This window comes from Gnatocerus cornutus, chromosome 1 (genome assembly GCF_029298725.1).
Source record: "Gnatocerus cornutus isolate USDA-ARS CGAHR chromosome 1, icGnaCorn1.1, whole genome shotgun sequence".
In the NCBI taxonomy this organism is placed as follows: domain Eukaryota; kingdom Metazoa; phylum Arthropoda; class Insecta; order Coleoptera; family Tenebrionidae; genus Gnatocerus; species Gnatocerus cornutus.
In genome coordinates, this window is record NC_142233.1 from 18,971,905 (window position 1) to 19,179,461 (window position 207,557).

A 207,557-nucleotide genomic window follows, 5' to 3' on the forward strand; every position below is an offset into this window, starting at 1 on the left:
GAAAATTTAAATTATGGGGGGTACAGTTCTGCAATGTTGGCATTTTCCCAATTTTCTTTTGGTCTTCTTGCGAAAACAGAGAATTTGGAATTTTTTTTAACATTTATTGGTACTCTGGGGGACCACCCAATTACCCCCTTTTAAGGTGGTGCGCCACTTTCCGGACATCCTGTACATATCCGCACAGACCTCTCAAATCTGACTTGTTATTTTGAAATACAAATGTAACTCTTGAATTTTAGGCTCAAATATCTACACGATTGACTGTAAAACAACATGCATAATGGTAAAAATGAAGTGGTTAGGCCAATTTCGACAGAATGTACAAAAACATCAACCATATAACTATGTGGAATACGTCACTTTTATAAGGTCGTAAGAAATTAACATTTCTAGAATAGATAAGAAATAACTATTGTGGAAACTTATGATTTCTTCTAGATGATGGAAGGTTGTAGGAAAAATAGTGTACATAACTCGTCGGAAAGCGTCTTTCTTGCACTGGTGTGATATCTGCACTCGGCTAACGCCTCGTGCATCTACATTCACTCTCGTGCGAAATTGGGTACTTTTCGTCCTTGTTATGTAAATATCTTCTCTTGCACTCGTGTGATATTGTGCACTTTCCGTAAACAACATTGATATTAGATTTTCTTGACACTAATCTGTAAAGATTTACCATCTTAGTTGATTTGTCAAATTTACTTGACATATCGACAATATGTCACTTTGACAGTTGAACATTTTTGTTGAAAATTTCGACAAAAACGACAGAAACCGGTAAATATTTAACATACCTTGTGGATGGCATGTCGTAACAGCCGCGGACGCCTTAAAATCAAAAGCGGTCTAAAAGTAAGCCTTTTCTGGAAGCAAACATTTTTGGCCGATCTATGGTGGCGCCATCTACCCATAGTTTTGCATATTACATCAAGATACCGACATTACCCCCAATTTTATAATTATTTGGGCAAAATCAAATCGACAAACTGCTGTAAAGTGGAATAAAAACGTGTTGAATTATTAAATTGAACATGTCTAGAAGTGCTGCAACAAACCTAATTCATACAAACTGGAAAGCTGCACATGCCGAAACTGCAAATGTAAATAAAGAAAATACGAACTTTTCTGAAGGATTCATAAATATTTACAATTATTCAGTTGTTATAAATGATTAAATCAATAAATCATAAATGAAAATTTATTAACTTGTTGATTTAATGATGTCGCCTAAAAAAATGTGTGTGTATCACGGCCAAAAAGTAGTGCCATTTAAGAAGGCTTGGTACACAAATAGCTATTTTTTATTATTTTTGGAAAAACACAAAACTCGTCTGTCAAATGTCGCACTTAACTCGGAGCTTTAAAATTCTGAGCATAAAGTGTCTTATATTTCTATTAGCTTCTCGTCAAAAATGTGTCATTTTTCTGAATTTTTCCACAGCTAAATTAATTTAAAATATTCCATCGCTTTAATTACCAACATTACCGAGTTATCCGGAATTAATAACAATCGCAGCTCATATGGTGCTATAGTGGAATGATCTGAATCATCATCGTTTATAAACAAAATTAATTTGAAGACTGATCAACGGAAAAGCTGGTGACATTTTCATAGAAGTTTTAAATTTCCGCAGCTCAAGGAGGCTGTGGTGGTATCTTTATCTCAAGAAATTTATATTTACCAACAGTAAAGTTGTGTTTACCGTACACAAAGTAAAGGTGTGCATACAACCTTTAGAACAGCAAACATTGTTCAGACTTTGTTTTAGGAAACTAATGGCCCACAAAAATAATTTGTTAAAAAATTCCAGATTCAAGTTTTATAAAATAGAAGAGAAATGTACGCACAGTTTTGCGCGCAAGCCCCTTTCATTCGAACTTTCGCACACATTTTTTCACATCTGTGCAAGAATTTCAAAGTTTCTAAAAAGCCTCTAAAAACAGTTTAATGGATTCAAAGATTTCCACTAAGTAGCTTCATTATTAGGAGGTAAAGTGTAAAGTAAACAAATTTTATTAGAGTCAAGGCCGCATTTGGTTTGTTAGTTTTAATAATCTACTTGCGTGTGACTTTTTCCATTGCACAATTTTTAAAATACTCACTTTAACTAAAAAAAAGCGCAAAAACTCCTGGGAAAGTCGGCCAAGGAAGGCATAAGTTGGCCGGATGAGACATAGCCGTTCTCAATCACCCTCAGCTATGCCGACATCTTGCCTGCTCTGCCCCCCGAAATGAAAAAAAATATTTTTTTAAAAAGTCAAAGTTGCACCACTTCTTCGCGAACACCTCATCAAGTTAAATGTCAACTTTGCAAAAAAAGTGCGCGATGTTTATTTTTTGTAGACTGTTAAACACTAGCGTCTGCTGCGATTGAAGTCGCGATTATGACTGTGGCGTGAAGTGGGTACCCAAGAAATAACCCTTTACACAACCACTGAATCACTTCCTTCGAACTGCAGGCACGTGCTTTACCTGTATGCCACCGCACTTAGACGTGTCTTCCTTAGTCCCCACCCACGGAGAAGTTGACGAAATATATGGACATTGGCAGAGACTGTTCTGAATTTTTAGGGGACCTCAAAAGAAGGACGAAAGTTAGCAAACACGTTCTACAAAACGTATTAATTAACACAATTAATATGGGTTGACCAAAACGAAAAAGTCTACGAGTGTCAAGTTAACAGTAAATAATAGATACTCCCAATAATATTTGAATCTTCACTTGTGTCCACCCCCTAAATCGTCTTTAATTTTAAAGTTACAATTTTGAAAATTTGCGTACGCTCATAGTTGACAAAGCTCTAGACGCTGACGCAAAAATTTGTTTTTTTATCACAGTTTGGTTGGCGTCGCGACGCCTAAGAAGTATAATTTTTAGCGATTTTTGAGCTCCTGCGGAAATATTCGCGATTTAATTTTTTTTTTCAACATGACTATGATCCAAATATTTGAGTTTTTATTTTAAATCTAATGCAAATTGTGTTTAAAATTTGCGAAAAAAACGCTGTTTTATCAAGTTAGTTTTCAAAATTCTGACAGCACAGCGGCAAACTACGTTTACACCAAAATTTCACAAGTCACTTCATTCCTCTTAGAAAGGTTAATTTTGATTAACACGGGCATGTTGCACTTTATGGACCCCAGAAAACGTTAATTAACATCGACAAGGCGACAATTTCACCAAGTAAGACTTTTGTTACAATCTAAAGCGAGCCAAAGGACAGATGTCATTTGTGACACAAGATGTTGACAGATGGGTGTAAACGTAGTTCTCAATTTTGACGTAATGAAATTAACCGGATTTTTTTCTCAAATTTTGAAGACAATTTGAATCTAAAATAACAACTGACACATTTTTTACACATTTATATTAAAAAAAATTAAATTAGGGGTTGATATCACAAACTCTCACAATTAACTAAAAATTACATTTTTAAGGCGTCGCGACGCCAAAACTATCAGTGATACAAAACAAATTTTTGCGTCAGCTTCTAGAGCTTTGTCAACTGTGAGTGTATGCAAATTTTCAAAATTTTATCTTTAAAATTAAAAACGATTTTGGAGGTGGACCCTGTATATTCCACATCCAGAACATTATTATTTCTATTTCTATTAATTTTATACTCTATTTAATTTTGATTTTAGTTCATTCTTAATTGTACTCGTCTCATCTTCATCTAATCTGCTTCTGGACAGCGCTAGTATGAAAACCGCTCATCGAATAGAATTTTTTGCCACGACTGTTTTGATAAGTGTTCATTTTCGGAGCAATTAGTGTACAATGTGTATTGTGCACGGGTCAGATAGCAACGTGGCAAATACTGACAAACAGTTGACACTAATCCATCGTCCAGTGTGTGTAGACGTAGAAAAAGTATAGTGTGAAACTCGCTTTTTTTTTGTCTTTCAATAATAAAAAATATTATTTTCGACCCGCGTTTGAATCTATTTGAACATTTTTGGACATCTTAGAACATTTAAATGTACCTTTTTTAATACAAGATAAAAACAGTGTGGTGTCAAAATAGTTTTCCGAACTTCAAGAAGTCGCTGCACATCTTCTCTCAGCCGAGAATAGTTATTTGCAGTCGCGTGTGGGAACTTATAGTGTATCCGGTGAGAGATTGGGAGATTTCGACAGTTGACAAATAGGTTGGCAGCAAATTATGCTACAAAATACACTAAAAACACGAAATTCCTACGCGAAATGGGTTGACAGGGTTGTCAGTAACCAAAGAAATTATAATTATAATAATGAATTATAATATCTTTGTCTGTAACTAGGGGTTATTTTGTTATTTTAAATTTCGCGCGTACACTTTTTGGTGCGTACATTTAGTGACTTTTCTGTCATTCAAACTCTCACTGTACAAACTATAGGTACATTTTACAGCGCGAAAGGAGTTTTAAGCACGACGGCGTAGCAGGAGTGCTTTAATGATTGAGCGCTGTAAAATGGTTAACGTACAAGAGTTGTATTAAACTTTTTGGCCGAAAAACTTAATTTAAATAATTGGGTTTTACAGAATTCATGAGAACTGTCACATCTGACGTTTATAAATTTCATCATCTGTCAATTCTGTCAATTTTGTAGTTGGTGCACAAAAAGTACACAAGATGGCGCTGTATAAAAACTGTTTTAATCTGACTTAAAAATAGAAATATTGTCTTAATTGAGATGAAAATTTAGGTAGACACCACTTTGGGGTGATCAATCTTCATTATGATAAAGTAATTTTAGAAGAGCAGACGATTTGAGCAATTTTTACCGCACGGCGGGTGTAAATGTCCAGGGCGCTTGTAAATATAATGTTTCCGAAGATGTCATTTGAATGTTAATTTGACGTTTACAATTCAAGAGGCCAAAAAGATTTTTACAACTCAATACATAATACAATACATCGTGTTTTGAAATGATTTTTATCTAGTCACTTTTGGAATGTAATTTTTTTGTGCCGCTCGCATTGAAGTGTGTTCTGTCACTTTAAACTTCTGTCAATAATGTCACATGTCAAATGTCAGTAGAGAAACAATTCAAACAACAAACAGAAAAACTAAGCAGAGGTTGAGGTAGTTTTATCCCTTCACCTAACTAACTAAATAATTTTTAAAAAGTATTTTGAGGTTATGTAAATAACGTTCCTATCTTCATCTTCGTAAAGCGGCATTTTTTAAACTGTACGGAAAATCACAGGCGACTAGATGAAAATCTTTTTGAAACACGCTGTACTACCTAAGAATTTTTGAAAAATGTGGGCAAAGTTCGATGCATGGATAAATACAGGTGTCCCAGAACGCTCGTGAATTCCTTGAATTCAGGTTGGCACACTTTAATGGCAATTTTTCTATTGTTTTCCACTTTTTGTACAATTTATTTTTTTATCTTCATGAAATCGCTAGTTCTTATGGCACCTGGTACAATTCAAAATTTCAAAAGATAGTCAAAAAGAAATCATTTTTACAATTTTTCTAAACTAGGTTTAATATTTTTCTTTATTGTGTATCTACTTTTCTATTTAATTGTAATAAAACTCAAGTACGTATTTCAATAGTCTTACTCATTTTTTATTATCAAATTAACCTACTCCTTTTCATGTAAATTTGCTGACGACTGTTTTCTCTACTTTTATCTTTGCTTTATCTTATCGCTTCCTTCTCACAATCAGTAAAAAAATAGTTCGTTATTTATAGTTTGTGTAAAAATTTTAGTGCTTGAAGTTAGGACTCAATTATGTTACATGTTAAAAGATCAGAAACAGAATAAACAATTATTCATACTTTATTTAAACTTATTCCAAAGAGTTTTATCTCGTATTTTATTTAATTCTTTTAGAGATAAAACTAAAACTTAAAAAGATAATACAGGGTGATTTTTTAAAAACGGCAGGCGTTGTAGAATTTTTATTTATAAACCGATTTCAAAAATTTTAAAAACAAATTAAATGGTTTTTAATTCCCTATAAACTGATGATTTTAGAATTTTTCTAAATGTTTTATTATCTTTTGAGCGGTACTCAACTTTCTTATTTTAAATTGACACCCACATTTTTTTTGCATAATTTGGAAGATATTAATTTTTTTGATTCAGAAATGTGTAATATGTTCTACTTTTACAAAAAATATTAAAAAAAAATATATCAAAAATGAAAAAATTTAGGCAATAAAAGTTAATAAAATCAAGGTGCGTGGTGTCAAATAACACAATATCGTTATTGTAATGTCAAAAAGCAGCAAATAACTGAAAGAACAAGATTTTTTTTAACAAGATGGAGCTACACCCTACAATGCTCAATGCATTTCTGGTAGGTGTCAATTGTGCAATGAAAAAAACGGGATGGCGTTTCAACAGTATATTAATTAAATTAGGTATAGTAAATCCAGCGAGTAAATAGGATGATTTGAATTGTATGGCATGAAACATGGCAACTTGAAATACTCTAGAATTTTCCGTCTTTTTGGGGATATTAATTTCGATTTAAGTTGGTTATGCAACTACGCCTTCCCGCCTTTTTTAGAAATTTGTCAATGATTTGACATTCACTGACATTCGTCATTTTTGACCACTTTAAGATCCAGTTTTTGCACTGCTCCTTGAGTTTTGTTGGTAAAATAGCGTCTAATTACTAGTTTTTCGGTTTTTCTCTTGTGCAAATTGTCTTTTGCAAGTTTCATGATGAGTAGATTCAAGATTTGTTGGTCAACTTGACCGAAGTTTCCTAATTACTAAGGTGGACACAGAACCTTGGACAGTACTTTCCTGTCATTTCAAAAAGTCTCGATGTAATCCTAGCTTTATTGTCATTATCATTGACGTTAATACAAAAGTCAAACAAATTTTGGAAACGTATTTCTGCGATATGCCACCAATAACAATTGATGTGCCGCCACAAGGAAGCCAGAATTGGTTTTGTGCTACAACACTTGGTCATGGGCAAAGAGTTTAGGAGTCGAGTGGTTTTATTATTGCTAAAATGTCCAAATGACAATTGAATCAAAAATTAAAAGTTTGGTTATGAACAAACGTCCTCCGTAAAACCCGGTTTAGAAACTTTGACAATCAAATGACAATTCTGTCCAAGATTCTGTGTCCACCATTGTATAATCAAGTAATAGGAGCCATTTTTATAGCAGTAAATTTAGTAAAAATAATGAATTTTAAAATTAGCATCATGACTACTATTTTAAATTTGGCGGTTGTTGGTACTAGTTTTTAGCGCGCAGATTTGGTTAGAAAACTGTCATCTATTTATTCGTTGGATAGACTATAGTTGTTTTTTCTGATTTGTAATTATGATTGTCTTTTGTTATTAACAATTTCAAAAAAAAATTGCCAACCCTTTCTGTTATTTGCTGCTTTTTGACATTACAATAACGGCATTCTTTTGTATGACACCATGCACCTAGATTTTATTAACTTTTATTGCTTATTTTTTTTCAATTTTGATAATTTTTTTAAAAATATTTACTAACTGACAATGTATCATAAAATTGGTAGTTCTCATTAACAGTTAATACTGATGTTATTGCAAAACTAATGAGACATTAGTAATTTGAACTAAATTAACTTCATAGCCATTATTTTATTACAACTAACGATAAAATAGTTGTTACATGGGAATTTAAGATACATTTCAACAAATGGAGTAGTGTTGTTTCAATTCTATTCATTTTTCAGTCATTTGCCGCTCTCTTTAATTATGTATGTTTCAAAGCGGACTTTATTAAGATTCTACAATAACTTACTTTTGATCCAATTCTCCACTTGCTGTAATAAACTTTTTCTCTAAACGTCACAAAAGTCACTATTTTTTTGTCGTTTGTAGACAGTAAAGTAGGCAATTTTGTTATAAGTAATGAAAAGCGCTCGTTGACATGGTAACACTTTTGCTGCCTAGGCAGAAAATAGTATCTTATGAAACGCGTTTCATAATGAACATTTTGCCGCACGCACGTTTTTAGGACACGACGAGCGCAGCGAGGAGTGTCATAAAGTAGTAAGTGCGGCAAAATGCATTATGAACAAGTATCATACGCTATTTTTTCTATTTCGCCTTATTTTAAACAAAAAAACTTGATTTTGAAATCTAGGGAATTTTAGGGTAATTGGCATTTGCAAAATGTTCGGGAAAAAATTCGAAGTAGCCAAATCCAATTTCAGTCAGTTTGACAGGTGTGACGTTTTGAGGTTACCGGAGCGCAAGGGAGCCAAGAGAGCGAAGATGTTGATCATGATGGTCCTCTTGCATCGAAAGAGTTTTTCTCTGATGAATTATTAAGCCAAGTACAACAAGAAATAATAGTGTATTGATCGATTTATCATGGTTTTTCAAAACCAAAATCTAAATTGTCAACGTTGACGGCAGGTTGACGGTTTGTCTGCTGCAAACCTAAGAAAAAATTATGTTCCTGGAAATTTAAGTTCCTCTTCATTATGAACGCGAAATAGAAAAAGCACTTTTTGTGACGGTTACTATTTAAGACTTTCTTTTTGTATGGCATTTTCACGATCTTAACTTTGAAACTCTTTGAAACCAATATTTTTCACAGTAAATGTCATCAATGGCAACTACATGCATAGCCATCCATGTTTATAGTTCAATTTGCGTTCACTCATACTATTTAAATATAAAGTAAAAAAATACATGTAATTTTGTGGACGATTGAATCTTATTATGACCGATTAACTCTTAGCTTATGGAAATTGAAAAATATTCCACATCTAACCTACTAAACAAAATGTAGAAACGGGCATGGGGAACCTTTAGGTGTGGAATTTGATGTTTTAGTTAAATTTATTGCTGCTGAAACTTATATTCTTTATATGGAAGTGTGGGGAAATATAGGTAATTTATTTATTATTTGTTACACTTACATTCCATATTTGCTTCATTCTTGAACATCCTCAGTGCCTTGTTGGAATTCAGAAATGCACTGACAGCTAACAGCACATACCGAAATCAGAATTCTAAATAAAACACCACGACATGACTGAAAGCAGTCTAAGTCAACAATCGCTCATTAATTACTCGAACAATGCGGTAGATTATTTGATACATTAATCAACTTAATGCTTAAGTAGTTAGTTTAATATCATAATTGAACAATTACTGAGGTATTTGAAATATTGTCTACAGATCGATGTCTAAAAATGTGTGGTAGGTCGGTGTAACAACTAAAAGAGTTTACAGTGAGAGGTAAACTAGAGTGTTTATATTATAAACAACAGAAAAAATATCCGTGGCATGTTGTTAATCAATTTTAACAGTATTTCACACGCACACCCATAAACAAATGCATAGGTACATTTTTCTTAATGGTAAAGGGGGAATGTAGCTACATTCCGAGGCGCTTGTGTATCACTTTTTAGAACGAATTTAGATTTTACCTCCGAAATATCTATTTAATAGTATATTTTCGAATTTGCCGCCTTAATAGGTCCATTAGAGTACTCAATTTGGAGTCATCTATAAGAGAATTCAACATAGGAAATTTTGTTTTTTAAGAATTGGCAGAACTAATTATTCTGTCACCTGTTTCCTGTCAAGTTATTGGTCAATTTGGATTTTACGATTCGTGTTTAATAAATTGCTGCGTAAACAAAAAATGTATCAATATAATTGAATTGTCCTTTGCGGCCAACAATAATTGTACCTAAATATAATTGATGTGAATACTGGCTGTGAGGTTAGGTTACGTTATGTCAAAATTCAGTGACAGCGAAATTCAATAAATGTCAAATTTTAAATTGAATTTGAAAATAAGTGGCAAGTCGTGGTTACAAAACCATTACCAGTCGTGTAAAACGAAAATTCTTAGAAATGGAAAAGTTAAATTTTTTATTAAAAAAAGGATGCAAATTCGAAAAAACAGTATAAAGGACTTGTTCTATAATGGCATTGGTGCACTCGCCACATACAAAACTCGCCTACGGCTCGTTTTGTACACCGGGAACTCGTGCACCAAATTGGCCATTATAAAACACGTTCTTTAATATACTTACTATTATGTAACAAGTTTTATAAACGTCCCTTTAGACACGAGTTTATTTAGGGAGCGAGTGTTTAAAGTAACGAGTGTCTAGATTAGTTTATAAACCTGTTACATACTATACTTTTTCTACGACCTCAAATTGCTACCATAATAATTATTGAAACTATTATATGTGGCATTGAAACTGAAATATATTTATTATAGGACAAAAATTAACAGAACTATTTAGACTGAATGACGTTAACTGTAACATTTGATATATTTTGACAATTATTAAACAGGATTAATGTTTGTTTTTTTTTTAATTGACGTTATTAATATTAAGTTCTGAGTTGCAGTTGCTTGTAGTGGCATAACTGTCAATACATTCTGGCGTACTTTTGTTCCATAACAATACATGTATCATCGTAAAATTATTAATTTGGCATACTTTTTTATGTCGATGTCATTTTTAACGTTGAGTGTCATCTTCAGCATGGAGTAGATAGCCCCAATGAGGATGGTTTCATTTTTTCCGACAATTCTTGAAAGAATGCTAACAGCACGTTTTCAGAAAGGACTTTGTTGCTTTTCTTACTTTCCAATCCACAAAAAGCTTGTATAGTATATCCGGTGAGAGATTGAGAGATTTTGACAGTTGACATATAGGTCGGCAGCAAATTATGTTACAAAATACACTAAAACACAGTAAGTGGACTTTATTTGTTATTTTAAATTTCGCGCGTAAATTTAGTGACTTTTCTGTCATTCAATCTTTCCAGTATCCATTATTTGGTGTAATCCGTGAAGTTATATGTCAAAATGTGGTTCGTTCAGAATCAAAAACGGTTTATCTTGGATTACGTAATCCCATCTATTAACCACGTTTCTGCAATAGGATCAAAATATAGTTGAGGACTAAATTGGATTTGGCTACTTCGAATTTTTTCCCGAACATTTTGCAAATGCCAACTACCCTAAAATTCCCTAGATTTCAAAATCAAGTTTTTTCGTTTAAAATAAGGCGAAATAGAAAAAATAGCGTATGATACTTGTTCATAATGCATTTTGCCGCACTTACTAAAAACGTGCGTGCGGCAAAATGTTCATTATGAAACGCGTTTCATAATATACTATTTTTGTACATGTAGAGAAAATGGAGCGCTTGAAATTAAGGTAGTCAGTTTTAATGTAATGTTAACCACATGTGATTTAAACTTCAAAAACTACGTTTTTCAAAAATCAAAATTGGGGAATCGGTGGCAAACTTAACCTATTATGTTCTTTTTATCGCCAAAAACATGAAAATGATATAAAAATGTGAATTAAAAGATGTGGTAACGAGATATTCAATAATTCTTAAAAATAATTTAATTTATGACATTTGCTTCTAAACCGCAAACTGCCCCTAGGTGATTTATGATGGTCAATATTTTTACCCATCTTGGGACAAGAAGCGTTCAAGTATATGGGAGATCACCAAGGTCGGGCTAGGATAAAAGTATTACCCATTAAATCTGAGAACATCGAGTAAAAAAATCGATATTGAACTCAATTTTAGCAAGAGCACAAATACATCGATACAATCGGCGAAAACATCGATTTTGAAAAATAGTAAATAAAAAACTCAATACAGCATAGTTTATTGTGAAAAACAAAAATTACTAAAATTCTCAATAAAGCAACAAAATAATAAACAAATACGAGAAAGACAAAACTAAATAAAAACCTTCATCAATATACGAAATAGTAAGTAAATAAATTATAAAAAATAACAAATTCGAGATTAATAAGAATAAACAAAATTCTAAAATATACGTTGACAACCAACTAAACGAAATATTACCAAAATTAAGAGTGTAAAATAAAATACATACATCGAAACCGCAATCATCGATTTTTAATGATACATCGAAAATAAAAATATATGTATTAAAAATCGATGTTTTTTTGGCAAAATCGATATTAATAAAAAATCGATGTAAGAATGACTTGTTTTCTGAGCAACCAGCAACTCGATTTTTGGTTCCCTTTTAAATCAGTGGCGCATAAGCAAATTCATTGAAATGTGTAATTTTATCTCGAAAAACAAAAAGACTTTGACTTAATCTTTTAAAACCGAAAAATACGGTATTGAAAAATGTTTCTACTAATTTGATAAGTAATTGACTAGTTAACAAGATGTCGTGGTTTAAAAAATAGTATGTAATATTAATAATAATAATAAAACTTCATTCCAAATTCCAAAAACCAATTCCGTCTTAATCTTCGTTATTTTATTCTGACATTATTAAATAGGTTTTCAGATCTCAGCTGCTAAAAACGTTTCAATTAACAGAACTAAGCCAAATCACGTCACTTTATCAAAGTTACAAAGTTTCGAATTTACACCAACGAGCAATAAAACTGTCTCTCCCAATTCTAACTTTATAAATTTTACATACACTAGGTTCTCATTTGGAGGTTTGTAGTCAGTTTTCGATCCCATTACGCCACTCAACTTTGACGTCTATCTCATAACACGTCAAAAAGAAAAACTGAAGTTAAATTTACTATTTTTCACTTTTTTTGCAACGAGGAACAAGCAGAGTCTTTATAGTTGAGTCATTTGGTGTTGGAAATGTTTTGTTGTTGCTGTAGAATCTCAATTGATTCATTTACATAATGTAGTAGATGAGTGTTGAAAAGTTGCTAATTTTCTTTTTAAACGTGCCTTGTTAGTTAAGAAGCAAGAAACAATTTTAGTTGTTTTGTTTCATGTTGTTTTACTGAACTTACATTTAATATCAATCACAACATACGTTGAGCTATCAAGCGTGAAGTGAACAGCGGGATTTTATGTTCTTGAAAATCTACTATTTCATACATAGTAAATGTAATGTAAATTGTAAATTACATAGAAAACTTTACCACTAATGTGGAAGCAATAATAATTGTTTTAAACCCAATTAAAAAACACAGCAGGAAGAGCAAGAGTATTAACTATATTGGTAATAATAATAATTTTATGTGCTAGTTTGTTGCACTGCAAATACTTTTAGAATAGTATTTTATAATTGAAAATTTTATAAAGAATCGTAACTTTTGTATTTTGGATTAATTTTATAGCTTCATAATTAATATAATAATAATGTTTATACAATTTCTTTATCATAGCTGAGACTTTTTGTAAATACACACTAGAATATATAAAATGACAATTTACGTAAATTGTTTAGTTAATTGATCGATTACTGTTTACTCTACAGGTCATAAGTCGTGAGTGCACCTTTGTAACTACACGTTATAGTGGTTGGTGCAATAGTTCGCATTCAGGAAAATTTTTACAAAAGTTTTCTAGTTATTAATCATTACATTAAGTCTGTCTTACGGACTCTTATTTATGTCACTTCAGAAACATTGTAATAATGGTGAGTTTACACTATACATAAATGTAGTTTCAAAATCCATAAGTTTTTAATTGAATTATAAACCAATTTTTTTAGATAATTATTAATTTGTTTGCTATGTACAGTAAACATCAAATTGACATCGATTTATTGATTAATAAGATGACAATGACGATAGAATTGAAAGTGTTTGTTTTTTTAACAGCTGTTATTCATGCAAAAACTGTACCAAATTTAAAATGCAGTATAGTTTCACTTAAAACTTCTGGAATTCCATGACATTTCAACAAAAACTACCACAATAGGCTACTGGATCCCAGACAAATCTCAGCATAATAATATGATTATTATTATTGATTATGTTCATAATGAACATATTTATTGTTCCTAAAAGTTAAGAATTATCAGTGAAATTAACGATTAAAATTTGGCAGGAAGATATATGTATTATTAATTTTTTAGAAACGCATAAAGTTTCCTTTTTAAAATAAAAATAAACTAATACAGTTGCCCTATTGTGAAATTATCACAAATTGTGGGAGCGAGCGTAAGATTTTCAGTACAGACAAATATTTTGTTAAAACTATAAGAAGAAGTATAAATTGTTTTCATTCCATGTCATTAATTAATTGTGAAATTTAATGTCATTGTAATTATCATCATAGTTCTCAGGGGCAGCAGAATAAGTGGATAGTTTGTAGGGTAAATCAGGGGCGTAGTTTTGTAATTTTGGTCCTATAACTTTTTTCTATATTTTCACTGCTTTTGTTTTTCAAGGATAATTAAATCTGAATTTTTTAAATCATAATAAAATATAGTATAACGCAATAAAAAATGTATTCTCCGTTGAGTTTTTGATATTCCAAATATGTCTTTGATTGAAGAAGTAGTTTTTTGTTTCTGTCAAGTAATTTGACGTCAAATTAAGAACTTGGTAAACATGTTAATAAGATCTTCAGAAGACCGTTCTATATTTAAACTGGATGAAATTGAATAACATAAATGTTCTATCCAGTGCTCTAACTTTGTACAAGTTGTGGGCCACTTTTCTGAAAAATAAAAAATGCACTGAAGAATAAATTTTTGCTTCTAACAATTATTGTGTAAAAAGTGCTAAATACAAAATTCTAAAATATACTATTTTAATCCATTTATTTATTTTGTAGTATCTTGTAGTAAACAATTATGATAAAAGCGTGCTTTTATATTTGTCAGATTAAACTATAAGCAAATAAAAATAAAATGCAGTAACAAAAAAACGCTCCGCATGAGCAATGTCTTTGATCGGCCATACCTCAGTTATTTGTTGTCGGATCTAAATTTAAATCCCAGATTTGGAATCTGCGGAAAAGTCTGCGTACACTGATGTATAATAACTTAAGTTCACTCTAAAAAATAACCGAGATATCGATATCAAAAATTTGGCATAGTTTTAGTCATTAATTTTTGCGAAAATTTGCAAATTTCGACTGTGGAAAAATCAAAGAACTATTTCTTATGTAAAAAATCGCGAGAAAAACGATGGCGTAAACGGCATCTCAATTTCTGAAATAGTTTCCGAGATATCGAGCATGAATTGTTTCAACCCTTCAAAAATTTGGCCCTCTGGCGACAACCCAAAAATTCAATCGGCCATAGCTCAGTTATTTGTTGACGAAAATTGAAAATTCTCATGTTTTTGGATTCAGCGTGACATTCTACGTAAAATGAGACCCAAATTTGTTGAGTTTGCTTAATAAATAACGGAGGCATTGGCCAAAAACTGTTTTGAAAACGTCATTTTAGCGTGAATTTCAATCAATGTTTCCAAAATGAAAACGACGTTTAATAGCCTTGAATTATACATCAGTCGAAAGAGGAGCTTGAAATCTATCTACTGGCTAGATTTGAGATCGATCGGACAAATAGTTTACAAGCTATGGCCAAAAATGAAAAAAATGAAAAATTTTCATCGTTTGAGTCGTTTTTTTTTTCGCGAAAAATCGACTATCGAATTTTGGACTATTGAGAACATTTTCTAACGTAAAATGAGCCAAGAAAAAGAATGGCGCCAACCGCATCTCAATATCTCAAATAGTTTCCGAGATATTTAACTTTAAAAATTACGAAAAATGAGGAAAAATTAAAATCAACTTTCCGAAACTTTAATCAGCCATAACTCGGTTATTTGTTGTCGGATCTGAATTTAAATTCCAGATTTGGATTCAGCGTGAGATTCTGCGTAAAATGAGTCAAAACTTATTAAGTTTACCTACGAAATAAAGAAAGTATTGAACAAAAACTGTTTGGAAGTGGTCATTTTGGGGTGATTTTCAATCACTCTTTTTAATGTAAAAACGACGTTTAATACCTTTGTATTATATATCATTCGAAAGAGGAGCTCGAAATCTATCTACTGGCCCAATTTGAGATCGATCAAACAAACGGTTTACGAGTTATGGCGAAAAATAAAAAAAAAATTAAATTTTTTCGAATTTTGGACTTTTAACTGACTTGTTTTATAATGGCATTGGTGCACTCGTCCCATACACCGGGAACTCGTGCACCAAAATGGCCATTATAAAACACGTTCTTTAATATACTTTTTTTGAATTTGCCGCTTTAATAGGTCCATTAAAGTACTCAATTTGGAGTCGTTTATAGGTATCTATAAAAGAACTCAAAGTAGGAAATTTTGTTTTTTAAGAATTGGCAAAACTAATTAGTCTGCCTGTCACCTGTTTCCTGTCAAGTTATTGGTCAATTTGGATTTTACGATTCGTGTTTAATAAATTGCTGCGTAAACAAAAAATGTATCAATATAATTGAATTGTCCTTTGCGGCCAACAATAATTGTACCTAAATATAATTGATGTGAATACTGGCTGTGAGGTTAGGTTACGTTATGTCAAAATTCAGTGACAGCGAAATTCAATAAATGTCAAATTTTAAATTGAATTTGAAAATAAGTGGCAAGTCGTGGTTACAAAACCATTACCAGTCGTGTAAAACGAAAATTCTTAGAAATGGAAAAGTTAAATTTTTTATTAAAAAAAGGATGCAAATTCGAAAAAACAGTATAAAGGACTTGTTCTATAATGGCATTGGTGCACGAGTTCCCGGTGTACAAAACGAGCCGTAGGCGAGTTTTGTAAGGGGCGAGTTGGCCATTATAAAACACGTTCTTTAATATACTTACTATTATGTAACAAGTTTTATAAACGTCCCTTTAGACACGAGTTTATTTAGGGAGCGAGTGTTTAAAGTAACGAGTGTCTAGATTAGTTTATAAACCTGTTACATACTATACTTTTTCTACGACCTCAAATTGCTACCATAATAATTATTGAAACTAACATATGTGGCATTGAAACTGAAATATATTTATTATAGGACAAAAATTAACAGAACTATTTAGACTGAATGACGTTAACTGTAACATTTGATATATTTTGACAATTATTAAACAGGATTAATGTTTGTTTTTTTTTTAATTGACGTTATTAATATTAAGTTCTGAGTTGCAGTTGCTTGTAGTGGCATAACTGTCAATACATTCTGGCGTACTTTTGTTCCATAACAATACATGTATCATCGTAAAATTATTAATTTGGCATACTTTTTTATGTCGATGTCATTTTTAACGTTGAGTGTCATCTTCAGCATGGAGTAGATAGCCCCAATGAGGATGGTTTCATTTTTTCCGACAATTCTTGAAAGAATGCTAACAGCACGTTTTCAGAAAGGACTTTGTTGCTTTTCTTACTTTCCAATCCATAAAAAGCTTGTATAGTATATTCGGTGAGAGATTGAGAGATTTTGACAGTTGACATATAGGTCGGCAGCAAATTATGTTACAAAATACACTAAAACACAGTAAGTGGACTTTATTTGTTATTTTAAATTTCGCGCGTAAATTTAGTGACTTTTCTGTCATTCAATCTTTCCAGTATCCATTATTTGGTGTAATCCGTGAAGTTATATGTCAAAATGTGGTTCGTTCACAATCAAAAACGGTTTATCTTGGATTACGTAATCCCATCTATTTTAACCACGTTTCTGCAATAGGATCAAAATATAGTTGAGGACTAAATTGGATTTGGCTACTTCGAATTTTTTCCCGAACATTTTGCAAATGCCAACTACCCTAAAATTCCCTAGATTTCGAAATCAAGTTTTTTCGTTTAAAATAAGGCGAAATAGAAAAAATTGCGTATGATACTTGTTCATAATGCATTTTGCCGCACTTACTACTTTATGACACTCCTCGCTGCGCTCGTCGTGTCCTAAAAACGTGCGTGCGGCAAAATGTTCATTATGAAACGCGTTTCATAATATACTATTTTTGTACATGTAGAGAAAATGGAGCGCTTGAAATTAAGGTAGTCAGTTTTATATAATGTTAACCACATGTGATTTAAACTTCAAAAACTACGTTTTTCAAAAATCAAAATTGGGAAATCGGTGGCAAACTTAACCTATTATGTTCTTTTTATCGCCAAAAACATGAAAATGATATAAAAATGTGAATTAAAAGATGTGGTAACGAGATATTCAATAATTCTTAAAAATAATTTTAATTTATGACATTTGCTTATAAACCGCAAACTGCCCCTAGGTGATTTATGATGGTCAATATTTTTACCCATCTTGGGACAAGAAGCGTTCAAGTATATGGGAGATCACCAAGGTCGGGCTAGGATAAAAGTATTACTCATTAAATCTGAGAACATCGAGTAAAAAAATCGATATTGAACTCAATTTTAGCAAGAGCACAAATACATCGATACAATCGGCGAAAACATCGATTTTGAAAAATAGTAAATAAAAAACTCAATACAGCATAGTTTATTGTGAAAAACAAAAATTACTAAAATTCTCAATAAAGCAACAAAATAATAAACAAATACGAGAAAGACAAAACTAAATAAAAACCTTCATCAATATACGAAATAGTAAGTAAATAAATTATAAAAAATAACAAATTCGAGATTAATAAGAATAAACAAAATTCTAAAATATACGTTGACAACCAACTAAACGAAATATCACCAAAATCAAGAGTGTAAAATAAAATACATACATCGAAACCGCAATCATCGATTTTTAATGATACATCGAAAATAAAAATATATGTATTAAAAATCGATGTTTTTTTGGCAAAATCGATATTAATAAAAAATCGATGTAAGAATGACTTGTTTTCTGAGCAACCAGCAACTCGATTTTTGGTTCCCTTTTAATCAGTGGCGCACAAGCAAATTCATTGAAATGTGTAATTTTATCTCGAAAAACAAAAAGACTTTGACTTAATCTTTTAAAACCGAAAAATACGGCATTGAAAAATGTTTCTACTAATTTGATAAGTAATTGACTAGTTAACAAGATGTCGTGGTTTAAAAAATAGTATGTAATATTAATAATAATAAAACTTCATTCCAAATTCCAAAAACCAATTCCGTCTTAATCTTCGTTATTTTATTCTGACATTATTAAATAGGTTTTCAGATCTCAGCTGCTAAAAAACGTTTCAATTAACAGAACTAAGCCAAATCACGTCACTTTATCAAAGTTACAAAGTTTCGAATTTACACCAACGAGCAATAAAACTGTCTCTCCCAATTCTAACTTTATAAATTTTACATACACTAGGTTCTCATTTGGAGGTTTGTAGTCACTTTTAGATCCCATTACGCCACTCAACTTTGACGTCTATCTCATAACACGTCAAAAAGAAAAACTGAAGTTAAATTTACTATTTTTCACTTTTTTTGCAACGAGGAACAAGCAGAGTCTTTATAGTTGAGTCATTTGGTGTTGGAAATGTTTTGTTGTTGCTGTAGAATCTCAATTGATTCATTTACATAATGTAGTAGATGAGTGTTGAAAAGTTGCTAATTTTCTTTTTAAACGTGCCTTGTTAGTTAAGAAGCAAGAAACAATTTTAGTTGTTTTGTTTCATGTTGTTTTACTGAACTTACATTTAATATCAATCACAACATACGTTGAGCTATCAAGCGTGAAGTGAACAGCGGGATTTTATGTTCTTGAAAATTTACTATTTCATACATAGTAAATGTAATGTAAATTGTAAATTACATAGAAAACTTTACCACTAATGTGGAAGCAATAATAATTGTTTTAAACCCAATTAAAAAACACAGCAGGAATAGCAGGAGTATTAACTATATTGGTAATAATAATAATTTTATGTGCTAGTTTGTTGCACTGCAAATACTTTTAGAATAGTATTTTATAATTGAAAATTTTATAAATAATCGTAACTTTTGTATTTTGGATTAATTTTATAGCTTTATAATTAATATAATAATAATGTTTATACAATTTCTTTATCATAGCTGAAACTTTTTGTAAATACACACTAGAATAGATAAAATGACAATTTACGTAAATTGTTCAGTTAATTGATCGATTACTGTTTACTCCACAGGTCATAAGTCGTGAGTGCACCTTTGTATCTACACGTTATAGTGGTTGGTGCATTAGTTCGCATTCAGGAAAATTTTTACAAAAGTTTTCTAGTTATTAATCATTACATTAAGTCTGTCTTACGGACTCTTATTTATGTCACTTCAGAAACATTGTAATAATGGTGAGTTTACACTATACATAAATGTAGTTTCAAAATCCATAAGTTTTTGATTGAATTATAAACCAATTTTTTTAAATAATTATTAATTTGTTTGCTATGTACAGTAAACATCAAATTGACATCGATTTATTGATTAATAAGATGACAATGACGATAGAATTGAAAGTGTTTACTTACTATTGAAGTGTGTACCAAATTTAAAATGCAGTATAGTTTCACTTAAAACTTCTGGAATTCCATGACATTTCAACAAAAACTACCACAATAGGCTACTGGATCCCAGACAAATCTCAGCATAATAATATGATTATTATTATTGATTATGTTCATAATGAAAATATTTATTGTTCCTAACAGTTAAGAATTATCAGTGAAATTAACGATTAAAATTTGGCAGGAAGATATATGTATTATTAATTTTTTAGAAACGCATAAAGTTTCCTTTTTAAAATAAAAATGAACTAATACAGTTGCCCTATTGTGAAATTGTCACAAATTGTGGGAGCGAGCGTAAGATTTTCAGTACAGAAATGCAGGTAAGGCAGATATTTTATTAAAACTATAAGAAGAAGTATAAATTGTTTTCATTCCATGTCATTAATTAATTGTGAAATTTAATGTCATTGTAATTATCATCATAGTTCTCAGGGGCAGCAGAATAAGTGGATAGTTTGTAGGGTAAATCAGGGGCGTAGTTTTGTAATTTTGGTCCTAAAACTTTTTTCTATATTTTCACTGCTTTTGTTTTTCAAGGATAATTAAATCTGAATTTTTTAAATCATAATAAAATATAGTATAACGCAATAAAAAATGTATTCTCCGTTGAGTTTTTGATATTCCAAATATGTCTTTGATTGAAGAAGTAGTTTTTTGTTTCTGTCTTCAGAAGACCGTTCTATATTTAAACTGGATGAAATTGAATAACATAAATGTTCTATCCAGTGCTCTAACTTTGTACAAGTTGTGGGCCACTTTTCTGAAAAATAAAAAATACACTGAAGAATAAATTTTTGCTTCTAACAATTATTGGAAGTGTAAAAAGTGCTAAATACAAAATTCTAAAATATACTATTTTAATCCATTTATTTATTTTGTAGTATCTTGTAGTAAACAATTATGATAAAAGCGTGCTTTTATATTTGTCGGATTAAACTACAGGGTCCGGCAACACTTGTGTCCACCCCCAAAATCGTCAATAATTTTAAAGATAAAATTTTGAAAATTTGCATACGCTCACAGTTGACAAAGCTCTAGAAGCTGACGCAAAAATTTGTCTTTTATCACCGATAGCTTTGGCGTCGCGACGCCTTAAAAATGTAATTTTTAGTTAATTGTGAGGGTTTGCGATATCAACCTCTAATTTAATTTTTTTTTCATATAAATGTATTAAAAATATCTCAGTTGTCATTGTAGATTTAATGCAAATTGTCTTCAAATTTGAGAAAAAAATGCTGTTTTATCAAGTTAGTTTCCAATTTCATTACGTCAAAATTGGGAACTACGTTTACACCCATCTGTCAACATCTTGTGGCACAAATGACATCTATCCTTTGGCACGCTTTAGATTGTAACAAAAGTCTTACTTGGTGAAATTGTCGCTTTGTCGATGTTAATTAACGATTTCTGGTATCCATAAAGTGCAACATGCCCGTGATAATCAAAATTAACCTTTATAAGAGAGAATGAAGTGACTTGTGGAATTTTCGTGTAAACGTTGCTTGCCACTGCGCTGTCATAATTTTGAAAACTAACTTGATAAAACAACGTTTTTTTCGCAAATTTTAAACACAATTTGCATTAGATTTAAAATAGAAACTCAGATATTTGTATCGCAGTTATGTTGAAAAAAAATTGAATTCGCGAATATTTCTGCAAAAACTCAAAAATCGCTGAAAATTATACTTCTTAGGCGTCGCGACGCCAATCAAACCGTGATAAGAAACAAATTTTTGCGTCAATTTCTAGAGCTTTGTCAACTATGAGCGTTTGCAAATTTTCAAAATTTTATCTTTAAAATTTAAGACGATTTTAGGGGTGGACGCAAGTGTTGCCGGACCCTGTATAAGCAAATAAAAATAAAATGCAGTAACAAAAAAACGCTCCGCATGAGCAATGTCTTTGATCGGCCATACCTCAGTTATTTGTTGTCGGATTTAAATTTAAATCCCAGATTTGGAATCTGCGGAAAAGTCTGCGTACACTGATATATAATAACTTAAGTTTACTCTAAAAAATAAGCGAGATATCGATATCAAAAATTTGGCATAGTTTTAGTCATGAATTTTCGCGAAAATTTGCAAATTTCGACTGTGGAAAAATCAAAGAACTATTTCTTATGTAAAAAATCGCGAGAAAAACGATGGCGTAAACGGCATCTCAATTTCTGAAATAGTTTCCGAGATATCGAGCATGAATTGTTTCAACCCTTCAAAAATTTGGCTCCCTGGCGACAACCCAAAAATTCAATCGGCCATAGCTCAGTTATTTGTTGACGAAAATTGAAAATTCTCATGTTTTTGGATTCAGCGTGACATTCTACGTAAAATGAGACCCAAATTTGTTGAGTTTGCTTAATAAATAACGGAGGCATTGGCCAAAAACTGTTTTGAAAACGTCATTTTAGCGTGAATTTCAATCAATGTTTCCAAAATGAAAACGACGTTTAATAGCCTTGAATTATACATCAGTCGAAAGAGGAGCTTGAAATCTATCTACTGGCTAGATTTGAGATCGATCGGACAAATAGTTTACAAGCTATGGCCAAAAATGAAAAAAATGAAAAATTTTCATCGTTTGAGTCGTTTTTTTTTTCGCGAAAAATCGACTATCGAATTTTGGACTATTGAGAACATTTTCTAACGTAAAATGAGCCAAGAAAAAGAATGGCGCCAACCGCATCTCAATATCTCAAATAGTTTCCGAGATATTTAACTTTAAAAATTACGAAAAATGAGGAAAAATTAAAATCAACTTTCCGAAACTTTAATCAGCCATAACTCGGTTATTTGTTGTCGGATCTGAATTTAAATTCCAGATTTGGATTCAGCGTGAGATTCTGCGTAAAATGAGTCAAAACTTATTAAGTTTACCTACGAAATAAAGAAAGTATTGAACAAAAACTGTTTGGAAGTGGTCATTTTGGGGTGATTTTCAATCACTCTTTTTAATGTAAAAACGACGTTTAATACCTTTGTATTATATATCATTCGAAAGAGGAGCTCGAAATCTATCTACTGGCCCAATTTGAGATCGATCAAACAAACGGTTTACGAGTTATGGCGAAAAATAAAAAAAAAATTAAATTTTTTCGAATTTTGGACTTTTAAGCACTTTTTCTAACGTAAAATGAGCCGAGAGAAACGATGGCGCAAACCGCATCGCAATATCTCTAATAGTTTCCGAGATATTTAACTTTAAAAATAAGGAAAAATGAGAAAAAATGAAAATCAACATTTCAAAATTATAATCAGCCATAACTCGGTTATTTGCAGTCGTATCTGAATTTAAATCTCAGATTTGGAATCTGCGTAAAATTCTGCGTTCACTGATGTATAATAACTCAAGTTTACTCGAAAAAATAAGCGAGATATCGATATGAGAAGTTTGGCATAGTTTTTTTAATCATGAATTTTCGCGAAAATTTGCAAATTTCGACCATTGGAAAATCTAAAAACTATTTCTTATGTAAAAAGTCGCGAGAAAAACGATGCCGCAAACCGCAGTCCAATATCTGAAATAGTTTTCGAGATATCGAGCATGAATTGTTTGGAACCTTCAAAAATTTGGCCATCTGGCGACAACCCAAAAATTCAAACGGCCATAACTCAGTTATTTGTTGTCGGATCTGAATTTAAATTTCAGATTTGGATTCAGCGTGAGATTCTGCGTAAAATGAGTCGAAATTTATTAAGTTTACCTACGAAATAAAGAAAGCATTGAACAAAAACTGTTTGGAAGTGGTCATTTTGGGGTGATTTTCAATCACTATTTTTAATGTAAAAACGACGTTTAATACCTTTGTATTATATATCATTCGAAAGAGGAGCTCCAGATCTATCTACTGGCCCAATTTGAGATCGATCAAACAGACGGTTTACGAGTTATGGTCAAAAATAAAAAAATTAAAAAATTTTTATCGATTGAGTCGGATTTTTTTTCGCAAAAAATCGACTATCGAATTTTGGGCTTTTAAGCACTTTTTCTAACGTAAAATGAGCCGAGAAAACGATGGCGCAAACCGCATCGCAATATCTCTAATAGTTTCCGAGATATTTAATTTAAAAAATAAGGAAAAATGGGAAAAAATGAAAATCAACATTTCAATACTTTAATCAGCCATAACTCGGTTATTTGCAGTCGTATCTAAATTTAAATCCCAGATTTGGAATCTGCGGAAAATTCTGCGTACACTGATATATAATAACTTAAGTTTACTCTAAAAAATAAACGAGATATCGATATCAGAAGTTCGGCATAGTTTTAGTCATGAATTTTCGCGAAAATTTGCAAATTTCGACTGTACAAAAATCAAAAAACTATTTCTTATGTAAAAAATCGCGAGAAAAACGACGGCGCAAACCGCATCTCAATATCTGAAATAGTTTCCGAGATATCGAGCACGAATTGTTTTGAACCTTCAAAAATTTAGCCCTCTGGCGACAACCCAAAATTTCAAACGGCCATAACTCGGTTATTTGTTGACAAAAATTGAAAATTTTCATGTTTTTGAATTCAGCGTAAAATGAGACCCAAATTTGTTGAATTTGCTTAATAAATAAACGAGGTATCGGCCAAAAACTGTTTTGGAAACATCATTTTAGGGTGATTTTCAATCAATGTTTTCAAAATGAAAACGACCTTTAAATAGCATTGAATTTACATCAGTCGAAAGAGGAGCTCAAAATCTATCTAGTGGCCAAATTTGAAATCTATAGGACAAATAGTTTACAAGCGATGGCCAAAAATCAAAAAAATGAGAAATTTTCATCGTTTGAGTCGGAATTTTTTTTTCGTGAAAAATCGACTATCGAATTTTGGGCTTTTGAGAACATGTTCTAACGTAAAATGAGCCAAGAAAAAGAATGGCGCCAACCGCATCTCAATATCTCAAATAGTTTCCGAGATATTTAACTTTAAAAATTACGAAAAATGAGGAAAAATGAAAATCAACATTTCAAAATTATAATCAGCCATAACTCGGTTATTTGCAATCGTATCTGAATTTAAATCCCAGATTTGGAATCTGCGGAAAATTCTGCGTACACTGATATATAATAACTTAAGTTTACTCTAAAAAATCAACGAGATATCGATATCAGAAGTTTGGCATAGTTTTAGTCATGAATTTTCGCGAAAATTGCGTTTTGTATATAGGTGATGTACCTATTTGTCGAACATTTAAATAACCACTGAAACCGTTCATAAACGCAACAACACTCTGGCGAATCTCAAAGTCTTAATTACATTATGAACTTTATGAACACACTGCTGTACTCTGAACTGAAATTGTCATTTTGACAGATTCGAGTGGTTCTAAAAAGTTCTCTGCAGTGATCCTGTTTGATGTATTGGAAATTTTTGAATTTTAGGAAATTCGCTTTTCCTCTGCGTAACATCACTTAGTACTTCAACAAATGATAGTTATTTCTAACGCAAAGACAATAAATCAATAATAAAATTTGACGAATACATTTCACCCAGGTCAGCCCAGGTTTAACTACTATTTTTTGCCACTTGAATCTGTCAGTCTGACAATTTTGGTCCATAGCGTACTGAGTTAGAGCTAGCGGCCAAATTTATTCAAATGGACTTTAAGTATTTACATAGTAAAACCAAATGCTTTGTGGACACATGTAAGTATGAAAGCCTACAAAGTTTTTAACGAGTCTTATAAATACTAGTTTTCTAATAAAAATAGAACAAAAATTTGTTATTTAGTTTCTTAAACTGGCCTATCGTCATCTTTTTGAATATTTTGAATGTTTGTACATCGTAAGACCGCGATGTTATTTTTATTACAGCTGAAGGGTAAAGTAAGTTACCGCTGTTGCTCTAACAATAATATTAAAGATTTATATGGAGATCATGTTTTGTGAATACGTTCCATTTTTTTCTAACAAAAACAAATATTGACAATATTAAACTTGAATAGACTCAACGGGCTGAATATAATAAGTAATGCAATAAGTCAACTTTGCTGAACACATTTGTAAATGTTTGCATTAGATTTATTATTAATGAGAAACTGGTTTTTGTTTACATATGGCGGAAATCATAAAAGACGTAAAAATTGTGGAAGACTAAAAGAAACATTTTTGATCACTATTTCTAACAAACATGTTATAAGCGAACATTATTTCATCGTCAAATTTAATAAGATGAATAAAATCTTTCAATGGTGTATTTGATGAGTATAATAAAAATTTATAGAAGCAATCAACGAGATCAGGTCGTTTGTGATTATTACTCAAAGAATAGATCTTCCAGAAGAAGTTTAAACACTGATTGAAGAAGATTTATCAATCAAGCATGATAAACTAAAGTCAGCACTTTGTCGTATTTTCCACATGATTGACCTTTCGAGAAACAAAGCCGATGAATATAATCACGACAGTGGAACTAAAACAGATTCGTCTTATAGAAGCTGAAACATTGTTATCTCAATTTCTTAAAGAAAACATTGTGAAATCAATAGGGTTACTAAACGAACAAAATATGTTAAAATGATGATTTTAGTGTGAATTTATCAGTCCTTGACAATTGAGGAGTTATTTTTCAAAACTCAATAAACCCAATTTTGACTGACAGTGGGTTTGAATTAGAGATTAGAAATCTAACAACCTTTTTATGCCAAAATAGGTAAAGTAAATTTGAAGAAAATTGAACAAATTATCGTTTTTTCTAAACCCTTGTAAAAATTTATGAAATGGATTCATTGAGTTTTGAAAATTAACTCCTCAATTAAAATATTGATGGTATTTATTCAGTAAGTGTTAAACTTTAATAAAGGATTGATTCCTCTCAGTTTAGTGAATAAATTAGTATATTAAAACACCGAGTTTCATAAGGCAAATTTTAAGGCACGAATCCAAGTTTTATAATGGATGAGTGCCTTAATGGCCTTATGAACGAGGTTTTTATACTATTTTTCCTAATTTGTGTTCGTTTTCAGTGCTTGAATATCCATTTCGATACGGAATGTTAGAATAACTTTGTTTAAAATACAAATTAGGAAATAGTATATTAAAGAACGTGTTTGATAATGGCCAATTTGGTGCACGAGTTCCCGGTGTACAAAACGAGCCGTAGGTGATTATAATGCCATTATAAAACAAGTCCTTTATACTATTTTTTCGAATTTGCACCCTTTTTTTAATAAAAAATTCGAATTTGTCAATTCTAAGAGTTTTCGTGTTACACGATTGGTAATGGTTTTGTAACCACGACTTGCCACTTGATTTTCAAATTTAATTTGAAATTTGACATTTATTGAGTTTCACTGTCACTGAATTTTAACCTAACCTCACTACCTGTATTCACATCTATAATATTGTGTGATTCATTAAATTTCCATTCGCAGTTGGCTTTGAGAAAAAAAATCATGTCGTAACTAACACCATTACAGTAGTTTTGACTTAATATTTGCGAGATTTGCTAGTTATCGAACAAGAAGTCAACGCACGTCCAAAATACACGGCCTACCTAGAATGGAAATTTAATGAATCACACGATATTTAGGTATAGTAAATCCAGTGAGTAAATAGGATGATTTGAATTGTATGGCATGAAACATGGCAACTTGAAATACTCTAGAATTTTCCGTCTTTTTGGGGATATTAATCTCGATTTAAGTTGGTTATGCAACTACGCCTTCCCGCCTTTTTAGAAATTTGTCAATCATTTGACATTCTTCATTCTTGACCACTTTAAGATCCACTTTTTGCACTGCTCCTTGAGTTTTGTTGGTAAAATAGTGTCTAATTACTAGTTTTTCGGTTTTTCTCTTGTGCAAATTGTCTTTTGTAAGTTTCATGATGAGTAAAGTCCGTTTTTTTATTAAAAAACCACCAACACCGCACTTCCCTCCACTTTACAACCGGCAACATCGTCGATGGTGACTTTTTGGTGATAAAATCAAATAGGTTAGCTGCCTAATTGACAATTTGATTACACAAAATGGCCTTTCAGGCTGTGCCGAGTCTTTTGACTATTAAATCCTTTGATTTGCAATCCAACAGACTGTAAAAGAAACGTTTTTAACGGAAACACTGCCTAATTTTCAGAACTGTCAAAAATTTGACAATTATTTTCTCACCAAAAATCTCCCTAGGCAACGTTGCCGGTTGTAATGCAGGGGAAAATCATAGCATCATGACAACTATTTTAAATTTGGCGGTTGTTGGTACTAGTTTTTATCGCGCAGATTTGGTTAGAAAACTGTCATTTATTTATTCGTTGGACAGACTATACATACATATATTGTTGGCCGCAAAGAACAATTCAAGTATACGAATCGTAAAATGGTGAAATTGACCAAGAACTTGACAGGAAACAGGTGACAGCCAGACTAATTAGTTCTGCCAACTCTTTAAAAACAAAATTTCCTACTTTGAGTTCTCTTATGGATACCCACAAACCACTTCAAATTGAGTACTCTAATGGTTCTATTAAAGCGGCAAATTCGAAAAAAAATTTTTAGGGTTGAGAATTTATTTTTGAAACCTCGCAACGCAAAATATACATAAAATTACCTGCAGTTGAGCTTCCAGAATTAGTCATTTTTATTATGCAATTTTTGGGCTCTACACATAAAAAAATTCATTCTTGGTGTCTTGATTGCTGCCGGCCCCTGGAACACTTGTTGACGTTTCACACCTCTTTGAATCAATAATTTTGAAACTTTTATATATACCCACTTTTTTTTAACATATTTTCTATTTCTTCTTAACAAAAACTGTTTTGTCTAAATCCAATACCGCACTTACGACTAACCAAGTGAACGTCGTTTCATTAAGAACCCATTTTTTCCACTTTCACTGGGAGACAACATTGTACCTCTTTACATAACTTTAAAAGATTGTATTGTGCTCTAACTACCGACTAACCATTCTTTAGTTTTACAATTATTGACCAAATACTGCGTTCAAATGTACCATATTCATGTGAAATGTAACAGTAAAACAATGAAACAAAAAAAATTATAAACTTTAAAGAATCGGAAATCAAAAAGACACATTCCACCGAACTCGGATGTGTAGTCAGCGGTAAATGACATTATTAAGATTAATTCTCGACACGTTTAAAGCATTTCCTTGTAAAGCACTTCCGTCTGATGGTATCAAGAACCACTCGGTACCTGCAATAAAAACAATTTCTACCCACAAATGCACGTGACGAACCAGCTACTGGTTAGCGCCAGAGCCACTGTTGACTGATCGTATTAATTTGCAGTGTAAGTTTATTGTTTGGTAACATAAAACCAAATAGAAATTTGGTGCTGGCCAGTAAAACTCTGTTTTTAGCGCGGAGTACCTATCTACACTTATTTGTTTTTTCTGAGTAGAAAAAAATTGAAGTTACTTAATTACGAGCTCCTAAGAATGTTGCCTTGGTCTTAAGAGGAGGCGACCCAAAATATGACCTTCAAAATCCCCCAGATTCTGGCAGCTGTCAATCACCATCGATACCCCTTAGGCTAGATTGTAAACGTCCAGATACAAGGTGTTTATAAATGTTTCTAGCATCAAGGGTGGCTCTGGAATTCCTGCCGTGCGCTATTTTGCCGCTTTGTTTTTATAGTGAATATAACTATCTTGAAAATTATTTATAATGTTACTTACGTCTATGACGTTTTAGTTACAGATTTGTGTCCAAGTTTTTGATTTTCAGGTTTTAAACCACAACTAGAACAGTTCATTTCTCAAAATTTACTTTGCTCCATGTTTGAGGTTAACTTCAAATGTCAGTTGAAAAATCGAAACCCACATTTGTAATGAGCGGCAAATTTCTTTGACATTTCATAGCCACCCTTGATGCTAGAAACATTTATAAACACCTTGTATGTATAATTTCTAGCAGTTTTGGTTGGCCAAGTGCAAAGAGAAATTGTAATTTTTAGCCGACCTGATGGTATCAGACCTTTCGTTATTATAAGTTATTACGAAAGAAAATTTTAAACTCATTGGAACGCGCCAAAATTACGGCGCCAAATTTAAAATTCTACTTTTAATTTTCTTTAAATTTTGGCTCAAAAATTGATTTTGTAGATGCGAAGTAAATGGTAGACACTACCACAAAAGGTACCTGATCGAAAATAGAAAAAAAGTGTAAGAAACAAAAACCATTTGAACATAATATGGAACGTGTGGCGCACCTACAATAGAAACCTGCAATATTAACGATACAAATTGGCTCAAAAATCAAATTTTATTTTTGTTAAAAAGTTGGAGTGCTTAAACATGCAGATATTTCTAAGAAATTTGAATATAAAATTTTGCGAAAAATATCTTGAATTATACATACGTAATTAATTAGCAAATTTTACTACTAAAAACCTCCTTTTTCCTTCTTGTAAAGAATTAAAGACTATTTTTTTTTTTAAATATTAACATTATGTACATAATTTACCTGTCACGAATTGGCATCGACCTTTGTTTCCTAGAGTCAATTAATTCCGGCAACATGTAATCAAAATAAAACTTAATTAATTTTGGTTTCATTTTTTCTTTCCAAAAAGTTGTGCACATTTTTTTTCGTGTTATTCTTAACTGCCCATGGACTTGGTAATACCAATTATGATTTGAATTTATAATGTATGTTCCATTTTTTTCTAGTTTTCAGAAGTCAACCTTTTTATTGAATTGATTTTATTGAATGAAAAGTTTTATACGGGCATTTCATTTCAATAATTCCGTCTTCCTCAAGAAGACCGTCAGGTGTGGCTCCCAAAAATTTATATTCATCTCAAAGGAACAAGATTTAGTGGGTTTTTCAGTAAAAGTTGAACCGGCCGGCGGCAAAATGAAAGAAATTGGCATTACCTAGTAAAATTGCAACCGGTCAGGTTGCTCCATAGAGTCTTACCATTCAAAACAATTTTGTTTCGTTCAACATTTTTCATTTAAATTCTAGTAAAATAAGAAAGAAATAAACATAAATAATAAAATATGTAATAAGAAAATTATTACTATTTTATTAAATATTATTTTATAAATTTTACGTCCAAAAAACGTGAAATAGTCGAGAAATTAATTCGTGTGTCATTGAAAGACTTTAGTTGAAAACATAACTATAAATTGAATGAATGTTCATACTACATAGTTGTTTCTATCATTTCATACATCAAGAATTATGAAATTTCGTTGTGCTTGTACTTATTAGCACTTTTAATAACCCTCTTCTAATTGTAACCATTTTATTATCCTCTGTGCAAAACAGGCAGGTAAAAATTTTAGAAGAAATCCCTTGATTTACAACTTCCAAAGCTGGTCAAGAAACCGCAAATGAGGGTACGCTTATAAATCAGCCTAGTCGTAAATTATCTGCAAAGTTCAGAGCTTCGATTGAAAATTTTTTAGTTTATCTCTCTCATAACTAGACCAATTTAAATGATATCGATTTAAACTTAGCGGGAAAGTGTTTTTGAAACTGTTCTTTACTAATTCTAAGTTTAAAAATTCACAAAAATCGGACATAAACTTTTATTCGTAAAACTACCCCTAAATTATCGATTTTTCAAGTCATTTAACTTTTAAATTAAATGTTTTTTCCAATGTTTGATATTTAATTTTAGAAGAAAATGTGAATACAAGCAGTTGAGAATAAGAACGAAACTTATACATTAAAAAATAAGCGAAATATTTAGACGATACTTTACATGGGATTCTCCATAAGAAAAATGTCTTGGCACTCGCCTCAAAAAGAATTGAAGAAAGGTCTGGTCTAAGTATATTATACTTGCAAGGTCCAAGTACTTGCGACCGCCTTAAATGAACAATGGATTAAGTTTACAGCTTGTGATTAACCTCTAATAGCTGGTCATAAATTACCAGAATTCAGACAAAATTTTAATCAAGGATTTAAAAATTGCCATAGCTTATTTATTTATAAATAAATTAGATCGCTGTTTTCGCATATCAATTCACAATTTGGAAATCTAGACATTATCTGAAGTCGATTTTTAATTTTTCTTTTAGTTACAGCTGTACTGGAAATTTGGGTCGCTGGGAAGAAACATCAAATTAATTTTTATCTTTTTCATTTTATATTTCATTCGTTTTTTTTATATCGATATCTTTCATAGTAACGAAGATATCGTAGTTTGAAATTAGCATTGAATCTCCGTAAGAGCAAAACAGGTCGCCTCCTCTTGAAAATAATAAAATATAGAATAAAATATGCCCAATATCAATGAGTTTGCAAGTAAAACAATCTTCAAAATGAATTTGAAACAAATCCTTCCAATGAGAGCGACTCTTGACCTCTTTTGGACTTCGAGCCGCAAAAGGGAGCCCCACCCTACTTAGCACACGTCTAATTAAAAATCTGAGCACACGTCCATCGGCTACTCATATCTTTGGGTATACATTGTTTTGCTACAATCAATGCTTCGCACATCTTCATTCTCTTGGAGGAAGTTCGTAGGACGTGACATCCATCGCTGGGCTTTTTATGGGCAGGTATTTTCATCGGTGGTTCTTTGCATACAAATTGTTTTTAGTGGCCGTTCTTGGTAAACTAGGGTTTATCGGTGCAATTTTGTACATATTTATTTTGAATTTATGGGGAGTGTATGGCGCAATTTGGTAGTAAACAGCGGATATAAAATATTGGTGGCGTCATTGCTCGTTGCTATTTATGGGTTAATTAATAAAGTACCCGATGTATATTCAGGTTAAGAACGAGACGATAAATATTTTAAAGAAAGGTACGAGGTGTTACGACACTTAAACAATGCTGTTACAGTCTAACAACTGTCTTAAACCTGAGCAAGTGCGAGAATGGAATGTCTTGAATTCTTAATGGATTCCAGAGTTGTGTAAATGGAGGTGTTTGTGTACTTATAGAGGCACAAATTTAGGGATACTAGCAAATATTTTTCTTGTAATTAATATTATAATTGTACACAAGTGATTATAAAAAATATTAACACTTCCTTGAACGTTTTGATCTTGAAGTTCTTGACACAAAATACTGGTAATAAATAGGTACATAAAATACATAAATTACGATTTTGCACAAACAAAATCAACTTGTTCCTAATTACTTTGAAGTACCTACATAAATAATGTGAATAGTAATCGGAAATGTTTAGGGGTCAATTTGCGTATATTTTAGAATCGAATCCACCAAATTGTGAGCGTTTAATAGTAAAATTTAACGAGCTTAATAATTTTAATGTTATCGTGTGAACTAATTTTTTAATGTTTATATTTTAGCAGTTTGTCTTACATCACCAGAATTATAAATATTTGTGTTTAGTACACTTTTACGCTGTATAATGTACCTAACAACAAAATAATAAAGTGTTTCCTTCCTATGTTAATTGCGCTATGAATCTCCAAATGTCTATTGGGATTTTTACTGCACATTCTTGTACCTCTACTTGTGAAATCCATATTGTTTAGCCCTAGATAGCCAAGTAGATATCAAAAAATTGAAATATAGTTTATCCGGTGAGAGAATATAGGTTGGCAGCAAATTATGCTACAGAACAAACTAAAAACACGCGAACTGGGTTTTGTTATTTTAAATTTCGCGCGTAAATTTAGTGACTTTTCTGTCATTCAATCTCTCCCTGTACGAACTATGGTCGATTTTTCGAAAACTAACTGTAAAATCTCTTTGGTTCTTGGATTATTTATTAATCTCAACGTCTTCTTGCGAAATTTGCGCCCTTTAACTGATGAACTATATGAATGTCAAAATGAATGACAGCGATAGTACGCCCTCTCGCGTTCAAAAAATTGTCATTGTTGTCTGTCAATTGCGTGTCGGTACTTTGTCTCTGACATCCACTGGCTTTGATTTTACATTTTACAAATTTTACATGTTTGGAAAGTTAAATATAAAGTATTGTTGAAAAAAATATTTTTGTAAATAGCATATTTCTTGAGATATTGAGTAGTATCACTGAGCTAATTTGGCAACACTGTTACTACCTGTGTACCTATAAAGGTTGATTTTAATGAATCTTGTTAGTAACTTGCATTTTTGAATTCCGAATTAATAAATGATTCATGATTTCCATCGCACTTCCCAAGCACTAGGTACATTGCATAAGACTCGTTTGCAGAAAATTCTACCATGTGAATGTATGCAAACAAGAAAATGAAAACCTAACAAAAGTCAATTGACTATTGTAAATCAAGTTTTGCAGTTTCCGTTGTTTCATATGTTTTTAACAAAGATGTGATTATACGGTGTTGCCATGTTGTGCACACAACCTTTTTTTCAAATTTAACACTTTCAATACCCATTAAGTAATGACGTTTTGATTATTAAAATTGGTTGCATTCGTTGCAAATGCTTTAAAACTTCATTATTATGGTTACAGCTTTCTTTAAAGTTTACTGAATTTCCTAATAAAAAGGTATTTATCTGCTTGTTACAACTGCTTCTACAAGGTGTTTATAAATGTTTCTAGCATCAAGGGTGGCTATGAAATGTCAAAGATATTTGCCGCTCATTACAAATGTGGGTTTAGATTTGTCAACTGACATTTGCAGTTAACCTCAAACATGAAGCAAAGTAAGTTTTAAGAAATAAACTGTTCTAGTTGTAGTTTAAAACCTCAAAATCGAAAACTTGGGCAGAAAACCGTAAATAAAACGTCATTAAAGTAACTAACATTATAAATAATTTTGCTGATAGTTATATTCACCATGAAAACAAAGCGGCAAAATAGTGTACGACAGGAATTCCAAAGCCACGCTTGATGCTAGAAACATTTATAAACACCTTGTATCTTAAGAAGTGAAACTGATATAAGAAAAAAAAAACACGTTTTTATGCTTTTTTAAGAAAGGTCTTTATGAATTCGTCAAGTTTATCCGAGATTTACGACACACCCTGTATACTACAAGTCTACTGGTTTAAAATGTAGATGAAGTTTAATCAAAGTTGGTAAAATCTGCCTATAAAAGTCTGCGAGCCCAATCAAACTTTAGAACCAAAAACATAAAAAACTGAGAACTTTGAAAATCTGAAAATTTGAAATATTTATTAAAGACCTTAAGATCACTTTTTTTCGTAAATTTATTGCTGAAGTTTCAAGTTTTAGACACATCATTTTATTAAAAATCTCCATTGTTTTCTATAATTTATTATTCCCGAGTGATTTTGTATTAACGAAACTGCAAATCTGACGCAAAATTTAGGATAAAGTTTAATTTGAAATTTGTCAAGTTTGTCACATTTATGTTTCATACTGAAGTTTGCATACGCTAATTTTGTCGGGACTTTGAATTTAATGCTGGTTGTAACGATGAATAGTTCAATAATTTATTTTGTGCGCCTCCGTCATTTTTCATGGCATTTCAAATTTCAAATAGATTTCAAATAGTTACTTGCATTTCCAAAAGACCATTTTCTAGCCTAGTGAAACAAATAACTATTTGAAATATAAAATAATTGATTGAAAACGTGTCGATTTAACTGGCAATTTAGTTTTTCTTCTTATAAGATTATTGTTGCTTTCAATCACATCATCTTTATTGCACGTCATAAGTTCGACTGAGAGATTGATTGTACAATTATTGCTTATACCTAGGCTATAACTTAGAAAAAACAAGAATATTTGTCTGGGTATGATCAAAATACTTAAATAAAAAAAACCTTAGCTCATTTTCATAGGATCAATTTTATGTACATCTAAACTTTATAAAAAATAACCTTTTAGATTTTAAAATTTTAAACTTTTTGAAACTGAAACTTTTATATTTACTTGGGCTTGGATTATTAATTAATTTGTTGACAATATTGATGATTTTATTTTATACAAGCAACGTTTCAAAGTTGCGTTCACCTTAAATGATTGATATGGATTGATCACTGCTCAACCACTTTTAACATAATTGATTTTGCTGCTTTATCAAATGCGCCACTTAGTGACAGTTCTTTAATTTTGTGCGTATTGAAGTATGTGAAGGTATGTCGTTCGTCTTCCGTGCCTACCTAATAATAGTTATTCAAGATACAAGTTTAAAAAGTCATTCTTTATTGCCTGAGTAGCTATTTTAAAATACAAGTGTACTTGTTTAAAAGCCACGTGTAAAAAGCTCTGAAGAGACTTTTCAGAAATGCATCTTGCGACGTTTTATATAGAATGTTTTTGAACCGCATATACAAAAAGAGAGAGGTAATTCCTTGTCACAAATTGAGGCCATTAAGAAAAAAAAGTTTTAGTAAAAGACTTTTTGTTTTTTAGATAAAATCACACAAAAGTTGTCATACTTAAGGCATTTTTCTTATGGAGAATCCCAGGTAAAGTATCGTCTAAATATTTCGCTTATTTTTTGATGTATCAGTTTCGTTCTTATTCTCAACTGCTTGTATTCACATTTTCTTCTAAAACTAAGAATCAAACATTGGAAAAAACATTTAATTTAAAAGTTAAAGGACTTGAAAATTCGATAATTTAGGGGTATTTTTACGAATAGAAGTTTATGTCCGATTTTTGTAAATTTTTAAACTTAGAATTAGTAAAGAATACTTTCAAAATCACTTTCCCGCTAAATTTAAATCGATATCATTAAAATTGGTCTAGTTATGAGAGAGATAAACTAAAAAATTTTCAATCGAAGCTCTGAACTTTGCAGATAATTTACGACTAGGCTGATTTATAAGCGTACCCTCATTTGCGGTTTCTTGACCAGCTTTGGAAGTTGTAAATCAAGGGATTTCTTCTAAAATTTTTACCTGTTTGTTTCTCACAGAGGATAGTAAAATGGTTACAATTAGAAGAGCGTTATTAAAAGTGGACGAGTCTTGGCACTCGCCTTAATTTAATTCAGTTTAATCATCGCTCTGATGATGGTAGCATTGCTATCGAAAAGCGCGTCAGCATTCTTTGACAAAATTTGGTGTTTGGGGAGTAAATTGTATTTTGATAATAAGTAACCAGAACACACAACGAAAACTTGAAAAAGTACCAACAATGTGTAGTAATTGAAAATATCAAACTTCAAGTTTGAAATGTCAAAAACAATGTTGGTAATAAACCCAATATGGTAAAATCTTATACGGATAGAGTCGGTCTTGCTTACCAGTTGCTTGTAAAGCCATCTATTAAACAAAATTGACTGTATACACTACAGGTATAAAGTCCGTTTTTTAATTAAAAAACCACCAACACCGCACTTTACCCAGCACTTTACAACCGGCAACATCGTCGATGGTGACTTTTTGGTATAAAATCAAATAAGGTTACTGCCTAATTGACAATTTGATTACACAAAACGGCCTTTCAGGCTGACGAGTCTTTTCATTATTAAATCATTTGATTTGCAATCCAACAGGCTGTAAAAGAAACGTTGCCTAATTTTCAAAAATGTCAAAAATTTGACAACTATTTTCTCACCAAAAATCTCCCTAGGCAACGTTGCCGGTTGTAATGCAGGGGTACATTGCGGTGTTGGTGTTTTTTAAAAAAAAATCGGACTTTACATATGTGTACAGGTCGCGTTTATAAAATTGTCCCTTTGTAAGTCGCTAAATTCTCAGCAGGAAAAATGACGATTAAATGCAAAAAACATACAGCTATTTGACGTATCTGTGCACTAGTTTGTACGCTGAGGTGCGAAAATCTCTGATTTCAGGGATGAACATTTTTTAATTTATTGACCATTATTGATGCAGGATAAAAACATTTTTTGTACAGTTTACTAAACGCCAACGATTTTAAGAAAAATCTTTTTAAACAATCGTAGAAAAAACAACTTTTATTCTTCCAAAGTTTTTAAACAATATCAATTACTGTATTAAGTTGAACCTTCAATACTTTATACGTATTCAAATTCAAATTCAAATGAAGTAAAATCTGACATTTCGATTTTTTTCTTTACAAAAATTACATATTATTTCATTTAGACTCTTTAAATCAAGAAACAATTTAGCAGTTTAATTGACTGTCTATTTTATTGTTTATCAATGATTGGTGCGGACAATTGAATTCCCATTATAATGTTACAAAGTTAATACCTTCTTTGTTATTATTATTATAGATATTATAATTCACAACCATCTTGTAGGGACACTGATTTATAAAGGCTTTTTAGATAATATGAATAAGTCAAATATAAAAGTTTTTACTGACATTGTTAAGGACACTAGACAAAAAGACTCTCTTATCTAGTCACTTAGACTTAAGCTATGTTATTGAATTAATGCGTCACGCATTCTTAACAACAATTAACTAACTAATAATGATTGAATGTAAGGATAATGATTAACACGTAATTTCTCAAGTTTGTTTTTTGTGTTGCCTATATTATAATTTGAATACTGTTAAATTGCTTAGTTTTTGTGCATTTTAGTTTTAAAATTCCACATAAAGCAATAATTATAATAATAATAATGATAATAGATACTCTACATGTAAAATCCTAACTAAATTTCCTTTTAGTTGACCTGTGTAAATCAATTCAGTTTAGTACAAATTATGTTAATTTATTACTTCTATTAAACTATTAGCAACTATCCACCGTTTTGGGCTCAAGACAAACTTATTATCAACTGACGCCAATATGATCCCTGAAGGGGGTTTAATGGTAATGGGAATGTAAATTTGTGGTGTGTAAATTAATTTGGATGTGTTGGTATTCCTTATTTAATGAAAAATAATTTTATAATGATTGGTAACAAGTAAAGTAATTTATAGTTATTATTTTCGTTACGTTTAATATTTGAGGATTTGTTATCACTGTTATAAGATGAAAATTGCGGAATATTGTAATAGTTATGTATAGTTTGTACGGTGAGAGATTGAATGACAGAAAAGTCACTAAATCTACGCGATAAAAAGTGTACCAAACGCGCGAAATTTAAAATAACAAAATAACCCCAGTTACTGACAACTCTGTCAACCCATTTCGCGTAGGAATTTAGTGTTTTTAGTGTATTTTGTAGCATAATTTGCTACCAACCTATATGTCAACTGTCGAAATATCCCAATCTCTCACCGGATAAACTATACAGTCGCGTGTGGTAACTTATATTTTACGCTACGCCGTCGTGCTTCAAACTGATTTCGCGCTGTAAAATGGTTAACGCACAAGAGTTGTATTAAACTTTTTGGCCGAAAAACTTTTAATTTAAACAATTGGGTTTTTCAAAATTGATGAGAACTGTCACATCTGACATTTGTAAATTTCATCATCTGTCAATTCTGTCAATTTTGTAGTTGGTGCACAAAAAGTACACAAGATGGCGCTGTATAAAAAACGTTTTAATTTGACTTTAAAATTAGAAATATTGTCTTAATTGAAATAATAATTTAGGTAGATTCCACTTTTGTGATCAATCTTCATTTTGATAAAGTGATTTTAATATTTATAAACGCATCTGAAGAGCAGACGATTTGGGCAATTTTTACCGCACGGCGTGTGTAAACGTCCAGGGCGCTTGTAAACCTAGTGTTTCCGAAGATGTCAATTGAATGTTAATTTGACGTTTACAATTCATGAGGCCAAAAAAAACATTACACAGGATGTTCAAAAAATGACGGAAGAATTCTTCAATACGTTGTGTAGAAGTGCCTAAGGAATTACAAAAAAATAATAAAAAAACTCTTTTCCTACGACTCCATACGAAAGTGGCATTTTCCACACGGTTAAATGACTATGAAAGTTGATGTTTTCGTACATCTATTTCCGAAAGTAAAAGTCACTAGTGTGATATGAATATATCCGCACAGACCTGTCAAAATTGACAGTTATTTTCAAATACAAATGTAAATCTTGATTTTTTGTCTCAAATATCTAGACGATTGATTCCCTGCAAAACAACATCCATAATGGTAAAAATGAGTTGGTTAGGTCGTTTCTGACAAGACAATTTTGACAGGTTTGTGCGGATATATTCATATCACACTAGTGACTTTTACTTTCGTTAACTATGTGTAATATGTCACTTTGTGTGAGGTCGTAGAAAAATAACATTTAGACTAGATGAGAAATGAACTATTGTCAAGACTTATGGTTTCTTCTTGATAATGGAAGGTCGTAGGAAAAAGTGTGTACACAACTCGTCGGAAAGTGTCTTTCTTGCACGCGTGTAACATCTGCACTCGGCTGGCGCCTCGTGCATCTACATTTACACTCGTGCGAAATTGCTCACTTTCCGCACTTGTTATGTAAATATCTATTACGTTGTGCGTTACAAGAAAATCATTTACAACGTCCTCTGTTTATCATTGCAAAATTTACATTATTTCTGTATTAATTAATATTAATTAATAGAATATCAGTCATCATCAAGTGCACCATTCCACGGAACCGAATCAACTTGTTCTGCCTGGCGAGTTCTCGGACAACCCCGGTTGGTTCGGCTCACCGGCCGTTCTGTTAAAATTTAAAACCAGCACAAAATGAAATACGTCTTCTATTTATCATTACAAAATTTAACATGTTTCTGTATTAATTAATTCTTTCACCAAATGAGCAATTAGGGGTGCAATTGCATCTTAATTGTTTTATTACGGTTCAACCGCAGAAAGGGGCTGAGAAATTATAAAAACGACCCTCAAATCTTGGATGCCTGGTCTGGGCTAGAGCAAGCAAGTGGAATTACAGCTTAAAAATCTAGCTGTTTTCCAAAAGTAAACAACCGAAAAAGACGTGAAATCATTCAAGAAAGCCCTAAAATATTCAAATATCTATAGACCCTAAAAATTGGATACATGATAAAACCGTCGAAAATAACCTAAAATCAAGCATAATTAATTGTTTTTAAACTCCACAAAATGCCGTATCATTTCTGGACCAATTCAACTGCAAAAATAAACCGAAAAATAGCCGAGCATCTTTATCCAAATCCCTCGGTTTTTAAGACCTCAGGTCCAGAAGGAACAATTTAGATCCTACTTCTTTATGACTGTTATTTGCTCCTTTAAAATCGACATGAAATTGTATAGCAACACATTGCCTTTTTTAGTAGGTTAGTATCTAATAAATCTCTAAGCCTTGTTCTGTACTTTGGAGTTCGCTGGAAGTGTTTGCAGGATTAACTTGCAGAAAATACGAAAGTACTTAAAAGTTAAAAATTGTCGCCATGGAAAATTGTAAACAAAAATCCCTTCGTTCCGAGACAGGGATAAGTTAATAAAGAGGAAAGTTTTAACAACTTTACAGTTCAAAAGCACGTATTACATAAACTTTAAAAAGTAAAATGACATATTCTAGGCCCAATTCTTTGGTTAAATTTCCAGTTTACAAGACGTAAAGTAAACCGCAAGCATTTTTATTATGCTAAAACAGGTTGCAAAATGGCCCATATTCTTGTACAAGTTTTTGAAGATATTTTCAATTTTCTCTTCAAAACTCAATCCAATCAAGTTATTGAAATAAAAATATGATGATAAACGATTTTGATTTGATTATATCGTGTGATCAATATTGTTTGTAATCGAGTCATCCATGAAAATGAATCCGTACAGTTTATCAAACGCTCTAGTGCGGTTATGGCTTTGACTTTTTAAACCGTTTATAGCCACCTTACTGCAAACCCCTATAATCATAATAACCCTGAAGTGGTTGTGTCTCATCTGGCTTGAAATGAACCGTAATAAATATTCTCAATCTCTTTTCAAATGTGCAATTTAAAAGCGCATTGCGAGTAATTGATGACTATTTATTTCAAATCGTGCAAATTTTTGATCCAAAAATATTTTTTTGGACATATTTTTACACTAGGTTCCTTATGCTTCTAAGAAAAATTAGATTATCTGGACCACTTAATAATAAAAACTTTCAAAAAAATTAACAATGTTTTTACAAAAATTAAGATAATACGTTATTAGAAATAATGGCTAACAAAGATATATTAAAATTAACCCAAATTCAACAACTTTTATGGACTATTTAACCTTAAAAATAACGCCCACAAATTTCGTTCTTGTGACACCAAAAATGTGGAAATTAAACCGCGTTCAAGTTTTTTTTCTAATTTTTTTAGCTACTCGAAATAAAAATTTCTACAAATTCTCCTTTTCGCTCTAAATTTTTATAAATCGGCAATGTAAATAAGACAGTCAAGAGTGATAATCTCCACAAATTTAGTTAAAATCACTTAACAAATAAAGAAATTGCAGGATCTTAAAAAAAATTGGTGACATTTTTATGGTCTTAAAACGAAAATTTTTAAAAATTCCACTTTTTAATCAAAATTTTTGCAAATTGAGTGAAATTACTAAAACAAGCAAAAAAAACAACATGCATAAATTTCGTTCCTGTCGCACTAAAAATAACGAAATTACAGTGTTGAAAAAATTGACATTTTCACTTTTGTCTAAATAAAAATTTCTAAATATTCTCCTTTTTTGGTCTAAATTTTTCTAAAATTCTTAATAAGACAGTTAAGAGTTATGAACTTCACAAATTTGGTTATAGTGGCATTAAAAATGAAGAACTTACAGGTCGTTTAAAATTTTTGGTCACATTTTTTTTTGGTTAAAAAACAAAAATTTTTCTTCGCTTCTCGAAATCAAAATTTCTAAAAATTCTCTTTTTCGGTCTAAATTTTTCTAAATTGATGCTCTTAATAAGGCAGTCAAGAGTGACAATCTCCACAAATTTCGTTAAAATCGCATAAAAAATAAAGGAATTACAGGATTAAAAAAATTGGTGGCATTTTTTTGGTCTTAAGACGAAAATTTGTAAAAATTCGACTTTTTGATCTAAATTTTTGCAAATTAGTGATTACTAAAACAAACAAAAAAAACAACATGCATAAATTTCGTTCCTGTCGCACTAAAAATAACGAAATTACAGTGTTGAAAAAATTGACATTTTCACTGTTGTCTAAATAAAAATTTCTAAATATTCTCCTTTTTTGGTCTAAATTTTTCTAAAATTCTCAATAAGACAGTTAAGACTTATGAACTTCACAAATTTGGTTATAGTGGCATTAAAAATGAAGAACTTACAGGTCGTTTAAAATTTTTGGTCACATTTTTTTTTGGTTAAAAAACAGAAATTTTTCTTCGCTTCTCGAAATCAAAATTTCTAAAAATTCTCTTTTTTGGTCTAAATTTTTCTAAATTGATGCTTTTAACAAGGCAGTCAAGAGTGACAATCTCCACAAATTTCGTTAAAATCGCATAAAAAATAAAGGAATTACAGGATTAAAAAAATTGGTGGCATTTTTTTGGTCTTAAGACGAAAATTTGTAAAAATTCGACTTTTTGATCTAAATTTTTGCAAATTAGTGATTACTAAAACAAACAAAAAAAACAACATGCATAAATAGAAATAACGAAATTACAGTGTTGAAAAAATTGACATTTTCAGTTGTCCAAATAAAAATTTCTAAATATACTCTTTTTTGGTTTAAATTTTTCTAAATTGGTACTATTAATAAGACAGTCAAGACTTATAAACTCCACAAATTTCCAAATGTTCCAATCCACTTTTTTTTTCTTTAGTATCCCCAATTAATATAATTGCGTTTATCATCAATTTGAGCAAGTTTGAGTCAGTTGAGTAACAAAATCACCCCGAAATATAGACCTGTAAGGAGTTGGTTTGTAAGACTGACCAGCTGAGAAAAAATATTTATTAGATGAGACCCAACCATTTGAGCGTTATTATGTTTATGGGGGTTTGCGGTAAGGTGGCTGTAAACGATTTAAAAAGTCAAAGCCATAACCGCACTAGAGCGTTTGTTAAACCGTATGTCGACAATTCATACTAGCGATCTGATATCAAACTTAGCAACCGAATTTAGGAAAATAGATAAATCAAGCGACAAAAGAGGATCAAAAGGAAATCTAGAAGGTGTTAGACACAGGATAGAAGAACACCTTCAACGTAGATTCTCTATTTGCTCACTTTTGGCTTTGCAGTTGACAACCATTTGACAGTTCTCAGTGACAAAAGTCAATAAATATTCTTACTTATTTATTGTTTAATTATTCTTCATTTGTCTAATTTGATAATTTAGTAAATTCATTTTTGGCTAAAAAATCAATAGAAAATGCTGTCATTTCGTGCTAATATCAGAGTTTTAAAAAAGATTAGTGATAATGAAATCTCTACGCCAAAAGCGAAAAGAAAAAGTGCCATGAATAAAACTAACATTTCAACCGTATTGATAAATTTAATCCGTTGAATTAAATTCTCGTTTTATTCAAATTACCTTCGTTCACAACCAACAAGAGACCGTCAGTGAAGCGGAATAAAAAGAATCTAAAAACGCACGAGGTTTCATGAAAAAAGCTCATTTATTAGAACTTTAATTAGAATGTGACAACATTTTAGTTCACGTGAGTTGTCCTAGCAAAATGCAGTTGTAACACATGAAGACATTACCATAATCTCAACCTGATTGCATAACGCATCCACTTCCTTCCTGTGCATTCTACAGGTCACTTGGCACAAACACAATAAACCACCCTCGTGTAAATGTCACCTGTGCCACGAGTTTGCAATCGGCCCAGTTAAATTTTCTCTCTTTTTTCGTAATTCTGTGATATCCTGCACGTGATTCACCCCCAGCCCTCCTGCGGGTGCTGCCATTGACCATTCATCAAAGAGTGGCGAATGAACAAAAATTCCTGATTTCCTTATTAATCAACTAAATTAGTTCCTGAAAAGCACATTTTTATCCTCTTTGATTTTCCAGCGAGAGCGTTTCTTGGTCTGCTTTCGAATCGATATTGCCACCTACTAGCGCCAGTCCATAGACGCACGTCGCTTGTGTCGCATGCACGATATAACCTAAAAACACGAAAAATTCGCCTTATTATCAGTGAAACTGATGGTTTTTTCGCAAAAATGTGAACGACAATACGAAACGGCTGCAGGATTTTTTCGCCGGGCTCTAAACGGGGCCCTGGCGTGTGTCGGTGTCCGATGTGCTAGTGTGGTTCTGTGTTAGCTGAAGGAATTAACACTGATGCACTCACCTTCCTAACATGATTCCGTCTAAACACTGTGATTCGCCTTCTAGTAAGCAAAGTTATTTTTCAGACCTTTATTTGCCCTGATATCGCGTGCTGGCCCTTTTTAATCAATGAAATAAATAGAAACATCGACGCGATATGAAGGTTTGCAGCTAGCTAAGTTACAACTATTGGTAAAAATTGGAAAAAACCATCGCTTTTTTTTACTGAAGACCCAAGTTTGATGGAAAAGCAAATAAAATTCTGGTGACACAGTTTACGAAACATACTTGAGTGCAGACATTGGTAAATTATGGAGTCTTGGGTTTTTACTACAGCTTCCGATACACCTGTAACATTTTTATATGCCTTTTATGTGTGTAAAAAATAATTGAGTTTTTATCACAGCAAGTAATTTTGAGAGGAAAATTCGAGAAGAAATCATTTTCAAAAATATTTTAAGAATTAAAGGTATAAAACTCTAAACTTAATCATGTTTCCACTAACTTGTGATTTTAATAATGATAATCTAAAAATAAAATCTAACTACCTACTTCACGTTACGTGACAAATAGAGAATAAATCAACAATCTAATTATACATGTTTATAGTATAGCTACTAACACAAATCAGTGTAATCCAAAATAAATTTATCAGTAAATTATAGGAGAGTGAGTCATAAAGATGCGAGGGAAATTTAATTATACAGCAATATTTTGTCCACTTCTATATGTATCAAATACGTTGCCGGTTGGTGGAAGATTGTGTCGCTTTAGAAATAACAAAAAAAGGTTGTTTAAATAAACGGAAATGTGAAATATTTATTTATCTTAAAAATGCGTTTTTATTGCAGAGTTGAGAAAAATCTTGTATGAAACACGCGCAGAAATGTTCTTTATCAAACGACATGTCCCATTTCGTTTACGTTGACAATGTCTAGTGAATAAATCATTTCTGCTTTTAGTTTCATAAATAACTATTTTCGAATTTGCCGCTTTAATAGGTCCATTAGAGTACTCAATTTGGAGTCGTTGATAAAGTCCGTTTATTTTTTTTTAAACCACTAACACCGCACTTTCCCAGCACTTTACAACCGGCAACGTCGTCGATGGTGACTTTTTGGTGATAAAATCAAATAGGTTAGTTGCCTAATTGACAATTTGATTACAAAAAACGGCCTTTCAGGCTGTGCCGAGTCTTTTCACTATTAAATCCGTTGATTTGCAATCCAACAGGCTGTAAAAGATACGTTTTTAACGGAAACACTGTCTAATTTTCAGAAATGTCAAACATTTGACAATTATTTTCTCACCAAAAATCTCCCTAGGCAACGTTGCCGGTTGTAATGCAGGGGAAAATTGCGGTGTTGGTGGTTTAAAAAAAAACGGACTTTAGGTATCTACAAGGTGTTTATAAATGTTTCTAGCATCAAGGGTGGCTATGAAATGTCAAATAAATTTGCCGCTCATTACAAGTGTGGGTTTTGACATTTTCAGTTAACCTCAAACATGGAGCAAAGTAAATTTTGAGAAATAAACGGGTCTAATTGTGGTTTAAAACCTCAAAAACTTGGACACAAAACTGTAACTGAAACGTCATGGACGTAAGTAACATTAACTCTATTAGAAATAATTTTCAAGATAGTTATATTCACTATGAAAACAAAGCGGCAAAATAGTGCACGGCAGGAATTCCAGAGCTACCCTTGATGCTAGAAACATTTATAAACACCTTGTATAAGAGAACTAAAAGTAGGAAATTTTGTTTTTAAAGAGTTGGCAGAACTAATTAGTCTGGCTGTCACCTGTTTCCAGTCAAGTTCTTGGTCAATTTCACATTACGGATTTTATGATTCGTGTTTAATAAATTGCTGCATGAATACCAAATGTATCACTATAATTGAATTGTCCTTTGTGGTCAACAATATATGTACCTAAATATAATACAAGGTGTTTATAAATGTTTCTAGCATCAAGCGTGGATTTGGAATTCCTGTCGTTTTGTTTTCATAGTGAATATAACTATCTTGAAAATTATTTATAATGTTACTTACTTCAATGACGTTTTAGTTATGTTTTGTGCCCAAGTTTTCGATTTTCAGGTTTTAAACCACAACTGGGAACAGTTTATTTCTCAAAACTTACTTTGCTTCATGTTTGAGGTTAACTGCAAATGTCAGTTGACAAATCGAAACCCATATTTGTAATGAGCGGCAAATTTCTTTGACATTTCATAGCCACCCTTGATGCTAGAAACATAAACACCTTGTAGATGTGAATGCAGGTTGTGAGAAGTTAGGTTACGTTAGGTTAAAATTTAGTGACTCAATAAATGTCAAATTTTAAATTGAATTTGAAAATCAAGTGGCCAGTCGTGGTTACAAAACCATTACCAACCATGTAACACGAAAACTCTTATAATTGAAAAATTCAAATTTTTTATTAAAAAAGGGTGCATATTTGAAAAAATAGTACTAATTTTCTGATTCGGTGTTTTAAGAATTACATTATCGCATTGTTATTCAATTTTATCTCATGCTTCAAGAAACTCCTGTTTTTAAGTTGGTACTTCTATGAATTGGTTGTCAAAAGTTTGAGATTCATCCAATAATAGACATAATTTGATTTGTTCTAGAAAAAATGTTAAAATAATGTCTCAACTGAAAAAATTGTATGAAATACACGTTTTACAAGAGCATCTGGTGTACTTACAAATTTCATTAACGCATTGTTTTGCAGTTTTAGAGACTCCTTAAAGCACTATTTTGTGAATTGGTACTCCTGTCAATTACTTATTAAAATTATGTAATGATCCAATAAAAAACGTCATTTGTTGGCAGTTGTCGCTTGAAAAACGTTTCATCCGTTTAACCGTGGAACAAAATGTTTCTAAAGTGCAGCTCATTCCTATTTTGGATGTAAATCAGGCTTTCAATTCTTTAGGGAGAAAATTAGGGGAAAATTGAATGTAGCAATTTTTGAGGTTAACACGTTGTCAAAATTGAGTGTATTAATCAATAACTAAGTAAAAATTTGTTGCAAAAGAATGATTTTAATAGAGATTCAACATGTTTTGGCAACGTTGGGAAAGATGATTAGCTTCTACGCATGCCACAGTTGCGTCAAGGTCAAACGATTTTGCTGCCAATTGTTACCGATAAAAATCGCTAAGAGCTGTTGCCAACTTAACTTTTTAATGAGTGGACCGATAGTAATGAGCTCTGGTGTACAAATTTTTCTAAAAATCTTAGAAATATTGACTACTCTACTACTTTAATGTTCTAACAATACAAAGTGAGTTTCATAATAACTCTAACGAATTGAAACTGCAACAGAAAATACATACTTCATAGGCATCGCTTTGTAAATTTTATTTCTACACAACTTACAAACATAGTTAGTGGATAAATTTGACATTAGCAATAAATCTGTCAATTAAACTAATAAGATCCTCATATTCGCTCAATAAATGCTGTCGCAGCCGCCAGCCCTTTTGCACGACGATAACCTGGCAGGACTTTTTAGAGCAAAATTTTAGGTATTTAGAAACCACGTTAAAACAAACTGACCATAAGAAAGAATGACTAGGGCTCGAACAGCTACAGGCATGTAAATTTAGGTCCAAGTAATTAATAGCTATTTAGCAAACAAGTTGTTTAATGGAAGCGATTAATAATTGAGCGATTTTAACTTTTAACTTTTCCGGTGATCAAATCTTAAAAAATTTACCAAAAAGAAAAGAAAAAGAAGAGACGAGACGAGACTAAAGTGAGGTTATGTGTATGATGGATGATCGTTGTGTCAGTAGTTGTCAAATTTTAGTGTAATTTAATAAAAAACTGTGGTTATTATAGTCGGAATTTTGTAACTTTGTAACCCCGCCCACATGGACAAATGACGATTTGAATTTGTCGAATCAAGGAATGGCTAGCCTCCTTTACACAACATAATCAAAAATTTGACAACTTTAGTGTCACACTTGTCAAGAAGATTTGCAGTTTTGCGGGAATTTAATTAATCGTGAAACCTTCGTCGATTTTGATCTTGTTTCGTCTTCTAATGTGTAGACATTTCTACCCCGGCTTCTGGCAAATATCAACGAACTATCAAAATGTTGCAGAGTAAATCAGGCTTCCAGCTAAAATTCAATTGGCCCAAAAGGTAGGCGCGGTTAAACCAAAGTTATAAAATACCTACTATAGATGACTCACCTTGTATAATATTCGATGTACATCCCTATAGAGTTATTCTTTGAAATCCACAAGAAATTTACCAGTAAAGACCGCTAGACGGAATAAAGGGAGGCAAAGCTCTGCTGTCATGTCAAGCAAAGTATGGATAAACCCAGTCTCAAAGCAGTTGATGCATTTCAAAAGAGAGTTTAGAAAAGATGGTTGGAATTGCAGCAAGAAGCTGTAAACAATTTGCCAAATAATTGAAATGATATGATATGAGAGTTTATGGACATTTGACCATCCCTCTTATCGGAGGTCCTTCAAGTGCCTGCAGTTAACTGCCTGAAGAACATTCGCCCTCGTACTTAGCTCGATGTTATAATGCTTAAGAGGATGTGGAGCTAAATGTTACTGCTTCACACATGATTTTGGTTCAATTTTTTTATTCTTATGTTACCAAAACACGACAGTTGATTTACTTATGTAAAAATGTGGATAATTATAGGGGTGCTTAAATTTCATTAAAAGCGAGTTGGTTTTCGGGAGATTTTACACTTATTTTCGTATAGAGAGACAAAATAGATAGACTGTGCTCGCAGAGGAAAGTTGAGGTTTAAAAATTAGTGAGTTTAAACTCCTAACTCTGCACCAGTAGTTTCGCCGATTTCGATGTGTAAGAGTGTCGTCCACTCCAATTTTACACAATAGCAAGCAACGTTACCTCAAGATTTACAGCTACATACTAAATTTTAATTTCCCATGATTCACAATGAAAACATGTAAATTGTACTTACCTAAACGTGTTTGTACATTTCATTACAGTTAACATGTTTACATCTCTCATTTTATAAGCTATTGTTAATTAAGCATGCTGCTTTTAGTGCTTGAGTCTCAAATATTGAGGATTTTCTCATTTGTTTGAGCTTCACCATAAATTTTGTAATACTGTGCCACCACGATCATAAAATGTATTCGAGTTAACCACAATTTCGTATCTGCATCAATTTGTTCCGAGGATAATAACTAGAGCAAAATGTTCAGATTGGACGTGTATAATGTATAATGCAAATTTTAGGTTATTAGTATTAGTTGTGTTCAGTATTTCTGCTAAGCTATACCAAGATATCATATACAGTATGTCCCCGGATTCACAAGTTCACAAGAGAAAAAAAAACCGTTATTTTTCATTTTACAAAAAAAATGACAAAGGAACATATTTAATCTTTAATAAAAACTTTAATATTATCGAGCTGTGTTCTTAAAATCGAAAAAAACAAAAAATAACCAAGAACTTTTTTATTTTTAATTTTGCAAAAAATGTCAAAGGAATGAAATATGTTTCTTAACTCAAACCAATTTCTACTATGTATTTGATTGACCCATTACCTGTTTCAGTACATAGTTCAATTCTAACTCGTAATTCTTTAAGGCTACTACATTTCTTATCCAATTTTTTAATACTTACACATTATTGGGTAAATTTTCCTTTAATCTTTAACGCACTATTTGATATTGTGAATCCACAGCCTGATATTATTTAAATACAATTACAAAATTTAATAAATAAAAATAATAAAAAAGATAATTTTAAGAGTAGAAACCAATAATTTTGAAATTTTAATTGCAGATTTATCTGTTTTGAAATAAGCAAAAAATGTTATTTCTTTGTCATTTTTTTGTAAAACTTTTTTTCCCTCTTGTGAACTCAATCCGGGGACATACTGTATGTATAACGATTTTGGAAAAATTGCTTTACTTTACTTTAAATCGTCTATCTACTATACCACCACCGCAGTACAATTTTTTAACGTGTTATCATTCACATTTTATGGCCGAGAACAGAATTGTCGCATAGGGATTTTACCAAGATAAATATACAAGTGTACACAAAATCAGTCTTTTCTTTATATCGATTAACCTATTTCCATGGTCACCGATATTTTCAAATTTCCTATTCTGCTTATTGTCATTTAACGATGATAAATTATTTAGACTTTTGTTGACACATTTTACGTTTATTAATCAATAGGTTGTAGACGACAAAAATCGTTATTTTTATGTTAGCCATCCATGTCAATGTCATTAGATAAATGGGAAAAAATAGATGAATAACATGATGCTAATTTGAAAGACGACATAACGTTATAGGTTTACAAATTCACATTTTTAACCACATGAAACGAATTACAAATTATTTAGTCCTACATTACAACATTCATGCGGAGTTTGCATATAAATAATATCTATTCACCATGGACGAATGAATTACAGGCGGAGTGACAGCTCGAAAAGGTGATCACGCGCCAAAACCAGTGAAAACAATAAAAGATTCTTCATGGTCGACAATCCAGTGGCGTAATCAGTATAAGTTTCGTTGGGTTCGATTAATCAATTTTTTATTATACCTGCATCATAATCCTAAATTAAAACACGCAAAAGCGTGCAAAAAGGGGTCTTTAAAACACTGAAGCTTTAAAGTTGTCTAGGTAACAAGAAATAGTGAAATGTCTGGACCAATTTTTATTTATAATATAAATAAATATAAAAATTACAATTACTGTTGTTTGAAATTTCAAAGTCCGCCGCTTTAAGCTGGTTACTGTTGTTTGTGGCTTCTAATTCATAACTAGTAGAAGCTTTTTCATTTTCATTCTTCTGTTGGACGTCCAAAGCTCTTGATGAAGTTGATTTAGCAACCGATGTGTTCAGAACACCAGCAATGCGTTTGGAAACAACTATTTTGTTTGAAGCCACTAGCCACACTCGAAGATTTCTATCTCACCTGATGTTTCAACTTATCGATGCTCATACCTCTGTTTGCCATAATCCTATGAAGTTCGTCGGAAAGCATGACCAGTAATATTTCTCAGCATCGGGTAGATTCAGAATGAATCGCAGTTCTGCATGTTCTGCTAGCCTTTTAATATCTTCACTCAGTTTCTGAACGGATTTTTACAACGTAAACAAACAATTGCTAACCTGAATAATTTTATTGTGTAAATTCACATTTTTTTAATGCTCCTAAAGGATTGTAAATTGGTAAGTATAATAAAAAATAACGTATAAGTTGACGCGTCGTGCTCTTAAACTCGTCGTGCGTGTTTTAAAGGCTTGCTTATAAACTTGTATTATAATATACTGTTAATTCGTAACAAAACAAATTTTTATTAGGTTTTAATAAGTCGGTAATTGGAAAATTCAAAGGGACAACGAAAAATACAAAAAGTCTAAATATGCTACAAGTAAACAAGCAAATGACAAGCATTTGGGTGCAGACAACGCCACTGGAGAAACTTGTTTCTAAGCTACCGTCAAAGTACTCATGCGCTGGGCAGCGCGCGCAATTTAAAAAAGGTCATAAAAGATGCTTGCGTGATTTCAGAAAGTTCACATTACGGAGATGAATATTCCTTCCTCCATGCTATTCACAAAACATAAAATTATTTTACATTACTTGGGTTGGCGATACCAAATCACCCTAAATGGAACAGTTGGTAAGAGTGGTAACCAAATGGACATTTGACAATTATAATAAAAAAAATTCAAAATAAAATCTTTAATTTCGACCCAGCAAGAAAGCGTAAAAAATACTTAAATAAGTTTCACCTAGACACTAAGATAAATCTGGGAACATCGAGTAAAAAAATCGATGTTGAACTCAATTTCAACACAATTATATCGAAGAAAACATCGATTTTGAAAAATAGTAAATAAAAAAAACTCAATATAGCATAGTTTATTGTGAAAAACAAAAATAAATAAAATTCCTAATAAAGCAACAAAATAATAAGCAAATACAAGAAAAACAAAAATAAATAAAAATCTTAAATAATAAACAAAATAATATGTAAATCAATTATAAAAAAACAAATTCAAGATTAATAAGAAAAACAAAATTCTAAAATATAACTCCCTTAAATTAAATTCCAGTCTTCTTTATTAATATCACCAAAATCAAGAGTGTAAAATAAAATACATACATTGAAACCGCAATTGTCGATTTTTAATGATACATCGAAAATGAAAACATACAGGGTGATTTTTTTAAAACGGCAGGCGTTGTAGAATTTTTATTTATGAACCGATTTCAAAAATTTAAAAAGCAAATTAAATGGTTTTTAATTTACTATAAACTGATGATTTTAAAAATTTTCTAAATGTCTTAGTATCTTTTGGGCGATACTCAACTTTCTTATTTTAAATTGGAACCATATTTTTTTTTCATAATTTGGAAGATATTAATTTTCGAAATCGATGTAAAAGTCCCAGGTTTACACTAAGAAGTTGTTTAAGCTAAACTAAAATTAAACAAACTGAACTGACAGTTACAACATACAAAATCAAAGGTAACTTGACTTTTATGTTTAGTGAATGGATTATGAGGGTGACTGACATTTTTGTTTAACGCCTGTATCTTGTATGATTTGAATGAATGTCAATTTGTCAGTCATCTGTTTTATGTACAGTGGCCGCCAAAAAAAAAACTGGGACAATGTCATTTGACAGACAAAATAAAAAATTTAAAAATCTGAAAATTGTAAATTTAGTTTTGATTAAATTTGTTTCTGTCAGTGTCACTTGTTGATAAATCAGCGTCATTCCGGGTATTACAATGCCTCAACTAACTATACGTTTTAAACCTGTCAATTTGGGCTAGTTTTTTTGGCAGACACTACATAGGCAGCCGCGGACATAAAATTTTAGATGTCATTTTTCAGACGTTTCAAAAATTTGAGTGTAGTCTGTGCATTACTGTCATTGTCATTACTGACGTTTAAAACATCAATTGTCATGACTGGAGTATTTAAAGCCGATAAAATTAGAATAGTCTCTTTAGTAGGGAGTGGCATGATCTACAGTCAGATCCTTGCAATATTGGAAATTAAAACAGTCAAAATTGACAATGCAAAAAAGTAAGGTTACAAATTCTAAGTGAGGTTTTACACCATGTGACAATTAGATGACATTGACGTCTAATTTTTTTTGTCCTCGGCTGTATATCTGTTTTAGATTATTTCAAATAATTAAAAAAGAATAGGATTTTTGACATTCAAATCATGCTAAGACACCTGAATTCTCATTTTTTTATGAATTTTTTTATGAAAACACTAGTTCAGTTTATCAGTAACCATTTGCCTTCCTCCTCCTGCTAACGTTATCGTCGGAAGTTCTCGAGCTATCACTTGCCTCATACTTGAACTTCATCCTTTAAAAGCACGAATTATTAAAGCTGAAGAATTTATGCAAAAGTGCGTCAAAAGATGATCTGGTGGTTTTATTATGAAAGTATAAGTGAGCCACAAAATTTTTGTTTAGGGTAGGCCATGAAAGAGAGAGACAAACATAGAAGTCATGTCGGAGTGAAATTTTGTTTTTGATATAACCTCAATTTTTTGATGAAAATATGTAACATTACGAGGTACAAATAAGAGAAAATGTATCGTGTGTCTCTGCAAAATCAATAATGTATTGAAAACTAATTGAAATTAAATCAAATGACAAATGTCAAACTACTGTCAAATTTTTTCTCGACTTACGTAAATTTTGTCAAAGCCCACTCTAAATAAAAATTTTGTGGATCACACGTTAGAAAGATCATATAGAGAAACTTGCTATAAAATTGTTATTACCGTCATAAAAGATGTTTTATCTTATTTTATCACAACCCATCGTTTTATCGATATGCAATGTATTTACCGTTCTATTCAATAATTTTATCTGAACAGTTACTATTATTATTTTATTATAGGAGATACGTGTTAACATGCGTCGTCTTCTTGCAGATTTTACTTCTAATTGTATATTATTTCTTGTGCTTCTTGTTGAGCTGGCGGAATATGTAAAGAACAAGCAACTTAAACGAGGTAGGAGCTTTAAAATTATTAGCTGTTTGGAAATGTAACATCTCGGAAAGTTACAAATTGCGGGAAATGAAGCAAAATTGTACAAAACTGAATAAATATTACCCTAATTGAAAAGCGCGACATTTTCAAATACCAATCATTGGTATTTGTCCTGCTGATTTTCCTGTCTGAACGACAACAATTGGCTGCTCTCATTACAGTTTATTGAGTAAACACTAGCTTATTATTAGCTTCAGCCACAAGCTTACATGGTGGATCAACACAACGTGACAGCTTAAATGGATTATAATTTCATTTAAATACACCTGTGTCATGATAATCGAAGAGTCAATTTCAAAATGTGACTAAAAGTGATTTTATATTGGTAATTTTTAGTTGAATAAATCAAAAATGTTTAGCTACTATGTAGTAACAGCAAACTAATCTGGGTAAGTAAATAACCACGTTTGCGTTTCGTAGATTCGGTCTCTGCAATATGTATTATTGTTTTATGGTAGCAATAAAATCAAATTAAAGAATTTGACTACATGCTAAATTACGATTAGACATGTTTATGTCGTTTTTCATTAAAATTCAGATTATTTCATTCAATGTGCAGTACATACCTATTTCCAATTTTATTAAAACTTAAAATGAAAAATGAATTATCAAATGACTTGCTGCGATTGTTATGTCACGTTGACAGGACAACAACGCAAGCATGGCTTTCTAAATGCTAATTCATTTAATGTTTTCATTGCAGCTAGCCGAGATTTCTGCACAAAAATTGTAGCACCTCGCTAAGGGTGAAGATAAATGACCCGAAACGACAGTCCTTTCGTTGAATTTACCAATATGAATCGTTTATTAGCAAAATAGCTTCTAGTAAAACGTTAAGTAAATTTGTATGCTACCATTGTAAATATTTAATTACTGTTCCATTTGGAATTTATAAAGTTATGAGCGTCTCATTTAATTAAGAAGAATTTGATGAAATCCATTTGGCAACAACGTTGAGTGATGCTTAGGAAACGTTCTTATTAGGGAAAATTCCGCGTCCAGGGTTCCATGCATTGGAAAATTGCCGAGAATTACAAGGAAGTTTAATGTTGTCAAATTTATTGTTATCAAATAATGATTTTAAAATTGATTTAGGAAATCCTAGTCACGGCACCAAATGTAAAAAATCAGATCTTCCGCTCCCTTCGATTTTCCGATTTGATGCCAAAGTGTGATCCCTTGAAATCCTGGTCACGGTACCAATGAAACAAATCAATTCCTCCGCTCCTTTTGATGCTTATGTGGACCCACTTGTACGTTGCGTTTTACTCGAAAAAGTAAAGTATTTAGAATCGAATTCGAAATCATGCTGTCACCTTTAATTCAGTGAGGCCGTCGTTCACAAGACAAAAAAAAATGAAAAATGAAATTTTTCTGAGTTTTATTTTTTTGTCGTGTAAACTGCTTGCAATCTGAGTTTTTGCGCAAATAAATTGCGCCATTATGTTCACACTAATGCAAATAATGAATTAATATTCATTTATTATTAATAAATTTATATGAATTTTAACCCGGCGCATCCACCATTTTTCACAGGCTCAAGCCAATTCTTATCTTGTCTCTTGGAAAAACTGATGACAAAATTTCGGGTTTCTGGATTTCTCCATCCTACAGATAAATCAGCCTTAGCACGCGGACCGAAACTATTGTTATATTTTTAACGCAAATTTGTTTTTTTACCTATTTATTGTAGATACAGGCAAGAATTTTACAGAGATGAAAATTATCAAAACGCTGACCGCACTGCTTACAATTAACATTTATAATTTGCTTCATTGCTTTATCATTCACTTCTAGGTGCATAGTTGTTTACGCTATGTTGAAAACAGTATTTTATAAGAACGTGGAAAATAATTATGAGACGATATATATTTTTGGCTAAGAAATTCTTTCATTTTTCTTTTTAACCAATCTCCTTTGGAAAAAGTTATTCAGAATCGCATCGCAATAAAAGTTAATCCTAACTGAAACACTGAAAAGTGAAAATTTTGCATACGTTCTAGCTAAAAATAAACTCGACTATCTAATCTCATTTTTTCAAATAAACAAGGGTGTTTAGCACGCAAAGGAACTTAACTAACATTCAGTTTAAATGTGTATGTATAAGATAATAATATAATTATTGTGGGAGTCTTATCGGTCGTTTACTAGCATCAAGAATTAGATAGGATTAAAACTATACTGTGACATCGATCGCTATTAAAATTAATGGAGTGGAAGAAAAATTTTCTCATATTGAAATTGACTGTTTTATTGATTTTGTCTTAACAATAACAAGTTTACTTTTTTTTTAAATTAAACGATGACACGGCGATTTTGGCGTCGACTTATGTTTACAATTTACAAAAAATGATCGATGTAAAGTCGCTTGACGTTGCTCAGAAATGAATTGCAGGGAAAAACTGCGTCCGACTATTATTATATCTTATTAAACGTGTATTTTATAGTATTTTTTTCTGTTAAGGCTTTATTTTTAGGTTTTTTCATAAAACAGTTTCAAGATTCCATTTAGGGACGATATATAATCCATAGGGCGATTATACAGGGTCCGGCAACACTTGTGTCGTCCCCCAAAATCGTCTTTAATTTTAATAACAAAATTTTGAAAATTTGCATACGCTCATAGTTGACAAAGCTCTAGAAGCCGACCCAAAAATTTATTTTTTATCACTTATAGTTTTGGCGTCGCGACGCCTTAAAATGTATTTTTTAGCTAATTGTGAAGGTTTGTGAAATCAACCCCTAAATTAATTTTTTTTAATATAAGTGTGATAAAAATATCTCAGTTGATATTTTAGATTTAATGTGAATTGTATTCAAAATGTGAGGAAAAAATACTGTTTTATCAAGTTAGTTTCCAATTTCATTACGTCAAAATTGGGAACTACGTTTACACCGGTCTGTCAACATCTTGTGTCACAAATGACATCTATCCTTTGGTTCGTTTTAGATGGTAACAAAAGTCTTACTTGGTGAAATTGTCGCTTTGTCGATGTTAATTAACGATTTCTGGTGTCCATAAAGTGCAACATGCCCGAGTTAATCAAAATTCACCTTCATATGAGTGAATGAAGTGACTTGTGAAATTTTGGTGTAAACGTAGTTTGTCACTGCACCGTCAAAATGTTGAAAACTAACTTGATAAAACAGCGTTTTTTTCGCAAATTTTAAACACCATTTGCAGTAGATTTAAAATATAAACTCAAATATTTGTATTACAGTTATGTTGAAAAAAAATTGAATTCGCTAATATTACCGCAAACACTCAAAAATCGCTAAAAATTATACTTTTTAGGCGTCGCGACGTCAAACAAACCGTGATATCAAAACAAATTTTTGTGTCAGCTTCTAGAGCTTTGTCAACTATAAGCGTATGCAAATTTTCAAAATTGTATCTTTAAAATTAAAGACGATTTTAGGGGTGGACACAAGTGTTGCCGGACCCTGTATAATACATCATTCTTTAAGCCAATCAGATTCTTTAATTTCTTTAGATATGTATAAAAACCAATATTCCATGTTTCTTCCAATATCCCAAAATTAGTTCATCTTTCATTTCAAAATTGCAATAGATTTTCTTTTTTATTTCCATCTTCGATCCGTGACCTCATTGTAACTTCAAAGAAAATTTAAGGCAGCCTTACTCTTATTCTATATTTATGTAATAAGATCACTCTCTCCCAACTTTTTATCTCCCGAATTAGGTGATGGCCAAAGGAAGGTTTTACACGAGAAAAATTAGAGTAATAACTTGTTGTTAGAGTTCATGGTATTGCTGCAGGAAATAATGGCTTCGATGGAAGTAAATTTCAGCAAAATTGAAAATGCTATTGTTTAGTTTTATGTTGATATATGTAATATTAAAATGCTTTGGTTGACCTAAAAAATGTACTCCCGATTTAATTGCAAAGGTGTGATCTAGTTTCTAGTAATTCTATTACAACTTGTAACAAAAAATCCTCTTTGTTCGTGACGCAAATTATATTTGGAATGATTGAGACTGATAATTACAAGCAATTAACTGTTGTAAACGGATATGTACGTTTTGCCATTTTTCTCAGAAAATGCAAATGATAGGAATTTGAAAGTTTGGCGGCAAAAGCAAGCCGATAAGACAAATCGAATAAATAGAATCCCATTTACGTGACATTTCCGGTTATGCCGATTTTTTTTGTTCGCTTATTTTTGTTCTCAAAATTTCAAATTCTCATATTTTGTAGTTTATAACAGTTAAAGGGGTAAAATATGAATTATTCTGAGGTTTTTTAGAAAAAAATTAGAAAAATAGGTTTTGTTACAATTGACACCGGTCTCCCCTACTTTGATTGGAATTTACAGTGTAAGCTTTAGACATACACAAAATTCACAAAATGTGATCTGAAAATGGGGATTTTTACATATGAAATCCAATTGTTGCGTGGGATACTGTTATAATTCCAAGAATAAAACGTCGTATTTCCGGATCTAACCACAAATGCCAATAATTAGATTTGTAAGAGGATGTGGGCATAATCAGGTCAGTATTAGACGCTTAAACTTTTATTATTGAGTGGTAACGTGACTGAGAGAAGTTTGATGATAATAGTGTGTGAAATGTTAGACAAAAATTATAACTCTCATAAAGTGGTTGCATATTTCTATCATGCACATAACTATAAGGTATATTAACAATACTACAAGGTATTTATAAATGTTTCTAGCATCAAGGGTGGCTATGAAATGTCAAAAAAATGCCGCTTATTACAAATGCGGGTTTCGATTTTTGGACTGAATTTGCAGTTAACCTCAAACATAGAGTAAAGTAAATTTTAAGAAATAAACTGTTCTAGTTGTGGGTTAAAACCTGAAAATTAAAAACTTGGACACAAAACTGTAACCGAAACGTCATGAATGTAAGTTACATTATAAATAATTTTCAAGATAGTTATATTCACTATGAAAACAAAGCGGCAAAATAGTGCACGCCTAGCCACTCTTGATGCTAGAAACATTTATAAACACCTTGTATGTCTTTTAGATTTGTTTGAAATTGTAATAGGAAAACGAAAACGAAATTAATTTCTTTAAGAATGCTTGTAATTTTGGCGTTTACGACGTTTTTAAAACCTGTACATTAGGTCAATTTGTAAAATTTGGGTTTTGGTGTTTGCCCCTTTCCGCAAAGTTTGACGTGTTTAATCTTCATGTGAAAAATAAAATTAAATCACCCTAAGTATGTACTATAAACTGGTCATTCCAAATACATACATCACCTTACCACCAGTCGAGAATTTCTGGAGTGACCTGGGATAAATGTTCATATTTGTATCTATTAATAACATGTCATAAATTATAAATTGCAAATAGTATATTAAACAACGTGTTTTATAATGGGATTGGTTCATTACGATATCGAAATACGCTCAAACGCGTATCGAAATATCTTCATTATGAACGCGAAACAGAAAAATAGTATATTAAAGAACGTGTTTTATAATGGCCAATTTGGTGCACGAGGTCCCGGTGTACAAAACGAGCCGTAGACGAGTGCACCAATGCCATTATAGAACAAGTCCTTTATACTATTTTTTCGAATTTGCACCCTTTTTTTAATAAAAAATTTAACTTTTCCATTTCTAAGACTTTTCGTTTTACACGATTGGTAATGGTTTTGTAACCACGACTTGCCACTTGATTTTCAAATTCAATTTAAAATTTGACATTTATTGAGTTTCTGAATTTTAACCTAACCTCACAACCTGTATTCACATCTATTATATTTAGGTACAGATATTGTTGACCGCAAAGGACAATTCAATTATATTGATACATTTTCTATTTACGCAGCAATTTCTTAAACACGAATCGTAAAATTCGTAATGGTGAAATTGACCAAGAACTTGACAGGAAACAGGTGACAGCCAGACTAATTAGTTCTGCCAATTCTTAAAAAACAAAATTTCCTACTTTGAGTTCTCTTATAGTCCGCAGTGACATGTTATAATATTGGGAGCGCGCATAAACGCCGGTGGCGCCCTCGTCCGGCAAAACTGTTCTCGTTTTACATATACACAAGATTATGTTTGTACAGGTTAAAGTTGTTTACAACTCAATAGTGTTGTATTTAAACAACAAATAGTTAAATTCGTAAAATGCAGCCAACGAAAATAGGCTCCGGATGTGTTAGTTTTACAAATTGTTGCATAGTGTGATGTCACAACAATTATTCAAACACCAATAAAAACACAAAATTTTATAATTTTCCGTACAGACCACATGAACAAGACCGGCGAAAACAATGGATAAATGCCGTTAAGAGAAATACGTAAGTGAAATTTTGAAAAGACGAGTTCAACTAACTTCAATAATTGTTAACATTTATAGGTTTAACAGCAAATGCGCTTGGGCACCCAAACCCTATTCGAGAATTTGCAGTCAGCATAGTAATGTAATGATTAATGTTCCAAAATTTGTAAATTCAAGTACTCAATTCAAGTCTAATGATGTTGAAAAATCGTTTTTATTTTAATATGAATATTATGGTAATAATGAAATTGCAACATCATGCAACATACCTGTAAATAACAATTTCAAAAGTTACGTAAATAAATGCATTACTCCAAATAAGGAAGAAGAATAAGAAGAATTCTTCTACAAAAACTGATGAACAGATAACTAGCTTGAAATACTTGAAATATTTTGTCATTACTAAGTATTTCAACACATGGAAATGACAAAATTTGTCTTAAAGATGAGTTATTAATATTTTTAATGAAAATAAAACTTGGAATTTCCTATTCTGCAGTAGGAGTGTTGTTTGGAGTTCATAAATATACTATTCAAAGAATATTCATCGCACTATTGGAGGAACTAGCACAGAAGATAAAAAATTATGTTTTTTGGCCTAGCAGAAAAATTGTGTCAAGAACAATGCCAGAAGTTTTTAAAATCAAATAGCCCAATTGTCGTGTTATCTTTGACTGTTCAGAAATACGAATTCAACAACCAGGACCTGTAAATCATTGCATTTATAGTTATTCACATTACAAAGGCGCTTTTACTGCTAAATTTTTAATTGGAATAACTCCATGTGGATTCATATCATTTATATCTGATTGTTATGGCGGTCGTTCTAGTGATGGTTTTATAACTAACTCTTGCGGAATCCTAGAACTTTTGGAAAAAAGCCGTTCTTTGTTAACCTACAATAAAACTTCTTTAGAATGTCAGTAACCAAAAAATGTTGTAACAAACCTCAAGTTCCACGGAGTACTTGGCCTTTATAAGTGAAAATTCTTAGAAATTTCTCTCTAAAACGTTAAGGACGTGACCGACTCGAACCAATGCTTTCCCCTTTTCTTCGGTCGTAGTTGTTCGGTTTCAGATCCAAAATGAAGTTCGATTTCCATACCTAATAAATATCTAAAACACTACTTAAACACCACAAAAACACTACAATCGTACACCAACCAGTGACGATTTATATGTAAATATTTCAGCTGTCACTTGTAGGGGGCGCTATATTTAAAATCCGCGCGCTCCCAATACCTAGACGGTGAAAAGCTGGCGGTGGGGATAGAAATCCGTGTTCCAAGCATGGGCCATCTTGGAAATATCATTTGTGTATGCAATGATATAAATCTGATACACCGGCGTCTCAAATGTTGCCTTTATTGCAAAATCTGTTTTACCTTTTAAAAGGTAAAAAAAATGTTATTTTAACTTTTCTAAGATGTTTTTTCAACGATGGCATTAAAATAAGTTGACAAGCGTCGTTATTGATTAAATAATGAGTTAAATAATAATTTATTTGTAAGAAGGCAATGGTAGTCTGTTTTCTTTTCTTTGTTGTAGAATTCTCAGTGATTTTTGATAAACTAGTTCTATTTTATCGTAATCCAATGATAATGAGTGTAAATACTAAATGGTCTGTAGTTTTTATTATCTATAATGTATAATTTTAATGTATAAAAATAATTAAAAATTGTAGGAGTGATCAGTTTTGAAAATTTTTAAAAGGTTAAATAAAACCTAGTTTTTAATTAAAGCTCTTGTTTATTATTTTGGTCGTTTGGTATACAACTTTAGTCATAATTTATCAAATTTTGCATGTTTCTTTCTATTTTCGGTGGTTTATTTAAACTTAGAGTAAAACATTACACTTGAAAATTGCGGGTTGCCTAAAAATTTGAATCCACTATTTCCAATATGGCTGGTGAGTAGGAGCATCATGGCGGGTACTTTGCACCATGTAGGTTATTTAGTTAAAGTCAATGAAAGTCAGTTTTTTTATTAAAAACCACCAACACCGCACTTTACAACCGGCAACATCGTCGAAGGTGACTTTTTGGTGATAAAATCAAATAGGTTAACTGCCTAATTGACAATTTGATTACACAAAACGGCCTTTCAGGCTGTGCCGAGTCTTTTGACTATTAAATCATTTGATTTGCAATCCAACAGGCTGTAAATGAAACGTTTTTAACAGAAACACTGCCTAATTTTCAGAAATGTCAAACATTTGACAACTATTTTCTCACCAAAAATCTCCCTAGGCAACGTTGCCAGTTGTAATGCAAGAGAAGATTGCGGTGTTGGGGTGTTGGTGGTCGGACATTAAATACCTATAAACGACTCCAAATTGAGTACTCTAATGGACCTATTAGAGCGGTAAATTCAAAAATTTACAGCGCAAGTAATTGTACTAAATGATTGCTTGTTAAACTTAAAATTTGATCATTTCGAAATACAGGTGATAAAGCCTATAGCATATCCGGTGAGAGATTGGGAGATTTTGACGGTTGACATATAGGTTGGCAACAAAATACACTAAAAACACTAAATTCCTAAGCGAACTGGGTTGACAGGGTTGATAGTAAGTGGGATTCTTTTGTTATTTTAAATTTCGCGGGTATGGTACACTTTTTATCGCGTAGATTTAGTGACTTTTCTGTCATTTAATCTCTCACTGTACGAACTATACGAGTATAGTTTGTACGGGGAGAGATTGAATGACAGAAAAGTCACTAAATCTACGCGATAAAAAGTGTAGCACACGCGCGAAATTTAAAATAACAAAATAAGCCCAATTACTGTCAACTTTGTCAACCCAGTTCGCGTAGGAATTTAGTGTTTTTAGTGTATTTTGTAGCATAATTTGCTGCCAACTTATATGTCAACTGTCAAAATATCCCAATCTCTTGCCGGATATACTATAATTGCTAACGACGATTTGTCAAATAAAACAACTAAAATTTTATCATCAATTAATCTGTTAAACTATAAATACAAGGGAGGACGCTAATAAGCCACCATCTAAATAATAAATCGGTGGTATTTGATCAATATCTAAATATTTTGAATTGTTTCAATTACTGATGACCTTAATTTAATTTTCAATAAAAAATATTCGGCCAGACATCAATTTAATAAAGTCCCATTTGATTGGAACGAATTACCTTGTTATTGGTTATTGATTTAAAGGTACAAAATTGAGGGTCAATAGGTATAAGTACCTGTCCTTTCCATACCATCGGAATTATTCGATATTATCTATATTTATACACTTTTCTGACACAATCTGGATATTGGAAAATCCGCAATTAATCTCACAGCTTTGAAAACGCCGATAAACGCTCTTCGTTAAACGTTCAATTTAGAAAACAATGTTCATCGCTTTAGGATAAAATTTATCAAATGTGGTGACATGACAGTACTTACGATCAGCTGTAGCACATCGGGAGTTTATATCACGTCACGTGCTTTTTATTCTAATCCACATTTACGACTGCGGGAATCAGATGTTACCACTTTCTTATTATTCTTATGATCCAAGTCACAACATTTTGGCGACGACTGTCATAAAACCAATTTATGTTAAACACATGTTTCTATTTGTAACACATTTTCCATACTTTCCTCAAAAAATAACGTTATGGTTCGTAAAGTGAAAAGCTGAACAAATAAAATTGTCGCGTTTTTCTCGTAGATTTTATACTCCCCTATAACTTTTCAGTTCTTGGCTCGTCTACTTTTCGCAACGAAATCAGAGAGATTATTCGGGATGTTGACAGGTTTAAATTTAATTGTGTTGATTTAATTTCTGTAAATGTTTCGATGCAGTCATCGACCTACGAGTTCAGCAAAATACTGAAATTAGAGTTATCTGAAAATTTTGAAAAATAAAAAGTGGGGAGAAATGTACAAAGTTTGACTTTTAAGTAGAGGTATGTTTGCAGGTTTGTGTATCAGTTTTCAATAATATGCATGCTGCAGAACTGTTGATTTATTTATTGTATGTATTTCTATTTTTTATTATTATAAAATGCAAAACTGGTATTATTAGTAGGAGGAAAACTCTACAGAACATGAAAGTGTGCTTTATTTGAAACATATTTATTTTATTGTAGGTAAGCCAGTTGATAGACACTTCTAGAGCCAAATACATAAAGTCCAGCTCACAGCTATCAGTCCACTCTCTAGTGTAAATTTTCGAAAATGTTTCGGTGTAAATCTGGCTTTCAATTCCTTAGGGAAAAAATTAGGGGAAAATTGAATGTAGCGATTTTTGAGGTTAACACGTTGTCAAAGTTGAGTGTATTAATTGTCAAAGTTGAGTGTATTAATCAATAACTAATTTAAAATTTGTTGCAAAAGGATGATTTTAATAGAGATTTAACAAGTTTTGGCAATGCTGCTACGCATGCCACAATTGCGTCAAGGTCAAACGCTTTTGCTGCCAATTGTTGCCGTTAAAAATCACCAAGGGTTGCTGCCAACTTAAGTTTTTAATGAGTGGGCCGATAGTAATGAGCTCTGGTATATACATACAGGTGTCCCAGAACTCGCACCCCATAGAGCAAGGGAGGGTGCCGACAGCAATACAGATAGTAAATTTGAAAACAAAAATTAACTAAGATTAATAGTATTCAAGAACTGATAAAAAGTTAATAACCAATCCCGAAAGCTTATTCGAGAAGTGGAGTAAAATGCCATCTCAATTTCCTAGGCAACGAGAGTCTAATTTTCATCTGACCAATGAATGATAGTATGTGTCCATGGTTACCAATTTTCAAATTCTGTTCAGCTTCAGGATTGGCTACAGTTTTTTTGTCTTATCTCGGTTATTTTTTAAATTAAAAAATTATAGTTTCAAAATTTTGGTTCAGAATTGTTGCCTCCATAAGCCCTTTTTCTCTGGGGCGCGAGTTCTGGGACAGCCTGTATAGCTTCAGTTTAGTTGACTCTGACATTTCGCATCGCAGAGATTTTCGAATTTTGACATTAGAAACGTCAACTGTCCATTTAGTTACCATTCTAACCAACTGTTATGTTTAAGATGTTTTGATTTTGCTACCTTAGTAAATTTTATGTTTTGTTTATGGATATTAGTGATATTAGGTACATTATAATTATTTTAAGAATATTTGACCAATTTTAAATTTTTAGATATATTATGGTCCTAAAATTCTTATTATTTTATTTTATGTTCAACTTTTACTAAAAATGTTATTTTTAGATTTGAAACACAAATAGGTACTAATCATAATTTCGAATGCGTGTCCTTGCTATAGCCGACAACAAAAGCAGTTATAAAGCCGAAATAGCTCAGTTGGGAGAGCGTTAGACTGAAGATCTAAAGGTCCCTGGTTCGATCCCGGGTTTCGGCATTGCTTTTTTTTTCCTTGTCTATTTAATAAAACATTCTACACTGTATAATTTAAATTTTTTCCTCCCGAACTCTCCTTAATTTGAAGTCTCGCGTGGGCGGACAAGATCAGAAAACTTCTGAACAAGCCATTCTTATGAATTTCATTGCAGATTTTATTTTTTTTTGACTCTTTTAATAAAAGGTTCTTGGAAGTTTTATCGTATCATAAATCTGGTTTATCAGAAAAATTCGTAGCTTACAAAACATAAGTTTTTCGATATTTTTTCAAAGTGAAGTTAGTGCTGATTTGTTTTGGTACCTCTGTGATTCTTATTAGCTGAAGATTGCAACGTTTTGGATAAACGATTATGTGGCATTTGTGGGTTATTAAATATTAATTTAATTTAATTAATTAAATTTAATTTTTTAATTAATTAATTAATTAAATTTAATTAAGATACTGTTGAAACGCCATCCCATTTTTTTCATTGCACAATTGACACCATGCACTTAGATTTCATTAACTTTTATTGCCTATTTTTTTCAATTTTGATAATTTTTTAATTTTTTTTTTGTAAAAGTAGAACATTTCTGAATCAAGAAAATTAATATCTTCCAAATTATGCAAAAAAATATATGTTCCAATTTAAAAGAAGATAGTTGAATATCGCCCAAAAGATACTAAGGCATTTAGAAAAATTCTAAAATCATCAGTTTATAGTAAATTAAAAACCATTTAATTTGTTTTTTTAATTTTTAAAATCGGTTTATAAATAAAAATTCTACAACGCCTGCCGTTTTTTAAAAATCACCCTGTATAAGTAACTATTAGACATATGAAGTATATTTGTTTTTTTTTCAGAACGAGCTCTTGAAACATGTGAGTTCAACAATATGTCAAACACGCCAACGATGGGGGGACGACACCTTAGCAAATCGACTTCCGAACTAAGTAGCCCTAGGGAAATGCCAGAAATTCGCCCCAGATCAGCTGCTCCTCCTGAAACCTCTCACTTGTCTGTATACCAGAAAGCTCATAGTTTTTTTGCACAACTTAAAGTAAGTTTGATGAATACAGACAGTTACCTTAGTTTGACATTTTAGTATAATGTTTTATTAATTATAACAGTTGGTTAGCATGATGTTTGTACATTTTAAAATAGGGTAAATGTCAGCATCAGTTAGCGAAAGATCAATATAAGTTATTTATAGTTTTCATATTTACCAATTGAGTTATTTGCTAATTATGATTTTATTTTTGTTGGAGTTTACTAGATATCAGAATTTTTCATCGCTACAACAGACACATGTTTCAGTAAACATCATGAAAAATGTACAGGTGATTTGAATTATTCGCACAGCGGACGTCATTTTATTGTGATTTTTGACAGCTTTGACTGTATTTTGATAAATTATATGTATAGAATATCAAATAATGTTAAATGAGACAAAATTGATAGCTGCTCCGAGTCGAAAAATTGTTAATTATCTAAGAATTTCAGGTGTCAAAAAAGATACCAAACAGTCCCTGTAATAAGAGAAAGATAGGAAAATTGTAAAAAAAAATCCAGCGTCAAAAGCGACCTAAAAATAATAATACAGGGTGTTCCAAAGTACTGCAAAAGAAGACAAAGAATGATAAACTGTGTTAACCGAAATTTACAATTATATTATCATATTATTGTCTCAGTTAAAAAATAGTATATTAAAACACCGAGTTTCATAAGGCAATTTTTTAGGCACGAATCCAAGTTTATAAAACGAGCGGCAAAGCCGCGAGTTTTATAATGGATGAGTGCCTAAATGGCCTTATGAACGAGGTTTTTATATTATTTTTCCTAATTTGTTCTTGTAACACAGCTATTTTCGCTACTTTCCGATTCGTTTTCAGTGCTAGAATATCCATTTCGATACGGAATGTTAGAATAGCATTGTTTCCATAGCAACTTGGGAATGTTTAAGATACAAATTAGGAAAAAAACATTTTATGGGGGTTTGTGGTAAGGTGGCTGTAAACGATTTAAAAAGTCGAAGCCATAACTGCACTAGATCGTTGGGCGAACTATACAGGTCAAAAAAACGCCCATGATAGGAAGTACCATGTCGGCGCGAAAACACCCATGTAAACCCATGATTTTTTTGGCTATGCATGGCTGTTTTTCTCCGCCAAACATGGTCAAGATGTTTAATAAATTTGGTACTGTTGGAAAGATAAAAAATGTGAGACGAGCGTGACGTAATGGTGTTTCATCTTCTAATGTGTGGACAATTCTTTTAGCAAATATCAACGAACTATCAAAATTTTGCAGAGTGAATCAGACTTCCAGCTAAAATTCAATTGGCCCAAAAGGTAGGCGGAGTTAAACCAAGGTTACAAAATTCTGACTATAGAACAGTTTATTTCTCGAAACTTACTTTGCTCCATGTTTGAGGTTAACTGCAAATGTCTTTGGCATTTCATAGCCACCCTTGATGCTAAAAACATTATAACACCTTGTACTATTGAACGTTAATTGTTGGCCTAAAGGGATTGTTTATTTTGGACAGTAACAAGAAAATTGAAAGTTGCAGTTTATTTTCTTGGTCTATAGATCATTTTAACAATTTTTTGTCTATTAACTAAATATACGACTTTTACATCGATTTTTTATTAATATCGATTTTGCCAAAAAAACATCGATTTTTAATACATATATTTTTATTTTCGATGTATCATTAAAAATCGATGATTGCGGTTTCGATGTATGTATTTTATTTTCCACTCTTGATTTTGGTGATATTTCGTTTGGTTGGTGGTCAACGTATATATTTTAGAATTTTTGCTTATTCTCATTAATCTCGAATTTGTTATTTTTTTATAATTTATTTACTTATTATTTTGTTTATTACTTAAGGTTTTTATTTATTTTTGTTTTTCTCGTATTTGTTTATTATTTTGTTGCTTTATTAAGAATTTTATTTATTTTTGTTTTTCACAATAAACTATGCTATATTGAGTTTTTTATTAAATTTTTTTATTATAAATACCTATAGGTATTTGTTTGACATTATTTGCAAAATAAATTAAATTGCATTTGATTGTGGAATTAATATTTCTACTTTTTATTTTTTATTTTACTATTAGACACAAAAATCTTATCGTGCATTGGCACCGTTCTCTTCTTACTTTTATCATTAATTTTTATTTCATTGAAATTAATGACTGTGGTAAAAGAGAAGAGAATTTCTTACGAGACGTGGTAAATTGATATTTATAGTTACAGAGTAAAAAGAATTACATAATATATCTGTTCGGTCAAAATTTGCTTATACATATGTTCGCCTTAAAGGAAAAAAATAAAAACAGTTTATACCTTCTGAGATGGTTTAACTGGTAACTGGTACTTCCACTCATGGGCGTCTTTTTTTCATCACTCTGTATAATTTTCCCCCTAAAGAATTGAAAGCTAGATTTACACTTTTCGAGAGAAAAAAGAAATCAGTCCACTCTCCTGTGCAAATTTTCAAAAATTCTTCGGTGTAAATCAGACTTTCAAATCTTTCGGGAAAAAATTGAAGGTGGCGATTTTTGAGGTTAACACGTTGTCAAAGTTAAGTGTATTAATCAATAATTAAAAATTTGTTGCAAAAGAGAGGTTTCAATAGAGATTTAACAAGTTTTGGCAATCTTGCGTGAGACGATTAACTTCTACGCATGCCACAGTTGCGTCAAGGGCAAGCGTATTCGCTGCCAACTGTTACAGATAAAAATCGCTAGGGGTTACTGCCAACTTAACTTTTTAATGAGTGGACCGATAGTAATGAGCTCTAGTATAGAAGAGCTTTTCAAAAGGTGTCCAGGAATGGCGGGACACAATTTGCCCACTTTTAACATTTTTTTAAACATTGATGATAAACTTTTTTCGATTTTCTTTTGCGGGAATGGTCTCAAAAAATATTACACTAACACATAAATTCAGTTTATGGTATTATTAAAATAACACTTACAACATTTTGGAATGGCAGGCCTTACATGTCAACAATTTTGTTTAAAGAAGTTTTATTAATTTATTCTTTCTTTAATATTCGTCTAATGATGTTTACCAGTGTAGAGCAATCACAGGTATCGCCTCCGTGGCGCAATTGGCTAGCGCGTTCGGCTGTTAACCGAAAGGTTGGTGGTTCGAGCCCACCCGGGGGCGTCTTTTTTTTCGTTATGCTCACAATATTTCAAAATAACAAACAAATATTGATGAATTTTTACATTAATTTATTGAACCCTTGATACATGAGCGTAGCAGCAAATGAAGTATTAAGGTTAGTAATTATAATAACCCAATAGTCCCGCCGAAAAACATTAACATGCACACAAAACAAAACAAAACAAAAATTTTTGGTAATCATTTAATATGGGAAAAAATTGGCCAGTTTTAACTTTAGTATTTAAGATGAAATCATTGATTTAATGTTATTAAATGATTCTACAAAAAGAAGAAATTATTATTTTTCGTACCTCAAATTTTGAAAATATCTTAAATCGCTAATTCAAATTCTTCAAATTCTGAGTAAAATTGCTCAGAACATTGTACTCACGTACCTACATTTTATTTATTGAAAACCTTATTTTAACCTAAAACGTTAGTATAATTTATTGAAAGGATAAATAAAATGTTTACAGCAACACATTGCTATTGCCAACATGGACAATGAAAAAATCGCACTACATTTAAATTTTTGTTGGCATGGATAGCTTGTTTGTAAAATATGTGACACTTTACGCGAATTCTTCAAATTTCCGATTTATAGTTTGAAAATCTGATCGAAATGATCAGTCATTTGACTAGTATATAAATTCTTTGCAAACTGTAGAAGTACGTATAGTAAATCCGGTGAGAGATTGGGAGATTTCGACAGTTGACATATAGGTTGGCAGCAAATTATGCTAACACTAAAAACACTAAATTCCCACGCGAAATGGATTGACAGGGTTGTCAGTAACTGGGGTTATTTTAAATTTCGCGCGTTTGCTACACTTTTTATTGCGTAGATTTAGTGACTTTTCTGTCATTCAAACTCTCACTGTACGAACTATGCCATCGTGATAAAAAAAAACTAAGACAAGATGTTTCTATAAACACTTCCAAAACTGAAATGTTCATGTAGACACTATTATTAAGTCCGTCTTTCTGACATGTCACTGTGACATATGTCAGATTTGAAATTGATTCAAAAATTCTTTCTCGGGACACGAATACAACAACATTTACTTCATTATCATCGTACTATAGCCATGTCCACGTCAGAAATCGGTTGCACAGTATGGCAAGTTTTCAGATCTGTCATTTTGACAAATTACTACAAAAAATACCACACGATTTGAAACCAAGATTAATTTCACTGTCTTAGATTTTTTTGAGCGCGATGGTACTAGCATTTTCCGTCAATTCATAACTTTTTTATCTGTCTTACTTACAGCATGTTAGTGTTACCGACATTTTCAGTCATTTTTTCAAAAATTTGTGTCTTGGGTACATCAACATTAGAAGAATAATTATTTCTTGTTTTTTTAGCGTCAGCGTTTTCCACTTAAATGTCATACTCCTAAAATGGAATGTACTCGTATATTTAAGGTAAGCATTTTGTCAAGCTCTCGCCTCATTAATCATGATAGCCTTGTGTAATATAATAAAAGATTAAAAAAGGCAATTAGCAATTACCAAAAGTAAAATACGTAATTATAGCTAAACAGCTAAATACATAGTTTAGGAATGAAAATAGATATGCTTGTTATTTAGATACATATTTGAATATAATTTAGTTTAGAGGGTCTGTACAAACCTTGCTTACCTACTAACCTGGCTTAATTTGTTGTTTCAATATTGATCTCTTATTTTGTAAAATGTCAATGTTTATAAGCGTTCTGAACCTGCAATATCAACATAAAAGTATTTAATAAAATAAAACAGAAACTAAATTTTGTACACCACTTTAAACCACTTGAGTTGAATTCCGTTTAAATTTCCATCAAAATTTAATTTCCTTACCGCAAGAGATGCAAAATTGAAGTACGCAGACGACCAGTGCTTTTACACAATTTAATATCAATTTCGGCTTTTCGTTAACAAAAGCAAAAGAATATGTTACTTTAAAAAAACTAATATTTGAATCTTCTGCCTTTTCAAAGTTGGATTGTACCTAGTGTTCAAAAATAAAATGTTTTTAGAGTAGGTCATGACCGAGAGAAACAGACAGCATATATATAATAAGCATTATAAATCCCTTGATTGAAGATTCCCTCGCTCCCTGCGGTCGCTCAGGAATCACTTACAATTTCGGCATTAAATATTTCATCATCTATCCTGAAAACATTTTTTGATCACATTAGTTAATCACAATTCAGTTGTTTAGAGGCAGCATCAGAAGAAAAATTTTAAAAACAAGTTCTTAGTGTGAAAGAGTGGGAAAATCAAGCAGATAGCTGTGTTCCCTTTTTTGAATTTCTCAAATTCGAATTAATAAAATAATCGCTACAATTGGTATTTGAAAGTTTTAGTTTTAAATTTTTAAGATGATACAAAAGGACGGCTGACAAATCACCTTTGATATAAAATGCAGCACAGTTGTCATTAATTTAAACTGTTTTAACTAAAATCATTACATTTGTTATAAGAATGTTTCACCATAACACAAAATAATTTGACAGCTAGCATCAGACGAACAAAGTTCTCTAAAAAACGTAGAAAATAGATATTTACATAACAAGTACGAAAAGTGACCAATTTCAGCCGAGTGCAAATATTTTACACGAGTGCAAGAAAGACACTTTCCGACGAGTTTTGTACACTATTTTTCCAACGACCTTCCATCATCAGAAAGAAACCATAAATCTCGACAATAGTTCATTTCTTATCTATTCTAAATGTCATTTTTCTACGACAAGTGACGTATTCCACATAGTTAGATGGTTGATGTTACTAAAATTATTAGTAAAATTGGTGATAGTATGACGAACAAATAAATTAGTGTCCCGCTCCAAATTATTCTTTTTCTACATGAAGAGGAAACGGAGCGCTACAAACTGATGTGATCAGTTTTACTCTTGTGTTAACTATATGTGAAATAAACGCAAAAAACTAGGTTTTTTGAAAATCAAAATCGAGAAAATGGTGGAAAACTCAACCTAAATTGTCCCATTTTACGGCATTAGGATGAAAATGATATATAAATGTGAATTAAAATATGTGGTACCGAGATTAAATAATTCTTAAAAATCGTTTTAATTATGAGAATCAGAACTGTCACTTTAAAGTATTTTTATATCTTTAAATTTTGCTCAATTTAGCTGCGATTGTAGAAAAAAATTAGCTACTAGAATAACTGCTATAAAAAGTTAAATTTCAATTTTAAAATGACACGTTTTTAGACACCGGGAATGTTGTAAATAAACTAACAACAAACAGTGATAGCTTAGACGTAAAGTTGGTTCAACAAGCTCATAATAGGGAGCCTTCAAGCAACACTTTACGTGCGTAATAGTATATTATGCAACGTGTTTCATAATGAACATTTTGCCGCACGCACGTTTTTAGTCATAAAGTAGTAAGTGCGGCAAAATGCATTATGAACAAGTATCATACGCTAATTTTTCTATTTCGCCTTATTTTAAACGAGAAAACTTGATTTCGAAATCTAGGGAATTTTAGGGTAGTTGGCATTTGCAAAATGTTCGGGAAAAAATTCGATGTAGCCAAATCCAATTTCAGGCAGTTTGACAGGTGTGACGTTTTGAGGTTACCGGAGCCCAAGGGAGCCAAGAAAGCGAAGATGTTGATCATGATCATGATGGTTCTCTTGCATCCAAAGAGTTTTTCTCCGATGAAAAGCCAAGTACAACAAGAAATAATAGTGTATTGATCGATTTATCAAGGTTTATCATAACCAAAATCTAAGTTGGCAACGTTGACGGCAGGTTTACGGTTTGTCTGCTGCAAACCTAAGAAAAATATAAGTTCCTGGAAATATTTTCACGGGATTGGTTCATTACGATACCGAAATACGCTCAAACGCGTATCGAAATATCTTCATTATGAACGCGAAACAGAAAAATAGTATATTAAAGAACGTGTTTTATAATGGCCAATTTGGTGCACGAGGTCCCGGTGTACAAAACGAGCCGTAGACGAGTTTTGTATGGGGCGAGTGCACCAATGCCATTATAGAACAAGTCCTTTATACTATTTTTTCGAATTTGCACCCTTTTTTTAATAAAAAATTTAACTTTTCCATTTCTAAGACTTTTCGTTTTACACGATTGGTAATGGTTTTGTAACCACGACTTGCCACTTGATATTCAAATTCAATTTAAAATTTGACATTTATTGAGTTTCACTGTCACTGAATTTTGACATAACGTAACCTAACCTCACAGCCAGTATTCACATCAATTATATTTAGATACAATTATTGTTGGCCGCAAAGGACAATTCAATTCTATTGATACATTTTTTGTTTACGCAGCAATTTATTAAACACGAATTGTAAAATCCAAATTGACCAAGAACTTGACAGGAAACAGGTGACAGCCAGACTAATTAGTTCTGCCAATTCTTAAAAAACAAAATTTCCTACTTTGAGTTCTTTTATAGATACTAGTACCTATAAACGACTCCAAATTGAGTACTTTAATGGACCTATTAAAGCGGCAAATTCGAAAAAATCTATTTATTGCAATTCTAGAAAAAAACTTGTTTGCTACGCGTGCGAAATAGATTTTATTCACAATCAGTCAATAACGTACATATTTTCTAACCTCTTAGAGGTTAGAAAGTGAGCATTTAAAAAGGTACCCATTTCAGCGGTCGAAAACAACTCAAAAGCGGTCAGTAATGAGTCGTAATCGGTCAGGAATGAAGCACTTCCCAACCTCTGGGGGCGCCACCAACAAATTTGATAGAATGTCAATCGTGCAGCGCCTACTAAGTGTTAATGCGCATTATTCTGAAATACTCAACAACAACAATTCTACAATATGCGATATATAGTTTTTCTTTGGAAAATCTTGTCAAAGGACATTTATCAACATGTGTTTTAATAAAAATAAATTTTAAATATTGTGTTTGTAACGTCGCTGTTTTGCACTTAACGTTATTCGAGACGGCCTTTTAATTAATCAACTAGGTTTACTAGTGACATTTCACTCTTTAAGGAGATGACACAATTGACGTAAAAATCTTTAATTCAAACATGTTTCTTGTTTGTTTATTTAAATGATTGTGAATAAAATAGTATACATACCTTGGTGGAAAGTCTCATTCCTGTCTCGCATATTAGCTGCGCTCTCGGGTATCAAACTTATGCTCGACAGGAATTAAACACTTTCCACCTCGGTATGTAATCTACCATTACGCACGCGACGTGTTGACCAAACTTGTCCTACAAGCTCGTCGAACTTCATCTCTTGTGCGTAAAAAACTACGATTTCGCGATGTTTCAAAAATAGCTATGTATTTACTAGCATCTATTCAAACCTGCTTTTCTTCCCGTAAAATAGTAAAAAATGACTATAAAACACACGAAGCGATGACAAATATCGAAACTGCATTTGGTTTTACTTTCACGTGCATGCATTATTTCCGCTGAAACTTATCGACCAATTTTAGGAAAGTTACGTGTCCTGAAACGTTTATAGCGCCAGCGAGGCGACAACAACAAATTCCTTTAAAAAACGACGTATAATCTTTTTTGTGAATAAATTTAGTCATAATACAGGGTCCGGCAGCACTTGTGTCCACCCCCAAAATCGTCTTAAATTTTAAAGACAAAATTTTGAAAATTTTGCATACGTTCATAGTTGACAAAGCTCTAGAAACTGAGGCAAAAATCTGTTTTTTTTTCACGGTTTGGTTGCCGTCGCGGGGCCTAAGAAGTATAATTTTTTGCGATTTTTAAGTTTTTGCGGAAATATTCGCGAATTCAATTTTATTTCAACATAACTGTGATCCAAATATCTGAGTTTTTATTTTAAATCTAATGCAAATCGTGTTTAAAATTTGCGAAAAAAACGCTGTTTTATCAAGTTAGTTGGCAAACTACGTTTACACCAAAATTTCACAAGTCATTTCGTTCACTCTTATAAAGGTTAATTTTGATTAACACGGGCATGTTGCACTTTATGGACACCAGAAATCGTTAATTAACATCGACAAAAGGCGGCGATTTACCTCCAGAAAAATGTATGTTTCAGACCTCACAAAATTCGATATTACTCCGCTGTCTGTGGAAAAAATCAGCTCAAATTTTGTGAAACTGCAGTTAAGATAGTAATTAATGTCGGGACGTTGAGTTTTTTCGAAAAAAAGTAATGACAGTATGAAAAAAAAATGTTGAAAATCGTTAAATTTGGCCAAGTTTAGAACTAAATATCTCAGGAAATAACATTTCTTTTGTAAAAAGCTCTTCGTCCCGACACAGAACCATTCTTTAACAAAAAGAATATCATGTTCGTTTCACTGTTAATTCTTTTATAATCATGTAGGAACTAATTTACATGAAGCCTGCATCGCCCACATTGTGGATAACCAACCCTCAGTGACCATGATGGTGGGGGAAAAAATAACATTGTCCGAGAAGTGAGATGAACGAAATTGTACGATAATAAACGACTAACTTTCTTTTCTTTGCCCATTTCTCTAGATCGACTCGATGTCCATTCAAATTTAAAGACTTGACTTACCTAAATAACGGGCTCAGCAAGTCACATATTTTGAGAAATTATTTAAACTAGACATTGTCACATTAACCTGACTGCAAAAACTATATTATTAAGCTTTATTAATAAACCTGCAGTTTGATATTGAAAGTTCTTAAATATTGTCTTTTTGACAAATGAGAAAAAATTATTGACGTTGAAATTCAAAAATCGTTCTAAGCGCCATGATATTAATTATAAATAATGAGATATTCACCAATACAAATTAATCAATAATTTTGTTAAATTTTATTAAAAAATCGTAAAAATAATAACTAATTTTTTAAAAGTTTATTTATAAAACTCTTTGTTGGCGGGTTTAAAAAATGGTAAAATCTGCTGAAGATTGTTATTTTGCTTGCATTTTTATTGGTTGTTCATATTCAATTGTGCCAATGCTAGCGCACATTTACAATACACCTACAACACTTTTAACAATTAGAATAAATTAAAACAGATGTGATAGGATAACTTTCACGTTGTGTCAAAATTTGAAGAGATTACTTGATGTAAAAATGTCTTTGTTGAAGGTTGACCATTGGCCAAATTGTCAGGAACAACAAAAATGATTTGTGTCTTGGTTTTATTTATGATTTACTATGAATTTAGACAATATCAAGTTTTTCTGCTTGTTCGGTTCATTCACAGTCCAGTTAGATAAGAAGGTAATTTTTATTTACAGATTGGATTCTTTAGAACGAGGGCATACAGCACTTGACAAATACATCCCACATTCCACTTAGTTTTTCTTCTTTTACCTTCTTTCCGGTATTCGTTACATTTTTCTTGCCTTGCAATTTTAATTTATTAAGGGATTGAAAGTTTTTTTATCAAATATGGGCGATATTATTTAGAATTATTTTATTACATTATCTAATTTTTCAAATTTTTGGCTCTTAGATCGGTTTCTATGTTAAGTCTGTATTTACTATAACTTATTTTATAATTTTAAATATTTATTGTAAAACTGTTTGGATTTTTACAAAATTGACTATTTTAAAGACCTGAAACCTTTAAAAAAACAGCAGAATTTACGCAAACACGAAAGCCAAAAAACGGACTATTGCATATTTAAAAGGGAATTTTTTGTTTACTCTTTTAAATTTTCTTAGAAACAATTGGGAATTGTTTAGAAAACAAGTCACACGCCGACTGTCTTGTTTATATTGTTTACCTCGTATTGTACTTCAGCTGAGGTTTTAGGTTATATTTTTTTTTATTATAACTAACAAAAATTTTACTTCCAAATAAAAATTTAGATATTGAGAATTCAGGGCAATGAATGGATGGACAAAAAACATGTTCACTTTAAAAGAATAAATAGAGTTACACCGAGTTCAAGAATGTGATAATTTAAGTGTTTAACAATTAATAACTCAATTTAAATATAAAAAAAAAATAAAAATCAGTTTAACGAAAAATTATTACGGAAAATTTGTGTTACCAAGAACGAAGAAGTAATTAAACTAGATATATGTATCAGGTGTACTTTTATAATCGCAAACCAAATTTATCGCCGAACTTTTTGAACATCAAAATTTGAAAGCTTCAAATTGTTGTCTGGAAATTTTTTGCTTTCAAAAAAATTGTATAAAAAGGAAAACTGCTTAAACGTAAACATCGGATTGCAATTCCTTTTTATACAGGTTTCACTGTAGTTTGGAACATTACTTGAACCAATTTGGTACCCGAGCTTGTAAATTCGCGTTGCGACAACGGAATCCCTTTGTTTTAATAATTCCGGCTAATTTTATGTTTGTTTGTTTTTTGTTTTATTAAATAATTGGTTTGTTGTTGCTTGTATATTTTTTGTTTTTATTTTTTATCATTATTTTTTCTATATCGCTGTCTCCAATGTCTACTCTTTCTGAGCTGTAGTCCAACTAATAAAATGCTATGCTAAAAACGCCTCGTTTGCAGAGTCTGAAATGGTTAGTTGATGTCATTTGGACAAGGTGTTCACAGATGGGTGTAAACGTAGTTCCCAATTTTGACATAACGAAATTGGAAACTAACTTGATAAAACAGCATTTTTTCCTCAAATTTTGAATACAATTTGCATGAAATCTAAATAGACAAGTGAGATATTTTTAAAACATTTAAATTGAAAAAAAAAAATTTGGGGTTGATTTCACAAATTCTTAAGGGTTAGCTAAAAATTACACTTTTAAGGCGTCGCGACACCAAAACTATCGGTGATAAGAAACACATTTTTTCGTCAGCTTCTAGAGCTTTGTCTACTATGAACGTATGCAAATTTTCAAACACCAATAATTTTACGTTGTTAGTTTTTGATTTAAAATTTGGTTTTTCATACTTCAGACTCCTTCTATAATAGCGCAGAACTGTTTTGTACAAGCATTTCAAGAACACCTGTATATTGAATGGCGTCATTGATCAATAATCCGTTAATTTTTAACGTTTTCTTTCTACACTGTAAAAACGTCGCGGAATTTGAATCTTCACCGCCTAGCCCAAATATATTTTTATTTGTAAGCATGTTATATTGAAAAATAAAATAATAATTATAATACATATGAATAAAATTTAAAATTCATAAACAAGAATAAGAACTATTTTACATATTTCACACAAACTCTAAACTCAACTTTGTAGTTTTTTACCCTAAAAGTGAAGTAGCTTAAAGACAAAAAGGCCATGAAGGCCTTTGATGATCAGTTACGATTTTATCCATCTCATTTCGATACTGTTTAGTGCTTGTGCTACAAGTGTGTATTGAAAGTGTCATTTTTATGCACTGATCTCTCACCACTAATTTCCTTTAAAGGACTAACCGGATTATTAATTTCCCTTCCGTGACTGCATCCTCCAAACCAGAATTATCCTATCAATAGCTGCCATTTTACTAACAACAAAAAGCTTCTTCCTTTATCTATCGAATAAATTAAGAACCACGCTTTCGCGCGCCTGCTCGCCTGCAGAAACTTGTACGTTGATGTGTGTTGCAGAGTCGTTGGGGGCACAGCAAACGAGAACGTCGCCACAAATCTCCCGGTCGCCAAGATTCAACAGATTACGCCGCCGATCTCAGCAGTGACCATAGCACCCCCAGCACACAAAGTCCAAGACATCGACTCCACGCTCGTACAGGTGAGTCCGTCTTATTTATCGACATTGACCATGAAAAAAGCTCCAATCAATTGTGCATTAATGCAGTTTACATGTTTGATAAAGGACAAGGATTGCAAAAAATAAACAGATATCATTTTGCGCAAATGTTTACCATTAGTCAGTCATGAATGATGGTCAATTTAAGGCTGAAATGTTCGCAATTGTGCTGTAGCTGTGACGAAATTTTTTTTAAAGCGTGGAAGCTCATTGATGATTTTAGAGTCAGCGGTAAGTGTATTTTAAGTTAGTTTCGGATTTTTTTGTAATTTTGGCTAGCTTTGATTAGAAACGGGACTTTCTTACCGAATTGACAAAATTTTATGTAGTTTATGGTTCCGCCAAATGGTTCCGATTAAAACTTCAAAGTAAATTTCTCCCTGGTTCACTGACATTCTCTTTATATGAATTTTAAAGTGTAAGTGCTTAGGCTAATTATAGAAGATTAATCCGATGTCATGTAGTGAGTTCTTATCTTGTAATAATAGGCTTTGATTTTTACAACACAGGCAGACAAAATTATCGCCATTACCTTCGTTATCGTGAAATAGCATTTAGGCAATTCAAATTTAAAATAAATGATTACTTATGAGGTCCTGGTAATAGTATATTACGCAACGTGTGGGGTAAGAAGCCAATTACCCACGAGGGGAAAAATTGTGCGCGAGGCGAAGCCGAGCGCAATAATTCCCCGAGAGGGTAATTGGCCTTACCCCCGAGTCGCGTACTATACTTTTTCTACGACTAATTTTTGTTTCGATAAATGACAACTAAAGTCGAATTTTACATGATTTTTATTAAATATTGGCAATTGAAATATTCATAATAAGTATCAACTAAAAAAAAAACAAAGAACAATTTTCATAAATTATGAACAACCTTGGAAATTTTTATTTGTTAAAATTAATAGTAAAGTTAGAACAATTTTTGATTATAAATGGTGCAAGAGATTTGGTTAGCTCAGTATTCAACGCGAAACAATTTGTGGAAGTTTCTGCTTCATCCGTGGCAGTTTCTATTTCGCTGAAATTCAGACATGTAGTGCAAGTAGCTATGGATGTAGAAGGTAACCCGTCTTGAACTTGCGCCAGTCCTACGGATTCCAGTATTTTTTTGGAAGTTGCTGTCTTATTTGCCAGTGAATTATCGACGTATCCTTCTGCAACCGCAGAGGATTTCCATCCTCCGTGTCTTTTCAATGCAAACAAGTCACCTCCAGCGTCAACCAAAATTGTAGCAGAAGTTCTTCTAAGGCAGTGGCCAGTATAGAGTTCAGGTGTTAGCAAACCTAAGTATTGGGCTATTTTCTTCGGGCCAATTTATTTATTCCTACCACTTGCCTACTCATTGTCCCTTTTTGATAATTTAAGAAGAATTGAGAAATATTATGATCCTGTGTTTGTTTCGGAAGATTTATATACTTCTTGCAAATGTGACAAAATTGTCCGGAAATCACAAACGATCGAGATATTTTAGTTTTGCTATCAGGTATTTTTACTATAAGGTTTGATTCTGAATCTTCTATATCTGCGAGTCTCATTTTTTTCAGTTCTTGTGTCCTGCAAGCCCCAGTAATTCCAATAATCAGACTGCTGCTTTTTGACATTACAATAACGGCATTCTTTTATTTGACACCATGCACCTAGATTTTATTAACTTTTATTGCTTATTTTTTTTCAATTTTGATAATTTTTTAAAAAATATTTTTGGTTAAAAGTAGAACATATTACACATTTCTGAATCAAGAAAATTAATATCTTCCAAATTATGAAAAAAAAAAATATGGGTTCCAATTTAAAATAAGAAAGTTGAGTATCGCCCAAAAGATACTAAGACATTTAGAAAAATTTTAAAATCATCAGATTATAGTAAATTAAAAACCATTTAATTTGTTTTTTAAATTTTTGAAATCGGTTCATAAATAAAAATTCTACAACGCCTGCCGTTTTAAAAAATCACCCTGTATATCATATACAAAATTATAAAACCATTCAAATTGTCCTTTGTTCCGATCTAGACCAAGATATAAACGCTGTACCAAGAAATGATTTACTGTAATCTCAGAACCATTGCAAAACTATTCAGCACATTTTGACACATCTGTCAGGTATCTAGATCTGTCAGGTACGCCTGTCACAAAATGGCAGGTGTGACATGTGTGAGATTTTGTTCGACGAAAAAACTTGATTTCTAAAATTTTTTAGAAGCTTACAAGAAATGCTACAGAAAAAAAATTCTTCGAGATTTTAATTACTACCACTTTCATAATATTGCTGTTACAGTTTGGTGCTTTACTTACCAAACATCCTGTATAATATGAATTATAATGTGTATAAGTTTGTGAATTTTATGTATGATTCAAGGTTTAGGGATTACAGTCATCTTGTGATCACCCCCAAAATCGTCTTTAATTTAAAAGAAAAAATTTTGAAATTAAAAATTAAAGAAAAATGTTATTTTATTAAGTTAATTTTCAAATTCAAACGTCAAGGTTTGAAAGTATGGGTGCGATTTTGTTTCTCAAAACGATAAATAAATCGGCAGTGATAAAATATAGCCGCCTTTGTCTTTTGCATTTGAAATTTGTATTTTTTTTCTTGTCACTTATCACTTCGTCTAGCAATAAGTTCGCGTCAAAATTGACCTTCATACAAATGAATCAAGTGGCTTGTGAAAATGTGGTGTAAACGTAGTTTCTCACTCACTGCCCGTCAATATTTTAAAAAGTAACTTGATAAACCAGCGTTTTTTTCTCTGATTTTAAACACAATTTGCATTAAATTTTAAATAAAAACAGATATTTTTATCACATTTATTTTGAAAAAAATTGAAATCCGCAAAAACTCAAAAATCGCTAAAAGTTACACTTCATAGGCGTCGCGACGCCAATCGAACCGTGGTAAAAACAAATTTTTGCGTTAGGTTGTGGAACTTGTTCAACCATAAGCGTATGCAATATTGCAAATTTTTATCTTTCAAATTAAAGACGATTTTGGGGTTGACCGTAATTTGCGCATCCTGTATTTATAAAATATAAAATTTCTGTTCTTGATTCAAACAGCTTGTCTGTGCTATGGTCAGATGGTTGGGTCCCCAAATGGTGTAATCTGTGGTAATGAGGGTAAATCTACCCTCAAGACGTAAGTCGTAAATCTTATTTTGATGCGAGATTCAAAAACGTGTAATCGTTCTGGGAAGCTAACTAAATCATTTTTTATGTAATTTAAGAATTTTTTTTATCAATTTCATCAATGAGATTTATTGTTTATAACACTGATTAATCTAACAGTAAGTAAAATAAATAAATTCATTTGATATTGATTGAAATGTAGAACAAAACGAAGTGTGACGCAAATAAATTGATTGAAAATCTGCAGCTCAGCAAAAGTCTGACATTGAATGTTTTCAATGTTTATGTTTAATGTTATTTATTATTATTGTTTATAATTAATATTGTTGTGTTTTTTTCGTAATATTATAATCCGAGCAGAACTTAAAAAAAAACACCAAACTGTTGTTTTTAATGTTAGCATTATCACCTGTCAAATTTAATATTTCGACATTACGGCTCCTCCTAAAAAAAACCTATTATTTTAATTTTTATAATTGTAACCTCCTAAAAACATCTCAGTTATGGTTATTATACATTTATTATCTCTTTTTTGAATTATGATCGTAAAGAACGCTCATAAATCAATGTGAAAATTTAGAAAATATGTATTTAAGGAAGAACGAGCGTTATAAAATAATTGACTTCACTTTATTTATAGCTTATTGTTATAATTAAATTCGCTTGTTTTGATCATTTACAATTATTGCTATTAGTTTTAATACCGATAAAAGGTAACGATCTGTAACAAAAAAATGTTTAACTAAACTAAAATTCAAATTCCGTTTGAACCGGAGCCAACAGTATTTGATGCATCATTTCACAAACTCCTCGTTAGTTAAACAAAGCGTTTAGACGTTAATAAATTCTTCGTCATTTTGTTAAAATTACATGAATTTTTCAAGCTTCAAATTGCTTATTAGTTGAGTAAATGAAGTAATAACGCGTTTCTGTTTTAACATCATGTTTTAATTATAATATTATATAAAAATTAAACAAAAAGCAGTCATACGAGTAAATTCTAATTGCCAATGTATATTTAACAGCAAACTTGTTGGCAATGAATAATTTAATTTGTTATTACGAAGTTCCGGTCGTCCTAAAAGTAGATTATTGCCTGCCTATGAGGCAGTACTAAACTTCGAATAATAGCTATAAAAGGACAGATATGAAATTCATTTAACAATAAATATTTCTACTGTTGCTTTACACGACATGTTAGTGCTACGACCCAGCTTTTGAATTAATTTAGATTTATTCAAATGTAAGTATCTGATTTGATAACATGTGGATAAGGCAGCGGATGTTTCCGTTTATCGAACAATTCATATTTAGGTATCGTTTTTAGGTTACAAAATTTATCCACGTTTTTAAATGGCATGGACTCAATATACATACATACCTATGTAGTAAGAATTAGTGGTTTAATTTTACCGACAAAATTTTTGCAATAAATTAGTCAATACCTAAGGTAAATGTCCCAGTCCCTAATCACTTAAACGGTTAGTGCTTTAACACCATTGTTTAAAAATTAAAAATCAACATAACATAAATATTCACTCTTTTAGTGAGTTACCCATGGTCAGTCTGCTTACTACGGTAATAAAACCATAAATAAAAACTACTTCTTAAAACCCCAGCCCGAGTAGTTTAGATTATTATTCCCATCATCTTGTGGTCAGGACAATAGCTAATAGTTTTGATGGCCAAATTATTATTGCCCATGGCCAGTAAATCTTAACTACTTTGATAGTAGAGTCCGATACTTTACAAATTACACCCATGAAACTTAATAATTACAATATCTCATTATTATTATTTAATGTTTATCTTCATAAATAAATTAAATTTTTCCCGAAAAGGTGGGATTTGTGTAATTGCAAAAATTGAAGAATTAATAGATGAACTGAGATCTTCGAATTTTGTCCAAAATTTTTGTAAATGTAACAAAAAATAGTGAACATAATTAGAAATAAATAAATTATAAATAATATGTAATAGGGAGAATGCAAAAAATGTAACCTATATGTTTTTGTACCAAATTTTGTAGAATATTGTTCAAATAACGCAGTGGTGCAAAAATTTTTGAAAAATACATGACGGTTTTGCCAAAATTGGCTAAAGAAATTTAAATATTCAGGCGGGAGCTGAAACACTTTTTCATTGGTTTGACGTCACATCTCAGCTACGCGCTCCGCCTACTGATGGAATTCCGTATGCAGAACATTTGTTTAACACCAGCGTTGCAATTTATGGTTGTTTTTGCAAAAGAATTTATACACAATGGAAACGGGATTTCAAAAAGCCGACACACAAAATTTGAGACACGTAGATGTGCAAATGATATGGGATTTTTTATCAAGAAATCCTAACTTTGCGGTGAAAGTGTCGCGGTAACTACATCTTTCTTTAACTTGATATGTCAGTTTACAATGAATGGTTGGATTTTTATTATCCAAGAGAAATACAATTATAATTATTATGTTGATGTTTCTTATTCAACCGGTATACTTTCAAACGTTTATTCACATTTTTGCTTTGCATCATTCTCGGTCGGCGGGCGCATTTATCGCATTTACCACATTTAACGATAATTTCTACGAATACACAATCAGATTTATTATTTCTTTCTCTCTCTTTAACATCTTTGTAGAAAAAATATGGTTTTTACATTTTGATCTATTCTGATTTGATTGAATTTTATTTATGTACCTACGATATAATAACCATCTATTATTTTCTATATTCGGAAATAATTATTATGAAGAATACGCTCTAAGTATTCGCAAGAAAATTTATAATTCAATAATTTGGTAGAAATTAAATAGGTGGTTTACTGAATTGGATTTTTTATAATCAGACCAAATTAATAACAATAACTGATCCAAAGCTTTTGTTGTTTTTTTAATTTTTAATTTCTATACAATCTACTATACAGTATGTTCCCGGGTTGAGTTCACAAGAGAGAAAAAAAAAGTTATTTTCCATTTTACAAAAAAATGACAATGGAATAACATTTTTGCTTAATTCAAAACAGATAAATCTGCAATTAAAATTTCAAAATTATTACTTTGTACTCATAAAATCAATTTTTTCATATTTTTATTTATTCAATTTTCTAATCGTAAGTACTTAATAGTAGGCTGTGAATTCAAAATATCAAATAGTGCATTAAAGATTAAACGAAAATTTACTCAATAATGGGTAAGTATTTAAAACTCGGATAATAAATGCAGTTGCATCCGATAAAATTCGAAACAGTCGAATTACGAGTTAGAATTATTGAACTATATGCTGAAAGAGGTGTGGGTTAATCAAATATTGGTTTAAATTAAGGAATAAATTTTATTCTTTTGGCATTTGTTGCATAATTAAAAATAAAAAAGTTCTTTGTTAGTTTTTGGTTTTTACGAATTTAGAAACACATTCTGATAAGTTTTAATTTAAGCAAAAACTATTTATTCCGTGATTTATGCGTAAAATTAAAAATAAAGTTTTTTTCCTTTTGCAAATTCAATCCGGGGACATACTAGATAGACTACTCTATAGAATAAAAGTCGCAACTAAATTGGTAAATTTCTTCGAATAGTTTTTTCGTTAGACCAAAGGATTTTTTTATTAAAACACCCAACACTTCAAGTCTTTGAGAAAAGGTGCAATTGGCAGTTGTTTCGGATATAACAAAAGTCTTCAGTTTAAGCAAAAAATTCATTGTTTTTAAGTTTGTTTAAAGCACTTTAATAAATAAAGTCAGGATATGTAGCATGTGGACTAGAGATAAAGTCAATCAAAAAATGTAATACCTGCATGTATCATGGGTAATAACATAATTAATTTCAATAAATTTAAAATATTACACTTTATAGAAACATCAGACATCGAACATCTCGCGGCCGAAAAGCATTTTTTTTCTTCTTATTGTCTTAAGGAACTGTTATAAATATTTTTTCGGGTGCATTAATACTAGCACTTTTACATTCTGGCACAAAACACCTCTGTTTTGACCCCATTTTCAATTATAAAGACGGCAATCGAATTAGAGTAATACAAACGACGCTCTGCTAAGAGCGAAGCTGAGATTTGACGTCACAAAGCTAGCCTCGCTGATAGGTATGTTTTCCAATCTCGCTTGAATCGGACTTTTAAAAACGCTTAAAAAATTATAAACAATTTTTTTGCAATTTTTCTATTAGCAACATCATATTATACGACATGAAAACTATCGATTTTCATCAAAATTCAAAAATATGCATTCTCCCCATTATATTCTGTTGTTTTAGTGATTGATCGATCCTTTAAAAACTTTAAATTACGAGAAATTTTTCAGTCTTTTCACCACCCCAAAGTCATAATTTTGACAACAAGACGTTATACTACTGTCTGGTTGTTCTCAATATACGTATGTGTGAATTTTGAAAAGTCTACGCATGTGAAATGCTAAAAATTATTTCGCTTTCAGCCAAGTTTTCGTATTTAATTAATCAAAAAGTCATTAAATATTCACTTTACAAAAATTGTATACAGCATTTAACATAGTGCACGTTAAACAGATTCATATGCAAAAAACAGAAACCAATTTACTCAAGTAGTTTTCGAGTAATCGTGTTTGGAAAAATACATCGAATTTGCCTTATATTGAAATTTGTTCGAGATCTTAAAAAATAAAGATAAAGGCAAATATTTATCACCTAAACTATTCTAAAACAATTTAAAATCCTAATTCATCAGATATAAAGTTCAAAATTTTGAAATGATTGTCCTCAAAGCTACGTTCATTTTGAGTTTCAGTTTGAAAATTTAAGATTTTGTGTGTTTATGGAAAAGCTTCAGTTGTAAACTATCCCTTCGGCTACAGAATTGATTTATGGTACAATTGCGTCCAAAAATAATGCACCATGGTATGAATATAATATGCACCCAACAATACATTTTACCCCTAGAACTTTTGGGTTGGTCTGCTTGAGATCTGAGCGGTCAGTTTTTGTACGTACATACAAGGGTGCGTCAGACAACCAAATTTTATTTACAACTCACTTGAAAACTCATGCAGATTGAGTCGGCTAAACAACATGATTTGAAGACCATTGAAAGAAATTTTGAATCAATGTTTGTATTTTTAAGCAAAATGACCTCATTTCCAATATAAGTTGATTGCGATTAAATTAATCACGCATTTAATTAAGTTTGATTGCTGACTTGGATGGATGATGGAATCAAATATTAATTTTAATTAAAGATGTAATTTTTAATTTCTAATTTATTTCTTAAAATTCATTTTTCTTCACATAATACACTTTCATTGCTAAAACAGTAAATTTTAGAACAATTGATTTTTAATTCTGATCAATAGTAAGTAACTAATTATAGGCCGGTTTAATATTAATAATAATTGAAATTATGTCACTTATGTCACTTTAACGTAATGTTAAATATTTCATTTCATTCTAAATTGTTAGAGTAACAGTATCACTTTAGCAGGAAATTGTATAAAGGCACATTTAACAATCCTAGTGATGTTAAAAATTTGGCAACAATACTAGTGTTGGTAATTTTGCTAAACTGTTTACATGTTTTACTGATTATGGCCAACTAGCATTAATAATTTTTGAAGCGTCAATTTATACATTTTCCCGAGTTTTAGTTTTTCAAACATAGTTTTTCAGATGTAAAAACCCCAATAACCTTATTTGGTTTTGTGAAAATCTTTGATCAAAATTAAGGATTTAATTTTGTTTCGGTAAACAGGGTGTAAAGTCCGTTTTTTTATTAAAAAAACCACCAACACCGCACTCTCCCAGCACTTTACAACCGGCAACATCGTCGATAGTGACTTTTTGGTAATAAAATCAAATAGGTTAGCTGCCTAATTGACAATTTGATCACACAAAACGGCCTTCCAGGCTGTGCCGAGTCTATTGAATCCTGATTTGCAATCCAACAGGGTGTAAAAGAAACACGTTTTTAACGGAAACACTGCCTAATTTTCAAAAATGTCAAAAAATTGACAAATATTTTCTCACCAAAAATCTTCCTAGGTAACGTTGTCGGGTGTAATGCAGGGGAAAATTGCGGTGTTGGTGGTGTTTTTTTTTTTAAAAAACGGACTTCATAATTTTTTTAATTATTTGTCTCTAGCTATAAAATATAGTTTTTTTTAACTTTGCCATAAAAATACATTTTCTGTCATTGTTTGGGACCTAAGAAACTCAAATTTTCTTCATTTTTTTCACTAGTAATTAACTTATGTTTCTACTAACTAGTAAGTGAAAAACAATGAGAGCAAGTGATTTGACATGTCAAAATTGACAATTATATTTTTATTTAATTTAAGGGAAATTTGGAAAATTTTATACCGCACTTTTAAACTAATCTAAATTTTAATCATTCTTCAACTCTATTATTACAAGTTAACATTAGATTAAAACAAAACTTAACTTCACACGTTGAGTAATCTACTATATGGCGCCACTTTTGAGTCAAAATAAGCGCTAAAATTAAAAAAAATATATGTAAATTAACCTAAAAACCTGTAATTTTTGACATTTTTGAAGTTCCAGACTTGACACATAGATGGCGCCACAGCCTGTCAAAGCACAGGGTAGAGTTTGTTTGAGTTGTAAGTAAGTACTTTAAAAGTCAAGATTGGAAACGCACTAAATAGTTGAGGCCACTATACTTTATATTAAGCTGTTCGCGATTTTATTGAAAGCAATATTAATATCATGTGAGCCACAAAATTTTTGTTTAGGGTAGGCCATGAAAGAGAAAAACATACAAGTCATGTCGGAGTGAAATTTTGTTTTTGATATAACCTCAATTTTTTGATGAAAATATGTAACATTACGAGGTGCTAATAATTTCTTTCGTGTACTATTTTGCCGCTTTGTTTTCATAGTGAATATAACTATCTTGAAAATATTTGTAATGATACTTACGTTAATGACGTTTCAGTTACGGTTTTGTGTCCAAGTTTTTGATTATCAAGTTTTAAACCACAACTAGAACAGTTTATTTCTCAAAATTTACTTTGCTGCATGTTTGAGGTTAACTGCAAATGTCAATTAAAAAATCGAAATCATAATTTGTAATAAGTGGCAAATTTTTTTGACATTTCATAGCCACCCTTGATGCTAGAAACATTTATAAACACTTTGTATTATGTGCAATATGACATAATAAGTTATTTTTGGCTTCCAAAGTCGTTAGAATCGTTAGCGTAGTCTGTTAAATACCTAATAAAAGTAATGTAATAACTTATGTCTAATATCTAATAACAATAACCAGCCCTGCATTATTTCTTCTTTTAAATTTAAAATAGGAACTATGTAGTTGTCGATATTAGGTAAAACGTTTTCTATTTTTGTTGATTTGGAAAAGTAAGCGTTTGCGTCATGAATTGCAACAAAATTGAACTGGATAACTGAGTTGTTGTTTCGGACATCCGACAGAAGTTAATTTTCCAGGAAAACCGGAAAACGTGATTTGATTAATACTGAATAGAGCACAAAAGAGATTGCATTTTTCTGTTAAAATCGATTTTTCATCAGGGGCTAGGTAACATGATCAAATAACATGGAAAAATACAGTTAAGCTTGCGTAAATCCCGTACTAAAGTTTTTTCATATTTTATTGTTTATTGGACGTTTATAATCATAATGACCATTGGTATAGTATATCCGGTGAGAGATTGAGTGACTTTGACAGTTGACATATGGGTTGGCAGCAAATTATGCTACGAAATACACTAAAAACATTAAATTCCTACGCGAACTGGGTTGACAGCAAGTGGGCTTATTTTGTTATTTTAAATTTCGCGCGTAAATTTAGTGACTTTTCTGTCATTCAATCTCTCCCTGTACGAACTATAAGTAAAGTCCGTTTTTTTTTTTAAAAACACTAACACCGCAATTTTCCCCTGCATTACAACTGGCAACGTTGCCTAGGGAGATTTTTGGTGAGAAAATAATTGTCAAATTTTTGACATTTCTGAAAATTACGCAGTGTTTCCTTTAAAAACGTTTCTTTTACACTTGTTGGATTGCAAATCAAAGGATTTAATAGTGAAAAGACTTGGCACCGTCTGAAAGGCCGTTTTGTGTAATCAAATTGTCAATTAGGCAACTAACCTATTTGATTTTATCACCAAAAAGTCACCATCGACGACGTTGCCGGTTGTAAAGTGGGAGAGAGTGCGGTGTTGGTGGTTTTTTAATAAAAAAACGGATTTTACCTAAATTATTATCTCAATTCAGACAATATTTCTATTTTTAAAGTCATATTAAAACATTTTTTTATACAGCGCCATCTTGTGTACGTTTTGTGCATCAACTACAAAATTGACAGAATTGAAAGATGATGAAATTTATAAATGTCAGATGTTCTCATGAATTTTGAAAAACCCAATTATTTAAATTAACGTTTTTCGGCCAAAAAGTTTAATACAATTCTTGTGCGTTAACCATTTTACGTCGTGCTTCAAACTGATTTCGCGCTGAAAAATGTAAGTTTCTGAATAATATTAATGAGCAAAAATTTTGTCAGATTTGACTGCCAAATGTGGTTGGTTGGCCAGCTGGTTTCCTATTTAAATTTGGTTTTTAAAAAAAAAAACAGACTTTATCTAACTTTCACGTTTAAATCTTTATAGATTACCTGTAAAAGTGGCTTTCTTGACAGTTGATAATAATTAGTCAAAGTGTCCTCTGTTTATGATTTACGACGTATTTAGATCACAACAGCAAATTTTGTTCTTCGCTGTTCGACTCGCTAACAGTGCAGTTTGGTAGGGAACAAGTTTTTACTTTCAGAATTGTTTTCCTGTTATGAAGACATATCCTACACTCAGCCCACGTCAAAGACAACTTGCTAATTAATTTTCACCAGATGAGACGTAAATTGCTTTGAGTTTTCAATAAATTACTGCTTTGGCTCATGGTTCCGGTCAATTTTGACACACTAAAGCTGTCAGTAAAATCCTGTATTACAATAAACTAAGAATTGAAGTTGTCATTTGTATGGCATTTTATATGTGACTTTATGTAATCAAAATTTTTATACTAAAAAACAAAGATAGAACAATAATTTTCCTTAAAAAAGTTAATTTTTAGGCGACCTTAACTAAAAACTGAATTTTCAGTTCTCAAATGTGGACGAAGAATGACTATTCTCTGACCGCTTTCTTTTTTGTCCGTACCAGGGTGGCGCCATCTATCGTTAATTTTTTAAATTACATTGTGATACCGACATTATCCCCAATTTTATAATAATTTGGGTAAAATCAAATCGATAAAACCGCTGTAAAGTGCAACAAAGACGTGGTGAATTATTGCAGATGAATATGTCTAGCAATGACGATAGTGCTGCAGCAACAACATCAAAAAGTATATCAAACCTACTTCATACATATTGTAAGTGAATATAAAATTTTCTAAAGGATCCATAAATATTTACAATTTCATGTTCAGTTGTTATACATGATTAGATCGATAAATAAAAAACAGAAATTAATTAACTTAATTTAATGATGTCGCCTAAAAATCTTGTGAGTATCACGGCCAAAAAGTGCCATTTTGTCCTCGTCTTCTTTCTGGCCTCGGCTGTCGGCTGTCGGCTCGGCCAAAAAAGAAACACTTTTTGGCCTTGGTACACAAATACTAATTGGTCTTCTTTAAAAAGTTGAAGCGCTTTAAAGTTGGTAACATTTAATTGATTTATTTAAATTATAAATTATAAAACTGCACCACTTTGTATAAAACCATTGGAAAGACTACTATCCCCAAAAATGTCAAAAAGTCTTATTATTATACTCTAGATTAATTATTTATTTTTTAATACTATCTTTGTAAGTCGAGCCTGTAGGTCGTCTAGTTGAATGAAAAGAAAGAATAAGAAATGAACCAAGAAGTGAGAAAAGAATTAGAAATCGAGGTAAAATATTGTGACAATACAATACATATAAATGTTTCTAGCATCAAGGGCGGCTCTGGAATTCCTGCCATGCACTATTTTGCCGCTTTGTTTTCATAGTGAATCTAACTATGCTTAACCACACTTAAAAGGTCATTCATGTTAACAACGTTTCAGTTACGATTTTGTGTCCAAATCTTTGATATTCAAGTTTCAAACCATATCTAAAACAGTTTTTTGTCAAAAATTGAGGTTAACTGCAAATGTCATTTGAAAAATTTAAACCCACATTTGTAATGGGCGGGAAATTTCTTTGACATTTCATAGCCACCCTTGATGCTAGAAACACCATCGAGATTCTTGATTTAAAAATCTTGATAACAGTTTTCAGGCATTCTTACAAGATTTTTACGTTTTTTTTGCACCAAAATGTCCTTTAGGTAACAAATTCATTTGAACGTAAAATGATTGCACAGAAATCGTTTATTTTGGCATTTTTGCATCAAACCTTGCCTCTTTAATCTATCATGCCTCGAAAAATTGAAGACATGGATTTTTTTAACATTTTTCTGGTGACCTATGACATTGTCCGATGATAGTTTTTCAATTTTTTGAAAATTTTTCAAATTTGATTGTGGTTTAGTTTTTTTTTATTTTGTTCCGTAGAAAAATAATAATTTTTATTTATTTTTTTATTGAATATCTCAAAAACCAGAAGTGATAAGAATGTTGTTTTTAGATTTAAATTTCTTGAAAAAAAAAAGTCTTCCAATTTAACCAATTTTATCAAGGCACTTTGTAATTTAGTGTAATTAGTGATCACTCATTATTTTGACTTTTTATCATTTATTCATAAAGTCCAGCTCATTGCTAAAAATAACTTATTAAAGTACAACTCATTGTTATTTATAACTCGAAATCTGTGTCTTTTGTGAAGTGGTTAACTTTTACACAATGGCAAAATTTTATTACAACCATATAGTCGTAGCTTAGTTGAAAAGTTCTATAAACTGCGATAGTTTTTTGCATGAATATGCAGAAGAAAAAATCTGAATCTGATTAATCCGGAAGCACCTGAAACAGAAGACTAGTAGCATTATTGATTGAAACGGTTTTTGTAAAACAGTCATAAAATAAACATAAAGTCACCATATGCGCAAGAATTTTATTTCACTGAAATGGGACAGTTGGTAACACTAAGGTACCTACCTAAGCGCTAGATGAAATAAAAAAAACTTGAATGGCCCTAACAAACATTATCTGCTTTGCAGAAGGTGACATCTTTTGAAATAAACATTATTAACTTGTTGCACGTATTTTACTTTTCAATCATTTCAATTTTCTTCTAGAAATTTATGTACGATATTGGGAAAAATTTCAATGCTTGCTGAACATAAAATCGATTTACATACATCCCCATATTGCCTGCATATTTCCCAAGATTTTTATTTCAACAACCACACATCACTCTCATCACAACCGTAGCATTTTAAACAAAGCGTGACTGTATGAAAACGTTTAGTGTCCATTTGATGATGCCATTTCTACCTATTTCCAGTTCCCGAGAACAAAAACTTTCAAATCTCGCATAATGTTTACAAAACTGAAAGCCCCGAGACTTTGAGAAGTGAAACGCTTGCAGAAATAGAATAGGTTTTATTTAGGTCTCATTGAATTATTACGTTTACTAAGCGATTCTTTTATTCGGTGGTGCCTATTTAAAAGGAAGCAGTTAAAGAAATAAACTAAGTGGTGCTGCTTTTAAAATAACTCAGTTAACAATCGCGTGCTGAGAAGTTTCGATCCACTATTAAAAAATATTTATGAGAATAAAGTGTGTAAGAATTTGCAATTCTAACACTAAAAGATTCCGGAGATTATAGTTTCAGTGTTATTACGTGTTTGGTAGATTCAAGTTTTGCACTTCATTCACCAGCCAGGTCAGTCATTTAAAATGCGAATTCAATTGAATTCGCAGCTCCAAACGAAAATGCAACGCGATGCATCCTAACCGAAATGCACAAAGGATATTTGAAAGAAAATTTGATTACTCGTAGATTTCACGTAATCCAGAATAGAGTAAAATTTTGTTTGAAAGACAGCTCAACAGTTTAGTGTTTTTACTGGGTTGACAAAATATTTTATTGGGAAATATATTTTCTGCAGTTCTGATGTTTAATATTTGGTAGAAATTTATCCTGTCACTATAGTGGATGCCTTTTTTATGTTTAATGCTCAGCAGCCTTAAAAGATTTGCAGGAATGTTCGTTCTGGTACAATAAATCTGCAATAGTCAACAATATAGCAGCAGAATCTCGAATATGCCATAAAATGATCTCTCAGGAAAAATTACAGCTGTCGTTGCTTTTTATAAAAATGAGCCGACTTTATGTGTTTGAAAGCTGTATTCAAATAAATAATGTGTCATTTAAGAACTACTTTTGAAGGAAAAATAATAATCCATGCAATGAAGGCGTTCCTTCTTTAATAATTTGTTTTGCTTAGAAACAGAAATCAATGTCTATGTGTTTTAATCGGAGTTGATAATGAAAGGTTACGTAATTGTGTAATTCAGGTAGAAATTAATGAAAAGTAAAATAAATATTGAGAATAAATATTTACATAGATTTTAAATAAGCTAAATTTATATCCAGTAGTCAGATAGACAAAAAAATTTAAATAGAATAGAACAATAATACAATAATACTGAAATTTAGGTGCCGTGTCTAGTTAAATTCGTAGACAGAAATAAAGGCATTTTACAGTGTGAAAATAAAATCTACTTTGGAATGATTCTATTTAGTGTAAAATCTGATGTTTTCATTGCAAAGAAAAATTCGTGCGAGTAAACGCATAAATACATGTGTAGTTATTTACTACTAGGATTTACAGCTTTTACGGCAGTGTTTGCCGCGGCATTTGCTAAAGAGCCGTAACAGTTATTTATGTATTAAGGGCATAATGTGGATGTTTATGTTCGAGGGCAACTAGATTACAAGGTCGAGGGCCTTCGGCCGACATACATAAACATCAAGTTATGCCCGTGGTACATACAACGTTTTATGTCTTACCAATAAATTTTGATTTTTCAAAAATAAATAATTTCTCCACAAATACAAATTTCTGTTCTTGAATCTACATAAAGACTATAAAAAATACTTCACATGTCGTTTTGTGTTAGTTTAAAGATTTAATCATTTTAATTACTAATGGCTTTATATACAATTTCTGATTTCTACACTGTTTATTTGCGCTAATTGAAACCACAAAATACTATTGCAGTTGATTATATTTAATTATTATTAGTTAATTCGTTAATTACTAGGAACTATATTATTAGCATTATTTTTATTATTGTTAAAATAATCTAGTGTCATGTCAATGAAATTAATCTTAGAACGCTTTGCAAAACAATTGAAAGCGTATCAAGATGGCAGGTGAAATTCCATCTAAAATTGTTGAAAACGCTGCAAAAGCCACTGAAAGTTTCTTGCCAACAAAATCTAAAGATTTATACGATAACGAATACGAAAAAGTCACAACTTGGATAACTCATTTGACATAACCTCAAAAAACACGCGCGCACTGTGGAGCATGGCTATGCAACGCAGCGAACTGCAAAGCATGAATGTGTTACAGCCTCAAAACGGAGAATTAAGGACAAAACATTACAACCAGTTTATTTATTCAGGTACCTTTTGAATTTGACTGTTTGATGATAATTAAGTTTAAATGCAATTTGAATCTGGCGGGCAAAGAAAGCAAGTCGATTCGTAGCCAGTCGCTGTTTGTTGTGAGGTTGTTATGGCACCTTTATGCCCTAGAGCGTAATTGTACCTCTAACGTACCGCAAATCCGAGCCATAAGGAGCCAATAATTAAAGAACTGTCACATCTGACGTTTATAAATTTCATCATCTGTCAATTCTGTTAATTTTGTAGTTGGTGCACAAAAAGTTCACAAGATGGCGCTGTATAAAAACGTTTTAATATTACTTTAGAAATAGAAATATTGTCTTAATTGAGATAATAATTTAGGTAGATTCCACTTTGGTGATCAATCTTCATTATGGCAAAGTGATTTTAATTTATAAACGCATTTGAAGAGCAGACGATTTGGGCACTTTTTACAGCACGGCGTGTGTAAACGTCCAAGGCGCTTGTAAATCTAGTGTTTCCGAAAATGTCAATTGAATGTTAATTTGACGTTTACAATTCATGAGGCCAAAAAATACTAAACAGTGCCAGAATTATAAAAAGTTTGTCGGCCGATAAACCATACAAAACATAATTCAAATGTTGATCTGACAGTGCTTTGACAATGTCACTTGCAAATTTTCAAATTTTCAAATCTTTTAATTGATGGCGCCATAATAAAAAAATATTTTGATTTTAAATGTGTAAAAATATTTTAACAATTAAAAAGTTTGTGTCTCTAATCCTACTTTGGTGGATAATCCTTGTTGTATTAAAAGGGTTGCTTTCTTTTTTAATGCCACTGACACAGTGTTTCTATTGCACGAATAAGTGAAGATGTGCAGTAGAAAACTCCAGTGTAAAATTAGTATGGGATGTCCGTTTCTGCACTCGCCTTTGGCTCGTGCACAAATGTTTATACTCGTGGAAAATGAGTACTATTCTATCTTTGTTGCACAATGTACTATTATCGCAAAAATTTCGAACGCGATAAAATGATTTGTTATGACTTTTTATGATCAAAACAAACCCCTGAACTATTTAATTTCGGGACATAAGACGTGTGTAATCATTGAAACATTGAACCGATTTTAATTTGAACCTACAGTTCTAGATTCAATGACGCAGTTCGTTTATGCCAAAACACTTTCATCTTTATCGGTTTCATAGTCTGTAATAAACGAGCGAATTTTTATTACCGCATTGCTTAATTTCGTTTTACAGCGTCTTAAAAACCTTTGGGAATTGAACGTCTTTATTATCTATCCAGTCTATAGGTGTGTCTTTACGATTGTGTAATAGTGGCAGTGGTAGTTATTTTTCACTTATTAAAAAAGATATTAAAATAGCAAAATTTTAGTGTTGTACCTGTACCTATTTATATTTTGCCCACTCAGTTTTTAACTACCTTTTAATGGCTTTCGGTGATTAATAAATTAAGTTTTCCTGTTCTAGTTACGTCTTTGAAAAGACCAAAATAAGTTTTTACTCGCGTAATTTTGATTTTTGTTGCTTTGTCAGAACTTACTAAAGTACTAGAAAGAAAACTATTGGTCATTTCTTGCATTGAACCGACGCGTAAGTTTGGAGAAGAAATAAACATCTATACTGTGTGATTATGAATGATGAACTCCAAGATAACTGGTTTGCCTTTGACGTGCAACAAATTTAACAATGAATTCAGAAGGACTGATTGTAGGCTATGAACTGTGACAGATCCATCAATTTGACGTTTTCAAAATTATAAGTAGTTTGAAGTTTCAAACACAACGCAAAAACTATCAGCAGGAGTGAATAGCAGGCCCATGGAATACTCTAGAAACCAAGAACTCGACTTGACTTTTATGCCGCGAATATACTTTTGTTAGACGTTTGAGGCTAGAAGCGGAGAATCTCGAAACTTGGCAAGTATTTAGAAATTATGGTTGTAGACATTTAGCAAATTATATGGCCCTAGGAGTGATTAGATTACGATTTCGAATACCAGAGAACAGACGGCACTTTCATTGAAAATGGCTGAATTAGGAAACAAACAGGTCAAAATCTTATCAAACGATAAATCCAGTTCTAGAAATAAAAAAAACACCAATTTTTTCTGGAGATTTCTTCAGGATTATTCTTTAGTTTAAGGGATCCTTCACAGGATTAAACACATAATTAACTAATTTTAAACCAAAAACTAGTTTGCATATTGGGAAAGCCATGGATATACAAAAGAAAGCAATTGAATTTCATTAATCTGTTAAAAATTCATTTATGCAATTTTTTATTATTATGTAGTTATAGTTCACACTAGTTGTAACAGTGAAATTAAATTGTTTATCGAAACATGAACATTAAGATGTATCTAAAACGTTGAGTAACAACTGATCCAAACTTACTCAAATTGATGATAAACGCAAGTATATTATTTGAGGAAACTAAAGAAAAAAATCCATGTATTGGAATAAAATTTTCGTTGCCACCAATTTTTTTAAGATCCTGTTATTTCTTTATCTTTATGCGATTTTAACCACATTTGTGGAGATTATCACTCTTGACTGCCTTATTAAGAGTGTCGATTTGGAAAAATTTAGACCAAAAAAGAGAATTTTTACAAATTTTGATTCTGAGGAGCAAAGAAAAAGTTTTGTTTTTTGACGAAAAAAAATGCTTAACGACCTGTAAGTTCTTCATTTTTAATGCCACTATAACCAAATTTGTGGAGTTTATAAGTCTTGACTGTCTTAGTAAGAGTAGCGATTTAGGAAAATTTTGACCAAAAAAGAGAGTATTTAGAAATTTTTATTTAAACAACTGTGAAAATATCAATTTTTTTCAACACTGTAATTTCGTTATTTTTAGTGCGACGGGAACGAAATTTATGCATGTTGTTTCTTTTGTTTGTTTTAGTAATATCACTAATTTGCAAAAATTTAGATCAAAAAGTCGAATTTTTAGAAATTTTCGTTTTAAAACCAAAAAAATGCCACCAATTTTTTTTAAGATTCTGTAATTTTCTTTTTTTATGGGATTTTAACGAAATTTGTAGAGATTATCACTCTTGACTGTGTTATTTACAGTCCCGGTTTACAAAAATTTAGAGCGAAAAGGAGAACTTGTAGACATTTTTATTTCCAGCAGCTAAAAAAAATTCAAAAAAACTTGAACGCGCTTTAATTTCGACATTTTTGGTGTCTCAAGAACGAAATTTGTGGGAGTTTTTTATGGTTAAATAGCCTATAAAAGTTGCTGAATTTAGATTAATTTTAATATATCTTTGTTAGCAATTATTTCTAATAATTTTTTTGGAAAAACATTGTTAATGTTTGAAAGTTTTTATTACTAAGTGGGACTTAAGTCCAGATAATCTAATTTTTCTTAGAACCATAAGGAACCAAGTGTAAAAATATGCCTAAAGAATTATTTTTGGATCAAAGGTTACGACTATTACGCACGATTTTAAATAAATAGTCATCAATAACTCGCAATTTGCTCTTAAATTACATATTTGAAAAGAGATTAATAACACCACCGCGATTTTTTAGAATATCTGTTTTGTTAATTTTCTCGAAACTATAATTTATGGAGATAAACCCTTATGCTTCTGAGATACCAAAATAATTCATAATATTACTACACTTATTTCATAAGGCGAGTATTGTAGCACGAATGAGTGCTACAAATCGTCTTATGAAATGAGTGTAATATACTATTTTTTCTACTTTGCATTGTAAATAAATTTAAAAAATGCATTTAAAAGAAATTATTTTCGACTAGGGATTTTTGACAAGTTCGGTTGGTGACAAAACATGTAATGACATTTGTCTAACAAAATTTAAATTCAAATAATTACTGACGTTTTCTGGTTAATTTTGCAAAATTAAGTATTACAATGTTTGCCTTTCTTCTGGTTCATTGTTCCTAAATCCACATTTTCGTGATAGCATTGCTACCTTCGTATTTAATACATGTTTCGATAAAGCTTTGTATTTACTACAAATATTAAGTAATTCATAAAAAACTCGATCGTTAACAAGTAACGTTCTCGTTCATTATAAATTACTTAATATCCTTCATAAATAAACAGCTATAAATTAAATATAGAATTAGATAAGATTAAAAATTTGTGAGTTGCCGATAAATAAAAATAAATGCTGATTTTCTAGATCTAATAACATTAAAATTTGAGTTAGTAAATACGTAGATCTATCTTAATAATAATAAAAATCATCTGTTATACTGTACTATAAAGTTATCATTTCTGCATTGTTTAAATAAAAGGACGATAAGAGAAAAAGCAATAAATAGATAAGATCTAAGCGAGCATGTGCAACGGACCAGTTGATAAAATAAACATTTCTATTACTAATAATAATTAACAAATTACTAAACAATTGCCACGCAAATTGTCGATAAGTGTTTAAAAAAATCTTAAAAAAAACGATGTTGAACTAAGAGCACAATTACATCGATCTCCAATACATCGGAGAAAACATCGATTTTGAAAAATGGTAAATAAAAAACTCAATATAGCATAGTTTATTGTGCAAAACTAAAATAAATAAAATTCTTAATAAAGCAACAAAATAATAAGCAAATACGAAAAAAACAAAAATAAATAAAAACCTTATGTAATAAACAAAATAATAAGTAAATAAATTATAAAAAAATAACAAATTCAAGATTAATAAGAATGAACAAAATTCTAAAATATAACTCCCTTAAATTAAATTCCAGTCTTCTTTATAAATATCACCAAAATCAAGAGTGTAAAATAAAATACATACATCGAAATCGCAATTATCGATTTTTAATGTATTAAAAAGTAAATTAAAAATCGATGTTTTTTTGGCAAAATCGATATTAATAAAAAATCGATATAAAAGTCCCAGATTTACTTCTCATAGACTTATTCTTGGAATAGGTTTTTGTATTTTAAAGAATTAGTTTTAACAAAGTGAAAATATGGGCATAAATAATAGAAGAACGACATTTTAATTTAGTGCACACTTTGTTCATAATGTTGTAAAATTGTTTAAACATTAAAAAAGTATGTCATTACGTAATCTACATTCGCGAGTTATTAATAATCAAAGACATTCTCCACACCTTCGATAGCTCAGTTGGTAGAGCGGTGGACTGTAGAGGCAATAATCGTAGTCATCCATAGGTCGCTGGTTCAAATCCGGCTCGAAGGAATCTTTTTTGCGAATTTTTTCCAGCTCACATCTTTAATGTAAACACTTTTAATCGCAAAATCATAACAACCATGTTATCATTTTAATATCCTTCAATGTCGTGTGATTCACATTTTGTGCTATACATTGAATTTCCTCGATTTTCATCACTTCGGTTTATTTTTTTACAAAACATCCCGTGCGTTTATAGTTACGATTAGCAACACGCAATTATCATGATTAGTAGCAACAGTTAATTAACTGTGCTTACGAAAATAGCATGACGAGCGTGTTTGTTGCAGACTCGCCTTTAAGTCGTGCCTGTGGTGGCGGCGACACCAGCTCACCGAGTGGCTCCCCTAGACCCCGTGCACCAACCCCCAGCGCCGTGGCTGGCCTTGACCTTATTCCCGTGAGTATAATCCATTCGGAACATGTGTGGTCTCTAACCAAAAAAGTAATTCACAGGTAGGGAACTAACTGTGGGAATAAAATTAAATAATTGATATCAAGGAGAAATAATTTTCGCTATAAAAACTCTTTTATTTTGAGTGATTTATGTAAAATACCTAACATAACATAAATTCCTAATAGTTGATTTTTTACTGGTTTGTACTTCCATCTAGAGGAAACATCTTCCTCTGCAATCATATCTTTGTACAGTTTACCAAACGCTCTAGTGCGGTTATGGCTTTGACTTTTTAAATCGTTTACAGCCATCTTACCGCAAACTCCCATAAACATAATAACGCTCAAGTAGTTGGGTCTCATCTGCCTTGAAATGAACCGTAATAAATATTTTAACCCAGCTGGTCAGTTTTACCAATCGAAACAATGAAATTTCTCAAAATACGACTTGAAAACTATAACAAGATAGCCAATTATTCTGTTTCATTTAATCAATTGCTCACAAAAAGGCACAGGTAATAAAATAACAAACAGAATGTTTTTTCAAAATAACAAAATCATCATTTTAAGAATTTTTTTCTGTATTCATATGATTAAGAATAATAATAAGTGTAATTGTACCTAAAGTTTCAAATAACTGCTCTATCAGAATGATAAACGCTAGCTACTTTGAGGAATTTCATTGTTTCGATTTGTAAGACTGACCAGCTGGGTAAAAATATTTATTACCACTTGAGGGTTATTATGTTTGTGACTTAAAAAGTCAAAGCCATAACCGCACTAGAGCGTTTGGTAAACTGTACTTCATAAATTTTAGGCTAGTGTCTGCACCCGCATGTAACCAATTAGCACAATTATCTTCGATCCATTTTCTAATGTAAGTGTTTCATTTTAGTTGAGCTCCAACGATGAAATCACCAGGAGACGAGAAGCAGCCCTGCGCCAACATTCCTTCTTCCAGTTGCGAGTACATTTGCGTAAAGGAAATGGATTGGCAGCCATGGATAAAAACGGTAATTTTGCTTTTAGATGTTTTTAAGTTGTTGACGAGTAAGATTAAGCCGAGAGACGCACTTTCAAGTTTTTGTTGCGACCACAGGCTTCAAAGTGAGAAAAGTTTCAAACGATATATGGCGCGTTTGCTAAAAGAAGTGAAAATCCTTTGTTTGCTGGGTCTTGTCTATTGGTCACTTTCATAAGGGTTATTTAGGTAAAGTAAAAAGGGCGGAAATTACTCTAAAAAATAGGCGTGGATATGAAGGATACTTTACAGAGTTTGTTGAACAAATTTCTAACCCTCAGAACTTCAATTAAATTAAATAAATAAGAATTACGATAATAGAAGCACTGAAATATGTATCTATACTAGAGCTCATTACTATCGGTCCAATCATTAAAAAGTTAAGTTGGCAGCAGCCCCTAGCGATTTTCATCCGTAACAGTTGGCAACAAAAGCGTTTGACCTTGACGCAAGTGTGGCATGCGTGTCTTGCACAACACTGCCAAAACTTGTTAAGTTTCTATTAAAGACTTCCTGTTGCAACAAATGTTAATTATTTATTTATTAATACACTCAACTTTGACAACGTGTTAACCTCAAAAATCGCTGCAATCAATTTTCCCCTAATTTTCTCCCTAAAGATTTGAAAGCCTGATTTACACTCAAAAAGTTTTGAAAATTTACACAGGAGAGCGGACTGATAGCAATGAGCTGGACTTTATGTACTAACAGAGACATTTAAAATTCCTAGAATCAATGAATTTCCGTATTTATGTATGCGTATCTTGACTTTGTTAATACAAATACAATTTATTAAATAATAATCTCATACATACAGCCGCAGACACAAAATGTTTTCTGACGTTTCAAAAATTTGAGTGTATTCTGTGCATTACTGTGATTGTCATTACTGACGTTTAAAACATCAAAGTATTGACAAGTTGTCAATTAAAAATTATCATGATTAAAGTATTTAAAGCTGACAAAATTAAAATAGTTTCTTTAGTAGGTACAGAGCGGTATGATCAACAGGCAGGTCCTTGCAATATTGGAAAACCAAAAATTCGGTCTATTTTGAAATTAAAAAATTAAAACTGTCAAAACTGACAATGCAAAAAATTAGGGTGACAAATTCAAAGTGGGGTTTTACACCGTGCGACAATTAGATGACATTGACGTCTAAGATTTTTTTGTTCTCGACTGTATATAATAAATCCGGTGAGAGATTGGGAGATTTTGACATTTGGCATATAGGTTGGCAGCAAATTATGCTACCAAATACACTAAAAACCCTAAATTCCTTCGCGAACTGGGTTGACAGTAAGTGGGCTTATTTTGTTATTTCAAATTTCGCGCGTTTTCTGTCATTCAATCTCTCACTGTACGAACTATATAAGCCAAGTTAGTAAAGTCCGTTTTTTTATTAAAAAACCACCAACCGGCAATCTTCCCCTGCATTACAACCGGCAACGTTGCCTAGGGAGATTTTTGGTGAGAAAATAATTGACAAATTGTTGACATTTCTGAAAATTAGGCAGTATTTTCCTTAAAAACGTTTCTTTTACAGCCTGTTGGATTGCAAATCAAAGGATTTAATAGTGAAAAGACTCGGCACAGCCTGAAAGGCCGTTTTGTGTAATCAAATTGTCAATTATTTGATTTTATCACCAAAAAGTCACCATCGACAACGTTGCCGGTTGTAAAGTGCTAGGAGAGTGCGGTTTTAAAAAAAAACGGACTTTATGTACATTGGCTTTCAATAAATTCGCCTACACTTTAAATATCAAGTAGCAGCTTTTTGATAATTTTTTGGCTATTTGGGTGTGGGTTTTCTAATATCCATTCACAAAACATAAAAGTTACTATGGTTGGCGATAAAAAATAACCCTAAACGGAACAGTTGGTGAGATTGGTAACCAAATGGACATTTGACAATTATGATGTCAAAATTTGGACTCACTCTGCAAGAAACCATAAGAAATAAAGTGCAGCTCATTGCTATCAGTCCACTTTCTAGTGTAAATTTTCGAAAATTTGTTGGTTTAAATCAGTCTTTCAATTCCTTAGGGAGAAAATTAGGGGAACATTTAATGTAGCGATTTTTGAGGTTAACAAGTTGTCAAAGTTGAGTGTATTAATCAATAACTAATTAAAAATTTGTTGCAAAAGAAAGATTTTAATAGAGATTTAACAAGTTTTGGCAACGTTGTGAAAAACGATTAGCTTCTACGCATGTCACAGTTGCGTCAAGGTCAAACACATTTGCTGCCAATTGTTACCGACTAAAATCACTAAGGGTTGCTGCCAACTTAACTTTTTAATGAGTGGACCGATAGTAATGAGCTCTGGTATTGATAATTTGGGAAGTTTAAACAAGACACTAATAAGAAGTTCTTTAAAGTAAACTAAAATTAAACAATCTGAACTGACATTGACAACAAAGTTCAAAGTACAGTCCCATGAAATGATGATTAAAAAGTACACTCTGATTTTACAGAAATCAAAGGTAACTTGATTTTTATGTTTTGTGAATGGATATTAGAATTAGGTTATGTCAAATTGACAAATGCTGTCACAATCATTCTTGGTATTTTGATTAATTTTTGAATCTGATGTCAGTGTCAAGATGAAGACAAATTTAATCTAGCAAAAAATTAGTGTACGCAAATTTATTGAAATCCAGTGTAAAGTCCGTTTTTTTTTTAAACCACCAACACCGCAATACTTTTAGTTCTCTTATACAAGGTGTTTATAAATGTTTCTAGCATCAAGGCTCTGGAATTCCTGCCGTGCACTATTTTGCCGCTTTGTTTTCATAGTGAATATAACTATCTTGAAAATTATTTATAATAGAGTTAATGTTAACTTACGTCCATGACGTTCCAGTTACAGTTTTGTGTCCAAGTTTTTGATTTTCAGGTTTTAAACCACAATTAGACCCGTTTATTTCTCAAAATTTACTTTACTCCATGTTTGAGGTTAACTGAAAATGTCAGTTGAAAAATCGAAACCCACATTTGTAATGAGCGGCAAATTTATTTGACATTTCATAGCCACCCTTGATGGTAGAAACATTTATAAACACCTTGTAGATACCTAAAGTCCGTTTTTTTTTAAACCACCAACACCGCAATGTACCCCTGCATTACAACCGGCAACGTTGCCTAGGGAGATTTTTGGTGAGAAAATAATTGTCAAATTTTTGACATTTCTGAAAATTAGGCGTTTCCGTTAAAAACGTTTCTTTTACAGCCTGTTGGATTGAAAATCAAAGGATTTAATAGTGAAAAGACTCGGCACAGCCTGAAAGGCCGTTTTGTGTAATTAAATTGTCAGTTAGGCAACTAACCTATTTGATTTTATCACCAAAAAGTCACCATCGACGACGTTGCCGGTTGTACAGTGGTGGGAGAGTGCGGTGTTGGTGGTTTTTTAATAAAAAAAGGACTTTACATTATTTGACAGACAATATAAATAAGTATATAATAAATATGTAGTAGTCTAACTATTTGGCGAACACTAGCAATAATAATAAATTGGAAAACGACCCTGAAAACGTCAAGTAATGTATAAAAAATAAATTGCATTTTCATTCTCATTTGGAAGGAAAAAATTTATCGGATTTCATGCCTTAAATATTTATAAATCGTAACACATTTTCAACGTAAGCTCCATCCCTGAATAATCCAACAGCTGAAGGCACTTCAATTTTAATATTTATATCTGCTTTAGAGTGCTAAAACTCTCAAACGAAATCTGTTGCAATAATTGTTAGTTTCACAACTTGTTTATACGTTGAGTAAATTAGATTTGAAGTTTTGCCTTTGGCTTTTCCACTCAATTTTCCACTTGATGAGTTCGCATCTACATCGAATGATCGCTTCTCGCCTGCTTAAGAGGAATTAAACTTGGTAATCCAATCAAAACTGGGAAAGTGTACTTAATAGTCGTTAAAAGAGACACCAAGACATGAAAACCGGTTCAGTAAGGGAGTGAAATGCGCTGTGACCAAACGGATATGTTGTCTTATTACACTAGTCAACAAATTTTAGAAAAAACTTATACTGAAGCATACAAAAATCTTTTTCGAATTTGCCGCTTTAATAGGTCCATTAGAGTACTCAATCTATAAGAGAACTCAAAGTAGGAAATTTTGTTTTTAAAGAGTTGGCAGAACTAATTAGTCTGGCTGTCACCTGTTTCCTGTCAAGTTTTTGGTCAGTTTCACATTACGGATTTTACGATTCGTGTTTAATAAATTGCTGCGTGAATAAAAAATGTATCAATATAATTGAATTGTCCTTTGCGGCCAACAATATATGTACCTAAATATAATAGATGTGAATGCAGGTTGTGAGGTTAGGTTACGTTACGTCAGTGACTCAATAAATGTCAAATTTTAAATTGAATTTGAAAATCAAGTGCCTAGTTGTGGTTACAAAACCATTACCAATCGTGAAACACGAAAACTCTTAGAATTGGAAAATTCAATTTTTTTATTAAAAAAAAGGTTGCAAATTCGAAAAAATAGTTTACATTACTTCAGAATCTCTAAATCCGGACTTGATGGAGCAAAATGAACTTTAGATTTAGAATCTATTTTACAAATAATTTTCCGCTTTTCCAGTACAAACCTTGTTGACTAGTGTTATTAGTTTATTAGGTGAAAGAGAATGATGATACAGTGTGATTCACATAACTATAAGACCTTGACGAACTTTAAATGGAACCAGTAAGTACGTATTCATATGTAACTTGATTCAAAAGCATTAAGATATGTACATTTTGTGTAATTTTGACATCTCTTATCAAATTCATATAAATTTTAATGAATTTTTTGGATAAGAAATTGAGATAGGTAGACCATAATACAACAAAATTTCACAATGACTTAACATTAATAGTTATTTGTTTCACTAGGTTGATTAATGACGCACATTAACGTTCAATTTTTGAAAATGAATTTGTTGTTAATTTAGACATTAATAAACGGCCGTCGGAAAAGTTATTTTACTCACGAAGAGAAAATTATATTCCTATAATTCATAAAACTCCTGCAAAAGACAGCATTCTTTATAATAATACATAATTTAAAAAAAGTAGAGTCGTAAAGTACATTGCATGAAACGCCACTGTTATGTTTAATCAACCCCGTCAAATGTTCCAATATAAATCTCTCTCTTCTCGTGGAAACTTTTCCCGATAAAATGTCAGAATTACATAAACTTCACCTGCTGACTTAAGAAACAAAAAAGCATTTCCGACAGATGATAAATTCCACCATTTTCATCATTATCAATTAAAGTGAAATGTTTGGAACAGGAAGAAATAAAACGATTTTTTTATGAGCAGCTTTAAAGAAAAGCTTCTAAATTGTTATCCTGAGCTGGTGTTTATAGATCTTCGGCTCGTTTTCAAAATTTATAATCGTTAAGACTCTAATTATTTATTATATCCTTGATGCCGACATAATTTCGCTTAATAATGGTCTTATAAAATAGGGGATGGTGTTACACTTCAATTAATTTAAATTTACAATTAGAAACCCTTTGAAGGATCGATAAGCGTCAATGTGTAAAATTGGTGGATGCGGCGGACGAGTATACAGTTTCAATTATCCTGTCATAACATAATTGGGCACTATTATTTAATTATTATTATTAGAGAGCTAATATCTGTGTGGTTAGTTACCGTAAATATCTTTCAATGTTTTGATTTGAGATAATTGTTATTTCTGTTCTGGAATCAATAAACGAAACTTCAGTTAAGTTGTTTTTTTTTATTTCTTTTGTTGCAAAAAGAATTATGAAACCTTTAAAACACATTTTATGTTTTATTTTACACATTTTATTTGCGGACACCGACAAATTTCGGTTTAATTTTCGAAAACTGAAACAGACTACAACAGAACAACTTCATAATTTTATTCATTACTTAGCTACAAAATATTTTCATAAGTAATATATCGAGTGAGCTCGAAATTGTCGGAATTTTTTCCGACAGACGAGTAGTTTGTTTCGACGATCAATTGGCACGATTCAGCGAAGCGAAAAAAGTTTGCTGTGATTGGTTTATTTGAAAAAATTTATTTCGATGCTAAACGACGATTTCTCGCCGATTTTCGCCGTTTTCTGGCTTGGATTCGCAACGAAAAGCTCGAAATCTACAAAACCACCAATTTTTATTAAGATTCAACGGCTGAATTGCAAGAAAACAGCAGAAATCTGCACGAAATCATCAAAATTCTTAGAGAAATCCGCTTATTTTGATGCTAAACGACGATTTCTCGCCGATTTTCGCCGTTTTCTGGCTTGGATTCGCAAAGAAAAGCTCTAAATCTACAAAACCACCAATTTTTATTAAGATTCAACGGCTGAATTGCAAGAAAACAGCAGAAATCTGCACGAAATCATCAAAATTCTTAGAGAAATCCGCTTATTTTGATGCTAAACGACGATTTCTCGCCGATTTTCGCCGTTTTCTGGCTTGGATTCGCAAAGAAAAGCTCGAAATCTACAAAACCACCAATTTTTATTAAGATTCAACGGCTGAATTGCAAGAAAACAGCAGAAATCTGCACGAAATCATCAAAATTCTTAGAGAAATTCGCTTATTTCGATGCTAAACGACGATTTCTCGCTGATTTTCGCCGTTTTCTGGCTTGGATTTGCAAAGAAGAGCTCGAAATCTACAAAACCACCAATTTTTATTAAGACTCAACGGCTGAATTGCAAGAAAACAGCAGAAATCTGCACGAAATCATCAAAATTCTTAGAGAAATTCGCTTATTTCGATGCTAAACGACGATTTCTCGCTGATTTTCGCCGTTTTCTGGCTTGGATTTGCAAAGAAGAGCTCGAAATCTACAAAACCATCAATTTTTATCAAGATTGAACCGCTGAATTGCAAGAAAACAGCAGAAATCTGCACGAAATCATCAAAATTCTTAGAGAAATCCGCTTATTTCGATGCTAAACGACGATTTTTCGCTGATTTTCGCCGTTTTCTGGCTTGGATTCGCAATGAAAAGCTCGAAATCTACAAAACCACCAATTTTTATTAAGATTCAACGGCTGAATTGCAAGAAAACAGCAGAAATCTGCACGAAATCATCAAAATTCTTAGAGAAATTCGCTTATTTCGATGCTAAACGTCGATTTCTTGCCGATTTTCGCCGTTTTCTGGCTTGGATTCGCAAAGAAAAGCTCGAAATCTACAAAACCACCAATTTTTATTAAGATTCAACGGCTGAATTGCAAGAAAACAGCAGAAATCTGCACGAAATCATCAAAATTCTTAGAGAAATTCGCTTATTTCGATGCTAAACGACGATTTCTCGCTGATTTTCGCCGTTTTCTGGCTTGGATTTGCAAAGAAGAGCTCGAAATCTACAAAACCACCAATTTTTATTAAGACTCAACGGCTGAATTGCAAGAAAACAGCAGAAATCTGCACGAAATCATCAAAATTCTTAGAGAAATTCGCTTATTTCGATGCTAAACGACGATTTCTCGCTGATTTTCGCCGTTTTCTGGCTTGGATTTGCAAAGAAGAGCTCGAAATCTACAAAACCATCAATTTTTATCAAGATTGAACGGCTGAATTGCAAGAAAACAGCAGAAATCTGCACGAAATCATCAAAATTCTTAGAGAAATCCGCTTATTTCGATGCTAAACGACGATTTTTCGCTGATTTTCGCCGTTTTCTGGCTTGGATTCGCAATGAAAAGCTCGAAATCTACAAAACCACCAATTTTTATTAAGATTCAACGGCTGAATTTCCAGAAAACAGCAGAAATCTGCACGAAGTCATCAAAATTCTTAGAGAAATCCGCTTATTTCGATGCTAAACGTCGATTTCTTGCCGATTTTCGCCGTTTTCTGGCTTGGATTCGCAAAGAAGAACTCGAAATTTACAAAACCACCAATTTTTTTCAAGATTCAACGGCTGAATTGCAAGAAATCTGCACGAAATCATCAAAATTCTTAGAGAAATCCGCTTATTTTGATGCTAAACGACGATTTCTCGCTGATTATTGCCGTTTTCTGCCTTGGATTCGGAAAAAGGAGCTTGAAATCTACAAAATCACCAATTTTTATTAAGATTCAACGGCTGAATTGCAAGAAAACAGCAGAAATCTGCACGAAATCATCAAAATTCTTAGAGAAATCCGCTTATTTCGATGCTAAACGACGATTTCTCGCTGATTTTCGCCGTTTTCTGGCTTGGATTCGCAATGAAAAGCTCGAAATCTACAAAACCACCAATTTTTATTAAGATTCAACGGCTGAATTTCCAGAAAACAGCAGAAATCTGCACGAAGTCATCAAAATTCTTAGAGAAATCCGCTTATTTCGATGCTAAACGTCGATTTCTTGCCGATTTTCGCCGTTTTCTGGCTTGGATTCGCAAAGAAGAACTCGAAATTTACAAAACCACCAATTTTTTTCAAGATTCAACGGCTGAATTGCAAGAAAACAGCAGAATTCTGCACGAAATCATCAAAATTCTTAGAGAAATCCGCTTATTTCGATGCTAAACAACGATTTTTCGCTGATTTTCGCCGTTTTCTGGCTTGGATTCGCAATGAAAAGCTCGAAATCTACAAAACCACCAATTTTTATCAAGATTCAACGGCTGAATTGCAAGAAATCTGCACGAAATCATCAAAATTCTTAGAGAAATCCGCTTATTTTGATGCTAAACGACGATTTCTCGCTGATTATTGCCGTTTTCTGGCTTAGATTTGGAAAAAGGAGCTCGAAATCTACAAAATCACCAATTTTTATCAAGATTCAACGGCTAAATTGCAAGAAAACAGCAGAAATCTGCACGAAATCATCAAAATTCTTAGAGAAATCCGCTTATTTCGATGCTAAACGACGATTTCTCGCTGATTTTCGCCGTTTTCTGGCTTGGATTTGCAAAGAAGAGCTCGAAATCTACAAAACCATCAATTTTTATTAAGATTCAACGGCTGAATTGCAAGAAAACAGTTGAAATATGCACGAAATTATCAAAATTCTTAGAGAAATCCGCTTATTTTGTTGCTAAACGACGATTTCTCGCTGATTTTCGCCGTTTTCTAGCTTGGATTCGCAAAGAAAAGCTCAAAATCTACAAAACCACCAATTTTTATTAAGATTCAACGGCTGAATTGCAAGAAAACAGCAGAAATCGCACGAAATCATCAAAATTCTTAGAGAAATCCGCTTATTTCGATGCTAAACGACGATTTCTCGCTGATTTTCGCCGTTGTCTGGCTTGGATTCGCAAAGAAGAGCTCGAAATTTACAAAACCACCAATTTTTATCAATATTCAACGGCTGAATTGCAAGAAATCTGCACGAAATCATCAAAATTCTTAGAGAAATCCGCTTATTTTGATGCTAAACGACGATTTCTCGCTGATTATTGCCGTTTTTTGGCTTGGATTCGCAAAGAGGAGCTCGAAATCTACAAAACCACCAATTTTTATTAAGATTCAACGGCTGAATTGCAAGAAAACAGCAGAAATCTGCACGAAATCATCAAAATTCTTAGAGAAATCCGCTTATTTCGATGCTAAACGACGATTTCTCGCTGATTTTCGTCGTTGTCGGGCTTGGATTCGCAAAGAAGAGCTCAAAATCTACAAAACCACCAATTTTTATCAAGATTCAACGGCTGAATTGCAAGAAATCTGCACGAAATCATCAAAATTCTTAGAGAAATCCGCTTATTTTGATGCTAAACGACGATTTCTCGCTGATTATTGCCGTTTTTTGGCTTGGATTCGCAAAGAGGAGCTCGAAATCTACAAAATCACCAATTTTTATCAAGATTCAACGGCTGAATTGCAAGAAAACAGCAGAAATCTGCACGAAATCATCAAAATTCTTAGAGAAATCCGCTTATTTCGATGCTAAACGACGATTTCTCGCTTATTTTTGCCGTTGTCTGGCTTGGATTCGCAAAGAAGAGCTCGAAATCTACAAAACCACCAATTTTTATCAAGACTCAACGGCTAAATTGCAAGAAAACGGCTGAAATATGCACGAAATCATCAAAATTCTTAGAGAAATCCGCTTATTTTGTTGCTAAACGACGATTTCTTGTTGATTTTCGCCGTTTTCTAGCTTGGATTCGCAAAGAAGAGTTCGAAATCCACAAAATCACCAATTTTGCAATTGATCGTCGAAAAAACTACTCGCCTGTCGACAATTCTGAGCTCACTCGTTATATTCGTCATGAGAATTTAACGAACTGACAGATTGCGTGGTTTTTCCCCATTGAACTGTGACAGAAATGTCACTAGTGAAATTTCCAGAAAAAGTTTGTTGTGATTGGTTGATTTGAAAAAATAAATGTCTCCGATTGGTCGAATCTATTGGAGTTAAATTCTCACAATAATTGTATGACAATAATTTTGTAAAAGTAATCACATTTTTTTGATTTATTACAATGAAAAACATCATTTTCATAACAACTTCAGGGAAATCTTTTATTTGCACATCTATAGAAGCCGCAGTCGTCTGAATATTTCTTGGGGGAGTTTCGAGGAAAAATACTGCTCCCTTTCAGTACTCGCGAGATTAGTCCACTCGGTCAGATTTTAAGCTCGTTCAGTATTATACTTTTCTTCCAAGTTCTTAAACTTCTATAACAACTCACAGCTGCAAGATAATTAAAAAAAGAAGTGAAACTCGCTTAACTTTTGTTCTATTTTCTGTAAAATTTCATAGGAGACGGGACATAATTTTCACAGAGTCTAACACAAACAACACTCAAAGTCGCACTTTGTAATACTGCAAAAATCTTACTTCAAAACCTTTTTGCCGCAATCTTTTCTAAGAAACTTGAAACGAATCTTAACTGTAATTTCTTACTTTTTGCAATTAAACCTGAATTCCAAGGGTTCTCTTCGAGGAGCAAAGGTAATTTTGTTTAGCTTTAACAACACAAAGGACAACACAGATAATCTTTTCGAATAACTTGCACTTAAATGTCACCACATAATAATTCGACGGTATTTTATTCCACAGAGCTTGTTCTATTATTTGAACAAAATGCAACATTTTGTGTTCTTTTTTATCTCTCCCGAGGTATCGGTAATAAATAATAATTTAATTAGGAGTTTATGTACCGGTAATAAGTTTTTTATCATAGACAATAAAAACTGCATTTTAAACCCTTTCAGGTCTCAGTGATCCATACGTGAAATTTAAATCTGGAGGCAGATTGATCTACAAATCGAGGACTGTATATAGAGATTTGAATCCAACATGGGACGAGAGTTTTACTGTACCCATCGAAGATCCATTTATTCCTATTCAGATGAAAGTGTTCGACTATGACTGGGGACTACAAGTAAGTTAATAACAAAATCGATATATGCAACAATAGAGTTTTTTGGGAAGGATGATTTCATGGGGGCGGCGAGTTTGGATCTTACTGCCTTGGATTTGGGGCGAACTACTGAGATTACACTGACGTTACAAGATCCTGATAGGCCAGATGCGGCGTTGGGGGATATTCTGTTAACAGTTACTTTATATCCTAAAAGTCAAGAAGACAAAGAACAGGTAGGATTTTTGTTATTTCTGTCTCTAAATAAGTTAATTACATAATGCCTACACAATTTACATTTTCGAACAAACCGGTTCAGATCCCAGATGGAAAAGACTAATGGGCTTTTGCAGTTTTAAGTTTTTGTTTAGAGGAGGCGACCTGTTTTGCTCTTACGGAGATTCAATGCTAATTTCAAACTACGATATCTTCGTTACTATGAAAGATATCGATATAAAATAAAAACGAATGACATGTCCATTATCCGGAGCAAAAGTTTAAAAAAGATGTTTAATCACCTAAAAATTAATTTGATGTTTCTTCTCAGCGACCCTAATTTCCAGTACAGCCGTAACTAACAGAAAAATTAAAAATAGTGAATTGATATGCGAAAACAGCGTTCTATTTATTTATAAATAAATGAGTTATGGCAATTTTAAAATTCTGGATTGAAATTTTGTCTGAATTCTCTGAATTTATGACCAACTATTAGAAGTTAACCACAAGCTGTAAACTTAAGGTTCAAGTGTACCTCCTATCTCAAAAACGGTAAATTCAAAAATAAAATTTTATTCTAAACCATCACATAAAATTTAAAAAAAATCTGTCCTGCGGTTTGGAAGATAATTTCAAGAAACTTAGTTTTTAGGTACTTTTTAGCTGTTTTCTTTTAAACTGGTGGTTAGATTTACTTCAAATTTTAATATGACTTGTCTTGTAGACTCAGAAAAATGTGGGATATTTTTTATAATTTTTGAATTTACAGTTTTTAAGAAATGCGTGTTTTTTGAAAACTTTCGTTAATATCTACCATAATTTCTTTTTTTTTCCAATATACAAGTTATTTAAATATTTCTCTCATATATTTACCATAAATTAGGATCAATCAAATACACTTTGTAGCACAGAATAGTCGGAAAAAAAAATAATTAAAGCTGGGATACTATAACACATTTCGATCAAAAACTATGCTATAGGAAGTGGTGTCCCCAAACGGCCTGGAAATAATTCAAATTATTTTTTCTATCTTATAATAGAATGCGCTTTCGTCGCCTTGTTGATAGATTCCTTTCTTACGGGCAAAAAACTGCATCAAACACGCTGTGTGATTCATACAATTGCCCATTAAAATACTCTATAAGGCTTGTTCTTACGAAATGCAGAAAAAATTATATGTTCGACTGGAGGTTTATTTTTAGCCCAAAGATGCCTGTGTTGACAGAGACAAAAACTTATTTAAAGTTGCTACTGTTTGTATTTCTTCCCTTCATAATATTGTGCAAGATGCACAAAAATCTAGCTAATAGTTTTGGCGGCTGCGACGCTCGCTTTAAAAATGTAATTTTTAGCGATTTGTGAGAGTTTGTGGAACCAATCTTTGATTTTTTTTTTAATATCTTAGTCGTAATTTATGCAAATTGTTTTCAAAGTTTGATGAGAAACAAATGTTTTATCAAGTTAGTTTTCAAATTTATAGTCAAAATTGGAAACTACTTTTATACCAAATGTCAACATCTTGTATCACAAATGTCATCAACCCTTTAGTTCACTTTAAATCGTAAAATTAAATTGTGGTCTTTTTGATGTTAATTAACAATTTCTAGGGTCCAGAAAAATTAAACACGCCCGCGTTAATTGAAATTGACCTTCTTACAATAAATGTAGTTTTCAATTACCCCGTCATGATTTTCAAAACAAAGTTGATGGGTATTTTTTAAATTTGAAACACAATTTGTATTAGATTAAAATAAAAATTGATAAATTTTTATCGCAGTTATGCTGAATAGAATTTGAATTACTCAACACAACTCAAAAATCGCTAAACATTATTACAGGTTGCGACGCCAAACTAACGGTGATAAAAAACAATTTTTGCGTCAGATTTTATGTAAATTTGCAAATTTTTATCTTTGAAATTGAAAGACGATTTTGAGGGTGTCCATAAGTGTTGCCGGATCATGTATTATGTTCTGATTTATCCAATAAAAAATTAATTTAGCCATATGAAAAAGCAACAAGGAGAAAAATGTGGTTTCTAAAGAATATATAAAATTCTTGTTTTTTTATACTTGTTATAATGTATTTGAATCAAATAATACACTGAAATGTCAAATGACTTTCTAAGATTAACAAAGAAACTAACTATTATTATTAATGTGTGAATCAACACTTTTGTTTTTGCATTTATAGGCTGATGAATTGTGAAAATATGTGAAACGATGTCTACGACAAAATTTCTAAAAGTACATTAAAAAAAACACCAATATTTTCAAAAACATCAAAAAAAGAAAATAATTGTTGTTAGCAACAATGAAGTTTATATTTTATATTTTATTATATTTTACAAAACGTTGACTCTCTATGTATGAATGTAAAAATGTAAAAAAAATTATTAAAGAAGTATAAAAATTAATATGTTTAATATCATAGTGTGTGGTGTACTTTTATGTTATGAAATTAAAATTCTTAGATACCTGTAGGAAAAATCTTTAATTAAAGGGTTCGAACGTAAAACATGTTAAGTTACAAAGAGCCGAAAAAAATTTCAAAAAATTAAAAATTAATATTATAACAATAATAATTATTATGAAAAACTAATATTTAATAGAGCTGCTTTTGGAGTTGTAATATAATTTATGGCATATTCTAACGCGTAAAAATATGGATAAAATAACATGTTTTGCGTGAAAATCCGAAAATTATTTTTTATATTTCTGTTCTTTTATGTGAGTATATTGTAGAATCTCTACTTTAAATTCGTGCATAAAATTCTACCTAACTCCACTGTACCTCATTCCCAAAACAGCGCATCCTATTGATCAATAGTAGTACTCCACAAGAGCACCATGGTAAAACAAATAAAATTATAAAAAACCAAATTAAACTGTAACATTTACATTTTAAATTGCGCCATCTCTCGTAGGAGAATGTCATTATTTGTGGGTTCACTTGAACCTTAATCCATTGTTCATTTAAGGGTCTACGCTACGCATATACCCGGTATATGGCTTACGATTTTTCGTTTTTGAAGCGCATTTTGGACTTTGAAAAATCGCTCGACCTCTGTATGTATGCGTCTCAGGTAGAGCTATGGAGGTGACATCTTCGAATTTTGAAAAAGTGAAAAATTTGACTTTAATTAATAAAAAACTGAAATTCCCATTTTTCGTTTTTAAGGAATATGAAGCAACCTACGAAGTTAAAAAAAATACCAACATGTGGAGAATTAAAACCTCTATGGAGGTGACATTTTTGTTTTTGTCATTATGCTATAATTTTGAAGTTATTAATAAAAAAACAAATCAAAAATAGGCAACCAACAGTACAACTAACGCAAATCATCTTATGCAAATCTCATGATTTACGACCGCTCACTAGGGGGTCACTGACGTTCCGCCCAATTGTAATAAACTGCTATCGGGTAAAAGCAGGTAAAGACCCATCTGGCCGCTCTCGGCAACAAACATCGAAGACACTTGTAGCAAGTGTATTGAGAAATAATATTTTATTATCTCTGATACAGGGCCCGGCAACATTTGTGATCACCCCCAAAATTTAGAGGTAAAATTTAAAAAATTTACATACGCTAATAGATAATTGAAGAAGCTCTAGAAGATGACGCAAAAACTTGTTCTTCATTACCGATAGTTTTGGCGTCGCGACGCCGTAAAAGTGTAATTTTTATCTATTTGTTGAGAGTTTTTGGAACCATTCAATATATATATTTTTTTAATATAAATGTATTAAAAATATTTCAATTGTTTTCTTTATTGTATGCAAATTGTGTTTAAAATTTTAGAAAAAATGCTGTTTTAACAGTAAGTATAGTAAGAAGTTATTTTTCAAAACTCAATAACGTGAAATTGTTTTTTTTGGGTAAACCTAATAATGTGTAAATTATTGTATTGTGTAAAATTATTGTTTATTCATTGAAAAAGCTCTTGCGAAAACACTGTGTCCGAATAATTGAGGTAAAGTTGAGCTAAGTTGAACAAAGTATCTCTTTTTTAATTCTCTGTACAAAATGATAATACATAGTAATTAAGGCAGTAAACCTTCATATTAATCCTGACATTGTAAATGATTCTTTAGCGATGGTAGTATGGTAGGGAGCAAAGGTATCTTCAATTGCGTCAACGCAATTTTGCGCCACTGATTTGAAATCGGGCCCTAAGTTCTTATTTTTCAATGTAAATAATTAACTATTTCTATTTAGTGTCCAAAAGGTGCAACAATCAACGTTAATCAAAATTGAAGTGACTTGTAAAAATTTGATGTAGTTTGCCACTGTCCGTCATAGTTTTGAAAACTAACTTGTTAAAACAGTAATTTATGCTCAAATTGCACAAGTTACATTAAATTTAAGATGAAGCTGGTCACAGTTATGTTAAAAAACAATTCGCGAGTATTTACGCAAAAACTCAAACATCGCTAAAAATTACTCTTCTAACGCATAGCAAATTTTTGCTTTAGATTGTTAAGCTTGATAAAGCGAATGCAAAATTGCAAATATATATTTTTGAAATTAAAAACGATTTTGAGGATGATTATTACTGTTGCCGGACTCGGTATAATTCACAGTTTTTCACACAAAATCCAGTTATTTACGCATTAATTTTACATTTTGAATTTTCCAGTTTTAAACTAAAAGACCTTTTTTCCGCAATTATAAAATGAGTATTATTGGGAACATTTTTTATTTTCAAAAACTTTATCCGATAACTCTGACTAAAAACCGCTTTTTACATTTTCACTTTCGGAACTATTCCTAATATTTTTCATCACCGTTTTTTAATTAAATTGTTGGCTCAAATCTTGGTGTTGACAAAAATTATCAAAAACACAATTTATTCCCAAACACCAAATTTCGTCAAAAACTGCTGACGCGCAAGTTTGATAAAAGCAACTGACCAACTTTAATCGATAAAACTCTAGAAATTTTAAAAAGTACATTGATTTACAAGTCGAGCACAGTAAAAAACACAGGTATCCAAAAATTGAAAGAATTTAAATATTTTTTCAAGGTATTTATTTATAGGTTTTCCGAAATACATTTTTAATTGCTTTTGGATGATTTGAAGTTTTGGGTTTTACAGTCTTTTCTTGAAATGAAAATTATGGTGTTAGCTTCCACATATTTGAAAGCAAATTGTCTTATTGGTAACGTATAAAATCCACCGGTAGCAGGTAATGATTAACTTATTAGAGACGAGGATTATTATGTAAAATTCGTACAATTAAAATTTTTTTGCATAATAACATTAAACGCCAATTTTGCTTTTCCTGAGTGGTTCTGGCTTAATTTTTATTGATTAGTGGGATGTATTATTAGAGTTAATTTTTAAATCACAGAAAACAACAGAGTCGAAAAGGTCCAAAAACTCATGTGTCAGGAAAAGTTTGGTTAAAAAAAAATTAAATGCGTTTTTCTCAAATAAAAATAATAAAATAATAAGTAATTTTAAAATTTCCCCGGCGACCAGTGAGGAAAAATTTTGGATCACATTTACGAAAATTACATTTTTCAATTAAAAAAACATTCTTCCATTACGTACTATTGGAACTGGAAATTTGCGGATTTTATACATACATTTTCCATTTATTGAAAAAAAAAATTACGCCCGTAAAATTTTTGTCTACTGTAACCAGAAATTTCACAAGCTCAAAACGCAGAGAAACTCAAATCCTGATATTTTAACTCATCTTTGGTCCAACACGAATTTATTGTTCCAACCGCTGGGTTTCTTAGGAAATGTGCAGGTCAAGCGACCGTTTCCATAAAGTTTATGATCCCCTCATTACCAAATCCTCGGTAATCCCTTTTGGCAGCTGTCAATCAAAGGTGTTGTTAAAGTTGCATACTTTTCAAACAGAAATTTTCGGGCAGGCTCGTAGACCCTTAAGGCGGTCGCCCTTTGCAAGTACAATTGCGTCCAAAAATAATGCACCATCCCATTGCTTATTTTCAAATAACATCGGAAAACATTTTGAGGGCCTCGCCGGGGCAGGTATAGCAGCCGTCAAGATAATGTGGCGCTGACCTGCTCAGATGACTTGACTTTTAAGGGTTTTTACGACGGTGCGGTTGGGGGCCCATAAATTTAGGTATTTATTTCTACTGGTTTAAGCTGTCAAAAATACATTAAATTGTTAGGATCGCATTTGCTAAACAGCAACAACATTTTTTTAATTTATTTACGATTAAGAGCTTTTTCAAGCAGAAGTACACTGTTATCAGGTAGGTTAAAGTGCTGCAAATTATCTAAATAAAATTTGTTAAGTTACGATTGCAGATCATAGAGCAGCAAATTAATTTGTGGTGTCACGGGTGTGACGCGTACAAATTAAATTTATTGTTTTTAATAACATTTTTCTATATTTCTGCGAATCACAAAAGTCAGATTCCTTCTCCTTTAGTACACAAATATATGAACTATAGGCACACACTTTAAGCCTCTTTGCAATTAGAATAACCAATTCAATTGTGCACTGTATTTTTTAGAAAACTGTAACGGGTGTGACATACATTTGTAACGGGCGTGACAAAGCAAAACTTGTTAAATAAACGTTGCAAAAAAATGAAAATAATGTAGCAGAAAGACTAATTTTGTTAGTGCTTGTAACATTTTGAACATAGTAAGTTATATTTTACACAGGCGAAGGCGCCCACAGCCCCCAGTTTCGGTTTCACAAATTAGTCGAGTGTACTTATATCCGCTAGACATACCTACATCCACCGTAAACTAACTTCTTTATTTGGACAAAATATGAGATATTGTTGGATATTTGGTATTGATTGCTTGAATATTTTTACTTAGTTGATTCAGATATTTTGACTTTGAATTCACCAGTATACAAAATATTTATATTATTAATTGATTTTTTGCTTTCAAGAAGAAATCCTTGGCAGAATTGTTGATTACCTTTCTGTGAACGATACGTTTATTTGTGCCTCCCATACCATCCAGAGTTGTTTTAACATGTGAGCATTTTAATAGGAGTTGTTAAAACCAACTGTGTGAACATGTTTAAGCCTTAAATCATCAAATTTGGAAAGTCCGATCTAACAATTGTCACACCCGTGACATTTATTTTCAGTATTTCTCTAATATATTTTTTAACTTTAATTAGTGCAAAAACTGCATTATCAATTTGTTACTTTGTATTCAAATTATCAATTTTTAACTCTACAGATTTCAACCAGTTTTGCCAACTTTTGTTAAAATATTGTCACGGGTGTGACAAATTTTGTTAACAAAGTTTTAATTCAAAAACAAATTATAAAATTACTTTTTATGTATTCAGTATCTGATGTGTTAAGTAAATAGTTCAAACTGATTTGTCCACTAATTTTAATTGCTTGGAATTTATATTTTGAGTGAAAAAAAATTAAGTGAAGTTAAGCGAAAAATTTAAATAAAATAGATGAACGAAAGTGTAGTTAAAAGAAGGTGGTTATTTAAAGTATCAAGAAGCAAACAATTCAACCATTCATGGTTTTGGTTAATTTAAGATTTATATATTCGATTTTTAACAAAATTATGTTTCTGCAAGATGTTTTAGTTTTTATGTGTCAGGTTCAGTTCGTGTGGAACTGCTGTAAATTCAAAATTAAGAGGATTCATATCATATTAATTTTATTTTTGTACCAATAAAAAAATATGTAAAAATCAACAACAAATTACGAGATAATTTATTAACTAATTAAATATATACAATTTATTAACTAACAAATAGACAAATTAATCAAATTCCATTTCACTGGAATCGTCGTCGTCATTCAAACTAATTATTAATTCTTGATGATGATTTTTTCTATAATTATCTTCAATCTTTATTACATGCGCAACACTGTTTTTCCAGCTAGAAACGAATCATTTCGGCATCTTTTACATCATCTAAAGTCCGAAATACTCCAGAATCTGAGCGCACCTTCCGAGTTTGAATTTCATTCCTCACAATTTTTTGCACTGTTGAAGAAGCAACTTGTGTCGCCAATGATGTTTTTTTTATTATCCCTCTTTCGTCACCTTTGTTTTCTTCCACGAAAAATTGGAAAACACTTTTAATTATCTCCTTCGCGTCGTTGCTTAGAAAATTGTGGCGTCTTTTTTCTTGAAAATTTCTTGTAGCATCTTCTTCACCGACACATGTGCTGCGTTGGCGTTGTCTTCCTCACAGCTAACTGTTTCGACGTCGATGTCACTATTTTCTACTTGATCCTCGACTGGACGCCACATTTTTTTGAATATCACACAAAATCACTTTGCTAATCAGAAGCCAGTTGACATTCTCACGTTTAGAGTAAGACTAACTTAATGTGCAAAAAAAAGTAGGGAATATAAAAAAAACAAACAATATAGAGTTGGATATGTTGAAAGACACCATTCATTTGAATAAGTATAATTAATTAAAATATCACTTATGTAATTATGGACCGGTTTACACAATAATTTAATTAAATTAATCTTTCAAATATTTTGAAGATTTAATTTACCTTCAGGAAATTATTATGTTATTGCCTTTAGAAAATGTACATAAGCAAACTAAAAATTTTAAGATTCTAACATTTTCAGGATTCTGAGTTTGAACAAAATACTGTCTTTCAGCGGATTTTAATTTCTATTTCATTTATTACTCAAAAGTTATAAGGTGTCTAATTTTATCTTTTTGTGAACTAAAATAGCGAAAACATCCTAACTGTGAGTAGCATTAAATATGCAATACATATGATTCTAATGTTCAGGAAATATTCAAATATTTTTATATATTTAAAATATTAATATTATATTTTGCATATATTATAAATATAATATATATTTTACAATATTTATGAAATATTAAGTATATGTAAAAAAAATTATATTGTAAATCTGATTTATTCACAATATTTAATAAATATTGTAAACATATCCAATTTACAATATTATTTTTACAATGTTTATAAAATATCAATTTTATGTAATAAAAATAATATTGTTAGCATGATTTATTCACAATATTTAATAAATATTGTAAAACAATTGAATTTGCTATATTCTGTTTACAACTGTTTATTAATATATAAACGTAGATATTGCACACATATTTAAAAAATATATTTTTTATGATGTTTAAACAAATATAGAATATATATTTAAATGCAATATTTTTTCTATATTTCATTTAGTATATTTATAAAATAATAAAAAATCTGACGGAAACGATGTTTAATACATATTTCAAATTACATATTTTCTCAATATTTAATGCTGCCTGGGCACGTACAAAATCCGTTTGGTTTTGTGGTAAACTTTTGAACAAATTACCTGAGTGCTTATGTAGGATGATTGAGATTAGTTATTTACCTGTAAATTGGATACAAAATGATTCTTTTAAAAACGGGGAAAACCATCTCTTGTTTCGACAATATTGTGATTGAATATTCCTAGAAAATTACTTATATCTTAGATTATTTAGATCTAAGGGATATTTGCCGACAAATCAAACACGAAAAATTTATATGTATATTTTTAATAAAAAAATACAGCTTGTGATGTAAAAATTAAAAAAGATACTTCTGTTTCAGCTTGTCAGATCAATTGATTTCGATAAAATGGCAAATCGATCCGGTTGCAAGAAGCCAAATTAAGTCTTTAATTCAAATTGAAAATTTGGTTAAAATCGAAAAACTCTATATCGAAATGTTCTGAGCAATGTTCAAATGTTGGAGCATTGGCAGTTGCAAATTTTTATATTATAACAGCAGACACTGGCCCTTCACAAAAAATTCAAAAAATAGTCTTTAATTCTTTACAAGAAGGAAAAAGGAGGTTTTTAGTAGTGAAATGTGCTAATTAATTACGTACGTATAATTCAAGATATTTTTCGCTAAATTTCATATTCAAATTTCTTAGAAATTGGTTTTTGTTTTTTACATTTTTTTTTCTATTTTTGATCAGGTACCGTTTGTGGTAGTGTCTACCGTTTACTTCGCATCTAAAGAATCAATTTTTGAACCAAAATTTAAAGAAAATTATAAGTTAGATTTTAAATTTGGCGCCGTAATTTTGGCGCGATCCACTGAGTTTAAAATTTTCTTTCGTAATAACGTACAACTGCACTTGGCCGACCAAAACTGCCATAAATTATATCCGGTCGTTTACAATCTAGCCTAAGGGATTCTAAAGGTCATATTTTGGGTCTCCTCCTCTTAAATTCAAAAGACACAATTATCACAACGACGGTGTTTTTTAATTTTTTGTACTCTCTGCCTTTTTTTCTTTGAATTATTCATATTCTCACGTTATCTAGAGATTTTCATATCAGCTCTTTAGTTATTATAAAATTACAATATTTTGCTACTTTAAAAAGTGTTCGTTTTTGATGTGTCATTTCATTTAATTTCAGAACTCATGAAAAGAGTTAAAATGGGTGTTGAAGCCCATAGAAAGCAATTTCATCGATTTCATTTAATGTAGCCTAGCCAGAGCCTGTGTAAGCGAACCGTGGGTGGTTTGCATTGTAAATAACCACCCAAAGAGCGAGGAGTTTACACGTGATTTCAAAACCTGATTTATACAGTACAAACATATCCAGTTTAATCCAACCCTTTAAAAGCAACAAACGTCTACATTGTGCAATATTTTAATCCAGAAAATTACCAGCAATTTAACTAAATTTTCAATGATCAATTTCCATAGTGATACACAAAGATTTCCATTTATTTCGGTGAAATTCTCAAGGGCCTAACATTTTCAAAAGTGGCTTTAAGTATTTATAACATCGCCTAAACCACACACTGCTTGGTGCATGACGACGCAGAAAAGAAAATAAAGCAAGAGATTTAATTATGATGCTCAATGAAAATGTTCCGGAGGTTTTCAAGGATCACTTTTCAGACGGAAACGGAATGGTTTTAAATAGCTCGTTCTAGGCGCGGATTAAAGGATTATTTCACTAGGCTTATCTTCAGTGCTTTTTCAAGGGCTATAAGAAGGAACCAAAACGAAAATGATTATGATAATGAACAGTTTTCATTTGCTCAATTATTATTAAGCGAATTAAAATAAAGAATTGGGCGTGTTGACAGAAATAGAAGTTCCTACTTGTTTGTCGCCGTTTTGTCACTGTTTTTTCAAGCTCCATGTGTAAACTGCCAGTTTGTGTTTTAAGTTTAATTCAAAACAAGCAAAGCATGTAAAGACGGGAAATTTGGTGTGAGAATAGCAAAAAGAAAACAAAGTGAATTCCAAGCCGCTGATCCACCACAACTACCAGGATTGGCTACATTTTCTAAATATGTTTCCTAGATAATTTAAAAATTTCAAATTCTCATACAGAGTGTTCCAGAATTACTGAAGGACTTCCTATTAAAAATTAAAATAAAAACCTAAACTCATTGGTATTAGACTTTATTGTTGTTCCAATTTAAAGGCTACCAATCACAAACGTTTTAATTATTAATTTTCAAATCTACACTAGGCTTAAAAAAATATGACGTCAACTTTGCCAGAGTAAGAAAATGTAATTCTGTTGACATTTGCCTACACTCTCGTTGCAAGCTTTTGCAAGAAATAGCTCGAACTCGATTTCCGATTCCATCAATTTGAATTTCAATCTCCAATTTTGACACTGTAAAATTGTTCACTATTTGAAGTAAGTTGCAAATTGTTTTTTTATAGAAACCTTGTAATTTTTTGAATTGTTAAGGGGTTAACGAGATCCTTTGCGAGTTCTGAGAAATCCTGTAGCTCTTGTACCCTTTCGATCGTTTGCTAAAAATTTTCGCTTTCAATTTCTCTAACCATAACTACCTGCAAATTTAGATTTTGGTATAATTTAGATTAAATAGTCTTGGATTTTCCGTATCTTGTATCATCCCACAATTTTTAATTTTTTCATCATTTGGATATTCATGTTTCGAAATTCTGGAAATTAATTCAGTCTTTACATTTTTTTGTGTTGTGAAGATTCTTTTCATCTATTGTATATCTTAAACCCGTTTAAATGTTTGTAATCTCTGTCGTCTTTGCGTTGTTGTATTTTCAAGATTTTTTATAATTTTGCACATTCGATATTTTTTTTGATTCTTTGGGTTTTATTTTTTGAATTCAATGTATGCTAGAAAATAATGAAGGTCATTCGTATAAAATGTCACTAAAACCATTTTCGCATGACTCAACTAAATTGTCATTTTTCAACGATTGTAGAAGTCGCGTCTTATTGGCCATTAGGCCAAAAGACTAGTTGAATGAAATAAAAATTAATGTTAACACGATTTACTTGGTCAGTCTACTGCAATTGAATAGAATGTAATTTAAAGTCATGCGACCAGCTAATTTATCGACTAGTTGAATAGTGTTACGCAACAAAGATCCAGCCACTGTCGTCTAAAAACAGAGATCTATGGTGCAAAATTGCAGTAACACTAATGTAGCACGTCACTTGGACTATTAGCTTTAAGAATTTTTGGTCCATATGAGGCTTAACAGTGACAGTTTTAGTCGATTTAATAACGCGAAGAAGTACATTAAAATTTTTTTGTGGGTTGGATCTTTGTTGCATAACACCATTCAATAGTTCAACGTATCGTTGTATAAGCTTTTCTGAGTAGAAAAAAATTGTAAGCAAAAGCAGGAAAGTTACTTAATGACGAGCTCCTAAGAATGTTGCCTTGATCTTAAGAGGAGGCGACCCAAAATATGACCTTCAGACAGCTGTCAATCACAATGGATACCCCTTAGGCTAGATTGTAGACGTCCAGATATAATTTATGGCAGTTTTGGTCGGCCAACAGTAGTAAGAATTTGTCCCCAAATATTTACAGCAAAGAGAAATGGTATTTTTACCCGACCTGATGGTTTCAGACTTTTCGTTATAAGTTATTACGAAAGAAAATTTTAAACTCAGTGGATCGCGCCAAAATTACGGCGCCAAATTTAAAATTAAACTTTAAATTTTGGTTCAAAAATTGATTTTGTAGATGCAAAGTAAATGGTAGACACTACCACAAACAGTACCTGATCGTAAATAGAAAAAAAAATGTAAAAAACAAAAACCATTTGAACATAATATTGAACGTGTGGCGCACTTAGGGGAAAACAGGGTAATGGGAGCCTACTAAGGGAAACTGTTGATAAAAACAACATTTGTTAACATTTTTATAATTTTTAATTAGCAACTTTTACATTCATTATTAAAGTATATTTTAATCACAAATATAATAAATCTTAGTTATTAATACAATGAACTATTTGTAACACAAATAAAAAATAAATATAGAATATACCTTCATGCTTACCTTGGCGCTGGCAATCGGCAGTTTTTTATAAGCAAATTGTGTGAAAAACACACAACCGTTCTTCGTGACTTAACGGATGGCGCTAACGACTCGTGTTTTTCGGGCGAAGTTTGACGATGGTTGACGGAAGCGGTCGAGTGCTTACGATCGCGCAAATGTGCCTACTTTTCATTCAATTACAATCGCTCCCATTACCCGATAGCTCCCATTACCCCGCGTTTCCCTACAATACAAACCTGCAATATTAACGAATACAAATTGCCTCAAAAAACAAATTTTGTTTTTGTTAAAAAGTTGGGAGTGCTTCAACATGTAGATATTTCTAAAAAGTTTGAATATAAAATTTGGCGAAAAATATCTAGAATTATACATACGTAATTAATTATAAAATTTCATTACTAATAAACGTCATTTTCCTTCTTGTAAAGAATTAAAGACTATTTTTTGAATTTTTTGTGAAGGGCCAGTGTCTGCTGTTATAATATAAAAATTTGCAACTGCCAATGCTCGAACATTTGAACATTGCTCAGAACATTTCGATATAGAGTTTTTCGATTTTAACCAAATTTTCAATTTGAATTAAAGACTTAATTTGGCTTCTTTCAACCCGGTCGATTTGCCATTTTATCGAAATCAATTGATCTGACAAGCTAAAACAGGAGTATCTTTTTTAATTTTTACATCATAAGCTGTATTTTTTTATTAAAAATATACATATAACTTTTTCGTGTTTGATTTGTCGGCAAATATCCCTTTGATCTAAATAATCTAAGATATAAGTAATTTTCTAGGAATATTCAATCACAATATTGTCGAAAAAAGAGATGGTTTTCCCCGTTTTTAAAAGAATCATTTTGTATCCAATTTACAGGTAAATAACTAATCTCAATCATCCTACATAAGCACTCAGGTAATTTGTTCAAAAGTTTACCACAAAACCAAACGGATTTTGTACGTGCCCAGGCAGCATTAAATATTGAGAAAATATGTAATTTGAAATATGTATTAAACATCGTTTCCGTCAAATTTTTTATTATTTTATAAATATACTAAATGAAATATAGAAAAAATATTGCATTTAAATATATATTTTATATTTGTTTAAACATCATAAAAAATATATTTTTTAAATATGTGTGCAATATCTACGTTTATATATTAATAAAACGATATATATATGTATATATATATATTATATATAAATTTATACAATTTATAATATTATTTAAACAAAAGAACAAAAAACAAAAGAAACTTAACAATAATACATATAAAACTAAGAATATACTAAAAATAAAAAAATAATGATGAATGAAATAAGTTGACCTAATAATAAACTTATTCTTCCTTCACTTTGGGAGACGTTGTTTGGCAGAGGCCAAAAACAAACTTATATTAACTTTGATTTCTTCATCCGTGGCATTGCAATGTCTTAATCGTGTAGAAGCTGAAAATATACTGTTATAAAAACCTGCCTGAATATTGTGTCGCAAGGGATTTTGAAAACATTTTGTTAATAATTTTAAATAAGCACTTACCTTATTGTTCACAAAAGCGGTGAAAAAGCAGAGACACCTGCAGAGATCTCGTCCCATGCAAATGTTATAAGACGCTACAAACCACACGCTTCCAGACTTTCAAGGTTAGCAGTTGTGCGTTTGTTTCGCGTTACATCGGTTTCACTCGTACGAATTCGTATTCATCTGAGTAACGAACGAAAGATTTGAATATTATTAATTTTACCGATGGTAAAATCATAACATGCAGATTAAAATAAAAATAGAGGTATTTGTACTGCAGAGCTATGCTATACTAATTATTTTATATTCCACAGTTTGCAAATTGTGTCCAATATATTAAATGAAATATAGACCATATATTATCTATGTATTTCAAAAATAATATTGTAATTACGACTTATTTACAATATTTATTAAATATTGTGAGTGGATCGAATCTACAATATTATTTTTATTACATATACTTGATATTTAATAAATATTGTAGACAGAATATAGCAAATTCAATTGTTTTACAATATTTATTAAATATTGTGAATAAATCAAGCTTACAATATTATTTTTATTACATATACTTGAAATTTTATAAATATTATAAACAGAATATAGCAAATTCAATTGTTTTACAATATTTATTAAATATTGTGAATAAATCAAGCTTACAATATTATTTTTATTACATATAATTGATATTTTATAAATATTGTAAAAATAATATAGTAAATTCAATTGTTTTACAATATTTATTAAATATTGTGAATAAATCAAGCTTACAATATTATTTTTATTACATATACTTGAAATTTTATAAATATTATAAACAGAATATAGCAAATTCAATTGTTTTACAATATTTATTAAATATTGTGAATAAATCAAGCTTACAATATTATTTTTATTACATATAATTGATATTTTATAAATATTGTAAAAATAATATAGTAAATTCAATTGTTTTACAATATTTATTAAATATTGTGAATAAATCAAGCTTACAATATTATTTTTATTACATATACTTGAAATTTTATAAATATTATAAACAGAATATAGCAAATTCAATTGTTTTACAATATTTATTAAATATTGTGAATAAATCAAGCTTACAATATTATTTTTATTACATATAATTGATATTTTATAAATATTGTAAAAATAATATAGTAAATTCAATTGTTTTACAATATTTATTAAATATTGTGAATAAATCAAGCTTACAATATTATTTTTATTACATATACTTGAAATTTTATAAATATTATAAACAGAATATAGCAAATTCAATTGTTTTACAATATTTATTAAATATTGTGAATAAATCAAGCTTACAATATTATTTTTATTACATATAATTGATATTTTATAAATATTGTAAAAATAATATAGTAAATTCAATTGTTTTACAATATTTATTAAATATTGTGAATAAATCAAGCTTACAATATTATTTTTATTACATATACTTGAAATTTTATAAATATTATAAACATAATATAGTAAATTCAATTGTTTTACAATATTTATTAAATATTGTGAATAAATCAAGCTTACAATATTATTTTTATTACATATAATTGATATTTTATAAATATTGTAAAAATAATATAGTAAATTCAATTGTTTTACAATATTTATTAAATATTGTGAATAAATCAAGCTTACAATATTATTTTTATTACATATACTTGAAATTTTATAAATATTATAAACATAATATAGTAAATTCAATTGTTTTACAATATTTATTAAATATTGTGAATAAATCAAGCTTACAATATTATTTTTATTACATATAATTGATATTTTATAAATATTGTAAAAATAATATAGTAAATTCAATTGTTTTACAATATTTATTAAATATTGTGAATAAATCATGCTTACAATATTATTTTTATTACATAAAATTGATATTTTATAAATATTGTAAAAATAATATTGTAAATTGGATATGTTTACAATATTTATTAAATATTGTGAATAAATCAGATTTACAATATAATTTTTTTTACATATACTTAATATTTCATAAATATTGTAAAATATATATTATATTTATAATATATACAAAATATAATATTAATATTTTAAATATATAAAAATATTTGAATATTTCCTGAACATTAGAATCATATGTATTGCATATTTAATGCTACTGGGGTGTATTCTAAGTAAAAAAATGTTGACACAGTTAGGATGTTTTCGCTATTTTAGTTCACAAAAAGATAAAATTAGACACCTTATGACTTTTGAGTAATAAATGAAATAGAAATTAAAATCCGCTGAAAGACAGTATTTTGTTCAAACTCAGAATCCTGAAAATGTTAGAATCTTAAAATTTTTAATTTGCTTATGTACATTTTCTAAAGGCAATAACATAAGAATTTCCTGAAGGTAAATTAAATCTTCAAAATATTTGAAAGATTAATTTAATTAAATTATTGTGTAAACCGGTCCATAATTACATAAGTGATATTTTAATTAATTATACTTATTCAAATGAATGGTGTCTTTCAACTTATCCAACTCTACATTGTTTGAGTGGAAAAAAGTACCTAAATGGTTTATTGCACATATTTAAAAAGAATTGAAGAAAGGTCTGGTCTAAGTACTTGCAAGGGCGACCGCCATAAATGAATAATGGATTAAGTTTACTTCTAATAGCTGGTCATAAATTACCAGAATTCAGAGAAAATTTCAATCAAGAATTTTAAAATTGCCATAGCTCATTTATTTATAAATAAATTAGAACGCTGTTTTCAATTCACAATTTGGAAATCTAGACATTATCCGGAGTCGATTTTTAATTTTTCTTTTAGCTGCGGATCTACTGGAAATTTGGGTCGCTGAGAAGAAACACCAAATTAATTTTTAGGTGATTAAACATCTTTTTTAAACTTTTGCCCCGGATAATGTCTAGAAAATATTTTGAACATTCCATTCGTTTTTGTTTCATAGTAACGAAGATATCGTAGTTTGAAATGAGCATTGAATCTCCGTAAGAGCAAAACAGGACGCCTCCTCTTAACCGAAGCAAATCAGTTAGTTGTCAGGAAACCTTGCTTAATAGAGTTTTGAGGTTGAGGCAATTTTAATTAACTGTTCGACTTTTCATTGCATATTTATAGCGTGTTTACCAGTAAATCTCGTTGGTAACTTTTCAGCGTTATGAAAGACGGCATTTTGCGTATCGCCATTGTCATTGAAAAAAAAAGCGTTCAGCATTTTCTTGTTTACTGCTAACTCGCCGCGTGTACATTCTTTCCGAGGCTGTCGCAAACAAACATCTAAACAAAAAACACCATAATTATGGTACTATTAAATGATTAAGCCGTTCTTTTGCACTTCTTTATCTTGCACTTCAGTTTCGTAATGGGAACTATATTTTTACCCTTTCAGTACTTTCAGAAGAATAGCAGAATATCAGATTTAAACAAGCGACTGAAATCTCAAATTTGGAGTTCCGTAGTGACCATAGCATTAGTAGAAGGGAAACATTTATTAGCATGTGATCCCGAAACGGGAACTTCCGACCCTTACGTAAAATTTAGGTGAGATAAACAATGCAACCCACACTTTTATTTCAACCTCATTAATTTTAGGTTAGGTAATGAAAAGTACAAAAGTAGAATAGTATGGAGATCATTAAATCCGAGATGGTTAGAACAATTCGACCTTCATCTCTACGACGATGGCGATCAACAACTGGAAATCACAGTATGGGATAAAGACAGATCACGAGACGACTTTATTGGAAGGCAAGAGGGTTTTATTAGGGTTGTTAACTGTTATTAACAATAAATCTTTAGGTGTGTCATTGATTTAACGACATTGGAACGGGAAAAGACGCATAGTCTGTGGCAGGAATTAGAAGAAGGCGCTGGTTCTCTACATTTACTTCTAACCATCAGCGGAACAACTGCCTCAGAAACCATATCAGATCTGACCACTTACGAGGAAAATCCCAGGGAACGGGAAAATCTCATCAATCGATATGTAAATATAATTGCAAAAAAGGGCGAATGCGGGTGAATGTTTGTACGTGAGGGAGGAAGGGTGAAAAAGTGGCACATCGAGTAGGAGGACATGAATGGAAAACTTCCACCGCTAAATTAAAGAGAATGATGAAAATAAACAAGTGGGCGATATATACAGTGTGATTTTTAAAAAACGGCAGGCGTTGTAGAATTTTTATTTATGAACCGATTTCAATTTAAGTGGTTTTTAATTTACTATAAACTGATGATTTTAGAATTTGTCTAAATGGCTTAGTATCTTTTGGGCGATATTCAACTTTTTTTTATAATTAGGAAGATATTAATTTTCTTGATTCAGAATGTGTAATATGTTCTACTTTTACAAAAAAATATTTAAAAAAAAATTATCAAAATTGAAAAAAAATTAGCAATAAAAAAATTAATAAAATCTAGGTGCATGGTGTCAAATAAAAGAATGCCGTTATTGTAACGTCAAAAAGCTGCAAATAACAGAAAGGATTGGCAATCTCTTTTAATTATTATTAACAAAAGACAATAATAATTACAAATCAGAAAAACATCTATCTAATTTAATTAATTCGTGCGTTGAAAGGTGTAGCCCCATCTTGTTGAAAAAAAAATTGTTCTTTCTGTTATTTCCTGGTTTTTGACATTACAATAACCGTATTGTGTTATTTGACACCACGCATCTAGATTTCGAACTTTTCTTCACGAATTCAAGCCAGAAAACTGCGAAAATTAGCGAGAAATTAATTTTTTATCAAGATTCAACGGCCGCATTGCAAGAAAACGGCAGAAATCTGCACGAAATCATCAGATTTCTTAGAAAAATCCGCTTATTTCGATGCGACACGACGATTTCTCGCTGATTTTCGCAGTTTTCTGGCTTGAATTCGCAAAGAGCTCGAAATCTACAAAACAATCAATTTATATTGCCTAAATTTTTTCATTTTTGATAATTTTTTAACATTTTTTTGTAAAAGTAGAACATATGACACATTTCTGAATCAAGAAAATTAATATCTTCCAAATTATGAAAAAAAAATATGGGTGCCAAGTTAAAATAAGATAGTTAAATATTGCCCAAAAGATTTTTAGAAAAATTTCAAAATCATCAATTTATAGTAAATTAAAAACCCTTTAGTTTGCTTTTAAATTTTTGAAATCGGTTCATAAATAAAAATTCTACAACGCCTGCCGTTTTTTAAAAATCACCCTGTATATATCTCTCTTGCTAGGTATTGCCCAAAACAGAAAAAGTTTAATCATGTAGATTCCGTGAGAGGCGACGAAGTAATTGGATAAAAAAACTCTAAATATAGCGTGCTATTTTCATCATATGCCCAAAATAGTAACTGTTCTAATGCTAAACTAAGTTGTTCTTATACTTTATCTTATTATTGTTTTTAATCACCGGTAGTTTTGGGGTCGCAGCGCCTTAAAATAGCTATTTGTGTACCAAGGCCAAAAAGTGTTTTTTTTGGCCGAGCCTTTTTTTAATGGCCGAGGCGATAGCCGCGGGCAAAATGGCACTTTTTGGCCGTGATACACACAAGATTTTTTAGTCGACATCATTGAATTTACAAGTTAATTAATTTTTATTTATGATTTATTGATTTAATCATTTATTACAACTGAATAATTGTAAAGTTCATATTTTCTTTATTTACATTTGCCGTTTCGGCATGCTTTTTGATGTTGTTGCAGCAGCATTGCTATACATGTTTATTTTCAATAATTCAACCCGTCTTTGTTGCACTTTACAGTAGTTTGTCGATTTGATTTTACGCAAATAATTATAAAATTGGGGGTAATGTCGGTATCTTGATGTAATATGCAAGACTATGGATAGATGGCGCCACCACAGATCGGCCGGAAAAGACTACTTTTAGGCCGCTTTTGAGGCCTAAAAATTCCATTTTGAGTTTAAGTCGCCTAAAAATGTAATTTTTAACGATTTTCAAGGGTTTTGTGGAACCAATCGCCGTTTAATTTTTGTCAATATAAATATGATAAAAACAGTTCAGTTGTCATTTTAGATTTAATGCAGTGTAACTTGATAAAACCGCTATTTGCATAAAGTGAAAACTAAGATCTTTTTGTTATAGTTGTTGAAAAGAATTTGAATTAACAAGTGTTTCCACAAAAACTCAAAAATCCCTTAAAATTTTACTTCTTAATGACTAAAAAAAACAAATTTTTGCGTTAGATTCTGGAAGGCAAAATTGCAAATTGTTATTTTTGAAATTAAAGACGATTTTGGTGGCTGGATTCTGTATTTGTTGGATATTGGTTTCTTAATTTTCAAATTTAATTACAAAAAAAAGTTAAAAAGTTTTAAAAAATTCTTACAACAGACTTTGCAATTAGAAATAAATATATTATATAATATAAATATATTATATTTTCAAAAATTACTACGTGGTAACGTCATTTTAAATATTGCTTCTGACATTTAGAGGTTTATTTATTAAATAGTTATTTACGTACAGAGGGCCGAAAGAGATAAATTACGCCAACAGACGAAGTTAAAGTCCGAAGAAACAGGACATTAATTCGTTTAAGGGCGTAATAAGTTTTTTCTTACGATTCCATATGAAAGTGGCATTTTCTACACGGTTAAATGACTCCAAAAGTTGATGATTTTGTACATCCATTTACGAGAGTAAAAGTCACTAGTGTGATATGAATATATCCGCACAGACCTGTCAAAATTGACAGTTATTTTGAAATATAAATGTAACTCTTAAATTTTTGTCTCAAATATCTAGATGATTCACTGTAAAACAACATGCATAATGGTAAAAATGATTTGGTTAGGTCGTTTCTGACAAGCCAATTTTGACAGGTCTGTGCGAATATATTCATATCACACTAGTGACTTTTATTTTCATTAATAGATATTCAAAAACATCAACCATCTAATTAAGTGGAACTTTTACTTTTATATAAAGTCGTAGAAAAATAACATTTAGAAATGATAAGAAATGAACTATTGTCAAGAATGGTTTCTTTCTGATGATGGAAGGTCGTAGGAAAAATAGTGTACATAACTCGTCGGAAAGTGTCTTTCTTGCACTCATGTAATATCTGCATTCGGCTGGCGCCTCGTGCATCTACATTCACACTCGTGCGAAATTGGTCACTTTCCGTACTTGTTATGTAAATAGTTTTTGTCAGAGGTCAAAAAAAAGAAAAAATTCTAGTCTTTGACCCGTTTGACACATTTGACGCTTATTGTTTTACGGCCCAGCGGGCTTTCGGTAGTTTTTACAACCCAAATGGGTGTAAAGTTAAAATTTCAACAACTGTAACTAACAATATAATGTAGATTGTCAATTTCGATAGCGCTATGCATAAAGTATTTCATGGTTTTTGAGAAATTCATGTAACATATGATGCAAAAAACTTGATATTAACAATACAAAAAAACTATTAAAGATACTAAAAATATACAGAATGTTCTATTAAAAAAAGGAAAAAAGTTTTGGGCATTTGTAGATTCTGAAAATTAAAATCATTGTTTTTTACATAGAGGATGTTTTTGAAATACAGGTGTCCCAGAACTCGCGCACTTCCTCTTATTGGCGAAATTCTCTATCAAAATCTGAGTTGATTGCCGTATCGCACAATGTCCAGGCATTTATAGTATTCAAGTTACAAGCATTTAAAGTTGACCAATTATAGCGCATTTCGTGCAATTTAAGGACAATTTTTCGCAGGTTACGTAGCAACAAAATGCCATCTAGCGATTTATGAGCTGTGATTGGCCAACTTAAAGTGCTTGTAACTCGAAAACTGCAAGAGCCTGAACATTGTGCGATACAACAATCAACTGAGATTTTGAAAAAGAATTTCCCGTTAAAAGGAAGTGCGAGTGTTCTGGGACACCTGTGTACTACCAAACAAAACACGGTAATTGGTGAAGATAAATAAGTAGAATAAATTGACAAAAAATGCTCTATCTGAAAGTCCTCTCTTTAGAGATAAAATTAATCAAATATTTGGTCAAAATTTCCAGTTCGCCACTGGGTTAATGAATATAATCTTGATTGCTTAGCAACAATCGAAGATTTGTGGTGAATATTTTCGGTACCTCAGAAGTTTAATCTTCATATTTTGAAAGACAATGGTAACTATAAATTTTTAAGTCCGACATTGCAACTTCAATCATTTTCAGAAAAAAAAACGTAAGTTTACAACACCGCGACCAAAAATTTAAAATTAGATTAATAGCTTACTAAAATGCTCATCAAAATTTGACACTAAAGTGAAATAATGAAATAATTGTTTATAAAAGCCTCACAGATGAACAACGCAAGCTTGACTCACCCTGTATACAGGATGTGCCAGAACTTGCGACCCAGAGGAAACAGTACATGCAGCCAGCCTTACAAAACCAAAATTTGAAAACGAAAATTGTTAAAGGCAAAAGATAATCGAGTTAGGACGAAAATATACTATTTAATTATAAAAAATTGCATGAGTGTTTGGCTTTCTAAGTATCTTCTGCTTAAACCACCGTAACTAATAATCCTTTGTAGGTGTGGCACCGCACTTTCCACAACCTCAAAGACGTGGGTCATGTGACAGTCAAAGTGTACAGAGCCACAGGTCTCGCCGCCGCCGACTTGGGCGGAAAAAGCGACCCTTTCTGTGTCCTCGAATTAGGAAACGCCCGTCTTCAAACACAAACCGAATACAAAACTCTCTCACCATCCTGGCAGAAGATTTTCACTTTCAACGTCAAAGACATCAACAACGTTCTCGAGCTCACAGTGTTTGATGAAGATCGCGACCATAAAGTAGAGTTTCTAGGAAAAGTAGTCATTCCTTTGCTCAGAATAAAAAATGGCGAAAAGAAGTGGTACGCACTGAAAGATCGAAAGCTGCGTAGTCGAGCAAAAGGAAACAACCCTCAGATTTTGCTAGAAATGAACGTAGTATGGAATCCAATTAGAGCATGCATAAGAACGCTGAACCCTAAAGAGGAAAAGTACATGCAAAGCGAAGTCAAATTCAAACGTCAAGTTTTCGTGAGGAATGTTTTAAGGCTGAAAGTTTTCGTTATGCATTTTTATGAATTCGGAAAACTCTTCCAGTAAATTCATCGTAAGTTAAGCGAAACATCTGAGTTACAACGATTTTTTTCAGGAACCTTTTCGAGTGGGAATCGAAAATTCAGAGTTTTATTGCTTTGGGGTGCTTTCTTGTATTTTGTTATTATTTTGAGCCGTGGTGGTTGCCGTTTGTTATATTATCGGTATTTATAAAGCAGTATGTTGTGAAAATGCTAGCAGGACCGACTTCGATTCCGTGGGATGAAACTGCAGAGTCGGATATAGACGATGACGAGGATGAGGATAAAGAAAAGGTGGGTATTAAAGGATTGCATTGATTGAAATTGGGTTTATGTAGTGGGTACCAATTGTAAAACGTATAGTGGTTTAAAGTGTTTAAACTCAATTTTAAATTCAAATTTCATCTCAATTTTAGCAAACAGAAAAGTGCAGTATGTTGCTTTTATTACAATTACACATTTTTTAGAATATTGAACACATAACTTACCTGAGGGAAGTGTTAAAGATCCAATTGATACCTCAAGTCGAATTTAAAATTTTGAAATTGAACTTTTGACATTAGAATTTGAAATGCCCATTTAGTTACCACTCTCGCCAACTGCCACGTTTAGGAAGTTTTGTATTCGCCAACCTTAGTAACTTTTATGTTTTGTGAATGGAAATTATACAGACTTTCCATAATAAATATCTGTAGCGTGTGATCAATTAAATGTGCATTATAGGCAGGCTATATATTTTGAACGTTATGTTGGCATTTTTCTCCCTATTAGGGATATCGCACATTTGACTTCAGCGCCGCCTACCGCCAAGTGATTGCATAAATTGAAGTAAAACAAAGCGTTTCCCGCGTTGTCGCGTTACTTTCGGGGCCTAAAATTGCATTGTCCTGCGGAAAAGACATGAAACTTGATAATAGCTTGATATTTAAGGAATGAAAATGCCTATCCAAGATTCTGAAACCTTTTTACTTTGCTCTAGTCGTGAAAGAATGGAACAATTTTTAGAGTTTAGATTGGAATTTCCGAAATAAGATCGATCTGTAATTCACGGTCCTAGGCGACCAATGAGAGACAGCGGAGAAATTGAAGTAGCCAATAGCGTAACAAAGTTAGATAAAGCACGGGATCCACTCAGGGCTGCGTTCATAAAAATCACTCTGTGTAAAGTTTGTGTAAAATGTGACACAAAAGCGTTCATAAAGATGCGCAATGCTTTCTGTCACTCGACTTTCGACTCAAAAATCGCCGGACTCCGATGAAAAAATGTCTTGGATTTCAAATGCACGTCAAATGTTTGTTGCCATAAATCATTGTTTCTTAACCTTTCAAGTAAGCCGCACCCCTTTGAACCTGAAAATAGGTCTCCGCACCCCGTTGAAAATTGTGCTTTAATTTTTTAGTTTAGAAAAATACATTTTTTAAAAATTCTTTGTTTACTAAAAAAGTGTACATTTTATAATATCAACCAGCTTCTCCCGCACCAATTATTTTGGTCAAATTCCTAAATCGAAAAAGAAGCTCGAGATCTATCTACTGGCCAAATTTGAGATCGATCGGACAAATTAGGAAAAAAGAGGAAAAATAAAAATCAACTTTCCGAGACTTTGATCGGCCATAACTCAGTTATTTGTTGTCGAATCTGAATTTAAATCCCAGATTTGGAATCTACGGAAAATTCTGCGTACACTGATGTATAATAACTTAAGTTTACTCGAAAAAATAAGCGAGATATGGATATCAAAAGTTTGACATAGTTTTAGTCATCAATTTTTGCGAAAATTCATAACTCAGTTATTTGTTGACGAAAATTGAAAATTCTCATGTTTTTGGATTCAGCGTGACATCCTGCGTAAAGTGAGCCCAGATTTGTTGAGTTTGCTTAATAAATAAACGAGGCATTGACCAAAGACTGTTTTGAAAACATCATTTTAGGGTGTGTTTTCAAAGTGAAAATAACGTTTAATAGCTTTGAATTATACATCAGTCGAAAGAGGAGCTTAAAATCTATCTACTGGCCAAATTTGAAATCTATCGGACAAATACTTTACGAGTTATGGCCAAAAATAAAAAAAATGAAAAATTTTCATCGTTTGAGTCGGATTTTTTTTTTCGCGAAAAATCGACTATCGAATTTTGGGCTTTTGCTAAGATTTTCTAACGTAAAATGAGCCGAGAAAATGAATGGCGCAAACCGCATCTCAATATCTCAAATAGTTTCCGAGATATTTAACTTTAAAAATTAGAAAACATGAGAAAAAATGAAAATCAACTTTCCGAAACTTTGATTGGCCATAACTTAGTTATTTGTTGTCGGATCTAAATTAAAATCCCAGATTTGGAATCTGCGGAAAATTCTGTGTACACTGATGTATAATAACTTAACTTTACTCTAAAAAATAAGCGAGGTAGCGATATCAGAACTTTGGCATAGTTGTAGTCATGATTTTTTACGAAAATTTGCAAATTTCGACTGTAGAAAAATCATAGAACTTTTTCTAATGTAAAAAATCGCGAGAAAAACGATGGCGCAAACCGCATCTCAATATCTGAAATAGTTTCCGAGATATCGAGCACGATTTGTTTCAAACCTTCAAAAATTTGGCCCTCTGGCGACAACCCAAAAATTCAAACGACCATAACTCAGTTATTTGATGACGAAAGTTAAAAATTCTCATGTTTTTGGATCCAGCGTGACATTCTGCGTAAAATAAGCCCTGATTTGTTGAATTTTCTTAATAAATAAACGAGGCATTGGTCAAAAACTGTTTTGAAAACGTCATTTTAGGGTAAATTTCAATCAATGTTTCCAAAATGAAAACGACGCTTAATAGCTTTGAATTATACATCAGTCGAAAGAGGAGCTCGAAATCTATCTACTGGCTAAATTTGAGATCGATCGGACAAATAGTTTACAAGCTATGACCAAAAATTAAAAAAAATGAAAAATTTTCATCGTTTGAGTCGGAATTTTTTTTCGCGAAAAATCGACTATCGAATTTTGGGCTTTTGATAACATTTTCCAAGGTAAAATGAGTCGAGAAAAAGAATGGCGCATACCGCATCTCAATATCTCAAATAGTTTCCGAGATATTTAACTTTAAATATTACGAAAAATGAGGAAAAATGAAAATCAACTTTCCGAAACTTTGATCGGCCATAACTCAGTTATTTGTTGTCGGATCTGAATTTAAATCCCAGATTTAGAATCTGCGTAAAATTCTGCGTACAATGATGTATAATAACTTAAGTTTACTCTTAAAAATAAGCGAGATATCGATATCAGAATGTCACACGCTCCAACAGACGTTTCAATTTATGAACACACCCCAGCAGACGCATTGCAGTAAACTTTTAATTCGCTGTCTTTTGGAATATTTTACCCAATATTCCAAGTTTATATGCTTTTTAGAAAGACAATGTGTAAAGGTTTAACAGCCGTAGGTCCAAGTTCCTTAAATATTTCAAATAAAAGAACAATTTGCTAGCAAAAAGATGCTTGAATATTTTGATCCTTAAAGACGTTAAACATAAGGTTTAGTTTCAAACCAGCTATTTCAAGTAGGAGAGTGCCTCAAACGTTCGCGCGTGATGTGACGTCGCACTGAAAATTGAGAAATTTATTTAACATTCTGCAACACAAAATACAACAAAGTCATTTATGGACTGCAGACATTAAGGTACGAGTATCACCGTGGTGAGGATCGATTAGTAATAATTGTAATAGCGCCAAGCAATATTTTATTAAAAAAAATAAAAAATATATATATTTTTTTAAATATTGATAAGTAAATAACGAGTTATCAAGTTAATGGCTACTGTACTATTGAACAATACTCATAAATCTCAAAGTGACAATTCAAAATTAAAAGATTAAAGCAAAATTGCAACAAATGTTTAAAAACTATCTCTTCTTTATTGCAGGCACAACCAAAATCTTCATTTAACATTTTATAATAATACAATAACTTCTCAATTTGTTGCTTTAGAACTGTTACTTTGAGTTATGTTGTTTTTACTCATTTGCTTATTCTTCTAAACTACTCAAAAATTATGTACTCTGAATTTTAATTTCTCTTATTATTATCCTCATGATCCTCGTTTTTATCTGTCAACAAATTTTATCGTTGACCTCTTATTAATGTCGATATTAATGAATCAGTTTGTCTGAAAAAGGATGCGTTAATGGGTGTCATTAACGCACTCTTTTTCGTTATGCAGCTCTTTTTGTAATTTTGACATTTTGACATATGCAACCAGAAATACACACAGAAATAAAACAAAAACTACGGCATTATCTTCAACTATGTTTCTATTTCTGAATATTTACTTTTACTCGGTAATTATCACAATTTTCCAGGTCCATAATTACGACTTCAGCAAGAACTTTTTCAAAATGGTGACACTTGATGATAAAATTCGCATGTCATTTTTTTTAATGGTAACGATGTTTTTTTATCATAATGATTTTTCCGTGAAACTTTTGCCCATTTTGTCACCCAAATAAAGGTATTGTGTGGTCAACGATAAAACGTTGTAATAAACTCGTTTGTTAATGGGCGATTAATGATCTCCACTATTAAAGACACTCACTCGCTTCGCTCGTTCGTGCTTTAAACAGTGTCGAGCATTAATCGCCTTCATTAACAAACTAGTTTATTAAATAACTATTATAAGTTCCCTTCATATTTTACTAACCAATCATGACAAAAATTAATTTAGCGAAAGCCATTTTTAGAAAAATTACGAAACTGAGTAAAAAGCAAACACACAATACATATAAGCGTAAAGTTTCTAATTTGAGTTGAAATAAGTCGTTAACTTGATCAAAACACATCACGAGAGATCGTATAAAACCTTTCATTCTTTCATTTTCTTGGATGGGCAAAAATTTTGACCCAGATCGTGCTAAAGTATCATACGAGGTGTTTATAAATGTTTCAAGGGTGGCTCTGGAATTCCTGTTATGCACTACTTTGCCGCTTTGTTTTCATAGTGAATATAACTATCTTGAAAATTATTTATGTTATTTACGTTAACGACGCTTTTGTTACGGTTTTGTGTCAAAATTTTTGATTTTCAGGTTTCAAATGACAAGTGGAACAGTTTTCTTCTCAAAACTTACTTTGCTCTATGATTGAGGTTAACTACAAATGTCAGATGAAAAATCTAAACCCACATTTCTAATGAGCGGCTAATTTCTTTGACATTTCATAGCTACCCTTGATGCTAGAAACATTTATAAACACCTTGTATAATAGCGATCGAAGATGGAAAAGTAGGGAAAATCGTACTTTTAATATTCGTGGTGTATGACAACATCGTCTGTTAAATAGGTAACAATTTCATACCCACTAACAATCTTGTAATTCATCAACCATAAATGAATACCGACTCGAACTCTTTTGTAACGGCGGTTGATCATTTTCTTAACATCCGTCAATACTCATAATAATGGTTACTTCACTACTTTATAACCGGTCATTACTAATTGATTTTACTTTGCCAATAGGAAGAAAAGAAAAGCTTAAAAGAGCGTCTCCAAGCAATTCAAGAAGTGACCCAAAGCGTCCAGAATGCAATAGGACGTATCGCTTCTCTTCTAGAAAGTGTAAAAAAGTACTTCACCACCCATTTAATATAGAAACTTTTTTCTTACATAATTATTTCAGCATGTTCAACTTCACTGTTCCATATTTATCATGGATAGCGATAACTTTACTCCTGTTAGCCTTCGTTGTTCTGTACTTTATGCCAATTCGTTATTTGCTGATGTTATGGGGTACTAACAAGTTCCTTCGCCGAATTCTTCGTCCACATGTTGTTCCCAATAATGAAGTGATGGATCTTCTATCAAGAGTTCCTGACGACGAAATGCTGGTGAGTACTAACATCTATTGCGTCATTGTCACTAATTTCTATCCCATCTGCTTCTTAGGCGTTAAGTAGTAATTTAACCTTCTTAACTAAATGTGGGGTTGGTGGTCTCTGGGAACTCAATTCTCGAATAATTTTCAAAATTTACTAACACTTTCTTTTGGGGCATTGGTGTTTCATAAGTGTTGGTCTCAGCTTTGAGACCTTGCATAAATAATTTCGTTCGAGTAAATACAACACCTGTGCAGATGTGGATAAAATTATTGGCAGCGGCGCTATCAACCAATTGGGGTCGAATAACAGTGTTTGAATGGTACTTACAGCTGGACTACAAGGATCTGAAGCTTTTGATGAATACAGATGCAGATCGTCGCCGGGATCCAAAGAAGAAGCATAAAACCTCCTAGTGGAAGACGAAATTTGTAGGTTTGCGCGACAACTGGCGTATCCGTTTTGATAAAATCAAAGAAAAGGCTGATTAAAATCTTTACATTTCTGTGTCGTAGATTATTGTAGTCTAAAAACCATGAGGCAATTATAGTGAGAGTTCGAGTGCCCGCTCGATTATTTATGACAAGTTCTTAAGTTTAATGCTTCGGTTTTAAGCTTTAACGATATTAAACGAATTATAAGAAAGAAAATTTAAAAATTTAAAGTGTTGTTGTCATTGTTGTCGTTACAGTTCTAATTTAAATCGTCAAAACGGTAGTTGACCGGGAAAAACGAACTAAAGATCGCTTTTTCTTGGCACCATGAAAGTAGATCCATTGGCTTATTTATTCGTAAGAATTTGCGCCATCGACCTTAAATTTTAAGATTTTGTATTTTTCTACCCACGTGATTAGTTATAGAACATAAATGTTAAAACGCACTTAACTGGTGTAAATTTCGGAATTTTTCACTAATTAGCCACGAAATAACTAACCGTACACTACCAAACCAACAATAGTTTGAAACCTAATTAACTCACATTTTCACAACGATCGGTGGGAAAATTCGCGAAATTTACATTTTCGTGCACTACTAAATCAACACCAAACTAAACATGTCCAGTTCAGTTCTTCCAAAACACGTGAATTTAGTTTAGATCTGGTAGATTTTTATTTAGTGCCTAGGACTACTATGAAGCCTAAACTTCTCAAAAACTTCCGTTTTTTTCGCGCATAGTTAGTTCTATATGTATGAAAAAGTTACGGGAAATGGTGCTTATAAATTTATGAATATTTTTAACAAAGAGATTCTTCTTGACCACTCAAGGTGCATTCTTTGTCTTTCACTCAAACTTTGTGATTCTTAAATTTGTTGTACTTATTCCATTACATGTGTACTTACTCTAAGTGTTTTTCGCACAATACTAATTCAGATTTTATTGCACGATAACGTCTGTTGCGTTATTTTTGCCAATTGCAAGGAAAGTGATATCGAATAATGTAATAATTTGATTATATTGTAATTATCATTTTTACTATTAAAAAATACGTCCAGTGTACTGTTTTTTATTATACCTGCATCATAATCCTAAATCCTATTTTGTTTGAAGTGGATTTTTTAATATAGCCACTAGCCACACTCGGAGATTTTTATCCCACCTGATACCGAAAGCTTAACCGAAGAATTAATCCAACAAATGAGTGTTGATTCGGATATTGATTTAGATTTTGACGAAGAATATTCACCAGACAAGATTCTAGATGATGAAGAGATAGGTATTGAGACTTCGTCTTGGTGAAATTTGCCACTAAGAAAAAGATTTTGCATTTTGCAGAAAGAGTTGAAGATGTGCTGTCATGAATATGAAATAAAATTTTTGCGCCAACCCAAAAATTATGGATTTTATTTCCCCTCCATAGACGACATCAGATAGACTTCCTACAGAAGACATTGTAACAAAACTGCCCAAACCATACGAAATTAAAGGTTCAGCCAGACTTGCTGCATACATAAAATTTGATGTTTCCTTCAAAAAGTTTAATATACAGTAGAATTAAGTGCCTAGCTTTATTTTCAAAAACCTATTTCAATATTCTAAATTACCTGCTAACTTATTTTCTTTAAGATCGTACATCAAAAAAACTTGTCCACATGTGCCCTAGCCTAGTCCAAATCTGCCCCAGCGTGGGGTACATTAGGACCAATACATGTATGTAAAAATACATTTTTTTAACCCCTTTGGGATGGTTTTTTTACCACCATATTTTACACCATGATTTCCAAATAATTCCGGCATATGTAAAAAAATTAATCAATTTAATATCTAAAAAAACCTTTAAACAGCGGCAGTAAAAAAAAAAGTGTCCAAACCTGCCCCGGTCTACCCTACTATAGTTTGTACGGTGAGAGATTGAATGACAGAAAGTCACTAAATCTACGCGATAAAAAGTGTACCAAACGCGCGAAATTTAAAATAACAAAATAACCCCAGTTACTGACAACCCTGTCAACCCATTTCGCGTAGGAATTTAGTGTTTTTAGTGTATTTTGTAGCATAATTTGCTACCAACCTATATGTCAACTGTCGAAATATCCCAATCTCTCACCGGATAAACTATAGCCTTAAATCAAATGACGAATGTCAAACTACTGTCAAATTTTTTCTCGACTTACGTAAATTTGGTCAAAGCCTACCCTAAAAAAAAATTTTGTGGATCACACGTTATTATTCAAGTCTTATTGTTATTTCTTCATGATTGACCACACTTATTGTACCCATAAGTCATACTAGACAGCTGTTGAATTAGAGCGAACACAAACAGAGAAATCATTGGAATGCAGCGAATACATCATCTTTAAAGGCTTGTCTTTCTTTTGGAACTAATCAAGCGAATCAGTGCTAAGATAATAACTCGTGCATTTTTAAAAAATCTAAATAATAAGAGTGAAAACAGGATCCCTTCTCTTACCAAAAAAAAAACACCACATATCTGACATGTAATTCAATTACAACAGTAATGCCAAGTATTTAAATTTTCTAGGCCATAATCAACGCAATTATTCACAGTTACACCGTCCTTGCCAATTCTTCTTGTGATAAATACAAAGATAATTATAATGGTAAAACTTCTTTTAAAGCAACCGACTAGCGCATTTTGATTCCGGTTATGATGACAACAATTCAAGTTGATGGCACAACCTAAATATCTACGCATTCTAGAAGACATTCCATCTCGTATCAACGAGATTAATGGGTGCTATTACAGTGTGTACCGAAAACTAATATTAAGTAAAGAGCCGCAAATGATTTGGTCATTCCTGCATAAATTCATGTGAAAGTGACGTATTCAAATGTGTTCGATAAGAATTTGTTTTTATAATACAGAATAGAATAGTTGGTAGAAAAGTAGGACAACTAATAGATAGTATTAGTTTTACAGTACAATAATTTACAAACAGAAAACCATTGTTTTTTTATGCTGAAAATTCCGAGAAAGTGACAAGGCGGGATATATTTATTATATTAATAGATATTTCAAAAAATAGCTTTCGCGATAGCAGATGCACAAAAAGTTTGGTTTGTTTTGTATTTTTCCTAAATTGACATTCCTCATAAATCACGATTGTTTATCCTAGTTGAAACCCACCAGAAAACAAATGGTGGAAAAATTTTGAATTCTAAGTTGATGTAGTATCGACTTACTAGTACCTATTTAGTAAGAAGTTTTTTTTAAGCATTTGGGGCGTTTCTGGTACAATCATAACAATAAATTATAGAAGTATTACAATAATTGAAAAATAAAGTTGTAAAAAAAACAGTTGTCCTTGATTTGTCACTATACAGGTGTCCTAGAAGTCATGACACAGAGAACAAGGAATACAGCAATACAGATGGTAAATTTTAAAACAAAAATTGCTTAAGTTTATTAGTATTCGAGAAAGGATAAAAAATTAACAACCAATCCTGGAAGCTTATTCTAGCGGTAGAGAAAAAGGCCATCCCAGTTTCCTAGGCAACGACAATGTAATGTTTATCCGACCAATGAATAATAGTTTGTGTCCATAGTTACCGATTATCAAATTCGGTTCTGCTTCGGGATTGGCTACCGTTTTTTCGTCTTATCTCGATTATTTTTTGACCTAGAAAATTTTTGTTTAGAAATTTTAGTTCAGAATTGTTGCCTTTTTTCTCTGGGTCACGAGTTGGTTTGAATTTGAAACGTCATTCCCTCATTTAGGGGAATTCATCAGCTGGGAAATAGGTTGGTAGCACCCCATTCAAATCAAACGATTGCAGATTAATTTAAATTCAAATGTGTTTCAGAAAATTTTTGTGGCATCTTAACGTAATTAATTTGCCTTTATTATTTTCGAAGGTCATTGGTGTCCAAATCGGCACACAAATTGACACAATTGACATTTATGCAGCGATGCCAACTTGCAAAATAAAACCAATTGTTCGAAATGTCACGTTTGACTGCCTAGACAGTGAAAAGGTGATTTTCTTGCCGCAAATGAGTATCACAAATCTCATGAAAAGTGACGGAGGCGTTTTTTAGGCCTTTTTTTCTGGGTTACGAGTTCTAGGACAGCTGTATAGTTCCTGACAACCATTGTCAACGTGTTTTCGTATGATAAAACGGCTAATCCTTCGGATATGAGAGAAAATTCCGATGGCCTAAAGATTTGATACGGTAATCTGCGCAATTCTTCTGTCCTCAAAGTGAAAGAGACATTGTATTTAGTATTATGAATTTGTTGACTTTTACTTACCGCCCTTGGGCTCTAAAGAGATTTACCGTATTGACGTACGTACATACCGCTGGGAAAGTACTTGCGGTAGATTGATTGCAAACAGTATACAGTGCGTTTTTTAACAGTGGCCATTTGAATTTTCATGTTAAATAACACAATTCTTCTTTCAATTCTACTAAAAGATACATCTTCAAAATCAAAAAAATGCTACAAAAACTGTGTTTCTTATGTTGAAATTTGTTTTTCAAAATAACAAAATATCAATATATTTACATAAACTGTTTTTAACTGTTTTTAAATTCCGTATTATCCTGAAATAATAATTTTATGAGAACTCGAAGGCTTGGAAAATTATTCTCAAAATGCTTAAAAAAAATATTTTTTTCCTACGACCCCATATGAAAGTGGCATTTTCCACACGGTTAAATGACTCCGAAAGTTAATGTTTTTGTACATCCACTTCCGAAAGTAAAAGTCACTAGTGTGATATGAATATTTCCGCACAGACCTGTCAAAATTGACAGTTATTTTGAAATACAAATGTAACAAATGTGGAAGGTCGTAGGAAAAATAGTGTACATAACTCGTCGGAAAGTGTCTTTCTTGCACTCGTGTAACATCTACATTTACACTCGTGCGAAATTGGTCACTTTCCGTACTTGTTATGTAATATCTATTTCAGATTTTGTAAAATTTTGGTTTTTGAAAACTTCTTTTACGTTTGTATATTAATTGAAAGCTAAACCAATTTTTAATTACTGTGATGTGCAATATTTCCGAGGTTTGTTAAATTGCAATAATTGTATTCTTAAAATGACTAACATTCTTACCTTTGGAAATATAAAAAATGTTTAATAGGTATTCGTAGGTAATAGGTATTGAAGGAACAATAAATTAATATGAGGCTAAAATGTTTAGCAAACAAGTACATACAAGGTGTTTATAAATGTTTCTAGCATCAAGGATGGCTATGAAATGTCAAAGAAATTTGCCGCTCATTACAAATGTGGGTTTCCACTTTTTAACTGACATTTGCAGTTAACCTCAAGCATGGAGCAAAGTAAGTTTTGAGAAATAAACTGTTCTAGCTGTGGTTTAAAACCTGAAAATAAAAAAATTGAACACAAAATTGTAACTGAAACGTCATTGACGTAAATAACATTATAAATAATTTTCAAGATAGTCATATTCACTATGAAAACAAAGCGGCAAAATGGTGTTCGACAGGAATTCCAGAGCCTCCCTTGATGCTAGAAACATTTATAAACTACACTTTAATAATAAGTATCTACAGGATGTCCCAGAACTCATGACGCAAAGAGCAAAGGAGGGTGCCGACAGCTATACAGATGGTGAATTTAAAAAAATAATTGATTAAAAATTAACAACCAATCCTGGAAGCTTATTCTAGAGGTGGAGTAAAATACCACCCTAATTTCCTAGGCAACGAGAGTGTAATGTTTATCTGACCAATGAATGATAGTCTTTGTCCATGGTTACCGATTTTCAAATTCTGTTCAGCTTCGGGATTGGCTACTGTTTTTTCGTCTTAACTCGATTATTTTTTGAGCTAGAAAATTTTTGTTTAGAAATTTTAGTTCAGAATTGTTGCACCCATAAGCCTTTTTTCTCTGGGTCACGAGTTCTGTGACACCTGTATAATGTAATGCTCACGTTTGATTTTTCAATTGCACTATTACTTTAATATAAAATTCTCTGGAACGAATTGTAGTCAGTATTAGATGTAATACTGTAGTATTACCTATAAAATATTATTTTGAGTCTCTCCATATTATTGTTTTTTAATCTTGCCATTACATAACAGACCAGTTACATAAATACAATAAACGAAAGTCGAAATTCCTTAAAGCCTCTCAAAAAAGTTAACTTTCGAAAAACTTTTCCATGAATTTGTATTACATATTAACCATTTTCTCGTCTTCCTTTGGATATGATGGTTTTCTCTAACTTGATCCATAAATTACCCTTTTAGATATAATATATTGTTCCACTTTCAATGAAACACTTCTATAATCTGCAAAATAATGAATTCTAATATTTTTTAATCCCATCCTGATAACACCTTGTGTGTGAAAAAATTCTTTTGATTTAGAGACTTTCTCCCAAGAATTTATTACCAATCCAAGTTTTTCAAATGCGATTTAAAGTCTAATTTTTAGATATATTTTAAAAGAACTCACTTAATTTAATGTCAAATTTAAAAATGTTGTTTCAAAAAAATTCATCACAATGTAGCATAAGTTATAAGGAGTGGTAAGTATAAGTAGATATCGAATCATTTGGACTTGTAGACAAAAAATTTGTGTATTTATGTAATATTTTTGTTTCGTTCCCATCTGTCTGTTCCATTATAACTCATTCTTATTACGCTTGTTAGTATTACCCATGTAAATGTGAAATACCAGCAAATTAACCTTCTGGACTGCTCCTTTAATTCATTTATAATTCTCTTTAAAAATTTAAATTTTATGCTCTTATTATGCAATAAACTGTAATAACAATTACCATAATTCTAAAAGGGTAATGTTTATGCATAAAGCGCACCCAAACGTGCACGTCTAAACATAAGCAACTCCTTTAAAAATGCAGCTATCAATAAGAGTCATTTATGACCATAAGGTTCGCAATTTTCAAGCGAGACGACTAAAAAATTCTCACCAAGTTATGCGTGACGTCTAAAGCGTTTTGTTCGTATTAGAATCACGCTAGCGATATCCTGACTAAAAACACTTCAGATTCCTAGCGGCGATAGCAGTATAAATGAAACAGAGCATAATAAGATGCGAATTTCTACCAATAATTGGAGCAAAAACCAAAGAGCTCGACTTACATTTTGTTCAATTTATGACTTACTATAAAAGTTAGTACACATACTTATTTTTTGCCCTTGAAACGCATTAATATTCATGAAAATAAAAGTAACATTTACGTAGATTTACAGTTTTAACTGTACTTCTAGTGTTTATAACATTGACATTGAAACAACAAGGTGATCAAAAATAACTTGACCAGGTCTTGCGATGATCTCATGGTGAAGATGCTGTCGGTCAAGTTCGTTACCACAAGGTTACCTACAACCTTAGGCCACTGACTTGTATTTACTTTCTTCAGTGCGTATCAAGTGCTAATGGTTTATACGAAAAATGTACGCATTAAATGTAACTACCAAGGCTCAAGTTTTATTGCCGACCAAAACGGATCCACTTCATTTCGTGATTATACAGGTGTCCCAAAACAGGCGTGCTAAATTATTATTACGTTGGTGGTAAAGGTTCTAAAAACCCGAGGGTTCCAAAGCGACACGTTTGAACACTTTTATTTTTATGTTTGAAATTATTATGAGTATTAGAGCTCCTGCATTGGGTTCTGTTAACACCTTTGAATGATATAAGATGCTTTTGAGCGTAATTTATTCATTGTTTCTTGTATTTTCACCTGAAAAATCATTTGACAACATTGCTTTTCCACCCCACGTCATAAAATAATCAAAACTTTCATTGTTAGTGGAAGTCAATGTTGTGTATGTCAAAAAGAGCTGTCAATGTTTTCCTTCTCTAAATTTTGCGGTATTTAATGTTCTAAAATGGAAAAGGAAAGTGCATTGGCATGAGCGATTTGCGTCTGAATTTGGCAGAGGTAAAAGCGATAACATGAAGCCCAATTTCTGTTTTTCTTCATATAGAGGAGTTTATCGGGTGTACTAAATACCAGAACTTTAGAATTTGGAATTTCAAGGACGAACTTAGAGTACAAACGTTTCTATTCGGCTTTCTACGATGCGAAAAATGATTGAAAATTAGTGATTGTTTTTCATTAGAGATTTTTATTGAGTGACCTAAATTCCTGAATTTTTGAACTGGAAGTAAAAAATTTAGAATTTTGCGTTGGTAGGACAAATCCCAAATTCCAAAATTTTTATTAAAACATGTAACTTTGACAGTTTTAAAGTTAAAACAATGGAATTTGATGTACGTGTTCCTTCGAAGGCACTGAAAAAGTGTCCGAAATTACATAATTTTAGAACAAAAATTGAGAATTTTAGAATTTTTTCATTTCACAATATGCGAAATTCTATTTAATTAAAAAGCACAATTTTCATGGAAAAACGCTAAAAATAAGTGATTGTTTTCCTTTCGAGGTCTTAATAGAGGTACTTAAAACCAAAAGTTTAGGGCACGAACTGAAAATTTTAGAATTTTTCGTTTGTAGAACTGTTCCAAAATTCCAAAATTTCTATTAAATTCTGTAACTTTCTAAGTTTTAAAGTTAAGGCAATGAAATTTGATGAGCTTGTTTCTTCAAAGGCGCTCAAAAAGTGTGTTAAAATTACATAATTTTAGAACAAATAATGAGAATTTTAGAATTTTTTATTTCAAGGGGGAGCGAACTCAAAATGCAAAACTTTCTATGCCGCGTTTTAAGGTGCACAGTTTTTACGACAAAACACTGAAAATTAGTGATGTTTTGTTTTTAGAGGTGTTTATAAACTTTAAATTTTATTTTATAAATTTTTAGAATTTTGCGTATCTAGAGCGCATTCAAAATTTCAAAATTTTTATTAAAATTTGTAATTCTGATAGTTTTAAAGTTAAAGCAATAAAATTTGGCGAACTTGTTCTTTCAAAGGCACTCAAAAAGTGTTCTAAATTACATAATTTTAGAACAAAAATTGAGAATTTTAGAATTTTTTCATTTCCAATATGCGAAATTCGAAATTCTATTTAATTAAGAAGCACAGTTTTCATGGAAAAACGCTAAAAATAAGTGATTGTTTCCTTTCGAGGTCTTTATAGAGGTACTTAAAACCAAAAGTTTAGGGCACGAACTGAAAATTTTAGAATTTTTCGTTTGTAGAACTGTTCCAAAATTCCAAAATTTCTATTAAATTCTGTATCTTTCTAAGTTTTAAAGTTAAGGCAATGAAATTTGATGAGCTTGTTTCTTTAAAGGCGCTCAAAAAGTGTGTTAAAATTACATAATTTTAGAACAAATAATGAGAATTTTAGAATTTTTTATTTCAAGGGGGAGCGAACTCAAAATGCAAAACTTTCTATGCCGCGTTTTAAGGTGCACAGTTTTCACGACAAAACACTGAAAATTAGTGATGTTTTGTTTTTAGAGGTGTTTATAAACTTTAAATTTTATTTTATAAATTTTTAGAATTTTGCGTATCTAGAGCGCATTCAAAATTTCAAAATTTTTATTAAAATTTGTAATTCTGATAGTTTTAAAGTTAAAGCAATAAAATTTGGCGAACTTGTTCTTTCAAAGGCACTCAAAAAGTGTTCTAAATTACATAATTTTAGAACAAAAATTGAGAATTTTAGAATTTTTTCATTTCCAATATGCGAAATTCGAAATTCTATTTAATTAAGAAGCACAGTTTTCATGGAAAAACGCTAAAAATAAGTGATTGTTTTCTTTCGAGGTCTTTATAGAGGTACTTAAAACCAAAAGTTTAGGGCACGAACTGAAAATTTTAGAATTTTTCGTTTTTAGGACTGTTCCAAAATTTCAAAATTTCTATTAAATTCTGTAACTTTCTAAGTTTTAAAGTTAAGGCAATGAAATTTGATGAGCTTGTTTCTTTAAAGGCGCTCAAAAAGTGTGTTAAAATTACATAATTTTAGAACAAATAATGAGAATTTTAGAATTTTTTATTTCAAGGGGGAGCGAACTCAAAATGCAAAACTTTCTATGCCGCGTTTTAAGGTGCACAGTTTTCACGACAAAACACTGAAAATTAGTGATGTTTTCTCTTTAGAAGTGTATATAAACTTTAAATTTTATTTTATAAAATTTTTAGAATTTTGCGTATCTAGGACACATTCAAAATTTCAAAATTTTTATTAAAATTTGTAATTCTGATAGTTTTAAAGTTAAAGCAATGAAATTTGGCGAACTTGTTCTTTCAAAGGCACTCAAAAAGTGTTCTAAATTACATAATTTTAGAACAAAAATTGAGAATTTTAGAATTTTTTCATTTCCAATATGCGAAATTCGAAATTCTATTTAATTAAGAAGCACAGTTTTCATAGAAAAACGCTAAAAATAAGTGATTGTTTTCCTTTCGAGGTCTTTATAGAGGTACTTAAAACCAAAAGTTTAGGGCACAAACTGAATATTTTAGAATTTTTCGTTTGTAGGACTGTTCCAAAATTCCAAAATTTCTATTAAATTCTGTAACTTTGGAAGTTTTAAAGTTAAGACAATGAAATTTGATGAACTTGTTTCTTCAAAGACGCTCAAAAAGTGTGTTAAAATTACATAATTTTAGAACAAATAATGAGAATTTTAGAATTTTTTATTTCAAGGGGAGCGAACTCAAAATGCAAAACTTTCTATGCCGCGTTTTAAGGTGCACAGTTTTCACGACAAAACACTGAAAATTAGTGATGTTTTGTTTTTAGAGGTGTTTATAAACTTTAAATTTTATTTTATAAATTTTTAGAATTTTGCGTATCTAGAGCGCATTCAAAATTTCAATATTTTTATTAAAATTTGTAATTCTGATAGTTTTAAAGTTAAAGCAATGAAATTTGGCGAACTTGTTCTTTCAAAGGCACTCAAAAAGTGTTCTAAATTACATAATTTTAGAACAAAAATTGAGAATTTTAGAATTTTTTCATTTCCAATATGCGAAATTCGAAATTATATTTAATCAAGAAGCACAGTTTTCATGGAAAAACGCTAAAAATAAGTGATTGTTTTCCTTTCGAGGTCTTTATAGAGGTACTTAAAACCAAAAGTTTAGGGCACGAACTGAAAATTTTAGAATTTTTCGTTTGTAGGACTGTTTCAAAATTCCAAAATTTCTATTAAATTCTGTAACTTTGGAAGATTTAAAGTTAAGGCAATGAAATTTAATGAGCTTGTTCCTTCAAAGGCGCTCAAAAAGTGTGTTAAAATTACATAATTTTAGAACAAATAATGAGAATTTTAGAATTTTTTATTTCAAGGGGGAGCGAACTCAAAATGCAAAACTTTCTATGCCGCGTTTTAAGGTGCACAGTTTTCACGACAAAACACTGAAAATTAGTGATGTTTTCTCTTTAGAAGTGTATATAAACTTTAAATTTTATTTTATAAAATTTTTAGAATTTTGCGTATCTAGGACACATTCAAAATTTCAAAATTTTTATTAAATTTGTAATTCTGATAGTTTTAAAGTTAAAGCAATGAAATTTGGCGAACTTGTTCTTTCAAAGGCACTCAAAAAGTGTTCTAAATTACATAATTTTAGAACAAAAATTGAGAATTTTAGAATTTTTTCATTTCCAATATGCGAAATTCGAAATTCTATTTAATTAAGAAGCACAGTTTTCATAGAAAAACGCTAAAAATAAGTGATTGTTTTCCTTTCGAGGTCTTTATAGAGGTACTTAAAACCAAAAGTTTAGGGCACAAACTGAATATTTTAGAATTTTTCGTTTGTAGGACTGTTCCAAAATTCCAAAATTTCTATTAAATTCTGTAACTTTGGAAGTTTTAAAGTTAAGGCAATGAAATTTGATGAGCTTGTTTCTTCAAAGGCGCTCAAAAAGTGTGTTAAAATTACATAATTTTAGAACAAATAATGAGAATTTTAGAATTTTTTATTTCAAGGGGGAGCGAACTCAAAATGCAAAACATTCTATGCCGCGTTTTAAGGTGCACAGTTTTCACGACAAAACACTGAAAATTAGTGATGTTTTGTCTTTAGAGGTGTTTATAAATTTTAAATTTTATTTTATAAAATTTTTAGAATTTTGCGTATCTAGGGCACATTCAAAATTTCAAAATTTTTATTAAAATTTGTAATTCTGAAAGTTTTAAAGTTAAAGCAATGAAATTTGGCGAACTTGTTCTTTCAAAGGCACTCAAAAGTGTTCTAAATTACATAATTTTAGAACAAAAATTGAGAATTTTAGAATTTTTCATTTCACAATATGCGAAATTCGAAATTCTATTTAATTAAGAAGCACAGTTTTCATGGAAAAACGCTAAAAATAAGTGATTGTTTTCCTTTCGAGGTCTTTATAGAGGTACTTAAAACCAAAAGTTTAGGGCACAAACTGAAAATTTTAGAATTTTTCGTTTGTAGGACTGTTCCAAAATTCCAATATTTCTATCAAATTCTGTAACTTTGGAAGTTTTAAAGTTAAGGCAATGAACTTTGATGAGCTTGTTCCTTCAAAGGGGCTCAAAAAGTGTGTTAAAATTACATAATTTTAAAAAAAATAATGAGAATTTTAGAATTTTTTATTTCAAGGGAGAGCGAACTCAAAATGCAAAACTTTCTATGCAGCGTTTTAAGGTGCACAGTTTTCACGACAAAACACTGAAAATTAGTGATGTTTTGTCTTTAGAGGTGTTTATAAACTTTAAATTTTATTTTATAAATTTTTTAGAATTTTGCGTATCTAGGGCGCATTCAAAATTTCAAAATTTTTATTAAAATTTGTAATTCTGAGAGTTTTAAAGTTAAAGCAATGAAATTTGGCAAACTTGTTCTTTCAAAGGCACTCAAAATGTTTTCTAAATTACATAATTTTAAAATATAAAGTTAGAAATTCTCGAAAATAAATTCTAGGATTTTAGAACACGAAATAAAAATTTTAGAATTTGGCGTTTGTATGACGCATTTAAAAGTGAATTTGTCGAATGCTTTTATTTGAAAATTCTTTAACCTGATCAAGAACAACTTCTTCAAGTTCTTGTGGTTCTTGGTCTCCCACTACCATGATTTTCTCCCAAATCGATCTCTAATACTATAATTCATTTTGAAATGCTTCAAAATTTGGCTTTTAAAATTATTTTCGCGAGCTGCTGGGACCCTAATTGACACCGTACCGACACTTCGGCACGCCTGTTTTGGGACACCCTGTAGATATCGTTGAGCTGGTTTTCGGAAGTGTCAGAGAGAGGCTGCGGAAGTATGTCGCAGACTGGTATAACTTTCCCTGGTGTTCCGTCTTAAATTGTCTAGATATAACACCACACCCAACACTTGTTACCTTCTTCGTCAAATTTCTCGTTTAATGGGAGCGAGATAAAAGTGAAAACGGAATTTCGAAAAAAAGAGCACGAATTTCGGGTGAAGGTTATAGAGAAGAGAGTTGAAAAAAATAATATGGATTATCATGAGCTTAATGAACCCAATTAAAACTGTCACACCTTTAGAATAAGCGACGAAATCGATTTAATTAATTTAAATTTTGTTAAATTTTATCAAGTTTCTCTTCGTGAGTTTAAGAGAACAAGTCGGAATTGTCTAATTTGAACTTGCTAAAAGTGAAATGAAACATTTTTGTTAAGTTGTTGACATTCGCTAAAACAAGAACAGGACACTACACAAATTGTGTAATTTCATAATTAAAATGTGCACTAAAATGTTGAAAAGTGAAAAATGTTGTAGGTATGCTCTAATTATAACAGTGGTGTCAATATAATTATAGTGAAGTCAAAGTATTTTTCCTCTGTTTCCTGTGGAGACAATTAAGGATAAAATAAATCTGTTACGCTAATTAACTTTAATGAATTAAGCGATTTTTGAGACACTTTTGAAGAATCCTTTGTTAATTTGTAGTCACCTCATTTCCAAAGAGACAATTTCCGTTACTTTTTTATATAAATTAAAGTAGTATCAAGCTATTTTGACAACTGCAGAACTGCTATAAAATGGATAATGAAATGATAAACATTAATAAAAACTTTATATTTAAAGATTTTCAATTTTGCATAAACTGAAACAAACTCTCGTATTTTATCACTTTAGAAAGTGTAATTTTGTGTAATTCTCTAAGCTTGATTATTATTCCTCTGCAATGAATAAAAATTCAAATGCAAGTAGCTCTCTTAATACACTTTATTCGATTTATGTTCATTGTTTTGGAATAAAATGCTTCAAGCGAATGCTTTTTAATGTTCATAATTAAGTGTAGTTAAGATTTGATTTTTTTTTCAGGAGATCCAACATTTACATACCTGTTTTCAAATTTGGAAAGCAAACTAAATCTGGGAACACCGAGTAAAAAAAATCGATATTTAACTCAATTTCAACAAGAGCACAATTACATCGATCTCCAATACATCGGAGACAACATCGATTTTGAAAAATAGTAAATAAAAAACTCAATATAGCATAGTTTTGAAAAACAAAAATTAATAAAACTCTTAATAAAGCAACAAATTAATAAACAAATACGAGAAAAACAAAAATAAATAAAAACCTTAAGTAATAAACAAAATAATAAGTAAATAAATTATAAAAAAATAACAAATTCGAGATTAATAAGAATAAACAAAATTCTAAAATATACGTTGACAACCAACTAAACGAAATATCACCAAAATCAAGAGTGTAAAATAAAATATGTACATCGAAACCGCAATCATCGATTTTTAATGATACATCGAAAATAAAAATAAATGTATAAAAAATCGACGTTTTTTTGGCAAAATCGATATTAATAAAAAATCGATGTAAAAATCCCAGCAAACTCCTTTGACTTTTTTTCAATACAGAGATATAAGATTTTTACAAATACAAATAGATATTGTAGAAATTATATTATGTATAGTAGACTTAAATTTTTGGTGCTTTTATGGCTTTGACTATTTAAATGTTTTTCAACAACCTTCTCCCAAAACCCCATTTCCCTAGTTTGTATTTTTAGTGGATTTAAGGATTTCTCTAAATCTAAATCTTTCAATCATTAACGATTCCTTAGGAGTCTTTAGACTTTTTAGGGGATCAGTCAGTTGGAAAATCTTATCAAAGATTGCCAGTCTAATTGATTGTAATTAGCCCACAATTAGTGGAATTTATAAGTGAGATTAGAAGATCGTCATTGCTGATTCAATAAAACTAAAATCCGATAGTTTTTTTTTTGGATTTTTTAAATTGATTGTATCAACAATGTGTGTTTTCTAAAGATTGCAGTTTCTTTAGATTCTATTAGATTTTATACATATTTAGAAAATTTAGAATTTGAATGTAATAAAAAATCGGAGTTATATTTTTTTTTATTCTTCCAATTCTTTCAATTTTTTTTAATACTTTAGACTAAGCTTTAAATCTTTTACATCATGAAAAATTACTCTTAACTATCTCCTTCTTCTTCTTTCTTGTTCATGGAATACAACATCGCGCCCATTTCAGATTGTCTTTAAATGTTCATCTGGAGCCGGATTTACATAGAACCAAATTCTTGAATGCAGGTTGCCATAGAGACTCTGAGTCAAGGATACCCTTTCAGAATTGGGTGGGGACCCAAAAATGGATCATGGTCTGACTAGAATAACATGCAGCATTCAAAACGGTCTTTCACTTGCATCCGCAGAACATTCCATTCTGCAGCTGTTTGTCTTCAGTAACTTCACTTTCACTTTAATCTACTCAGGTTCTGTCTATCGTCACTACCCGAATTAACTCCTGAGCTAACTTTGCCCGCCGTAGCTGCAGGCTACCTGAAGCCATTGCATGATTTCATGAAATGCTTTGAATTGGTCAAATGCTGTCCATTATTTTACTTTCTTTTTGATTTTTTGGGCTTTTTTAAGTACTTTTAATTTATTATTTTCATTTTTTATCTTCTAAAATTATGCATTTCCATTTTTGTCTCTACATTCTTCTAATGTTTTACTTGTGTTCCTTTAAAATGTGTTGATGCTTTGAATTTTTTTAAGTATTTTTCCGACGATCTAACATTAAAGTTACTTTATTTGCAAGAGTTCTTTTGAAAATGAATGCATTAATGTATCACTTTACTAAGCAGATATGTCATTTGTATTTTACCACATGCAAGTGTCAATTCATTTCGATGATGACTCTAATCCCAGCGCTGTACATCGAAATATGTATATCGAAATCACTCGATCAATTCACAAATTAAGCAAAAATGAGTTATCTCTGTACAAACCTTAGTTTTTAAAGCTCATACAAAATTTTTATATTTTTTGATTTATCAAATTGAAATTTTACCAGAACGATGATACGTAATAAAATTTTATTAAATTTACATCGATTTTCTTTTCGATATTAAATATACACTCCAATATCGATATAGCCATCTTGATTCGTCTCTATTATTTAACCTAACCTAACAACCGGTTTTTTGTTTTTCGTTTCGACAACAAAAAATTGTGTTTTCTTTGTGTTCTCTCGTTTTTAGTGTTTATTTTATAATAATGGATGTCGACACGGACAGTGACAATGAAATCTCAACAACAAATCTGTTGCCGAAAAAATCCAAATCGAAGTATGAAAAAACGTCTGAAGAATTCATGTTATGGTGCAAAGACAAGAAGGTTAAACATTGTATTAGCATATTTCTCTGATATCTCAAGTAAAAAAGTCTGCTGGTCATTGTGGCCTAATTATTCAATGTTGAAGTCAACATTAAATATAAAATAAAACATTGATATAAGCAAATATTATAAAGTAATTTCCTTTATAAAACGTCAAATGGAAGGATCTTGAAAAAGCATGAAATAGACTCAGTATTTTAAATACTCTTGGAAAAATTCCCCAGAAGAAATGTCACACGTCAAGGTATGGTAACAAGGCATATGTAATGACTAGATAATGACATTTAGACTACCAACATTTAATTTACTATATTTTTTTTGTTTTGGTAAGAATGGTACTAAATCTAAGACCTAAGACTACTTTTTCAGTTTTAACTTATTTATATGTAGATCGACTCACTTAAATCCAAACAAATTCAATATTTAAAAACATCAACATGATGAAAAAATACCGTGCAAAAAGGTTTGGTGGGTGAAAATCGTTTTTTCTTTTTTTTTTCTTTGAGGATATATCAAAATCTTTACGTGTTTTAGAGTCATCCAAATTTCGAATTTAACAGAATTTTAAAATGGCAACAAAAATGAGAAATCAACCTGAATTTACTTTTTTATCCTTTTTTTAAATTTGTTATTAACCAATTTCTACGAATGGTTGAATAGACCACTTTACTATCTTATAATTCTTTTCATTATGTTTATAAATGTTTCTAGCATCAAGCGTGGCTCTGGAATTCCTGTCATGCATTATTTTGCCGCTTTGTTTGCATAGTGAATATAACTACATACAGGTGTCCGGAAAGTGGCGCACCACCTGGAAAGGGGGTAATTGAGTGGCCCCCCAGAGTATCAAAAATGGTTTCGATGCCACACTAATGAACATTGTTGATTTAAAAATCTTGTTTTCACTTTTCAGGCATTTTTTGCACCATGCCTTTACGCAAAATGTCTTTTAGGTAACAAATTCATTTAAACGTAAAATTATTGCACAGAAATCGTTTATTTTGGCATTCAACTTTTCCTCTTCATATCTCGAAAAATTGAAGACATGTTTTTTTTAAGATTTTTCCGGTGATTATGGCATTGTCCGATGACACAGTATCATGGTGGTGCGCGACTTTCCGGACACCCTGTTTCTTGAAAATTATTTATGGTACATACACATATGGTTTCCTATTTTTATTAAGGAATTTAACAAAAAATCCTAATATTTTCTAATACCTTAGCAGTTGTTTTAACGTATTTCTCCGTTTTGTTTGAAATCCGATCAAAAGATATCGAAGTACAAATTCAGTCATTTTTCGTTTTTCCCAGTTAAATTAGGAATTTGATACCTTTACACAAGTTGATTCTGCCTACTTTTTTTCTTTTTTATTGGAGAACATTTTATAACAAAATGGAAGGTTAATCCCATGTTAGATTACTAAATCCTCAAAAAAATTAATTAACAGAATGTTGTTAACACAACCATATTTGTTCACAGAATCAATAATAATTCATTAACCTGGAAATAACAGACAAGTAAAACTAGGTTCCACTCATTCATTATTCTTCAATAGTAACAAAATCTACCCTGTCCGCAATTAACATGAAATTATGCAACAAATGCAAGGATATCAACTTTTAACAAACATTTTATTAAGAACAGACTTGTGAAACTAAATGGAAACTATAATAATATGCAACAATTTAATACCTTGGATGAATAATCCTGAACTTTTTCTGTTCAGATCGAAAGCATCCACTTGTATCCTCAGGTGCTTCTAATTGTTCACGATTCTTGTAGGGCACTTAAGCCAACACAACTTTCACTCAGTGTGTCAGTAGGTGGTTTTCAAATTTGAAGGTCGACAGCTACTCCAATTGGATCTAAACTATAATTTTCTTGTACCTAACAATTACTGAAATATTCAAGTCTTTCGTAACGTGACCATCACTGTCAGAGAATCAGGAAAAATACGACGAAGGCTACAGGAAGATTCGAGATCGAATCGAAGAAAGTGCAGTAAATTATGTAAGATACGTTATGGCTTACAAGTAAAACATAAAAATCTAAGTTGCGTCATTTCACCGGTAATGCTCGAATAATTTTATGATATAAAGCTCAAGAGAGATAAACCGAATTTACATAAACGTGATGGAATTTTTAAGTTTTTAAGATATAGAAGTTGCATCATAAACATTATAAATTTTATCTTAACTAACAGTCATCCTCAGTAGGTTTCAATTTTCATAGTTACTTCTTCGTTTCGTATAAATTATAGATCGGAATATAAACTCTGACTTATATGAGCACGTTGTTGTCTGGCTTTTGCACTTTCCCATGCACCTGCTTGATTATTCTTTACGAGGATATCCTTTTATTTTATTTTTTTTCGATGAATAAGTCGTTAAAAGATTGACGCTTGCACAAATCATGGTTGTTAATCATAATGCTTCGATGTTGAGTAGTCATTAAAAAAGTAAGGTCCAATGATTTCTTTCCACTTATTACACTTCCTTGCAGTTAACATCCGGTGGCTATTCGGGATTCCTCGAGTTAGATAAACAGAGTATTTACTTCGTGCAAGGAGGTATATTTATTAAGATCCACGATCAATTAGAATACGTCTGCCACTATGTAATAACAAAGTAAAGCCATATATTAAGTAAGTTCTGAAATAGTATATTATAATACTAAAAATCCGTTCAAAAAATGAGTGAAGATATTAAAAGGCTAGCAGAACATGCAGAACTGCGATTAATTCTGAATCTACCCGACGCTGAGAAATATACTGGTCGTGCTTTCCGACGAACTTCGTACGATTATGGCAAACAGTGGTATGAGCATCGATGAGTTGAAACGTCAGGTGGGATGGAAATCTTCGTGTGTATTTAAGAATCCACTTCAAACAAAATAGTTGTTTCCAGACGCATTGCTGGCATTCTGAACACATCGGTTGCTAAATCAACTTCATCAAATTATGGACGTCCAACAGCAGAATGAAAATGAAAAAGCTTCTACTAGTTATGAATTAGAAGCAACAAACAACAGTAACCAGCTTAAAGCGGCGAGCTTTGAAATTTCAAACAATAGTAATTGTAATTTTCATGTTTATTTGAATTATAACTAAAAATTCGTCCTGATATTTCACTATTTCTTGTTACCAAGACAATTTTAAAGCTTTACTGTTTTAAAGACCCCTTTTTGCATGCTTTTGCGTGTTTTACTTTAGGATTATGATGACGGTATAATAAAAAATTAGATTTTTTCATTTTTTTGACTTACGTCTTGTAATAAAGGGTTGTTGGAAGTTTCGTAGTAACAGAAATCTGTTTCACCAGCAAAATATAATAAGTTTTACGAGATTTCGTCTCGATTTTACGCTCTCATTTCTGGTTTGTTTATTCTGACTATTGTGTTTGCATTTAAACTCTCGTTTCCTTGAATTTTTTCTGTTCTTTCTCTTGATTATTTGAGTCACACTATATTTTGAACTCTCAATAATTTGAACTTTTTGCGAGGTTCCATGAGTCTCAAATTACACTGCGTGACAACGTTTTGGTACCCTCAAAACTGTAGCCCACATTTTTATAAGACATGTCGTTTACCAACTTTCAAAAAAAAATACACAAAATTAATTTGAATTTTTCGCGCAGTGTTAATTTTTTATTCTTTCTCGAATACTATTAAACTTAAGCAATTTTTGTTTTGAAATTTACCATCTGTATTGCTGTCGGCACCTTCCCTTGTTGTCTGGGTCATGAGTTCTGGGACACCTGTATAAAAGAAATTAACGTAAATAAACTAATATAGTTAAAAGACAATAATAATGAAATAGAGGTCTAGACGTGCGTTTTTTGGTTTTTATTCCACTTTGAAATGCTGTAGGTCTGTATATCTACTGCGTACACTTTTGGTCATTGAATTTTGGACAACGTCAAAAATATTTTTCCCTTAGAAGGCAAAATTATTTAATGTAAAGTCTAAATCACAAGAGAATGCGCTTAATAATCAGACGTTAGGCGTTAGACGTACGTTGGGTGGTCCATATTTTCAGCCCAAAAGTATTAATAGATACCATTTTAATTACTCTTTTAAAAATATGAGTTTTTGTTTCAGATTTTTAAAAGTTTTCTATTTATTCATTTTTCACTTCTTTCAATATATTTTATGTTATTCTAGTGTAGGTAAGGGTATCAAATTTTTATTGAAATTTGCAAATGCTTTAACATTAATGAAACACAAACAACATTAAATAAATGATTTTTATAAATTACAGAAAACATTGAATTCGTTCCTTCTTAAAAAAATGACATTGATTATTATTATTTACAGAGTGTAAAAAAGGATATCGATAATTTCATTAATATTTTAATTATAAGTTAAGGTCATCAATTTTTCAAGGCAATGTTTTGAGAAAACATTCTCAACCATAAACTTTTTTAAATACTAACCTTTTCGAAATAAAAGGGAATCATTAAGTATTTTATTAGAATAAGAATTGTCCAAGAATGTATTTTCTGCGCCTCCGTCATTTTTCATGAGATTTGTGATACTCATTTGCGGCAAGAAAATCACCTTTTGAATGTCTAGGCAGTCAAACGTGACATTTCGAATAGTTGGTTTATTTTGCAAGTTGGCATCGCTGCATAAATGTCAATTCTGTCAATTTGTGTGCCGATTTGGAGACCAATGACCTTCGAAAATAATATTATAATATAATAATATTATAATTATTATTATAATATTTCCCAGCTGATGAAATTCCCCTAAATGAGGGAATGACGTTTCAAATTCAAACCAAAAGTCTAAATAAATAACTTAAAAATTGTCGGCGCACAAAATTTCGTGTTTGACACGGCTAGAAAATGTTTTGGAAATGCTCGGAAATTGAATCAATACTTTCCTTGCATTTCCAAAAAACTATTTTCTAGCCTAGTGAAACAAATAACTATTTTTAGAGATCTAATGATTACGAATTTTTTATTAAAAGTTGACAATTTTTAGATTCACTCAAACCTTGAACATTTCTGAAAAGTTAATTAGACATTTAAAACCTTTATTCCAATAAAATTATAGACTTATTGTGCAAGAAGTGGAATTAAAAGGTTTTTCTTTTAAGCCAATTTTGTATAGTCGGGCATCAAAAAAATTCGAAATACAAGTAATAATAAGTATCTATGTAATAAGAAGAAGATATAAAATATAGTACACTTTCCAAAGGATAATAATAAAACCTTTGAACTCTTAAACAACAAAAATTCAAAATATTAAGACACGGAAGGTTCAATGTTTTTTTTTTCTAATTAGTGGCAGCTAATTATACAGTGTACACCAAAAATACACTACCAAAAATTGAACACGATCGTTGGCAGCCTTAAGGAATTAAATTGAATATTTTTTTTTAATTTCAACGATAAAAAAAACACCTTTTAACCTTTTCACCTTTCAAGATTATAATCTTTGATCCAGTGGGGATCTGGAAATTTTGACCAAATATTCGATTAATTTTTTCTCGAAAACGACTTTTACATAAAGCATTTTTTGGCAATTGATTCTACTTAACTTCATCAATTACCGTGTTATGTTTTTCTAGAGTCTTTCAAAAAACACCCTGCAGATTTTAAGGATTTTTATTTAAAAAATATAGAATAGTGATTATAATAAATATAAGTAAAATCAAAAATTTTTAATTCAACCTTAGTAGCAATTCTGCTTAACTTGCCAAGTTCCGGTAGAAAAATCTTTTCTTATTTGTCATTAGATTTGGAATGAAAGTAAAATGTTTCTTAATTTATTTTTAAATAATAATATACAAAATTATTTTATAGAAAAATGGACTTAGCAACACGATACATTGACCTTAAGGCCTCAGCAAAATTCTGAATTCGAATATTTTTATTCAAATTTTTGTGAAGAGTGGAGAAGAAGCTCACTTTTCCAACATTTTGTAACAAGAATTTTTTATGGCAGGTGGAGGATAAAATAACAAAACGTTTCCAACTTAATGCTCTGTAAAAGCCTATACGATTCCAAAGTGTAACTAATGTATTCACTAATCACCTAAAGCTATTGCAAGTGAAAACTGGCTTTCTTCCGAGGTCGATCCCTTTGAAACCTCTAAACATTTTTACGACCCACTCAAGTTGTAACTTGGAAAAGTCACTGAACGACAAGCATGGAAATCTAATTTTCACTTGGTAACTCAAATAAAGGCAAACGCAATCAGGTTATGGTTAAACGTTCCGGAATTTAAATGAAACAAATTTCATAAATTTGCAATGCTGTAACACCTTTATAACCATTTCTGCAATAGTTAATTGTTTAGTAAGATAATGTACGTTGGGAATTAATAAACATTGCCTCCAAACGATTGCAAATTATCGATGACAATGCAATCTCTATTGTCTAGAAACACGTAACGAACAAACGTAGAATCGTCTGCGTTGGTGTAACAGGAATAAAGGCGTGCATGCAAACGAGTTGAAAATTTGGGGAAAAAAAAGTTTTTTTTGGAAAAAGCGACATCAAAAGTTCAGAAAAACCGTTAGACGACTTGACAATAAACTAAGTGGGACGCGTACATTTCCTTCCTTTCTTAAAACACGAATTTTTGCATAAGACATTGTCCCGTTTAAGAGGAAATGGCATTTTAATGATGTCAAAGTTAAGTTATCTCAAGTCATTACCTGCGAACGGAAACAATTTTATAGTTCCGAATTAGGTGCGAGCCGATGATTTATACTGAAGATTTTCTTCGTAGCACGTATTCAAAATAATCAATCTAATCATTCGACAATTAGGTTTTCAGGTAAGCAACGTTTGTAATGTAATAACAGGTATTGAGCTGAGAGGAGGTCACAACATAGCAATTTTGTTATTACCATAAAGATGTTCAAGTGCAACAACATGAAACTGCGGTTAATGAGAAGTTGTAAGTGATCAATTTGTTTGAATTTTCATAAAAATGTGAAAAATGTGGGGAATATTGCGGACTAGATATGTAGAAAATCCAGTAGTGTGGGTCATAAATATTTTTTATGTTTTGATCGAAACTTTCTTCGTTTATATTACAGATACATTTAACCAACCGCAAATATGTACATCTATTAGCATGTTCATCAATGTGTAAAACATAAATTCAAACTTAAATAATGTCTAGATGTGTTTTTTGATGAAGTAAATGTGTCTCTTATTTATCATCTAAAAATGAACTTAATGGCACTAAATAAAATCAAATACTCAAAATGTTGTTATGAAACAATTTTGAAACCTCTCTAACCTAGTTAATTTAACTATTTTTCAACCATTCATTATGTAGAGTTTTCAGGGCACATTTTACCATATGTTACCAATTTCTAACATACTAACAGATGTTTGTCTTAACAGTATAATGACCGAAATCGTATTAAATTGAGCAAACAATTATTTTTAATTAATACCTAATAATAATAATATACCTACTAACAATGACCCTGATTTCTTTAAACAATTGTATCTACTATTAAAATAATTTTGATAAATGTAATACAGGGTGATTTAAAAAAAAACGGCAGGCGTTGTAGAATTTTTATTTATGAACCAATTTCAAAAATTAAAAAAATAAATTAAATGGTTTTTAATTTACTATAAACTGATGATTTTAGAAATTTTCTAAATGTCTGGGGATCTTTTGGGCAATATTCAACTTTCTTATTTTAAATTGGCACCCATATTTTTATTGCATAATTTGGATGATATTAATTTTCTTGATTCAGAAATGTGTAATATGTTCCACTTTTACAAAAAAATATTTTTAAAAAAATTATCCAAATTGAAAAAAAATAGGCAATAAAAGTTAATAAAATCTAAATAATAATAAATAAAAATTCTACAACGCCTGCCGTTTTTTAAAAATCACCCTGTATAATACTTCTACAGGGACCGGCAACACTTGTGTCCACCCCTAAAATTGTCTTTAATTTTAAAGATAAAATTGTAGAAACTTGCATACGCTCACAGTTGACAAAGCTCTAGAAGCTGAAAAATTTGTTTTTTATCACGCTTTGGTTGGCGTCGCGACGCCTAAGAAGTATAATTTTTAGCGATTTTTGAGTTTTTGCGGAAATATTCGCGAATTCAATTTTTTTTGTAAAACTGTGTTTAAAATTTGCGAAAAAAACGCTGTTTTATCAAGTTAGTTTTCAAATTTATGACAACGCAGTGGCAAACTACGTTTACACCAAAATTTCACAAGTCACTTCATTCACACTTATAAAGGTTAATGTTGATTAATACGGGCATGTTGCACTTTATGGACCCCACAAATCGTTAATTAACATCGACAAAGCGACAATTTCACCAAGTAGGACTTTTGTTACAATCTATAGCGAACTAAAGGATAGATGTCATTTGTGACACAAGATGTTGACAGATGAGTGTAAACGTAGTTCCCAACTTTGACGTAATGAGATTGGGAACTAACTTGATAAAACAGCATTTTTTTTTTCTCAAGATTTGAAATTGATTCGAAAATTCTTTCTCGAGACAGGAATATACTGTTCTAATTCTTCTAACGTTTTTATGGCAGACGGTTCTCATTACCGCAAAGATTATGAGGGTTCTTAAAAGTGCCAGCAATCCCATTGTAAATCATTTTCAGGTACCCGAAAGTGGTCAAGAACGAATTTGGGACAGGGCCGGGTTTAGAATAAGAATTAAATCGGAATTAAAGTAAACACAATTACATGTTTGTTGCTTTTTATTAATTAGAAAGAAATCAATCGTTGTCGCTTTCAGTGAGGAGTCGTTCCTTAATTGCCTGAATTCTCTAGATTTTCTGTACTATTCTAAGACTCTAGATTTCCACTAGAATTTCGAGATTCTTTAGATATCCAGTTTCGCTAGACACCCGCTATATTCTGCAATTTTTTTTGACTCTCAGTTCATTTTCTAGGTGCTCTAGATTTATCAAGGTTTGCTAGACATCCTCTAGATTCTCCAAAACTTCTAGACTCCCAGTAAACTTTCTAGACTCTTTCTAGTTTTTTTAGACCAGATTTCATTAAATTTTCTCAATTCTGTAGTGACTCTACATTCCCTCTAGATTCTCAAGATTACAAAAGCTCACTAGATATCCTCTGGATTCTCCACATTTTCTACATTCCCACTTCTAACTAAGAACTTTTTCAGCATCAAGAAGTTTTCTAAAACGTATTAATCTGCGCTGTGTTAGCATTTAAGTCATTTTAAAACTTAATAAAATGTGTCTAGATATTAACATTTTTAACCAATAGCATTTTTTGTATGAACTCGTCAAAAAACCAACTTCGCGATGTGTTTTTTATCCTGTAACTTCTAAACGATAAGACATAGCAATACATTTATCGATGCTCCAAAAAGACAAGCTCTTAATCTTTTCAATAATGCATTACAAAAAGGAATTGATATAATATAATAATTCTATATACAAAATTGCATATAAAAATCAGTAGAAACTGCCTTTTTTTAGAACATCAAGATCAGTTTCTCAAAAATATCATGGAAAATATATACTTATCCCAGCAATAAAATTTATAGGTCTTTGGAAAACTAATCAAATTAGCATTCCAAAACGCTGTCAAGCAATCCCATAACTCTGCAAGTTTTAAGAAAAAGTCAAAAAAATTAATGTTTGTGCGCTAGCACCTAAAAAAATAATCTCTGAATCCGGATCTTATGGAGCAAAACGTACTTATCAAATTGAACCCCAAGAGAAAAAGTCCGAATTTTGATTTGCTTTTTAGTGTTTTTAGTATCTTTTGGGCGATATTCAACTTTCTTATTTTAAATTGGCACCCATATTTTTTTGGATAATTTGGAAAATATTAATTTTCTTGATTCAGATATGTGTAACATAATATATTCTACTTTTACAAAAAAATATTTAAAAAAAAATTATCAAAATTGAAAAAAATTGAAAAAATAGACAAAAATTTGTTTTTTATCACCAATAATTTTGTCGTCGCGTCGCTTTAAAATTGTAATGTGTAAATTTTAGCCATTTTTAAGGCATAGTGGAACCAAACGCTAAATGATTTTTTTAATACATATAAATGTGTTAAAAAAATCATTTAGCGTTTGGTTCCACTTCACTTCATTTATTTGTCTGAAGGTATTTGAGATCGTAGGGCTTTTGTTCCAATCTAAAGTGAACTAAAGGATCGTTTGGTGTATGCGTAGTTCCAATTTTGACAAATTTGATAAAAACGCATTTTTCTTTAAATTTTAAAAGCAATTTGAATCATATCTAAAATGACAACTGAGGAGATATGTTTAATACATATAAATGTGTTAAACATATCTCCTCAGTTGTCATTTGTCACGGCTTGAAATCAAGATTAATCAACTAAAATTTCACTGTCTTAGATTTTTTTGAGCGCGTTTCAAAAACATGTCTTTATTCAAGTTTTCGTGTGAGGTATTATTAACTCAATTAATATGTTAATAATAGAAATAATAATATTTTATTTATGGCTATTAGCATACCTAAGAAGTTACGGATAAAACACCTAACATTTGCTACAAATGTCTGCTTGAATTCCGCAGCATCAAGGCTGTTAAGATTTATAACTTCCGACGTACGTTCAATAGTTTATTGGTTTCAAGCAATTATTAAAAAAAAGAAATTGCGTGTCATGCTTTCTGATTAATGATGACATTTGAGATGTCATGATTACGCCGATGACAAAGCTTTTACTAAATATTAGTCAAAAGTACAGTATTGTTTGCTTATGATAATACTGGTTGCAAGCAACTTTTAAGCATGATAAATGCATAATTTAAAATGATAGGTTGTAATGATGATTTTAATTTAAAAGAGAATAACCATGACAAATAGTTTCATCTAAATTGCATTCTATTTTCTCGAAAACCATGCGGAAATTTTTCATTCGCTCCTAGTTGATACCTTAAGAAATAGATATTTTTAACATTCTCCTTCTTATAAGGACTTGAACGAATGTTCAAGAGTTTGTTTCGGATTTGGTTATTTTCCAAATGTATTTTACAGGGTAAATTAAAATTGTTAAGTCTAGTGCCAAGACATTTTTCTTATGGAGAATCCCATGTAAAGTATCGTCTAAATATTCTGCTTATTTTTAATGTATCAGTTTCGTTCTTATTCTCAACATTTTCCTCTAAAACTAAGAAACAAACATTAGAAAAAACATTTAATTTAAAAGTTAAAGTACTTGAAAATTCGATAATTTGGGGTAGTTTTACTAATAGAATATGTCCGATTTTTGTGAATTTTTAAACTAAGAATTAGTAAAGAGCACTTTTAAAAACACTTTCCCGTTAAGTTTAAATCGATCTGATTAAAATTGGTTTAGTTATAAGTGAGATAAAATAAAAAAATTTCAATCGAAGCTCTGAATTTTTTAGATAATTTACGACTAGGTTGCTTTACAACTGCACCCTCATTTGCGGTTTCTTGACCAGCTTTGGTAGTTGTAAATCAAGGGATTTCGTCTAAAATTTCCACCTGACTGTTTCGCACATAGGACAACTTAATGATTACATTTAGAAGATAATAATTATTAAAAGTACTAATAATAACATTAGCACAACAAAGTTTCATAATGCTTGATATACGAATTTATAGGTACAACTATGAATAAAAATTCATTCAATTTAGGTATGTTTTCAACTAAAGACTTTCAATAACACACGAATTACTTTGTCGGCTGTTTCACGGTTTCGGACGTAAAATTTAAAAAATGAAATTCAATAAAATAAATTAATCAGATGTTTTATTAACAAAAAATGGATCAAAATGATTATGCATTGATGCAGGAAGGGTTTACATTCTGTGTAATTTTCTACGTTTTATGTTTTATTTCTTTCTTATTTCACCCAAATTAAAAGTTCATCAATGAATGAAAAATGTTGAGCGAAAAAATTTGTTTTGATTGGTAAGACTCTATGAAGTAACTGTACATTTGAAGAGAAATATTTATAAACGGCAATAAATTAATTCATAAATTTGGAAGCAAACGGCATTTTAAGGGTTTTAAAAATAACCAAAGGGCATACAAAAGAAAGAAAGTAGGACAAAAAAATCTTAAGCAAATGCCAAAAAAACAGATCGTAACACTTTTATTCTTGGTACAAAAAAGCTTTGAAGACGAAGCACTTTTCGTTTTAAATATTGACATTGCAAATATAAAATCTCTTTAAGAAACTTAAAACTTTAATATAAGTACACAATAATTTATTGATTCCTTCTTTAAATTACTTTAATCAAATAGTAGAGCACTTCTTCATCACAACCATCACGTTTTCTTAAGCTCCCAAACGTGAATCCCTAATTAAATCCTCCGATCTTTGACTCGCCAATTTCATTATAAAGTAGGGCATCCGTAGGTGGTTTCATCTCTTCGAACTGTTGAATTACCAATCGAATTTTCAAAACAAACCCAAACAACTTAATTCCGTCGTACGAATTTGAGACAAAGACCAAATAAGTGTGTTGACCTCAAATGTAAACAATCTTTTCTCTTGACCCTCACTGATGGAACTCATTACCATTCATTACACTGAATAAATTTTCGCAGTATGTACTAATAAACTTGCGATTCACTTGATGAAAAACCGTTAATTTCAAAAAGAAAGTGAAATATGGTGCAATTACGTAATTTTCCTCTTATTATAAGAATCGGAAGTGCAATACTATAATCGTACGATCCGAAACTCGTAATTAAAAAGCAGCCAATTTCTCCTGCACCTGCTGGATCACGATATAAATTTGCAAGATTTCTAAAAGTCGGTTTTATTATTTTGACATTTATAAGAAGGTTCGTTAGATTTGAGAATAAGTATAGTAAATCAGCGATAAGAAAGTGCACAATAATGGAAATTTTCTTTCTTTCCAAGATGTAAAGTTCAGTGATAATACTTTTATGTATCGTGGTTTTCTGGAGATAGTGAACAGACTTAAACCAAACTAATTACTCCGAATGAATGTCACTGCAAATTATGCGTAATGCTTGTAAATGTTACCTGAATAAGTGAAGGGAAACACCAAATACCGGAATCTGCAGAACGAATGTGAAGTTTCTTACTTGCTGATCTATTTTATTCTGTAATGCGGTTTTACGGTTGATAATGACAACATAACCGACTTTGAACAATTTAAGCTCCAATTCCAGATCTACGTAGGTGGTAGATAAATCCTTGAAATTCACAATGATTTCCGAGAATTAACAACATCCTTTCAGTAAAAAATATATTTGTATTTGTCATATTACTGTCATTGTTATCCTACTCCTGTTATGCGAAGCCATGATATTTTTTATTTCTTAGTTTCAGTTCAGTGATTCTGTTACACAAAAATATTATCTGAGAGATATTATTTTTTATAAAGAAATTTTGTAAGTGTAGTCTAAAATTAAATTTAAAAAAAGTTGCAGTCGCGGGTAAAGGAATAGAATGGAAAGGTGTGAAATTGCAACGTAATGATTGGTTAAGTTAAAACTAATCGGACTTTTGAACCGACCCAGAACCACAGACAATTTTTTTAAGAGTGCCAAACAAAAGGATAAAACCAATTAATTTATCCAGGATGAGAAAAGCCACACTGACTTGAATTAAAATTAAGCACCATTTGCTAATATAAAACTTGTTTTGTTATTAAATTGATTTATTATAATCTATTAAAATAATTGAAAATTGCAAGCGACGTTGCCAAATATGTGTCAGATCAACGTTTTTAATTCAGTTTTAGATGGTTTATTAGGCAAAAAGCTTTTTACAAATCTTGCACTGTAAGAATTTTACGTCTCTCCCTCAAATCGTAAAATCCTACTTACTCGAATGTAAATAACTATTACTTACTAGTACCATTGCGCTCATAAAAATCTAAAGTCCGTTTTTTTTTAAACCACCAACACCGCACTCTCCCACCACTTTACAACCGGCAACGTCGTCGATGGTGACTTTTTGGTGATAAAATCAAATAGGTTAGCTGCCTAATTGACAATTTGATTACACAAAAGGACCTTTCAGGCTGTGCCGAGTCTTTTCACTATTTAATCCTTTAATTTGCAATCCAACTGGTTGTAAAAGAAACGTTTTTAACGGAAACAGTGCGTAATTTTCAGAAATGTCAAAAATTTGACAACTATTTTCTCACCAAAAATCTCCCTAGGCAACGTTGCCGGTTGTAATGCAGGGGAAGATTGCATGTTGTTGGTGGTTTTTAAAAAGATGAATATCATTTTAAGACACAAAACCCATGTCTTATTTTAAATATGACTACTATGAGTCTTCTAGTAACAGAGATTTTAAGGTTCGGTTATGTAGAAAAAACATAATGCAAAGCTACTAAAATGGTTTAAAAACAACAAGTTTAAAGAGAAATTGACCATAAATTCAAAATTATCTACTTTTATTATTATATTATAGGAAGTAATTATTATTTGCAAGTTTTACGAAATTAGTTTGCGAATTTTCTTTGAAACAAATTTACAAATCTAAACAAAACATTAAGAGTTATTTTCAAGACTTTTCAAAAAACAAAATTCTTGGCTTTGTAGACAAAAAGTGTAACTACACTAACTACTCCTTTTTGAATTTTTTATTAATGGGTCTACTTTTTAGAAATTACTCAAATTCAATTTCATATTCTAATCTTTCATATGATGAAATTGCTTTATCTATACTTACATAATAATAATAAATTATTTGTGCTTCCCGTTGAAATCACATACAAGGTGTTTATAAATGTTTCTAGCATCAAAGGGGGCTTTGGAGTTCCTGTCATGCGCTATTTTGCCGCCTTGTTTTCATAGTGAATATAACTACACTCCCGTTCAAAAATATTTGCCCACTAACATTTTTTTAAGTCCAAAATAATTTCTTTCTTTCGCTTTTGTTTGGCGTTTATTGTTTTCATGTTTATGTCCCCGGATTGAGTTCACAAGAGGAAAAAAAACGTTATTTTTCATTTTACAAAAAAATGACAAAGAAATAATACTTTTTGCTTAATTTAAAATAAATAAATCTTTAATTAAAACTTTAATATTTTCAAGCTGCGTTCTTAAAATCGGAAAACAAAAAATAACGAAAAACTTTTTTATTTTTAATTTTGCAAAAAATGTCAAAGGAATGGAATTTGTTCCTTAACTAACCAATTTCCACTATTTGATTGACCCATTACCTGTTTTAGCAGATAGTTCAATTCTAACTCGTAATTCTTTAAGACTGTTTCGAATTTTCTCAATTATTGTTAAGGATGCAATTGCATTTTTTTTCGAATTCTTTAATGCTTACACATTATTCGGTAATTTTTTTTTTGATCTTTAACGCATTATTTAATATTCTGAATCCACAGCCTGCTATTATTTAAATACGATTACAAAATTTAATAAATAAAAATAATGAAAAAATTAATTTTAAGAGTAGAAACTAATAATTTTGAAATTTTAATTTCAGATTTATCTGTTTTGAAATAAACAAAAAATGTTATTCCTTTGTCATTTTTTTTGTAAAATGGAAAATAAACTTTTTTTCCGTCTTGTGAACTCAATCCGGGGACATACTGTATACTCCTTCGATGCTAACAGCATTTTTTTTTACTTTTTAGAAAATATCATTTTTTTTGTTTTTTAATGTACTTTTAGAAATTTTGAAAAAGTTATCGTTTCACATATTTTCACAATCCATCAGTCTATAAATGTAAAAACGAAAGTGTTGATTGACGTTTACCGTTTTTTTAATATCGTGAAGGTGTTTGACAACAAAACTTCTTTAATTTTTGGTTGCGGAAGTTTATTGTTCTCCAAGTTTTTCTCAAAAAAATAGTGACAGTTTTGTACAGAAATGGTGAAGAAAGTTAAGTTAGGTGTGGAAACTCGTGCAATCATTATCGCTTACCACAGAATCAGCAGAAATAACCGCGAAATCGCAAAAGAATTAATAATATTTTTAAGTGGGCAAATACTTTTGAGCGGTAGTGTATGTTCACAATTATTTCAAATGTCACTTAAGTCTACGACTTTTCAGTTACGGTTTTGTGTCAAAATTTTAGATTTTCAAGCTTCTAACTATAACTTGAACAGTTTGTTTTCAAAACTAACTTTGTTCAATGATTGAGGTTAACTACAAATGTCAGTTGAAAAATCTATACCCACATTTGTAACGAGCGGCAAATTTATTTGACATTTCAAAGCCACCCTTGATGCTAGAAACATTTATAAACACCTTGTATATCCAAGCAAAAGTTTAATTAAAAATTGGTGTCTGCTCATTTTATATTACATGTTTCCTCGTAATAGATACATATACTGTTTTCACTATCTTTGTACCTCATAAAATTTTAAGTCACTTTACAAGAGGATTTCTTTACCAGCGTAGGATCAGTTCGTTTTATCACTAGGAAAAACCAACTCGATATGCAGAAAACACACTGCTACAGTTCACCAAACGCTCTAGTGGGATTATGGCTTTGACTTTTTAAATCGCTTACAGCCACCTTACCGCAAACCCCTATAAACATAATAACACTCAAGTGGTTGGGTCTCATTTGCCTTGAAATGAACCGTCATAAATATTTTTACCCAGCTGGTCAGCCTTACAAATCGAAACAATGAAATTCCTCAAAGTAGCTAGCGTTTATCATTCTGATAGAGCAGTTATTTGAAATTTTAGGTACAATTACAATTATTTTTAATCATATGAATACAGGAAAAAGTTTTTAAAATGATTCTTTTTCAACAAATCATCAACATTAATTTATATAAAGCGATGAATGATTATAAATTAACATTAATTTTTAAAACTATTTGATTTTAGACGTCTATTTATTGATTGCTATACTTAATAGAGCTGACCGATAACAATAATCAAGACACAACATTCAAAACACGTCTAGGAATTCTGGATTACCGGAAGTTTCAATGTTTTTTCGGCATATTTGATCTTTGACCCTCATAAACTGCAAGAAAAGGGCTAATGAGGGGATGAGATTTTCTTGGACAGTGGATAAAAATGAATGGTATAATCTGATTATCTCAGGTATATAAACTCACCAAGACGCCAAGTTTTTGGGACTTTCCAGTTTCTTTTATTATGTCGGTTTAAATATAAAGTAAAAGGGCAAATGTGGGGGTGAGAATTTATTTAGTGCTTACACTTTTGAAAAGAATCAGTTTCTAGTAAAATTCAGCTTCGTCAACGTGTGTCTTTTCTTTTTTCTGTTTTTTTTTGGTTCCTGAGTTTCGAGTTCGAATTTCAAACAGTCTTTCTCAAGACTAACAATAGCAGATCTTTATTTTCATAAAGGTATGTTTTATTTAAAATTAGAACAACATTTATTATAATTAAAGAATCATTATGTGGAGACCTTGGAATCATAACGAATTTGATCTTCAAGAAAATGGCGACAACATGGAATTTATCGAAATCGATGAGGTAGTTCAACCGCAGGATGAGATACGAATATCTTAAAAATAACTAAAACAGAATAATTGGCTATCTTGTTATAGTTTACGTGAGATAATAAGTTCATTCCACAAGTTCACCATGTCAATCAATCGAGTTATAAGATAATTATTATAATTCTATTTGTAAGTTTCATATAATTGCACTTCAAGTCGTATTTTGAGGAATTTCATTGTTTCGATTTGTAAGACTGACCAGCTGGGTGAAAATATTTATTACGGTTCATTTCAAGGCAGATAATTAGACCCAACCACTTGAGGGTTATTATGTTTATGGGGGTTTAAAAAGTCAAAGCCATAACCGCACTAGAGCGTTTGATGAACTGTAGGCCGAGTGCAGCTCTGTAGTCGGGAGTCAACTGAGCGGTCCTGGGGCCGCAAATTTACCAACAACCCCCGAATAATCACCCCATAATTACCAATAAATTTTATGAGGTACAAAGATATTGAAAACACTGTACATGCTGTAAAACATTCCCTTACAAAAAAATAAAAAATAAGTACACATTTAAAAACCCTCAAAAAGGAGTGTTATAATTTCTCAAAATTAAAACTTTCATTATTTAAAAAACGATTACTCAATCGTTCTGTAATTGAACGTGATCTTACTGTCCTTGTCTTTAGAACCAGACATTCATGGTGTGTCATTTATGTTGGAACAACTTTTAACCTATTTCTTTTGGAATGAAAGCATAATATTTAAAGCTTTGATTATTTCTTATACTCTCTACTCTAAAATAAACCAAGTGAAAATTTTTCTTCATCAATTCTACTTTAATTGAAAACAAAGCGACACTTGTAGTAAACTGTAGTTGCAGATAAAAGTTGCTACATTTTGACCGAACAAAATTCAGATATTTATCAATTGTAACACAAACTTTAGTATTTGCTCTGATAACCTCAGGAACAATTGAATTTGCGTAAAATAATTAACTTTATATAACAATAATTGCAATAATTAAACCCATTTTAACACTTGCAAACGCGTTTCTTCTGGAAAATTTAGATAACTTCTTGCGTTCGGATCATATTAAATATCTCAAGAATTTCTCTAATATAAACGTCTCTGTGCATTTTACAATAGTGCACGGTAATAAGCTTAGCATGCCTCGAATATTTCTCCCTCCGCCCATCCTTTTTTATAATTACCTGTACCCTATACTTGTTGCTGGGGTAGCGAAGCCCCTCTAGGCCCGCGCCCCACATGTAGCACGGAACCTATAAGAAGGCGGCCGCCGGTCTCTCGAAGACTTTCTTCAGCAGATACTCGAGTGCAGCTATACCTAGTGACAGTGATGTGATTGTTCCATTATAAAAACTTCAGTGATCTAAAACTAGGTGTATTTTTATGGGATTATTTCAAAATGGTAAGTTACAACATTGATAAATAGTGTGATACTAATGACCGATTCGTGCAAGAATCTGTTTTTTCTCCATTTTCATAAAACGGTTGCACAATGGACAGTGTGGTACAATTAAACTAAGAAAAGATGACACACTTAAATTAATGAAGTTTGGAGGAAGACTAATCACAAGCTTCGGTGTCGTTTAATCGGAAATTAGCCGCAAATTCCTGTTTAGCAGCTAATTTATTCTGAACACGAGGTTCTCACATAAATTACACACAATAGATACACCATAATAATTCAATTACAATAATAATTAAAGCAGAGGATAAATGATTATGAAAGTTTGAATAATCGAACCCTTTATTTCCAGCAGAATGTACTGAAACGTGTAGTTTAGAAAGTCAATTGTGTTACCTACATTTATTAGAAAAATCCGATGTGTCTTGTGGAAAATAAAATTTCTTTGATTTATGTAATATTTGAAAAGCATAATTGTAGTGTTACGCCCGCGCCCTACAGACATGAAAACCGACAAAACCACAAAGTATAAAATTGTCGCTACTTGACCACTGATTAATTGGTTCATAATTAAACGTATAATACAAATAAATTTAAATTTGGTCATGCCCCACAAGCATCGTAAACAGTTTTTTCAGCCACCGTCCTTCGATTTCTTCACGGGTATTTTCAGAATTGTGGAAAAATTATGAGTGATTCAAGTTTCAAAAAAAATCAAAAGCAGTGAGATGGAAACTCCTGCGGTGTTACTAAAATTTCACTAGTCATACTAAATCTTTCATGAATAAGTTACCTTTTGTTTACAAACGAGGTGCACCTATTTTTGTCACCCACACAAAGAATTTTGATTAATTGCGCTGACTCAAAAATTTCGTTCTTTGACGTTACAAGGCGAAATTTGATTGACCTGATAAATGTAGAGAGGTCCACTTGTACCATAAATGTCGCGTGGACAATCACTAATTTTTCGTTGCAAAATCCCGTCGTAACGAACCTATTAAAAGTGCGTAAGGTTGAGATAAACACAGATTACATAGAAAGTGAAAATTAGCGGATTTTGATAATTTTAAAATGACAGTTGTGATGAAATCTTGAGTTTGCTTAATAAATAAACGAGGTTTTGGCCAAAAACTGTTTTGGAAACATCATTTTAGGGTGATTTTCAATCAATGTTTTTAAAATGAAAACGATGTTTAATATCATTGAATTATACATCAATCGAAAGAGGTACTCAAAATTTATCTACTGGCCAAATTTGAGACCTATCGGACAAATAGTTTACGAGTTATGGCCAAAAATAAAAAAAATGAAAAATTTTCATCGTTTGAGTCGGAATTTTTTTTCGCAAAAAATCGACTATCGAATTTTGGGCTTTAGAGAACATTTTATAACGTAAAATGAGCCGAGAAAACGAGAAAAAGAATGGCGCAAACCGCATCTCAATATCTCAAATAGTTTCCGAGATATTTAACTTTAAAAATTACGAAAAATGAGAAAAAATGAAAATCAACTTTCCAAATTTTGATCGGCCATAACTCGGTTATTTGTTATCAGATCTAAATTTAAATCCCAGATTTGGAATCTGCGGAAAATTCTGCGTACACTGATGTATAATAACTTAAGTTTACTCTAAAAAATTAGCCAGATATTGATATCGGAAATTTGGCATAGTTTTAGTTATGAATTTTTGCGAAAATTTGCAAATTTCGACTGTAGAAAAATCAAAAAACTATTTTTTATGTAAAAAATCGCGAGAAAAAGGATTGCGCAAACCGCATCTCAATATCTGAAATAGTTTCCGAGATATCGAGCACGAATTGTTTTGAACCTTCAAAAATTTGGCTCCCTGGCGACAACCCAAAATTTCAAACGGTCATAACTCGGTTATTTGTTGACAAAATTTTTAAAATTATCATGTTTTTGGATTCAGCGTGAAATTCTGCGTAAAATGAGACCCAAATTTGTTGAGTTTGCTTAATCAATAAACGAGGTATTGGCCAAAAACTGTTTTGGAAACATCATTTTAGGGTGATTTTTAATTAATAAAAATGACGTTTAATAGCATTGAATTGTACATCAATCGAAAGAGGAGCTTAAAATCTATCTACTGGCCAAATTTGAGATCTATAGGACAAATAGTTTGCGAGTTATGGCCAAAAATTAAGAAAAATGAAAAATTTTCATCGTTTGAGTCGCAATGTTTTTTCGCGAAAAATCGACTATCGAATTTTGGGCTTTTAAGCACTTTTTCTAACGTAAAATGAGCCGAAAAAAACGATGGCGCAAACCGCATCTCAATATCTCTAATAGTTTCCGAGATATTTAACTTTGAAAATTGGGAAAAATGAGAAAAAAATGAAAATCAACTATCCGAAACTTTGATCGGCCATAACTCAGTTATTTGTTGTCGAATCTGAATTTAAATCCCAGATTTGGAATCTGCGTAAAATTCTGCGTACACTGATGTATAATAACTCAAGTTTACTCTAAAAAATAAGCGAGATATCGATATGAGAAATTTGGTATTGTTTTAATCATGAATTTTCGCGAAAATTTGCAAATTTCGACTATTGGAAAATCTAAAAACGATTTCTTATGTAAAAAATCGCGAGAAAAACGATGCCGCAAACCGCATTCCAATATCTGGAATAGTTTCCGAGATTTCGAGCATGAATTGTTTCGAACGTTCGAAAATTTGACCCTCTGGCGACAACCCAAAATTTCAAACGGCCATAACTCGGTTATTTATTGACAAATTCTAAAAAATTATCATATTTTTGGATTCAGCGTGAAATTCTGCGTAAAATGAGACCCAAATTTGTTGAGTTTGCTTAATAAATAAACGAGGTATTGGCCAAAAACTGTTTTGGAAACATCATTTTAGGGTGATTTTTAATTAATGTTTTCAAAATGAAAACGACGTTTAATATCATTGAATTATACATCAATTGAAAGAGGAACTCAAAGTCTATCTACTGGCCAAATTTGAGATCTATTGGACAAATAGTTTACGAGTTACGGCCAAAAATACAAAAAATGAAAAATTTTCATCGTTTGAGTCGGAATTTTTTTTCGCGAAAAATCGACTATCGAATTTTGGGCTTTAGAGAACATTTTCTAACGTAAAATGAGCCGAGAAAAATAATGGCGCAAACCGCATCTCAATATCTCAAATAGTTTCCGAGATATTTAACTTTAAAAATTACGAAAAATGAGAAAAAATGAAAATCAACTTTCCAAATTTTGATCGGCCATAACTCGGTTATTTGTTGTCGGATCTAAATTTAAATCCCAGATTTGGAATCTGCGGAAAATTCTGCGTTCACTGATGTATAGTAACTTAAGTTTACTCTAAAAAATAAGCGAGATATCGATATCAAAAGTTTGCCATAGTTTTAGTCATGAATTTTTGCGAAAATTTGCAATTTTCGACTGAAGAAAAATCAGAAAACTATTTCTTATGTAAAAAATCGCGAGAAAAACGATGGCGCAAACCGCATCTCAATATCTGAAATAGTTTTCGAGATATCGAGCACGAATTGTTTTGAACCTTCAAAAATTTGGCCCTCTGGCGACAACCCAAAATTTCAAACGGTCATAACTCGGTTATTTGTTGACAAAAATTCAAAAATTATCATGTTTTTGAACTCATGAAATGCCAAAATATCTTATCGAAAATATCATCCATACCTAATGTTTCTATTGCGTTGGTGTTTAAGTCAAAAAACACGATTACAATGAATTATCAACTTGGTATTTTAGGTACTTTTATCATACAGGTCATCACGCGAATTTGCAACACACACCATGTCCATCCACCATAGAAGATTGTATCTCCTGCAAAAAACATAAATCTTAAAGATTTTGTCTCAGCAGGAAATAATTTATTTAGTAAACACCACATTAGATGTGTCTGCAATTAATTTTGATAAAGTCTCATTTTATAACTTGTTGATGCTCTCCTAGCATGTCTTTTAATAGAAACTTATTGTATCTGATTACAAACAAGCAAAGCAGTAAAACTCTACATTTCAGTGAAGGAAATTCCATAAAGTCACTTCAACACTTTCTAACTGAGACACTTAAAATGACTAACTCTCCAATTAGCGTTCTCTTGCTTGATCAATCATATTTTCAACAAAGCTAGTTCGCTAAGTCATTAATAACACGGGTGTGGCATTCTTCCCCAACCTTGCCAGAGTAACCTTTCAACTAAATTACGGAACGTTCAAATCAGACTTAATTTCATTTCTGGATAAGAAACAATTTAATTAATACAGAAACAAAGAAAGAGACAGGGTTAATCACATCGAATTTTGAAATTCCCAGAATGACTAAATCGAAGAGTTTAATGCACTTACTTTCACAATCGGCAGCAACTTTTAGTATATGTAGATTAACCTTGTTAATTAAGAGTAATTGTTTGCGAAATTTCACTAGATAATGAGTTCCTCTTCGGGAGTAATTGGTTATCTAACGAATTTTCGACATCTTTTCTTATTAGATGGGTTTATTAAAATTTTGCTAATTTTAATATCGGAAAGCTTATTACTGACAATAACGTGAAAGCAAAAGTGGGACACACCTTTACAAACTCTCAATTTCTACAAAAAGACGCTCATAATGTAAACACCTCTACATTTTTTTTTGTGTTGTCCATGACATTATCATTTTACTGCTTACGCCTTACCTTTTATGACTCATAAATTTCTAGTTCATTTTCCGTTTTTAAGACACGCGCTATGTTGAATTTGATCGATAATCACTTAACTAGCAATTCAAAATTTTTAATTTGTGATTCCAATTGCTTTTTTGCTTCTTTTTGCCGTTACAGTTATTAATTAAGTGTTTCTCTCTTTCGCATTTCACTATTACTTTTAACCCAGTAATAAGCATCTGTAAATGCTTATTACAGTAATTTAATGCAAAAGGAAAAGACACATCAGCGGCTAAAAAGTCGAAACGAAACAAAAAAAAACAGGATAATTGGAAAGTGAATGCTTAGAGCAATGTAAGATGCAAACAGATTAATTATTGACAATGATAGCTGTTATTTTCTTTGAAAATAAAGAAGACAGAATGAAGACTGACGTTGTTAGTGATATCCATATCCGTTTGCCATAATTACTTGTCACAATAATGTGATTTAGCGTCAAGGACGACTGTAATTGGTGGAGAGTGTCCTTGCACATTGATGTAAGTGTCAAGATAAAATATATTTTATCCTGTTTTACGAGGAAATTTGCTGTTTGCAACGCGGTAGGTAGCTTTGTTTCTTAGTTATTGTCATTTTTATCAATTTCACAGTAAATTACTATAATTTACTTACCATCGATTTAAATAAAGTTTTTATTTCATTGGAAATTAGTTCCTTATAACGGCGTCTCACCAGGACTAATCTAATACTCTTAATATTATTAACAGTTTTTTATAAGAAAGAAAAACTGTTGAAAAAAATTATGAAAGTGTTCTACTGGCGCGGCTTTTCTAATTTGTGAACCTACATATTAATTTAATTAATCTGAATATCAATGCAAAAGAGAAGTTTACATCTAATAAGAAAATTGTATGAATTTAAAGAGTCAAAATCCAAGAGTTTTAGAAAATATGATTGACTTTGACTTTGAAAATTAGAATATGCTACTTTTGATTCGAAACTTGATAGAATATAAAGTCTATATAAATATAAAATATAAATATTGAGAATCAAGTTCTAATAAGTAAATATAAAATATCTGAAATAATCGCAAGAATCCTGAACTTGAGAAGATAGAATCGAAGAATACAAGAGTTGGAAACATGGATACAAGTTCTTGACTCTAAACCGGAAAATAGGATTCAAAACCTGAGCCACGATCTTAAAATCTAGAAGGAAATTTAACAAATTGTACAAACGTGTAATACCAGATCATCATTTATACAGGCTCCGGCAACACTTGTGTCCACCCCCAAAATCGTCTTTAATTTTAAAGATAAAATTTTGGAAATTTGCATACGCTCAACAGTTATCAAAGCTCTAGAAGCTGACGCAAAAATTAGTTTTTTATCACTGATAGTTTTGGCGTCGCGACGCCTTGAAAATGTAATTTTAAGTTATTTGTGAAGGTTTGTGATATCAACCCCTAATTTATTTTTTTTGAATATAAATGTGTTAAAAATATCAGTTGGCATTTTAGATTCAATGCAAATTGTCTTGGAAATTTGAGAAAAAAATGCTTTATCAAGTTAGTTTCCAATTTCATTACGTCAAAATTGGGAACTACGTTTACATCCACCTGTCAACATCTTGTGTCACAAATGACATCTATCCTTTGGCTCGCTTTAGATTGTAACAAAAGTCTTACTTGGTGAAATTGTCGCTTTGTCGATGTTAATTAACGATTTCTGGTGTCCATAAAGTGCAACTTGCCCGTGTTAATCAAAATTAACCTTTATAAGAATGAATGAAGTGACTTGTGAAATTTTGGTGTAAACGTAGTTTGCCACTGCGCTGTCATAATTTTGAAAACGTATAACTTGATAAAACAGCGTTTTTTTCGCAAATTTTAAACACAATTTGCATTAGATTTAGAGTAAAAACTCGGATATTTACATCACAGTTATGTTGAAAAAAAATTATACTTTTTAGGCGTCGCGCCGCCAACCAAACCATGATAAAAAAACAAATTTTGCGTCAGCTTCTAGAGCTTTGTCAACTATGAGCGTAGGGAAATTTTCAAAATTTTATCTTCAAAATTAAAGACGACTTTAGGGGTGGACACAAGTGTTGCCGGACCCTGTATAAAGAAATCTACGAATTTCAAAAAACGATGTACCTAATAAAAATTTGCAAATTTAGAATTGGTGTAGGTATAAGAAATATTCCAAGGATCTAAGATTTGAAGTACCATTGCATCCAAAAAATGAAAGAGAAATTTTAGTTGATTAACTTTGATTTCAATTCTATAGCAATTTTTGTTAATAAACTATGAGCAGGTTTACACAATAATTAATTTGTAAATAAGTTAATCTCGCATCTAACTTAACGATTACTGATATTTGATTGGCGGAAAGGTAGTCAGTCACATGTCACTTTAACATGGCATTGAATATTTAATGCAAATGATCATAATGGGATACAAGAGTAGATTTTGTTATACGGCAGAAAAGTGGTACTTTTTGTCGAGCAATCAAATTGCAGTAGCGAGGCGAAGCGTAGCGTAGCCGAGCGTATGCAAAGTTGCGAGACAGCAAAGCCACTTTGCGGCCAAATAACAAATACTACTTTTTCTCCAGACGTTAAATTCAGTTCTACGACCGACAATGAACGCAAATTGAACTAAAAACATGCATGCATGCAAGCAGGCAGCCTAGGCAGCAAAAGTGTTTCCATGCCAAAAAGGACTAAAAAATAGTGACTTTTTGTGACGTTTGGAGAAAAAATCAGTTATATCAACATATTTCTGACATAAACATGGTTATGGCTAAAGTACAAAGAAGCAAATGTTGACTAAAAAACAGTTTTTCTGACTAGAGGAAAAAATGTATTAAATTCAAATCTGACGCATGTGTTACAATACAGTGACATGTCGAAAAGACGAGTTGAACCTGCAATAATATAGTGTCTTCGTGAACACTTGAGTTTTGGAAGTGTTCAAAAAGATGTCTTATTACAACAGATTTACCAATTTACAAAGAAAAAAAATTATAAATCAGCAAGAATCCCTCCTAATCTGCCCAAAAAATAATAGCTTACGTCCCCACAATTCGGTGACAACTGTGGCAGTTCTTGTTCGACATGTTGCAGAAGTTTTAAAAAATCAAGATTGTGTAAAGTAACCCAAAAGGTATAAGGCTATATTGCACTAATAAAAATTTTGACCGTCAATTATCATCTCTTTTGTACCGTTATCGGCAAGCGCGTGTCCCAACAATAAATCATGGTTTGCCTGAACTTACCAGAACCGGCTTAAAATATTTTAGTAATCATAAAATTAGGATTTATCTGCGGTGCTAAATTTACCATTTATTGCATTCTTTAAGAAAAACAATAGAAATGTTGGTAATTTGCGATTAATAATAATCTCTTTGTCCAAGTTTGATGTAATTCATGCCCATGTTTCCATAATTTTTAAATATTATTAAGCCGGGACTGGTCGAAGTGACCAAAGTAAGCGCTGCGGTACAACCAGATGGTTTACAACTCTGGGATGTTTTCTATTGTAGACAAGTTAACTTTTACACAATGAGATAATTTTACTGCTGCTATATAGCCTTATACCTTTTGGGTTACTTTTTTTTTTTTTTAAATCCGACTGTCAAATAACCAACCGCAAAGCTGCATTTAAAATTTGGCTCCTACAAAAAATCCACTGGATGTGGCAGTTAAAGAATCTCAAAATTTATTTTGGATCTAAAAACAAGATTTTCCCACTGCATTCATTCTATTCCCCGAAAACTATCGCAGCAATCCCGGAAACTAGAAGAAATACTTTCACAGAGCTTATTCAACTTTTAAATGACAATTTTTTGCGATGGTGAATTAAATTTGCCTTAAACTATATTTCGGTGCTGGTAGAAAGGTTCTATTTACACGCAATACAGTACTTTCTGCTCATTAGATAATATGTCCTAATATACTGTTAGGTCTATTTGAATTTAGCACTAAACTTAATTATGGAGGACTTATCATGTTACGCAAAAATAATTCATAAGAAAAAAACCGCAAACATTTATCATAAGAATTTGTTTTAAACATTTTTTTGTTCTAAAAAGTACTAATAATGGGTAAAAGTTAATTATAATAATAAGTGAAAATTCTAGTTTTTAAAAAACTAAAACAATAAATCATTTATGACTTCAAGTCACTGCGTTACCGCTAAGTTGAGCCACGTGATTAACGTTTCTATGTTGCAAATTGGATTTCTAGCAACGCAAGTCACACTTGAAATCGACGCCTAAAATGACTAAAGAAGATGTACAAGACTAAAGTGCTATCTTTTTCTTTAGTCTCTTATTAATGACATCGATATGTTATTAATAAGAGACTAAAGAAAAAGAAACTTTTGTTCACCTATACACTTGTGTCCACCCCTAAAATCGTCTTTAATTTTAAAGATAAAATTTTGAAATTTTGCATACGCTCATAGTTGACAAAGCTCTAAAAGTTGATGCAAAAATTTGTTTTTCATCACGGTTTGGTTGGCGTCGCGACGCCTAAGAAGTATGATTTTTAGCGATTTTTGAATTTTTGCGGAAATATTCGTAAATTCAATTTTTTTTCAACATAACTGTGATACAAATATCTGCGTTTTTATTTTAAATCTAATGCAAATTGTGTTTAAAATTTGCGAAAAAAACGCAGTTTTATCAAGTTAGTTTTCAAAATTATGACAGCGCAGTGGCAAACTACGTTTACACCAAAATTTCACAAGTCACTTCATTCATTCTTATAAAGGTTAATTTTGATTAACACGGGCATGTTGCATTTTATGGACACCAGAAATCGTTAATTAACATCGACAAAGACTAACTTGATAAAACTGCATTTTTTTCTCAAATTTTGAAGACAATTTGCATTCAATCTAAAATAACAACTGAGATATTTTTAACACATTTATATTGAAAAAAAATTAAATTAGGAGTTGATATCACATTAACTAAAAATTACATTTTTAAGGCGTCGCGACGCCAAAACTATCAGTGATAAAAAACTAGATTTTGCGCCAGTTTCTAGAGCTTTGTCAACTGTGAGTGTATGCAAATTTTCAAAATTTTCTCTTTAAAATTAAAGACGATTTTGGGGGTTGACACAAGTGTTGCCGGAGCCTGTATAATTTTTAATAACAAAAAATTGGACAACTACGCCTATAGCAATGTTGATGTGGGACAAATCTACTACTAGTTTCCTTACCAAACAATGGAAGAAAATGTTTGTTCATTTATCGACTCGCTAAGTGAAAATTAACACAAAATTAGTAGAATACAAACATGTCATGTCCCCTTTTAGTAGAAAACAAATTAAAATTTTTCCTACCTACAGTATCTTATAGAACAAAAAGTAAGTTCAAAATCGAGCAACAAAAAATAAAAAATCGGAACTTATATTTTTACACCTCCTCCAATACTAATAACTACAGTTCAAACGCTCTAGTGCGGTTATGGCTTTGACTTTTTAAATCGTTTACAGCCACCTTACCGCAAACCCCCATAAACATAATAACCTTCAAGTGGTTGGGTCTTATCTGCCTTGAAATGAATCGTAATAAATATTTTTACCCAGCTGGTCAGTCTTACAAATCGAAACAATGAAATTCCTCAAAATACGACTTGAAGTGCAATTATATGAAACTTACAAATAAAATTATTATAATTATCTTATAACTCGATTGATTGACACTAAACTTGTGGAATAATCTTATTATCTCACGTAAACTATAACAAGATAGCCAACAATCAACAATTTGAGCTTAGAACAAGAGTTTTAAAACGTTAGACATCGTTGTTAGTCCTCCAAAACGAATCTCCAAATCTTTAAAAGGTGGGGTTAGTTTGGACTCACAGTGATTAACTCTGCTGTCACAATGACAAATATTCAATTTCAATTGTACAGACATTCCGGCGGGAAATTCAAAATTAAGCGTTTTTAATTTGATTTTTTTGAATAATGCCGTAAAAGCATCGAATTAAAAAAATTACAGTCTGATTGAGAATCATTCAAAGAATAATCCACCACTGACCAAATTCAATTTGGAGCTTCGAGAGAGCAGGAAAAAAATAAAATTCATTTTCCCATGTTATTTCCCTATGTTCAGCAATCGCTAGAACACCCGGTATATAAAACATACCTTTATGAAAATAAGGATCTGCTATTGTTAGTCTAGAGAAAGACTGTTTGAAATTCGAACTCGAAACTCAGGAACCAAAAAAAAAACAGAAAAATGAAAAGACACACGTTGACGAAGCTGAATTTTACTAGAAACTCATTCTTTTCAAAAGTGTAAGCACTAAATAAATTCTCACCCCCACATTTGCCCTTTTACTTTATTTTTAAACCGACATAATAAAAGAAACTGGAAAGTCCCAAAAACTTGGCGTCTTGGTGAGTTTATATACCTAAGATAATCAGATTATAAAGTAACCCAGAAGGTATAAGGCTATATTGCACTAATAAAAATTTTGACCGTCAATTATTATCTCTTTTGTACCCTTATCGGCAAGCGCGTGTCCCAACAATAAATCATGGTTTGCCTGAACTAACCAGAACCGGCTTAAAATATTTTAGTAATCATAAAATTAGGATTTACCTGCGGTGCTAAATTTACCATTTATTACATTCTTTAAGAAAAACAATAGAAATGTGGGTAATCTGCGATTAATAATAATCTGTTTGTCCAAGTTTGATGTAATTCTTGCACATGTTTCCATAATTTTTAAAAATTATTAAGCCGGGACTGGTCGAAGTGACCAAAGTAAGCGCTGCGGTACAACCAGATGGTTTACAACTCTGGGATGTTTTCTATTGTAGACAAGTTAACTTTTACACAATGGGATAATTTTACTGCTGCTATATAGCCTTATACCTTCTGGGTTACTATACCATCCATTTTTATCCACTGTCCAAGAAAATCTCATCCCCTCATTAGCCCTTTTTTTGCAGTTTATGAGGGTCAAAGATCAAATATGCCGAAAAAACATTGAAACTTCCGGTAATCCAGAATTCCTAGACGTGTTTAGAATGTTGTGTCTTGATTATTGTTATCGGTCAGCTCTATTAAGTATAGCAATCAATAAATAGACGTCTAAAATCAGATAGTTTCAAAAGTTAATGATAATTTATAATCATTCATCGCTTTATATAAATTAATGTTGATAATGAATTATCATGAAAAAGAATAATTTAAAAAAAAAATCCTGTATTCATATGATTAAAAATAATTGTAATTGTACCTAAAATTTCAAATAACTGCTCTATCAGAATGATAAACGCTAGCTACTTTGAGGAATTTCATTGTTTCAATTTGTAAGACTGACCAGCTGGGTAAAAATATTTATTACGGTTCATTTCAAGGCAATAACCACTTGAGCGTTATTATGTTTATAGGGGTTTGCGGTAAGGTGGCTGTAAACGATTTAAAAAGTCAAAGCCATAACCGCACTAGAGCGTTTGGTGAACCGTAAGCAAGAATCTACAGAACGGAAGATTTTATAAAAATTTCCTACAACTACTTATTCATAGTGTTCCACATAACTTTCATCATAGTCTTTGTACCAATTTCAGTTACTTTTCTTTTCGTCTAAAATTAATTCCAACCAAAACAGTTACAAATAACTTCTCTCTTACAAATAAATTCTCGACCAATTTAATTCAAACATTTACGATACAATTAATTAAAAACAGGAAGAATGAACCATTAAGAACCTGTTGCAGACTTCAATTACTTATACGCTATAAGAAATTCACTGTAAAAGTATTAAAATTAATTCACTCAAATTGTGAAAAGGAAATTATTATTATAGCAACCCGCCAGCTTCACTTTTTTCTTCACAGTAAGTGCACTGTTATTACATAATAATTCTTGGTCAAGATAGTAAATATTTGAAAGTACCCGTATAGTTGCAAAGTGTTCTATATGTTAATTTCTCCATTCCGACTCACTAAACCAATGCATTTGTTTGCTCTGTTGCATCACAAAATTACTCTAACTACGTTCGAAATGATATAGTTTGAAAAATGATTTTTTATGCACTTATTACTTATAGGTGAAAGTATATTTTTATCGGATTAGATAACAAAAAGTTGTTTTTCAAACGAAAAAGCAACAATAAATTTAGAAATAGAAACCTGACGTGGTCACAGTTAAAATTAATTAATCTGTATTGAATGTCACTGTTAATTTCTATCTGGACACTTGGAGAAAATCGTTCAGAAAAGGTAGGAAGTCTTCGAAGCGTGTGACACAGTAGCCTATTAGTTCAGAGCAGAAACTTGAATTCCAGCTCTTGCATGCTGCACTAACCCATTACGAGCTTTCATTCATAACCAAGGATCCTCTTGGCGGAATTCCAAAGAAAGTCTATTAATGAACAAGTTAAACATCGACCAATTCCGTTTTCTACGACAACAAAACAGAGCGTGGAAAGTAACCAAGAAAAAACACAGAGATGAAGAGAAAATGCGGAGAAACCAGGTGTTAGGCACGTAGTTAACACGGAACACAATCAACATTTAAGGACACATTTAAAAACTCGTTAGTCTGGTTACTTTTTCGCAAATTTTAGTGAAACGGCAAGGATGAAGGACACCTCAATGATTTAATTAGAACGGCGCTTCGGCTAATGCGGATCTGACTCACCAAAAGGTTAAACGACCATTCATTTTCAATAAATCTGGAAAACACCTATAATTGATCAGTGAAAGTTGTAAAGGTGAATGCTCAAAACGACAAAATCATTTTTAATGAAAATCAGATCATAAAAACCGGAACTCATTCAACTGAAAAAAGTTTTTCAGAAAGAGGAAACGTTTCACATGGTGCACATCAACCTTGGTTCACTTTTTCACTGGAACATCTGAATCTGACCATGACATTGTCGTTTGGTCAAGAGTTTTTTACGGTTGGTTACTCAAAAATATCAAGTCTTGTTTTTCATACGCATTTTAATGGAGAATCAATAGCTTTGATAGGCTAAGCGTGACTTAAAATAACTGCCAAAATGTAAACATGAAACTAATGAGGCGGAAAATTGAGGGGACTTTTTGGTTATTAAAAATAATCGTTTCAAGAACGAATATTGATTTTTTGAAGGCAAGGCAATTTTACACTTTGCTGCAACTCGCGTTTTTTGATTATTAGTTACATAAGCTTACTGACTAGAAATTCCAGATGGTTCCGCTAATACTAGAAAACGGTAGTGTGCATGTTACCATTAATGGGTACACTGGTCCAATTCCAGTCATGGTCACACCAAAGTGTTTCCTAATTACCATCATTAAATTTATTCGCTGATCTTCCATGCTTTATTGGCCAAATTCCACCACAAAGCTTTTAAAACGAAATTCTTGCAGTGAAAGCACGCTATAATTCGCCGTGATTTGTGGTGAACAAGAAAATAATATCTGCGGACTGGCATGGCAAATAAACTCTATAAACGCCAGAGAACCATAAACAGGTGATTATAAAACTTGTGAACATGTGATTTATTGAGTCAAGATTTCTTCCGACTAGTCACATAACCAGATGACATAAATATCGGGAAGATCAAAAAGAAGTAATGTTTACTTTTGCTTCCGGATTATATAAAACCGAGAATTTGGTACTGGAAAACCACCAGATTATTTATTCTTACGCATTTTACTGTATCGAATACAAAGCCACAATAATTATCAAGACCATAAGCGTCGAAACTTATGTCCAAAATCAAGTTAGTCGTTTTTCTAAGAAAAAAATAGAAATATCCACAGATATGCATGTAAATAAAACTGGGAACATCGAGTAAAAAAAATCGATGTTGAACTCAATTTCAACAAGAGCACAATTACATCGATTTCCAGCACATCGGAGAAAACATCGATTTTGAAAAATAGTAAATAAAACAATTCAATATAGCATAGTTTATTGTGAAAAACAAAAATTAATAAAAACCTTAAGTAATAAACAAAACAATAAGTAAATAAATTATAAAAAAATAACAAATTCACGATTAATAAAAACAAACAAAATTCTAAAATATAACTACCTTATAAGTCTTCTATATAAATATTACCAAAATCAAGAGTGTAAAATAAAATACATCGAAACCGCAATTATTGGTTTTTAATGATACATGGAAAATAAAAATATATGTATAAAAATCGATGTTTTTTTTGGCAAAATCGATATTAATAAAAAATCGATGTAAAAGTCCCAGATTTAATAGGGTGGCATTTTTCAGCACGACAGATAATATGAAATTAACGATGGAAACAATTGAAAAATCGACCATATTATCAGTTGCAAGACACTATTTATTTAGAACGACAAAATAAAAGATTGAACGTCGTGAAATTTTATTTCCCAGTAAAATAAAAAAACCAGACAATAAAGATATTCTCTAGGCAATTAACTGATTCTACCTGGTTGTTTAAAAAGAATAAACAATTTTTTAACGACATAAATTTTAATTTCTCGACAGGCACAGCAGAACAACAAAATAAAACCAGCAAACGGCCGAACGTAGGAGATAGAAAAAAACTCAAAATCAGACAAACAAGATTTCAAAATATCTTGCACGACAGTTGGAAAACATTAGTTTGCCATTTTTAATAGATTGCACGACTGGTAATTTATTTATTTGTTGCGAGGTGAAGTTTGTTCGTCGCCGATTTTAGTCATTCTGTCAAAGAAAACATTAACAGTCGTTGAAAACAATAATAATTGTCGATCACATATTTTTTTGTCGCTAAAATTATTATTAATGTCTGACATTCACCTTTTTTCATCGTTCATACTCTGTCGTTCAGTTATTTAAATTTGTCGTTGATTAACAACTAATCAGTCGGGGTTTTTCTATCGGGAAAAGGTATATATTTGTCGTGCACTTATATCTTTATTTAATATAAATAAAACGATTTAATATAAAAGATAAACATAATGAATGTAAATTCGTCTTTTGAAGAACTCATTATAAACGCGCTTTCAAACATCGTAGACGCGTTGAAAGCAAAAGTGTATCAGAAATAGACGGAAAAGTAACATTTACGTCATAAAAAGCTAGAAAAGTCGCATAAAACAAATAAACGAAACTGTTCTCACATTTCTGCAAATTTCTTCTTTTTGATTAAGTCTAAAAAAAGTGACCGTTTATTGTAGATAACATAATTATACTATAATATATCACTTTCTAGACAAAACTCTATTTGCTCTCTTCGTAACAAAAAGTTCAAACTCGCTTGTTCCCATTTATGTCAATTGCATACCATTTAAGACTTTCATTTGTTCCATTCGACTAATTGAATAATTATCCAGATGAATTTGTTATCACCTGTCGTTCACAAAAACACGTTCCAAAGTCCAGCTCATTGCTATCAGTCCACTCTCCTGTGTAAATTTTCTAAAATTCTTGGGTGTAAATCCGACTTTCAATTCTTTAGGGAGAAAATTAGGGGAAAATTGAATAACGATTTTTGAGGTTAACACGTTGTCAAAGTTTGGTGTATGAACATCTCACATTAAGAATTAACTTTTAGCTCTTTCAAAAGAGAGATTTAAATAAGTTTTGGCAAACTTGCGCACAATTGCTTCAAGGTCAAGCGCTTTTTCTGCCAACTGTTTCCGATAAAAATTGCTAGGGGCTGCTGCCAACTACTTTTAATAAGTGGACCGATAGTGATGAGCTCTAGTATAGCATTTCAACAAAACTATACCATTTCTTTCTAATTTCAGATATTACGAAAATTCCGTCTGCCACAAACTCTACTTTTAAGTCTGCACCTGCTCACTCTCGTAACAGCGGAGAACTCGCGAAAATACGATGAAAACGAATGGATTCCAATCACGCCTTCCAATCCACCAGCCGACAACACAAAGAAAGCCGAAGGAAGAGTGTTAAATATAGAAGCTCCAAGTCAAAACTATTTCGTTAACAATGATTATCTAGCAAAGAGACCTCAACAGTATCTGCAAGAAACGCCTTTCCCGAAAGGTGGAGATGTTAGGCAACCGAAACCTGATCAACCGTATAAGTTTGAACCAGTCGTACCTCTTCAACCACCTCAATATCAGTTTGCTCAACAACCAGTGCAACCTCAGTATATTCAAGCAGTACCGTACGTTCAAACTTTACAGCAGGTTCAACAACTACCAGTACCAGACCAACCAATAAGTCAGCAGCTGCTGGCACCGCCTCAGAGTACGCAAAACTACTACGACGGTAACAAGAATCAACAGTATCAGATTCCGTTAAATAGCAAGGAGCAAGCGATTCTTAATCAAGAATTGATAGGAGCCATCCAAAATCAAAATATCAATTCGAATGTCAAAATTCAACAACCTCTTCCAACGAAGCCCAAAGAAGAAAAAGAAAGTGTTCAACTTTTATATGTTCCCTTAGAGAGCCTCCAACCCAATAATCCAGTAACACGACAACCTCCGCGTGTTGTCAAACCAACTGAACGAAGAGAAAAACAGCTTTCAAGGGATCATCACAAACTCAATCAATTAACAAACATTGAAGACGATTTTATTAGACAAGCTTTAGCCGCTCATAAGTTGCAACAACAATTGAAATTAGAACAACCAGTGCTGTTGGAACAACCGATAACGACAACCACCGAGCGTGCGAAGAAACGCAAACCAAACCAACCACCTTTAGCTGTTTACATGGAAAAACAAGGAGCAGCAGACGTGAAAGATGTTCTTGATGTTTTAAAGCACGCCAAATCTATCTCTGTACAAGACAATGCTGGACCTGGTGCACCAAAAGTCTTCGTTGGTCCTTCTAACATAGAACCTGAAGGCTACACGAAATTTCCACTACCTTATCTTTCATCGGTGCAAGGAAACAGAATTGAACGAAAAGTTGAGAATCTCCCCTTCTTTGTGGCACCGTTGAGTTACAAAACTCCTGATGGGTACTCAAAAATACCTTTACCATCACCTCACGTTGGTTCTGTGGTAGTTTCAACCAAAAACCAACAGAAACAATTGGAACTAAGACAACCACAGACAGCCCAAAATCAAATTGTACCAGATTTTGATGTCAAACAGCCGTTTTCTACTGTAAGAAGTCAACCTAAACCCACTTCTTATTTGGTTAACCAAAATGGTCCACAAGCGAGCTCATCCAATTTATTTGGGTATGGCAATGACTACTTGAGTGGTTTTCCTAGTAGTCCCCAACAGAACTATGAAGTTAGCTCGTCGAAAGGTTTCACCGATGACTACGAAGAACGCCCGAAAGAAGTCTACGAGCAACAAAATTACGAAGAAATTCCGAATTATCAACTTGGTGTAAGAGAAAATCCTGATTACTACGAAACTACTCCAAGATACAAGCCAACAGAAAAAACTAATGTCAGAAGTAGTACTGATTATGACACCAACGAAAGAGAGATTCCCAATCAGAACCCCAAAGAGTTGATCAGAAATTACGACATTCCATCAGTCCCAGTGGAATCAAAAACCAATTTTGCTCCAAACCAAGAAAATCAGTTCATTAGTTCTGTAGGCCCAAGCTACGTTACTCCAAAATCACCAGCAAACGTGTACAACTTGAATGACGCTCCTATTAGACAATCAACAACTGAAGCTTTGCCGGTTAGACAAAACCAGTTTAACCCAGCACAAAACCCTGAAGTACCTGAATACAATACTCGTGGAAATGTTCAAAATCCTTACCGTCAAGTAAACCAATACGAAATTGAACAAATTAACAATCAGTTCCGGGAACAATCTGAGCCTGTGCGCAGCACCACTCCTAGTGTTGTCTCGACACGAAGATATCAAGATGGTCCATCATCTACAGCACGCAGTAGATCGCGTTCGCGACACCGGGGACGAACCACAACAACATCCACAACTCCAAATGCTATTCCTGAAGAGAATTACACAGTTCTTGAAGAATTTGCAGTTCAACCTAAAACTAGCACCGTCAAATACACAACTGAGGTAGAAACTATTCCCGCAAAAGTTTATAAGTTAGAGGCACCTGCGCCAGTCTTCGTTCAAAATCAAGCTCCTCTACAACCGCAGAATCTTAACCAGGCGATTCTAGATCAACAAGTTTTACGTGGTGATGTGCCATCTTCACAACCAAATGTAGGTTTCAACCAACAACTTCCCTACAGTCATACACCATCGAGATCAAACATTAATTTCAATGATCAATTAACGTACAACAGTCCTCCGTCTAGACCAGTCGACTTCAAGCATGAGCTCTTACAAACTACTCCATCGCCAAAACCAGTTGCTGATTTCAACCAAGAAATTTTGAGAGGCATTGCGCCCTCAAGAGAGGCTCCAGAACTCGAACGCCCTCTTTCTGATAATCAAGATCCTCGCTTAACACCGTTGGTTTACAACCGTGGTCAAGAACAAGAAGAAGAACCAGCAGCACCTGCTAATCCGTATCTTCCTGGTCTAATTAATAACTTGCAGAACCAAGCAGTTCGACCATTGTTGGTGCCAAATCTTCTGGTTCCAACAACCGAGAAGTTGGCAACGAGTCCACAAGAACCACCCACTGAAGAAATCATTCGCGTGAGCTCGACCACCACTGAGGCTCCACGAGTAGAAACAACTACACAGCGAAGAACTCGTGGTCGGCAAAGAGCTCACAGTTCTAGAACTAGTACAACTGCGGCTCCAAGACGAAATGCTAACAGAAGAAGACCGAATTACACCAGACCAACTACTGAACGAACGTATGCAAGAACTACAACTGAAGCGAGTGAGTATGAACCAACTCGAAGAGTAAGCAGCCAAAGGCAAAGGTTCAGAACTCGAGGTCGTCCCGCACAAAGAGAACAAACAGCAACTGAACGCATTGCGCAGACAACTGAAAACACCTTTAGACAACCAGAAGGTGGTTTCCAAGCGACTTCAGGTGATCCCGAATCGTACATGCAATTTGATCATGTTGTCCAGAATCAACAAGTCATTACGGCTAAACCTGAAGAAACACCCATGAAAGAGTACCACCAAGTATATAGTTTGCCACCACAAAGTTCGCCAACTGAAAGAACATTTGAAGACTACAGCGCAACCTCTAGACCTGTTGTTGACGTTAAAATCACACACCCAGTTGGTGACAGGTCGCAAGAGCCTGTAGAAATCACAACACCAAGAGATGAGCCACGACATGTTCGAGTCAACAACAACATTCAATCTGGTGGTGTTCTTTACAACAGGAACGAAGAATCAGCTACTCGAGCTCCTGCGCGAACAAGAGGAAGAACCAGAAGTAGAGGCAGACTTAGTTCTACTACAGCAAGACCTATTACAACCACAGAACCAAAATTACAACAGCAAGAGGAACAAGACGAATACTATGGTTTCATTCGCAAACCTGAATTCAGTCAAGCTTCTGCTCTGATCCAAACAACAACGCAACAACCTTCGCCAGTGTATTCAGCAACATATCAACAGTCACCACGAACAATAATTCAATTAAATGAGGATGCTGGTCAAGCTCAAAATTATGACTTGAGCAACGCTCCAGGTTCAATAGAATTTGTCGGACAATTGAGACCGAAATACACGACCACAGAGGCGCAAGAGTACTCCACTGAAGCCCCTAAAGTCAGATCGAGAGCAAGAATTCGCGTGCCAAATAGAAAAATTACTTCGCAACAGCAGTCTTACAACGAAGTTAAACCACAAAGATTAGACGACCAAGTCACTAGAAGAAGTAGTGTTGTGAGAACACGCGGGCGTGGTAAGAGCCATTACAAGCCACCAGGAAATCCGAAAGAAAAAGATGATCACGATGTCGAAGGAGGAAATTATCCTGCTTCGTACCTCAAACAAAGACAACAATTGACGACAGACAAACCATCGTCCTTCCAGATTACTGTAGACCCATCTGAAGAGGTAAATGAAGATCAAGAACCACATTCATCCTTGTATAGTCCCCAAATTATTAGAAACTCCGAAACGCAATGGGTGGAAGCATCAGCTTTACCAAATGATTTGGAACTAGAAGAACAACAGAAGGTGACTAGCTATGAAGAACAAACAACTGTTCCTATTGAAACAACGGAATACGAACAAGTTGTGACCGAAAATATTGAAGAAGAGGTTTCCACAATACCTGTGGAAGTAGAAGAAGAAATTACGGCTAAACCTGAAGAAAATATAGCTACCACCTCTGAACCGGTGGAAACTACCACAACTGAAAAAGCAAGAAAACTTGGTAGAAGACGAGGTGTTTGGAAACTGGTCAAGCATAAACCAGTTGATTCCTTCGAAACTGCAGAATCACAAAATTACTACTCCGTTTTGAACGCTTTTGACACTATTGGTAAAGTCGAACAGAAAATCAAATTTGAAGATGATACTACAACAATTACGACCACAACTACAACAAAAGCGCCTCCAACTAGACCTCAGATTACCACAACTACCGAAAATGGTATTTTCGAAGCACTCTATAGCATGTTAGGCTTTGCTAGCAAAGCCAGTCAATCACCACAAAGCAAAACAAAAGTAGCTATACAAAAAGAAATTACAACAACTACAATCTCGCCGACATTCCCTGAAGAAATCACGGAAGCAACGACTCAAGAAATCAATCAAAAAGATGAAAATGTTAACTACGAGACTACAATTATCCCTGAAATAACAACTGTTCCCGTTACCACAACTACAGAAGCGTCAGTCAAAAATTATGATGTTGAACCATGGAATACACGTGAAGTAAAAACTTCAACATCCACAGAAGTCTCACACGAGACAGAAATTTGTTATAAGGGAAAATGTATCAAGTCAAAAGATGACATGACGCGAGTGTAGTGTATAAGTTGTTTTTCTTTTTGTAAATAATTAATGTAAGTTGTATGAATGGGTAATTATTATGTGAGAATGATACTAATTATTATTATTAATTTTAACGAAATACAGGTTATTTCATGTATGACGAAGTTATGTATTTATTACTTTTTTTGATATTGTACGCAAATTCAATAAATGTATATACATGTCGACATTTTTCTATTATCGTCGTGTTGAGTTTAATTTTGATAGTACAGTTAACTCTCGTTAACACGAACACCTCGTTAGTACGAAAAAACAGTTATTTTGTGTTTTTTTTTTAATGGAGAATAAAAAAGTTCTCAGAAGATTTTGAATAAAGGCAAAACATCTAAAGTCCAGCTCATTGTCAGTCCACTCTCCAGTGTAAATTTTTCAAAATTCTAGGGTGTAAAACCGGCTTTCAATTTTTTAGGGAGAAAATTAGGGTAAAATTGAATAACGATCTTTGAGGTTATAGTTCGTACAGTGAGAGTTTGAATGACAGGAAAGTCACTAAATCTACGCAATAAAAAGTGTACCATACGCGCGAAATTTAAAATGACAAAATAACCCCAGGGCTGCGTTCATAAAAATCACTCTGTGTAAAATGTGACACAAAAGCGTTCATAAAATGTACATTTTATAATATCAACCAGCTTCTCCCGCACCAATGATTTTGGTCAAATTCCTAAATCGGAAAAGAAGCACAAGATCTATCTAATGGCCAAATTTGAGATCGATCGAACTAATTAGGAAAAATAAGGAAAAATGAAAATAAACTTTTTGAGATTTTGATCGGCCATAACTCAGTTATTTGTTGTCGAATCTGAATTTAAATCCCAGATTTGGAATCTACGGAAAATTCTGCATACACTGGTGTATAATAACTCAAGTTTACTCGAAAAAATAAGCGAGATGTCGATATCAGAAATTTGGCATAGTTTTAAATTTTTGCAAAAATTTGCAAATTTCGACTTTTGAAAAATCTATAAACTATTTCTTATGTAAAAACTCGCGAGAAAAACGATGGCGCAAACCGCATCTTAATATCTGTAATAGTTTCTGAGATACTGAGCACGAATTGTTTTGAACCTTCAAAAATTTGGCTCTCTGGCGACAACCCAAAATTTCAAACCGCCATAACTCAGTTATTTGTTGACGAAAATTAAAAATTCTTATGTTTTTAGATTCAGCGTGACATTCTGCGTAAAATGAGCCCAATCTGTTGAGATTGCTTAATAAATAAACGAGGCATTGGCCAAAAACAATTTTGAAGACGTCATTTTCGGGTGATTTTGAATCAGTTTTTAAAGTGAAAACGACGTTTAATAGCTTTGAAATATACATCAGACGGAAGAGGAGCTTAAAATCTATCTACTGGCCGAATTTGGGATCTATCAGACAAATAGTTTATGAATTAGGGCCAAAAATAAAAAAAAATAAAAATTTTCATCGTTTTAGTCGGATTTTTTTTTTCCGAATAATCGACTATCGAATTTTGGGCTTTTGATAACGTTTTCTAACGTAAAATGAGCCGAGAAATAGAATGGCGCAAACCGCATCTCAATATCTCAAATAGTTTCCGAGATATTTAACTTTAAAAATTACGAAAAATGAGGAAAAATGAAAATCAAGTTTCCGAAACTTTGATCGGCCATAACTCAGTTATCTGTTGTCGGATCTAAATTTAAATCCCAGATTTGGAATCTGCGTAAAATTCTGCGTACAATGATGTATAATAACTTAAGTTTACTCTTAAAAATAAGCGAGATATCGATATCGGAAATTTGGCATAGTTTTAGTCATGAATTTTCGCGAAAATTGCGTTTTGTATGTAGGTGATGTACCTATTTGTCGAACTTTTAAATAACCACGGAAACCGTGTATAAACGCAACAACACTCTGGCGAATCTCAGTGACTATTCCATGCTTATAAGTTAACATCCAATCAGATTTGAGATCTACCATGGTATTATCGCGGCAAGCCTTAGCACGATGCTGGTGTTGTCAACCATGGTTACATAAGCAAATTAATTTTTTGACGTTTAAAAATGAGTCGTTTTGCTAATAATTCCGCTGACGAAATTATTATTATTATTACTACTGTATGCATGGAATAGTCGTGCAAAATACAATTCGTAGGATGAATATTCTGTGATAATTTAGACTTTTATTAGCAAACTCAATTTATGTTGCTCTTAGAAAATACCACTCGTTGCTACGCAACTCGTGGTATTTTCATAGCAACATAAATTTCGTTTAGCTAATAAATCGTCTAAATTATCACAAATATTCACCTACTCATGGTATTACTATTGATAATCACATCACTCTGACGTCAGACGCTCCAACAGACGTCTCACTTTATGAACACACCTCAGTTACTGACAACCTTGTCAACCCATTTCGCGTAGGAATTTAGTGTTTTTAGTGTATTTTGCGGCATAATTTGCTATCAACATATATGTCAACTGTCGAAATCTCCCAATCTCTCACCGGATATACTATAACACGTTGTCAAAGTTGAGTGTATTAATCAATAATTAATCAAAAATTTGTCGCAAATGAAAGATTTCAATAGAGATTTAACAAGTTTTGGAAAACTTGCCCAGGACGATTAGCTTCTACGCATGTCACAATTGCTTCAAGGTCAAACGCTTTTTCTGCCAACTGTTTCCGATAAAAATTGCTAGCAACTGCTGCCAACTTAGGTCAGTAATGAGCTCTAGTATACACAAAAATATTATTTTGTGCTTTCATAGCATTTGTGATACTCATTTGCGGCAAGAAAATCACCTTTTGAATGTCTAGGCAGTCAAAAGTGACATTTCGAATAGTTGGTTTTATTTTGCAGGTTGGCATCGCTGCATAAAATGTCAATTATGTGAATTTGTGTGCCGATTTGGAGGCCAATGACCTTCGAAAATAATAAAGGTAGACTAATTAAGCAAAGATACCACAAAAATTTGCTGAAACACATTTGAATTTAAATTAATCTGCAATCGTTTGATTTGAATGGAGTGCTACCAACCTATTTCCCAGCTGATGAATTCCCCTAAATGAGAAAATGACGTTTCAAATTCAAACCAAAGTCAAAATAAATAACTATTAATAATTGTCGGCGCACAAAATTTCGTGTTTGACATGGCTAGAAAATGTTTTGGAAATGCTCGGAAATTTAAATCCTCGCCCTCCGGGCTCGGATTTCAATACTTTCCTTGCATTTCCAAAAGACCATTTTCTAGCCTAGTGAAACAAATAACTAATATTATTAAACGCAAGATTGTGACTTTTGTGACTCACGCGACGGCTTTTTTGTGATTATAATGAGAACAAAAATGTATTCCTCAAATCAAATTTTTTATACATATAACACGGACTGACGAGAATCCGATCCTGCGGAGTTCGTGTTAACGAGGGTTTACTGTGTGCAATAAGAAATCTTTGTATGGTTTTTCCACATTTTCTAACATTCCGGATAATAGCAAAAAACGTTTACTTATGCTGTTCTTATTTAAGATAAAATTAAATTACTGTTACATTTAAAACACTTTCTATTAGATTTTAACTGTAAATTAATAAGAGTTCATGTTTGAACCAGCAACAGTTCATTTCTCAGCAATTGTAAGCAAAAGTAAGAAACAGTTTTTCATTCATTAATTCCTATTAAAAAAATTAGGAATTTAGGGTAAAATAACAAAAAGTTAGTATATTAAAACACCGAGTTCCATTAGGCAAATTTTAAGACACGAATCCAAGTTAATAATGAATGAGTGCCTTAATGGCCTTATGAACGAGGTTTTTATATTATTTTTCCTAATTTGTTCTTGTAACAGAGCTATTTTCGCTCTTTCCACATTAGAATCTTTAAAATACAAATTACGAAATTAGTACATTATTACACGTATTTCATAAGTCGAGTATTGTAGCACGAATGAGTCAAATAGAATGAGTGCTACAAGTCGTCTTATGAAATGAATACTTTGCATCGAAAATAAATTTAAAAAATGCATTTGGAAGAAATTATTTTCGATTAGGGATTTTTGACAAGTTCGGTTGGTGACAAAAGATGTAATAACATTTGTCTAACAAAATTTCAATTCAAATCACAGAATAATTACTGACGTTTTCTGCTTAATTTTGCAAAATTCGGTATTACAACGTTTGCCTTTCTTCTGGTGAATTATTCCTAAATCCACATTTTCGTGATCATGATATAGTTTATCCGGCGAGAGATTGGGATATTTCGACAGTTGACATATAGGTTGGTAGCAAATTATTCTACAAAATACACTAAAAACACTAAATTCCTACGCGAAATGGGTTGACAGGGTTGTCAGTAACTGGGGTTATTTTGTTATTTTAAATTTTGCGCGTTTGGTACACTTTTTATCGCGTAGGTTTAGTGACTTTTCTGTCATTCAATCTCTCACCGTACAAACTATATCATCATTGAGATTTTGATTCAACGTTCAAGTGCCGGCATAATAACATAGCCAACATAATCAAAAAAGTTACTGTTTTGCGTGCTATAATAAAAACAATTGTCTTTGTTAACGCAAAGTAGAAAAATAGTATATTATGGTACGAGTTTTATACTGAAGATTTTGTCGCACGCACGGATTTAGGGCACGACGAGCGCAGCAAAGGAGTAAGTGCGACAAAATCCAGTAAAAAACGAGCTATCATACGCTATTTTTTTTATTTTGCGCATTTTAAACAAAACAAACACATTTCAAAATTTAGGGAATTTTGCCACAGTTGGCAAAGTCAGCGCCTATACATGAAAAAAAATATGCGCGTCAAATAAAACCGATGCCAACCTTACAACACAAAATTGCACTATTCAGTATGATACGGGAATTGCTCAGTACGACACTAGTTTTTGAACCATTTCTCAGCAAAATGTTGAAACAGTTTTTCATTCACAATTCCTATAAAAAAATTTAGGAATTTAAGGTAAAATAAAAAAATTGCTATTTGTGTACCAAGGCCAAAAAGTGGTTTTTTTTTGGCCGAGCCTTTTTTTAATGGCCGAGGCGCTAGCCGAGGCCAGAAAGAAGGCGAGGGCAAAATGGCACTTTTTGGCCGTG

The 207,557-nt window shown here is 31.6% G+C and overlaps 2 protein-coding genes and 3 non-coding genes across 11 annotated transcripts; all 5 read left to right on the forward strand.

Moving 5' to 3' along the window:
* Nucleotides 1–19,812: 19,812 nt before the first annotated feature.
* On the forward strand, nucleotides 19,813–146,669 carry Mctp (multiple C2 domain and transmembrane region protein). 7 transcript variants are annotated; one of them, XM_088049952.1, is made up of 16 exons: nucleotides 19,813–19,954; nucleotides 67,619–67,815; nucleotides 72,306–72,365; nucleotides 80,452–80,593; nucleotides 102,783–102,892; nucleotides 103,784–103,901; nucleotides 115,069–115,238; nucleotides 115,289–115,453; nucleotides 133,638–133,789; nucleotides 133,841–133,996; nucleotides 134,048–134,234; nucleotides 138,781–139,337; nucleotides 139,391–139,610; nucleotides 144,826–144,932; nucleotides 144,986–145,193; nucleotides 145,439–146,669. In XM_088049952.1, exons 1-16 carry the CDS (start codon nucleotides 19,927–19,929, stop codon nucleotides 145,595–145,597), a joined length of 2,736 nt encoding a protein of 911 aa, XP_087906078.1. In that variant the 5' UTR covers nucleotides 19,813–19,926; the 3' UTR covers nucleotides 145,598–146,669. The 7 variants fall into 7 exon arrangements, with proteins under 7 accessions (XP_087906078.1, XP_087906077.1, XP_087906083.1 ...); XM_088049951.1 differs by lacking the exon at nucleotides 19,813–19,954 and adding an exon at nucleotides 44,857–45,117; XM_088049957.1 differs by lacking the exon at nucleotides 19,813–19,954 and adding an exon at nucleotides 44,857–45,117 and having other exon boundaries at nucleotides 145,514–146,669.
* Nucleotides 66,703–66,775, forward strand: TRNAF-GAA (transfer RNA phenylalanine (anticodon GAA)). The gene has a single exon. It is a non-coding gene; the product is annotated as a tRNA-Phe (tRNA).
* TRNAN-GUU (transfer RNA asparagine (anticodon GUU)) lies at nucleotides 70,864–70,937 on the forward strand. The gene has a single exon. It is a non-coding gene; the product is annotated as a tRNA-Asn (tRNA).
* On the forward strand, nucleotides 102,412–102,501 carry TRNAY-GUA (transfer RNA tyrosine (anticodon GUA)). The gene is given in 2 exon segments: nucleotides 102,412–102,448; nucleotides 102,466–102,501. It is a non-coding gene; the product is annotated as a tRNA-Tyr (tRNA).
* Nucleotides 146,670–180,853: 34,184 nt separating the features above from the next.
* On the forward strand, nucleotides 180,854–202,653 carry LOC148180792 (uncharacterized). Its single transcript, XM_088030987.1, has 2 exons — nucleotides 180,854–180,994; nucleotides 197,398–202,653. The coding sequence occupies exons 1-2, from the start codon at nucleotides 180,992–180,994 to the stop codon at nucleotides 202,462–202,464; spliced, it is 5,070 nt and encodes a 1,689-aa protein (XP_087887113.1). The 5' UTR covers nucleotides 180,854–180,991; the 3' UTR covers nucleotides 202,465–202,653.
* Nucleotides 202,654–207,557: the final 4,904 nt, after the last annotated feature.

Bases quoted from the DNA above. Each gene is read 5' to 3' on its own strand.
- Mctp (XM_088049951.1), top strand. From the start codon at position 45,084: ATGATTCCGTCTAAACACTGTGATTCGCCTTCTA. The intron at 45,118-67,618 runs GTAAGCAAAGTT...TTTTTTTTTCAG, and splicing joins ACACTGTGATTCGCCTTCTA to AACGAGCTCTTGAAACATGT. The intron at 67,816-72,305 runs GTAAGTTTGATG...TTGTTTTTTTAG, and splicing joins GTTTTTTTGCACAACTTAAA to CGTCAGCGTTTTCCACTTAA.